The 288,358-nt window shown below is 37.8% G+C and overlaps 1 protein-coding gene across 2 annotated transcripts; it reads left to right on the top strand.

The window, feature by feature from the left end:
• The first annotated feature begins 101,569 nt into the window (after positions 1 to 101,569).
• Satb2 (SATB homeobox 2) lies at positions 101,570 to 276,839 on the top strand. 2 transcript variants are annotated; one of them, XM_058580352.1, is made up of 11 exons: positions 101,570 to 101,675; positions 106,103 to 106,330; positions 128,080 to 128,256; positions 176,113 to 176,239; positions 177,424 to 177,547; positions 184,710 to 184,812; positions 203,529 to 204,001; positions 222,184 to 222,396; positions 226,539 to 226,694; positions 243,150 to 243,347; positions 275,592 to 276,839. In XM_058580352.1, exons 2-11 carry the CDS (start codon positions 106,162 to 106,164, stop codon positions 276,051 to 276,053), a joined length of 2,202 nt encoding a protein of 733 aa, XP_058436335.1. In that variant the 5' UTR covers positions 101,570 to 101,675; positions 106,103 to 106,161; the 3' UTR covers positions 276,054 to 276,839. The 2 variants fall into 2 exon arrangements, with proteins under 2 accessions (XP_058436335.1, XP_046303525.1); XM_046447569.2 differs by lacking the exon at positions 101,570 to 101,675 and adding an exon at positions 104,595 to 104,793.
• Positions 276,840 to 288,358: the final 11,519 nt, after the last annotated feature.

Raw genomic sequence — 288,358 nt, 5'->3', positions numbered from 1 at the left:
CATCCCCATCCCTTCCCAGTCCATCCAGGATTGTTGTAAGCATGCAGATGTGAAGTGTCAGTGGTTTCTTAAAGAGCCACGAGATGGAAATACATCGGAATGCGTCTGTAATAGTTCCCTTTTGGAATGACTGAGATTATGCACTCCATCCTTTGAACCAAAATTGTAGCTGCCCATAAAACATGCTGGAACTAATTTCCTACCACAGCTAGCTTAATTGTTATAAAACAGCCTTATAAAGACGCCCCGACTAGAGCTTTCGGCATCTGTGAGTGAACAGTCAAAACAAAAGGTTACGTATTTCATCTGCTTTTCTCTGGAGCCAATGAGCTTCTAACTCTGAATGACTGTCCAAGTACAGTGACCTCAGGTGCATCAGTGAACACAGGAAAACTTCCTGAACACCTTCATCCTATGGGACACCAAAGTTAAGGAATTATTCAGACTGGAAACTCAGTCATATCTGATCCTCATGAGTTTCTACCTAGATTAAAGAAGTGACACATTTCCTTAAAGAGAATTGTGAAAAAGAAAAGGAGGAGGGCAAGATACAGTGAAATTATAAACCAACAAAAATAAAACTAAAAATAAGAAAACCAAGGACTTATAAGAACCATGTGGTAAGGGGTTAGGTCAGAATGGACTCTTGTACCTCATTCTTGATTTTGCTCTTGATTTCTACTAATACCGATTTTTCAGCCCATATTTAATAAAAAGTAGAGGATCCAAGAGCATCTTTGGGACTATTTCAGGTGAACTGGTTAAGAAGTAAAAGAGGGAGCTAAGAGCAATGAGAAAGATGGAGGAGCCCTTTTCTGCCCCAGTGTAAATAAATAGTTTAGTCTATAAAGAATTGACCTCTTATAAATGAGTCAACACTTTTCAACTAGAGTCCAAGAGCTATTTATTGTGTTTTTTTGTTTGTTTATTTGTTTGTTCATTTTGTTCTACTGTTAGAGGAGGGGAGTACTTTCTTCCTGGGACAAACAGAAGGATATGCTAGGAAGGAGCAGGAGGACTGGAATCTATACTTCCCCCATCTACATAGTACAGTCACCAATTAAAGCGGAATCTCTGAGAAGGTGTCATGTGTCTTTTGAAAACCCCATGATGATTGTGATGTGCAGCTTGGTTAAGAACCACTGAGATATAGGGATTAGGGTCAGCCAGTCTGGAGAAGAGCCAAATGGCAAGGTGGTGTACAGGAAGGCTCTTTTAAAATCTCCAAATGGATATTGAAAGGCAGGGAGAGAAATAGAAACGTACACATTCTTGATCTTGGCAACTCTTCCTACAAGAGAGTACTCTGCATGTGTACACATAGGTGAGTACCAGGATACTGGTGGTATTATTGTTTGAAATAGCAAAATATTATATAAAACCTTAAGAGGCAATTGTTTAAATAAATTGCATATCGGTGCTCAATGAAAATCAACACAGATTTTAAAATGAATGAGGTAGACCTGTAGTTGCTAATGTGGACCAACCTTAAGATAAATTATTAACTTTAAAAAGCAAAAGAGAAAACCATATATATGGTATATTACCATTTTTTTGTAAAAAGAAAAAAGGGGGATATATGTGTTTGCATAATCATAGACTATCTATGGAAAGATACAGAAAAATCTGGTAACCATAGTTGCCGTAGTTATCTCTGGGGAGAGGATTTGAGCAACTGGGATTCAGAAGAAGGAGGGAGACTTTTCACCATATGCTCTTTCGTACTGCTTGAATTTTTTTTTTCAATGTTCGGGGTAAAGATATTGCCTCCAACAACAATTGATTTTTAAACTTAAGTCTCTGAAGGGAAGATACGTTCTAGTACTTTAATTCTTCTAGAAGAGTATGTGGTTATCACAGATGCACAGTTGCATACCTAAAAATCATACTTTGAAAAATTGTAATTTTTTTTACACTAAACAAACTGATATTGCTGTGGGCTTAATACTTTCTTAGTGAAATCCATTAAAATCATTAACTTTTACTGTTAATATTTATCTAATTTGATCTATTACAATAAAACTATTGCTTAGCAAGCCTCTATTAGAAGCAGATTGTTTCAGTGGTACTGTGAGAACACAAGGTGAATATTCTCACTATGGTACTGGGACGTGATGGGGGGTTTTCTTGACTTTATTGGAAGACAGAATGATGCCAGAATGAGTGGAAAAGAAAAATAATGATACAGACTTCAGCTGTGGACACTGTATATCTAACAAAACTTTCATTTGTCTATAGGAAAAATGAAGTCAAAAATATGAAGCAAATTTTTGAAAATTAGAAGTTTATTTGGTTTAAATGTCTGTCTATGCTAGTAGGACAGTCTATATTTTATGTTATTATGTTTTTCTTTTATGAAATAATCTAATAATAAATAGTTATTGTCACTCTTTATTTTTCAAAGTCTTTATTTAGTATAACAAAACTTTGGTAAAACCTAAATTGAGCCTTCAAATTTTACTATCCATGTAAATAAGAGTTGTGTAATCCTGACAGGCCAAAGCTTGTGGAGATATCAGAATAGAATAATGAAGGAAAAAAGATTTTCTGTGAATTGGCGCTTTTTTTTATAAGTCTGTTGATTTTCTATCGATTGACCCACATAAGAAATTATTTTTAAAGTATACGAAAATAAGCATTTGTGGGCATATATTTTCAACACAGAATTTCTTTTTAAAAGAATTATCTAGAACTTATCTAACAAAAAGTCACTTAAATGGTAAGTCTTTTCTAGAACAATTTTAAGAAGATTAAAAATGAAGACTTACACCACCAGCTAAAGTGCAGTGAGAAAAAAAATTATATTTTATGTTTGATTGAAGTCATACAGTAATATTGGCTACTTTAATTCTTAGCATCCACTTATACCCTTAATGCTATGAAGGTCTGTTCATTATTACAAAAAAATTACACACACACACACACACACGGTATTACGTCAGTTTCAATTTGTAGAAAATTGATTTTTTTAGTTTTCCAAGTTCTTTGGCACATCGTAAATTTGTATGGCTACTTTGAAGGGAATATGTAATCAAAGGGATAACCCAGAACTGTAGGAATTGAATGGACTACTGAAATTCAGTTGAATTTAGGAAGTATCTATTATGTGTATATTATATGTCGATACTGATAGAGAATGAATGATACCTGGGCCTCATCTGTATGCAGATTGCTCTTAGTTTAGCCAGGATTCATGTATGTATAAAATCAACCAAAATTTATCATTGCCAAATCCATGTTCTGTGAGAAACAAGTACTTTGGAAAGAATGGAGGTGTAGGAATGGGTAATTACTTCCACCTGTGTCAGGGAAGCTATTGAAGGCTTCTGTTGATTACTTTTGAAACAAGATCTTGAAGTATTGATAGTGGAAAAAAAAGGCATTCTATAGTGTGATGTAAATTATTAAAAAGATTGAAATGATCTATTAATGATTTTGTTTTCCCCATTAATATGTGAGCAACTTAGGGTAAGGGCTCTGCCTTATTCAAAGTTCTATCTTCTGAGCTCTTAACTCTAGGGCTGTTACATAACAGGGGCTTAGTACATAAATGAAAAAAAATCAGCTAAGCAACAAGATATATTTTAAAAGTCATATTTTTAAAAATAAGATTCCCCAAACTTTAATATACAGAGTCAAGAAAGACAACTGAAGAAAATCTAATGTGTAGCACATATGCGTTGTTTCTCAGCTACTTAAAAATGTTTCAAAACATGGTTTCTGCTTTGAATTTAACACCAAAATTTTATTTATCAACTTTTATCATTGGTGATTAGATGTTGAAATTTTTTGACACATGAATTCTGGAGTCTAGCAAAGTTTGAATATTTTATCTTACCTGAGGTTGATAAAACACAGTCTAAAATGAATAGTTAATAAATGTGGTTGTTTTAGGGCAGTGTCTCTGGCTTAGAGAAGTGTTCCATTAAAAACAAAAAAAATCTTGCTTTCTTGGATCTTTCCTCTGGGGAAGAGAAAAAATATCTTTTCCTCTCCTTTCTCCTTTTCTCCCCTCTTCCATCCCTTCTTCCTCTTTTGTTTGCTTAACTTATAAAACATTATTCTTATAGCCTTAGTTCATTTTTTTTATTCTCCATCCTAATAGGTAGTTCTCAAATCTCCTCATTGTGTGCTTTCACTTTCCACTAGAATCTACGCACATATACTCTTCCACCCTCTAAGAAAATGAAGATTGAATACCTTTATTTTTTCCCTGATATTTTCCTATTTGGGTAACACCAATCAATTCCTAAGGAGTATGTGTTTCTGTTATACATATATTCCTTGGTATCCATAGGGGACTGATTCCAGGGCCTCCTCAAATACCAAAATCTGAGATGCTCAAGTCTCTGATATAAAATGGTATGGTATTTGCCTATCACCTACCAAACTTGTGCCTATACACTTTAAACCATCTCTGGTTTACTTATGATACCTAATTCAATGTAAATGTCATGCAAATAATTCACATTATATTATTTAGGGAATAGTGACAAAAAAAACTGTGTGCATTCAATGCAGACACTATTTATTTTTAAATATCTTCTATCCTCAATTGATAGAACCTGCAGATTTAGAACTGAGGCTCCAGAGGGCCAACTGCACTTACTTTAGTGACTACAACAGAAAGCATACCAAAGGCATTTCATTATTGCTAACATAATGAGGGCAGCTGTGTTGATACTAGACCAGAACACACTTCATTTTTTTCCAATGAGGTCAGGTCAGTTAACAATTATTGTAACCATGAAGAGCCATCACCTGGACTCGTTTCCATACTACCATCTCCATAAGGCCATTTACGGTAGAGTTTGGCTCAATTTTGTGGTGTCAGAGAGGTGCCAATGTCTATCTTTACAAAATAGAACAGAGAAATTACTACTCTTTTGAGCCAGATATCCATTTTAAAAATAGCCGGGGTAGGAATTTAAACAACACTCGGTAGCAATTCAAAACTCACTTTGTTCTCTAAGGGAACAACATACACTTAGGCTGCAGTCTTCTCCAAGCGTCTGTGGTGTCTGTGAAGGAGGTCTAATGGGTGACTGGATACTGAGCATGTAGGCTTTATTAACGGCCTAAACAAGTATTAGCATCATAGATGTCACTGTGGGCAGCCCTTCTTACAGGACTCCAGACATGGAGCTAATTATTAATTCTTTCACAAAATAATTTACCCAGGAAGGAACACGCTAAAAAAAAAAAGATTCTTGTGCCAAAATTTCAGTCTTTTCCGAAGATGTTTCCCATTTAACTAATGGAAATTTGGCCTGAGTTACAGGAAGGCCTGGACAGCAGCAGTATATAATCAGAAAGTTTATCACTTATTAATTTACAATTGTTACTCATTTAAAGAAGGAGCAAGGTAAAACTATATACTTACAGAAACATTTTCTCATTCTTTGCAATGACTCAGTCGGTGGGCTGGTAATGCCATCCACATCTCACATTTGGGCAGCAAACAGAAAGGAGGGAAGCAGAAGGGAACGCTGAGCCTGTGGGTGATTTAGTGTTTGCCCTTCAGGGACTTTCTTCTTAAAAAATTAGCATGTGAAAATAGTTAATGAAGACCTACTTTATGCCAACACCTTTATATTTACTTCATTTTGAGTTAAAATATTCCATCTTTTTTAAATTAAAAAATGTTTATTTTTTATTATTATAAGAAAATTATAGTTTTCAAACTAAAACAAAAGATAAGAAAGTATTCAGAAGTAAATAGGAAATATTTAATTTAAAAAAATTGTAATCCACCCTTATCAAAGATAGCCAGAGTAAACTTCTTTGTGTGTGTCTCCTTGTAGCCTCTTCTTTTCTTTTTGTTTTGTACCCATCCTCACATTTACTTGTATGAGACCATAATACATATAGTGTTTAATCTGCTTTGTTCACTTACAAAATCACGAATATATTTCTATAAAAGTAATATAGATTTTGTTTTGTTTTGAAATGACTCATGCACATCATTATTTTAATCAACTAACCAGGTGATTGCAAAGATGGCAAAAAAATGGCACCACATAGATAGCAAGTGTTGATGTTAAATGAACATAATTCTAAATATTCTCTGTCTCTATCTATATAATCTATCATTCTTTTAAATGATTGCATGCAATATCTCACTATGTAATTTAGGTAAGCAACTCTCTATTTATGGATAATTTAGTTTTATCCAAGTTTTTGTTATTACCATGTATAAATACATCTCCTTATATTTCATTATGCATTTGACTAATAATGTCCTTAGGTTAAGTTTATAAAAGTAAAAGTTTGGGGTTAAAATTTGTCCATACTTTCAGCTTGCCTTGAATAAAGGCAAAGTTTTTGTATCTTCTCCTTGCTAATGTATCTCTAATTATCCATAAATCTGAGAATCTTCTCATCTATTCACAGTTCATTTGAACTTCTTTTGTGACTTGTTCATTGGTTTTGCCTATTTATTTTTCTATCATAGTGTTCATCTTTTTGTTCTTTTAGTTGATCTGTGAAAGATCTTTACATATTTAGAAAAACATCTTTTTGTTATGTGTTGCAATTATTTTTGTTTACAAGTTTTTGTTCCCTAGCTTTGTTTATGGTAACTTTATGACAAAACAGTTTAGAACTTTCAACAAATCTTTTCATCATCCCTTTTACATCTGTTGGCATGAATGACACCATTCAAATATCATAAATATGCATCTTCCATTCACTCATCTTACATTTAAAATGTGTAATTGTCTGGCATTTATTTTATATGTGGTTTGTGAAAGGGCCATTTCCCCCACCATTTCCTGCCATTTGTTTCCAAATAATCTACTGACTTAAAATACCCTTTTTAAAAAATATATAGAATAAATTCCCACATATTCTGTGGTATATTTCTAGATCATTTGGTTTCGTTGAACTAACTGCTGATTCCTTTATTGACCTCTCCCTGTGTTAATCCCCATAGCCCTAGAGTATATTTTCCTATGTGAAAGGGGAATTCTTACTTTATTACTTTCCTTTTTCAAAAATGTTCTTCTCTATCCCCATGTATTTTTCTTCTATACGACTTTTGAAATCAATTCATTCAGTAACACCCCCCATAAAAAAAAGAAAAGAAAAGGAGAATTCCTTTGGCATTGCTAACAATTTAATCTTAAGAAGCTAATGAATTCATAAACTTGGACATCATTCTTCAGAGTCAGAATTCATGTGAAATCTGAATACTGTATTTCAATAAAAGCTCAAGAACTGTATAAGATTTGGGGGATAAAACTTATTCAACAAATATTTATGTGTCTCTAGCATCATATTCAATTATGAGTTTTCTGCCATTATTGGTATAAATAAGATCTGTAACATAAGAATGTTCAAGTTTGTTTTATGGTTTATAATGTTGCCTCTGAAATTAGAGCAAAATAATCCATAAGGTTTCTATCATTCTGTTACTTATCATCTAACCATATTGGTTCCCATGCTTTGGAGTATTGTCTGACTCAGAGAACACCCACTAAATGAATATAATGAATATCTGCAAAAGAATGCAAATAGTATTCTGTTCTGTGGCCTTCGTATTACAGTAAGCAAGAGAGGGAAATGGAAGCTCAAAAAATGTTTTCTTCAGCATAATAGCAATGATAGGGAGCCCCTGGCACTCCTCAGCCTCTGAATAAACTTCAGGATTCAGTTTATCAACTGTCAATAAGCAAATGCATGGTTTTCTTTTCCCATGAGCTGATTAAAGTTGTGGTCTCTTGTAATTCATGACATTCCATTGTATTTATTTCTGCTGGAATTTTCAGGCTGAATTACTGTAACTAATATACCACTAAGTCTGTGCTGCAAAATCCTTGACCTTTTGAATCCTCCTTTTTAGCAGAAAATTGGCATAAGAAATTTCAACACAATAAATGCTTTAATTTTTTTTCTTAATCTTGATCCAGATTCATATGGTTCAATTTAATTATGTCAGAGGCTCTTTGCCACCAGTATCAGTTTGGATTAAAGGGTTTTGAAGATTGTGGTGATAGGAGTAAAAGGGAGATGAGATAATTCCATTTGCAGCAGATTACTAGGGGGGAAGACAAAAATATGAAATGTGAAATCCTTTGGTCTTTTCTCAAATAATTTGTGCCCACAGATCAATTTGAACACATGGATTTGCTGGCCTTCTAATCCACTCAATCTGAGAATTGTTTTGTTCTTTCCACATGTGATTAAAGAATCTTTGTGCCCACACAGTTGATAGCAAAATAGCCTATTTGCATCCATAGCAAATGGATGTACAGGGAGAGATTTTGCAGCAATGAAGCAGAAATCTAAGAAGAGGGTGGTATATGCAGAAGTCAGTAGGGATGTCATGAATGTAAACTCTGGTGACATTTCTGCTATTTTCAGGGTCAGCAAACTTTTTCTGTAAAGGATCAGATAGATGGTAAATGATTTTCTGTTTTATAGCTGACATGTGGTCTCTATCCCAGGGTCATTGTTTTATAATTATTTTTTGTTTGTTTGCCTCCTTGTTTTGTTTTTAAACCCTTTAAAAATGTATTTAAAAAATAAAAGAACTTTCTTAGCTCACAGACTATTGAAACACAGACCTGAGCTGAATTGGGCCCACTGGCTTGGTTTGCCAACCCCTTTGTAGAATCATTAATAGAGAAAATCAGGTGTAAATCATCAATGGCTATGTGAAACTGCGGCTGATAGTGACCATACTAGCTTTCGTTTGGATTCTGCTTGATACTTTAACCAGCATGTCTTTGAACATTGTTTCATTTGATTCTCAAAATAACTCTATGGCAGACATCATTATTCCTATATTGGAGGAGAGAAAACAAGCTCAGAGAGGTAGCGACTTGCCCAAAACTACGCAGATGATCAGGGGGGGAAGCCAGGAATGAATGCATCTTGTGATTCAAGTTTGTTGCTCTTTCTGTGAAACTCTGTTTGAGTCAGAGAGTGTTGGTGGAAAGAAAATCAGATTGAGAAAGCTGCTAGCTCATGATTAGCATGTCTGTCCTCTGGGACTCTCAAGCTTTAACTCGAATAAAAACCCAAGAACATGCATTCCTTGCTTTTTTCACAGTATAGTGGCCCTAAGTGTTTAGATAAATTACCACATCAACTTGGAGCAAACTGAGGATTTTGGCAAATCTCTAGTTAGCTCAAAATTCCCACTTCGACTGATAAAAATGACATGATTTGTGCTTTATTAATGCTTTTAAAGACTTGGGGAGGAAGTGATCATTTAGCTCCCAAGAACATACTCCAGGATACTGTAGTTGGATTGAAGAAATAAGGAGAGCAACAACTTGTTCACTTTAGCAGTCTGCCAATGGGAGTCTGAGCAATGAAATATAACAGAATTGTTTGGAACAAAGCGTTAACTCAACTTGTGTGGCCCAGAGGCTAATCAGAGTCTCCATCATAAAGAATAGGCAAAGGTACATATGGGACTCATTCCTGCATTTTTATGGGTTAGAGACATGAACTGTGTATCTCATTACACAGCAGACTAACACTAGTATGGGAGAGATAAGGTCCAAGAAATACAGTAACTTTATGGATTATATTGTGATATCTTTTTCACAAAACATTACAGATCATAACAATTTAGTGACATGTATTTTGTATTTGGATTTTTATTCATTGTTTCCTATATTTGGAAATACATATTTTTAAGAAAGCTGTCACCCTGCTACACTTATTAAATGATTGCTACCAGAATGCTGTGACCACTGTGGCTCCTGCAACTTGAAAATGTGGAAACATTGGAGAAGGTTCAGAAAAGACTAGGGAAATAAAAGTGCTGGAAAAATAAAGGCTGGGAGAAAGATTAAAGGGACTTATGCTTGCTAAGGTTTAAAAACACTTGAGAGTGATTGATGCAGCGATGGGCCATCATATTAAAGATTTTCATATAGGGGATATAGAGCAATCGTTTCCTTCTCCTGTTTAAAACAAGAATACAAGAAGAAACTCTAGAACTTCTATTTCCAGTTTGTGAGCTTCCAACCCTGTGAGAAGAGCAGTGAGGGAGTTTGCCAATAAATTATTTTAAGGGATTCTCAAATTTATTGTACTTTTCCTAACACTAAATACAAAAAGTATAATAATTTCTCCTCCTCCTCCTCCTCCTCCTCCTCCTCCTCCTCTTCCTCCTCCTCCTTCTTCTTCAATGCACATTGTTTGCTAGAAAAAGATGACCTTTGTTTTTAATAAAGTTGAGAAACACTGATCTTGAATACAGCATTGGGATGTGAGTGTGGTATAAAACTTAGCTTCCTACCAGTAAGAATCATTAATTGGCAAGCATTGAAATGTATTTTGAAAGACTGATTAAAATAATTGAGACCATTATAATTTCAAGGTGGTATAGGAGTTTGCTTATTCATTTATTTATTCCACAGTCATTCTCTGGACACCATCTGTGTGTCAATGCACCAAGCATGATGCTAAGCCCAGGGCTACAAACCTATGGAAGCTCAGTCTCTAGATCATATCACTCATAGTCTCTCAGTGAACCATATTATATAGTAATCCATGCCTGGTACATGTGATCTCTTCCATTCTATAATTTAATTATCTTCAAGTTAATTACAAAATACCAAATTTGGGGCTGGCGTTGTGGCTCACTGGTAGAGCACTTGCTTAGTATGTCTGAGGCACTGGGTTTGATTCTTATCACCACATATAAATAAATAAAATAAAGGTCCATCAACAACTAAGTATATATATAATACCAAATTTTGAAAGGGAAATATGAATACTTACTTGTGAGACTTGTTATAGGATTTCACTTTTATCCTTAATTTTTGTGTATAACTACAATTTACTAATAAAAACACAATTTTTTAAATCCTTAATTTTATTTTCCATTTGTGGGATAGTTAAAGAATGTTCATTTTACTTGTACAAATGTTACATAGAGGTTTTCTGTAGTCAAAAGGTATGTTCCACATAGGATCTGGGTTCTTAAAGTACTTTAGAGAAGAAAGTTACCTCCTCCCTCTTCCTCCTGTTTGTTTTTTTTCCAGGGTAGAGGCAGAGATGACTGTTATCTTTTAACAATAAATTGGCTTCATTCCCTTAAAAAATGATGATTTAATCTCCAATTATTCATTGAGTTCTCAATTCACTTAGAGGTCTTCATGATGATAAATTTACTTTAGAGAACATCATAAATTTATATCCTAATGGAGTTGCCATGTGGAGTCTATACCTAAAAGATATTCATCTCTCTTGTTTAAGGGTTGGACCTCTGAGATATATCCTTTCTTAAAGCTAATCCTTTTTTTCTCTCTTTTGTGGAACGTTTAGGATTATCTTTAATGTCTCAGGAAGTACAAACAAGAGCTAAGAATTGTCACCTTTTCTCTGGAATTATTAGGAACAATGCTTTTCTCCTGAGAAGTTGAAAATTCTTACCATATATGATTAACTCTGCAAAAACAACTAGACTTTGTTTCATCCTGTACCTTATGGTGAATGATGTTTACTGAACACTCAAAAATAAGCAAGGAACTGATTCAAATACTTCACATGTTTGATCTCATTCAATCACTATGAAATAGGTGCAATTGTTATCTCATAACACAAGTGAGAAAACTGGGACTCAGGGAAGTTAAGTCTCCTGTACCAAGTCTCACCAGTGAAGCCAAGGCTGGGCTCTAAGCCACTTATCCTATATTATTTATCAAAAAATAAATGATTCGGTTTCTTTTAAGGCACTTCAAGTTGGACGAATTTTAGAGATATTAATAAAAAAATTTTTAAAACGTGCTTATTTCTAAAGTGCCTAATATGGTCTATTCAATAATGAAGAACTGAACAGCAATAAAAACTGAATGAACTCTTGCTAAATAATCAGCATAGATGAATGTCACACACTTAACACAGAGAGAAAAAAGCACATACATAATTAACTCACAGAATTCAAAAACATGCAATATATGTTTAGGAACATAAATATGTGATCTAACTTGATCTAGGAAGCAAACTGAACAACATAGAATAGGAATTAATTGAGGGGAATGCTATACACAAAATTCATCATTGGATTGTCTATAGATGAGAGAGAAGAGAATATAATTTTCAGAGGCTGCACAGGCAACTTCAAAGTATTGGTAGTATGTACACTGGTAGTCTGTTTATTATTTAAATGTTATGTATTTTATACTTACTATGATGAATAATTACATATTTTAAGGAAATAGAATGATACAAATTCAAGGATATATTTTTACTACAAAGTGGATTGCAGTAAGATTTCCATGTAACATTTTATTAACTAACACTTCCTTAATCAGAATTTCTATATACTCCAGTGAATTTTTAGTAATTATAAGAATTGTAAAAGAATATTAAATCATGTATAATATCCTATAGATGAAAGTATGTTTTCTAATATTTACATTCTTTAAAAATTGTTCATCAATATAAAAAATATCGCTCTGTAAATGGCATTTGGTAAATTTTAATACTGTACTCAAAATTACCATTTTACCCAATGTATGGATGTGGCAAATTTTTTTATTCCCTGGAAACTTCTAGAAGCAAACTGAACAACATAGGATAGGAATTAATTGGCTATAGTATGTGGGCTAACCAAGGACTCAATTATTAATCATGATGATTAATAGTGTTTAATAGGAATTTAAAAAAAACACTTTTGTTTATAAAAATTAGAAATAATTATTATGGAAAATTAAAATCACAGAAAAATGAAAAAAACTAAATCACTCATGATTCTATCAATTGTGTTAATATTTGAATTAAATACTTCCAGTCTTCTGTTTTTCCATTTTTATGAGTAGATGGATATAAAATGTATGCCTATCTACTTATAAGGACAAAAGAACAGAAGTAGCACAACCCTAAATAACCAGGAGTTCACTGTACAGTAAATACCCACCACTTTTGGGCTTCTAGATGCCTATCAGTAATCAGGAAAAGAAAAATTCTAAAAGCAATCAATTTTTGACTATTATTTCTTAATGAATCTGAATTCAGTAAACTAGCAACAGTAATCTAATCTGATAATGTCACCATAACGTTCATATGAGAGACTTGGGTTCTCTACATGCAATTGAACTATATGACAGGTGACCTGAACCTAAGTTATGAGAACACAGAGTGACACAACCAGTGAGTAATTACTGTAAGTAATTGTACACTGTAAAGGCAAGTAAATAACAGAAAAGTAAAGGCAAGAAAAATAATAGAAGCCCATATTAAAGAAATAAAACTGTCTTTATTCACAGAGAAAAGTAAAAAATATATATGTGTGTGTGTATATATATATATACACACACACATATACATATATATGTATATATAATGTGATCATATATACGTATTAAAAATATATAAAAATCTGATGGAATCTATGAGAAGCTGGAATAAGTGAGTTCATGAAGGTTTCTGGTATAATACAGATATAATGTTATGAAAATTCAACACCAGTCTTTATTTTAAAGATTTTTTTTAATTCTAAGGATTCTAAGGTATGTGCTCTGAACCATTCAAAAATTAATCAGGGTCCAAATTTTGTTTAAGATATTTACTATATTTTAACAAATTAATGTCATTTAAAGTAACATTATTTAAAGTAACACCGTATTTTAAACAAAATTTTATCAAATCAGATCCAATAATACATAAAATAGATAATGTATCCTGATGGAGATAATAAAGCTTTTTCAAAAAAAGGATATGAGAAAAATTGAATACTCATGTCAAATAATGAACTTTTGCCTATACATGATATTATATTTAAAAAATTAATTAAAAATGACTTCTTTCCTAAATGTATAACAACTTCTAAAAACAAAATCTTTAGAGAAGATCTTTGGGATCTTGAACCAGTCAAAAATTTTCTGAGGTTCAATATCCAAAATGTGATCCATAAAAGAAATTTTAAAACAAATAATACCTTATCTAAATTAAGGATTTCTCTTCAAATGACACTATCAAATAATGAAAAGACAACAAACTGGGAGAAAATATTTACAAAGCATACACCTGATAAAGGGCTTGTATCCAGAATATGTAATGAAGAACTATCTCAAAGCTTAATTATAGGGGCTGGGGTTGGGGACAGTGGTAAAACACTCACCTAGCATGTGTGAGGGACTGGGTTTGAACCTCAGCATCACACAAAGATAAACGAATAAAGGTATTGTGTCCATCTACAAATAAAAAACATTTTTAAAAATCTCAATTATAAAAAGATGAATAACCCTACTGGAAAAAATGGGCAAAGTAATAAATAATTACTTCACCAGGGAAAATGTATGGATGGCAAATAAGCATCTGAAAAAATGTTCAAAATATTTAGCTACTAGGGAAAGGTAAATTAAAACCAGAATGAGATATCACTACATACTGATAAAGAATGTCTAAAGTGAAAAAGACTAAAAATATCAAGTGTTGGTAAGGATTAGGAGCAGTTTGAACTCTCATAGACCCCTGGAAGAAATACAAGTATAAACACCTTGGGAAGAAGATTACTGAATTCTTCAAAATGTGAACACCCATCAACCATGTTAATCAGCTATTCCATTCCTAAGTATTTACCCCAAAGAAAAGAAAGTCCATGTCCATGTCTACAGCAAATTTATTTGTAATAGTCAATACCTTAAAACAATCCAAAGGCCCACTGAACTGAAATATATCTCTTAATAGAAAAACTAGACAAATTACACTTAACAGAATTTGTTTGAGCAAGAATGATTCATGAGTCAGAGAGCATCCTGAACCAGTAGAGGCTGAAAGAGTTCTACCCAGCTTTGTGGGCAGGTAGTATTTATAGACAGAAAAAAAGAAGTGACATATAGGAACAACTTGATTGGTTATAGCTCTGCATTTGCCTTATGTGGGCATGGTGTAATGAGGCATTTGCCTCTACTAGACATAGATCAGTTGGCAGCTTGTGACTGACTCAAGGATGGCTACTGTGATTGGCTGAGACTCAGCTATTTGTCATACTCTTAGGTTAGGTTGCAGTTTATTTATATAGTAAGTTAGGTCGCAGTTCTCCACATACCAAGGCAAGTTTTAGTCAAATTTAATTTAACATTCACACAATGGAACAACACTCATAAACAAAAAGGGATAAGCTATTGATACGTATAGCAACATGGATATACCTCAAAATAACTACATTGAATAAATTAATCCAGAAAAAATAAGAGTATACTATGTGATTCCATTAAATAAAACTGTAGAAAGTAGAAATGAATCTATAGCAATAGCTGATCAGCTGCTACCTGAGACAAGGTTTGGAGGGGTCTTAAAAGCATTACAAAGGGAATATTAGAAAACTTTGGGAGTTATAAATGTATTCACTATCTTGATTGTGGTGACAATTTCACTAGTTTGTGTGTGTATATTAAAACATATATATCAAAGCTTATAAAGTATACAATTTAAATATACATATTTATTGTATATCAATTATACATAAATAAAACTATTAAAAATTTTATAGGTCCTATGACTTTATGCCCTTTATCATTCAAGAGCTAACAAAAGTCTTCAATTATTTTTAAAATTCACATTGTTTCATTCCAAATAATATAAATCATACTTGGAAAATTAAAAATTCATCAACTGCCTTATGAATTATTTTTAAGTACAGAGTATAAAATGAACACTTATTTATTAAAATAATAAAATAATACCCTAAAAACAACTTTGAAATGATATCCAGGCAGATATAAAAATCTAACAGTAATAATATTCTGTGAAACTCAAATTGGAATATAAACTTTAAATTATGTACATGTCCAAGACTTTATAAAATTCTGAATGGGCTTTTCTCTTGGTGTGGTTCTAACCCTATGATGAAAAATATCTTTTCCTAAAGTGTATAATTACCCTCTGTCACTCTTAAATCTCCTCTGGTATCTCAGCTCGCTTAATAATGGTGAACAGATGAGCAGAAATTAAAAATAAAGGCCTTCTACCAATTTAGCACCCTGCACATAATGTACCTATAATGATAGTTTGATTGCCAGTGCCCATTATTTTGTTGCTGTCTTTTTTTTCTATTACTGCACCAGAGCCCTAGGTTTCAGAAAGAATACAGCATCCTGTTCTATAAAACCAGAGCAATTTACATGAACACCAGCTTTAGCCTGTATTAGAAAGATGCATAGAATAAAATAGAAAACAAGATGTAATGCCCCGTGGATCATTTAATGTCAATGGCACTCTTCACTTAAATATCATATTACATTTTGGTTAATTTATTTTCCAAAAGAGAAAAGTGAAAAACATGAATGAATTTTTTTCCCAGCAGAATAAGGAATAAATTTGAAGTGTTTATGGTTATTAAAATGAATTTTAAAAATGTACTGAAAAGAGTCTAGCAAGTCCCCTACAGTAGTTTTCTCAGAAGATATGAAGCAAGTTAAAAATGATTAAAGTAAGAACAAATGATATATTATTCAGGTTTGGTATAGAGTAGAAGAGTCTAGAAAATACCATTATTATTTCAATTATTATTTGAAGATAAAAACTCTTGTTTTAAAATTGTTACCTTTTATTACATTTACCCAGACATTTATGGCATCTTATCCATATTAAGTTTTTCCCAGGGACAGCTCACTACACAGTCATAATAACCACTAATATGTCTTTTGAGAGAAAAGTCGCCACCTACACAGATCAAAAAATGGAGTTAGATATTTTTTAATGGCTGAGATAACTTCCCACACTTGTTAAAACTAAATCCATCAGTTATTTTAATAAAAGACTGACACAGCCTTAAGCCCTAGTGCCTCAGCACCCCGTTGGGGCATTCCTCTCTGACATGCTACGCTCCATTCTGAAGTATGAGAAGAGCTTGGTGGCCATTGGGTTGGGCCATGTCTGGCAGCTGATGTGGACAAGAGAATGGGGACACTAGTGGATAAAATTCAGCTTCTCCCAAGTTCTGTGAGAAGATTTGTTAGGTAAAACCCCCTCATCACTAAACACAGAGACTTGGTGCAGGGTTGGCAGCTCAATTATCACTGCCTCTGCCTGGCAGACCTGGAGGATGTAACAGCTTGAGGTAATGTTAGGGCCCTATCTGGCACCAGTAAAAGACCTCCCTCTTCACAGACCTGTGAAATTACCCAGGAGAATTGTGGACGGTTTTCAGTTACCTTAAAAACATCCCGTATAGGCCCTGCTTGTACGTGGACAAGCAGACTGTATGGATCATTTGTCTTTCTGTGTATGCTTATTCCCACCCTGCACCACCTGTACAAGCAACCCCAGCACTCCATGTGACTATCTTCAATCATTATAACCTTTTCCTCAGTCACTTCCTTAATTTTATGGCAACTTTTGCACCATTTTCCCCTTAGATGCTCTGGAGTTTGGATAGAAATTTGAATCAATTCTTTGGGCTATTTTCTGAGACCAGTTTTGTGTGGGGTCCTAAAGGTACTTGTGTGTGTGAGGCAATTCTGAGGAGATGCAAGCCCCCTTTGCCCTTACCCTGCCTGATCTCGTGGGGAGGCGGGTATGGCAGAGAGCACTATTTTACACGTATTAAGTGCCTTTGAGCAATGAGTCCTGTGGAGAATCAGCCTTAGACTTCCGCACAAAACAAGGGCACACAGATTGGAGCTGGTGGGGGGTTGAGGAGAGCCATTTATGCAGGGGGCCTAGTACAGGAGGGCAGCTCTGTCTCTATGGCTCTGAAGAGACCACCTTTGGACTGCTAAGTGCTACCCTGATCTCTTTAGCAAGGATTCAGTGTAGAAAGCTGGAAGCCAAGCAGAAGAAAAACAGCAAAGAGAAAGATGGCTGGGGGTGGGGGTGAGGATGGGGGTGTGACTGGCTTAGGCAAGCCCAAGAAGCCAGGCTCTCACCCAAGGCTGAGTAGCACTCAGGTGGTGAGCGGGTAGGGAAGGGGCTGCAGACACCTCAGCAAGTACTTATAGAGCATCTGCTCTGAGGTGTGAGCAAGGCCTTACTCAAGGAAAGAAGATGAGTATGACATGTACCCCATCAAAAGGAGACTTCCCCAACCCTAAGTGTGGCCTCTATCTCTCCAGAGCAATCAGTAATGGAGTTCCAAGGGAGGGCTGGATCTCAATCTTCTAAAACCACATTCAACAAGACCCATTTTAATAGTTGACAGTAGGCTGAGAACCAGGAGTTGCTGTTGCTGGATTACATCTTGCTCTCCTCTTCTCTCTCCTCTCTGGCAATCACAGACCCCGAAGAGATCAAGCAGGGATGAATAACCTTCTTTTCAGGTGCTGGGAGACAGGACATGCCAGGTTGTTGACGTAGCTCTGTCTCCCAGGCCCAGCCGGGAGCCAGTCTCCATAATGGACAGGATGGTCGTGCTGACCTAATAAATATTTTCCATCTCTAACCTCAGTAATTATTTTCATGTGTCACAGCTCAGCGAGGAATGATGAGAAATAAAGTTTCCCTGATTAGACCAGACCCGCAGATCCCTGGGAGTAGAATCTGAAACTGTTCTCTGTGTTGCTAAAAAAATCACTTTCTACAGCCATCAGAGAGCCAAGGTCACTTCACCTTTACATAGATACATAAAGTAAGTGAATTCATCCTTCGTTTCCTTCCTAATTACGTATCTATCCTTTGTCATCTCCTAGTCCTTCTCCCATCCCACTCAGAAATCTGTTCCACTGGGGCATGTGTCTGTTCTTTCTCCCTCCAAGACTTGAAAACTTACCTATTTCAAACTGAGGATCTCAGATACAGTTCTGCTTGCAGTCCATTACTTCTCTGTGCAGTGAGGAATGTGGTCAGATGAGTGGTAGGAAAAAGCCTTTTGGAAAATTGTTTGATTTGCTACACTCTATTGAGTCCTAGTGGGGAGTCAGCATCCCTTTAGTATTTTGGAAAATTCTTGGAAATGATATGCAGAAAAATTTCAGCAAACATTTTCCATCCTAATAAACTGTCCCAAGGTGAGAAACCAGGGGTCAAGGGAAGGGGACTTGGTGAAATAGGGCAGGGGCAATAACATCTCTAAATAAGAACCCCAGCTTAGGGAATCTTTTGGGACAGCAAAGGACATAGCTAACATAATAAAGAAAACCTCCTTTAAATTATCTGCATTTAATTTTGATTCAGACCTCCTCATCAGAATTGAGTTGGCAAGGGGCTATTGATGACTCCAGTTTATTAGGTCAGATGCAGTAGGCAATCAAAAGTCCAAATGTTGCTTCTGGCAGCTTTCAGAACATGAAAACCCTCTCATCAGCATACTTAAAGCCATCCATGTTTTTAGGTTGATCACCTTAACTCAGATTCTTGGTTTAATCTTTTTCACCTTTATGAGGATTACAGATAAATTCCCTCTCTTAACTCTTTTTATAGAAATCTCTCCTAATGTTGTCTTCCAGCAGACTGCCCAAGAATCTTCCAAGGAAGAAATGGGCTTCAGCTTTCAATAACATTAGAAAATAGAATCTGCCCCTCTTGTCCAACCTGGGAGGCCACAAGTTTGGTGGTTAAATGTGCTGGCTCTAAGGTCAGCATGCCTGAGTGAGAGCTAAGAGAAATCCAAGGGATCCTCTAGTGACATTCCCTCTTTCAGAAGAAGAAAATGAGGCCAAGAGAGGAAAGATGACGTGCTCAAATGCAGGAGTGGAACCCAGGTCTCTTGTCCTTGCTTCTGAAGTTCTTTCTCAGTGTCTCTCCATATTGTGGACTATTTTTTCTAGCCTTTGTATAAGAAATTGTTTTGTAAATCTTATTGAAGTATAATATAATATATAGAAGCACACACATGCACAAGCTATAATTGTACACTTAGCTGCATTTTATTAAAGGAATCATAACTATATTAGTTAAGAAACAAAATGTCACCAAGCTCCCTCCACCATTGTTCCCCTTGCCTAATCACTATCTACCAAGAATAGCCATTGTTCTGACTTCCAACACCATTAATTTTGCGTGGATTTGAATTTTCGGGCGGGTGGATCATATAGTATGTGCTCTGTGATATCTGACTTTTTCTATTTAGTGTTGGGCTCATGAAATTAGTCTGTTGGGTTGTATGTAGCAATGATTTACTTTTTTTGTCATAATAGTGTTTCATTGTAGGACTGCCACAATTTATTTATCCAGTCTACCATTAATATATGTTTCAGTTGCTTTCAGCTTTTATCTATTATGCATAATGGGAACATATTTTGCTGGGCATATGTGTCATTGCTAGTGGAGCAGAATTGCTGAGTCATAGAATATGTGTAGTTTAGATTTAATAGAAACAGTTGAACAATTTTTCAAAGTGACTGTACCAACTTACACCTCCACCACCAGATCAGAGAATTCCAATTGCTCTATATTCTTGCCAAAACTTGCCACTGGTAATGTTTTTCTTTTTTTCAGTAGTTCAATAACATTTTCTCCCCTCCCCCTGCACCGGCAAGGTAGAGGGAACTGTGACCACGCACAGAGCAGGCCCAGCGGCCTGCTGAGGGGCAGAGCCGCCCCCCACCCCCCGCGCCTCCCAGGTAGGTGGAACGATGACCACCGACAGAAAAGGCCCAGTGGCCCGCGGCGGGACAGAGCTTCCAATCACTCCTGCAAGGTAGGCGGGCCTGTGACCCACCGGCAGAAGAGGAGCAGCGGCCTGCTGAGAGGCTGAGCCGCCCCCTCCCCCTGTGCCGGCAAAGTAGAGGGAACTGTGACCACGCACAGAGCAGGCCCAGCGGCCTGCTGGGGGGCAGAGCCGCCCCCCACCCCCCGCGCCTGCCAGGTAGGTGGAACTGTGACCACCGACAGAAAAGGCCCAGTGGCCCGCGGCGGGACAGAGCTTCCAATCACTCCTGCAAGGTAGGCGGGCCTGCGACCCTCTGGCAGAAGAGGAGCAGCGGCCTGCTGAGAGGCAGAGCCGCCCCCTCCCCCTGCGCCGGCAAGGTAGAGGGAACTGTGACCACCCACAGAACAGGCCCAGCGGCCTGCTGAGGGGCAGAGCCGCCCCCCACCCCCCACGCCTGTCAGGTAGGCGGAACTGTGACCACTGACAGAAAAGGCGAGTAGCCCGCGGAGTGGCAGAGCTTCCAATCACTCCTGCAAGGTAGGCGGGCCTGCGACCCACCGGCAGAAGAGGAGCAGCGGCCTGCTGAGAGGCAGAGCCGCCCCCTCCCCCCCGCGCCTGCAAGGTAGACGGAACTGTGACCACAATCAGAACAGGCCAGACCTGCAACAGAGAGACAGAACAGGCCCAGTGGCCTGAGTAAGGGTAGAGCCGCCCCCCCACCCGGGCCTGCAAGGTAGGCGGACCTGCGACCCACTGGCAGTACAGCCCCAGAGGCCTGCAGAGGGGCAGTGCCGCTGCCTGCGCCTGCAAAGTAGACAGAACTGTGACCACCGACAGAACAAGCCTAGCGGCCCGCAGAGGGACAGAGCCGCCGCCCGCGCCTGCGAGGGAGACTTTGCAACTATACAAGACCAATATAAATATATAGGGGGAAAATTCAATAGCACAACAGTTTCACCAAGTAGAAAGGAACTCGAACAGTATGAAGAGACAAGGAAAGAAAGGACCACAAGCATTGCAGGTCAACTCAACGTTAGAAGAGGTAATAGCTGCAGCAGATGGAATGTCAGATAAAGAATTCAGGATATACATGCTTCAGATGATCTGGAGTCTCAAGGAAGACATCAGACAGCAAAATCAGACATTGAAAGATCACTTCAACAATAAATTACATAAACAAATCCAAGAAGCAAAAGATCAACTATACAGGGAAATAGAGGTTATAAAAAACAAACAAATAGAAATCCTAGAAATGCAGGAAGCAATAAGCCAACTTAAAAACTCAATTGAGAATACTACCAGTAGAGTAGAACACTTAGAAGACAGAACATCAGACAATGAAGATAAAGTATTTCAACTTGAAAAGAACATAGACAGCTCAGCAAGACTGTTAAGAAACCATGAGCAGAACATCCAAGAAATATGGGATAACATCAAGAGACCAAATTTAAGAGTCACTGGGATACAGGAAGGGACAGAGTTTCAAACCAAAGGAATGAGCAATCTATTCAATGAAATAATATGAGAAAACTTCCCAGACTTGAAGAATGAGACAGAACCCCAAATCCTAGAAGCCTACAGGACGCCGAATGTGCAAAATCATAAGAGACCCACACCTAGACACATTATAATGAAGATGCCCAACATACAGAATAAGGAGAGAATTTTCAAAGCTACAAGAGAAAGGAAGCAGATCACATTTAGGGGTAAGCCAATCAGGATAACAGCTGATCTTTCAACACAGACTCTGAAAGCTAGAAGATCCTGGAATAACATATTTCAAACACTGAAAGAAAATGGGTTCCAACCAAGAATTGTGTTTCCAGCGAAATTAAGCTTCAGGATGGAAGATGAAATTAAAACCTTCCACGATAAACAAAAGTTAAAAGAATTTGCAGCTACAAAACCATCTCTTCAAAACATCCTTGGCAAAACATTACAGGAAGAGGAAATGGAAAATAACAATGAAAACCAACAGTGGGAGGTAGGACACTAAAGGGGGGAAAATAATCAAAGAGGAACACAAACCATGTTTAGTAACATAAATAAACAAATATGGCTGGAAGAACAACCCATATCTCAATAATAACCCTAAATGTTAATGGCTTAAACTCACCAATCAAGAGACACAGGCTAGTAGAATGGATCACAAAACAAGACCCAACAATATGCTGCCTACAGGAGACGCATTTGATAGGAAAAGACATACATAGGCTGAAGGTGAAAGGTTGGGAAAAATCATATCACTCATATGGACTTCGGAAACAAGCAGGAGTGTCCATACTCATATCAAATAAAATAGATTTCAAGCCAAAGTTAATCAAAAGGGATAAAGAGGGACACTACATACTGCTCAAGGGAACCATACACCAACAAGACATAACAATCATAAATATATATGCCCCAAACAATGGTGCAGCTATGTTCATCAAACAAACTCTTCTCAAGTTCAAGAGTCTAATAGACCACCATACAATAATCATGGGAGACTTCAACACACCTCTATCACCACTGGACAGATCTTCCAAACAAAAGTTGAATAAGGAAACTATAGAACTCAATAACACAATTAATAACCTAGACTTAATTGACATATATAGAATATACCACCCAACATCAAGCAGTTACACTTTTTTCTCAGCAGCACATGGATCCTTCTCAAAAATAGATCATATATTATGTCACAGGGAAACTCTTAGACAATATAAAGGAGTAGAGATAATACCATGCATCCTATCTGATCATAATGGAATGGAACTGAAAATCAACGATAAAAGAAGGAAGGGAAAAGAATACATCACTTGGAGAATGAACAATAGGTTACTGAATGATCAATGGGTTATAGAAGACATCAAGGAAGAAATTAAAAAATTCTTAGAGATTAATGAAAACACAGACACAACATATCGGAATCTATGGGACACATTGAAAGCAATTCTAAGAGGAAAATTCATTGCTTGGAGTTCATTCCTTAAAAAAAGAAAAAACCAACAAATAAATGATCTCATACTTCATCTCAAAATCCTAGAAAAAGAAGAGCAAAACAACAGCAAAAGAAGTAGAAGGCAAGAAATAATTAAAATCAGAGCTGAAATTAATGAAATCGAAACAAAAGAAACAATTGAAAAAATTGACAAAACTAAAAGTTGGTTCTTTGAAAAAATAAACAAAATCGACAGACCCTTAGCCATGCTAGCGAAGAGAAGAAGAGAGAGAACTCAAATTACTAACATACGGGATGAAAGAGGCAATATCACAACAGACACTTCAGAAATACAGAAGATAATCAAAAATTATTTTGAATCCTTATACTCCAATAAATTAGAAGATAGTGAAGGCATAGATAAATTTCTTAAGTCATATGATCTGCCCAGATTGAGTCAGGAGGATATAGACAACCTAAACACACCAATATCAATCGAGGAAATAGAAGAAACCATCAAAAGACTACCAACTAAGAAAAGCCCAGGACCGGATGGGTATACAGCAGAGTTTTACAAAACCTTTAAAGAGGAACTAATACCAATACTTTTGAAGCTACTTCGGGAAATAGAAAAAGAGGGAGAACTTCCAAATTCATTCTACGAGGCCAACATCACCCTGATACCTAAACCAGACAAAGACACTTCAAAGAAAGAAAACTATAGACCAATATCTCTAATGAACCTAGATGCAAAAATCCTCAATAAAATTCTGGCCACTCGGATACAAAAACTTATCAAAAAAATTGTGCACCATGATCAAGTAGGATTCATCCCTGGGATGCAAGGCTGGTTCAATATACGGAAATCAATAAATGTTATTCACCACATCAATAGACTTAAAAATAAGAATCATATGATCATCTCGATAGATGCAGAAAAAGCATTCGACAAAGTACAGCATCCCTTTATGTTCAAAACTCTAGAAAAACTAGGGATAACAGGAACATACCTCAATATTGTAAAAGCAATCTATGCTAAGCCTCAGGCTAGCATCATTCTGAATGGAGAAAAATTGAAGGCATTCCCTCTAAAATCTGGAACAAGACAGGGATGCCCTCTCTTTCCACTTCTGTTCAACATAGTTCTCGAAACACTGGCCAGAGCAATTAGACAGACGAAAGAAATTAAAGGCATTAAAATAGGAAAAGAAGAACTTAAATTATCACTATTTGCAGATGACATGATTCTATACCTAGCAGACCCAAAAGGGTCTACAAAGAAACTATTAGAGCTAATAAATGAATTCAGCAAAGTGGCAGGATATAAAATCAACACGCATAAATCAAAGGCATTCCTGTATATCAGCGACAAATCCTCTGAAATGGAAATGAGGACAACCACTCCATTCACAATCTCTTCAAAAAAAATAAAATACTTGGGAATCAACCTAACAAAAGAGGTGAAAGACTTATACAATGAAAACTACAGAACCCTAAAGAGAGAAATAGAAGAAGATCTTAGAAGATGGAAAAATATACCCTGTTCATGGATAGGCAGAACTAACATCATCAAAATGGCGATATTACCAAAAGTTCTCTATAGGTTTAATGCAATGCCAATCAAAATCCCAACGGCATTTCTTGTAGAAATAGAGAAAGCAATCATGAAATTCATATGGAAAAACAAAAGACCCAGAATAGCAAAAACAATGCTAAGCAGGAAGTGTGAATCAGGCGGTATAGCGATACCAGACTTCAAACTATACTACAGAGCAATAGTAACAAAAACAGCATGGTACTGGTACCAAAACAGGCGGGTGGACCAATGGTACAGAATAGAGGACACAGAAACCAATCCACAAAACTACAACTACCTTATATTTGATAAAGGGGCTAAAAGCATGCTATGGAGGAAGGATAGCATCTTCAACAAATGGTGCTGGGAAAACTGGAAATCCATATGCAACAAAATGAAACTGAATCCCTTTCTCTCGCCATGCACAAAAGTTAATTCAAAATGGATCAAGGAGCTTGATATCAAATCAGAGACACGCCGTCTGATAGAAGAAAAAGTTGGCTATGATCTACATACTGTGGGGTCGGGCTCCAAATTCCTCAATAGGACACCCATAGCACAAAAGTTAATAACTAGAATCAACAAATGGGACTTACTCAAACTAAAAAGTTTTTTCTCAGCAAAAGATACAATAAGAGAGGTAAATAGAGAGCCTACATCCTGGGAACAAATATTTACTCCTCACACTTCAGATAGAGCCCTAATATCCAGAGTATACAAAGAACTCCAAAAATTAGACAATAAGAGAACAAACAACCCAATCAACAAATGGGCCAAGGACCTGAACAGACACTTCTCAGAGGAGGACATACAATCAATCAACAAGTACATGGAAAAATGCTCACCATCTCTAGCAGTCAGAGAAATGCAAATCAAAACCACCCTAAGATACCATCTCACTCCAGTTAGATTGGCAGCCATTATGAAGTCAAACAACAACAAGTGCTGGCGAGGATGTGGGGAAAAGGGTACACTTGTACATTGCTGGTGGGACTGCAAATTGGTGCAGCCAATTTGGAAAGCAGTATGGAGATTTCTTGGAAAGCTGGGAATGGAGCCACCATTTGACCCAGCTATTCCCCTTCTCGGTCTATTCCCTAAAGACCTAAAAAGAGCATGCTACAGGGACACCGCTACATCGATGTTCATAGCAGCACAATTCACAATAGCTAGACTGTGGAACCAACCTAGATGCCCTTCAATGGATGAATGGATAAAAAAAAATGTGGCATTTATACACAATGGAGTATTACTCTGCATTAAAAAATGACAAAATCATAGAATTTACAGGGAAATGGATGGCATTAGAGCAGATTATGCTAAGTGAAGCTAGCCAATCCCTAAAAAACAAATGCCAAATGTCTTCTTTGATATAAGGAGAGTAACTAAGAACAGAGTAGGGTCGAAGAGCATGAGAAGAAGATTAACATTAAACAGGGATGAGAGGTGGGAGGGAAAGGGAGAGAGAAGGGAAAATGCATGGAAATGGAAGGAGACCCTCAGAGTTATACAAAAGTACATACAAGAGGAAGTGAGGGGAAGGGGAAAAATAATATAAGGGGGACAAACGGATGTCAGTAGAGGGAGCAGAGAGAGAAGAGGGGAGGGGAGGGGAGGGCAGGGGTGGGGAGGGGGGATAGTAGAGGATAGGAAAGGCAGCAGAATACAACAGACACTAGTATGGCAATATGTAAATCAATGGATGTGTAACTGATGTGATTCTGCAATCTGTATATGGGGTAAAAATGGGAGCTCATAACCCACTTGAATCAAATGGTGAAATATGATATATCAAGAACTATGTAATGTTTTGAACAGCCAACAATAAAAAATTAAAAAAAAATAACATTTTCTTTATTTATATATGATAGCAGAATGAATTACAATTCTTATTACACATATAGAGCACAATTTTTCATATCTCTGGTTTTATACAAAGTATATTCACACCAATTTGTATCTTTATACATGTACTTTGGATTATAATGATCATCACATTTCACCATCATTTCTAACCCCATGCCCCCTCCCTTCTCCTCCAACCCCTCTGCACTATCTAGAGTTTGTCTATTCCTCCTATGCACCCTCTCCTTATCCCACTATGAATCAGCCTCCTTATATCAAAGAAACCATTTGGCATTTGGTTTTTTGGGATTGACTAACTTCACTTAGCATTATTTTCTCTAACTCCATCCATTTACCTGCAAATGCCATAATTTTATTCTCTTTTATTGCTGAGTAATATTCCATTGTGTATATATACCACACTTTTTTTTATTCATTCATCTATTGAAGGGCATCTAGGTTGGTTCCACAGTTTAGCTATTGTGAATTGTGCCGCTATAAACATGGATGTGGCTCTGTCCCTGTAGTACGCTGTTTTTAAGTCCTTTGGGTATAAATTGAGGGGTGGGATAGCTGGGCCAAATGGTGGTCCATTCCCAGTTTTCCAAGGAATCTCCATACTGCTTTCCATTTTGGCTGAACCATTTTGCAGTCCCACCAGTAGTGTATGAGTGTGCCTTTTCCCCCACATCCTCGCCAACACTTAGTGTCATTTGTCTTCATAACAGCTGCCATTCTGACTGGAGTGCGATGAAATCTTAGAGTGGTTTTGATTTGCATTTCTCTAATTGCTAGTGATGATGAACATTTCTTTATGTATTTGTTGATTGATTGTATATCCTCTTCTGAGAAGTGTCTGTTCATGTCCTTGGCCCATTTATTGATTGGATTATTTGTTTTTTTGGTGTTTAGTTTTTTGAGTTCTTTATATACCCTAGAGATTAGTGCTCTATCTGATGTGTGAGGGGTAAAGATTTGCTCCCAAGATGTAGGCTCTCTATTCACCTCACAGATTGTTTCTTTTGCTGAGAAGAAACTTTTTAATTTGATTCCATCCCATTTATTGATTCTTGAATTTAATTCTTGCAGCAAAGGAATTTTATTATGGAAGTTGGGGTCTAATCCCACATGCTGTAGACTAGGGCCTACTTTTTCTTCTATTAGACACAGGGTTTCTGGTTTTATTCCTAAGTTCTTGGTCTATTTTGAGTTGAGTTTTGTGCATGGTGAGAGATAAGGATTTAATTTCATTTTGTTGTATATGGATTTCCAGTATTCCCCAGCATCATTTGTTGAAGAGGCTATCTTTTCTCCAATGTGTGTTTTTGGCACCTTTGTCTAATATAAGATAATTGCAATTTTGTGGGTTAGTCTCTATGTTCTCTATTCTGTACCATTGGTCTACCAGTCTGTTTTGGAGCCAATACCATGCTGTTTCTGTACTATTGCTCTGAAATCTAGTTTAAATTCTGGTATAGTGATGCCACCTGCTTCACTCTTCCTACTAAGGATTATTTTAGCTATTCTGGGTCTCTTATTTTTCCAGATGAATTTCATGATTATTTTTTCTTTTTATATGAGGAATGTCATTGGAATTTTGATTGGAATTGCATTAAATCTGTATAGTGATTTTGGAAGTATGGTCATTTTGATGATATTAATTCTGCCTATACAAGAGAAAGATTCCAATCTTCTAAGGTCTTCTTTGACTTCTTTCTTTAGGACTCTGCAATTTTCATTATATAGATCTTTCACCTCTTTCATAAGTTGATTTCCAAATATTTTATTTTATTTTTTTGAGGCTATTGTAAATGGAGTAGTTTTCTTGTTTCCCTTTCTGAGGATTTGTCACTGATATACAGAAATGCCTTTGATTTAATTTGCTGAATTCATTTAGTAGTTCTAGACGTTTTCTGTTGGAAATTTTAGGGTAGTCTAGGTATAGAATCATCATCAGCAAATAGTCCCAATTTGAGTTCTTCTTTTCCTATGTGTATCCCTTTAATTTCTTTCTTCTGTCTAATTGCTCTGGCCAGTGTTTCAAGAACTATGTTAAACAGAAATGGTGAAAGAGGGCATCCCTGTCTTGTTCTAGTTTTTAGAGGGAATGCCTTCAATTTTTCTCCATTTAGAATAATGTTGGCCAGGGGCTTAGCATACATAGGTAGCCTTTATGATGTTGAGATATGTTCCTATTATCCCTAATTTTTCTAATGTTTTGAACATAAAGGGAGACTGTATTTTGTCAAATGCTTTTTCTGCATCATAATGTATTTCTTAAGAAATGGATTTGGTTACTTTCATTTGTAGATGAGTTAGAGGAAGAGGAAAGAAGGGGGTTTTGCCCTAGATTTCTTTTATGTCTTTAATCACTTTTGAAATGACTCAGTCCCCAACCCATGAAGATCTTCTATTTGCCCCAGTCTTGCCAGACTTTGGTAAATGAGTGCAGTGGTATAATTTAGAGTTTTAAGAAGGCTACTTCTAGAAGTCTCCTGGCCACATGCTTAAGCTAAAGCATTGCAATTAAAGATGGCTCCTAAAATGTTTTGCTTTTTATGTGTACTTTATTGAGAAAGATTTTTCTATCAGCTACCATAAGTGCTGACTCTTCTGGAACTGTGTAATGATTGAGAGCCTGTCCTCAATTCCAAAGAGGGATGGCAGAAAGGGAACAAGGAAGAACATCATCACCCACCCTTGGGTTAAGGGCCAGCCTGCAGCCTCAGCATTTTATAGCTTAGTTTTTCACAGAGTGTTTCCCAGACTTACGGAGATAGAGTGAAATTACAAAGCAGGTAGAGGTTAGATTTTAATCTTGATATTGATGTTTAAAGCTCAGAATAGTTTTTTTTTTTTAAAAAACAAAATCATTAGCTTTCACTAAGTACAAAACTAAGCTCCAATCCCAATTAATTACCAATCTTTCTAGTATTTTTTGTGCGGTATTAATAGCACAATCTGGTAGTTGCAACTCTGAGGACATCAAAATCAGTAACACTTGAGCACATACTCTAAAAATAATTTAATTTGTACTTCCAATACCTAGAATAAAAACTCAATTAACTTATGTTTCATCATATGATATCATTTGTGGAAACTTTATACTGTGTCAATGTCAGATATATAGTAATCTCTTTAAATACACAGCTATGTGGTACTGACAATTACCCTCGGGGAAAGTTCTGTTATCTCCATCTTATACACTGGGAAACTGAAATGCAGAAAATTTAAAGACCTTGTCCTTCTATAAATAGTGGAGCCAAGACTCAAGATCAGATCTGCTGGTGTTTAGGTCTGTGATAGGAACTGCTACCCTTTATTGGCTCCTGTGGAAAACTTACAGCGGGGCTTCAAGCTGGAAAGACATCCAAGTTGTGATGTTAACCCTATGCTCATTCCCACCTCCCTCCCTGTCTTTGTCACTTTTTCTCTCTCCACCTCTTTCAGCCTGTCACTCACCCACTTCTTGTCGTGGAAGGTGTGCCTAGTGCGTTTGCATCTTGTGGTGGATCTCTGACAGGGAAGGCCTCAAAACACGTTTCAGTCTGAAGCAGACTTTGCTGCAGCACCATCTGCCAGCTCGATAAAGACAATCCTCCTCTAATTAGGAACGTTGAAATGTTGGAAATCAGGCCAGATTCTAGCATGATGGAGAAAACTTAGCGTATGGAATCCTCAGAGGAGGAAACAAAGAGTTGGGCCCTGTTTTTTCAGGGAAAACACATGGCTTGCCTGAGTTCAGGAGAAACGGGGCCTTGTGCACTGTCCTTGGGAGGTATCCCTGCTCCCTCCCGAGTGTCCTTTGTGGTCATGCTGCCAGGGCAGATGCACTGGGAAAGGTCCCAGTTGTGTTTCTAAGCTTGTGTCTTTCCTTACCTATGTGTGGGACTTTTTCTTATTGAGGATTTGGCCAAAATTAAAATCCATTTTTTAAATGTGCAGTTATTAAGCAGATACTGGACATTTCTCCAGTTGTTTGAATGAACTTGAATCAAAATTGGCCATACCTGAGAATTATTGCGTATAAAGTATTTATAATATTTTAATTTGTCATCCATTATGGAATTAACACAGTATCATTTTGGTTAATTAAAAGGGAATGTTTACTTGACTGTATATAGAAACTGTGGACAATGAGAGGTGTTTTTTGGGGGGTGTCACTCAGAATCTTGCTAAATTCTAGAAATTTATTACTTTTGTCATCTAATCTCATGTAATTTTTTAAGGTTCACATAATTTTTAAAATTTATTTATTTTTAATAAGGTGTATATGATATCAAAATGCATTTTGATTCATTGTACACATTTGCAGCACAACTTTTCATTTCTCTGGTTGTACATGATGTAGCATTGCACCATATGTGCAGTCATACATGTACCTAGGGTAATGATGTCCATCTCATTCCACCATCTTTCCTGCCCCCATACCCCTCCCCACCCCTTCCTCCCCTTTGCCCACTCAAAGTTCCTCCATTTTTCTCATGCCCCCGTCATGGATCAGCATCCACTTTGTATCAGAGAGAATATTCAGCCTTTAGTTTTTTGTGGATTGGCTTACTTCGCTTAGCATGATATTCTCCAACTCCAGCCAATGAGAGTTTTTTCCATTGTGTTAAATAGATTTTAATATAATCAGTCCTTCTTAAAAAACAATTTGGTACATTAAAATGATAGATTCACCTTATGTGCATGTATGATTACACAACCAGTGTGATTCTACATCATGTACAACTATAAGAGTGAGAAGTTGTACTCCATTTATGTATGAGGTGTCAAAATGGGTTCTGTTGCCATATGTAACTAATTAGAACAAATTTAAAAATTATAGATTCACTTTACTTTAACTTTAATATTCCTCAATAGTAAAGGGATTATTTTATTCCTAAATTTTAGCTATATTTTATTAATTTAGAAAGTAATATTATCATTATAACAATCCTTTGAATTTTCTTCTTCTTTTTTTTTTTTAGTTTTTATAATTTTTTCTGCTTCTGAGTACCCAACTCAGGACCTTGTGCATGCTAGGCCAGTGCTCTATCATTTAATTACATCCCAGGCCTATGACATGGTTTAATAATAAATGTTACTCAATTCTAAAAGCATGTGTATTTTGGAACTTAAAGATAAAGTTGTAAGCAGTATTATAATAATCAGAAGAATAACTACATGGCAATTTCTGCCTTTGGGAAATTGTGTAATATTTCAACCCCTAGACAAAATCCTATAAAATGAAAGCTTACAAGAAACACAATATTTCACCATTACCAGATTCCCTTTTTGCCTCATATAAGATATAGTCATTCTTGTCTCTTTAGCTAAAGTCACTAGAAATAAGTTGAACAAACGTAATTAATTTCATTTTGACTATAATATACAATACAAGCATACTGTCACATACTCCCTTCAACTTGGGCTTAAATATTGGAGGGATGAAGATGTAGTTCTCAGTAAATAAAATGTAGGCAGTGTTAAGTTTAACTTGTCAGAATGCTGAGATAAACTTTTACCAATTTTTTTATCCCCCATGTCACAACTATAAGTACAAATACCAGGTCCTAATCCTAAAGGATTCAATATCATGCTAGAAATAAACCACAGTGAAAGAAAATCCCCATGATAGCCTATCTTCTTAAATTTAAGTCAAGCTGATATTTTTGTGTTTAGAAGAGTGCAACAGTCTAAACCATGACCAACTAAGACCTTTGACCTTAATTAACTCTTGCTAATAGCTATATTCCATTGTACCTGGTGGAATCTATAGATCACTGGTTTGGCAAAGGCAAGATTTCATGGAAAAACATAAGGACAGTCAGCAACTTGCATTGTATCTCCACATGCCAGTTCAATATCCTCATTATCAAAAGCAATCTGGCTTTTTTAAAAAAATCATTTAACAAATAGCCAAGCTATAGAACCAATCTAGGTACCCTTCAACAGATGAATGGAGAAAGAATGTGGTATAGATACACAATGGAATATTATTTGGCCATAAAAAAGACTGAACTTATGGCATGTGCTGATAAATGGATGAAATTACAGACTATCATACTAAGTAAAATAAGGCAGACCCAGAAAATCAAAGGTCAAATATTTTCTCTGATATGTAGAAGCTAGCCCAAAATAAGGAAAATAAAAGACAGGTGATTCCATCAAAATAGAAGAAGATCAGTGGAGTAGACAAAGGGATGAGGGGAGAGAGGAGGAACAGGATAAGGCAAGAAAAGTGTAGTGAATCTGACCTAATATTCCTATATACGTATATGAACATACCACAACAAAACTCACCATCATGTACATCCACAAGATACTAATTAAAAAAAAATAAGTAAGTAGAAGAAAGATCAGTAGAGTAGAGGGAAAGGAATAGGAGGAGGGAGGTAGAGAGGGAAAGAGAAAGTACTGAATTAGAGCAAATTATATCCTATGATTTTATAATTATTTTGAAATGAATCCTAATATTATGTATAATTAAAAAGAACCAATAAAAATCACTTCACAGCTTCAAGTGATAACAACATAAAAATCTGACATAGAAATAAATCATAAATTATAATTCACATGTCCTTCACAATAGAGAGACTGGGGGGAAACAGTTTTGTACATCTATATCACAAACGTCAAGTTCTTCATATTTGCCTCTAGCTCAAGTTATAAATTGTTTTCAAGAAGGATATTAAATTTTGCATACCCTGTCAAAACCACTCTGATGGACATTCCTACATCTCCCCGCTTCCTCCTCCTTATCTCAGGGATCACTAAATCCTGTCAGTTCTACCACTGACATTATCTCTCTGAAATCCTCTTTTCCATCTCCATTCAGTCTGTTTTATTGAGAGCCCTGAGACAGTTTTCAGACGTGTCTTCTCAATTCCTCCCTTGTGTATCTCCCCTGAGCAGCGATTCACTGTTCCAAACCACTCATCTGATCATTCTCACCTCCTTGAAACACCCTTAATCCAGCAAGAAGTTTCACACTCTCACCTTCAATTCTCTAAAAATCAACTCTGAAGAGTTGAAAATGGAAGAGTCAAGAGTAACAGAAAATGCAATTTAAATAGGGAAATTCTGCAGTCAAAACCTTCATTCCATTTTGCAAAATGAGGGCCTGTCCCAAAGTGAGTGGGAGATGAGAGAATGTAACTTGCAGTTTCATTGGATCTTTCAAGGGGTGGACATCTCCCCACAAGCGTTTAGATATGTGCATTTCTTATACAACATGACTTCAAAATGGAAGCCAGTTTTTGGTGGTGGTGGTTGTTTTTAATCTGGTTCTCAGCTGGAGAAGCTGCCTTCTCCAAGGTGGACAGATGGCACATGGTACCAACATGGCGCCTGCATAAGAGGCAAAAGCATTTTCAAAGATGATGAAACTGAGATTTTTGCTCTCTGACATTCAGCCTCAGCCACTTGGCAAGCAGAGACTCCATCGCGATGCTTCTGAGTTCCCCCCTCCATTTTGCCACTCTTCCCTAGCGCTGCCACCACTACCATCCGTGACTACATTTAAAGCACTCCACTTGCATGCTCCTTTCACATTTCTGTTTGAGTCAGTACAAGGTCTGGCATGCAGTCGATGTTTAATCAAGATAAAGTGTAGAGAAGACCAATTTTAGCTCTATTGCTATGTCAATAATTTTTACTGAGCATTATGATCGTTATATTCATGTGCAATTGGAACTTAAAAAAAATCACTCATTTGGCACCAAAGCATGACAAATATAATTTTTGGGGAAACACCCCTCATTTCTCCAAATACCATGTGGAGTCCTCATGGTCTTAGACACAGCTGTATGCCCAAAGAAAGAAGAATCTGTTAGGCTTACAGGAGCCGCTTTACCAGGTACAGAGATTTCTCTGGCATTATACTTTGCAGTAGAGCTTTATGTTGCAACACCAAGGAGCATCTCTGTTTCAGAAATTCAAGTGCAAACAAACAATCTGTCTGTCTGCATAACATTCCTTTAAAATCAGATGAGTATATTTAAAGCGTGCTAGCCCCTGGAGGGGGATGAAGACTGGCCAACCCTACCACAGAGCCTGTGGAACACAGTGGCCTGGCTAACTTTCCATCAAGGGCTGTGTCAAGGTTTGTGGGGGATGGGGTAGTGTTTCATACCAAATAACTCAGACAGAGGATTAAACACATTTCTATGCAACTGTGGCAGATTTGGGTTTTATTTTTACTCCACAGTCCTTAAATTACAATACCTCTTTTGATGTGGCAAATGCACATTGTGTATTCTTAACTGCTTATTTGGATATATTTGGGGATCTCAGACATTTTTTTGTTCTTTACTTCAGATACCAATAAATATGCCTTTAGGGAGAAGGGAAACTACATTTTTATATTCCTGGTTTGGGGATCCTAATAAGGTTTTTAAAATTTATAACCTAATAACAAACCACATCTACCACTGCATCATACTGAAAGAATATTTATTCCTTAAAAGGAAAGATGCAAGATTTTTTTTTTTGGTCTAAAAATGACCTGCTATAGTTTCATCTGGAAATTCTAAGTACCTTTATTGTCCAGTTGTTTCCCTATTATAGTCTCCAAAAACTAAAACTGTGGACAAGTTCCACTGGATGAAAATAAAAGATTCCCAAAGTCCTTTCTTTTCTTTACTAACAGCTAATGTTATCCTGAGGCCACTCCATTCTTGCTCCTGACATCCTTTGACTTGAAGGTATAATGTGTGTGTGTGTGTGTGTGTGTGCGTATTTGCTTTTGTTTTTCCCTGTTTGAAATGTGCTATGGTCTGAATGTTTGTGTTCCTCTCACCCCAAAATCCACATGTTAAAACCTAACTCCTGTGGTGATGGTGTGAGGAAGTGAGCCCTTCGGGAGATGATTTGATCTTGAGAGTACAGTCCTTATGACTGGAATTAGTATCCCTATATAAGGAGCCCCAGCTGACCTTGACCCATTTCACCTTGTGAGAAACAGTGACAAGTCCTTCTGTATGAATCAGGAACTGGGCCCTCCCCAGAACCAAATCTGCTTGAGCTTTGATCTTGGACTTCCTAGCCTCCAAAAGAGGGAGAAATTAAGTTTTGGCTGTTTACAAGACACCCCCCCCCAGTTTGTGGTCTCTATGCTGTAGCAGCCAGAATGGACTAAAGACAACATTTTAAGCATTTGTAATATTTTGTGACGTCACAATTAATTCCTGAAAATGCTTTGTAATGAGTGAACAGGAATCAAGAAGGGCTCCAAAGGAAAAGGGAGCTGCCAAGAGGCAACATGATATATACAGTTCCTTAGGACTGGATAGGAGATTAAGAAAAGGCAGAGCTCAGGACAGCCCAGAATCCATTAAACTTAAGCAATGGGGTCTGACCTCCTGCCTTCAGATTAGGAGTCCTATGCTCTGAAAGACTAAATTTTAATCACGTTGGCACACATACGAGGACTATGAGAGAACATCAACAAAACTGTAGGTGGTAGATGCTATAGAGGAGGGGAGATGTCTTTTCCTCACCCATTAGGAGGTCCATGACTAAGTCCCCTGTAACAAAAAACAGATTAACAAGAGAAAAGCATGCAAATGTATTTAGTAAGTTTCACATGACAGAGGAGCCTTCATAATAAGAGGAAGTCTCAAAAGAACCAGTAAGCCCATGTGTGTTTTAATGCTGGCTTTGATGAAAAAGAGGAAAGTCATAAGGAAGTATCTAATCTCATGCTAACAAACTGGAAGAAAATTTAGCAAAGCCTGTTTGTTCAGATTCTTCTCTGTTTGTGTCTTCAGAGATAAGGACATTTCTTTCTTCCAGGTAGGGAGGGCATCTTTTCATTGAGGGTCTTATGACCTGCTTCAGTGAAGGATCAAAAAAATCCTCATTAGCTTTTATGACCTGCTTCAGGAAGAAGGGCAGGAGAAGGTCAGAGAGTGACTTTCCTTTTTCTGGGGTTTTCTCGAATGTCCAGGGGCCATGTTTTGGGGTAACATGTCCTGAAATGCCTCAATGCCTTATAATGACCAGTGACCAAGGGACTCTTTGGGACTCAAAATTCTGACCTTCAAATTTATTGCTTAGTGCTTCTTTCAGTTCTTCATTCGTTTTTCTGCTGCTGAGGAAGCTGTTTAAGTTAATTCGTAATACTTTGGTGACTTGGCATATTTGGCCTCTGGAGCCTTGTGTGTGAAGACAGAGGCAAGAGATGGGGGTTGTGGTTCCATTTCACTGCCAAGCATAGCACTCTGTGTCACTCTGACCCTTTTTGGGAGTTCTCAAGGCCTTGACTGAGAAATCCTATTAGTGGTATAATTTAGGAGAAAGCACTGTAGGGGAAAAAACAAATACTGTTCCATAATCATGCAGAATAAACTTCATATTATAATAATCTACTGTCAATCATCATGCAAAAGTGATATATCATATTGAGTTGGAAGACAAATCATTTGAAAGCTTTATTCTTTTCATTTTTGCCAATTGGAGTTTTCTGTTTCATAAAATTTAATCATCCTTTAGATTGTGTCAAATTTGAACTGCCTTCTTAAAAAAAATTTTTTTTCTGTAATTTTATAAGAATTATAGTAGTAATGGGTAGATGGGATCTTCTTTCAGATATCACCTGATTCAGATAATTAGTTAACTCCTAAATATGAGAGACAATTTCTGTTGATAATGGTAGGAAAACATTTTTTTCTTTCTGTCCAAAACCCTTTCACATTTTAAACAAGTTTTGTCTGAATCCTAAAATTTTTCAAAGAAATAAAATAGAAGACTGTATGGATTTATGGAGGCAGGAAAAATACAATTTCTTGATTAAAATATGAATGCATCACATTCCAGGGGGGAAGTCTTCTTTGAATAATATTGTGTAGATGGAATGATTATGCAAATTGCTTAGTAGATTTCTCTGTTTATATGCATGTATGTGTATGGAATCTGTGGGTTTTTTTGTGTGGGAGGATATGTGGTCACATTATGTGGATGGGCTTGTTTGTTGGGAAATATGGGGTGTATACAGGAAATTAGGAATTAGAAGCCCTTATGGTTTTACTTTAACAGAGGTAAGGATGGATTGGAGTGGCTTTCATTTTTCATATGAAATCATTTAAACTGGCATTATTCTCATAGTATACATCAAACATGAAACCAAAACAGCTTTAAGACGTGTATTCTGCAAAATAGTGGGCATATTTTTTAAAAAAATGGAAAATACTTGACCCAGTTTCTAATAATTTCCTATCTATAAAACTGACTCCCAGGTCATTGAGGAAACAACTCTCCTACACCTCAAGTTCTTGAAAAACAACCTGAATAACTTAACCCATTTAAGACGAATAGCTATGGAGCCATCTGCCTAGATACGCCTAACCCTAAGCCAATGAGTGTGGTGACAGTGGAGAGCTCCAAAAAGAGTACAGCCTGCACGCAGTGTAGGACTGAAAAAGGACACCAACATCCACAGATGGATGTGCCTACCACATTGAAATCAACATGGCAAAGATGGAAGGAAATGAAAAGTGTTTATTTCCTCAGGAAATCTCATAAATTCATTCTGATGGGAATACATCCATTCAACAAACATTTAGTGAGAGCCTACTATGTGCCAGACCCTGTGTTGGGTGCCAGAGAAGATCCGTGAGAGAGCCTCCAGGTCCTTTGGGACTGCCATGTACATGGTACATGTTATAGCAGAGTCTGGGCAGAATCCTGATTTCATCTCCTCAGGAAAGTGGACTTAGCTGAGGAAGGTGACATTTGGGCTGGGCCCTGAAGGATGAGTAGGAGTTTCCAAGTGGAAAATGAGGATGGCAGCAAATCTAATAGTGAAGAGGTGCACTAAGTACGTGGCATGTTTGGGAAACAGCAGGAAGTTGAGTGTGGGTGGAGCACAAGTCCAGGTAGATAGCAAACATTTTCTGGCTCCTACCAAAGGGGTCACAGTCTGGTGTCCCATTCAATTCATTTGGCAGACTTTTGATTTTTTTTTTTTTTGGCTCATACAGTGTTTTAAAAATATTTTGAATTAGTTGCCAAGATTTAAAAATTGGAAGATTTCTCATAAAATTCCAGATTTCTGGCTTCTCTTGAAAAAAAAAATCAGAAGATCTGGCAACACTGGGCCCACATTCCCACATGGCAACCAATGACTGGAGCTGAATAGTAGTTCCCAGCCCCCTCCTTCTTTGAAAGGAGCATGTGCTTGCCAGTTCACCCCAGAATCCAACCTGCTCTCTTCTCTCCTTCGTGTAACATGATGGGCACCTCCAAACCTGTTGGTCTTTGGAGTGAAATGTTGAACAACCTGCCATGTTTCTTGTTCTGAGGGAGCACAGAAAGTAGAAGACTTTGGGGGGGGGGAAGTGGGAGGAGCTCAGATTAAAGGGAAGTTGGAACCAACAAGGAAGAAGAGCCATGTATACCTTCCTAAGGAATCTGGCCTTCATCCTGTGGACCTGTAGAGAAACAATACGTGTTCTTAAGACAAGGATGTGATTAAATCTGTCTTTAGAACTCCATCAACAGAATGGAAGATGACAAGGCAGGAGAGAGTTGAGGGCAAGGAGACAAGTGAGAATCCATCATAGTAGCCAAGCGAAACCCTGACTGGATGGCGATGTCCTGCTTATGGTCCTAGGAGAGCTAAAGATCAACTTGGAGCCATCAAAGCATTTTCCAAAGAAAACTCATGAGACTTCAAACATAGTACCACATGAATTTTTGTATTTTAAATGTTGATCTGTAGTAAGAAAGAGAAAGAAAGAAAAGAAGGAAGGAAGGAAAGAAACCTTTACCAAGATGCACAGTAAAGAAATGCTGACCCTTAACATTTCATACTGAGTAGCAAACACGAAACCACAGACCTTCAGCTTGGTGTCACTAGCCCATCTCTAGGTGGGTCCCACAAGTGTGCTCCTATCAATTTGCAATTCACAATAAACCATGATCTAGACCTCTGTGAAGGAATTTATGTATTAGACCAAGTTGTGCCTACTACAAAAGAAAATGAGAGGCATATTCCTTGTCTTTGTTCCCCAATTAGGGAATAGATAATTTTTCAATTAGCTCTTTATTTAAAGGACAGAATTCTGTTCATCTCAGAAACTCTTCAGGACATATGTAATTAAATTTAAGTCCCAGCAAAAAGTCTAAAAGTCCATTCATGTTCTGTGAGTGTAGGTTTTTCTTTCTTCAGGGTTCAATGTATTTATCTTTACAGCGTTGTCATTAATTTATATCCCTTTTCTCAGACTTCTCGAGAGCTGGTTAGAAAAGGAGCAAAATTCACAAAGCTGAGAAAGATTATGATCTTCTACTTTGAAAATTTTATGCAAATGTACCGTGGTGTGATTAAAAAGAAAAAAGGGTTTACTGTGTCCTTTAATAAATAAAAATTCTTCAAATTCTTACTGTGTGTAAGGGGTTCATTCTCAAATGAAGCTGCTTATAAATGCCTAAATATTCCCTTCTGCCAAGAGTGTTTGTCTTTTCCATAGCCTGTATCTTGCTTCTTGAGTCCCCTGGCAAGGACTAACACTGCGATATACAGATAGATGTGTCAAGTTCTGTGGACAGGTATCTCAGTCCACCTTGGATGTGTGGGGTGCTACACAGCTTTCCTGCGCAGAGAAGCAAAAATACCCTCCACAGTGCCTTCTGACTGTGTCAACACTGTGTGTTCTTTAAATAAGGTGGCAAAGACTTAGAGCCTTTGATGACCAACTTGGCATAAGATCAACAATCCTTGACTAACATGATGACCATCAGAATATATTGTAAATTAGTGATCAAATTCTTTTTATGTCTTGTGTGCAGAATAGTTATTTGAGATTCTTCAAAGAAGAAGCCAAAAGCATACCATTAGCAAATGCTTACTTTGTACCATGCACTAACCTAAGTAATATATGTATGTTAATTACTCAAACCTTACAACAACCTTATCAGATGATTGCTGTAATTATCAGCATCATCCCCATTGGCAGATGAGAAAACTGAGACATAAAGATATTTAAGAAATTTCCCCCAAGGTTTCAAAGCTGGGAAAACTGGGATCTGATTCCATATAGTTGGGCAACAGAGTCTGAACCCATAAAACTCTATTTTATTTTGTGCTATATAATCATATCTGCTTAAGTCAAGGATGGCGATTAGGGACAAATGTAAAATCTCATCAGGTCTCAAAATCTCTCCATTGTGGTTAACCTGGAGGCCCATTGCATCTGCCATGAAAGGCAGACAAAATAACCAATTGACTTGCAATGAATATCTGCAATAATTAGCACTCATTAATGAAAAATAGTGTACTCCATGAAAGCATATTAAATTTAATTTTATAGTTTGATAAATGGTAATACCTTCCAATATACATCAAAATGGATATATTTTCTTCAAAGAGAAGTCTTGAATGAGGTATCATGTGTTCAGAATATCGATTCTTAATGGCAGTAAGACTATCAATGATTCAGTTGACTTTGTAGAAGCAGTAAAGCATATTCAAAAAGCAAGAGGTTAGAAGTTCAGATTTCTAATCAATTACTCATTTCTTTTCTATGACAAATGAGAATAAAAATGTCAACCTCATAAAAATGCTGTAGCACTGAAAACATTGTGATGTGCCAGGAAGTCACTAAGTAGAACTTCTTATTATCATTATTTTCCTTTTGAATTATCTGGGAAGTATTTCATTCTATTTTTAGTATGAAATCATTAGTTGTATTAAGCCTTCTTTTAAAAAATGAGTTTTCTATCTTTGGAAGCCAACTGGAATTGTCTAGGGAACTTTAAAACATATTAATGCCAGGGTCCCACCTTCAGAAATCCTGAATTATATGGTCTGGCATTTGGGACTTTTAAAATCTCCTCAAGTGATTCTAATGTGCATTCAAGAGGATTAATTCCCTAAAACAATTCAGCATTGGGTATTCTTGCTTCACCATCAAGTATTGCCAACACACCTAGTGACATTGGGACTTGGGTTTAAGGTAGCACCAATCTAAGCAGCCCCTGGTTCACTGTCTACTCATCTAAAATAGCCATGAGGGCATCTAAAATTATACAAAATCACATTATAAAGGAAAATAATGGCAAAAGTTCATCATACGCCAGATTCTTCATGAAATTTCCACAAACAAGAGTGCTATGGGACTGAATTCACAAGAAATGGCATTCCCACCCTGCCCTACCTGATTCAGATTGACACCTATGACTGATGAATAGACAGAAGAGGGCTGTTAATCTGTGTTCAGTGATGCAGAAGGTCTGCAAATCAAAAAATGAGTCAGAAACTACTTCCATATCACCAAAACCATTTCCATAAAAAGCAGAGCTAAGATTTACCTTCCTTCTTGCTTCAGTGACTATCTTTCTTTATCCATTACATTGCTTTGTAAAGAAAGGAAACACACTACACCCTAAGAAGTATGTCCCCTGTGACCCTCTACCAAGGGTGGAATGGTACATGCTCTAAGACTGAACAAACCAATATGGTAGCCTCTAATCATATGTGACTATTTAGACTCAAATCAATTAAAATTAAACAAAATGAAAGCTTCCATTCCTCAGTCATACTGGCAGTATTTATAGTATCCAATAGCAAGTAGCCACTGTGACAGACACTGCAGAGTATAGACCATTTCCATTATCAGAGGAAGTTCCACTGGATAGTACTGCTCTAAGATCAAATATTTAGTAAATCTAAAATATGGAAATAGTGCTAATTTAATTTTTTTCTTTTTTATTGATTTTTAAAAAAATAAATGACAGTGGAATGCATCACAATTCTTATTACACATATACAGCACAATTTTTCATATCTCTATTTGTATATAAAGTATGTTGACACCAATTCATGTCTTCATACATGTACTTTGGATAATGACGTCCATCACATTCCACCATCCTTGCTAACCCCTTGCCCCCTCTCTTTCCCTTCCACCCCTCTGCCCTATCTAGAGTTTGTCTATTCCTCCCATGCTCCACCTCCCTACCCAACTATAAATCAGCCTCCTTATATCAGAGAAAACATTCGTCATTTGTTTTTTGGGGATTGGCTACCTTCATTTAGCATTATCTTCTCCAACGCCATCCATTTACCTGCAAATGCCATGATTTTATTCTCTTTTATTGCTGAGTAAAATTCCATTGTGTATATATGCCACATTTTTTTTATCCATTCATCCACTGAAGGGCATCTAGGTTGGCTCCACAGTTTAGCTATTGTGAATTGTGCTGCTATAAACACTGATGTGGCTGTGTCCCTGTGGTATGCTGATTTTAAGTCTAATTTCATAATATTTTTAAAGCCTACAAGCAAAGGCCACCAGCAACACAATTGAAATCAACATTTGTGTAGCTTGGAAAAAGTGTTTCAGCACTGGGGCATTTGAAGAGTGGGAAATTAATGAAGGGGCCTGACAGCATTTGGAGGGTTGGATCAGTCAGAGGATGACATGGACTCAGCAAGTAGCTGGAACTGTACATGATCTTCACCCACATTAGTTGGTGCAGTTTCCATTATATGTGTTTGTCTTGTGACCTTATTTCAGAACAAAAGGTTTGGAATGTGTTATGTTAACAAGTTTGAATTTAGATATTCTATGATGGTTTGGTGTAGTTCATTTGATGTGTCGTGCAGTTTTGAAAGTTAAGACTTCTGTTTCAATTCTTAGTATCTCTACCTCTTCCATGGTAGCCTATCTACTAGAATGGCCATTTATTTACCCTCTTAAGAATAGATCTTTTCTTTTTGGAAGTATGATCAATTTAATTACCGTACCTCTGTTGTAAGTATAATGCCTTAATCTACTTAGAAAGTTTGAATCTTTGTAATGGGAGTTGTTTTGATAAGTTATTTTGTTGAATGAGTACTTGTTGCATCAGCTAGTATGACAGTGGCCTTGGAGCACCACTGAGACTCTGGAGCTTATGCCTTTGGCAACTTTAACACAGACAAACACTGACACAGGGATTATTGTTATGGCTGAAATGTGTCTCAAATGTCTGACAAACTATTTGGATATTCATTAAATAAGCAAGTGGATTTTCTTCAATTCAGAGATAGGTTGTTTAATGTGCTAATGTCTAAAGAAGTGGTCCAGTATCTGGAATTATCCAGGATAAGAGTCTTGGTATGAATGAAAGGCAGTTCAGAAGCAAGAATGAGCAAAGAAAATAAGATGATTCAGAGATAAAGAACAAAATGTATTAAGAAGCTTAAGACTAGTGGCTTCTGGCCTCTAGTTTGGGTGGGGAAGGATGGTCTTAAACCCCATGTGTAATATGCAGTCATCTGCTTGTTCTAAGAATATTGATGTAGTTAGCTATTCCCGTGGACCATTTGCTTCTGGAGATTCTATGGAGGAGCTCAAACTAATGTTTCCATGAAGCGTAGTTTTAAATTTTTTTAAAGTGGGAGAATAGATGAGAGTATCTTGTTTGGTAAACAGGAGTCATTGAAGTATCACTGCTCCGCTGGTTGTTCCAGCTCATGAAAAGGTCTTCTCAGATGAGGTGTATATATAGTCTTCATCTGATGATCTTTCCAAATATCTCATCATATGGTCTAATGTCATATGGAAGCTGAATTGGTGGTAGGAAAGGAAGTCTGTTTGTATGCTTTGATAAGAAGAATGAACTTCTCTTGCTAGTTCATTGTATTAAACTACAATGGTAGATTGGAGGAGAATAGAATTCTCTATTGAGGTTTCACACAGAATTAAGTTGTAATCAATGATTATCCTAGGACGAACATGGATATGTGAGGACAGCAAAAAATTTCCAAGCTTTTAATCTATCCAAAATATGTACTACCAAAGTTGCCAATTGACATTTCATATTTAAAACTGGAGACAGAAATCTTTTGTGTAGACTATTAGCACATTAACATGAGTATGTTTTCTTTAACATGAAGAATATACAATAATTGATATATATAAAATAACATTTTATTAATACATAAAATTAACATAGAAATGCTAGTTTTCTTTGAATTTGTCAGGTTTTTTTTTCTTAATCTTGTCCGCTACACAGGTACACAGCTATACCAGAGGTAGGCTGGGGCAGGAGAACTACTTGAGCCTGGGTCTTTGAGGCCAGCAAGGGCAACACAGAGAGGTCTTGGTTCAAAAGAAAAAAAAAATGTATCTTAACTTTGGGAAAGAAAAGAGCTCTCACAAAAGTCCTGAGTTAATCAAAATTTAGAGAATGGCAAGCACATCTATTTATTTTTATTATCATGTCCCTGTAGAAAGTACCAGAGCAAGATCTTTATGTTAACCTGTATTCATTTATGAAATCTAAAGGTAATTTCTGTAGTTAAAAAAATATTAAACAGTTTTGCTTTTTTAAATCTGATGTCTAAATTTGAGAAACAAAAATTAAGAAGATTTGTTATATGAGACAAGATGTGCTTAAGGCAAGAAACAGTTACAGGCAATACTTTTTAAAAGAGCAATTAGGTTACCATTAAGAACTTAAACTTTTTCAAAAGAAAAAAACATCTTTTAAATTTATTTAAATATATGTCAGTAACAGTCAAGAGAATAATAGTGTTCAGACGCAAAATAACTTAGACATTTTTAACAGAGAAAAAAATGATTCTTGTTTTTTTTTTATTGGCAGATAAGGATCTATAAACCCTTTCTGTCTTAAATAGGCCCATCATGTTTAAACAACTTGGTTACATTTTTGAAAAATGTTTTTTTCAATTTCTTTTTTGTAGATACTATATACTCAAGCAAATAAAGTTCACTTTGCAAGAGGGATTTTCTACATTTATAAAATATATGATATTTTGGCTTTTTATTCTAACATACCCACTATTTTCTTTAAGACAAAATTAATCTTGTTTTTTTCATACTAAACCAAAATATATTCATTGTTCTGTAGATACATTTCCAACCATTGTGCATCAAAATAATTTTTTAAAAATGAACACATATATTCATGTAAATCAAAGATATTTACAAATATTTTTAACCTGTTAATTGAAGGCTACTCTATAATATATCAAATAATAGCACAAATATATTAAAATGGTGTGCTCACATATTCAAAGATTATTTAACAATTAACTCAACATAATATTAAGATTTTAAACTCTGGTTCTTGAGAAATACCATGATTTTTAGCATTCAATAAATGTATCTCTTTTCATGAGGACATTACCTATTATGATACAATTTACTTGACCATATGGACTTCAATTGTATCATATTAATGCTGACTAGCAAAACTAATATGGGAAACTTATGAAATTCAAATTAGACTTTTTCATGCAAATAAAGACTAGCCTAAATTTTAAAACTTTGCTAACATTTTTTTAACATGGTAGAAAAATCAGGGGGAAAACAGAGTTTTGAAACCAAAAATATTAAATCCATCTAAATTGTTCAAGGAATCGTTTTGATATTAATATGAAATTTTTAAGAATGTAGTTAATAAATTTGTATATTCATAAACTGAAGTTTTAAATACTATAAATCATGTTTAAAAGCATTTGGTATTTCACTTTTTTCCGTCTTATAGCTAACAATGAAGGTCACGCCATTTTTTTCCCCCACAAGATTTAAATATATGAGTGTTGTTTCTTTTTTTTTTTTTTTCTTTTTGTGGTGCTGAAGACTGAACCCAGAGCCTTGTGCATGAGAGGCAAGCACTGTACTAACTGAGCTATATCCCCAGGCCACTGTGAGTGTTGTTTCTAAACACCAATTGGAACAAGAGCTTAATCTATTAAAACTAAATCTAAATTTTTGTATCTTTCCCTCTTAATCATAGCTGTCCATCTGAACTAGACATTGCTAGAGTGACACATAATAGTTGCTTTTTTATCATTAATTAATTTCTAAAGTTTGCAAAGAGATGGGGAAAAATGAAATTAGAGAATGTCAACTATAGGCAAATATGGAAGACGTCATAGACTGGATGAGTCACACCCCCACACACACCTAAGTAACTTAAAACTCTAAGGTACAAATATAGATATGTGTAAGATTCCAAGTGGTAAGGGTAGGGCCTAGATCTATTAAAATAGTTTGTTTCTGTCCTATCTTTAGAGACAATTCTGATTTGTTTAAAGGAGTCATTGGAAACTGGATGCTGTGGTCTGTCCAATGCCTCCTCTCAGTTCTTTTGGTAAAGTTCAGGGAAGCCCATAATGAGTCTAAATTAAGTTTTCCAAGTGGCCACTATAATTTCAAATGGATTTTGATTAAATTATGTTGTTTTTAAATAGGCACATGACTTAAAAATATATTTTTTAAAAACCTGAAAAATCAAGTATTTGGCCCAGAAAAGGCCAGGAACTTAGATTGAGACTGCTACCAGGGCACTTGCAAGAGTCAGTAAGAATGGGCATTCCACAAAGAAAATTTCTGGAAAATTCTATAAGTCCTAAATGTGGGACTGATAGACCTATGGGGCTGGGGCAGATAAAACTGCAGAAAACAGCCCTCAGGAGCAGAAGACCAACTGAATAAATTCATATAACCTTTTAAAGAAAGACTCGGTAATTAAAAAAAAAAAGCTAATTTGATGAGAATTTCTGAACTCCTCAGTATGGATTTGGGCCTATGTCTGTAGTGGCTGCTGGGCTTTTTTGATTATCCCAATTCTAATAAATCAAAGATCTCTTTTTCCTGGATAGCTATACACGATCCATTTAGGAAAAAGCAAAAACCTAGATCACATTTTGGCTCAGCATATTGATGTTGGAGATTTGCCACATGGACTTACACTCTAAGTGTCCAATATTTGACTTGCAATATGACATAGAGGAGAAACCCAGTTGACCAAGGATTGAATTATATCCATAAATAGAGATTAAAATCAGGGCTTGTTTCAAGTTTTACATTTCAAGTTATCTGAATAGTAGTTACTGTGTCCTCTTGTCTTCAATTGTAATTAAGCCCTGGGTGATTCATGTGCTTGACCTTAGGAGGGGAAAAAAATAAAAAGAATTGGGGTGAATCTTAGTATTTCAACTTAAATAATTGTAATCATTTTTGGAATCTGTTTGCTGTTTGAAATGGACTCTTGAAAGAGATGTTTTCATGTGTCTGTGATCTACTTGGACTCTGGGCCTCATAGGCTTGCCTTCAAAGCATAGTCTAAGGCCAGACATCACTGGCTTCCAAGAGCAGGAATGGAAGGTCAGTTTAACTCCTCTTCTAACAGCACACTTAAAGCACCACCCTAGGCCATTTGCATGCTGTAAGCCTGAGTTGGCAGTCTTGGAGAAAAGAGTCTTTGGCATGCTCAGCCAATCAGCTCCAGGTGGCACAGTGGCCAGCACTACCTGTACACTACTTCACTGTGGGTCAGGATGGGGGTTTCCGCTTGTCTCTCATTTGTTCTTGATGGCCTGTGATCTTGAAGGGAATCATCATCATCAAGCCCCACTGAGTGACTACTAGTTTTCCAGGTTCTCAGCTTGGATAAGACAAATTCTTCACTTAACATTTTTAGATGTTTATTTGGTAAGAATAAAACCAGCTTGCCAAGTGGCTAGTACATTTCTGCAAAGGAAGAGATAGAGGCAATTAATTAGGAGGATTCAACTATTAGGCTATTTTCAAAAAACAAAACAAAACAAAAACTCTTAGGGACAAAGAGAGAAATAGAGATGTCAAAAATCAAAGAACATAACTTGTTCTGTATCCAGTGGCTCCCCCATGTCCCATGTGCATAAAGTATGGAGATCTAGACTGGAAACTGACCACACTGCTTTCCCCTACACTGTGGAGGAAAGAACACAGTCTTGTCATGGTGGATGGATGATGGGCTTCAGACTTAGAAAGCTTAAACATGGACCCATCTTCATTCCCTTGGATTTTGGACTAGGTATGGAGTCTGAAAACCTCAATTTCTTCATCTATAAAATTGTGATAAAAATATTACCAGGGAAGGGGCAGGGAGTTAGAAATGATGGTGGAATGTGATGGACATCATTATCCAAAATACATGTATGAAGACGCTAATTGGTGTGAATATACTTTGTATACAACAACAACAACAAAAATTTACCAAACTCATAGATTTGGTCAAAGAACTCGATGAAGCAATTTGTCTATCCATCCTTACAAAGTATTTATCAGTTCCCAGAGTTATTATTTACCAAGTTTGGGAGTACCCAAGACCATTATCCTCACTTCTGATATCAGCTGCAAGTTTGAACATTCCCCAAACCATTTGCAGTTTCAACCATTCATTAGGTCTCACAGAATTCAGAAAAGCTCTTATATTTAGAGATCTAGTTGATTACAACAAAAGAATACAGATCCCAAAGAAGGAGGCTTATGGACAGAATCTAGGAGAGTTCTGGGTGAATCTTCCTGTTGTCCTCTCTCAGTGGACCCACACAACAGTGCCTCTTCCTTCAGCAATTATGTATTATAATAGGGAGTATTGTCAACCAGGAAGCTTTGGTGTTCCGTGTTTTTATTAGGGGTCAGTCACATATACATTGTTGACTGACTACATCACTGACCTAGCCTCTAACCCCTCTGGAGGTCAAGCTGATAATGCATGCCTGAAGAGCTCCCACCATGAATCACATTCTTAGCATAGACTATCTGGCATAGTTCAAAGCCCCAGGTAAAGAAAAACACTCTTATCAGGCTGGCCACTCCAAGTGCTTAGAGGTTGCCTCCCAGGCCCCCAGGAAAAGGCCAAACCTCTTTTAGGATAAGGTTAGCACTTTACTGCACATCATTGTTTATCAACATATTTTTTTCTGTCTCCAAAAAACATTAAAATAAGATTTTAAACCCCAAATTAATTAATATTTAATTAATTGTTTTGTTAAAAATCATGTTTTGAGCACTTACAGTGCTTCATTTACCCTGCTGGGCAATGGAGATAAAAAGTTCAATTAAACTAGCACTTCCCACAATGAATTAGTGGAAGAAGCAAAATATTTACACAAATAATTACAGTAACAACCACCAAAATATTCTGGGAGCCCAATAGAAGAAATATTTAATTTTGTTCATAATTGTGCTCACAACAGTCAATTCTTTGACATAAGGAGAATTTTTTTTGATGTTATTCTAAAACTTAGAAATTTTTATCTGGAAAAATGGCACAACTGTGAGCTACATTCTTAATCTGTAAATGAGGACTGATAATAATACCCTAGTGATGAATAAGGGTAATCCACATTTTCCAAAGCTTCTCACTCTATTGTGTCACCCATTCAAAACTACCCAACTAATTAATCTCCATGCTTCATTTCTCATTACTTCATTGATTCCTTCTAAGTATTCTATACCAGTGTCCTTGGCTTCAGATGATGGACAGTAGCTCATGAACAAAACAAAAAGAGGAAGTATTTGTTACTTGTTTAGGAGGAAGTGATACAGAATATAAATATTTATTCATTTTAATATATTGCTTATCTAGATCAAGGGTCAGCAAATTCTTTCTGTAAATGGATATATAGTACATATTTTAGGTCTTGCAGGCTATATAATTTCTGTCACAATTACCCAACTCTGTCCTTGAAGTGTAAAAGCAGCCAATTGGGGCTGGGGATGTGGCTCAGGGGTAGAGCATCTGACTAGCATATGTGAGGCCCTGGGTTTGATAGCCAGCAATGGGGAAAAGAAAGTAAGCAAGCAGTCACTGCAGCATATAAAGGAATGGGTATAGCTTTGTTCTGAGAAATTTTTAATTACAAAATGCAGCTGGCCTGATTTTACTGTGGGCTCTAGTTTGAAGACCCCTAATCTAGGTCATTCATTCTCACATCAGTATTGTGGACTTACCTGATATAGAAACTTTGGACAATGAGGGAAAGTCTCTAATTTAATGCAGAAACATATTTAGGTCTGTGCTATAATTTAGATCTAGAATATCCTCTAAAGTCTTGGTTCCCAACTTGTCACTATTGGGAGATGGTAGAACCTTAAAGAGGTAAGGCCTAATGAGAGGTGTTTAGATCATTGGGGTTATGCCCTTGATGGTGATAGTGAGACCCCAACTACTTCCCGTATCCCTCTTTTGCTTTCCAACCAGGAAGCAAGCAGTTTTGTTCTATTGCCTGCTGTTTCCATGATGTACTGCCAGAAGCTCAAAGCAACAGAGCCAACTAGTAGTCATGGACTGAAACTTTTAAAACTGGGAGCCAAAATAAACTTTCTCCCTTTATAAGTTGATTATCTCAGGTGTTTATTTTAGTAATAGGAAACTGACGAACAAAGCCAGAAATTGGGTGCACATAGTCATCAGTTTTTCAATTTTTGTGTTAAAATGAGATGGAACTCAGGTCATATAAGTGAAAATAATAACTAAAATAAACAATTTTCTTGCACTCCATCTTTTTGGAAAACCCTTGGGAAGTCTCTGAGGCTCTGGATAGGCCTTTGGGAAAGAATGACAAAGTTTGTTGCTGTGATATAAAATATATTTAGGTTTTCTCACCGTGAGAGCATAATTGAGTCTCCATCTACATAGCATATAGTAAAATTTAAGGCACAACAATTTATTTTTTCACCAAAATAAATCTGTTGTTAGCCAGATATGATAACTACTCCCACTAATCTACCCAATATCCCTTTTCCTTCTTTCTTCTTAACCAGTGGTGACTGGATTTTATTGGTGGGGAAACAAAATGTCCATGCAAAAAAGAATTCAATTTCTCAGGATACCGTTTCAACTAGAGGTAGCCCGTGTTGAGAAAATTCTGGCCAATGAGATATAAACAGAAGTCTACTAGCAAGAAAGCTGTTTTTATTTTCCTTGTTAAAAAGGAATAGATCAACTTCCATACACTTTGGTCCTATGCACGTCCTCTTTCTTCTGACTAAAAGCAGAGATATGAAGCCTAGAATTGGAGCAGCCATCTTGTAATCATGAAAATCATGGACCATGGAAGATGGAACAGAAAACTGGGAGGAACCTCAATCCCTGACAATTTTTTAAATGATTAGAATGCTTCCTTCTGGACTTCTTATTTATTTGAGAAACATAAAACTTTATTGCTTAAGCTGCTGTTGGTGGGTTTTATTAAATGAAGGCAAACACAACTCTAATTAAATTAAGTGACTTCAAAAATTTCAAAGCTGTAAAAATTGAACCATTGTCAGTGTTGAAATACTATCAAGGACAAAGTATAAAATCATGACTTTGCTTTGTGCAGTGTAGACAGGGGAGTTAAAAGCAAGGCAGTAGCAGATTGACCAATGTTGTGGTTTGGTCCTATTACTCTCCATCATCTCATTAGCTCAAGTTCCAGGATGCCTGAGTGACTACTGAGAAAGGGATTTATGATGGTGGAGTATGGGCCCATTAAGGAGTCTGGGTGGCTGTACACAAACCCCCTTCAGGCCCTACACATTTAATATAAGCAATTTCACAAAAACTCAGCAAAATAAAGTAGAAAATACCAGCTTTTGCTAATTAGTTCATAGTCCCCAAGAGTGTTCCCACATTTTTGCTGTTATCTATGAAGTTCTTCAAGTAAACCATTTTATAGAAAAGGAAAAAGTTTTTAGAAAGTTTTAATTATCCATTCCTGGTTCCCTACTCAGCTTTATAAATAAATTCTATTGAAACCATGTTTATGATGAGTAATTCTTTAAAAATTTTCTCTTAAAAGCTTTTTTGCCATTAATATTTCAGTTAATTAAAAATGCATTATGCCTTAATCCTTTGTTAAAGGCACAACAGAATAAAACACCATATAATATTAAAGTTGGAAGTTTCTTTGGAATTGGATGGTTAGGTTTACAATTGATGGTTTATTAATGTAAACCTGGTGGGGGGTAAGCCAAAGAACATTTTATGTTCTTATGTTTGCAAAAGAGATCAAATTTACAAGGGCATTATTTTTTTCCTACTGAATTCCTAAATGTTACTATTAAAAGACATAGAATATGTGTAATACAAACATGTGTATCCCAAGGGACAGTTCAAAAAGATTTCTAAACATGGAAAGTTTATGGAAGAATCCAAAGTCAAATTAATATCCCAGAGCTTGGATACAAACTTGGATTTTGGAAATGTTTTCCCAGATTAAAAAGGGGTTTTGGTGTGGGGCCTCATATGGAAAACATGCATAATTTATTTAAAAGACCAAAGTAAAAGTGAATTCACAGTTTGAAATCTGGATAATTATGCTATAATTAAAGGACTTGTTTGTTTTGTTTTAAAATTATTGTCTTTGGAGTTTCCACCCACCCCATTACTATTCAGGGATTCAAAAATTCAGTTTACTTTTTTAAGTTTAATTTTTCATAGTCCTGAAGGTTTTTATCATCCTTTTATAGGCAACCTAACTCAATGAAATGTTTTGTAACATCTATTCTCTACAATACAACAATGAGAAATTTTCAATCCCTTCCCTTATTAAGACTTTCCACTTTAAAGATTATACCTAAATAAGGTCATAAAACCAATGAAAATTATTGAGTAAACTGCTTCAACTGGCTACATAAATAAATGAGTCAGATCTATGACACTAAATAAATTCATTCATTCATTCAATATTTACTGAACCACATTGGTTTCAATGACTATGCATTAAAGATCTAATCCCAAACCCTGGAATATTTATAGCCATAGTATTATAGAGATTCCAAAATATTTCATCAACACTGCTACACATCATAAACAGCATAGTAGGTCTTCAACAGAAACTAAATCTTCAACTCATCTTCTCCTCACATTTTAATAAATGATAAGCAAACAAATTGAGGCTGTTATAAAGGAAAAATAGGAATTTTTCTCAATATCTAAAAATTATGTGTAATAGATTCCAATGAATAAATATATGTTTTAACTTCTTCCAAGACCATAAAGAAATGGAACTAATTATATATTCAAATACAAAAGCTAGTTTTGAGGATAAAATACCCAAGATGCAAGAAAGTTTAGAATATATAAAGTTGTGGTAGCAACTAAAGTTTGGTTTCCACATTCCTTCCTCTCCTCTATGTATATGTCCATTGTATAATTATATATACTCAAATCATACACTGATTATCTCTGAAACTAGCCATTCTATTAGATTCCCACTCAAGTAAATAGTACCTTGAAGGGATAGTATACACATTCATAATTTCGACATAAATCCTGGTAAATTTCTTTTCAGAGAAATAAACCAAGAATATAAAATACACTATTCTGTGGTTTAATGAAATCTATAGGGCCAAATGTACTATATAGACTAATGCCCCCCTCCAATTGTTCAGTCTGGAATATATAAGTACACTACAAAAGCAAAAACTTAGACAATTAAACATAGAATATAGTTGAGAGATGTAATCAAATACAAGTTGCAAATAATTTAGTGGAATGTACAATCATTATTGTACCACATCCTAGTTAGATTCAAATGCATAAGAAAATCATGTGAGGGATGGTAATTAGTATTGCTTTAAAAACCCAAATCTAACATTTTTTTGGGAGGGGCAGGTGGTAGGTCAGCTGATCATGGGAGGAAGGAGACCTAAGTGGTGCTAAAAACTGTTAAGAAGTTCTGCAGACCTCCAGATTCAATCATTAGGTGAAGTCAATATTCTCCTTCTCATGGCAGAAGGCATTCGGGGAGATGGTATTTCTGCCATTGCTAGTTGAAAGGCTTCATTGTGTCCAACAAGCTAATTGCACTGAATTCGGGCAAAGGCAATCCCATTCTCTTTATTAAATGGAAAAAAAAAAACAACAACTGAGAACTGCTCAAAGGGCTACACTGTCATCCTGTAGCACTCTAATGGTTTGTGTTTAGTTCATAGTGAGCACCCAATGCATGCTTGCCAAAGGCTTGAATGAATGCAATTGCAGTTGCCTCTTTTCATGGAGAAGGAGATCACAACATGCATGTTTTTGTCTCAAGATCCAGACAGGGGCATAAAGAGAAAAAGTGAAAGTCCCTTTTCAGCCACAAGAGAGAGGAATGGGTGCTACACCTTGGTTTCCTTCTTCATTTTCATTCTCAACACCCATGTGAATAATGAAAAGCCCATCTGCTAATTGCTTTGTCCCATAGTGCCTAAAAAGATTCTCTAATTGAGGGAACAAACCACTTTTCTTTAAATCCTAACAAGGGAAGTGTTAGGATGATGGAACTCAGTACAGTGAGATAGGAGTCCCCAGGGCTACCCGGGTGGGTTGCATTAGGGATCAGAGTTGCCAAGGTGAGAGGAAGCCAGGAGTTGGGTTAGGGCTCAGCAAGTGAAAATAAGAATGACTAGAGAGGAAAGAAAGGAAAGGGAAAAGAGGGAAATGAAGAAAAGAAGGAAAGCAAGAAAGTAAAGAGCAAAGTTAGAAGACAAAGCAAGCATTGAAGAAATGTGGGAAAGCATTGAGTCAAAGGTCACCCACTTTTGATGGAAGCAAGAAAAGGAAGGAGAATAGAGAGATTAGGCTGATACGATGACACACACCTGTAATCCCAGCAGCTGAGGAAGCTGATACAAGAGGATCAGAATTCAAAGCCAGCCTAAGCAAAAGTGATGCACTAAGCAACTCAGGAAGATCCTGTCTCTAAATAAAATACAAAATAGGGCTGGGGATGTGGCTCAGTGGTCAAGTGCTCCTGAGTTCAATCCCTGATATCCCCACCTCACACAAACACTCACACACACACACACACACACACAAAAAAAATAGAATAGAGAGACTAAAATATTCAAGTTCTTGATTATAAGTAGCAAGAGATATGTTCAAAATCTACACTGTATGTATCTGCTTGAAATCATTATTATATATCTATAATTATTACAGCACAACTTGATTTCTTTCATATGACTACTATTTGCTCCCAATATATAACTTTAACAATATAAATGAATAAAAAATTAAAGTATTTCTAAAGTTGATTTTTAACTTCCCTACAATGCTTTCTGAATGATGTTTCTTTTCTATCAGTTGCAGATTGGATTTTTAAAAACCATGAAAAGTAGTCTTGTAAGTACTGCCAAAATTTTTTTAAATTAAACTAAAAAATCCAATGCAAATATTTCACACTTTATGCTGATGGATATAATTACATTTCTGGGATCAGAAATAGAAGTGTTTAATAAACACGTGTTGATTGAATGGTACAACCTTTGGCATTCATCAAGCTCATTCAAACAAGAGTCAGGAGACTGCTCAGGTGACCATTGTAGTCATGCACTGGAGATGACTCTCATCTGGACTAGGAGAGTAACAATGGGAATGAAGGGAGGGGGCCCCCTTAGGGTTGGCCCTCAATATATGGAGATAGCAATCTGTACTGTTGTGTAATTCCCTCCAGCAAAATGCAGGGAGTGATGTGTGAGACAGAGAAGACAGAATGATTGATTCACATTAGGGAGGTTGACCAGCAAACATGCAGAATGACATTGAGACTTGGGACCCTTAAGAAAGTGATGAAAGTGTTAAACCGTGAAATCCAATCTAGACTTAAAAGGAAGAAATTCAGAAAATGATTTAAACAAAATAGAGTGAGAACAAGACACCCACCCAAGTGGCTAAAATTAAAAAGACTGGCAATTCTCAAGTGTTGGAGAGGATTTTGCAACTGAAGTCCTCATATACTGCCAGTGCAAGTAAAACCTGGTACAATCACTTTGGAAACTTGTCAGACTCTATTAAAGCTGATCAGCTACAAATCTTAGAACCTAACTAGGCCTCTCCTAGATACTCTTCCAAAAAGAAAAGAATACATTTGTCCCCAAAGACATGGACAATGTGTCTTCATAAGCAGCCCTATCCAAGTTAACAAAAACTGAGGTCAATTGCATTGTCCATCTAATTGTGATACATTTAGACACTGACATATTATAGTGTCTCTTGCAAGAACATGGGTTAATCTCAAAAACAAACAGAATGAAAGGAGACACAGAAGAATACATACTTCATGAGTCTTTTCATTGAAATGTCAAAGACAAAGTCAATCTACAATGTGGGAAAAGAGAATAGTGGTTACCTTTAATGAGATGCAATAATGGCTTGGTAAGGGCTCAAAGGATTCTAGGAGTTGAAAATGCACCATTTCTCATCAACGAGGTGGTTATATGAGTGTTCATTGTATGAAAAATTATCAGGCCTTACACTTATGATTATGAAATATATTATACTTCAGTTCTTAAAAGCTTCAAATTTAAAAAAAATCAATGAGAAAGGTCAGTGAAGTTTCTTTGATTGTCTTAGGGTAAATTCAAGCAGAAGCACAATTGCTTGTGCCATGGACAGGCATCTCAACTTCCCCAAACAAAGTTTCTCATACACTTGATTGCCTCACAAGTTGTCTTATATGTTCCTTTTATTCCCTTCATTTCTCATCCTTCTTTCTCCCAGGTACCCAACTTAGTGTATTTAATGTATATCCTTTCGATTCGCTATAACCCACTTGAATCAAAGTGTGGAATATGATATGTCAAGAAATTTGTAATGTTTTGAACAACCCACAATAAAAAATTAAAAATAAAAAAATAAAAAAAAGAAATAGGTATAACTTTGAAAAAATCATGGCATTGTTTTGTGTATATGTATTCAGCACATATATATAAATGACACTGTGCTAAAATTCTTATTATGTTTCTTACATAACATACTTAAACACTAATTTTGAGATCATGTTATATGAAATATAATTTATTACAATCAGTACATGGCATTCTACTATGCACACACATTTTATGCATTTTACTTATCCACTATCCTAATAACAGATACACATATTGCCTCCTACTGTTCCCTATGACGTAGTATACAGATTTCCTTATGGGTTTCTGTAAGAGGTGTTTTGGTTTGGTTTGGTTTGGTTTTTTTGTGGCTCTGTGGACTGAACCCAAGACCTTGGGCAAGGTAATCAAGTGCTCTACCATTAAGCTACATCCCTAGCCCCAGTTAAGTGCATTTTAATGTGTTTTTTTTTTTTTCATCTTTATCATCAGTTTTCTTTCCAGGAAGATCAACCACATTACTATTGGGTTTTATAAATCCTTCTCATTTTCTTTCCTGTTCCAATATGTTTTTAAAAATCTCAATATAGTCTTAATTTGAATGTTTAAATAGCTACTAAGATTAAACATTTTTCATAGTTTTTGGCCATTTGTATTTCTTTTTAGTCAACTCTTTGTTTATAGCTTTAGTTCATTTTATTCTGTAATTTTTTTCCTTATTTACTTTTTAAGAGAGTCATCTGTTAACAAACCTGGTTATAGGTTGTAAATATTTTTCTCATTTTGTCATTTTTTAACTTTGTTTATTATGCTGCTGTTGGTGGTGATGGGTAGATTGTTGGGTTTGGGTTTGTTTTTGTTTGTTGTTTGGTTTGGTTTGGGCCTTGTAGCTGGCCTCTTTTTGGTTTTGGATTTGGAAGTAATGCTTAAGAGGCACAAAGAATCTTCTAATTTAATTATATGTTAATAGGTAAGGGAAGTTTAGGAGAAGGAAAGTGGGGTTCAGAGGAACATTAATCCTATCAAGATATGCCAAGAAGGAAAGTGATGAACCAATCAAAGGTAACTATAATAGAAAAACAAATTTTTGATGTTTGAGTTTTTCCCAGAACAACTCTGAGTGCAAATGGTTTATTTAATTGACCAACCTCTAATTTATAATTTTCATACTTAGTTTAAAATGGTATGTACTATAATCTCCCTCTCCTGCTTTTTAATCTATCTATAATAATTATTATTGATATCTCATTAAATGTATTTTTTAATTACCCAAGGCATTAACATGTATAGTTTTAAATATATGTCATATTTTGCTTTTAATGGATATTTTGCTAATGTTTTATCTTAGAGTTGCTCTCTTGAAATTTAGGATTTTTGCTTGTTTGTTTGTGTTGCTTTGGCAATATTTTATTTTGCAAAATATGAAAGGTAATTTCAACCACTAATGGAAATGAGTTCTCTTGTCATTTGTGTTTTCTTTCTTTGGTGCATTAGTAGTAAAAAAAAAAAAAAGGAAAAAAAAAAGGAACAAGAAATACTCACCATACCTTATCATGGCCAACAGGGCTTTATCTCAGGATTGCAAGGCTGGCTTAGCATTCAAAAAATTCGATCAATTGATTTCACTATGATAATAGAATAAAAGAAAAGGCCAGATGATTATTTTAACAGAAAAAACTCATTTGACAAGTTCAATGCTATTTCACTTTTTAAAGTCTTCAAAACTACAATAGGAGAGAACATCCAGCCCAACCAATGTCCTGCTTAACATGTGCAAGACCCTGAGCTCAATCCCTACTGTAATAAAAATAAAATTTTAAAAACCCCACAAATCTAGAATCTTGAAAATTATTATAAAACATACATTTATCTCTTTAAAAATGGTGATAAATAGTTACTGGATATCCCAACACCATTCTAAATAAGTCATTTTTCCCTACCCTTTATATATATTGAAGGCCAATTTTAACAATCATTTAATCCTTTTGTAATCTAATACTGAACCTTCCATTTCATATAGGGTCAGATTTATACAGCATCATCAACAACCCACAAATAAATTAAAAAAAAAAGCAACAGCAAATATTCTCTTCCAAAGGCATTGACAAGCACTCTGGGTTTTAAGGAATGCCAACAAAGACATTGCCCACTTTCTGTGCAGTGAATCTTGCTTAAAATTCTTTCTTGCCATCTTTTCCTCTTCTCAAAGTTTCACCTGAGTATGAAATTCTCTGCCCCCAAACTACAGGTCTAAATGAATTCTCTCTCTCCTCCATCTCATTGTAACTGCCATTGTACAGTCACTTCCTGGTCCTCTTCCTAAAAGCAGGTGTCCCTGATCAGACACTGCCAACTATTGGCAGATTGCTTAAATGTGTAGTCTGGTTCTCTTCTGTATGATGCAGCTCTCGGATATTCAGGCTTTTGTCTGGACTTCATATTCTTCCACCCTTTGCACTATCAGTGCACCATTTGACTTATCAATAGCTTCGTGCTGCTTTAATATCTCACAAGGCATGATCTTCTCATTATTCTTCTATTTAAATATTTTCTGCTCATTTATGCTCCAGATAAAATTCTGGATCATTTTTTTCAGCCTCTGTGTTGTTTGTAATTTTTAAAAATTTTTAAATTTATTTGTTCTAATCAATTATACATGACAGCAGAATGTTCTTCGATTCATTGTACACAAATAGAGCACAATTTTTCACTTCTCTGATTGTACACAAAGTAGGGAGGGTCACATCATTTGTGCAATCATACATGTACATAGGGCAATGATGTCCTATCCCCATTTCACCAACTTTCCTATCCCTCCCACTCCCTTCCCAAGTTCCTTCACTCATTCCATGCCCCACTCCTTTATAGATTAGCATTCACTTATCAGAGAAAACATTCAGCCTTCAGTTTTTTGGGACTGGCTTACTTTGCTTAGCATGATATTCTCCAACTCCATCTATTTACCTGCTAATGTTATAGTTTTATTCTCTTTTATTGCTGAATAATATTCCATTGTGTATATATACCACAGTTTCTTTATCCATTCATCTATTGAAGGGTATCTAGGTTACTTCCACAATTGGCTATTGTGAATTGTGCTGCTATAAACATCGATGTGGTTGTGTCACTATAGTATGCTGTTTATAAGTGCTTTGGGTATAGTGGGATAACTGGGTCAAGTTTTTTTTTTTTTTTTAAGGAATCTCCATACTACTTTCCATATTGGTTGCACCAATTTGCAGTCCTACCAGCAATGTATGAGTGTGCCTTTCCCCCATATCCTCGTCAACACTTATTATTACTTGTATGCATAATAACTGCCATTTTCTGACTGGAGTGAGATGAAATCTTAGACTAGTTTTGATTTGCATTTCTTAAATTGCTAGAGATGTTGAACATTTTTTCATATATATGTTGATCAATCATATATCTTCTTCTGAGCAGGGTCTGTTCAGTTACTTAACCCATTTATTGATTGGGCTGTTTGTTGTTTTTTTGGTGCTAAGTTTTTTGAGTTCTTTATGTATCCTGGAGATTAGTGCTCTATCTGATGTGCATGTGGTAAAAAGTTGCTCCCGTACTGCTGGCTCTCTCTTCATCTCATTAATCAATGTGGTGAATCGATGCTGAATCATTGCTAAAGCTTTTGAGTTTGAATCTATCCCATTTATTGATTTTTAATTTTATTTCTTGCACTTTAGGAGTCTTGTTAAGGAAGTTGGGGCCTAATCCATCATGATAAAGATTTGGGCCTACTTTTTCTTCTATTAGGCATTATGTCTCTGGCCTAATTCCTAGGTCCTTGATCCACTTTGAGTTGAGTTTTGTGCATGGTGAGAGATAGGGGTTTAATTTCATTTTGCTACATATGGATTTCCAATTTTCCCAGCACCATTTGTCAAAGAGGCTATCTTTTCTCCAATGTGTGTTTTGGGTACCTTTGCTTAATATGAGATAACTGTATTTATGTGGTTTTGTCTTGTATCTTCTATTCTGTACTATTGGCCTACATGTCTGTTTTAGTGCCAATACCATGCCATTTTTGTTACTATGGCTCTGTAGTATAGTTTAAGGTCTGGTACTGTGATGTCTCCTGCTTCACTCTTCTTGCTAAGGATTGCTTTGGCTATTCTGGGTCTCTTATTTTTCCAAGTGATGTTCATGATTGCTTTTTCTATTTCTATGAGGTATGAGTTTGGGATTTTAATGGGTATCACATTGAATCTTTATAGAACTTTTGGTAGTACGGCCATTTTGACAACATTAATTCTGCCTATCCAAGATCATGGGAAATCTATCCATCTTCTAAGATATTTTCCAATTTTTTTCTTTAGTATTCTGTAGTCTTACTTGTAGAGGTCTTTAACCTCTTTTGTTAAATATGTAATTCATCATATCAATAGACTTAAAGAAAAGAATTACATGATTATCAATAGATGCAGAAAAAGCATTTGACAAAATGCAGTACCCTTTCATGTCTAAAACACTAGAAAAACTTGGGATAGTAGGAATACACCTCAACATTGTAAAAGTTATCTATGCTAAAACCCAGGTCAATGTCATTCTAAATGCAGAAAAATTGGAAGAAATCCTCCAAAAACTGGAACAAGACAGGAATGCCCTCTTTTACCACTTTTATTTAACTTAGTCCTTGAAACTCTAGCCAGAACAATTAGACAGGCAAAGAAATTAAAGGGATAAGAATAAGAACAGAAGAATTCAAAATATTACTATTTGCCCATGACATGATTCTATACTTAGAAGATCCAAAAAATTTCACCAAAAAACCTTCTAGATTTAATAAACGAATTCAGCAAAGTAGTGCAATATAAAATCAATACCCATAAATCAAATGCATTTCTAGACATCACTGATGAATCCTCTGAAAGAGAAATTAGAAAAACCACCCCATTCACAACAGCCTCAAAAAAATAATAAAAGACTTGTGAATTATGTATAAATTTTAATTTAGATTATAACTGGCTTTGCATTAACTTTACAGATTATTTGGGGGAAAAAACCCAACATTTTTATGAAAGTATCTTCCCATCTAGAAACACAATTCAAATTCCTATCAAAAGTCTTTGTGTTAGTTTTTGTTTGTTTGTTTTTTGTTTCTATGACCCAAATACCTGATAAGAATAACTTAAAGAAAGAAAAGTTTTTTTAGGACTTATGATTTTAAAGCCCTCAATCTTTGGTCAGCCAGCTCCATTACTCTGGGCCTGAGTGAGGCAAAACATCATGGTGGAAGGACTTCTCAGCTCATGGCAGCCAAGAAGCAGAGAGAAAGAGAAAGGAGAAAGGGCCAGCAACAAATACAGTACAAGGCTACCACCAGTTACATACTTCCACAGTCATGCCCCACCTACCTACAGTTACTATCCAATTGTCCATTCAAATTATCAGCCATCAAAAAAAATCAATCCACTGATGACAATAAAATTCTCATAATCCAATCTTTTCAACTCTAAATATTGTTGCATTGCCTAACACATGAGCTTTGGGTGTGACATTCCTAGACTCAAACCATAACAGTCTTCTTTTATGTACCTTGGCAAAATTTTACCTTTTTCTTCATGTAGGTCTTTGTATATTGTGTTAAGTTTATTCCCTGGTATTTATATATGTGTTCCAATTTTAACTGTTTACCTCTTAAACTAATTATTGCTAGCATATAAGAAAGCTACATATTTTAGTATAATAATTTTATAATCAGATAAATTGATATAAATTGTAATCATTTTTCCATTGGTTCTTTTGGATTTCTCAGGTACACAATCTTACCTGTAAAGAAAGATAATTTCATCTCATTCTTCTTTTCTTCTTAGGTTGGCTAGAACTTCTAAAATAACACTGAAAAGTTGAGGTTACTGTGCGTATTTTTATCTTGTTCTAGACTTCAAAGGACTTTTTAATGTTTCCCATTAAGTATGATGTCTGCTATTGGTTATTTTCAGTGTTTAGAAATGTTCTCTATCAATGTGTGGATGATTATTATCAGAAATGCGTATTTATTTCTATCGAATGCTTTTTTGACACCTATCAAATGTAGTATCTATGTCCTCTGATATACGTATGTGATCGATCACTATTCTAACTTGAAGAAAGCAAACTGAGAAGCTGGAGAATAGAGGATCTGTGTCCCACAGACCATGCTGAAGAGCACTTGTCATATTGGATTTTCCACTGCCATCATTAAGTCATTGATGAAATAGAGATATGGGTAAGAAGGACATTGATGTTCATATTGCATAGCTTTATTTGTAATTTAATAATTTCAATACTTATTGAACATCTTTTAGACATAAGATGGAGAGCTTCCAGGGGCAATACAAAGATCCAAGAGTCCTTTGTTCTCAAACAGTTTAAAATATAGTGAGAGAAACAGATATGTACACTGATAAACATGGTATTAGGCACAATATGATTAGTATTCTTCTGACTTGTTGAAATGTCAGAAGCATCTTAAATGACTATGAAGTTTATTTTACACATGGATTACATACAATTTTCTAATGGCTTTCTAAAAATCTTGACATTCCTAAAAGCCTGAGAAATGTGCTACTCAATGAAATTGGATATGATAGAAGCCAATGGAGCTGATTCAGTCCCAGACATTCTAGCAAAATGTCTCACCAGTGATAGGATAATTTAGATAATGAGAGCCAAGAGGACAAGCCATGTCAAAGTGCTAACAGGACAGTCAAGTTTCAAGCACAAGGGTGAGTGAATTTCATCCCCAGGTCTAGGGAGCTGGAAGAAGGAGTTAAGATAATGGGCCAATACTTCAAAATATCAAGTGGACAAGATCAAAGTGAAAGCACTTTGGGAGACTTAAGAAGCAATACTCAGAGAGCCCCACAATTCACATCCCTTGACTAATGTTTTCATGGCTAAGTTATGGAATGTACTTCCAGAAATCATCATCATGATCTATACAGAAACTTTGTTGGTACAGAAATGAACAGACTTTGAAGACTGATAGGCTCTGTGGCCTACTGTTTACTTTTCCACACTGCTTACTTTTCCATAAAAGAATAACATAGGCTCCTGAGTTATGTATGATATAAGATCAGTTCAAACATAAGGAAAGTTTATCACTTTCTCAATAAATAGCCCCCAGTGGTTCCAATCTTTGAAGAATTTAGAGGTAGAGTTAGGGGCTGGAAAGAAGCCTATTTCTACATAGTCATTCAGCAAACCAGCTCACAAAGGCTATGTCATCTCCATAGGTGTTTCTTTAGACCAGGGAACAAGAAAGAGCATGGTAGATTATACATGAGATATTTTTATGAATCAAGCCTGTAAGTGCAATGCTTCACTTACACTCACACTTCATTGGGTAGAACATAGTCACATGGCCACATCTAACTGCAAGGGAGACTGAGAAGTAAAGTCTACCCTGTGTGCAGGAGAAAGAAACCATTTTGGTGGCAAGACAGTAGTTCTTGTCACAGGTCATATTGATTTTTTATGCCCATTTAGGAAGCTTTAATATGAATTCCTTCTAAAATAGTTTTAAATGCTCCTAATTTTAACTTGCATACCCACTGAAGCAATCTTAGCTCTGTGTTTATAGGATTTGCCAGACACTATTGTATCTAACCCTATCTTCATGTTGTGTTCAACATGAAGTGTGAGGCCCATGGCACAGGGGTTGAGAGAATGGACAATGGAGTTTAACATAGCTGTATTCAAGCTGGGTGGGTGGTGCATGCCTATAATCCCAGCTTCCCAGGAGGCTGAGGCAAGAGGAGTTCAAAGCCAGCCTCAGCAAAAGTGAAGCACTAAGCAACTCAGGAGAACCTATCTCTAAATAAAATACAAAATAGGGCTATGGATGTGGCTCAGTGGTAGAGTGCCCCTGAGTTCAATCCTAGGTATCAAAATAATAGTAATAATAGTAACAACAACAACACAGCTGTGTTCAGAGCCTTAGGTCCATGAATCCATCCCACGATCACAGAAAAGTTTCTTATTTGGTCTTTGTTTCATATTCCTTCAACTGTAAAAATGGGCATCATAATAGTATCTATCAGGATTAAAAGAGGTGTACCCACTTAGCCCTGAACCTGTCTTCTCTTAAGCACCCAGGTATTAACCAAATCATCATTGATCAGGTCGCAGTGGTACAAATCAACTATCAAACTGATAATAGTAGGTATAAAAACGTTGGCCTCTTTGTATAGTTAAATAATTGTAATAAATTATCTTTATCAGAACCAGCTGGGAATGTTTAGGATAAATAAAAATAAATCCAGGATATTGTTTTCACTATATCTAACCTCTACTCATCTATAACAACACAATAAACTGTTGGGATCTGAAGCCAGTATGGGTTCCAGCCATTGTGGCTTAGGTCATGTGCCCTGTGAAATACACTTTTAAAGATAGAAGATAAAGCAGCTTGTTAGCCATGTGGTCCACCAAGCAGTGGTGAGCATTGTGAACTACTAGGCTGATCTGAAATGTGTCTCATAGTGAAGAAAGCAGCAAGTTCTTCTCTGGCCAATATAAACTGCTAGAGAGATACAGTCACTTCTTTTCCTAGATATTTAATTTAGAAATTTAAACCATGCCTTATCTCAAAAGGAGATCTGAATTTGCTTGCATTCAAAAATATAGTAAGATTTTAAAAAGTGAAGGAATTGTGGAAAATGGAAAATTCAAGTGAGACAAATAAGATAAAACCAGGAATAACATTATTACACAAAATGCATGTTAAAAAGTCAGTACAATTTGGGAAATACAGACTAGAATTTGACTAAGTTTCCTAGAATCAAAAGTGAAAAGATTGGGGTGGGGGTTTAGCTCAGTGGTAGAGCACTTGCCTAATATGTGTAAGACTGTAGGTTCAATGCCCTGCACTAAAAAAAAAAAAAAAAAAGGTGAAAAATTGAAACTTTTTGTGAAAGTTGTTCATGAAAATCATAGTCATTCCAGATTCTGAGTTCTGAGAGGATTTTCTTCACTGAATAACCAAAAGAGAGTAATAAGCCACATAATGTGGTCAACAAGGTCCCAGCAACATGTATACAGTATGTATACGCTCTCCATGTGTACAGCTCAGGGAAGTCCATGATATCATTATATTCACTGTTTCTAACACAAAAAGACTAAAAATTTATTCCTTGCTTGATGAGTAAATTCTATTAGATAAGAGAAGACTTATGTCATGAATGTCCAGAGCTTGTAGTTGAAAATCCTTGTGGTGGTTTTGGTTCTTTTGAATTCCTGTGGTCAAATGCTTGATGTTTCAGGGAAGACAATTTAGATAAGAATTTTGTAGCAAAAAAGGATTTCAAATGAACTCTATAATTCCTTGATGGCTTTTAATTCTTATCTTATTGTAAATTCTTTATACTCTTCAGGATTCTTAGTGAACAGTGTTTTACTGTAATGCTGATGTGAACTACACAGTTGATTTGCTACCCACATGACTACTTTTTCTTCTCTTTCCACTCAGACTAGTTGTGTGTGTGTGTGTGTGTGTGTGTTCAAATAAGTAGATTCAGCATTAAGGTATCTTAGAAGAAAAGAGATGATAGCAACAGAAGGACAAGGCAGCACATGTTTTTTTTTGCTCTCATTTTAGTCCTTGTGTTCTCATAGACACAGAAGTAGAGCAAATGCACACTTTGTAGAGCTCAATCAGCCCGTGCAGACTGTCCTGTATGTGGAATTCATTTTGGAAGCAGAACAGAGGTGTGTTTTTCATTATGCCACATGGATTTTCGCATTCGAGAGTATAATTACCAAACCCAGCCCTCAAACCACTGCAAAAACATCACATGTTTCTTACACACATTTTTTTTTCCTTCAAACTGGCACTCAAGCGCCCACCAAGAGCCCTGCCCACAGTAGGGTTAGTTTAAAATTCTTTTCAAACACAGTTGTAACATGGCTCTCATCCACAAAGCAAGAATTATGAGCCTTTAATCATAGGATTCTCCTTACATTACAGATAACTAGGTTCCTTTAATGTGCAGTGGTGATTACCCGAAGACCCTGAGTTGGGGTCTCCCCATGCATGCAATGCCCTCCAGGAGTCCAGTATCTCTGCCAGGTCTATAATGAACTAGGACTCCACACTTGAAGTTTAGGAGATAGATTAAGTTTGGAGTTGAGCTTCTGTTTAATACTTAGAAACAGTGCTGATCCGGGTGCTGTGGCGCTTGTCTGTAATCCCAGCGGCTCAGGAGACTGAGAGAGGAGGATCACGCTTTCAAAGGCAGCCTCAGCAATGGCAAGATGCTAAGAAACTCAGTGAAACCCTGTATCTAAATAAAATACAAAATGGGGTTGGTTGGGGATGTGGCTCAGGGGTTGAGTGCCCCTGAGTTCAATCCCTGGTACCCCTCGAAAGAAAGAAAGAAAGGGTGCAGAGAAGAAATAAAGACAGAAAATAACAGATACTTTATACTTCTTATAGATTTAAGAGCCTTGGGGCAATATCAGTGAGGAATTCGGAGTTGGCTTTTACATTCTGCCCTGTCCCGACCTGAAGACTGAGGGCTGGCAGTTCTGACTTGCGTGGATTCCCCACACCTGAGTAGAAGCAGTTGCTTCCTGAATTGCATGCCAGCAGCTTAAAAGATTTAATACAGCTTTCTGAAGGAGGAGTGTCGTGGAGGACAGGGAGTCATCTATTACCTAGGATATAGTGTGGTACATATATTACCAACATTATACAAGACAATTTTCAATGATTCATTAACAAACATTTGTTATTTTAACAGATAAGTATTTATAATATCTTCCATTTAAATAACGTTTATGACCTGCTTGACATTGTTGTAAGTGCCTTACATATATTCACTCTCTTAATCCTCCTGACAACTCTAGGAAGACAGTGGGTAATATTTTCACTCCCTAACAGGGATGAGGAAACTGAGGCACAGAGATATCAAATGATTTGTCTCTGGTTGTTTAGCAAGTCCTGTGCAGTTTACCTCCAGTGTCTCTGCTCCTAACCCCTCTCTAGCCCTTCTCAATTACAGTTCCCTGAGAGGATCTATCTTATTGGCCCAGTGCTGGACAGTGTGACCCGTGAGGTGGATATCTCAGGAAGGGTACCCATATTAACTCCTTAAGACCTTTTACTAGTGGCTGTTTGATTTGTTCTTTTGCTAGGAAAGGCTTATCTAAAGCTAGTAGCTATGTCTACACAGGATAAAGCATACCTATATCCTTTACTATTTGGCAAAGGGCCAATATAAGCAATATGTGGGTCCCACATGGGTTGAACAGCTTGGTTTATCTGTCCTCGCATGTGAGTCAAATTCCTAGGGCCAGAGGTATGAGCATATCAGACAGTAAACATAGCTGCCACTGAGTCACTATGTTTAAGTGGCAGTTCTGCTTGCTTAGCTATGTTCTAGCCTACCTTAGCACTTTATGTTCATTCTTTCTATGTACCCATTTGGCCAGTCCCACTGCCTAGCTCAGGGACAGGGCTTATAACTAAGTCATAGCTTTCCCAATATAGACAATTGTTCCACTTGCCATTATGCTGTCACAATGTAAGGCCTCCCAACACTGCCCAGCTGTCAGTAAGAAAAAACAGCAGCCATAGCTTATGTAACCACCAGACACTAACTGCTCTGATTTTCTCCTGTCTCAAACCATATAGTATTAGTGGTGAGCTGTATTATAGCAGCAGTATAGAAATGGAGATTATCTGTGGTAGACCTATTTATCTACAAAGCATTTTCAGGTTTGGGGTCTACCTCCCCTTGCATTTGTAAGATCACAGATGCTAAAAGAGACCACTTGGGGTGGCAAAGTGGTTTCGTAAGTATCTGGGCCCAACAAGTTCTTCAGTGCAGGAGTGAATAAACTATTGGAAAGGATAATTGTAAATATGCATGCTGTTTATTCAGAGTAGGGGTCTGTACTATATCAGATGGAGGCCAGGGATACTCCACATATACTCCTTTATAGGTAAACCAGCTAGCACTGTGACCTGTAAAGTCTTGGTCCATGGCAAAAGACACAAATAATTATTTTACTTGAAAGGATGTACAAGTGGAAAATAAACATATGAAGGGATATTCATCATTTTTGGCATCAGGGAAATGCAAATTAAGACCATAATGAGATAACATAGCTAAATAAAAAGAATTACAATGAAAACACCAAGATCTGGTGAAAAATATGGAGAAACTGGACCACTCATATATCATTGGTGGGAATGTAAAATAGCACAGTCACTGTAGAACATAGTGTTTACTTAAGATAAATATGCTATCACAAGAGCCAGCAATTGCATGCTAGGATTTTGTCCCAGAGAAATTAAAACAGTTTTATTTGTAAAAATCCATGTATAAATATGCCCAAACTCAAATGTTCTTCAGTACATGAATGGCCAAACAACCTGTGGTAAATCCATACCATGGAATGCCATTTCATAATACAAAAGGAGCAAATTTTTAATGCATGCAATGAAGCTATTTTTTTTTTTAAATAAAGTCTTAAAAATTCAACAGAAGAGGGGGCTGGGAATACAGCTCAGTTGGTAGAGTGCTTGCTTAGCATGCACACGGCCCTGGGTTCAATCCCCAGAACCACCACCAAAACAAACAAACAAACAACAACAACAACAACAAACCCTGCAACAGAAGGAATAGAATGAATAAATTTTAAAAGAATGTAGTACCAAAAGAAAAATTCAAAATGTAAGACAAAAGAGAAATAATTATAGATTCAATCCAGGATTGATGGGGCAGCCCAGGTAACAGTTGCTAATCATTGCATGGTTTCTTTCAGGGTGATAATAATGCTCTAAACTTTGGTGGTGATGATAGTTGCACATTTCTGCAAATATACTAAAAACCATTGAATTATATACTCTAAATGGGTGGATTTATGATATGTCAAAGAGGTTTTTAAAAAAGAGAACAAGGAAAGAATCCAGGAGCTCTAATGCCTAATAGAAATTCTGTAAAAATAGCATGAAAAATAGTGAGGAAGAAATTTACAACAAAAATAGTTCAATAAAGTTTCCTAAGATTGAAAGACATGAATTTAATAAAATCAAAAAAGAAAGACAGATATGCATTTATAGATTGAAGACCTACCTAGAGCCTAAAGCAATGTACATACCAAAGTATAATAATATGAAATTTTAGAACAGTAGGCATACCAAGAAAATTTGGGTTTCCAAAAGTGAAGAAAGTCACATGTAATGGAGAGATACAAGAAAATTGCTAGATTTGTTTGAATTTATTTTTAACTAATCTATACCAATATTTATTCTTTTGGATGTATAGTACAATGAGTTTTGACAAACATTAAGTCATGTGACCACCATCACAAACAAGATAACAGAATAGCTATACCACCTCAAAAATTCCCTTGTGCTTAGCCACTGTAGCCCAACCCTCTTTCACTTATGACCTCCAACAGTTGCTGAATGTCTTTTATCAGTACAGTTTTCACTTCCCAAACTGTTAAGTAAATGGAATCATGCAACATGTAGGCTTTTGAGTCTGGCTTCTTTTCCTTAGCCTAAGGCATTTGAAAGTCAACCACCCATGCTACATGTGTTAAATGAGTTGTGTTCCATTACATAGATAGACCACAATGTGTTTATCCATTCACCATTCCAAGGATACTTGGGGTCTTTACAGTTTTGACAATTATGAATAAAGCTGCTACACACATCCACTTCAGTTCTAAGAACAGATGTCTTCATTTCTCTCCAGTAAATGCCTAGGAATGGAGTTAATGGGTCCTATTGGAAAGTGATTGCTTATAAGAAACTGACAAACTCTTCCTAAGTGGTTCATGTGGTATTCCTATTAGAGTATAGGAAAGTTCCAGTTGTTTTACATTATCTTTCATCACTTGATGTTATCTCTTTATTTTGTTTTTGTTAATTTATTCATTCTAATAAGCACATACTGGTATCTCATAGTTTTAATTTGCACTTTCCTAATGACTAATAATGATGATCATTTTTTTTCATGTTCTTATTTTCCATCTGTACATCTTTTTTGATGAAGGTTGTTTTGTTTTGCCCATTTTTAAACTGAGTTATTCTTTTATATTTGAGTTTTAAGCATTCTTAGCATATTCAGGGCTCATGTCCTCTATCAGATATTGATTGGCAAAGATTTCTCCCAGTCTGAGGTGTTGTGTTTCTAGTGTAAAATGAGGTTCTAAGTTTTGGGGGTTTGGGGGTTTTTGTTTGTTTGTTTGTTTTTAAAGTAGCTTTCATTTTAAAAAAGTTAATATGTGCATTACAAGAAAAATAAAAACACAAGCAAAGGACAAAGTCATCCAGTCACAAGCAACTTAGTTGGACACGTCCCTCCAGATTGTGCGTATACATACACAATCCCATTTTGTGTGATTGAGACTGTAGTGTGTAAGATGCTTTTCCACACATCATGAATATTCACCCATTCAAAATCCCAAAGCTACATGAGTATTTTTGATAACCAAGAATACACTACACCAACTCAATCTGTTATCCTTTCTTGGAGACAGGTTCTAAGTTTTTGTTTGATGTTTTCACATGTAGATTTTCAATGGTCTGCACTGTGTTTTGAAAAAACTATTCTTTCCCAATTGCATTGTTTTAACAACATTTTAAAAATTCAATTTGACCATAAATATAAGGATTCATGTGTGGACTTTTTTTCTGTTCCCTTGATCTATATATTCATTTTTATGTTAACTATAGATTTTTCATAGATACCTTTTACCTTTTCTTCTATTCCTTGTTTGCCTGTAATTAAGAGAGGCATCTCATCTCTGTGTGGGAACCCTTTACTCTCTCTGGGATTCACCTTTCATCTGCCTGCTGATATTACCCATAGCAAGTCATGTGAATTGAATCTAAAGTGCAAAATCCAAAGGACCAGCCGCAATATTTTAGTTCTTATGCTGTGGACAACATGAGCTTCTAAAATGTACAATTTGCTCTTCTATAGCTAATATTTCTTTAATTAGAATTACCTTGTATATGGCTGGTAAGTGAGATATCTGTATATTGAACGATGTTGTGTTCTTTTAAACCATCTTTTTCTTCTAGCATTTTCACATTTTGTGTCAGCATGTAACAACAATTGAAAGAAAAGCACCTAATAAGCCAAGCGCGGTGGCGCATGCCTGTAATCCCAGTGGCTCGGGAAGCTGAGGCAGGAGGATCGCGAGTTCAAAGCCAGCCTCAGCAAAAGTAAGGAGCTAAGCAATTTAGTGAGACCCTGTCTCTAAATAAAATACAAAATAGGGCTGGGGGTGTGGCTCAGTGGTCAAGTGCCCCAGAGTTTAATCCCCAGTTACTCCCACCAAAAAAGCACCTAATATTGTAAATGCCATAAGCCATAAGTGAGTGTAGTCCCCTTTTGCCCCACAGAATTTTCCTTGACTCAATTTACCCAGTTGACTGCATTTCACTATTGTTCTGTTTTACTTTTTTCTACATAGAGTTCAGCAACCTCGATTCTCCCTTTCAACCCCGTTTCATTTATCTATTGCTACATAACAAACCACCCCAAAGCTTAGTGGTTTAAAGCAACATAAGCATTTAATTCACTCACATATTGACAGTTTTGGCAAGGCCCTCTGCTTTGCACCATCTCCTCTAACGATGATGACCATGAGGGATGGGACTGGAATAGCTGGAACATGACCACATTTCTCTCCTCTCACTTCTTCTCCTCCCCCACAATCTCTGTCTGTCTGTTCTCTCCCCCTTTTCCCTCCCCATCTCTCTTTCTCCCTTTCCTTCCTTCCCTGTGGGTAGCTCAGACTTCCTCACAGCACACTGATCTCAGGGTGTTTGGACTTTCAGGGCTGCTGACTTCTCTCAAACCAGCTTCCCAGTCCATGGTGGAAGCTCCAAACCTTTTAATAAACTCATCCCTAGAAATTCTAGAGCTTTTGCTGCATTCTACAGGTCAAGCAAGTTCAGACTCAAAGAGAGGGGATTGGATTCTGCCTCTCAATGGACAGAGTAACAAAGAATATGTAGGGGTGGTGGGCAGGGCATGTAGTTCAGAAGTGGCAGAAGCTTGCCTAGTGTGCACTGTAAGTATCCTGAGTTTGACCCCCAAAACCACACACACACACACACACACACACACACACAAATCTGTGGCCATCTTTTGTCTCTCAAAGCCTTGTTCATTAAACTAAGTTGACTTTTTAAAATTTTAAATTTCAGATTTATTATATTAATTTATTGAGTAGGAATCTAACATGTCTCTTAAAGTTATGCTACATTATTCATTTTAAATTGTACTGTCAGTAATTTAGGTAGGGCTGTAATGATCAAGTGCCACAGATTTGGGGTGGTTTGCCCCAACTATATTTCCTCTACAAACTTTGTGGTTTTGGGCACACAGTTTCACAGAACTCAACATTCTCAGGAATACATATGTCATGTATATGCCATTTCAGCAGAAACACCTGTCAACACATATGTTTACAGTTCCAGGGGCTTCACTGAGCATTCTAGGTCTCTAAGACCTAGCATTTCTTAAGTCCCAATTTCTTATTTTACTCCTTGATCCCAATGCAAAAGTATATTGTTACATCAAACAACACTCATTAATCATGCAAGAGTTGCCAGAAAGATGTAGTAATAAATTGATCTTCAATGATGAAACCAGGATTTCAGGTGATTTTTCAGATTGTCATTGTTTATGATTTTTTTTATATTTAGCTCGTCGTTATATATATGGCATGACAGAGATTTGTGTATATGGTTAGTTGAAGATGTGTAAAGCATTTCAGCTGGCAGAATGCCAGAGGAGTGTGTGTGTGTGTGTGTGTGTGTGTGTGTGTGTGGTCTTTCATTCAGAGGCTTTGCCGAATTCTTTCCATGCCTTCTATGTCGTCACCACCCGACACCCCTTTGTTAACTACTTTTTAAAACACAGAAACACAGTAAAGAAACCAAATACCGTGTACAGCTGAAGCTAGAGCACTGACTTTTCTTCCAGTTACATTCTGTGTAGAAATAAAAACACGTGCACACACACAGCTTGTCACTCAACACTTGGGCACCACTGCTAAAGGGTAGGTCCTAGCACCAAACTTCAGACTTAAAATTCATATCAAGATCAGAATATTCAGCTGGGTGCAGTGGCACAGGCCTGTAATCCCAGCCACTTGGGAGGCTGAGGCAGGAGGATTGCACATTGAAGGGCAGGTTTAGCAACTTAGACCTTGTCTTAAAATAAAATATCGATAAGGTCTGGGATGTAGCTCTGTGATAAGGAACCTCTGGGTTCAATCCCTAGTATCAGAAAGAAAGAAAGAAAGAAAGAAAGAAAGAAAGAAAGAAAGAAAGAGGCCAAAACTTTCACAAAAAAAAATGCTTTATAAGACTGGACAAATTAGCATCACCATTGAAATAAAGGTCAAGAGGTCAAGAAATCTTAGAGTTACAGACCATATTTCAACAAAAATTGCTTGACAAAATGCTGTATATTAAGCACATATGAGGAGAATATACAAAGAGAAATAAGGTAATTCACTTCTTATCACCCAGTTGCTTGGGCCAAAAACCTAAATGGCCTTTTGACTTCTCTTTTCTATGCCCTTAGTAGTTGCTTGACCTGCTCACTCTACTTTGAACACTCTTATTTGTGCCCAGCTCAGGTTCTTTGTACTTCTCTTTCTTCTTATCCTCTCCCAACCCCACCCAAGTCTCCAGATATCTACTTGATTTAAGTATCTGCTTAAAATTAAGAGAGGCCCTCCCTAACCTAAAATATCACAGCCAAAATAGCAGACTCCCAACTTCTCCCCCTGTCCCCTTACCCACCTTCCCAAAAATTGTTGTCTCCCTGGTCCTTTTCAATAACCAACATTATGTTAAATATTTATTTTCCCCCCAACTAAAAGAAATGCCAAGAAGTTTGTCCATCTTGTTGAATGCAATGATCCTAGTGCCTAGACCAGTATTTGTCTCATAGTAAATACTTAATAAATATTTGTTGAAGCAATGAAACTCCATGCTGGAAGAGCTCATGACCTACATTGAGAGGTAAACTTGGAAATTGCCATGGTCATGTGATATGATTGTGTCATGATAGATGCGTGTGCACAGAAGAAGGAGTCACTGACTCTGTTTAGCCAAGGAAGTGGTGGCATTTTCTCATCTGAATCTTAAAAGATGAGTAAGAATTCACCAGATGGAGAAGTCTGTAGAGGACATTTCAAACAAAAGAAATAGTGGTTGCAAAGGCCTGGATATAAAAACATTAGATTGCAGGAAAGCAAGTCATTTTGTGGTGTCTGGGTGTGCTCAGTTTAGGATCAGAAACCACTGTCCATGAAATTTAAAAGAGCCATTGGGTTTTAAGAAGATGAAATAATCTTCAATGTTTTTGAAAGGTTTTGTTCACAAAATATAGTAGAGAATTTGAGGCAGAGAGACTCTGTTGACCTCCTGCACAGAACAAAGTGGGAAGGGAGAGCAGGCAATGGATGGGAAGCACATTTGAGAACAGATTGAGGTCTGGTGATCTGGGTATATGAGACAGTGGAAAGGGCTGCAGGAGTCTAAAGATTTTTTTAAACTTGCATGGCTTGATAGCATTTATTCTCTAAGAATGCAGAAGGAGGCACAAATTTGGGGTCCTGTACGTCTGTTCAGTGCTTTCTCTGTGCCCCTGAGTATGTTTCCTATGGTCTTGTTGTCAGTTAACAAATTGCATGGGGCTAGGTCCACACCTGCTCCTCTTCCATCCAACAAGTCTTGGTTATTAGGCCACGTGTGGGTGCCTGCCTCTCTCCTCCTTTGGGACAAAACCCCTCCCAGGTGACTGTTTGTCTCAAAAACAGATTCCTGGTGATTTTGCCCCATCAGACATGCTCTAACTTGCCAAGTCCCAGGGGGAGATAAGACTTAAGCTCATACCTGGACCAACCTCAATTACATATGTAATTTTTTCAGGCTTTTGGTATTATTTGTACATAATTTTTAAATTATATAACTAATTTATAAGTACTTTCCCATTATAAAAACCCACGAACTATATAGAAGAATACAAAGTGGACTTGAAAAGGCTCCTTTCAACAATCCGCCCCCCTTAAAGAAGAAAAAAGTCCACCCCTGGGAATGAGAGGCTCTCTTTTCAATCCTTTATTCTGTGCAGTTACATATGTGTATAGTATATTTTATATGATATCTATTATATATTCATATAGAAACAATATATGGCTTTATAGGTTGTTATCTTTGGGCTCAGATTATTTTGAAATGTGTTTTCATTTAAAAGTCTGTCTTCAAATGTTTTCACATGAGTAAATATAAATCTTCTTTCTTTTTAAGCTACTGAATGATATTCCATGGAAGAAATGTATATTTGACATTTAATCATTCCCCTTCTGATAGATACTTGGGTTGCCTCCAGGTTTTCAAGATTCTAAGCAATTACTGTGAATATCCTTGTATAGTTTTTTGGGTTGTTTTTTTGGGGGGATACTAGGGATTGAACCCGAGGGCACTCAACCACTGAGCCATATCCCCAGCCCTATTTTATATTTTATTTAGACACATGGTCTTACTGAGTTGGTAAGTGCTTTGCCATTGCTAAGGCTGGCCTTGAACTAACAATCCTCCTGACTCAGCCTCCTGAGTTGCTGGGAATACAGGTGTGTGCCATCACACCTGGCCTCCTTGTATGCTTTTTGTTGTATATGCTATAAATGTTTCTCTGCAATGGATCCCTGGATGTAGATTTGATGAGCAAAACTAAAGGCATTCCCTTTTAATTTTTCTAGGCTGTTCATTTCCTATATTTTCTGATTCTACCAGATATTGGCGCTCAGAATTTCCTGAAATTCTAAAGTCAGTTGATTCTTGGCAAAATCCATGTTAAGGCTAATATCAATCCATGAACAATAAGCCTTATAGATTCTCTGATAAGTGTGCTATATCTCAGGAACTATGAATACTTGACTTGGTCATAGATACAATTCTTTGAGCAAATTTTTTTAACTATTATAATACCCACATAAAAGTTTGAGATCTGAAAAATTGTTTGCTTCAGTATATGAAAACTAGAAGGCTGAAGTTAACACATTTCTTAAATACCTTTAAATTGTAGCACTGTGTCAACTTCACAGATATTAAAAGGAGTTTTCATGAATATTTCATATTGAACAAACTTGAGTTCTTAATTCTTTCCATGGCCTGCTTTATTTTCTGTCAAGGGAACAGCCCCAACCATCTTTGTTTCTCTGTCCCACATTCAGAGAAGATATTCACCTAGGAAATAATTGAAAGCCCTCCTTCCTCCCTGCCTGAATCCTTTCAGGGCAACTGTACAAAGGAAATCCCTTCTGTTCTTCATTCAGGAAGGAGGCAGGTGTAACTAGGAACAGAAATTTGGGGATACAGCTTCCTCCCCCAGGAGGGGGCAGTACTGGGGAGAGAGAGCACATTTGGCCAGTGGCAGACCCTAGGGAGGAATTCCTTCCTCACTCTTCTCAGGGAGCCCACAAAAGGCAATGGCAGTGTGGAGGGTCGCTGACCCAAACCATGGGTGGGTCAGTGGGGCAGGAGCTCCTAGTCCCAAACTCCCTGTTGTGGAAATGAAGGGTTAGGCAGTGGACAGGATCTCCTTATGGCTTCAGCTTTTATTCTGAGGATCAAGCTCTTTCTCAATGTTCTTGTTTTCCTCTAGTGCTTAATTCCTAGCAATGACATAGCATCCTATGATTTTTCATCATGCAAGTATCATATTTCAGCAGCAGCATTTTAAATGAAGCAGTCCTTGCAGGATAGGCTGGGAACCTGATCAACAATACTGTTTCTGTGAGGAAATGCATTCAGGGTTTCCAACAATGGACTTACAGAGGAAGCTTGGGATCCATCCCTGACTGGGTACTCTTTCACATGGACCACATAAGAGATGACCACCAGACATTTCTGGTTTTCAAAGAAGTTTGTGATTCCTTGGAAAACGTCCCAGTCCACGGAGTTTTTGTTCCAGGTTTCTTTGTAATGAGTACTGTGTGGGATGCTTTATGGATTGACTTGACTAAATTATGTTGTGTTTTAAGAAGGTGATTTTTTTTAGTTTACAAAGTGGTCCATGGAGTTTGGCAGCTTGTAAGGATTAAAAGCCTGAGATGAATTTCTAATAATACAAAGGCCCCTTTGGCCACTTGGACCACAAAACTCTTAAGGCTTCTCTGCATGAGGATTGTTAGGCATCTTCCCTTTCTATAGCTTGGAGTTCAGCCTGGGCCTTTAAAAATAAAGTAGACCACACTCCATTAAAATTCTACAGATTGCCTGACTACTTTCTACCCTTCTCCCCCATGAAAATTACCTAAATGTTAAAAAAAAAAAAAGTCTTTATAGATATGTTCAGGATCTGGTGATCTGAATCTCTCCTTTGTCAGGCAAAGGAGGTGTGGTTGTCAACCTGGAGTTTCCAACCATACAAACCCAAGAGAGCCTCAAGGTAGGAGTAGAGGTTCACCAGAGGGTTTCAGTATCTGAGAAAGCCTCCCAAATGTCATATGTTTACTTTTCCGAAATAAAACTGCATGGGAAAATGAAAACATCAAATGTCTTTTGCTTTTGGCTGAAATTGTATAAACTCACCAGTTGAGACATTGACCATAAGGAGATGAGAAAGAGATGGTCCCTGTTTTCAGGGTTTTCACTGTCTAGCAGGATATGTGGTAAGTACTCAACACATGCTTGTTGAATTAAATTCAGAGCCAAGAAACACTCGAGGTGATTGCATTCACTAACTCCACCACCCTTAACTCACCCAAACCTTCCGATATTCCTTATGTCTGATAAGCCTATCCCTACTCAAAAGGAGTTAGGTAGCTGCCCATTGCCTTTTATTTGAGAATTCTGGCAAGACTTTCCTATACATTCAGCACACCTGCCGCTATCTCGCCACAGCTGGACCTGAAATTCTCACTATTATTTAATAATACTTTTCTTTTTATTAAGTTACTATTGCGTTCAAATATAGACACTCCTCAAATTACTGTGGGTTTGCATCCCAATAAATGCCATTATAGGTTGAAAATACCAAAATTAAAAAAAAAGTTCGTTTAGTACAGCTGATCTACTGGACATGGACACAGCATGCTGTAAAGTGCTAGTTATTTACCCTCATGATGGCATGGCTGGCTGTGAGCTTCGGGTTGCTGTGGCTCAGCTGCTGCTGAGCAGTGCATGAGGAGCATTCTACAGCATGTCCCTAGCCTAGGGGAAGGTCAAGATTCAGTGTTTGAAGGATGTTTTCTACTGACTGCATACCACTTTTGCATCATCATAAAATAGACAAATGGTAAATCAAACCATTGTAAGTTGGGGACTGTCCGCGCATCAGATACTAGAAGAGGGAGAAAATGACATGTTTCTAGCATGTGTGTAAGGGTGCATACATTGGTGTTCAGTGGTTAACAAAGGGTATAGAGATAAAAGACATAGAGATCCTTTAATTCTCTCTTATTACCATTCAGTCATAAGAGTTTCTATCAGGTTATCTTATTAGCACTTTGGGAACCTTGGAAACTTGGCTTTGAGGATATGGAAAGCCAAATGGCACTGGGTGAAGGCTCAGCATGGCAATAACTCACACTAGTGTCACACAGTGGAATCCAGGAGCCACTAGCCACCTATGGCCCTTGAGCCCTTAGAATCTAGCTAGTCCAAATTGAAATGTGCTAGTACTATAAACTATACAACAGTTTTCAAAGAATTACTGTGGGAAAAAATCTCAGTAACTTTTATATCCATTACTTATTGAAAATATATGTTAGACTTAATAAAATACATTATTAAAATTCATTTGACTTACTTATTTTTAAAAGATGGCTACTAGAACATTTAAAAAATGTTTTTAGTGAAGATAAAAACAAACCTTTATTTTATTTATTTACTTTTATGTGGTGCTGAGGATTGAACCCAGTGCCTCACATGTGCGAGGCAAGCACTCCACCACTGAGCCACAACCCCAGTCCTACTAGAACATTTTTAATACCATAGGTGGCATTATATTTATATCAGACAGTGCTGCTCTAGTGGCTCAGAGGACAGACCCCACCCTAGAGGGCGCTGAAGACTAGTAAATGGGCAAAAGTGCCAAAAGAAGTAGACTGCACAGGAGGAAAGGGCAGCTTCAACACAGGGTCAACAACAAAAACACCCCACGTATCTGGGTACAGCCTGGCTAAACACCCAGGGGTTTCACTTTGACTTCTGTCCTATGGACTCCTGTCCTGCAGGAATAGGAGTGAGGATGAGGTGCAGATTCCCGTGGCCCCAACTAGCTTTGATTTGAGATTCACTTCTGAAGGGATCCTGACTTTTTCTGGTCTCAGGTTCTATATGCAGAACCTACATTTTAGAGTACTGGATGTTTACTATGAACTTGACATTCCTCTCAGGCTTGTAAAGGTTAATCATTGTGTTGCTTTGGTTAATATAAAAAATTTTGAACAATACATTTTATGTGGAAGAACTTGTTTTATTTTTCTATACCGACTTTGTGGATCGACACATAGACATTGATATCATGCAGGAATAAGTGGATTTTGCATAGTAGTTTACAGTTTTCAATGTCCTTTTCAGCAAATTAACACTTTTTATTGTCACAACATCTTGTGAGGCAAGCTAGGCGTGTATAGATTTTTATCCATATGTTATAGCTTAGAAACCAAAAAAAGGTTGCCTTGACCAGTATTTGAAAACTGTTAAGTGACAGAAATCATGATGGATCTTGGAAGAACTGATTGGTTATCTTGGTTTCTGGTCTTTGGTGGCTTCTTATTGGTGCATAGAGGGTTACTGAGGTGGAGTTGGGAGTAAGTGGTCCACGGATTCTTGAATTCAAACAATTCTGCCCCCATAAAGAGTAGGAAAGTAAATTAAGGGTCTTGAATATCAAGATTTGGAAAATTGCCATTTGCAAATCTAGGGAAGGGGCCTGATTGGAGTACTGCCTTCCATTCAGCAGGAATGCCTTTGAAGTCTATGCCTCTGTTTAATTCCTTCAGTGACCTCCCTGGGAGCCAGCTGATTCCTTTACAGGCAGAAAGAGGTTCTGAGCTGCAGACAGAGCCCAGCAGAGGGTGCTGGGAACCAACTTCAGGGTGAGATGAGGGCAAGAACTATTAGCTTTACAAGAAGGACCACTGGTAGAGGAGGAAATCTAAGAATTGGGTGGTTATAAGAGTTTCCCTGTCAGTAGAGTGATGGGTGGTAATGGTGATGATGAGGATGAGGATGATGATGGTGATGGTGATAAAAGTATGGAGCCTGTATTCACACTTACATAATGGGTATGATGTGATTTAGAAATCTGGACCAAGTTTCCTTGGTTCCCATCATTTGTTTCAGTTAAGGCAGTTAGTCCTAATGAGGAACAAGCAGGAAGGCAAAGCAGAGGACTTAGGGAATCAGAGGGCTGGGGAAAGTGGTAGTAAAAGCAACAATCTCTAGTCAGTGCCACAAATTATCTTATTGATCTTGACCACACATTTGTGATGTATTTAGAGGTTAACATTATCATCAACATGCATGTGTTGAAAAAAATTGGTTGAGTTACCTGTCTGGATCCCAGCACATCACTGCACAGCCTTAGAACCAGTGCATTCAACTGAGCAATGAAGGAGTTGAAAGAGAATATTGGCTGTGAAATCATATCTGGCTTCAAATCTGGGTTTTGGTGATTATTTTTTTGTGTGACTTTGGGCAAGTTTTTTAACTTTTTAAATCTCAGTCTCCTCATCTGTAAAAATTGGGATTAAAAAGGTATCTCCCTCAAAAGGTTGTGTTAATTGTGATAATTATAGTGAAGCATTTATAAGTTACCTGCTTATAGTAATACAGTAAACATTCAGTAAATGACAACTGCTATTATTAAGACTCAGTTTTTCTGATTTCCAAGTGAAAATTCATTCTTTTGTTTGTTTGTTTGTTTTTGGTACTGCAGATTGAACCCAGGGGTCCTTAACCGCTGAGCCTCATCCCTAACACTTTTTATTTTTTACTTTGAGACAGGGTCTCATTAAGTTGCTTAAGGCTTTGCTAAGTTGTTGAGGCTGACCTTGAACTTGCAATTCCCCTGTCTCAGCCTCCCGAGTTACTGGGATTACAAGCATGCGCCACCATGCCAGAGACAATTCATTCTTTACATGAGTGCTCCCCGATCCTACTCAAGTCTGCATGCCTATGTAGTCGCCAACTTATTATGCTGTGATATTTTCATGGAAGGTTGTATGAATGAATGAATGAATATTAAGGATGTTATTTTTCATAATTTACATATATACAAAGCAGGATAAAATGTTGAGAGCCACATGAAGAGTTCTAAGTAGAATGGCTCATGCAGGGTAGAAACTTGTATCATTGTTATGTAATGGTCCAGAGGTGGGTAATGTAGAACTGGTAGCAGTCTATCAGCTTCAACATTTGAATCTTATCTCTGTGTTCCAATTTATATTTTCAATTTTTGTATTTTCTCAAGCAGACAAATGGGATGAGAAGGTGCCTGTCTGATTCTTTAAAATAAATATCAAATGGTGTCACCCATTACTTCTCTCATTTAGCCAAAACTTGGTTGCGTTCATACGCTACTGCATCACTCTTCACTCTAAGGGGAGCTGGAAAATGTCGACCTGTGATGGGCACTTGTGATGGAATGAAGAAGAACACTATTAGATGAGAACCTGAAACTCCTTTTACTGTTCCAGCAATAAGAATTCCTGTTGACGCAAGTGCTGATATCTCTGAAGATCTAACCACTTTTAACAGAGAAGAAAAATATTAATTGCTTAGAAAAGTATCTTTTAGCAACATAGCTCTGTTCTTGACTTGTGATTCAAAAGTAAGCTAAAGACAGGAAGGTTGCTGGGAGTTGTAAAAAGAGGGGTAAAGAATTACTACAGCAAAATGAGTTCAAGAACCATGAAGCAACTGAGGAAAGTGACTTGTCAATGGAGAGGAAGTGCTGGGGTGAATTGTGACATGCCATTGCTGTTTGGACAGTTGGAGTTTAAATTCCCTTTCTCAAAGGAGATGTTCTTCTGGCCCTCAGCCAGCCCAGGAGCACTTCTACACTGGGTGAAGAAGGCTTCAGAAAGTCTGTCCAAGAGACTGAATCCATGAAAGTTTTTCTGAAGAGCTGAAAAACATTCTCCAGGATCTCTCTTACAGAAAGTGATTTCTAGAACTGGGGTGTCCTCTTGATATACTTCGGGGATACCTGATTGGGATCATACCAGTTTCTGAGACGTTAGGTAATCCCAACTCTGGAAGAAAATAATTGGAGGGGGAAAATTCAGGCAAGGATCCCTGTGCCCAGGAGCTAGGACTTCAATAGGCAGGGGGGACTCTCCCTGCTATTCAGTTATGGGAAAGCCTGAAATCCCACCTGCCAGGACTTCCTCTGAGAGGCCTCTCAGGTCCAGCCTCTCCTCCCCATTCCCACTACTCCTGCCCTGGGTCTGGGCCTCAGGATTCTGACAAGCAGGCTCTTTCTAACCTTGTAGGTTGTCTCCTTGCCACTCACCTTTTGTTTTTTCCTGCCATCCTGCATATTGTCTGCTGTGGTCGTGACAATTCTCCCAAATCCTTTTCATTATGAACCTTCTTTTCCTCGAGCTTCACCAAGTGAAGTCATTAGAGTTCTTTTCTATTGCTTTTTCCTTTGTTTTGTTGGAGCTGGGTTTGTTTTATTTATTTTTTTCTTACCCGTACCTTTTAATGCCTCTACCATAAATACATATGCTTTTTGTAATATTGAGAAGATAAGGTTGTTTTTAAAGGGCTTAGAAATTAAGAGAAGGGCATTTAAGAAACTAGTAGCTCTAGTTTCTTCTCCATCATGTCTGTATCCTCTGGGGAAAAATTTGAAGCCTCCATAAACAATCCTACCCTAGCTACCAAATTTCTTGCTCAGTTCAGGCTCAGAAGCAAAGCCTCAGCAGTTTGCTCACAGCAACAAAGGTTCTGTTCTTGTCAATTCCCATCTCACAGCCTACCTCAGTTTCAGCCATCTTTCCAGATCTAGTCAAAACCTCACCTTTCTGGACCATTTTAATTCTTAGGCTTATCTGTCACTTCCATGATATACTACTTATGTCTGCGCCACCTCCCTTGGAAATCGATTATGTCTTTGTTGTTGCCAACTGTTCTACCTGAGTGAATCTTGTCTCTTAAATGAATTCCCAGTTCTTTAAGGACAAGGGTGAGATCTTGTAAATTCCTTGTTTTCCTCACACCATCTGGCATAGTTCTAAACACATAATAGGTAGTCTGTTAGTGGTTATATTTTGAGAACTTTATTCACATCTTAGCTGAATGACTTAATATGTGTCAGACCAGTGTGTCATTCTTCCTACACATATTTTTAGGAGGATTTCACGGGGATGGCAATCATAAACGCAAAGGAATACAGAGCTAATGGGAGAGTTTGGGTTGTGCTAGAAACAAGTTGACTATGTGGTCTCCAAAAACCTATTCTGACCACTGGTCTGGTGAGATGTGCTCCTGTACATAGCAGAAAGTGACCTTCAATGTCTACACCAGGTTTCTTTCCACACTGTTGCGGATAGTTCTCTTGGTTGGTTTACTTTCCATGAACATTAGAGGTGCCCCTCTCTCCATGGAAAAGACCCAAACACCATCAGTGGGGGGCGGGGGGGTAGAAACTAGCTCCTTTAAGACCAGGATTTCTAAATATGCAACTCTTTGGCATTTGACACTATAAAACATGAATTTGTGTGTCATCATGCATATGGCTATAAAATCTCTGTTTCTTATGTATTTTGCTCATCCTCTGTGTGGTCAGAGTATAGTCTTATTAATAGTTGATTTTAGATTGTAAGCTCTGAGAGGGTGCAATATTATATTTTTCAATGTGCCTGAACCAGTTCCTACCTTACAATACAGCATTTTGAAATGATTATTAAGTGTGCCTTTAAACAGGGTCATGTTCATGAGATGTCGGCTTTGACTTTTCACTGTTAAGCCAATTATAGAACCTCATAGAAGAAAGTCTGATCTTAGGTAAGCCCCATTTAGCAAGGTGTGCTAATTATGGATATCTCTGAATTCACTTTTGGAAGTAAAATGTACATGGTAATAGTAACAATAGTTTCTCAGAATATTTGTTAAACTGGATTGGATCTAAGAACTGCATTTTGAGGGTTTTTTTTTGTCAGTGGAAGCCTGAACCTGTCATCCACTTCAGTTTGAAGACTATTATCCAGGGCCATCCCCTGTTTATTCTCCTCCCTTTCCCAAGACTGAAAATAGCTTAGCAAAAGAAGCAATAAAAGCAAATGGCTTTTTTGCAGGAGGGGAGGGTAAGTGCAGAGCCTTGCTACTTCGGTCTTCATGGTTCCACCTCAGTTTATAATGGCCCAGTTGCCCCAAGAGCCTGAGGATTTTTATCTTGGGACTAGGGTTCTCAGCCTGGCGTCTCCCCCTAAGCTGCTGAAGAACATTGATTGGTAAAGAGCAATCAATTTGTGTTTGGTTTGTGGGAGTGAACATAGTTTGCATGGTCATTGAAATTTTATTGTCCCAATGTTTCAAACTGATGTAAATATCTGGGCAGAGCTCACAAAGGACAAAACATAGAATGAAAAAGAAAACCCCACTGAGCAGTGCCTTGGGTGTTTCCCTACTGGTGTCCTATTTAGTAACTGCCTCTCCAGTCCAAGGCAGTGCTGGGCCCCCTGAATAAAGAGGGACTCTGAGAAAGTCAGAGAAAAGAGATCCAAAGCCGCAGGAGGAAGAAAACTGATCTTGAACTGTCCCTTCCATCTGCTAAAGGCTGGAGAGGCAGCCCTTTTGAGGCTTCCTGCAGAGCCCCTGGTTTTGCTTTGGGTCTTCAGGTAGGTGAAGAGATGCCTTGGCATTGCTTCTGCTGAAGACTCTGCTTTTTCACTGCCCCCCTCCTGGGGCTGCTCCTATTAGCAGTGTAGCTGGAAGAATACAGCCTGAGAAAAATCTGATCACAGTGAGAACAGCATAGCAATTTATAAACTGAATGAAGAACATTGCCCACCCCAGCCAGGTGTAGCCATTTTCCTTCAGAAAACCAGATTATTTCTTTGTTTTATTTCTTTGTCAACACCATACAATATCGGCCACTGTGCATGATTAATGCAGAAGTCAAATAAATGTTGGGCCTATGGTCTTCTCACCCCATTTAGTATGACACCCTGTCCTGTGTTCCTGCAGCAAGAATCAGTCTCTTTTTCTATACTTCAAACCAATATTATGTCACAGCTCTGAAGTGTACGATGGAAAGTTCTACATGCCTGAGCACAGCCTTCTATGGATGATTTTGAAATGGCCTCTTAGAAGTGTCCTGGTAACATTGACCCCTGAGCCTAGCTGAGGAGTGCTGTTGTAAAGGAAGAAAGGATGCAAAAACAGGTGAGGACAAGTGAGAGATACTTAATAAAATTCACAGAAAGTTGCTTATGGATGAAATAATAGTGTAGTTTGAGTTATTTTGTATAAAAAAACATGGATCTAAGAGAACAATGGGAGCCAATATTTGACTCTTTATTCAAATTCAGTCATTTGTCCTATGAATCAATGCAGGGGGGATGGGGAGAGAAACTAGATAAGTAATTACCACATCTTAATAGTATACTGAACATTTTCTTAGTTTTTACTATGTTCTAGGGACTGTGCAATTTATATAGAGTATTATGTTTAATTCTCAGTTTTATGTGATAGCTATCTGAACTATGCCCATTCCACAGATAAGGAATATGAGACTCAGAGAGATAAAATGACCTCCTCAAATTCGTGCAACTAGTAAGTGGCAAAGACAGAATTAATGTGTAGATTTAAAATCTGGAAGCATAATTACTTCCCCCCCCAATATTTACAGAAACTTTAATCATCTTTAAGTAATTTTAATTGTCTTTAAGTCATTGCAAGAAGATGGATTCTATTGTTTAAATCAATTTATCTTCTAAAAAGAGATTCATTTGACACACACACACTGGCATCCCCCCTTTAAAGAGGAAGGTCCCATTTCCCTTTCCCTCTGCATCCTACTTCCCTCATCAACATCTTCACCACCAGCCTTTCCTGGTATAGAGAAATGGGTATAGACAGTGTTAGATCCTTCTTCTCGAGTATGTATTTGGAATCAGCATCAAGAGGGGGCCCACAAATGGAGTAAAATGAGTTGCATGCCCTGTAAATACACCCCTTTTCTAGCAGGGAGGGCTAGAGGAAGGAGGAGAATATTCTCCTTGTGCTTTCCTCCAACTCCAGCACCCACAAGACAGAATAATCAAGTGGCCTTGATGAGTAGGGATTTCCTAGATGGCAGTGCTAAACCTAGAGGCAAATGTATAGAAAACTTGGAAGACAAAAATATTCAGTTTCTCTTATAGTGGGGGGAGAAAGCAAGAAAACAAAGCAGTTACTATGCAGTTTTGTTTGGAATGCCTTAGAGCAAAGTTTCTCTGTTACTCAATGCAGCACAACCCTCCCTAGTTCCAAAGGAGAGGAAGTCTAGGGTTAGTTTTTATTCATGTATTTGCAGCTTGGCTATAGATACTGTTGTGTGTGGTAATTCTGAGACAGATGTTACAATGTGAATTTTTTCTGAGCAGTTTAATTGGCATTTTTACTGGGACTTGAATTAAAAGTATTTCTCCTCAAAAATTTGTTTAATGATTGAGGCTGAAAGGAACCTTGCTTTGAAATTCCCTCCTAGAAAAAACAGACAATCAGAGCAGCTTCTTTATTGCCATGAGTCTGCTGTGAACCATCACAGGTTTAGGCTATAAGAAGATCTCAGAGACCCCCCAGGTGAGAAGTTACACCAAGCCATGGAACACGGAGATCCCTTATGAAATCTGCAGCAAGTGCCAGTTTTCTTGGATACTGTTGAGCTTGCAGGATCCTAGAGCAGCATTTGTGGGCTCGTGTGTTTGAAAGAAACAGTGTATTTAAAAAATATATCCACTCTTTCCCGTGAGCCTCCTCTTTTCCTCCTGCTCCCATCACTGAAGACTATCTGAAAATTTGGCTTTTTTGACTTTTAAAAGGTTGAGATTTGAAGAGGAAATAAAATGACTGGGTGGGGGGAAATTGGGTTGATCAGCTGAATGACCTCAATGTCATCCTATTATGAATTTCAGTAAGCAATACTTCTGAATTGTCAATTTTATCAGCTGAATGTAATTGTGTGTGTGTGTGTATGTGTGTGTGTGTTAGAGTAGGTATTGGGAATCTCAGACAACCTACACTTTCCTCTTTCTCCCCAATTCCCAAAGGACTTTGAAGAAGGGAAATCAATACATCAATAGGTACCTTGCCCAATACCCATTTCAATGACATCACAGCACCATTTGCTAAATATTGGACATTAGTTACGGAAAGAGACTGAGACGTTTCCATTTGATAATGTATTCCATTGCTTTTATGAACAGGAATACAAAAAAGAATAGTAAAGTGGCTCTGTAAATAATAATTTTAGTATTGACCTTATGGAAATATAAAAGAAAGTAATTATAGATAGAGTGACAAAATGTCATTGATATTTATAGGGGTTTATAGAGGTTATTATAAAACCATGGCATTTGGGGGGTGGTATCCTACAAGATTTCATTTAGAAACTTTCTGTTGCTGAGTCAAATTTTTAGAAATTAAATTTTATTTTTCTCAATTCAAATTTTAAAAATGTATGCTTTCATTCCATTTGGTCCTTGAAAATGACACCAGAATTTAACACTTAAGAATTTATAAAAGAGAGCTAGGTGCAGTGGTGCACACCTGTAATCCCAGCAACCTAGGAGGCCGAAGCAGCAGAATCAAAAATCTGAGTCCAGCCTCAGCAACTTAGCAAAACCCTGTTTCAAAATAAAAAATAAAAAGGACTGGGGATGTTGCTCGGTGGTAAAGTACCTCTGGGTTCAATTCCCAGTACCAAAAGTAAAATAAAGAATTCGCAAAAGGGGAAAAAAAAAAGCAAGACAAGAAAAAAATCCACACAATTAAATTAAGCACTAAGTTGGTTGGGTCTGATTTTGGAGAAAAATTACTCAACTTGAAGAATACCTTTATGATACTACCAATTCCACCTTTTCTGTTTTGTTCATTCATTCACGTATGTATATATACTCAATATTCTTAAGCTGTTTAAAACAATATTTTAAATTTTCCCCCAAATATTTCAATGTTATAGATAACTCAATTTCTAAATTTCAGCCTCCCTATTTATCTTCCAGACTTTGTTATAATTACAACACTAGTAGTACCAATATCCATATTAAATAATAATAGTATTAAAGGAGTATGCCTTACTAAAAACTCTGAAATATGTGGGGATAAATAATTAACACAAGGGCAATAGTGCCTGTAGTCAAAACTGAGTCAAAAGAGGAGAGTTCCAGTCTGAGCTTAGTGTTCCCGGGGCTTTCTCCTCTGTAGTGTGATTCTTTGCTTCTAAGATCAAATTCCTCACCAATAAACTATAACTCTAGGACTAGATGATCTTTAGGTTTCCTTCCAAGTCTGAAAATCTTTGCTTTTATCCTTCCCTCCAGAGAGGATTTGATGACTTGGCATTTGGAGAGCTCTTATGAGTTGCAGGTTCCATGGATGTATTTTAGTATAAGGAGAAGATGCAGTCTTTTATTAGGAGAATATTGATCATGAACTGGTCCCTAAGTACAAGTGTACAGACACACTGAACACAGTAGAATGGTCTGTAGGTTCACAATTAAGCTAACTGCTTTTGCCTTGACCCTACATTAATGTTGCTCTTTAAACTTGCCTCTTACTCTTACTTCTAAACACTTACTTAAGTCTATGGGATCAAAACGAGAATCTGTTGCTGATATTAGGACAAAGCCAGTGGGTCTCAACTGAGCTGGGACCACCTAAAAGCTCCTGGAAATAAATGACTTGGGAAATACAATGAGAAGAAATTAAATCACCTAAAATATTTAAAACGAGGCTCAAATTTTGTGGAACTAAAACTAGTTGCAACCATATGTACATATGCATACATATGTTTGGGCATATATGTGTATAGACATGAACAAACTACAAACTGCCCTATTATAGTTCTCCTTTGCCCTCTTGGCTCTACAAAACCCAAGAATTGGGAGTGGGGTGGACCCTGTTTTTCTTTCTTTTCTTTTTCTTTTTGCTTGTGGCGTGGTGTCTAGAGGGCAGATAAGGAAGCCACCAGCGCTTTCCAGGTGGACCCTGGCTGCAATGCCGACATGAGGCCTGTATGCAAGCCGTCATGGCGTCCCCAGTGGCTCCCCCTACTGGGAGTCCCAAGCAGCACTGGTGGCCTGGTTCAGAAAGACAGCCGCCTCCCAGTCGCAGGGTTTCTGAGAGTGGAATCAACCAGCAGCAGCCGGCAGGGTCAGCCTGCGCAGGCGGAAGCGTTTGACTCCGGTAACCAGCACTTTCCAGCACAAGCAATTAGCTGCAAATAAACATCTGAAGCGCCGGCTGGGTAAACCAAGTGCCCACAGCACGCCTCTAAGAGGAAGGGCGAGGCGGGGGGGGGGGGGGGGGGTCGTGGAAGTGGTGGGAAAGACGCGAGACCTGGAAAGGATCCGGTGGTGAGGATGGGGGTACAGGAAGGTGTACCATCACGCGTTCCCCGAGTTCAGAGGCGCTGCTTAAGTTACTCACAAAGTCAGGCTGATCTCTGGAGAGGTAACCCATCGTTCCTGTTACACCGAGCCCCTTTTCCCTACTTGGGATCTACACACGCCTTGGGTAGTCGGCACAACCAACCCCAACTCCAGTTGCCCTCCAAGACTGGACTCAGGGAGAGAGCACCTCCGCGGGCCCAATGTCTTTGCACCCACCGATCCTGACACAGCAGATAGTTAATTGAGGCCTCCAAAGTCAAGGACTGAGGTGAGCTGAAGAATGCCCCAGGCTCTGCCCTTCCCTCCTACATCTGGGTTTCCAGTTGTGCCCAAAGGGAAAGCCGTTTGGGGTGAAAGGATAGGACACAAATTAGTTTCAAAGCCAGAGGATGCTTGCAGGAATTTGGAGTTGCCAGCACGTTTAGCTAGCAGTACGCAATGCCCCCAGCAAAAGTGCGATGCGATGCGCTGGTTAGTGCAATGAGCACTCGGTTGGGCTGAATGGATCATCAATTCTGCCAAAGTGGGCGCTACCCTGAGTACCCACTGAAAGGGGGGTGCGTAAGAATACTGAAGGTATCGCCTGGAAAACCAAATATACAAAGTCTAATCTAATCAGTAGGGTATTTTCTGTGGAATAAACCGTTGGAATAGAGCAGTCACACGCCCACTAATATGTGGGCAGGAAAAAATGACAGAAAATAACGGGGGGGGGGGGGGAGTTGATCCGCCACCAGACTTCTTGATTTCCTCTGTAGGTAGGCGGAGGGCAGTTCCGGACCCAGTGCAAGGTGCAATGGGTATCACCTGACCTGTGTGTCCCACTTCAGTCGTGATTCCCGTGATACAAGCAGAAGTTCTCCGGCCTCAGCTCAGCCTAGGGCTTCTGTGCTGCACCTGGTTTTCCACAGCTGAGACAGGGCCTAATCAAAGGGTGGTTCAACTAGCAGATCAAGCTCCCAGGGGATCTGGCAGGAGACAAACTCCTCCAGAGTCGCTGGTCACTTCCTGGGGATCTTTGGACAAGTGCTGCGACCCGTGAGTGGAAAAGTCGCTTCAACCGCCTATCCGGTATGGGTCTGTCGTGGGGCAAGGGCGCCACGGAAGACTATAAAGATCGTCTCGAGCCACCCACACTTTATTGCCAGACTGGGCTGAGCCTGAGCGCGGAAAGCTGGCTTCCTCCCAGCCTCATTCTCTTGGTTCTCACAGCCCAGGTGGCAGGCCAGGTCCTGAGGGCGTGGGAGAGCTAGGAGTAATGGAAGAAGAAATTTGTCTCCTCCTCCTCCTCCTCCTCCTCCTCCTCCTCCTCCTCCTCCTCCTCCTCCTCCTCCTCCCAGAATACACCAAGTATTTAGCAGTTGGATTGTTACAGAAAGAGTTTCTAACTTACCCCCTGATTTTTCTTGAAGGTAATGCACAATGCCCCCCAACACAAACACATATCTCTCTCTAACCCCCTTTCCTCTCACTTTCTCAGAAAATGAGAAATAAGCGTGAAAGGTCACAAAATCCAGTGTATGTTGCAGAGTAGCAAGTTAAATGCCTGGGGAAGGGGTTTCCTAAAAAGTGTTTCTGAAGTTGCTGATATGCCTGTTGCAAAGGAGCTCGACTGGTTGGCAAGTAAGATGCGGAGCCCGGGCGCTCAGGCTGTGTGCCCCGCACGCATGGGCACCGTCTGGCCTCTGGGTCCCTGGGCACCTAAGCTCTCCAAGCTCTCCCAGGCGTCAGGATAAGGCTGCTGAGAAAGCAGAAGAGTTAGATAAATGATTTCGCTCCTTTAGTCTACCCGCTCTCGCCACCACTATTCTTTTCTTTTCTTTTTCTTTTAGTAGACGGTTTGTAGTGGGCAGGTACTCCATAGCTGTAATGTCGGAGTGGAAAGCTGTCCCTCTCTATTGGATTTAGGATCCGCCCAAGGAAAGGGGAGGCGGAAGAAGGTCAAAGGGGCATCCGCTTCTTTGCAACAGAACGCAGTTTACTTCCCTCAGACCGATGGGTGAAGGGGGGAAGAACTCGGAGCAGAAGGTTCCCTGGGATGGCTCTTTGAGCTGGTAATTCTGCGACTGGATCGAGAGCTGGTGACTGACTCCCTGTGATGGCTACCAGGCCGGGCAGCGCCTTTTCCGGTTATCAAGACGATTAACCTCAGGGTGTTGCCTGGAGCGAGATCTCTCTTGCGTGTTCAGACTCCCTCTCTCCACAGATTAGGGGACGTTCCTTTTTAAAGGTGGACCCGAGGCTGGTGGCCCGGACCCTTCTTTGCCTTCATGAGGCCTTTCCTTAGGGAGATGCAAGGGAACAAGGGCGCACGCAGATCTGTCCCTTTTCTCCGCCCACCTTGCAGAATTTAGTCCTCTGTGGTCCCCTGGGTCGCCTCCCCCCGCCCCAACCACTTGTCTGAAACTTACCAGATTCCAACCTTAAGGCAGGAAAAAAAGTGTTTCATATACAAACCGATCAGGGTATTTGCAGATAATTGCGAATGTCAAATGCTTGGGCGTGATGACAAAGTGCAGAGATTGCCAGGGCCAGAGCTTGGCCTGAGGGGCGGGGGCTGCTGGCGGGGCTCCCTGGCCATCTCATGCCTGCCCAAAGGCGGGCCTGGGGAGGGGGGCAGTGGTTGGCAGCTGCCACAGTCCATTTATATAGGACGGCTGGTTCTTTGACCCTTCCACTGTGGAGCTGACTCATTCAAGTCCACCGGGAAGCACCTCTCAGGTAGGCGGTGCCAGGGTGGACACAGTACCAGAACAGCTCCCGCAACCCACTTCCAGCCGCAAGCAAGAAGTACTCACCAGCGAGTTTCCTGGGCCTCGGCTGGATGACTAGTCCCAAAGCAAAGGCTAAAGCCGGACTGTTGTTCCCCACCCCTTGTGGCCTGACACAAGGGTGGGGGAGGGGGAATCACAGCCCACTTTGGGACAAACAGCTGCACCCTTCCAAAACTAGTGTTGTTCTTCCACAGAAATAAAAACGCATGTTAAAAAGCAAAGACAGACTCAACCCTCCCGCCCCAATCATCCTAACCCCGGTTGCGAGATCATTCGGGCGGCCCCGGAGCTGAAATAAACTCAGCTCGCCAGAGCTTACCCTACCAAGGTCTCAACAACTGCAAAGGCGACTGTTCCCTGCATATTTCGGGACAACTCCTCTGAGACACCCCCACACCCACCCCTCTGCTCAGGGCACGCTCAGAATGTTTCAAGCGCTTTGAAATATGGAGGTTACTCTTGTTGGATACCAAATCTGCTGACAATCAATCATAGATGATACCATGAAGCGGGTCTGTGACTTTCAGGGAGTGGCAAGGGCAAGATCGCTGGCCAGGGATAGGGGTGGAGGTTGGAGTTAGAGGGGCCCTCAGAGAAGTCTAGGCGAGTACACCTCATACTGATTATAACCAGAACCGCAGTCACTATGGGCTTTGGTCCCCAGGTCCTGGGTCCTAGGTCTACGTTTTGGGGAAGGAGAGCACTGAGAGAACTTGAACTGACCCTTTTCTTTCTGAAGGCCAAAGAATGTGACAGCGGTATTTCCCAAAACTCAGTGGCGGGTCGGGGTGGGGGCGGGTGGGGGGAGGGTTGGAGGAAGGATGGACCAGTGCGCGCTCCGGAGCAATAGGGCTGCAGAGAGAGGAAATGTCCAGGAGAACACACAGGGACATTCGTCTCGTGTCCCTCTTCCCCGCCCTTGGTCCCCTTGGCCTTCCATTGAGTGATTTAAGTTAGGGAGTTCCTAAAAAGCCCTTTAAGTTTTACACACCAGTCGTCTGAGGTTTTCAATGATGACAAATTAGAAAAACTCCCGGGCTGCAGCCGAGCACCTAAGAAAGTTGGGGGGGAGGGGAGGCTGCTGGATGCTCAACTTGGGTAAAGACTCTCCTCCCCCTCCGCCTCCACCCAAACTGTGGGGTTGAGACGAGGGGAGGGCGCGGGGCAAAGGCCTCAGGCTGGAGACAGCTCTAGCTATGCGAAAGCCGGATCCGCAGAAGTCCAGCGCCCAGATCCTGAGCGCTACCAAGAGCGCTCAGGGCTTCCAGCCGGTTGCGCGCTTACCAGGAAGGCCTCTGTGGCCGGAAGACCCGGCTTGACGATCCCTGGAACCCGCAGGACTCCCAGTCCTGCAGGAAATTCGTCCAGGTCCAGTGAGACCAGTGTAGGACAACTGCGCTTGCCCTCAGTCTGGGCGACTAAGCAGCGCCGCCGCATTTATAAGATGTGATTCTATTTGACTTTCCAAATCAAAGTGCATTGATTGGGGCCCAAAGAGTTCACGGCACATAACTGTCTTAATTAAACCTGCTATAAACAGACAAATCACTTCTTGCTCTTGCTCAAAGCTTGGGGAGATGGTAGAAGAGCTAGCAGAAACCAGGCTTGGGGAATGCTCTTAAGAAAAGGAAGGGGGTGGGTGGAGCGCAAATGAGGCAAAGACAGAAAAAGAATAAAATAGGGGTTTCCACATCCTCCGAAACACTGAACTGAAACCAAAATCTGGGATGGCAGGAAGGTAGTGAGGGACAACCTGGGTTCCCAGAGCGGCCATGTGTAATCGAAGCCCAGGGGTCAGGGACCTGGAATGGAAAGGTAGGGGGCCAGTGAGACCTCAGGTTGGCTGGGAGGCTGAGATGCTTATCCCTGACACTCTGTTACTCCGCTGGGCCCTGCACTTGCGTCCTTAATACTTTCATCTTTCCCTACCACTTCCTCAAACTCTTGCGGACATTGGGAGGACACCCCTTCCTTTCGCATGGCCAGCTTGGGGACAAAAGACCCCGGTTGAGAGTTCGCTGACCACATGTACTGTGGTGGATGCTGGGAATTAGAATATGGCAACAAGTGAGGATGATGTGTGATCATAGGAGCCAGGTAAGGAGCGGATGAAAAGGAAAGCTGTCTTTCAGTAACCCTCTGACAAAGCAGGAAACGGGGTATAAACCCCATTATAGCTCAAGATCTGCTCCCATAGCTAAGTATCAAGGTGAGATGAGTGGCGAACTTAAGAAGAGAGAGGAAGATCAGGCATTTTGGTGTTCCCTCCGCTGGATGACGGAAGAGGAGAGATTAGAGAGGAGACAACACTGGGAAGGGTCAGAAAGATACCTCTTTCTTCCTGAATTGTGAAAAGGGCTAGGTTTATCTCTAAATAATTCTACTCTAAAAGTTATCTGGCAGACTTTGGGTCTCACACCTAAAATGAGGTCAACAAAGGAAAAATTCATCAATTTCCTAGCTTTGAATGAAAGCTAGGAGATTTTCTCCAAAACATGGAAACATGGGAGATATAAGTAAACAGGTTGGGGTGTGTTCCTAGTAACTTCAGAATCCAGCATTTTCCTCCCCTCTTGACTTGCAAACTTGAACTACCAGTTCTTTTCATTGAACAGCATTTGACCCTAATAATAATGCAATTCAGAAATTCTCTTCTTTCGTTAGGCTGACAATAATAAGCACTATTTCCGTTGTATTTGGTAAAGAATTTAAGTTCAGGTAAATTTTAGCATAACACATTCCAACAAGTCCTCTTAATGGGCATCTTTAACTTCTGTACAACAAAATGAAATATATATATGTAAAACTATGATCCCTGTGGTTGGAGAAAAACATGCTTAGATTGTTTTTAGATTTCAGAGATGTTTTGTAGAGGTGCCAACAACTCCGGGGATAGTAACAAATGAGCTATTTGCAGTATTGATCATAAAAAGTATTTTATATTTTTAAGTTGGGGCTAGGTTCCCAGGTGGAAAAATTCTTTACTATTAACAACATGCTTAAAAAAGATTAGAAAATAAAAATAAATGGAGAATGTATTATAGTATAGAAGTTTTCACTGAAAACAACAGAGATCACTACAATGCATGAGTCAGAATGTAGTAAAAGTTAATTAAAATGCAAACTATTAAGGAAACACTTTCTATCACATCAAATGAGAAAATCTTTAGAACCGTATCATAGTATATTTGTCTTGTGATACTTGAATTGTCAAATTTTTTCTTGTCTGAAATAATAACAGTTCACCTTTTAAAACTCTTTGCTCACATAGTGACAATGATGATTGTTCTCCAGGCAAAAGACTTTTGAAACAACTTTCATATTCACACTCACACTCGCACACCTCACACAAACGTGCTTACAGTTGCAAGTTTTTGAAACTGGGTGGGGGAGAGAGGGAGAGAGAGAGAGAGAGAGAGAGAGAGAGAGAGAGAGAGAGAGAGAGAGAGAGAGAGAGAGACTGACTCACTCGAGCTTAGGTAACCAACAAACCCAATTACTAGGCTTTATTGATACTAAAAGGAAAAGTTCCCCTCATAAAATTTCTCTGAGCTTATTAGTTATTTAAATCAGCTTTGAGGCTGGACGAGCAACGCCGTAGGCACCTTCTGTTAGCTACTGGAGGTGAGCAGCCAGTGTGGGCTCCCGGACCCACCACCCCTCGCTAGGTATTGGGCACTCGGGCGAAGGCAAACACAGCGAGCCGAGGTGAGCCACTTGGCAGGGGTGTCGGGCCTGGCAAACTTGGAGAAAGCGCCGCATCATCTAGGGTAGGACATCGGGTATTAGACTTTAGAAATGAACAGATCACAACCAATAATAAGGGTATGGGCGAGCAGGCCAAAAGGCTGCTTAGTGTCAGAACTCAGCCCTCCCGCAGCGCTGCTTCACTGTGGGCGCTGTTGGGTACCCGCCCCTGCGACCCGGGAGCCGCTCAAGGTTCCTGGGCTTGCTCCTATTTTATGTAGGGCTGGGAGCTTTGTAATTGAGTAGGCACTAGGTGAATTTACACCTTTCTGGGTCGTTGTCCCTTTCAGTAGCTGACAGTCCCACTGTGTGTGTGTGCGTGTGTGTGTGTGTGTGTGTACACGCGCGCGCGCGCGAAGGGGGTGGAGTGGGGTAAATAGGAAAACGAATTTATTTAAAATAAAAAGCCCCAACCTACCCAGTGAAGTCCTCTAAGCTCGACATGGGGGCTCCCAAGTCCTGACTTGGCTCCAGGACAGCGCGAGGTGATGCCCAGCTCCGTCGGGCTTGGCCGCAGGGCGGGGAGGGAAAGCACAGCTGGTTGGGAAGGAACTGTGTCCAGGGACATCGCGGTCACGGCCACCTGGACCTTAGCCCGGATGTCAAGCCTTGGTGGACTGAGAGGGTGTCTGAGGGGCTTCATGCGACCGAAAGAACCAAGAGCGCTCCAGCCAGGGAAGCCCTCTAAGTTCCCCGTCACTCCCGATGACTTTGGATCGCTTGATAGACCGATTACCCTCCTCTTCCTCCGTCCCAGTAAGTGCCCGGGGACGCTGGGTCCAGCAGCAGGCTTTCTTGACCTCTCAGGAGCAGTTCAAGACCCGCGCGGGCCCAGATCTGCAATGCACTCAGAAAACTGCTCTGGTTTGGTTCTCCTCGGACCAGCTGCCGGAGCTGGCCGGCTGCTGCTAGGGGTGGGCGCGGAATTCGCGATGCAGGCCTGGTTGCGAGTTTGGGGTGCGGCTGGAGTGCCGTGGCTTGGACTTTCCAGGTGTACTTTTATTAAAAGGGGTTGGGACAAGCTGAAGGTTATGATGTTTTGCAAGCGCCCTGGCGTTTTTTTGTGTAGAATGGTGGGAAGTTGCCCAGGTCCGGGGACCGCCCATCCCCCCCGTCGCATCCTTAACTCCCGGACTGTAGGCGAAGAGGAAGGGCTAGCTCCAGGACGCAGCCTGCAGAGCCAGCGCCGCAGGTTTCGGCCATAGCCCACGCGGTGGCGCTGTCGGAAGAGGACGCTTAGATTCCCGGCCGAGACCCCGGCAGTGACCCGGTCTCGAAGGTGGAGGGACCTTAACAACTAGCCGAGGCCTCGGGGTTCTTCGCCGCCACCTAGGGCCCAAGTCCCTCTGGTATTTCCCAGAGGAAAACGCACCGGGTAGCTAGCACTGCCCCAGCCGCTGCAGCCCCGAGGTGGGGGCGGGGAGGTAGCGGCGGCTCTTTTGGCTTTTCTTCCCCCTTTGCCTTGTTATCTCTCGGTCGTTTACTGTCGATTTCTACACATAAACTAGATTAGCAGGACAGTCATTTTCTCGCTGCGCTGCTGCAGAAGGAGCGCCTATTAAGATCCACCTATTAAGTTCTTGATCCTGGAAAACAATGAAGGGAACCCGAGCGCCCCCCCCCCCATCCAGGGTGGGCGTTACCATGTATCACCAGGGTAGTGACCGGAGCCTGAAGGCCCTCTGCCTTCCCAGGCCTCCCAGCCAGGGCGGCTGACGGGACATCCAAATCTTCCACCCAACGACTTCCCCGTATCTAAAACTTGTCTTCTGGTTATCCTCTCTTGGGGCAGGCAGAGCCCACATCCAACGATCCTCTCCTATGCTTGAGACCTCAGAGCAGAAAACTTGTCCTCATCTCAGATAGTTCCTGGGTGGACCAACGCGCCTTCCTTGCCCTGTCCGTGGACTCTGCTCTGTCGGTTCCCCCATACCTCCAACTCTCCTCCCCTGGACCACTGGGGTGCTAGGCTCCCCACCTAATTCGGTCTAGTTGCCCACTACCCAATTAGTCCTCTTCCCGGGTGCATCTCTGTCCAGGCCGCAGGGGCATGTTCTTTTGTGGACAGGAGGAGGACCTCCGCCGCCCCAGCTTAGGCTGCCCGACGGCTTCCTCACTGCTCCGCCCCCGCCCGGGCCGCTAGAGCCGCTGGAGCAGCCAGGAGTCATTTATCTTTGCCTGGTGCGGGTTGACTTGTCTGGTCGATGCCAACGAAGAAGGCAAGCGGATAGCGAAGTAAGTGTCCCCCGCCCCTGGGCTCCGGTCAGTCCCCAGAGCAGTCTGGGAAAGGGCTGGAGCCCATCCTGGTCAACTTGCCCTTCAAGGCGCGTTCCCCTCGGTGTTCTGGCCCCCAGCCCTTGTCCTCTTGGTGCATTGGATTTCCAGTCTAAACTCTGCGCGGGTATGCTGTCCGGAAAGTGTTGGTCGCCTAACTCTCTCCACAGACAGTACGCGGCGGCAATTGGCTTTAGAGCTGGCGTGGGCTTCGTTTGAAAGAAATGATTCTCTCCCGCCCTCCTCCCGCCCCCAGAAGGACAAGCTCAGGGGAAGAGGCAGGCCCTTTTTGGTTCCTAGAAGCCGTCGTCGAAGGCTTTCGACGCTGGCAGAATCTCTTGGAGTTGTTTCTCTCGGTGGAAGGAGAACACAGCATAACTTTCGGGTGCTTGGAGGGCCTCTTTGCCTGAGTGACCAAGTTCGAAAGCTGGGGATGAATGTTGGGCCTTCAGAGGCTGGGATAGCTCAGCGGAGAGCTGAAGACCCGCACAGGGCCCTCTGCATCCTATGCTCAGCCTGTCGGGCCTAGGCGGCCAAGAGCCGGCATCTAAGAAGGAAGGTTGACCTGGGTGGAAAGCCCGCACTGTAACAACCTCAGTGTAGATAAAGAGCAATCAAATAATGTCATTAAAAGTGCAGTCCAAGAGAGAAAGGAAAGGAAAGGCTGGATGAGAGAGAGAGAGAGCAAAAGGGAGAGAAGATGGAAAGAAGAAAAACCATGCACATTTAATCCCAGCATATAAAGATTCGTTGATTTCTAAAATAACATATCTCAGTGTGATTATGAAAGACTGGCGACCTTTGACTAACCAACTGACCTAAGGGGGAATTAAAAGGGGGCGGGGGATGACGGAAAAGTCGGAGCAGATTCCCTACAAAAATGTCAGTGAAAAGCAAACAGGGATAAAAATATCTCCCAAAGATGAACTTCATGTTTTGAATACTAAGCAACATGCAAAAGTGAGTTTTGGGTAGAGATATTAAAAAAAAAAAAAAAGACAAACATAATAATTCTCTCTCTCTCTCTTTTTTTTTTGGAGTGTGATTTTGTTTAAGGTTTGGAAATAAACCATGTAGAGGAATAAAACCGAAACCAAGCAAAATTTTGAATAATCATTGAATTTATTTATTGTTCTAAAAAGCAGAAAACCCTAGTGAAAAATAAAAAGTGTTATTTAAAATATGTCTTCTTAGAGAAATTAAACATGCTGGAAATAACTGCTTACTTTAGTTGAAATAAGGTCAATACAAAAATTGTGCAGAAGAAAGCATATGTAATTTGAAACAGAAAAGGCCTTTATTAGGGACAAAACTGAAGGGGAAAAAAAACCTCAGACCCGGCATACATCGCAAAACTCCCTAGATTTCCTTTTTTAAAATCGAAAGAAATTTGTAAAACATGTTACTAAATATAACTCTACAAACATTCAAAATACATTTCTGGTAATAATTCATCGAATTTCACAGTTTCCTCTATGTTAAATGCATTTTCATTTATTTTTTAAATGTAATTTTAAGCAATTTTTTTTTGCCCAAAATGATAGATTTCTTTTTCACTATAAAAAATGGACAAGAACAATCAATTAGTTTACTAGGGTTCAGAATGTAGCCATGATGTATATTTAATTGTACTTAATTGTGTAGTTTATTTAAATAACCCTTCTTGGGGGTTTAATAATTTAGAATCAATAGTTCCCTTCATAACATAATAAAATATTTACACTTTATAAAATATTAACTGATTAACAATACGGCCGTGTTGTTTATAAGAGTGTAACTAAAGTCCCCGTAATCTTGCTGTTGACACAAGCTTGTGAGGTTAGTGAAGTGATCCTTAGCGAAATGTAAATGAAGATCTTCAGACAGTGGTGTTTATAAAATAGCTCATTAATGACTTAGGATCGAATCTTTCCAACCATTCGCATCATCAGATATAATAATAGTGACGAATCAGACAGAAAAGATCCTGGCTAAACGATTTGCATTTTTTCCCCCCAGAAGTACTCAAGTCCTAATATCATCAATTCTTCAGAGTTCCTGGACATTGATCCGGAGGTGGATTCCGCAGTTCCAACAGCAGGTAAGGAAGGAAACGGCGTCACTATCATTGTTAAGATATTAGTAAGAAATAACGCCTTTCCCCATTTTGGAAACCAGATAAGTTTGACAGTGGTAGTTAGTTTTTGCAACACCCCCTTCTCATTTCGACACGATATAAGATTTTTTAAAAAGTTTGCTGATCAAACTTACAGTTTGTTTCTTTGCTGCCAAAAATCTTTTAGCTACCATCACGGGTTGATTAACTTGAACCACTTTGCTCTCACCGACTTCGAATTCTGCATTTTCTCTGACTCTTTTGACTGGGGGTGGGGGTGGGGAGGATGGAGTTTGGGGAGGGGGGACAGGGAAAAGAAAAGAGATGCCTAAAACTCCCTGGGCTCAGGCTCCCCTAATGTTTGCTTTCATTCTCATCTGGGGTCGGATCGCCACTCGGGTCGCCTCTTGCTTCTTTGGAACTTGGTGGGAGGCTCCTGGGTGCAGAATTCACTGGGATTTAGCACCCAGACTCAGGCTGGGGACAGGTTTCGTTTCTGGGACCCTTTTTCTTCTAGAGCCCCTCAAACATCGCCTCCTAGACTTTGAACGCACCACCCATCGTCAGTAGGGAGAGTTTGTGCCGCGACTGGACAGCGGCCTGGTCCGAGGCATAATCGGCGGACGCAGCGTTCAGCTGTCCCTTCCCAAGTCCCGAATTTCCATAATTGCCCCCGAGCGCGTTTCCCGAAACAGAATTTAGTTTGGCCCTCTGGCGCCGCCGTACAGTCAGCGCTTCTTAAGGGGGACTTGCGGCTCGAGCAACTAGCTGTGGGAGAGTCCTTGGGGTCCTGGGGATTAGGAGGGGACAGTCAAAGTGTGAAGGAGAGACAAGAGGCGCAGCCAGCTAAAGGGGCTTTTCTGGCTTCAAGACCTCCTGAGACGTGTTCACATTTTCTCCCCCAAGGTCCCAGCGTCTAGTGTCCACCGACGCCCCAGGCGTCTCGCGGGGGCTAGGGCCCCTGCCCACGTGCTTTTTCTTAAGGAAGTCCCGCGTCCAAGCGGGACGTCAGGGACAAAAGCGCGGCCCAGAGTCCAGCCTGTTCGGCTAGTGCCCGCTCCACCTTAAATGTGCAGCACGACTGGAGCCCGGCAGCCGGCGGCCGCGGCCGCGGGAGTCGGCAAAAGTTTGTGCCTCTGTTACGCCTTCGCGGACCTGCTAGGGAAGCTCCTGCGCGGCCTCTCTCTAGGCAGGGAGGCTGGGTTCTCACCGCACACCCCTCCTGAGCTCGAAGCTCAGGGCCCGAACAGCTTGGGGTCTCCAAGAGCCCCAGTCCCGCAGCCCGAGGACAGGCAGCCCCACTGCAGTTGCAGTCGTCGCTTCACGGCCTCCAGGCGGCCTGAGCTGCGCAGCTCGCGGTGTCGCCGACGCTGCGAGCGCTCCAGGGATGCCATCCAGGGATGCACCCCGCCCTGCGCCCACGATGCAACCCCCTCTTCTGTGCCACCCACAGCCTGGCAGGCGGTGGCCTTGCTCCTGCCATTCGGGACACCCGGGCTATTGTTCTGGACCCACGGCCGTGCCACCTCTGAGGGAGAAGCGGCCTTCCCTGAGCGCGCGGAGGCACGGAGCGCAGCGGGCCCGGACCGTCGGCTCTGCGCGGAGGGGGAGCTCACAGGCACCGGGAAAAGTTGCTCGGAGGGGCGGAGGCGGTGGGTGGTGGGCGGAGGCGGTGGGTGGGGGAGGCGATCGCCCTCCTATCTCCAAAGTCGAAAGTACTCCGCGCAGTTAACAGAGCCGGGAGCCGAGGCAGCTGCTGCCGCCTCTTACGCATCGGTCTGCGCCTCTGTGCCGGGAGACTGGGCATCCAGCGTCCGCCTGGTCGCCTCCGCCTCCGCGCGGGGACCAGTGCGCCTAGGGGCTGGGCGAGGCGGCCGCGCCCTGGACCCGCCACAAGGAGGAGGACTAGACCCCGGGCCCTGGCGCCCGCCAGCACTCAGACGCACCCACCCGCCGGCTAAGCCCTCGCCTCGCGCCGCAATCGGTCCTCTGCCTTCGCTTCTCCGCCGCCCCGCGCACGAGGTCCTTGCCACCCTGCTCCCACCGCCGACTCTCTCCTTCCTCCTCCTTTCCTCCCTGCCTTTCACCCACCCCCTCTCCTGTCCCTCTGCCTCCTACGCAGCCCTGCCGCCGTTGGGTCGCCTTGCTCACAGCGATTGATTGATTGATGTTTAATTTCCTGCCAGGCGGGGCCCCCCTCCCCTCGCAACCTCCCCAGCCCTCCTCCCCGCCCCCCACTCCCCTCCTCCATTGCGGTGGACCAGTCTGGCTTGGGTTTAGATCCGTCCCCCCCATTCTCATCCCGAAATAACCCAGAGACTTCCCCTACCCCCACCCCAAATTATTATTTTGAAGGCGCTAGATCTGGGGACGGAAAGGGGGAGGGGGAGAAATCGGAAACCGAGGACAACCCAAAAGGACTCACTTTGCCTGATGACTCAACGCAACTAATAATCATCTCCCTCTCAGTGTGTCTCTCTCTGCGGCTTGTCAGTGAGTCCGGCTCTGGCTGCTGGCAGAGGCGGCCGAGAGGGGAGAGGCTGGAGGTGACAGCTTGGGCGGCAGCCGCATTTTCTTCTGCGTGCCGTCCCGGGTCCCTGCGCCTTCTCGGCTTTTGGTGGTGGCACCGGCCCCACGGCTCTGGCCGCGCCTCCTCGCGAGCTAGGGGCACTGCGAACCCGCCGCCTTTGCCGCTGCCGCCTCCGGCGGCTTCCAGTTCTCAGCCCTTTCTCTCCAGAATCGGTCTACTTCCCGAAGGTGTGAAAGGCTCTTTCAGCCTCCTCTCTTCCCCCCTCCTCCGCCGTCCCCTCCCCCGCTCGCTCGGGTGCCCCTTTGGAGGAGTCCTCCTTTCCCTCTCCCCCTCCCCCTCCCCCCCCCCCCCCCAATCATCATCATAACAACCATCTCCGCACCAGAAGAAGACACCCTGACCCAGGACCTTAAACGTTAGGACCCGGGGAAGAGGAAAAGGAAAGGAGTAAAGAGAAAGGAAGACTAGGAGAACACTGCAAAGAAAAGCACCAGAAACTTTCCACCCTGGATTCTCTACTTTTGCTCCATGGACAGAGCCCCAGCCAGCCAAGTTTCAGACAGACCGTGAGCAGTAAGTACGCAGTGCGAGGGCTCCCGCGCGGTGCTCGGGAGTTCGGGGAAGCCCGGGGCTGGCTAAGTTCTTTCCTTGCCGTTCTCACTCCTCTGGACAGAGATGCCAGGAAGTGCCGTGGAACCCTCAGCCGCAACCCTTTCTCTCCCTCTTTGCATCTCTTACATCCTTCTTTTCCTCCTTCTCTTTGCCACCCCCACCTTGTCTCCTTGACCCGCGGCGACGCGGCCTCTCCCGCGGCCAACGCGCCCGCGAGGATTCCCATCGCTCTGTGTTGTGCCGGGTTTCTGCTTCTCCCGGGTGTCAGCGACAGTGCGAGCGTTGTTTCATCAGGTGTTTCTCCTCCTTTCTTGCCCCCACCCCACCCCAATTCAGGGGTGCCGAGACCTGCGACTTCTGTAAGGAGTGCGCTGACCGCCAAAGGACCCAGAGAAAACTTTCTGAAGTGATTTTAAAATTGGAGTTGATAAAGGCTGCTCCTGCACCTAAGGATGTACATGATTTTTGCTCTGGTGTTTTATGCTGAAGAGCTTTATAAAAGCATTTAGGATCAGATGAAGATAAGAACGCTCCAAAATATTAACGATTGTAGTCTCCGCTTTTGTGATGGAGGTTATTCTTATAAATACCTCCGAGTGTTTTGGGATGCGTATTAATATGGAGTTAGGGTTAATATTATGCAGAGTGTTTGTGTCTCTGTGTGTCTCTCTTTCTGTGTGTGTGTGTGTGTGTGAGAGAGAGAGAGAGAGAGGAGAGAAAAAGAAAATATGCTCCGTAAAGGTACAAAGTGAGTATTCAAGTGTCCTTTTTACCTGGCCTTTGACCATTTTTAACATATTTACCAAGGATTCATTTGGTTATGGACTTGGGTACACCCCCGCTCTGTCCAGGAGTGGGTGAACCCCCTTTTTTTAAAGTTGTCTTCTTCTGCAACCCTGACCCCCAGACGGCGAGGCTGTGGTACCTCGGAACGGTTTATACCAACCCTGCCCTAATGAATGGTCCATTCCTAGGCGTCCATGGGCTCCTAGGCGTCTAGGGGCGCCTAATCTAGCCGCTCCATCGAGGGCTAACTCTTAGTGAAGCCCCGACTGGGCAGGGTCGCAGCACCCCAAGCTCTGGGCTTCTTTTGGGCCGCCCAGGGTAAGGTTGGACTTGCTTCCAGCCTTGGGCCCCTCGGGCGGCGTGGGAGGAAGTTTGTGTGGCTGTGGTGCAGCGCTCTGCCACTGGCCTGAACGTCTATCACGTGTGTGAGCGGTTTTCCCTCTTTTTTTCCCTCCCCCTTCCCTCCCCTCCGCCCCCTCCCTAGGTCCCTGCGCGTTTTATTGCGACCTGCCGGTGGGAACTTTGTCTCCGAATCGGAGCAGCATGGAGCGGCGGAGCGAGAGCCCGTGTCTGCGGGACAGCCCCGACCGGCGGAGCGGCAGCCCCGACGTCAAGGGGCCTCCCCCGGTGAAGGTGGCCCGACTGGAGCAGAACGGCAGCCCCATGGGAGCCCGCGGGAGGCCCAACGGCGCAGTGGCCAAGGCCGTGGGAGGTAACAGCCTGGAGCAGGGAGGCGCGCGCAGCCCGCGGCCCAGTGATAATGGCCCGGGTGTCAGGGTTCAGGTTGATTAGGCGCTGTTTCGGTGTAGGATTACAGGAAGTCAATTCCAGGTTGCCAAATAATGCCCTAGTCGCCTCTCTGCAACTGGTAGCTTCATCTCGAGTTAAAACAAGAAAGTGGTTTACCCAGAGGGTGGCATTTTTTGGGCACTTTGCCACTGTGTGCTGAGGTGTTGGCAGGTTTATGTCACAGCCAGCTAACTGTTTCTAGAATTTCCTAGAGAGCTTTTTAGTGATTTAATTCTTTTGCCTTGCCTCAGACTATCTGTTGGAGGGACGAAGTTTAGGTGCGATGGCTTTGATGGGATAGTTGTTAATGCTCAGGCTAGTAAAGAAACAAGCTTTGGTGTTACTTTGTAGTTATGACAGTGCTTTAAGATGAATGAGTGGGCAACTGGGGCTATATCCTACCTAATTTCAAGTGAGAAATAAAGAATCACCATGGATCTATCAGGCCCTTAGAAGCTTTAATGCTACTGTAGTCTGTAAAGTTTAGACGCAGGCATTTGTAATTTTATTATGAATTAAAGAACAGAGGAAAATAGCAAGGTAACATTGTTAGCCACCTGCTATTTCCTCTCCCAATAATTTAATATTATTTAAAGAAAGTCTTTTGTTGTTTTTACTACTTAAACAGCTACTTTCTTTAAAAGTGATTGGTAAAAGTAATCTGATAAAATAAAACTAAATTTAAACATTAAAATATTTTGGAGGGTTTATATGCCAGTTGCTTAGTTGTCTTTTATATATAAAATGCACTGTTCTACATGGTACATTTTTGTGCATTTGGGTTTGGGATAATATGACTTTAAATATTTTACATCTAGGTTTTTCCACCTAATATTTCAACAGTATCTTATTTAATATAATTCTTGGTTATTGGGCGGCCTAAAACAATACAAAACCCTGGCAAAACTGAGTGATAAGCTGCCACCACCATGTTCTTCGTGTCCCTGATGTGTGTCTTGAAGTAAGATACTTAGGTTGAAATGTCCATTCCCTTTTAGAGAGTTAAAAGCATACATTTTATAAAGTGACATTTTAAAAACTTATTTTGATATTTATTTGTGGTAGATGTTCAGCATGGTTTGTCTTAATTCTTTATACTAATCACGTCCCTTGAGAAGCATTCATTCTCCCAATTTTCAAAGTTTTAAAAAAATATATTAGGTTCTAGAGAGTGCCTTATAGATCTTCCCTTTTGGAGCTGTGAAAATATACTTTTAATGAAGCAGAAAAAAACTTGGTAGTTTTGTGATCCACTTTTCAAGAGTGGAGTTTTATTATTGTGTTGTCCTGAGGCTGGAGCCACAATCTTAGTCTTTTCATATAAATCATTCATATGCATATAATGAACAAAAATATATAATGAATATGGTAGAACTAAATGCAAGATGGTAAGTGCTGATTTTGTTTGAAAAATTTTCGGAAATTCTTGAAGGCAGTATATTCTGAAAGTGCCCCGTCTGTGTAAAAATCTTTGGACTTAAAATTTCAGTGTTTGTGAAACCTAGCAGAATTCACTAAATACAAAGAAGTCTGTCAACATTTTAAAATGTAATTATTACCAATTGTGCGTCCATAAATTAAGGTTGCTTTTCCCCCTTTTATATCATATTTGACTGTGAAAGAAACTGCCTCTTTTTACTGACCAGAGGTAACTTTGGTGTTAAATAGTGACTGCTTTTCAAATTTTTTGAAACTATCATTTATATTAGACCAGATATTGTGAATCTGATACAAACTAAAATTTTTGTCTTCATGAAAAATAATAACATTTGTTTCAATAAGCTGCTTTAGTCACCTTTTCTGAGGTTTTAACATAATTTAGTAATATTGAAGGTTCCCAAACTGAAAATAAACATTTACTTATTTAGTCTTAGTTCGTACAATTTGTAATACTTATTAGTAAACTGATTAGAATAGTTTACATGTGGAAGATTTTTAAAGGATTTTTTAAAACAAGATTTTAAAAGAAAGCTTTTATTCTATGTAGTATTGAAAGAGATTAATTTAGACAACTTTAAAATATGATAACTTAGAATATAAAATTTTGATAGTACAAAGCTTTCTCATTGAATGTTAATAATTATTTTGTGGGTTTAAGTTTATATAGTTTCCAAATGTACATTAAGATGTTAATAATTTAATTTCTTTGTAACTTTTAATCATCTATATAGACTGGAGTAAAGCCAATCCTTTTTAAAAATGCACATTCTAAATTTTAAAAACTGTTTAAATAAATTCCTAGTTAGAGGTACTTTCTAATTGAAAGTCTTTCTTTAATGTGGGGTAAATATGAAATAGATTTAATTTCTACCACTCTACATCCTTTTGTTTAAAATTTTTAATAAGCAATATAATAAGCATGGATAACTATAAAATATTTATAACTCTTCATCATTTATTATCATTTTCAGATATATTTCAGTCTTATCTATGTCATAAAATGGGTATAAAATGTTTTAAGAACAGAGCTCAAAATTTGATAGCTCATATGTGTTAATCTTTAGTGTTCTTCTTTTTAAAAAACTCTCCCCATACAAATAGGAGAAATCATTAAGTTAATTGGCTGCTAGATAAAATAGCAATTTATCTTACCATTTTTAATAAGCAGTGAGATAGATAAATGTTTTTAAATACATTGGTTGCAATGGTAAATTATGTTGCTATTATTCAAATTTTTTAGGAAAAGAAAAGGGAGTTTTTAAAATTTTTAATGAGAACCAAATATTTATTATAAAAAGGGGGAACATGATTTTAGTGCTTGGATTTTACTGGTAAAGGTGGTAGACACTCTACCACAGTCACCAAGGTTGTGTTTTAAAAGGAAACTTAAAGTTAGTGCATTGTTTACAATGTGGTTAGCTTCAGAAGGCTCTATCAGAAACTAGATCAGTTTTGCTTTGTCTTTCTAACACTTACTAGGATGTTTTGCTCTTATTTTAAGCTGTGTTTTAAAGCATGTATGTAGTAAAATGTAAGTGCTCAGATGTGAATGACATTCAGCTTTTATAGAAGGTCCTCAGGAAAAAAAAAAAAAGGCTTATATCTCTTTAAAAAACATATGAAGGCTGGGAGAATGTTTAGAGCAGGCAAGAGCACCGTGGTGTTGACAGCTTTATATCCCTGCTGGGTAACATTCACTTACTAGAATTGGCGTCCCCTCTCAGCTAGTAATTCACTCCATAAGGAATTTGAAAAAGGATGATTAATGGTGGGGAAATTTATATTTGTGAAATTGTTGATTAAAACTTGTAGATCTGTTTGAAGGTTGAGAAAAAGATGAGATTATTAAGGATAATGAAAGTAAGAATCAGATGATCCTTTTTTACTGCATTAGCATAAGTTATCTCCAGTGCTTTGCTGCATGGAATGCTTCAGCCATACAACCTGCAGCCCAGGATGAAAGTGAAGCCAATCAAGTTTCCAGAGGAAACCAGGCATTCTGCCTCCCTCTTGGATTGCTGGAAGGTGCTGGCCAGTTGTGCTTTAATATCGATAAATTATTTGCTTCATTCATTGTTAACACAAGCATTTTCGCTTTTTAATGTTTGGCTTAAAGAAGAACTTTCAGACAGCTTTATTTAAACTGAATGAACAGTGCTTGAATAGACCAGATGGTGTATTTGCTGATAGGAGGCATTAAACATCAGAAATCTTTTTGTTATTTTTCATTTTCCTATGAATTTTTATGATTTTTGGAGGTGTAAATGTTCTAGATTTTAGGGAAAATATTTAAACATTGGGAATATCTTGTAGAGATATCTGCTTTTTTGAAAAACAATTGCTTATTTTTGAAAAATAATTTGTTTTTAAAAAATAACAATTTAACGTTATCAAAGAACTGCAGGTTGAAGTTATCTGATCACTAGACCTGATCTGCTTGCTACCAGGCAGCCCTTTCAAGAACTTAACTGTCTTGTTACAAGGGGAAAAAAATCATTATGCATTATACATTGAGGTGTTCAAATAGGGGAGCAAATGTGATCAAGATTGTCAGGCAGGGCCTCATTTAGAGCTGAACATTGTCTACAACATCAGTTAGTTTAATTGTCTACATGTGGAACATTTTCTTTTAGATTAAGAGTGAAGAAGCATAGTTCAAGTCAGGTGTAGACACCATGTTAACAATAATAGACATTTTGCTCTTTGAAAGAACTGCAGATACAAGAGTGCAAACATTTCTATATTGAAATGTATGAAATACTTAAGGATTTATAAATATAATTGTCAACATGGGAAAGATGGAGAAAACTCCATTTCCAAAGATGAACACCATAATGTTTGTAGGAAGGACTCATAATTGCTTCAGAAGAGAAAAGACTGTAGTTACCTCTCCTGACCCTTTTTTTTATTATTATTTTTTTTAAGGTTTAAGTTCTTTTAAATAGAGTGAACTTAGACTTTGGGGTCATCCAACAATCTAGCATTTCTTCTGTAGTTTTGCTGAGGTAGAAAAATAGCCCTTCTCTAAAGTGTTTTTAGTCCTTGGCCTGTTATTAAAATAAAGATATACTTGGTTAAAAAAATATATGCAATGGAACATACACATTAAACAGAACATAGGGTATCCGCCCCTCCAAGTCCTGAGCATAATTTGGTGTTTCAAGTAATTTTGGAAGCCTTATGTTCCATCAGCAGAAACCCACTGACCATTATATATTCAAGATCATCTGCAGTGAAATGTGTGTGTGTGTATGTGTGGTATGTGTTGGAACTACATAGATGTCCCTTAAGGCATCTGTTTTTTAACCCCTTCAGAAAATAAGCAGAATCATCTTTTTTTCGGGGAGTTGTAACTAGCAGAATCAGTCTGTATAGATATCCTGTATTCATTCTTTTTTCCTTAAAAATTTTTTTTTCCCATCTGTCTCTGTAGGGAAGGAAAGCAGACTAATTATCATTTATTAGATATCTAAGAATATGAATTTGAGTCATTTTAAGAATAAGTAAATCAGTTTTATTCCAGGTAAGACTGGTAATTATTTGGTATAGCTGGCATGATGGCAAGCAGTGAAACTTGGCGGTTCTACTTTGATAATTTAAAACCCCTATGTTTCTTTTCTTTTGAAAAAAAGCATTAAGTATTGGAACAAATTATATGCATATATTTAAAAAGACATGTTACATTAAAGGGGTTAGACGAGTACCAAATTGTATTATACTCTTGGATTATTTTTGTTGTTGTTGTTTCTGTTGAGGTAAAATGACATAATATCTCACCATTAAAAAAGTTTCTTTCAACTAATAACCCCACATTTTATGCATAAACTATTTACATAGTTTGTTTCATTTCAGGAAGTCAAATTTCATCCTACATAACATGGGAATCAACAAAAAAATCTTTATATTTTTCACCTAATAAGTAGGCTGTTTCAAAACCCATACAACTAATGTATAGTTACGTAGTAATTTTTACTATCTTCCTTACATGAATGCTGAGATACAATGGCATTTTGGAACATATTTAAAGATAGAGCATTTGACAAAAGTTGTATGTGTAACAGTTTGTCAGTGAAAAGTGACAAGTGGGAAATGACAAATGAAATGTTGGCATCATCACTCTTTATTTTGATAAAAATGTCTCAATTTGCAGTGATATAATACTGTTTCATATTATTTCATGAGTTGTGTGTGAGATGCATAAGGAGAATTTAGATTTTGTGAACGGAAAATTAGCAGCCCAAACTCTCTTTTCAGAAGCTTTGGCAGCAAGTTCCCCTTTCCCCCTACTCCCCAAGAATAAGAACAGCAGTGAAATGTTGGATCTAACCCATCAATTTTAACTCATTATTTTATGGGAAAAAAAAAGGAAATAACTGAAAATGGTTTCAAGTAGGAGACCTTTATGCTTAGCTCAAAAAATGAAGAAGAGAGTTTGCCTTTTAGTTTTCTTCTTTTCTTCATAGCAATTTGAAAATGAGTGATTTCCCTCTGCTGACTTTGATTGTATAGGTCTTTTCTCACTTGGAATCACTACTGCTCTCTAGCATTAATTTCGGGTGCCAGTAAGGAGAGCTGTGAATTCCTTTTATTTTAAAGTGTAGTAGAGATTTTGAAAATGTCTCTGTGTTAAAAATGGATCTTTATATACAAAGGATTCATCATCCTACTTCTTAAAGATAATGTGATAGATATTTCAAAGTCAAAGTAGACACCCTGAGTGGAATTGAGGTATGAGTTAAAACAACAGTCATTTGAGGACTCTCTCTCTCTCTCACACACACACACACACACACACACACACACACACACACACACCACACAAAAACAACCCACAGATGTAGCTCCTTTAGTATACCATTTTTCTATTTTCTGAAGTCACATTGCTTCCTTTATTGTTACTGATCAACCAAACATTTATTTTCTTTCTTAACATGGAAACAAGCCCATAGGCATGGCAGGCTATAGTGTTTCTGTAAAAATGTTTCATGATGGAGTTTTCAAAATAATAGAACTCTATATAATTTTTTCAATTAGCAGAATTGTTTTGCTGTTTAATAGCAAATGATTTAAAAATTGTGGTAAAATCAGTATAATTAAATGGCAGTGAAAGACATAGAAGTTTGCCTTCTACAACTTGTGTCTTTTGCTTTTTATTTGCAAAGTTTTACTTAATTCCAGATTTAAAGAAAACTGGATAGAAAGACATAATATGCATAAATGTGCTTTTAGGTATGTAATTATGGCAATTAGATTTATGGTATGATTTTCCCCCCTTTTTAATTGATGCTTTAACTTTAAAACTTAAAGAAAAAGTGTAGTGGATGTTATAGTTACTAGTTTGACAAATGCCTAAAGTGCAGAAAAATGCATTAATAGAAATTTTAAGAATTTGAAGCTTGCAGTAAAGTTATCAGCAAGCCATATTAGTCTATAGCAAACATATTTGTTATCTGTGGTTATGACTCATTAGGATAGTAAGATCCTCTGGGGAAATATATTTCAGTTTAGTAGTTTCTGATATTATTTGCTAGTATAGGAGACAAATTTAGTTCTGTCCCTAACTAGTTCCCTTATTATTGAAATGGAGTTATATCCTAGCACAGTTGGTTATTAAACTGTAGCAAGACATAACAGCAAAGGTAACAAAATTAAGGAAAGCACTGTAAGCAACTATTTATAAAAATGAATGCATTTCACATCAGAGTAACGGTTTGGTGCCCACTGATGGTTGCATAGTTATTGAAATGTGCACAGCAGCTCAGTGTCTTTGTTTCCTTGAAGATTTGCACAGATATGAGGAAAAAAAATTGAGACTCTAGTTAGAGCAAATGTTTTCTAAAGCACCAAGATCGGACACAGGTGATTTTCAGGCATTTATCGTAGAAACAACTTGAATTTCAACATATTTCCCACAGTTATCTTTTTCTTTCTTTAAAAAATATAATTTACTTGGGTTTTGTATTTGGCTGGAAAGCAAGTGTATCAGTTCTTTTATAACTGATTATGATTGCCTTTTTTAACATAAGAAAATATTTTCTTTGCAAAGAGAGCAAATTTGGTTAAATATCATACCCAAGATTCCTGGAAAATGACCAAAGGCATAGAGTAAAAATAACCATAGTTTTAGAACCCCCGATTATGCCCTATATTAAAATAGAACATTTTTATTACATTTGTTTTAATTATTTATTCATATAAATAGGCAAAATTGACATATTTTAATAGCTTATTAGAAAAATGCATTCATATTAAAAACTTCAAATTGCAGTGTTGTTGAAATATTATTTTGGGGTTAGCAGAACAAGAACTTTCTTTTGTCATAATCCAAAGATGGTAACTGAGCAGCATGATAAATGTCTCTTTAAGTGTCGTAGTAAAAGAAAATGACTTGTCTTCTGAGGCAGTGGAGAGTTTATGTTGTTTTGGACCCATTTCCCAAGCAGTGATCGAAAACAGATTACAATAACAATTATACAGTCAGAAGATGCAATATCCATTTCTGCTTTAATTGAGTGAAAGAATAATAAAAACATCATTAAGAAAAATGAGGTGGACCTGTCACACAATGTACAAATTTTTAGTCTTGGAGAAGATGCAGAATAACTGAAGTGCTTTTTTTGCTTATTTTGTAGTGCTTATTAGCTAAAATCTGTTTTGGGGAGCAACAATTTGGCTCTCGTTCTTCTCTGGGAGGTTCAGAGAGGAGCCCACAGGAGGTGGTTGACCAGGAGACATTAAAAGTGCTCATTGACTTTATTTTCATATACAGTTTGACAAGGGACACTACATTTTCTTACATTCTACCTGAGGTATGTAACTAAGCCCTAACCCCTTTTTAACCTGTAGAGATGGAAGTCAGAGGTAATGTCTGTTCCTTTTGTGATAGAGCCCTGCCAAAGCAAGGGCTAGGTGCTGTCCCTGGCCTGCTGCTCTTCTTCCCAAAGTCCTAACCAGGAGAGAGAGAGAGAGAGAAGGCTACATAATGAGCCCCCTGTTTTCCTTCTTAGCAGGCATGGATTTGTGGGGGAACCTGAGTTTCCATGTATGTACATCACTGGATATGTACTCAGGTGACATCGACTGTCACTCGAGATGCAGAGGATCTGGCTTCAATCTGCAATCCTTTGAACCATTACATTGATAATCCTTAACATTGTTGGGTTTCCAGCTCTCCTTCCCCAGAGTCCCGCTCTCAGCAACTCCAAGCCGGCAGGCAGCAGCCAAGATTGGTGCTAGTTTTCTTTGCCCTGAGCTATGTTTGCTACTACTCTTTTTATGGAAACTGTGAGCTCCTGAAAACCTGGTGATGACAGTGGAATTAGCCCAGGCATCCTGCGCCTGGAGGGGCTGCTAAAACTGCAGATACTGCTGGCCACCGGAACAGCTGGAGCCCAAGGATGGACTAAGTTGACAGACTGAGAGGGGAAATTTCTTTGATCTGTTGCTCAGAGTTTTCTTGGGTCTAATGCTTAAAAAACCTTTCTGAGGGTGGCAAAGCGAAAGGAATAAGATAGGCGGTGTACAGTCCTGGTTGGGAGTCTCGTGTAATCTCAGAACTGCCCTAAGCACAAAATCATCCCCTTCAGAGTGGAATTTATATCCAACAGTCCAAAAAAGCTTTTTAAAATTTTTATTCAGTCTAGAGAGTCTAGTTAATAGCGCCTTCATTAAAATACTTTTGTCAGCAAAGGGTTTTTCAGTTTTAACATTTACATAACCTAACAGTGCTGATGAATGCCACAAGCTTTAAGGGTCTATTAGTGGTTCCGTTTTTTCTGGACTTTACAATTTAAACCTAAACATTAATTCTGGGTGGAACTTGGCATAATGTCTTTTTGCCTCGGAGGGAATTTTTGTTGTACAATAATAAGTGTTTTTTTTTTTCATACAATCACCTTCTCTATGATCCCCCACTCAAGTAAATCACAATTAAATAGTCAAGGTTTTGAAAGGGCATCTTTACTTTTAAAAAAAGAGTGATTATTTTCGGTGAATTTTACAATTTTCCATTAATTCACACTGCATACTAATGCTTTTGATAGTAGCAAGATCTGTGAAGCTGATAATGTAATGAAAATACTTTTCTTCTTTTTCTCTCCTGTATATGAGAAAGTCATATGGTGACATTTTTTATAAAATAATTTTTGATGATCCATGAAACTTATAAATCAGTGACTTAGCTTCTTAATTAGAAGCCGAGAGATATAAAAAAGTATTTTATGTCACCTGCAATTTTAACATTGACTAGAAGGAAGAAAATTGGAATCTTACTATAAAGTGACTGAATTTTCCAGTATTAGCTATTTTGGAAAATATACTAAAATTCTTCCAAGTGATTTTTTTCCTATATATTGATACTGTGGTTATAATTGGATTATTATGGAAGTATGATTACATGGTAATTGGAAAATTAAAAACAAGTGAAGAATTCTAGTAAAGATAAATTATCTATCGTCATTGTCTGTGACCCAGAGGTGTTCAGATTGTTCATTAAAGTCCCTCCAGGAGTGAGGCATTTGCCGGGCAGGGCAGCGCTAAGCCAGAGGACTCTGAAGTGTCGCCTAGCTTTCAGGTTACGAGACACCTTCAGATACCTTCAGACAAGATTTTGTCCTTTAGAGCTGGCGAATATGGTATTAGGAGACTGAAATGTGTTTATTATTGAAGAGCAGATAAAGCCACTTTATGAGAGTAAATAAGGTGATCCTGATTTTTTTTCCCCTTTTCGAATGAATCTCTAGGTAATGTACAGCAAAAGTAACTCTATTTACAGGCTCATTCATATGGCAGCTTTGGGCCTTAAGCATATTTTTACAGCTAACTTTAAGCCCCCTATCCCCCTCCCCCCCCAAAAAAAAAAAACAAACACACAAAAAAACAAATCTTAAGTTTGCCAGTGCTGTTGCAAATGATCATTAGTCCCCAAGAGACTTTGAGGAGAAAAAGAATTGTAGGAAATGCCGTGACTTAGTAAGAACCATTCTGTTTCATATGTATTTTTTGCCACTATGGCAAAACTGGGGGCTGACCAGTGGCAATATGCAGAATGTACAGAATTCCAGTTAACACAGGGTCAGGGGATAAATGTACCATTTTTCACACTGTTCCAAGTGGTTAGTGGAAAACAAGCTACAAAGTAATTCCTTCGGCCCCCCAATAAAAAGGTTTATAGCAAAATAATTCTCAGCCCCATAATGGGACTGTTGTAGGTTTGTGTTTCATATTTGTAAGACTGAAATCCAGTCCATGTACCCAAACTAAGCATTTATTGTAAACAAGTTAACTGCCAAGAGCTTATATTCTGTCAAACATAATTACATTGAAGATTGATGTATAGCTTGGAAGTGAGGTGGAGGGAGACAGTTCTTTTTTCACCCAGGAAGGCTCTGAGATTCGGCTCTCTTCTTCCTTTGATAGAGTGACTCAGTGAAGCCGTCTTCCCCACAGCCGGCCTCTGGTATGTATAATAAACACAGGCTTGCTCTTGAAAACAGATCTATTTGTCTATCCCTCATCTGTTAACAAAATAGAGAAATGAACTTAAATTCATGGGAGCTGTTAGGTACAGTTTCTCATATCATCCTCGTCCAGATCTGGCCGGTCCAGATCTGGCCAGCGATGGCGTGAAAATAAAATAGCTGCTCTTACCTTGTGGGCCACTCTGAAGTGTTCTCACAAACCTACACCCATACCTTTAAATTAAGCTCGAATGAAACCCTTCTCCCCTCAGTATGGGGTTTGGAAGAGAGTGCTTGGCTTGTCTTTTTGCCATTTTATGTTCAGCTCACAAGATTAACACTGTTTTGAAAATGTGGCCTGGGGTGAGGGTAGGGTTGACACTAAAACGCTTCTTTTTGAGACTTAGAAATTGTTTTCGAATTAAAGAATTTATAAATTCAAGGAATTTAGGGGAAGTGATATCTTTTTGAGCTTGAGATGTTCATACCTGGAATTACTCCCGATTTAAACAACTGTAGGCAAGGTGCAGTGGCGCAAGACTTATATAGTCCCAGCAGTTTGGGAGGCTGATGCAGGAGGATGGAGAGTTCCAGGCTAGACTGGTGAGTTTAGCAAGATTCTGTCTCAAAAAAAAAAAAAAAAAAAAAAAAAGCCTGGGGATGAAACTAATGGTAGAGTGCTCCCCCCCCCCCCCCGTTTAGTACCTAGTACTGCAAATAACAAACAAACAAACAAAACCTACCCCCCCAAAACAAAACAAAAAAACCAAACCCAAACCCTAAAACACAACTGTGCTAATCTTCCATGTTTTTTTCATTTGCGGAAATGAAAATTTTTTATTTGACGTGACAGTTTCTTACTGTTTTGTTCAGGAAACAATCACTTTAGGCTGCTTTGATAACACTTCTCAAAGGCAGTAAAAAAGTAGAATAACATTCCTTTTTTGGGCAATAGCCTTTGGCTAATCATTTTAAAGGTGAAAATAAGAGTTTCAGTGGATTTCTATGCAGCAACTTACTTGGTTTCTTTAGTTTTTTAAAAATTAAATTTAGTATTTTATTTTTGAAATTATATAAATTATACAGATTATAAAGAAAATGTCTTAGAACCATAAAATGAAAAAAAAATTAATAGTATACTAGTCTTCTCTGTTCTGTTTTCTTATTTAAGTAATTGCTATAAATTACACAGGTACATGTATACTTAAAATATTTTGTCTGGGAAGTATTCCATCAGACCACAGTTTCCCTGCTCTGTAGGCTGGGTTTTATTAACTTGATCTGAGCCACAGTAATAATATCCTACGTATTGCAAACCAGAGATCTCAGTATCCCCTAAGGGATCTGGAAAATGCACTCTATGATTTTGACTTTCTGGCTCTCTCAATCCTCCTGTTCTTTTCTCTTCTTCCTTCCAATGTTAGTTCTTTCAAGAGCCTGGATGCTATTGCCTCTGAACAGGCATTTGTTAGGTACACAAATGAGGGGCTTTTAATGGATGGGATAGGGTGAGGTGTTTGCCAGTCCAGTAAAGCTCAGCCGTGTGAAGTCTGCATTCATTTCTTGGTGATAATTTCTATGCTCCTATTAAACATCCATAGATGTTTTACTCTTTGAATCCTAAACATAGACAGTAGGATTTTCTTTTTGCGAGGGAGAAAGCCTTTCATTTTTTGCTATAAAAACTTTACTTTTCAGTTTTTCATTTGATAAAAATCTTTCCACTCTAGTTTGATTTCCTTTGAGGATTTACACCAGTGTTTGATCTCAATTTTTAATAATTTTTGTGAGTTAAACTCCCCGAAGAAAACATGCTTGTGCTATGAAATATTCCCACTAGAAATCTGGGTAGTCTTGTCTTATTGAGAGCTGAGTGCTTGATTCCTTTATTAATTCCTTTGTAGAGAACCTTAGTACAGTTAACCTTTCCTTAACACTACACTGGAGAAATTAATCAAGGATTTTAAAAAATTGTTTGAATTAGATAAAATAACATTTAGGCAGAACTTAAAACCTGAGGTGATGAAGCAAATGTTAGTACAAGGACCATTTTTATTGACTCCTTTTTTTGACTCATGGGATTCCAGATTGCAAATAGCTTTTCCAGAGAGGATAATGAGAATGAGGGGAGAGGCAAATAGGTCTCCATGTAAATACCATTTTAAAATTATCCCTTAGAAGCCTCCAGAATAAAATTTGATTTAACAGAGGATGGAAATCCTGGTATTTGTGAATTATGATATAGTTCCTTTTAACTCAACAGTGAGTCCCAAGATTTTGTTAGGTATGCATTTCTAACCTCCTGTGAAAAGAACCTTCATAATTTACTTTCACATTAAGGGTCCTTCAGCAGAATGCCTTACCTTTGCACTTTGTGTGATATCCAAACTTGTGTCTCTACTTTTTCTTCCGTGAAAAAACAAAAGCATTTATTCCAGGATCAGCAAACATTTTGTTTCCCTGTAGCTACTAAATTTAAAAAAGATGCCGCAGTCTCTCAGTGTGGGACATGGGAAGAACTACTGACAAGACCCCCACGGACCCTGGGTATGTGCAGCCCCTGAGCACGAGGTAGCTTACTCTTTTGAGTCACATACTATACATTACGATAGTTCATGTTGATGCACCAATCATTTGTGTCCACTGTGAACATGACAGCCCTGTGGTCTGGCGAGCTTCCCGTGGACAGGACATGAGCCCCTGAATCTGCTTGTGCAGATCATTTCCTAGAAAGCTGATGCTGAATGCAGTGCAGGAGGCCCATAGTGATGCGGACAAATCTGACAGCTGGGGAGTTTTGTGAAAAAACCAGAATCAGTGCTGCCTATTAATGGTGGTGATTGATGTCTAACTGGAAATAGCATTTTGTTAAACCGAACCAGTTTATTTTGGGAGCACTATAGGTCAGGCTCAGGGTGGGCGGGGGATGGAAGAGTACAGACTTGACTAAAGGTGGAACTCTCCCTCATGCCAGTGGGAAGCCCGGTACACCTGACATCAGGGAATTCAGTTCTGTGGGTGAGGTTTGCCATGGCAGGTTCCCAGGTATAGCTCTGATTTTGTTTCTGAAGTTGTCACAACACACTCCCTGAGTGTCTGTTAGCCGTGGTTTGCAAACTACCAGGCCAGCTAGATCTAGCCACTGAATTTCCGTGTTTGAGTTGGACCTAGGGATCTGGATTTTATCCTTCAGCCTTCAGACCTGACTTCAGGTTGAACTGTGATCTCTCAGCTTGACGACAGTCCTAGAATCAGAGGTGTGGAAGGCCAGAGCTAGTCTCCCTTTCCTATCCCTTGAAGTCCACTTTGAGCCTTTGGGGTGATCAGTGAGGGTCTCCCATCCCTGTCCTGACCTATGTTTGTTCGTTTTTCCAAAGTTAAGATAAGCCTGAGGGACTGCAAAGAAGTGTATGGTTTTATCAGAGAGAATTCTGAGAATAAAATATTCTCTGATAATCATTCCCTACTCCGATGTACCCTGCAAATATTGGGAGAGGTTTCAAAGATTTTTATTGTTGAAACTTTAGTTGGGGGTCTAACCCTGAGTTGCATGTGACAGCTGCATTATGGATAAACACAAAATCGAATTTTTGCATATATAGCTCAGTTTGTCCTTCCTCCTAATTTTAGAATTGACCATGACTGTCCCCCTGTACATCCCTGAGAACTTGCTGCTGTTCCACTTCTGTCTCAGCTTCTTTACAGTAAGAGTTAAGGACAAGCAAAACTAACAACACAAATAAGTGAATAAACTCTTTATAATGAATCTGGAGCTGACAAGTATACGGCGGGGGGGATCTGCAGCAGTTTAGGGAAATCCTGAGAGCCTCTGGCTGACCCGAGGATCAGTACATAGCTCTCTCACAGTCAATCAGTGCACTTCCATTTTCCCCAAAATTAGTGACAAAAAATTTTTTCTACTTATTTTTATTACACTATCTGAAATTTCTTTCATTATGTTTATTTGGGATAAAATGTGTTTCTTTTACAGTGAAGGCAGCATGCACTGTATAATGATGCTCTGGCCCAGGATGGACTACATGTATGATAGTAGGCCCACAAGATTCTACAACTAGTGATGTGTTGTGGCCATGTTAGGTTAAATACACGATGTGAGGTTTGCTCAAGGGTGTTTACTCATGCATGTCTCAGAACATATCCATGTTAGGCGAAGCATGTCTATTTATTTGAGAGATAAGGAGACCACAAAGCCATTCCCCAGCAAAGTGTAGTATCTTTTTATCTATAAATCTCTAAAAATTCTGAGATCAGACCCTGGTGGGAGTAGGAGGCTGAAATGGAATGTGGAACCCATGGCTGGCCTAGCTCTGAAGGTCAGTGCCCTGGAGAGCAGGTGCAGGACAAGGGAGAGTAGGAAAGACACACTTGATTCTTTTTGAAGTTTTCCCTGGGACCCCAACACGGAAGTGAGAGAAACCTAGTCCTTTCTGTTTCTGGTTGCAGTTCTTGGCATTCAACTTTATTATTTTAAGGTGGGAAGAAAAGGCTAGAGGTTACTACTGGCAGCTTATTTCCTTTCTTGTCTCTGACTCAGGATGTGTGTATATGTATGTGTGTATGTGTGTGTGTGTGTGTGTGTGTGTGTGAATGTATGTGTGAGTGCATGCTGTGTGTGAGTGCATGCTGTGTGTGTGTGTGAGAGAGCGTGACAGAGACAAAAAGCAAATATAAGGCTGTAGAACAAGTAAGTTATTTTATTTTTCTAGTAAATTTATATTAGGAAAAGATACTCACTCATTCCTTTCCCTCTTTGTCCTCTTTGGGTGGTAGAATTTCTTTTGGTCTTTCAAGGGCCTTTGTCTATGATCTACTTACTGTGGAGGCTGCAAAGTGTGGTGCTTTCCTCCAGTTCAGTGTATACAAAGAACAAATATCCAAGGCTCTGTCCGGAGGCCTTTGTAATCTTCAGTTAGCCCTAGAACCTTTTCAGGTCAGAACCTGCTCTGCTGGCCCCAGGGAAGGGAGTAGGTCCTGTGGCTGCCTTACTTCCAGAAACAGGTGGGCTTTAGAAACCCTTATACAAGGGGGAGGAGAAAGGCTAGCCTGCTATCATCTCAGACTGGCTTTTGTCATTCAGAGGGCAGTTCCAGGAATGAGGGTGGACCAAGAAGATACAGGGTCTGGGGCGGAGGCTGGAGAGCAAACTCATCCACACCACCCCATTCACCAGAGCCTTTGTCTGCTGAGTGTCTGAAAAGTAGACATGTTTGGTTTCTCCTCCATACCTAGTGCAATGCTTAACACCTCAGAGGTACTTGGAAGGTACATTGACTTACAGGCAGCACAGACCACTCATTAGCCATACCAAGTGATAAAGGGTCCTTTACTAAAAGAATATATTTTGGAGTATATTGTTTTGGCATATATTGTTTTCAAAGGAGTAGAGTTGGGATAACCTGCCTCACGGTGCTTCTTAGAGACATTTCACTTCTCCCATGATTTCAGCTTCTTAATTTATCAAATGAGAATAATAACAACTGTCTCACAAGGTAACTATGAGGAGAAAATAAGGGTACATATGTTTGACTAGGTAGTGCAATGGAAGAGAGAGGTTTGCTTGCTGGTCCAACTTTGGCGGGGGTGGGGGGGGTGGGGGGTGGGGGTGGGGGTGGGGGGGTGACTGAGTCCTGTCAAGGAGACTCGGTGCTGCTGGCTTGACTTTTATCTTTCACTGTTGAGGTAGAACAATAGGAGCATTCGGGAGTAACTGTTCCTCAGGTCACTTTCATAGCCAGTGTGGTGGCATTTCCTGAGGACTGTAAATGTTCTTTAAAGTGAAGGGAAGGAGGGGAAAAAGCCTTACCTTTATTAAAGAATTTGGATCAGTATAGTTAATTAAAAAATTGCAGCCTACAGTTTGGTTGGTGATTCTGAGAAGGAAATGCATTGGATTTTGGAGTTTAAGCAAGAGGGTTTCTGTTCCTGAGTCTCCTAATATCTAGAACATAGAGAAAAGATAACCAAAGGGCTAAGAAGTGCCCACGACAATCACATAATTGTTGCAGTATCAGTTTGTGATGAATTTATAATGTGTGAGAAAAACCATTCTATGTGTTTTTTTGGCGGACTGTTTAAGTTAGTACCATCTGATAGAAATATAATGTAAGCTACACATGTAATTTTAAGTTTCCTAGTAGCTTCATTTAAAATACATTAAAGAAACAGGTGAAATAAATTTCAATAATATATTAGTTTTAACTCTAAATCCAAAATGCTATTTCCATGTGCAATTAATTTTTTAAAATTATTCATAATATATATTTGGTTTTATTTTATTTTTTGGTAGTAAGCCCTTCTAATGAAGTCTATTTTACACCTATGGCATATCTCACTTCAAGATAAGATATATTTAAGGGCTCACTTGCCACATGTGTTTAGTGACTACTGTTTTGGATGTGCAGTTTGAGAGCATGAAGTTAGGTGCTTCTTGACATGTCACCTTTGGCTATGGGCAGGTTGAACTCTTCAAGCCATTATTATTTGCATAATAGGACATACCATGATTATTTGTATCAGTTGGCTATACCATGATGAGACATTCAGTGACCATCATCATTACTTTTATTTTTTAAATGTTTTTTAGTTTGTATCATAACGTTGCATATAGATTCTGAAAAAAATTGGTTTCTTTTTTTCCCCTTGGTAAATTATTCTGATAACTAAAAAAGAAAAAAGAAAAAAATAGAAAAATAGATTCCATTGTTTGAGAACTGTGTGTCAAAGAAACACATTATATAGTTGAATTCTCTGGACAACTCTGACATAGAGATTATTGTTTGCATTTTAGCTGGAGGAATTTGAGCCTTAGAGAGGACAGATAAAGCACCCATAGTCACTTACACAGATAAGGAGAGACACTGTCAGGATCCCACCCAAGGATCACCTACTTCCAACTTGCTGCTGTTCACCACCACATCTAACCACCTTCCCACATGTACCAGTTCACATGGTTGCTGTGGTGCAAAGTAGCAACAACGACCACAGCTACACATTTTTTTCAGAAATAGTATCATTATGAAATGGCAGTTTCAGCATCATTGCTAATGACAGCTGGAAAAGTGCATTTTTCCTAATAGAGAGAGGGGTCCAGGTTTATTTTGCCTCTATGACAACAAAATTCACCATATATCCCAATCACCAGAGTAAGTCTTAGCTTGGAGCAAATGGCTCGGGCCTGGGTGCCTGTCCTCCAGATTGAACTACCTGCCTGCCTCCTGCAATTGTAAAAGGCTTAGCAAGGCTTAGAATCAAAAGGTCCAAAGTTCTCTACTTGATCAACTGGAAATGGGTCTGTGTTTCAATAAAAAGAAAACTAATGCTGTAAGCTCAAGATACAGGGTTAGAATAAGAGTTTTTCTGTTTTCTGCTTCTTGACCATTTCTGAATTTTGTTGTAAATGCATCTTATTTTACATTGGTTTCTTTCATCAGAACTTATCTTTTAATTCTTCCCATTTTGAATCTATTTTTTGAAGTCTTTCTAAACACCTTCACTATCTTCCCATCTACTGTCCCTTTCTCCTCTTTCTTTTTCTTTTTTTGCTTAGTGAGAATCTTGTGATCAAATAGATAAATATCTCTTTTTAGAGGCATATATTTCTACTCATCCTTTTCCCCCTTCTCTATACTCATTTTCTACTCATCCTTTTATGGCTTGTCTCCTGTAGGGATTTCCTGTTTTTGAAGGCTTTAAACCTATGCCTGAAGCTTCTTGCCATCCTTGATTTTCGTTGTACAATTTTACTATTTTTCATTTTTCTTGTCATTCCCACGGGAAACTGCATTTATTTTTCCTGACTTCATTTTTTTTTCCTAAAAACTGCTTTTCATTATACAACCATAATTGTTTGGGTTGATCAAGTTCTAATAAGAAGGTACATTTTTCTGTGGGTTAAATATAACCTGTTTGTGATATTCCTGGGCGTCTCATATATATGTGCTTCAGAACGAATCCTATTATCATGCATTCCTTGTTAATGTTGTTTTATTTTATAAATGACTTCAAAGTCCTTTGCTTTTACCCAAGTAGGTGATGCCTGTTGGGGATGGGCTTGCTTTTTGACTGTAAGGAGTTATTGCTATTGTGTCAGGTGACAATTACTTCCTTCAGTCACTGAACTAAAATGCTTAGAAAATATCTCACTTACTGACAATAGTAAAACACAAGTTTCTACATGTTATAGAGCTCTGTGTTTTTATGTTTTATTTCACATGTGACTGATTGAACTGTTAATATTATCTTCAAAAATTGATAGGATCTTAAGTTTTTTCAGTTGACTATAGACTTGAGAAAGATTTATGGTGTCTAAGTAATGGATACATGTTAGCTTATGGAGCAACTAGATTCATTTAAAGGTCTTATCTGTGATTCCCAGATGTGTGACACTCAGATGTTGACACTAGGAACTGCACATGGATTTTCATGATTGAAACTTATGTACACATAGGTATTAGTGGTTAAGTAGCTTATGGCACCACTGGCTACATGGCCCTATGTGTGCATATGCTTGAATCATTAGAAGTAGAAATCAACCTGCTTCCTTGGACAAAGATCATATACCAGTATGTAAGAGTTAAAAGGGCTAAATGGGGGCTATTCCCTGTTGGTAAGGCCTCTCTTGAATGGGTCCTATAAAATGCCATTATGCTTACTCAGGAAGATTTTACAATGCTCTCAACTATATGGAGAGCAGGAGTCATATAGACTTGTTCTCACTTATATCCCTGGAACCACAGGGGATAACTGGCACATAGTAGGTGTTCAGTGAATAAATGCTAGGCAAATGAATGGTGGCAGGGATAATTTGGAGGAAATCTAACTCATAATATTCATTACAAGTCTTAAATATGTTTGGTGATAAACTCACTATTAATAAATAAACATTTCATACACCAGAGTGGGTCACAATTAAAAACTATATTTTATAAAGCATCACATGGCCAGACTAAATCCTTTTATGTTTTTGAAAAATTGGTCTTCTCTATCCTTGTCTCATGTTTTTCATGAATCTGTGTAGATAGTGTAGCTGCAGACAGTAATCCTGCTTTGTTGTTCTCAGAGTGGACATTGAGTCAATAGCTGTCCCAGGTATGGTATGGTGAGACTTGTTAAGAGTGTTGTGCAGTCTTAATAATAATTACCATGATCTTTAGTGATAACGATTCTTAATGAGTATTATTATTGTTAATAATGATTATATTTAATAATTACACCCAATACTTATTATCTTTAATAATAATAATTAGCACATGGGAACCAGTTGTACCATTGTATTATCTTTAGAACAAAAACCTAAATCTGTGATCCCGTAGTTTGCAGAGTATCTGCTCCTACTCTCAGTTTTTCAAGATGGAAGTGAGTCAGGAGACTTGTAGGGTCAGGCAACAGGGAAGGGCTTCTGGAAACCTCCTAAGCATTCTGTTTGTCAGGGCCCTACTCTCCTACAGTAATTTCAAAGAGATCTTGTTTTCATTATGAAGTGCCTTCACTGAGATCATCCAACCCTCCACCTCCCCATCTCTGCCTGCCTACTCATCCTTCATAACTTTTGATTTTTTTCTTGCCCGAAGACCCAGAGCAGAACCCCATTTCATAACATACTAATTTGTGTGAATTATGTGGGGCAGAGTCCATGTTTATTACTTGTATGTTAGTAAAACTTTGATCTTCTTCTGCCTTGGCTATGTTTAGATTTAAATGCCTGTATGGCTTTTTTTTTTTTTTGAAAAATAAAAAACAGTTCAAAAAATGTTTGGTGAATTAAACATTTTTTAGCTTTTCACACTTTGATACAAAGCAGAGAAATATTTCAGTGACAACAGATTTCAACAGATTTTCAACTAGACTAATTTGCTTTATTCTTTAGGGTAGTTTACTTCTTTCTTCTGCAAACATAAGAAAAGATACTCTTTTTCCAGTAGTATCTGGTGTTAGTATATAATAATTTCAAAGAGGTGGAATTCTCTATTTGGATGTATATTTTTGACGTAAGTTAAATGTTAAGACTTTTCATGATCAGAGTATTTTCAGGCTAATTGATAACCAGGATTAAAGAAAAACAAAAATAAAACAATAACAACAGCCCAAAATATAGCCTACAGGAGGGACTTTTAAAATTTCTAAGCAATGTTGTGAGGCCCTAAGCAACTTAGTGAGACCCTGTCTCAAAATAAAAAATAAAAAGAGCTGGGGATGCATCTCAGAAGTTAAGCACCCTTGGGTTCAATTCCTAGAACCAACCAACCAACCTAACAAACATTCCTGATGACTTTCTTATACATATTCACATAACATCTTAGGCCCTGAAATCAAACATGCCTTCCCACTAGGTATCTTGAGAGTAGAAGTTTTAAAATGCATTGCTAGACAAAAGCTGATCAGATCTGAAAATACTAACTCTGATTAGTAATTATGATAAAACTACGGACATTGAGGATTCCAGCATCTGCAAGGTCACCTTGATCTAGCCTAAGTGCTGGGACACCTCTGAATGGCACACTTCACTTTTTAATGACTGGAATCTGAGGGCTTCTGCCACTGCCCCCTGGCAATTCTGCTACAGTTTGATAGTAATAATAATGGTGGGTGGGGGGCACAGCTTTCCATGGGGCCACAAAACAAAGAGGCTTGTTTACTCTAAACCAGTGTTGACCACAGTTGGGTGACTTTTATAACTGTCTCTTCCCTTCTCATGGTGGTAACTGAGAGCTACTTTGCAATATTTGTGTTTTACTCTTGAATTTTGTCCCTCCAGGTTTGATGATTCCTGTCTTCTGTGTGGTGGAGCAGTTGGACAGCTCTCTCGAATATGACAACAGAGAAGAGCACGCTGAGTTTGTGTTGGTGCGAAAAGATGTGCTTTTTAGCCAGCTGGTGGAGACTGCGCTCCTGGCCCTGGGATATTCCCACAGCTCTGCAGCTCAGGCCCAAGGTATCACTCCATTTCCATCTCCCTCTCTTCCCCAGCCTTCTGTGTGTCATGATCTGAGAAAGAATCTGTTCCCTGAAATAGCTCTCCCAGGTAATTGTATCCCAGGGTTGAAGGAGAACTGTGAGGTGGTGTAGTGTCTTTCCCAAACAGTGAGCAGCAGGATGTTTCTTGTAGAAAGTCTCATTTTCTTGTTGCTTGGGGAAGCTTATGAGCAGCACCTCTAGAGCTGCTCAAACTGACTGTATTTCAAGATGACCTTTATAGGATTTTTTGTGTTCATAACCCTAGTATTTTTAAGTCAGCAAACCGATACTTTTAGGGCCAGTGCTGAGATGTTTGACACCTGATTTATCCAGGTTTTAATACATGTTTTACAAATATTCAGTTTTCTAAATTTATTTATTTATTTATAGCTTTTGGTCCCATCACTTTGCAGTTTATGATCAGCCTTTAATTAAACAGGAAGAAATGGATGTCTCTTACCCTTTTGTGTCTTGGAAAATTGTTTTGTAGTTTTGATGTGGTCCATTCATTTAAAAAAAATCACAGTGCCTTTGTAATCACTTCCTTTTTTTCTATTTAATTAACTATTAAAATTGCATCATTATTTCAATGTTTATTATATAATTCTAGGGAGCCCATTGTGAGCTTCTGTTGTTTCATTCTGAAACACACAGCTCATTGTTCTTTTATGCCAAAGAATTGACAAATAACAACAAAAATGCTGCCCAAACCTTGAATAATTGAAATGACTTTTTGACCTGATAGAATTACTATTGTTTTTTAGCTGAAATGATTGAATGGTATAGTTTATGATGATGGTTTTTAACTAATAGAAATATAGTAACTTCCAGGCCTCATCTTATATGTTAATTTCCTACATTACTATCTTTACTTAATATTTATGTGCCAGGGAATTTTGCTCTTTTTTTTTAGTTCTTCATATCATTACTAAGAAATGTCATTCAGAGTCTCATATTTTCTGAAAGGGAACCCATGGGAGATTAAGCATTTATAGTTATAAATATGGTGACCAAGGACATAGGATTTAAATTCTCAAGCTCTTGACTTTGGTTTTGTAAATAGATCATTGATTTCATTGATTTTATTAAAAATATTTTAGTTCAACCACAAAAGCAACCCATATGAAACCAGGGGTCAAGAATGCCTTCTTCCCAGGGCAGTCAGCACCCTACGAGTTCCATTGAGTCCAGGCACAATTCAAGTCCAAGTGCTTGGCCAATCTGTGCAGTTGACACAGCTGAATCGTAGAGTCCAGTGCTTTCAAAGCAGCATGATAAAAGATGATTCATTTCCTTTCCCCGACAACTTTCATTCTTGTGTGAGGGATTCAGGATTTGATCCTTAGCAAATTGCATACTGGGCACCTTTGCTTTTATTTCATGCTATGTGCCTGAATGAAATAAAAGAATCCTCCCTCCCTTCTCCCCATAAACTTTTCATGCCATTTTAGGGATATTTTTCTCTGAATGTAAAGGTCATTGTATCCCACTGCTTACATCCTGGTGTGCCAGCTTCCTGTTGACAGGGCTATCCATCTCAGTTAGCACGGCTGCTCAGCGCATCGTGAGCTCACATGTGGAACACAGCGCTAAGTGGCCAAGATTTGATTCTTGGCACATGCCGAGGAAAGAGGCTCTCAGGAAATTTGCACTAGGGAGCCACACTGTTCTTTCAGTGATGTGGACTGAGAGTTCTACCCACGGAGGTGAGATATACTAGCAATAAATATGGTTAACAATGAAGGATTAAGTAGGGGATGAGTCAAAAGCTATTTCCCCCTCAAAGTTTTTTAAAGCTGAGGTTAAAAAATATGAAATGTCACACTTTCTGTAAGTTGAAAGAAGGTGCTCTGGATCAGATATTCTTCAGGTTGTAGGTGAGCAGAGGTGTATCTCTGAGTCCTGTAGTATAATTTCACAGGGGAAAAACAAATCACAATTTGTTTATTTTGTTTCAGGCTGCTGATCTCTGTTTTGGATAAATGGAAAAACTTAGAACTGTTTATTTTGAAGTGAATGTATTAGATTCTTCTTGTTACTTGGATCATTAGAAGCATATATTTTGCTGTGTGTTTATTATAAACCAGATGGCATGCATGATAAGACAGGTCATTCATGAGCTGGACAAACAGCAGTGTGAGAATAAAATACAAGAGGAGGTAGAATAAAACATGACTCTTTGATGATTCAAAGCATGAGGTTTTAAGTGTGTAGTTTTTTTTTTTTTTCTTTGCTTTGGTTTTGTTGTTTCTTTGTTTAGTGTTTATGTGATTCACCCAAGATAGGGGAGTTGTCCAGGGTCCCCCTAGCAGCAGAGAAGCTGCAGTGCTTCTCAATCTCTTCTTCCTGTGCTGAAAAAGTTAGGCAGAAATTAAGCTGCAAGGATAGTGGTTTGCTTGATCCTGTTTTAAAAATTGAGGCTCTTAAAACATGATTTTTATTTTGATGCAATAGAAGAGATTTCAGTTATTGAATTGGAAGAATATTTCAGTTTCTGTGAAGAGAAAGTATTTTAGCAGTGCCATCATTTTGGAAAGGTGCTGGAGTCCCAGTGAGCAGGCAGTGCACCAAGCTCTCCTGAGCAGGAGATAGTCTCTTCTTCTGAGAGAATCTCTCTCCAGGTGAACTGTAAGAATTTTTAAAGAAATAATGTTTGCTTCTAAAGGATAGTAGAAATGCTACTAAAACAGTTCAAAGATCCCCTGCCCCCCACCCTGCCCACCTGCATGTTTGTGGTAACTTTCATTTGAAGGCCCGATATTGGGACCCAAGAGAAAAGAGGGTATAAAATACTATGGTTCTAGCTGGCCCATCCCCTTCATTTCCTAACATGCATTTGGTGACTCTGATTCTCAAGGATCCAAGATGCAGGATCGTCAAGCCTGTTGTTTCACACATGCAAAAAGCTGAAAGGTGGCAGGCTTTTTGCCAGTGCTACTTGGGGGAGCATCATAGTCCCTGTTGCTCTCATTTTAAACTTACTATTTTTTTTTTATTCTTTCCTTTTCATACTTTCCTTTTGGCCCATGAAGCTTTTAGTAATAGCCATGAAGTTCTTCACACAGTTCTGTGATTCTCAAAGAAGGAGCTGCAGTCTTTTTTTTTTTTTTTTTTTTTCTTTCTTTCTTTTTTTGGGTGGTATTAAGGATTGAACTCAGGGCCGCACATTTGCTAGGCAATGCTCTACCACTGAGCTACATCCCCAGGCCCCAGGAGCTGTAGTCTTTAGGAAGCCAACTAAGTAGCTATCCTACTGGTCAACGTGGATGGTGGGCTTTGGAGGTGGCTGTGATTATAAGGTGATATTTTCTGTGCTTACCTGACTTAATTTTTAAGTGGACACTTTCTCCTCTGCTTTCTGTAAATTTTGAAGTAAATTTTAAAACATTATTATTATTGTCATTTTTTGGGTACCTGGGATTGAACTCAGGAGCACTTGACAACTGAGCCACATCCCCAGCCCTATTTTGTATTTTATTTAGAGACAGGGTCTCACTAAGTTGCTTAGCATCTTGCCATTGCTAAAACTTATTTTTGGCCAGAGAATTTTATTTAAAAATCAGCATGCAAAAAAAAAAAAAAAAAAAAAAAAAAAAAAAAAACATGCAGAGCAATAAATAAGCAAAAATCTTTTCTGCCTGAATATTTCTGGTGTCAAAACTGTAGGCTTAAGAAGAGGTATATTAATCATTTCTTATTTATGTTGGAACAATTACATTTATATAGTCATTTTAAATAATATTTTTAAAAAGTGGCACAGGAAAATGTAGTAAATTTTAAGTAAATTAAGCAGGGTGCCGAATAGTCTCTGTTGTATAAAAATCCCACATACATACATAGAAGAAAGACAAAGGAAAAAACATATCAAAATGTCAGCAGGATGGGTGGTAGTGTTATATGAGATTTTATTCTAATCAGAAAAACAAATATGTAGGTACAGTATGAAATTCTACTTCCTCTGTGAATTATTCTCTGAAGAAGTGGGAAGTTATAATTATTCTCTGAAGAAGTGGGAAGTTATACTTTTTATTTAATACATAATGATAGTCCCAAATATAAGCAATTCACCTTGTTCTTAATTTATTCATAAATATGAAAACTTACACGTGGTACAGATGTATTTATGTTGTTTATTCAGTGCAAGATTAAAAATGAATGAATAAATCACTAATGAACCCCTATAATAGATAAGTCAAGGGGTTTCTTAGTTTTAATAAATAGTGCCAGGTGACAACTGAGTAGTTACTATATGTCAGGTACTATTCTCAGAAATTTACATGTACTAAGTCATTAAATTCTCAAAATAGCTTCTTGAAGTAAGTTATAATATATTTTCAATTTTATAGAGAGGACACTGAAGCAAAGGAGGGGAAGGGGAGTACCTTTCTCAGGAATGCATCCTGGTTTGTAGAAGAGTCCATATCTGAAGCCTTTGATCCACCTGCAGAGCAGGGTCCTGAATCACAGAGCAGCCTTATGATTTTTATGATTCTCAGCAGTTTAGATTTGGAATAGGAGTCCCCTCTCCACCTTTTTTTTTTTTTTTTTTTTTTGTACCAGGGATTGAACCCAGGGGCATTTAGCCACTGAGCCACATCCTTAGCCCTTTTAATTAAATTTTTTTTTCTTTTTAATTTTGAGACAGAGTCTTGCTAAGTTGCTTAGGAACTCACTAAATTGCTGAGGCTGGCTTTGAACTTGAGATCCTCCTGCCTTAGCCTCCCAAACTGCTAGGATTACAGGTGTGTGCCATTGCACCCAGCCATGAGCTGCTTCTATTTAATATTTTTTCTCTTTACTTTTTGACATAAGCCCTAAATGGCAGGACCTTTTGGGTAGGGTGTTTATTTAATACATAATGATTATATACATTTGGTAATGATATTACATATGTTTCCTTTCCATGATGATACTTTTTTTAAGGTAACTAAGACAGACTTAATTAAAAACAAACAAAACCCCCACCCCCACTGAATTATTATCTATTGAGACCAACTTCTAAAACTTAATAGGTTGAGGATTTCAAATATGCAATTCTTGCTCATGAGGCCAAACTTAGTCCAGATATGAAAATCAAACATATTTCTTAGCAGTTCTGACCTTCAAATTAATTAATTCAGCAGGCTTAAATGCCTATCTTGTATTAGTCACTAGTCTAGCCTTTAGAGATAAAAAACTGGAAAAAAATCTATTTTTATAGAGTTTACATTTTATAGTGTAATTAGTCATGAAAGACTTAGTATGTGAAATTTTAAGTTGATTTTTGATCCTCTGAGTTTAGAAATGTCCTATGCTGAGGTTCAGAGAATATAAATACATATAAAATTTCTGTATAGATTTGGCACAAATTTGTAATAGTCACTTAATTCCTTAAAATGCCTAAGAATTCTCCCTCCTCTTGTCAGCTTTTGGAAACAGATAAGGCAAGAAGCATGGGTTGAGTTTTCTAGGAAATCCTCCTTTTGCTTTATTAAATAAAACTATTTACCAGTTCAGGACATTGTTCTCCCTGGGTTCAGAACAGCCTGTCTTTGGCTTTGGTTTTGGTTGGTGAAGCTCTTCTTATCTCAGCCTTTTCTTCAGGACACAGGCCTGTTACTTGTGCTTGATATTTAAGCAACATTGGAAGAATGGACAAATGAACCCTAATGCTATTACTTATCACCCTGGGGAAAATATACATATTCCTAAAAAGTGTTAGTTTACTTCCTTCAATAATTAGATTTGAGTTCACTGGAGACTCTTTTGTTCCCTTATAAAAGAGTAATATGTAGCATAATGTAAGGTACATAAGAATTAAATATTTGTCAAATGAATGAAGACAGTTAAGTTTCATTTTTACCAAAATTTATCCATAAATTTTCCCTTGTGTGTTACTGTGAAGTTGGTTTCTATTCATGAATTAGCTGTCTTTAAAAAAAAAATGAAGAGTGAAATGTAATTTGTCTTTTTATTGATCAGCTACTATCATTTTCATATTATTCCAGGTCATTATTCTATAGTTGATGTTTTGGCTATATTTATAGTGGCAAAATACTTCAATATTAACTTTTAGAATGATAAAGGTTGTTATTCAAAAGGCACTTACAGGATTGCTGGGATGTAAATTGTTCAGATAAAAATTAGAGATATTTTGTCTGAATTGATCTGGACCTCCAGATTTAAAAGGCATTATTTATAGGCAGAATAACTTTGGTCTATAAACTATAAATGGTGGTAAGATTTAAAGCCAAGATAGTAAAGATAGTTTTATAAAAGAGGAATGGCTTCATTTATTCTTTATTATCATTTTACATAATATGCATTTATTTATTGTTGTGTACTTTCTAATGGACTAGTTTTTTTTAATGATATATGTCAGGAAGAAATGGAAACAACATTTAAGGTAAATTCATCAATATAACTGAATAATCTTTCACTTTAATTGGTTCATTTTTGTGAAATGCTCTATTCTTAAATGAATTTCTAATTTTTTATGGAAACATGCAACATATCAATATTTGTGAAGCCATGTATTAAATACTTATGATCTCCTCATCTAGGATCAACATTTAATAACTCATGGCCAGTCTGTCTCTTCTTTGTCTCTAGCCACTTTTCATCCCTTCCCTACTGAGTTATTTTAAAGTGCATTCTAAACCTCATATTGTATGCAGATATTTTATTAAATATCACAAAATGATCAAGACTTTTAAAAAACAACCTCAATACCATCATGAATACTAAAGAAAAGATAAAATTTTAATAAGAAATATTATGGTTCAAATTTTCCTATTATTTTATGCTTTTTTTAAAGTGTTGGTTTATTCAAATCTGTAGTTGTACATGTCTATAATTTATACTTGGTTTATGTATCCATTAAGTTTTCTGAATCGCTGAGTTTTTTCCATCCTTTTAAATTTTAAAAAAATTCGTCTAACTTATTTGCTGCTTTAATTCAGAATTATTTTTGTTTGCTAAACTTAATGAAAATCCTAACCCTATAAATTCCTTCAAATACTATGACTTCAAAGGAACACTTAGTAAGCTCAATCATAACCTTGGAAAGGAATTCAGAAATTTACACTTTTTTTTTTAAAGGGAGGATGGTTAAAAGACATATGTGGTTTAGAAGCCAAAAGGTTTTTATGCTCTGAACATTTGACATTTTCCTTATTGAAAATGTTTAAAATGATCTCTCGCCTTATCTTGCTTTCTCTGCTTCTTTCTTTGGCTCTCTCTCTCTTTTTTTTTTTTTCCCACTTTTCCTTTTTTAATTAAACTCTCATGTTTGGGAGACTTTCAGCAGTTTTTTTTTCCTTCTTCTTTATAAGGCAATGTTGAAGAAAGGTGCATATTTAGAAATTTTAGGCCTTGGAGCAAACTTTTAACAAACAAGCTGCTTTTTAAAAAATTCTGTGGCTCCCAAAAAAAGAGCTGAAAAAGCTACCCAAAATTGCTGTTAACCACGTCTCAGCCCTCATTAAAGCTGGATGGTCCAAAATGTAAAAACACTGGTGGCATGCACGTCACAATTCCTTAACAGACCCTTGTGTTTTCCTCTCCCGTGCTACATAAATTAAATTTCCATGCATCCGTGTTTGCATATGTGTGTGTCCATGTGCACACAGCAAACCCAAAACACTGCTTTGTAACTAAGTGCCAAGGGAAAAATCATGCTCATCTTATTTCCCTGCCTGATATATAGTTAAGATTGAGAATCTAACATAAATGTTTGTAGTTCTGTATTCCTTGTATCTGTTTATTTTGTCATAAATATGTGTTATTTAAAATATGTATATATGTAATTATGGGTCATATGAAAGTCAGCTGAGAGAATATTGTCTATAGGTAAATTTGTAGAAGGTGAAGGCTGTCCAACTTCATTTTGGGGGTGTCTAGCCATGAGTAGGTGGAACTTGATAAAAGTCATTGAGGGTTGTGAATTAGGGGTAATCTCACTCAACCACTGACCCCGAAATTTCTATTTGAATGTCTATTTTAAAAATATTCCATCAGTAAAAATAATGCATTAAGAGTTTATGATTTCTTACATGGTGAAAGAAGTGTGTTTAGCAATGTTTTCAGTTATCTGTTTTATTTGGGAGGCAATTAGCTATAGTTGCAATTAGCTTTGCTATACTTTTTAAACTGCTTAAAGTTCTTCTTGGAGGTAGAGACATTAACGTCCATGACATGGAGAGGGCTGATCATCTGAGCTTTGTGTTTTGGCATGTATGTAAAATGATTCAGGTTAAACAGACTGACCTACAGAGATATATAGCCTTTATTTAATACCTAAGCTGTGACTCACTAATATATATGGCTTTGAGGAGTTACAAGTATGAAACCTATAACCTAATATTAGTGATCCTCTGATGTGACTTGTTTAATTTTTTATTTTATTCTTTTCTAAAGCACTCTTCACCTCCCACAATCACCACTGACCTTTACCTCTGTCACACTGCAGACAGAAAAGGAGATCCCAAACAGCACAGGGTCCCACTTGTTGCCAAACTATCAAAAGTAGGTAATACGTAATTTGCCCACTTACTGCTACTATACAGATTAATGAATTGATATGAAATTGGGATCCTATAAGAACATAAAAATACAATAACATTTGATCTAAGAAAAATTGGACAAAGTCTGCCTGTAAAATGTACACTAAAATATAAAGTGAAAAATCTATGAGAGAAATTTCAAAATTCCATAAAGAATCATGTGACATTATAAGATTTTGATGACAAAATTTCTTTTCCAAATTAGAAAGAAAAAAATTTAGGAAGGAGGGAGTGTTTTTTTTTTTTTTAATTTAATATTACAAAATGCTCTCTATGGCCAAGACATTTTACAGTCTAACACGAATGACAAAACAGACTTAAGAGTTAGAATATGATGGTATAATACCAAGATTGAGAGTTGTATCAATGGACAGCTTTAAGTATAAAGGCTCTCCCCAAAAGGCAATAGGACTATTGAAGCATTTATAAGTGTTTCAGTAAATATGCTTTTTTTTTTTTTAACCAAATGAGTTTCTTGATGGAATCTGTATGGCATCTTCTTCTTCTTCTTTTTTTTTTAATCATTTTTTTTTTAAAGAGAGAGGAGAGAGAGAGAGAGAGAGAGAGAGAGAGAGAGAGAGAGAGAGAATTTTTTAATATTTATTTTTCAGTTTTCGGTGGACACATCTTTATTTTATTTTTATGTGATTCTGAGGATCAAACCCAGTGCCCCGCGCATGCTAGGAGAGCGTGTTACTGCTTGAGCCACATTTCCAGCCCGTGTATGGCATCTTCTTAAAGCACAAAAAATCCAAAGGGCAAAGTCTTCAGCAAATGACTCCACCTTGCATTTAAAATCTATGCATTGGATTTTCTGTCTGCAATGTGATAGAGGGAAAGCCTGGTGGTGATTGTGGGAGGTGGAGAGTAAGCTCAGCTGACTGGTCACGCGTGGACACCATGTTTGGTTTCCTAGATGCCAGTAAGATTGCACATGCCTGTGGTGAGTGTTTAAAATCCAATGCTTGAAATGCGATGGTTTTTTGACAGCAGCTGAGGAGGGTCTTCACTCAAGACTCTAGAGCATGTGCCATTTGCTTGCTCAAAAGCAGTAACTGGCAAAATTATTTTGTGTTAAGTGAGAAAACACAAAGGTTTTCCTCTGCCTCTCTTTGGTTTGAGGAAATATCACTCAGGACAGAAGAGCAAATCTCTGCTGCTATTTTACAAGCTCATTACTCAGGTTAGAAAAGATCCCTGCAGGCTGTATGCAAATCAGCCAGCACCAGGGTCCCCTCAGCCTCAGCTCACACTAGGTGGAGAAATGCTGCGGACATATTCCTTCTGTCAATTTTATAAATGGAAGAAAGGGATGCTGGAACACTCATAGCACATTTCCAACCTCTGCCCTCAATGATTTGGCCCCACAGCCAAACAACCCCCCAGATAAAAGCCTGCCATCATGGGAGCCCTGTTAAAAGAGCAATCTGTTCCTGATTCAACACTCCGACCAGTTTTGTCAACTTCTGTGGTTCTTGAGAATATATGCTTCACAGCCACAGTAATAAATAAAATTCAAGATGTCTTATTTTATTATTATGGATACAGGGATCCTTAAGGGAGTATGGAGACTTCAATTAAAGAAGGCCTGTTTTAGATCATGTGCAATGGAGGATATATCAGAATTATTTGGAAAGAAAGCACTTTATTAAGGTCTTTAATCTTTTGAACACTATTGGAAGATAGTTAAGAGGAAAACTACAAAGAAACTTAGAGATCACATCTTGGTTCTCTGGTTTTCTAATATACTGTCATTTCAACTCATTCATTTAATAAATATTTATTAAATTATTCTTTTGTACCAGGTATCATTCTATGTGTTGGGGACCCAGGAATGAACCAGATACAAAATGTCCCTGCCCTCAAGGTATATATTCTTGTATGTTAGAAAGATAGAGAATAGAGAATAACTCAATGTATGTTGGATAGGAGATAACATGTTAGGTAAGAGACCCTGTTCGTTCCATCTTGTCTAGAACTAGGGCTTCTGCAGATTTAGGGTTCAAGAGAGTAGTTGCTTAACCAGAAAAGAAATCAAAAGTTTTGAATGGATTTTGACAGTTAAAATCAAGGCAATATCAGTGCTTAAAAGGTTAAGTTTCAGTTTTCTGAAAAATTTACCTATGTGGACTAACTCATGTTCAGAATAAGGTAAATGTAACTTTGTTAGAATTAGTTTATATTAAACCAGAGCCTAGTTTTTTCTGGGGGGTGGGGAGGATAGAGGGAAACAGACCTATATAATTAACTTGAATGTATTTTGTTATTTAGTACTTATTGAGTACTTTCTATATACTAGGTAGTAATAAACTACATTCAAGTCAATTATGTAGGTTTGTTTCTCTTCAATCATGAGAGATGTTTGTCTTCCTTCTACTTTTTTATTTTTCTATAATAAACAAGCATTATTTTATTACAAGAAAAAAGATTTTTAAAATTTTCTATATTTTTAAAGAGCTTATATATACAAAAATGGTATGTGTGCTTAACATATATGCTCTTATGTGTGTTTAACATGCATTAACTCATTTTTTCTTTAAAATGTCCTCACATAGTGCATTATATCATCCACAAATTTTACCAGTGAGGAAACAGGCTTAGAGTTGTTAATAACTTGACTGACCCAAAACTCTGCCTCTGGAGAATGTATACTCAACCTATGTCCCATGCTATGGTATTACATTCCTAATCTGTCAATTGATTTTAGAATCCAAACTAGCAGTAACTATACTTTATAGGCATAAACCAAAGACTGGCATTTTGGGATTGATAACTGAATGAACATATATATTTTTATATTGAGGGAGAAACCTGTTTTGAACTGAACTTGCTACCTTGGGATAGCATTTTATAAGAACCTATTTTATTAGATCCCATTTTTTTTTTTTTTATATATCTAAGCTCCTTAAAAATATAGTACGTTTTAAAAGTCTTTTTTTTTTCTGGTAGTAAAGTAATGCTTGTTTTTTATAGAAAAATAAAAATTAAAAAAAGTAGAAAGAAGATAAACATCCCCCATGAATGAAACAACTAAGTACCTGATAGGTTATTTCCTGTGGCTATAGTTTTGTACTACTTTTACATAGTCAGGATCATATATATGTAATATGTTTAGCTGTGATTTTCAATTAACATTGTATTGTATAATTTCATGCTCTTTATCATTATTTCTAATATTGTATAACAATGAAGCTTTTGGTTTTCAAACAAATGTGAAACATTAGTAATTTTCATTGTTTTTATCTAGAAGGATTTAGGAGTGGTCATTAGGAAGTGATAAGTATGGAGACTGTTCCCAGCATGTGCTGGAAGATCAGTGACTCATTCCAACATGTATGTGCACATATGGCTATCTTTTGAAAATAAATTTCTTTTCCTTTGGTTCATTGATAAGTGAATGAGCATATATATTTTTATATTGAGGGGGAAACCTCAATATAAAAATATATATGTTAAAAGGTCAATTATTAATTCCCCCATCCCCCATTGACCTGTTTTCTTTCTTAGCGCTGGTAAAGAGTTAAATTTTTCTGTATTTTTTTTTTTTTTCAAATGTGAAAGAAGGGTAAAAAGACATTGTGTCATTCAGGAAACTTAAGTTAATTGATTTCATATTTTGTTTTTGTAATAGCCTTGTTCTTACCCACATTTTGGTCTTTTTCCTCTTTAAAAAGCACATACACAGCATTGTGTGGGTTAGTTACTGAGTGCTTACTAGTTTCACAATGACAGTCCTGTGTTAAGATGTCCCTTGGCCCAGGAATTAATAACTGATGACAATTTGTCTATTTGTTAGCCTCTGGTTTTTGCTGTATGTAGTAGGATGGAGATTTTAGAAAAGAGTCATTGGGGGAAACTCTGGATGGGGTTTTCCTTGTGTTTGAGTTGATTGAGGACAGCCCACTATTGAAGGTAGGGAATTTGTCAAGCAAATCATGAATGCCCCCATGGTTGCTGGGGCAATGGGTTGTAATCCATTTTTGTGGTTTGTTTCTTCCAGACCTCAGGCCCTACTGGGCATGGAGAAGAGATGGATATCTATCTTGTGTGTATTTCTAAGACTGACCCAGTTTCTTCCCACTGTTCTCCTTGTGTGTTAGCAGGTGTGAGATGGGCCTAGTTAGAATTCCAGGGTACTTGGCCAGCTACCCAGACCTTTTCCCAGCAGCATCATTGGCTCTGATCACATTGTCTCCCTTCTGTATATTTTTCTGGACTCATTAAACCTACACTGAGGCCTGTTCTTGGAGCTAGGGAACATTCTCTTCCTGAATGTGAGTACGCTGCTGATCCCCGATGGAGAGAAGTGTTTGTTTTCAAGGTAGAGTTTCTTAATAGATGTAGCAAGAATTGAACAGCACTTATGACTCAAATTATCTATTTAAATGTTTTCATATAACCAAAGATACCGATTCATGGGAAAGAAGACTTTTAATTATGAAACCAGCATTTTATCATATGTATGCTACCAGAGATATTCATGTAATTTACTGTTATAATTTGCTACTGTGTCCCTTTTCAAAAAATGTAACCCCTACACATCTTTAAATGCACCTATTTAGATACTAATATACTAATGAAGTTAAGATCAGTACTCACTTTTCTAGCTAACTGATGAAGGGAGAATTTCCTATTATGACTAATGATATGATCACGAAGTTGTTTGAATTTCTTGGCAGATACAATTTAACCAGGTAAATTTAAAATAATGGAACTGTGTTGTAACCAGGAGGATTAAAACAGTTGGTGGGGGTGGCATATTTTTCCAGGGCACTGAGGGGCCCTTTAATTCTAAATAATGAGTCCTGGCTGCATTGTCTTGAGGTTCACTAAAATAACCAATTTATCATACAAACAAGTACCCACCTAGAGGGTATTTTTCTCTTCTCTCCCATTGGAAAGCCTCAGAAGTAGCCAGTAAGACATGGGCTCACTAGGTTTTCATGACTGTTTAGTCCTTAAAAAAAGAAAAATAATGATGTGGGTATTTTTGCTAATTATAATGCTAGCAGATACAGAGCTTACTGTGTAAGCACTGTTCTAAGTGTGTCACATATCTTAATTTATTAAATGATCATAAATCTTGTGTGGCGTGAGTATAATTATCTCCATCTTATAGCTGAGTAAACTGAGACAGAAAGGTTAAATAACTTACCCTTGAGCACACAGCAAATAAATGAGGGGGATGGTATCCAAATTTTCAAACCCAGGTATTCTTTGCTGGATAGGATTTGCTATCCACACTCCTGCCTTTCTATGGCATGATCGACCACTGCTGTGATAGTGGGTTTCCATGAAGAATATAAAACAAAAACCCCACTATGGCTTGAGCTGTCATTCATTAAGATGTTAAATATTTCTTCCTCTTATCCCTTCATTTATTTATTTATTTTCTCTAGTGGGTAGATTGGGAGGAAGGGAGGAAGAGAAATTCAAAGACATTACAAATGCATTCTACTTAATCTGAAATATTTCTATGCTTCTGGAAAAGTGAGATGATTTAATTTCATATATAATTGCATGAGGAATTATAAATTATGTTTTCTAAAATACCTATGACACTAAACCACAAAATGAACAGATAAAACTGATTTGTTCTCTGACAAATCAAGATATATGGCCGTGTTTTCATTACAAGTGCCGTTTGTGGGGATGAAGCAGCTGAGTCTGTTACAATATGACACAAACCGTTTCCAGGCGGCGCTGCTTTTGCATGGACATCCTGGGGTGATTTATAACCCAGGCTAAAATTTTTTTAAAAAACACACTGTCAAGCAAAACCAGGTTGAACTTCTAGAGTCCAGGCATGCAGATACATCTTTCTAATTGACCTTTGTTAGCATCAACCTACTTCTCAGACATTAGTTGTTTTATTCTATGGGGTGAATGGGCCATTTTTAGGGCTTTGAGGGTGTTGTTTGGAAAAGCATCTCTTAGTGATTTTGATCAATTTCTGGAACGTATGTGTTAGTTTTCTCTGGAGGGTCATATCTTCCTAGTAAGACCTTCTTCTTTCTGCTGGACTGAAAACAGCATGTGTTCCAGGTCTCTGTGGTGGTAGAAGGTGAAAACTCAAATTTTACATCTTGCAAGTTGAAGCACTTCTCAAAGGACTTGTGTCCCCAAGCTGCCACAGTCATTTGTTTATCCTGAATTTTAAAAGGGCTTTGAGGTGTGTGGAACCAAAATAGTTCTGTGTGTACTACTAATGATTCCGGGGAAACGGGAGCCCGTCTCCTGCGGGAGAGGATTGATGCACGGGTTTCTGTCTGTGGTGCTTGATCAGGCATTGGTTTTGCTGTGCAGCAACGGCATGTTCTCTGAACCCCCAACTTGTTCATCTGGTCCCCTAGATGATCCATGACATTTGATTTGTGATGAGTGGGTGGGAGTAGGAGCGGAGACCAGATCTTTGGGTCAAAGAGTTAAAAAAGGAACTCCCCACGGCAGATCTTGGTCTATTTTGCACCAATTTCCAGCGAAATGAATTCAGAGACAGAGGTCATCATTCAGCATGACCGGGACTTGGATTAGATGCTTCATGTCGTGTCTTCTTTTTAGATACATTTTTTCTATTATGTGTTACAAAAAGTTGGCTGAAAGTGGCTGTCCAATTTAAATGTTAACGTTTATTAAACAACTCAGACAACCAAGTAGTGTTGTAGAAAACTGTAGAAGTAAACCAGGTTAAGATTTGAAAGTAAAGGTTGCTGATGACATTTTACTATTGTGTGTTGGTTTAAAAAGAAAAAAAAACCACCAACAACTAAATTTATTTTTTTTCAACAACTAAATTTCTAATACAGTGAATATAAGTGTTTAAAAAAAAAAAGCAAACTGGTTTGCTAGTTGCTTTCCCCTAAGGAATAGCTAAGCGCTGTTCCTGATGAACAATGATCATGGTAGCTTAGACTGTTCAATAGTAAGATTGTCTGAAAGCGAATGCAGCATGACAGGGCTCAGGGCTCCAGTTCTGTGTATCCTACCCTGGTGCTCCAATTGAGGACAGTGGACATCGTGAGGTGGTTAGGTGTGTGGATCCTGCAGACTGATTGGTAGGCTTTAAATCTTGGTGCCATCTTTTCTGGGTTCTGTGACTCTCTTCTCTGGTTTCCATCTCTAGAAAACAGGGGTAAGGATGGTAATTCCCTCCTCATAGAGTGGTCAAAGAGGGTAAATGCAGCAGTCCATGTGAAGTACTGTACATCACCCTGGACTCAGGGAAGGACTGGATGATGTCAGCCGCTGTGGGTTACTATTATCATTACTACTTTACAGTGCAGAGGGCAGATGTCATCTGCTAATTTGTTTTCAGTAGCTTCCATTCATGTAGCTCCTCATTCTGAGATATGGAGCATGAACTTTCAGTATTATTTTCTTCATCTTTTTGGTTTCCTGAAGGGATAGGAAGCATAGACCCTCTTATGTCTTTCAGTTTGACAGTATCCTATTCCGTGGCTCTGTATCAACTTCGGAGAGATATGTTTACTTTTTGTGGACCGAGTATTCTATATACTACATTTTCTCTTCTCTCTGCTTGATGTATTTTATATGGGATGACAGTGCAATGAAGCTTCCTCCCCAAATCATCTGGAAGCTGACCAGAGCAGAGCTGCCTGCAATGCTTGCTCGTATTGCTTCTTCTCAAGCAGTTCCACTGGTGGGACCGCCTCAAACAAATCCGGGGCTGTGTGGAGCAGAAGGCATGCCGTGAAAAAAAGTGATGTAAATGAGTTCCTCTGGGGGCTTGGTGTCAGTAGGTATTTGCATTCTGGAAAATTTGAATGTAATGAGAACTGAACTTGTCACCTTTGAGTCCTGGCTCCTCCTTTTCATTCTCTCTCCTGGAGGATTTTATAGCGCTAGTCTCATGGTAAATCTTGTTGTTGGGGGGCACTTTTTCCAGAATTAAATGATCATGGCTTAAATTTTTTAAAAGTTGATATTTTTGGACTAAAGAACCCAACTAAATAAAGATGACTGTAGGCCATGTTAGGCTATATTCAGTAACATTATTACATAAGCAATTAGCTTGTAAGCAGAACTGTAAGAAATTAAGTGACAATGAACTCCATAGTAATAGTTTTAATTTAATTATGATTTATTAACTAACTTCCCTCATCTCTCCAGTCTTCTATTATCATTATTTCCCCCCTTAGTATTTAAACTCTGTCTCCTTCCATTTTTGAGCAATATTCTATTCTAAAAAAAAATAATAATTTACCTTTGGGGGAAAACAGCATTTGAAGAACTCTCTCCTGCCAACTAGTAGATGTGTGGTCCCACTGTGTTTTGCTGTGTGTTTATTTTAATATTAGAATTACCAACTGAAAGCTAATAATACTCTAAGAAAAAGTATAATTATGAAGGTAAATCTGTATCAAAAATTGCATGGTGTACCTCAAAGTCAAATATAATTATTAGTGGATAGTCTTCTATTTGATATTTATCCATTCATAGATTTGTACATAAAGCAGTGTTTTTAGAATTGTGTATTTTTAAAATGCATTCAGTTTCCCATAAAGTTTAATCCACTAGATCTTAGACAAAATAACCCACTTTGGTATAATAGAGGCACACCTATATAGAAATAACTAAAACACACTAAAATAGAATATAATGTTCCTTCTGCCAAGTATTATAATGTGACTTCTGCCAAGTTGTGGTACACACCCCCTCCTGGGTCCGGTGGGTCTATTTTTACTCTCCTGAGTGCTTGCTCCTGCCCAGGCCTGTGCATTCGACAGCCTCCTCTCTGCCCTGGGGCCTTTTGCAGTGAGGGCTGTTGATGCTGCAGGTCGGTAGGGGGTGTGGGGCAGGGACAGACCTGCAGAGGAGGACAGCTTGCTGGGCCTGGAGGCTGCCCTCAGAGGGCTTGGGAAGCAGAATGAGCTTCAGGCCAGGAGGGGGAAGGACACAGTGCAGGTGCCCCAGGTCCAGCTTCTAATCCTGAAGGTTGGCTGACCACAGAGGACCTGAGTGGGAGATGCTAGAGAGGTGATGGGCTGTGGATCACCCAGCAAGCACCTGGGAGAGTGATCAAACTTCTGATGAGTGCGGCGTTTACCTTCCCATCAAATTAAATCATTTACCTACAGCATTCCATCGCAGTTTAGATGTCCATACTGTTATTTTCATGTGTGCTCAGTTATTTTTAACCAGCATAAAGTATTGATATTAGATGCCTGTTGCAGCCATACTGTTTTAGATTATATCATACCTGGTGGCTAGTGAATTAAAACAATACCATATAGTACTTTAAATTATTTCTGTGGCTAATGACTGGCAACTTTTCTGAGAGATTTATAGTAATATATATGACTTAGTATTTTAGTTGATTGTATATATCTTTACTTTGTTTCATTTACATTTTTTTCCCCCTCTGGTCCTATGGGTAGAACCCAGGGCTTGTACATGCTAACGTGCATGTGCTCTACCACTGAACTGCACTCCAGCCCCTATGTTTCAGTTATTTGAAACAGTTATTTGAGACCATGGCCGCTGGGCAAATGGCAGACTCAGAACCATTCTCTTACTGAAGAGAAGGCTTTCCTGCGGGGCTCACAGTCATATATAGGAGGCATGTGTTGTCCCCTGTGTTTCTTGCTTCAGCTCCTTTTTGATATGTGTGCGTCTCCGGCTTTCTTTCTGAGTGATTTTTTTTTCTATGTTGTTGAAATCCCTCGTCACTGTTGCTCTCCTCTGTAAATCTGTCCCCCTTTTGCCATACCCACTTTTAGAGATCTGAACCCACGGCTTCCTGAGCATGGCTGGTGATCCTGCCTTTACTTGATCGGAAGGCAGTGCTGCTTCTCCAGGCCCCTGTCTCTACACATGCCAGGGTTGATCCTGCAGGGATAGCGAGCATGCCCATGCCGAGGGTCTCTGTAGTGAGACCTGCTCCTGCTGCAGCCATGTGGCTTTGTTTGTGATCCGGGGAGAGGAAGGACCAGCTACAGGGCTTTCTTAAGCAGAAGACACATGGTGTTTCAAGAGGAAAGTATTTCGCAGACTGGGGCTTGTGACAAGCAGCAGAGGCTGGCGCGGAGCTTGAGTGAGCGCTTTGACACACCGAGTCACAGCCCATTATCACTTGTGCTGGTGTCAAAACAATAAGGCAGGCTGAAGTGGCTCTGCTGCCACACATGCTCCTCCTAAGTCATTAGAGCGCTGGCGTGGACGCTTTCTGGATCAGTCAGAGATGCGTTGGGAGGGGGATATGTCTAGTAATTCAGTTTAAGAAGTGATTATTAATCATCTGTGATTAATTGGAGTTGGGGGAGTGTTCCCATGCAGTATGACAAGGTCCCTGACCTCATTGTGCCTCTGGTCCAGGAGAGCAAGTACAGTGCCTGTCATGAAGGGGGCACAGGAGAGGGATGGCGGAAGTGCTTTGGGAGTTGGGGAGAGGGAAAGATGTGGTGGGGGGAACCCTTACGACCACTGGGGAGGGAGGTGATGTGTGAGTGGGCCTTGACAAGACTGCAGGGTTTTGATGGGCAGAGGTGAGCCAGTCGGCAGGAGGTTCTGTTTTGCTGCTGTGCAGGGTGTTTGGGAGGTATGCGACTCAAGAATCCATTGTAAAGAATATTGGATGCCAAGCTGAAGAGTTCATGTTTTTTTAGTGGTCTCCTGCTTGAGACCACTACTGAAAAGTTTTGAGTCAGTGAATTGACATGTTAGGAATATGTCAGTCCTTATTAAGATGTTAACTTAGGCATTTATTTAAGGTTTTAAGTAGCAGAAACCACAACCATGGCATAACCAAATAGTAATTTTATTTATCTCAGGCAGGTGTCCAGTCCAGACTAATAGTATCTCCACAGTACCACTGGAGACCACACCCCCACCCTCCACCCTGCTTTCTTCCTCACTTCTCTTCTTATGGTTGCAAAATAGCTGCTGTATCTCCAGACATCCAGTTCAGATTCCAGGCAGAAAGAAACTGGGGAAAGAGGGACAAAAGGCCAAACACTTCTCCTCAGAAGACTCTGCCTTTATGATTCTGGAGGGGGTATCCTTCTCTAGGACTCTGTCATTTATCTTACTGTCAGGCCTCTGGAGCCTTGGGAAATCAAGTTTTCCATTTGACATAACGCTTCTCATAAAAACAAACAAACTGAGATTCTCTAGTAGAAAGGAAGGGAAAGTGGATATTGGTTGGTAAGTAGCAGTGTTGACCACAGGGTTTTTTTTTTTTTTTTTTTTTTGGTGAATCTATCGGGAAATCAGGGCAGACAGCAGAGGGGCAGAAAGCTGAAGAGTGCCAGCAGAGAGTCCTGATTACATTCAGACAGAACAACCTCACAGGTCAGTTTCAATTTTAGGTTTGTTTCATGAAAGAATATTAGACAGCGAGGTAGGAAAACTGGGCTTTACATGCCATCATTAGTAAACATGCATGTGTTGAGAGAAACACTTCTCTAAACCTCAGTTTTCTTATCTGTAAAGTTGAACGCTTCAAAGCTTATAAGCCGAAATCCATAATGCTAGAAAATGCTGAATGTACATGTGCTTCTGAATACTATTTTCAGATTAGATACTGAGTCGATTATAAAAATAAGCATGCAGGTTATGAAAATATATCATTTTTATTAAAATGTTTTCTTCTAATTTGAAGAACCAAAGAACTTCTAAAAATATTTCATGGATTAATTTAAAATGTGTTATTTAAACGACCCTCTAATATTCCTTGGTACCGGCGTTTTATCAACCTTACTTGCATTTATTTACTGTGAGAGAACAAGGAGATAATCTTTTTTTTTAAAAAAGATTTTAGTTGTAGATGGACACAATAACTTTATTTTTATTTATGACATGGTGCTGGGGATCGAACGCAGGGCCTCACGTGTGCTAGGCAAACGCTTTACCACTGAGTCACAACTCCAGCACTGCAGATTCCTTCTTGAGCCTCTTTTCATAGGATTCTTTATAATGTGGCAGTCTACCTCACAGTAGATGGCTTCATGCATTCTTCATGTATTTTTCAGTTGCATCGGGGGCAGCTTCTCCCATAAGAGGTGAAGACACTTGAATTCTGTTTCTCATCTGTGACGTGCCCCCAACTGGACTGGGAAGGTGTTTCGTTCTCCTTCTCCCTGATTCCTCCTCAATCCACTGGGGTAAAGGACTAGCTCACGTGTGTCCATGCTGGGTTACTATGAAGAGAGACACAAAGAAATGTAAAAATTTGGCCTCCACCTTTGGAGGAGCAATGACAGAGACAAGAAACAGAGAACAGCATGGAAGACTCAAGGGTGCCCTGTTAAAGCAGTTGCTTTAGTCTTTGTATGCCGCGTGGGTGTACCGCCATGTGAGGGGCTCCTTCCCTGCTCAGGGTGTCCTCTCCCCTTATTCACTCAGGGGTTGACTCTCTCACTCTTAGAGATCTTGCTTCATTGCTAGAGTTGTCTTGTCTTTTATTTCTCTTTCTCCACTGACTCTTTTTGTTTGCACGACAGAAATGCACGCTCAAGGCTGCTCCAAACTAGAATAGAAATTCTCAATATTTATTTCCTGACTCAGGTCACCACTACATTTTCTATCTTCTTGTTGAACGTTTTCAAAGTGCGCATCACTCTGTCCATCTGTCTCATTCATCTCAAGTAACTTCCTCACTCCCAGGTCAACAGTGCTTTTCTATTTACCAATTTAGAGGTCCCACTGTCCGTTCTCCAAATAGTTTTGGTTGCTTTCTCCTGCAGCCTTCATTTCTGTACTGGTAGGTCACACAGTGGCTTATAGTGAAACTGTTCAGTTATCTCTTTACTGTGACGACTATAGTCTAGAGACAGTGTCCTGTCCACCCTACAGCTTGCTGTGCAATCTGTATGACCCTATAACCACTGCACAGTTCTGGTTTGGGGTCACACTGCAGGACTTCTATACGGACTCCACCACTAGCTTGTCAGGTGACATTGGATAAGTTGGTTAACCTCTGTGAACTTCATTTTATCTGTAAATAAAAATAGTATCAACTTTTATAACATTGTAGGGGTACAATGCCTTCCCAGGAGTGTTCTTAGATAGTGCCATACACCTGGCAGGTATTCATATTAAAAAACTATTTGTTGAAAAATATATTAATAAGCACAACAGTACTCATTTGTGGAAATACACCTCCCTCTTTTTCCTCTTGTTTAGTGTAAATGTAAGCAAGGAAACTTAAGGGGAATTGTCACATGAACTTCTGGGTGACACACTGCACTTTCCTCAGCAAGGTTAAGTTTTGAGTGAGGAAAGTGAAAATTTTTTAAAAAATTATTATTTTTTAGATATAAAGAATGACATGGAAAGAAATCTTGTTAGGGTGGCCAAGGACACCTTCTTAGAGAATCAAAAAGCCATGCATGTAGCAGCAGAGAGCAGATGATTCAATATGATTTGAATTTAGTACATGGTAATATTACCCAAATGAGATCTTTATCACAAGAAGAAAGAATCTACTCAGGATTAATATATGTCACTTATTAGCAATTACTATTTGGGCTGATTTAATTAGGAAAAAAAAAAAAAAACTAGTCTCCAGGCATCTAAGATCACTAATGGAGCTTTAGAAGTAAGAGGCAAAAAGGACTTTTATGGCTTTAAAAAAACCTCTTTATTTTTGTATTTACAAAAGTGAATGTAAATGTTTTACCAGACCATAAGTGTATGTTTTGATCTGCTTTTGCACTTATTAACTGCATAGTTATAGTAGGAAAATTCATCATAGGTTTTAACACTTTATTTTATGATGGCCTTATGATGTCATTCCTGTGTAGTACATTGCACTAAAAAATAGTGGCCACCCTGAGCAGATGGTTAAAATAATGGAGCATTCATTCTTGAACTGCAGCCTAAAATATCCCATAGTTAAAGTTACAGTAACATGCTCTGGGCAGGCAATTTTTCAGGGTTATAATCTCACCTGGGGATTGGAGATTGGTAAAGATGATAATTTCCAGCATTCTTGGTCCAGTTCTTTGGGAAGAAGCAGAGCTGACAGCGGATACTGAAAAATACCGAGTCCTGATAAACGAGGCTTTAATACAGTCCTGTTCTAATTGTGTGAAGTTACCTGCACTGAGGGATAGGCAGTCAGAATATCTATCCGTTGAACTCAAAGACCACAAAAGGACTCCACCCCAGGAACCATGACTTGTTTTACAATGTGGTCACACATTTCAGCACAGTGGATCCTCGATGCCTGAAGTATCATTAAAGTAATCTCTGAGCCTGGGATTAGATTTGTCTGACCAAATATCTTTTCAGGCCAGAGTTCAGGGAGGCTTGGTTAACTTTCTGGGCACAGGGGCCAGCAGGACAACTGATCATGATACTTTTTTAAACAAAGCTTTCATTCTATAGTGCCTTTTAAATCCTTCAAATAGCCTTAACTGCTGAGCTAACACACATAGAGAAAGGTGGTTTGTAATCTATGCAATAGTCTGTTTGCACCAGTTATTAATGCCTCTGGCCTATAGAGTGTGTGCAAACCCAAAGGAAAAAAACAGCCAGTAAAAGTGGAGGCAGGGTAGAGAGAGAGGGGACCCATGTCGACAAACCTCCACCCTCCCTCATTCCTGCAGACTTATAATTAAACCCAGACTTAGCAGCAGTATCATTACATTGTGAAGATGAGCTAGAAACTCTTTTGAAGCTACATTTCTTAACATTACCCCCTGCCGTAGAAAGGACATTCGCACCATGACCAATCTTTAAAAACAGAACAAGGCTAAGCAGTGTGTGCACATTTCCAGCAAAGATTCCTCCTTCAGAAAAACTTGACGTTCATTGCAGGTGGTGTTGTGACACCGTGGTATAGAAAAATCTTGTCTCGATTGAAAATATAAAGCAGGCAAAGTTTAGAGCACAGATTAATTTAGCCATGATAAATGTGTTAATTCACCACTTTGTCCGTGGAAAAAAGCTGTTCCTCAAGGACATGGTATTCACTATGCAATGTCTTTTTTTTTTTTTTCTAGAGAGAGTGAGGAGAGAAAGAGAGAGAGAATTTTAATATTTTATTTCTTAGTTTTCGGCAGACACAACATCTTTGTTTGTATATGGTGCTGAGGATTGAACCCGGGCCGCACGCATGCCAGACGGGCGCGCTACCGCTTGAGCCACATCCCCAGCCCTATGCAATGTCTTATAGCCAGATATTGCTCTGGAAAATGTTGGACGTTTACACATGATCTAAATTCAGCTTCCTAACTATTGTTTTTTTAAATTCCTGTTTTATACAAATTAATGGACTACAAATGCCCTTCCTTCCAGTGAAATATGGTTCACCATTAAAATAACATAGCTGGGAGTATATAAAACTGTGAAAAAAGCGGAATGGGCTATTGGGATTATGGCTGAATCATAAAACACAATTAAAGATCATCTTCTTTCCCCTGTCATATTCAGGGATCTCCTTCATTCAGGAATCTCCTCCTTAACTCTCCTGGTGGAGCTGATATCCAGCCTTAGATTTGGCTACATTCAGGGATGTAGCTCACTTCCTTGTGAATCTGAAGTTGTCATCATTTGCTCTAGTTTTACCATTTCCGGGGATGGTAAAAGGAATGGTCATTGAAGTCTGTTATTACTGATTCATTTTCTTCAACTTAGATATTTGGAAAGTCAGATCATATCCTCCCTTCTGTACGCTGAACAGCTTCAGGGTTCTCCACATACGTGTATTCTCGTTTCTGCTCTTTCATGCTCTGTATCACCCTTGTATTGTTTGCTCCCTGGTTGTCTGTGGCTGGTCCCTTTATTACCTTAGGTGTGATCTGGGCTTCCAAAAATGCACCGGTTCATTTTTTAGCACATGTTCACAATAGCAGCTCACATGATGTCACCTGAAATGAGTCAACTTTCATTTGTTTTTGTTTATTTGCTTTTTTTTGCATGAATTTATTCGAAGTCAAAAATTACATATGCAATGTTACAACATTCCAAACGTCTTAAACTCTTCCACCTCCTTAACTTTGCTTATACTCACTGGAATGGTCTTTTACTTTCTCCACTGAACAAATCAGATTCATTCTTCCAGGGACACCTTAATTGTCACTTTCTTTTTGGGTTTCTTGATCTCCCTAACAGAAAAACAAAACAAAACAAACAAATAAAAAACAATGCTTATCTTTCTGTGTCCAGTGCTCTGAGTGTTTGGTCATTCTTTTGTATTTCATTTACATGATAGTATCACAGTTATTTGCTTATGCATCTACCTTATCGACTAAAGATGTTAGGGATATTGTAACGTTACATTGTGCCATAGCTACTGAGAATTTAATATAGACAGTTCTCTCTCTTGTACTTTATAATTAAAGTATCTTTTCATTGGTAACTGAAACAAACAAAAAAATAAAACTAAAAAATAACTTTAAATCAGGTATTTTAAAATTCATTTTGCCAATACAGAAACAGGTTGAGAGCACAGTTGCCACTTTACACAAGCAGTAAGCAGTGAAGTAGGGATGTAAACTCAAGTCTTTCTCACTGTAGATATTGCTCCCAGACAGAATACTTTGTTTCTTTCCCATGCATATCAATTCCCTTAGGTCTACGTTAATCCTGAGCAGGACCTAAGCAGATCCACTTTTGCTGCCACAACCCTAACTAGGATGTTATAGGTATGTGACAGCTTTTTGTGACCTTAATGATTTCCTAGACACTTAGGTCATTGTCATTTAATCTATTACATACAGAAGTTTTGGAGATTTCATCCCAATGCACTTTATTTTTTCTGGCTTTTGATTTTGTTTATGATAGAGGTTTTTAAAACAGTTATTATCTTTTTATTGTTGCATTTTAATTATACCTAATAGTGGGATGTTATGTTCTTGTATATTCACCCAGTGCAATGATATATTTTGGTCAGTTTCATTTCCTAAAAAAAAAATAAAAAAAAAAAAAAATTGCATATGCATATAGATGTTTGCATGCATCAAGTGTTTTAGTCCATTGAGATAATTCTGAATCTAAATTATGTTATAACTATGCTGGCTTTGGGAAAAACTACAAATTTTATAAACATCTTTGTTGGAATTGTTTGCAAAACATTGAAGACAAGCCTGAGGACAAAATGCTGGGTCATACCCTGATGACCACCCTTCAAACTGACAGTGAAGTTTGATGATAGGATTTCAGTGAGTCACAAAGTACCTAACTACACTGTCGAGACCACTAAGTTTTCATGAAAGGCACTCTCAAATATTTCTGTCTTTCCTGTAACCCTCGTAATATGACATGATTGTGGTTTGGCCTTAGACTTGTAGACTGAACTTTTTTTGTTTTTTTAAATTCTGACAAACTTAAAATTTGACCTGCTTGGGGATTTTTCTGTTTCTTAATTATTATTATTATCTTTTAAAAGAATTTCCATCAGCCATCACTTCTATAAATTGTTCAGTACCCTGGGATGTGGATTGGTGGGCAGGGAGGCTTATACTTGCTTATATATTTCTTCTTCTTGAATTAGCTTTCAGGGCTTCCTTAGCCATTGTTCTAGTATTTCCAATTTGAACCTCCTTTTCCTCCAGCAGATAAAATGGAAATAGGTAGGCAGTTGGGTTTGCCTCCAGTTTCTTCATCTTTTCTATCATGACCTCATCTCCCACAAGCAGTTGTCCTGTCTTTTTCTAGAGCATCATTAACCCCTGACTTCACTTGAGAACTTTGTTAGCTAGTTTCATATGTCTCAGGCCTTCCTGACCCATGAGCTCTTTGGTAAGATTCTTAGAGATGCCTGTGTATTCCTCTGCTCTACTTCCCCCCAGTTCTTCTTAGTCTGAACAGCGTGAGCCCTTGAAAAGCTTCATAAGCAGCCACAGAAGGCTGTTAAGTGCAGTGTTCATATCTTGGCCTCACTGCCTGCTAGGTGGGCACCTGATCTTAGGGAGGTTGCCTTCCTTTTCTGTACTTATGTGAAATGGGGTGAGAACCATACCTGTTTTAGGGCTATGTAAGGATTACCTTTGTTTTAGTGACATTATGTTCAGTAAGTGTAACCCTACCATGTCCACTCAGCTTCATGCACATAATTGTGATCTTACAATTATTCTCCCAGCCTCATGAATTTTTAAAACCATCTTTCCTGAAAGAAGTGCATCTGAGGAATCACACCTTGCCGCTTTCAGCTTTTTGATGTCAGTTTTCCTAGACTATAGGGTACGTCTCTCCTCTAAGAATATCACTGTCATAACCAGGAAAAGTTGGCTTTTTGTACTTCTATGACCCATGGCTTCATATCTCTAAAAAGTCTATTTTTCTGACTTCAGCCCAACATAGTTCACCTAAATGAAGGTATTCATTATGCCTTCCACAATGATACTGTAAGCCAGAAAACAGTGTGGGGCAGCTTCAGCTCCTGGGGTACTAAACTGGTGGAATGCTCTAGAAACCTCTTCTCAGTCTTTCCAGGAGGTAGATTCTCAGCCGAAGATTTTGCTTGTTTCCCTGGGTTTTCTCACGAAGGACTATACATTTCCCACATATAGGGCTTCTTCTTATTATTCTTATTTATATATAGGGCTTGGAATTTAATGGATGTAGGAAAAATTAAATGAGAATTGTGGGAACATAATCATGAGACCGTAGAATTTCATTGTGTTTACATTATAACTTTCTACCTTGTTAGGTGTGGTAATTGTAAAGACTCGTGGTTTTTTTAATCTGCAGTGTGCAGAAAATAATAATAGTACTTACTTTGGACCACACCATATTCATAAAATTAGGCATTCCTAAATTTTTGGAATTTCTAAATAAGAATAGATGTGAGAGAATTTGGCCCTGAGAGCTTTTTTTTTTTTTTTCTTCCTTTTTCCTTTTTAAGAATATATATCCAGAAATAAGCATGTGGAGTTTGATTTCTTTACCATGAATAATTGTACTAAAATATTTCTAGGACATGTTCTAAATTTGCAGTTACATGTGTGAAGGTTCAGAGAACACTTTTGAGGAAACTGTTTTCCTTTTTCTCGAAAAACGAAAAAAAAACGTAATAGTGTGGAGTACTTTCCCCATCCCCCCAATACGTGGCTCCCTTCAACACACCAGTCATCTGCGTTTTCCTTCAGGTCTTTCTGCACTTCCCTCAGGGGGCCACTCCTATTCTTCTATTTTCCTAGGTCACCAGCTAGGCTGTAGGATGCTTCTTTAAGTCTATTCTTGATCCACAGGGATTTGGTGAATTGGGTGTTACATGCAGACCCTACAGTCTCCACTTTCGCAGGTTTCTTGTATGAGGGGAAGGAGGTCACCTCCCCAAGGCTGAGAACCACTGCTGCAGTCCACTGCCCTTGGCTTCTGTTATGTCTGATAAAACTGATATTATGCAGTCCTCCTGCTGAAGTGTTTTGTTGTTGAAGAACCGGCTGCCTGCCTGCCGGTGGGCCAGAACAGATTGTCACCATGTAAATGCGGAGTCAAGGGACATAATTTTACGGGCTCACACCTATCTCTCAGCCAAAGACATTTCAGGTTAGTTGTTTGCCTGCATTGGTAAAGGAATATAGTCTCATTTGAACTGGGACAACCCTAGTTCTGGGTACATTCTGTGGTATTATATTTGCCAACTCACATTCAGCCCATGCATTTGTAATTACTCAACTGTTTCCATGCATTGAGTCATGGCAGAAAAGCCTCTTCTTTGTAGAACCTCATTAAGATTTCAGCTGCTAACAGATTTTATTTTACAGTTCCAGCTTTCATGATATTAAGATATGGAGATTTGGGCTTCTGGGAGGGGTTATTTACAAGTTTAGAACTCTTCGCTGTGGGAACATCACAGTTTTTCTAAGGGCATAACCAGAAAGGAGAGAGGGAAAAAAGGGTAGTTCAATAATGTAATCGATGTGATATCATATTTTAAAGGGAAAATAAAGCATGCCAAATTACTTTAAAAAATTATTACTTGTTTGGGATTTGTGTGATTTTATTTAAAACAGCAGTTAAAGTAATGTTTTTATAAATGTTATTTTGGGTGGTTAAAAAGACACACAGCATTAAAGCAATATGCACAGTGCTCATACTTTTTAAATGAATATACTTTCTTTATGCTAAGTATATATTGTAAATGAATAATCTCTGATTTAAATGATATATTTTCCTTTAGTGGTTGCACCCCAAATGATACTGTGTCGTTTTATATCTTGTATTGCTCTCTTCCCTGTGGTATTTTAAAAAATTTTTTCTAAATAATGTATATTATTTTAATTAAGGTAAGTAACCATTAACTGAGAGTTATTGGTTCTGTCAATTCGAGGTGCCACTTACATTTTGTCTTCTTACTGTTAACATAATAATCGTTTCTTGGGTAGTCTACCAAGGGAACCTGATTGTGCCACACTGAGGTTACCAGGTCTGTGTCAGGAGCCTGCGTGCAAGGTGGTCCTTTCTTGTTTCCTCCTTTGCCTTGGTTTTGCCCTGGTTCCTTCACCTGGGTCCCTGGCTGCCTTTCCCCTTTGTAGTCATCTCCTGTGCTTGGGCCGGCAATGCCTTCCTCCCCTGGCACAGCTTGAGTGTGCAGTGTTCAGAGGCATCTCATTCCCACACCTTCCTCCACATCCTGGAGGGTCCTTGGACCTTTACTTGTTCTTTTGTTCCTCCTGCCTTTGCCTTTCCTGCTTTTTGTCCAGCTATGTGGTAATAAGCCCCTTGTTGACAGAGTGTCTTCTGATTCTGTGTCCCTCTGACATTTGGGATCCTGCCCTGAGCACAGGAGCCACCATGTAGATAGATGTTTGCTGAATACATGGTGATTAATAAGAAGACTTAATTTCTGCTAACGTGGGATCCAGTAAATTTAATTTGTTGGTATTCCTATTCAGTCACTTTGAATATCAAGTCTTTCTTGTTATCCTGTTAGGCAGCATTATAACTATTCCTATTTCTAGTTAAAGGTTTCTAAATTGGAGGGGTTCTCATCTGAAAATAGTCGAGAATTTATAAAAGAACTGAGATTTCTGAATGTAAAGAGTTTTCTTTTTGTGTGTAGGTTGCTTTGCTTTATTTGCAAGGGAAGTATAGCAGTTTGACAGTAATACACACGCACCCATTGTAAAAAATTTCTACATTGCTAAACAGTGTGAAGGATAGCATAAAGTTTCCCCTTGGTCCAAGAAATTTTTCATCTTAAAATTTTTGATAAAATTAAAATCTCCTCTGTAATGCTCACAGTCTCTTTTTCCTTCCCTCTTCATAGGTAATAGACTATCTGTATATCTCATTTTTTCACTTAATATGATAAGCAATTTTCACAGCATATATTTATTTTTGGAGGGGTTACTGGGAATTGAACCCAGGGGCATTTGACCACTGAGCCATATCCTCAGCCCTATTTTGTACTTTATTTGGAGACAGGGTCTCACTGAGTTCCTTAGCGTCTCACTTTTGCCAAGGCTGGCTTTGAACTCCTCCTGCCTCAGCCTCCTGAGCCACTGGTGTTACAGGTGTGTGCCACTGTGCCTGACATTTTTAATAACTTCTTAATGGTTGATGGTGTGAGTCTGCCATGATTGACTTAACTATCACATTTGTTTTAGACATTTAGATTATTTAGACTTTTAAATTTTTACTAATAAGTCTTTAATAAACATTTTTTTGTATTTGGGTGCCATTCTGTTTTTGATTAATTAACTAGGTAATGGACAACAATTTAAAACGTCTGGATTCTTTTCCAAGCTGACACTCATGATTGATTTTCATTGACATTTAAGGGATGTCACATTGTCAAGTTTCAGATTTTAAGTATAATTTATAGTTTTCTTGTAATTACAGTTAACCCGGAGTTAGAAAATACCTGTTTCATTAGAATTTGAGCTGGCGAAGACCTTTATTGTCCTGTTTGAAAGGTCAAACTATAAAGTATCCTTGAAATCCCAAGACTGTTATATCTTATATCTGAGATATAATTGTCGTTTAAAATTCATACCATTAATTGATGTCCTTAAATATTCTAGTTTGTCAGGCTTGCAAAAGAATGTAAGTAATACATATGTTTAATGTTACAGAACAGATAATAAATTAAGCATTCTCATACATACTGTTCTGCTTAGGAAATGGGCATTCCCAGTACTTTTGAAACTCCTTCATGTTAATTGATGCAATTGATTTTTATCAATATAATTGATTTTCTAAGCCAAAGAGTCAGTGATCAGGGGTCAGATTTGGATGTGTCTGATTTTTTTCTATCTCCACTGCATCTTCCCGTTCCAGTCTCCGGTCCCTTCTCACCCTACTGCAATGGCCTTCTAACTGGCATCTCCGCCTTCAGCCCCATCCACTTCAGTCCCGACTCCACCAGCAGCCAGAGCCATGGCTTGATCAGTCTGAATAATGCCGTTTGAGCCGCCCGAAACCCTCTTGGGGTGTTCTGTTTAATTCAGAGTAAAATCCACATACTTGCCCTGACCTGCAGAGCTCTTTCTGCTCTGTTCTGGTCTCTGTCTCACCACTTCCTCCCCCGTTCCTGCTCCCAGCCTCTGGCTGCCCTCCTCCCAGGCCTGACCTGTCTCTCAGCCTTCCCACCAGAGATTCTTTTCTGTACCTTGCCCAGCATCCTCTTTTCACCACTCTTTGCAAGGCAGGCTCCTTTTTTATCCCTTGGGCTATTTTCCCTGATTACCTGATTATTCTTTCTCATAGCATCCTATTATTTTTGTTCTTGGCACTTGCTAAATTTTTAATTATGTATTTGCTTGTTAGTTAGCCCTAGTAGACTCTGAGTTTTACAAGTCTAGGTACCTTGTCTATCTCGTTCACCATCCTATCCTTCTAGTACTTGAGTAAACACTCCATAAATGTTAAAATACCTGAATGAGAAAGTTTAGTGGTGCATTTGGAAGAAAATATTTACTAATATTGCTCAGATTTTTACATTCAAGAGAATATTTTGTATTTTGGTCCAATAACATACAGTGAATCAGGACCATATCCCTGGACCTCCTTTTGCCTCCCATTACATATAGCTTTTAAGTCTTACTGACCCATTTATTAAATCTAACTGATTTGGTTAAAATACTCATTTAGAGACTTATATTCATCTCAGGTACTTTTCTCAGATATTTATGGTAGAAAGAATTAGGCAAAATAATATAGTGAAAGGGATCTTGATGTAGTGGAAAGAATGTGGACTTAGAGTCATAAAAACCTGAGTTTAAATAGTAGTTGTGGTGCTTGTTAGCTGTGTGATCTTGGGAAATTGCTTTATGTTTTTTGTCCCCTGAAGTTCTCATCTGCAAAATATGATAAAACCTACCTCATTGACTTGTTGTAAAGGTTAAGGAAGAAAGTATATGCCAAATTCTAGCAGGGTACTTGCCATAAATAATCACTTTCATATTATTATTCTTACTACGAGCTACATTCCTATAGAAAGTTGCTCCACCTTTTTCTCCTGTTTCTTCCTCTGTACAGTGGAGGTAGCTTGCTCTTTATAGGAATAATTTGAGGATTAAATGGCATAATATGAAAGTGTATCAATGCCTAGCACTCAGAGCAACTGTACCTGCCTCATAGTTGACCCCTAATAAGTGAATGAGGGTGGTTAAAAAAAATCATGAGAGAATTGGGACCCATTTACTTGGGGGCAGTTTCAAGTCTTTAAATTACATTTATTCATTCACTGGATATTTATTGGATGTCTGTTTTACGGAGGTATTTAGCTCACTATGAAACTATAAGATGGACAGTTTAATGGGAGAAGAAGATTTCACATGAATTGTGTAGTAATTTGCCTCATGAATAAATCTAAAGTGTGGTGAGATTAACCCTATGGGGGGCAATAGAAAAAGTGTTATTCCCTAGGCAGGCATTGTGAAAGTTGTCTCTTAAAATCTGGGCAGGTATGTATGCCCTGTAAGGTGCCTTCTTGGGGAAGGCATAGGGCTCTGGGATAAGGCAAACCTGGGTTTCACGGTCTTCTCTTTAATAACTTCATAAACTAAGGCAAGATATGTATCCTAACCTAAAATGCTATTACTCATATCTATGTCATAGGATTTTTGTGAACATTAATACAATGAGAAAGTAGCACATAACAAGAACATATGAATGCAGGGCTTTCATAGTCACTTGGAATTTTTTCCTTTTTTTTTTTTTCTATATACCAGGAAATTATAAAATGGGCTCCACTCCCAAGAATCCAAATGTATGTGTCTTTACCTGGTCACATATGAATATTTTTTAAAAAAATTATTTTAATTTCTTAAATCTTTTTTAATTAAAAAAATTTTATTTGTTCTAATTAGTTATACATGCCAGCAGAATGCATTTTGACATACTGTACACAAATGAAACATAATTTCTCATTCCTTTGGCTATATATGATGCAGAATCACACCAGTCGTGTAATCATGCATGTACACAGGGTAATAATGTCCGACTCATTCCACCTTCCTTCCCACCCCTACACCCCTCTCTTAAAAGTTCAGAGATGGGCAATTCATCCCCACCTCAATTCAGTTTAATGGGACTTTTACTTGGTTCTTTAAGAGTTCTTCTTACTCTCTGTCAGATAAAATAACGTGCTCCTTCCTGTAGGATTCTCCCCAGGAATTTAATCATTTTAACTCTTTATTATTGTGCTTCCTCATTATAATGTCCACAGTCTAGAAGCTCACGTTTGGCTAGCTGCTCAGAATTGACAAAGAACCTGAATTCATGTGAACTCAGTTAAGGCCTTCAGCAACCCTTAGGGATGGGCCCATGGGGTCTTGCTTATGGATGAGTCGACTGAGCACCTGTGAGTTGGGTGAGTGGGTCTTCTGATCTCTCACAATATAGTCTCTCATTATATTGTAGGAAGGAGAGACTTAACTGATTGCTCTGAGCTCCCATGTTCCAAGGCAGGCTGGGCCCTTGCCAGGTAGACTAATAAAAGATGGATTAAGAAGGAAAAAACAAGCAGTGCATCTGTATCTGCCTCTTGTCTGTTGCCTTTAGCCCTAAATAATAGCAAAGTGGCAGGTTTTGGTTTAACATATTTTTCTGCCTTTTTTGTTTTGACTGTCTTCAGATTCCATTGTTCCTAACCAAGGTTCCTGGTTTTCGTATTATTTCTCTCTCCCTCCCTCTGCCTCTCTCTCACCATTTAATCTCTACTACTACAAGCTTGTTCCAGGCTTAGGTTGTATAGCAGTGTCCTATGGTCCAGGCTCCAAAGCTCTAGAAACCTATCCTTTTGTTGATATCTCTAAAATGGTGTTTCTCAGTCACTTCTCAGTACTCTGTACTGGATTCTCATGCCCTCTGCAGCCACATCAAGATCCTTTTGTGCTCTTCAAAGCCACCAGACATTCTGTTTCATTTCACCATCCTGTCCAGGTAGGGAAAGTACTGTGCAGCTTCTCACCATTTTACTTGTGACATCCTTGTGCTCTGTAGCACAGTGCTGTGCACGCTCTTTCTAAAGCAACAGAACCAAAATCCTTCCATGATGGTACTATCTGGGGACTTCATGTCTATGGGAATGCCATTTAAAAAATCTGATACACTTACCTTCATATGTTGATTCTTTTCCAGATCTTGCATGGCTTGTAGTAGTCATGTTTGTTTTTGTCGAGCTGTTTTCCAGATTCACCCATGCTTGAACTGAATGATTTTGATGATAAATTCCTAGGATATAAAGAAAACTGCCACTTTAAATTGTTCTATGAGCAACAAAAGCCAGAGCTGAGATGATAATAGTGACACTTACTGTTTTTCTCTGTTAGACAGATCATAGGTTTACAATTAATTACTAATCTTGGAATCTCTGCTAGATGCAGCTGTTTCCCAAATTTAGGGTATATTTCCATTTAGCATGTCTTCACAAAATATGAAAACACTAAATTAAAATTAAAATATACGACAGAGGATTGTGAAGATCTGTTACAAGATACAAGGCTTTTTTTTTTTTTTTAACATTGGTGATCACTTCCTACTCTTTTTTCTAGCACCTTTTATTTTGTTATCTTTGTTTTGGTAAATAGCCATTCAGGGAAATGGTTTGTGCAAAGAGATTGAAAATAAAGGCATGAAGGAAAATATATGCACTACCATCTCCTGTCTCTTCCTCTGAGATTTTATGTATGCTCTGCTTCAAAAACCAGTTTAAAAATAAAAAAGATGAGGGCGGTAGCAATCTGCTCCATTTATGCAGATTAGGTATGGCCCTTAGGCACCTGCCAAATTGCTAATATGGCCTTCGGTTGGGCCTGATTAGTGGGAACCCAAATCTTTTTCTTTAAAACAAAAATGTATTTGCTGGTGATAAGTTAGCAACAGAGGTGATATTTTTACTGAAGACTATAGATCAGGTCACTGTAAAGCAGTCTCTCAGTGTGTGGATCAGTCACATTAGCCTTAGCACTTACGATTTCCTCCAGTCTTATGTGACTTCTCCCAAGGACATTGGGGTTTCCAGAGACCAATGGGACTGTGACCCCCCACTTTGTGATGTGGCTACTTTGAGAAGTCATTTGCAGTACATTTCAAATGAAAATGTCAATTTTGTAAAACACATCTGTAGGCCTTATGTTTGCAAGAGCAAATATCTTAAATAATCCAGAATTAATGTTTGTAGAAGTATACTCATTCTGAACAGTTGAATTTTTGGATTATTGTAGCAGCCATTTTAAATATCCTTGAGTGAAACATTAATTATCTTCCAGAAAGATAATAGAGACAGCAAATATGGAAATCACAAGCATTTTTTATGACTCTATTAGAGCAGGATTTATGGAAATATTTTGATACTAATGATGGCACTTTGTGGGAAAAGAGTGAAAGGCTTTTATGAATGAAGCCTGGATTGGAAATTCAAACAGATAAAATTAGGGCCCTATCTCTAGGTTTGGGTGCATAAAGAGTTAAATAAAGTAGTTCTTTGTCAGTTGTTGAAATCCACCCCATGTTGAAAATTGTTAGATATTTAACATGAGTTGTATCTCCTGTGAAGTTGTGCCCCAGATTACTTTTGTCCAGGGATGAACAAGAAGCATTTAAATGCAGTTGACATTTTACATCATCATAGATTGATCAGAGACAGAAGTAGCTGTGCCCCAAATCCAGTATAAAATCCTTCACATAGTTTTGCTTTACATGGAATGGTTTATGGATGGATACAAGATCTGTTTTTTTGGGGGGTGGGGTGGGGGAGGCTGAGGCAGAAGGTTTGCAGGCTCCAGGCCAACCTCAGCAACTTAACAAGGCTCTGAACAACCTAGTGAGACCCTGTGTCTGAATATAAAAAAGCGGGGGGGGGGGGGGGGGGGAGGGGCCTGAGGATGTGACTCAGTGGTTAAGTGCCCCTGCATTCAATCCCTGTTACCAAAAAATAAATGAATAAATAACATAAAATTCTGTTTTTCTGAGGGCCTCATTCTGTTTGTTAAAAACATTATCACACATCCGTCCCAATCCAACATTTTGTGTCATCCAGTAATTTGGTAGCAGGGGCAAAAATTGCAAAGCTTTTTCTATTTCTTTATTTTATTTGGCAAACTACAAATTAAATGCTAAAATTATATGTCACATAGATGAGATTGGGAAGGAAATCTGCAATCATTTTTGAACTCATATGGTTCCTAAAACATATTTATGTTTCAATATTATTATACAAGCTTTTTTTTTTTTTTTTTTTTTTGAGCTTCTACTGTGTGACAGGCACAAGGCTAGGGCTTTCAGATGAATGAAGTAGTCTGGTTGATTTTGACCAGTTTTGAGATGTATCCAAGAGTGTAAGAACCACAAATTGATAAACTTCCATAGGCAATTTAACTTACATAAGTTTAGCTTACTTTGAGTCTTGGTGAAAAGTGTTATATCAGAACTTAAAAACAAATGCCTGGCTTTTTGTTTCTGGTGCCAATTATTTTAAAAATTGTGATAGTGGATAACTTGGCTAACTACTTTCCTCTTGTGTAGCAACATAGCAGTGCCATGATGAGCTTAAAATAAATGCCCCATTTCTTGGTGTATCATTATGAAGTGATTATGATAAAATACATTTGAACAACTAGAAATGATTGGAGGCTGCCTTGGGCCCACTGAAGTATCATCATCATACAAAAGGTTAGATGTGAAAAAAATTCAGGATTCTTTTTCCTTTCCATGAATTAGAGAAGTATATGTTAAAACAGGAGCAAAAGCAAATGTATATATATATATATATAATGTATATATATAGTATATAACATATATATATGTGTATTATATATATATATATATATATATATAAAACAGTTGCACAAAGTGAGATTACATGGATCCTTTTATTTTTCTTTTTGGACTTAGGGATCTGCGTGACTAAATACATTTTTGGGATTTGTGACTTTCGTTTCTTTTAGCAGTAGGATGTCAATGGTGGTCTGCTTTAGAATCAATGTGAAACACTATGCAAGTTATTTTGAGGATGGTTGAATTTTAAAATATGACTCCATGTGATACATTAGTTCTTAGTCCTCTTTGCAGACCTTTTCCCATACAGAACAGAGTAGAAATCCACAGCATCAGGTCTCATCTAATTCATTCTCATTTTCCTTGCCAATTTTTATTTTTCAAAGTCTGAATAAAAGTGAGAATTTTTGGGGGGGAGGGCCCTGAAACTGAGGAAAATATGCCATGTCCCCCTCAGTGGTGGAGAGGGTGAGATCCCTGTGGTCTGCACCTTCAGCAGTGCTTGTTGAGCTCCTGGCCACCCTGGGGTGGGCACAGTGGGCCCTACTCTGGGGATATGCTGGGTACAGGGCAGTACCAAGCATCTGAGTATTGAAAAAAAAAAACGCATAAAACAAAAGGTAAGTCTTGCTTAACTATGTTTTGAGAGCTTTTGTGTATCAATGGTTTCTGGGGAATTTATTAATATTTATAATTAGATAATATTCAGATTTTGGTTCCTTGTTCCTAATTTTCGGCATTACACTGCTCCCAGAATGAATGAGATTTATTTATGTATGTGGGTTATGTGGGGGGCTTTGTCTACATACCAACTTCTCTAAGGAGAGCAAATTACTTATGTGTGGAGGCCTATACACAATTTATTCCATTTAGTGCTATGCAAATACAAAATAATCTGAGAATATCTTACTTGTCCTAACAATTGTGTTATTGCCACAGCATAATGGATCCCCTGGGAAAGTCACTCTAGGCTAATAATTTTAAGCTAAAGATCCAGGGCACACAATCATATTTATTTAAGTACTAGTCCATTAGCAGTCTGTAGGCAGCAACTTTTGTTATTTTAGTAAGAAGTACAGTTGGTAGAATGATATTCAGTTAAAAAAAAAAAAAAAAAACCCTGATTGAGCCACGTTCCCTTTTTTGGTTGATATGAAAGCCATTGTTTTGCTCACCAACTGGCAGACCTTCAGTTATCCTGAATTTAGAAGTTGTTTACTATACTTTCATAGTTAAAAAAGAAAAGAAAAAAAAAAAAAAGCCCTCCCTGAGAAACAAAAAGCTGGGTGTTTGCCATTTTGTTTTGGTTTTTTTTAGAAAAGTGGAATTTTAATGAAAGAAAAATCAAATCAATCCACCACTTTAATGTTGAGTTCATTTAAAACAGTTTTGAAGGCTTAATATGTCGTTTTAGATGACAGTGATTGAAGTTGCCATTATTGGACCACATTTTGATCTAGGATGTCAGGGCTGCAAGAGGCCCTGGAGATAGATCCTTGATAAGTCTTTGGGAATGGAGTAGATTTCATAAGAAGATCTGGTTTGAAGGCTTCACGCTCCAAGGCCTATCCCTACGCCTTCCTCACCTGTGGAACATTTCTTGTGCTGAAATTCCTGGATGTCCAGGGGACCTAAAAATGTGGGAGCTCAATTTTCTTCTTATTGGGGTTGGCTGGGGTAGAGTCTGGGTAGGGAGCTCAAGGTAAACCTGCATGGCAGGGAATTTCTCCTTTCTTCCTTCCTTCCCTCCTTTTCTTCTCTCTGAGCCTCTGCTATCTGCAGGTACTATTCTATGTGTGGAACCTAGAATCCATTAAGTCATATGCACACCAAGTGTTTTGGGTGCAGAAGCTCCCTGGGATCATTGTAGCAGAGAGCAGGGCATGAAATTCATTTCCTGATGCCTCCTCTCAGACTTGTGGCCACTCCTAAAGATGACTGAATGAAGCTCAGAGATGATAAATGAAAAGCCATTGTTACTCAGATATGACACATTTCCACGCTCAGGGTCTTTGTACTACATCAGATGACTTGTTGTGATAGTCAGTGACATTTTAGGAGATTCAAGTTTTTGCTTAAGTAAAGGTAACTTTCCCTTAAAAACATTTCAAAAAATGCAATGCTTACCTCATTTTCATGTTAATTTAACATTTACATATTTATACAGAACTTTATTATTTTCAATGCACTTTAACTTGTTTTATTTTATTGTACTGTCTTTTAAGTTGGGCAGATATTTGTTTGTTTTATTTCATTTTTGCTTTCAGAGTCTCATTTTATAGAAGAGAAGATCAGATCCCAGAAAGGTTGAGTTGCCTACCCAACAGAGCTGTAGCCAAGATCAAAACCTAGATCTCTGATTTTCCACCTGCTCTTTGTCAAACAAAATGGTTTACTTGTTATGTGACCCAGTGAATTTTAGGCATCCTCATGCTTATGGGGCTTATCTATAGGTAGGATTATTAAAATGAGTTAAATTAACATGAGTCCTGCTTTCTGGTGGTTTATACTGAGAGAGCACCTCTTATGTATTGGGCCCTTGGCTTCTTTCATAACTATTATAATTGTAGTGGGAATATTTCAGAGTTTGGTTTGCAACCTTTAAATATGATATTTCCAGAAATGCAATTCAAAAAACTGTCAGAACTGTAAAATATATAAAATATACAAATTATGTGCATTATTAGGTTTAATAGTACAGTATATGTGAAAATGTGCCTGGTTTATATGTATATGAACATTGACAATAAAAATTTTTTTAAAAAATATTCTAAAGGAACCAAAACAAAAGCAAATCTCTAAATCAAAAGCAGTTGCCACTTGTAAAGATTACATCCCTATTTGCTTCTATGCCTTGTAGTTTCTTAACAAATTACTGTAAAATCAGGTTAGTTGGTACAGGAGTAAAAATGTACACCATAAATGAGTATACTTCTTTGCCTTCATATTATATGGCAACATTTTCTTTGATAATCTACAAGCCATCATGATATTGCCCTTGAGATCAGGTATTATATAGCCCTAAATTACAGGAAACAGAACATGCCTGAAGGATGATTCTGGAATATATAATTGGGAATAGGCAATTGATAGAGTTTCCAAGTATTAAGCCCAGTGATGGAGCACCTGGAATACCACCAGGTCCTCAGGAAAATCTGTGGCAACATTTTAGCTCCCATTGAAAAGAATACATGTAATTAATTAGGAGTGAAGTGTGTGAGTTAACTGTGTTTTAGTTCTTTGGTGGAGACTTCCTACTCCAGAGCATACAGCAACGGGGCATGAACAGCTTCTGCTAGAACAGAGAGAAGAAAGTTTGAACCTGTACTTTTTCTTTGATTATTGAAGATACTGTAGGGGTACCAATGCTGGAGGGAAATCTCTTTATACAAATATATCTCTGAATAAAAAGGAGGCAGGGAGAGGGGGAGGGGGAGGGGGAGGGGGAGAGAGAAAGAGAGAGAAGCTTGAAGCTTGTTTGTGTTACCTGCCACAATTAGTCCTTTAATTTGAACCTCTTTAGATAATGATTAAACTTGGAGCAATAATAAGAAAATACATACCAGATGAAATAGTTTTTAACCAGTGGCAGAATTTTAGAACTGATCTCAAGATTAATTTCTCGCAACACTTTTCTTTCTCATTTGTCCTATTCCTCCATGTAATAGTTTTAAATGGCACTCTTATGAAATAAATAGCTAAATACCAGCCATATTTTTTTCATATCCTGACCAATATTTTGGCTGCTTTTCAGAAGAATTGGAATTTTGAAAATTAAATAAAGGTTTCTAAAATACCAACTTCAGAAAGTTTTATTTAATTTGTGCAATAATTTTGTTCTCTCTCTCTTTCTCTCTTTTTCTCTCTTGCTCTCTCTCTTTTTTGCAATAGGGTCTTTATTAATTTAGTCTAGTTACTTAGTGCTTATATTAAATAATCTAATAAAAGTCAGAGTTCTAACATAACGTTTCCCAAATGTGAAGCAGCATCTATTACACGAGACAAAATCTTCATGCTGCAAAATGTAAAAGCCATGTATACAATTACAAGGCACCAAATGGTACTGTATATATTTTTTAAGTAGAATGTTTCTGTAGTGTAAGGGGGTGGTCAGCTCAAAAAAAGTTGGCAGATTGCTGTATATCATTATAGTTTATTCAGAGATGACTCTAAAGTTGATTTTAGTTTTTAAATATTAACATCCATCCTGATGATTATTTCCCCTGAAAAAATGCAGATATGATTTAAAAATAAAAGGCAGAGTTCTTAGTTAAAAATTCTATTGTGTTTGTCAATAATACCTGAATTTTTGAAGTAGAGAAGCTATCTGCAGAGTTGGAAATACTGTGTTCAGTGTATGTGCATGTGTATGTGTTGATTTTTAGATAAATTTATCTAACACTATAGCCTCAACATTTATTCTGAATTGTTGAATTATTTATCCTTGTCTGGTGTTTTCGTTTGTGTTATTGTAAATACAGGATTAAGTGCATTGTAGGCTCCCAGACAAGTGTTTTGTGAGGTTTCATTAATTTATGTAAATTATAAAAGCACTTGAATAATGTAAAATGCCCAAAGAATGCTATTTCATTTTCCATTTACTTTACTCCAATGCAAGCCATCTGATGTGTGTGTGTGTGTGTGTGTGTGTGTGTATATGTGTATATATATATATATATATATATAATATATATATATATATATATATAGAGAGAGAGAGAGAGAGAGAGTGTATATATATATATGGGGGGGGGAGTCTTTAAAATCAAAATGGATGGTAGTGAGGAGTTTGGTTTATTCCAATAAGTTGTATTGGGGTACTGCTAATCTGTGCATTATAGAAGAAAATATGTGTACTTCAAAAATCATTTTTTACTTTGCCTTTTTTCTCTCTCCTCATTGAAATATCATTCCCACCACAGGTTTAGCAATAATAACTACAATTTATGCCATTTCGCTGCTACAGTTTGATGATATACCACAGTCAGGCCACAGGTTAGAAACATAGGCTGAGTTATTATATACTGCTGGGTAGTGATTTCCTGTGAACTGATTTATGGATAAATAATTCTATGTTCTTATTATATAGGACAGACAGTTTTTAATTTCTTTAACAAAGCATGGCCTAACAACAGAAAATTATATGCTATAGAATAGGGACACAGCCATTCTGAGGAGGATAAACAGATGCAATCAATGTCATGAGTTCTCCTGTTTTTACAAGGGCCCTCATCAGCAGTTGGAGCATTGTGGAAATAATACAGAGAACCAGAAGCCCCAAGGCTTAGTTATTCTGAGACTGGGGTTTTTATTGACGCTTTTGCTGAGATCTTTTCCAGGGAGTTATGAGATATATAAACCCCAGCCTTTGGATATTAAAGCTAATGTCTCATTTTTCCCAGGCTGGGTTTTCACTTTGCTTTTAAAATTAATGTCAAAATGCACCTGGAATAAAAGAAAATTATCCAGCCAGCTGCATTATAAGGATACTGCTAATATCTTGTGTGGTTGCATGTATCTGTCTTACAGATGGATTTGTGGGCTTTAATCTGCAATATTCCCACTATATGTCTGTTTTATCAGTGTCTGTCTCCATGCCACTGAAAACTCTAAGAATTGTTCTCATGTACTTTACAGGTGATCTGTTGCAAGCCTTCATGTAGTCAATATTTCTGATATTTGTACAGGGTAAAAGCTATTGTCTTGCTTTATTTTAGGAGTAGTTTCAACTGGCTATGCGTTTAGCAGTAGTAAACCTCTCTGTTCAACTGTGACCTCCATAATTGCAGGGACAGTGTACATTGGGTTATCTTTGCATATTACTGATTCATGCTAGAGACAGAAAAAATTTCTCAAATGACTCAGTAACTACTGTTTAATACAAACCCTTCTCATATTCCATTGATTATACTGTATTATCACAATTTATTTTATTTTCACAAGTGATTGACTTTCTAAATCCTTCAATCAAATATCAATCATTTATACTATGTAGTATCATAGCCCTTGTGTTTTTACATTTAAGAAGAAAATAATAATGAAGATATGAATTCTACATTTACTTAGAAGTGTCTTTGGTTTCTTTGAGGAAGATTAAAACTGATTAAAAAAATACCCAAACACATGAATGCAAGCAATTATTGATATTTCTATTTTTGCAAAATGTCAACTCTTGACTCTGGCAGAATACTGCACTGAGGGTAAAAAAACTGGTTTCCATTATTGTATCTTTTTAATTTTGGACAAAAATTGCTTCCATTCCCAACTTAATTTTATGTCACTAATGGGAAATTTACCTACAATTGCATTTTGTTATTTGGTCTGAATACATTACACAAAGAGTGGATTGGCACTCTGTGTTTTAGAATGAACAGATTTGTCTGGATATAAACAGTTTTATTTATATTGTGCTCAATTCAATCATGTTAACATTTGTATGAATTTCAACTCCAAAATAAAGGCCCATAATTTGTGACTCAAAGACCTTGAAACTACATCTGTAATAGTCTTCAACACCAGGCATTTTCTAAATGTTTGCAGATGATAAATTCCTCAGAAATAATAAAGATGATTTGGGAAACAATGTTTATGTCTGAAATGGCACTCTGTGGGGGGACTATTTTTTCTCGAGAAGTCCCAAGGATAGCTGGTTGTTCAGTCTTTTGGGCTTATCACCTGTTTGCTCATTGGTCTCATTTGTTCCTTGGTTTAATGCTGAATGCTAAGACCCTGCCTGATGTGTGACTGTAGATGAGTTGTGGTCCTGCTCTCCAGGGTCTCATCCTGTGCACACAGGTACACTGGAAGGCAGCAGTGGCAAAATGAGAAGAAAGGATCTTGGTCTAGCAGGCCCAAAACTTGTAGAATGAAGCTCAAATCCTCATCTGGCTGTCACCCACTGATACTCTTATAAAGCTACTCTTCTTGGAGCTTTAGATTACTTGCAAGCAGAATGTTGACTCCCTGTGATCTGCATGGGATAAACTTATGGTCCTAGAAAGCACTTGGTAAACTGTAAAGTAACCATAAAGGGACCTTGTGACAAAGTAAGTTCCTTATAAGATACATAAACCAAATAAGAAAATTTATGGTTCAGCTTCAGGTGGGTTGATCAGAATTGGAATTATTCCCAGGGCAGAATTTGAAGAATGTATAAAATTTCTGAGTACTGAGTACTGATCTGAGTACTGATCCTCAATATTCACTTCTGGAAAGCTTATACATAGTTTTGGAAGACCTTGAATGCCTGGCTCAGGAGCATTCTGTATGAGTTAGGGATAAGGAGCAAGTCAGAGGTGAGTTTTTGTTTAGTCTCCTCTGCATATCAGCTGTGAGATTTGGGGCAAGTTAGTCTGTCCATGTGTCAGTTCTCACATCGGCAGTGTTATCCCCATAATAATGCCTACCCTTTAGGGCTAACATAAGGCTTTAAGTGAAATTAAGAGTTTAGGACAGGATTGCCCCATATAAGTGCTTGGTAAAAATCAAGGGGAAGCAGAACCCAGTGTGAACATAACACCATCAAAGCTGATCTTTAGGAGATTAAATTGTACTGGAACGCAGCCAGTGAAAAGAGGGAAGCTTTCTGAGGGCAGGAAAAAAGAACTGAAGCAATGCAGGTGGTTGTGTCTACATACAACCCCAATAGGACTTTAAGGTGGGATGCAGATCTCACCAAATCTATAGTGTGGTGAAGGAGGACAAAAAAGAAAGAATTGTTATATGCCCATTGGGGATAATGTCTAACTCACAGCATTAGAGAAATCTCAGATAGCAGAGTGACAATGAGTATACAGATTTATTTTCAGTGCTTTCACCCTGTAAGTAATTTTTGTAACCCTAATCTGAGGGTTACAAAATAAGAAAAATGTAAAGATTAAATTAGGTAGTATTTTACACACACACACACACACAGACACACACACAGTCTAGCCAGTCAGGTAGTAGATTCTCATAAAAAACTCTGAATCAATTATTATTTTTTGAAAAGAATTAGCTGTGTCTGCCTTTAAAAAGTCATTGAAAAGTTCTGAATAATGACCAAACAATTGTTGAGGGTATATTATATCCAGGTTCTGCACTAAGGGCTTTATGTTTAATATGCACAATATTCCTGTAAGATCAGTATGTTTATCATTCCATTTTACAGCTGAGAGGATTGAGGTAGGGAGAAATATAAGTTGTTTTCTTGAGTCATGTAATTAGGAGATGGGGAGCCAGGATGTGATCAGAGACAATTTGATTTGGAAACCTGCATTCTTATTCACAGTCACTTGTGGCATACTGCTTCCCAGTTTGATTTCCTTAGTTAACATTTGACTACTATTCTAAGTAATATTTTGTCTATTTTTTATCAGGGAAGTAGCACTGTTCTAAGAAATGTATTTTAAAGAGGATGAATATATTAGACATAGACCCTGCTTGTAGAAAAGTCTTATTGACAAGAGCTCCTGCAGCCCCCTGCCTGGCTAAAGGAGAGCAGACTCCTGAGCAGAGCCCTCCTATAGCAAACTGTACACCTGCAGACCCTGGTAGATAGTCAAGCATAGAACATGACTTCTAGGACTGTGCAGGTTAATTAATCACAGTAATGCAATGAAGAAAAAGCACACACTACCTCCCTTGCCTGAGAAAATAGCATGCATCAACAGCTCTCTTCCAAGATGTAGAAACCAACCTGGAGCAGCTGCTCTATGTGGAGGTATTAAGTGTTGTGAAAACACCTGTGTGTGTCTAATTCCAGCCCAAACAAGTCTCCTTCTGGCTCATCAAGGTGGAGAGAGAATTTACCTAAATGGAGATGACTATCTCCAGTAGACCAATTTGTCTGTTATTTCCTGTACAGATTTCTCCCCCTCCATTTGAAAAAAAAATTGTGGTATAATTTACATACAATAAATTTGCACATATTAAGTGCTTGGTTTGATGAATTTTGACAATTTTTATACCCATGCAACCACCAGCCCAAACAAGAAAATCCCTGTTATGTCCCTTTCTAGTAAATTCCCTCTCCTGTTCCTCTGACTTCTGTCCCCATAGATTAGTCTTGCCTGTTGTTGGATTTGATATAAATAAAATCATACAGATATATTCTCTTGTGTGTGGCTGCATTGTGGAATGTTCTCCATAAATAAAGAGGCGAAGACTGACACACGCATCAGGGACGAATGTCTGTAGAGTTGTGCATGGAAGTTTGCAAGGTTCATTTTCTTCATATTACTTCCATATTCTTAGTAATCAAAATTACCCACAGAGTCTGCTTTTTCTCCATGCCTATCATAGTGTATGATTTCTGACTTCATTTTCCCTCTCTATTCTTTTATGATTAAAAAAAAAATCCGATCTTTAGAACATGGTCAGTTTAGATTCCTCTCAGAGGGTGATCACAATCATGGTTCTGGAAAGGAAGTTAACATTGTGGAAGGATCTTTTGAAAACAGAAGTTTGTCAGATATGTTACCCGCTATCTTTTTAGTATTTGCAAGTGCCAGAAGGAGAAGCCAGGAAGCACACCAGCCCTGGTGGGTGGTGTCCGGCAGGCCCTGGCTGTTCATTTCATGGCGACCACACGCTGCGTGCTGTGCACTTCTCATTGTCATGAGGGAGAATGTTAGGAAAACTATCCCCACAAGAAAACAGCTTTTCTTGGCAAGTGAAATATGACTTCAGGAGCCAGAACTGGAGACATACGGTACTATGAATGAGAGCTGTGTTACTTTATTGGATCTGAGTCCAGGCACTATTTATACTGCAGCATATTCAGCACCAGATTGTTAAATCTTAATACTGAAACAGTGCATCATTTTAATATTTTTGTTCTGTTTATTCCCTGTTTTCAAGCATTATGTCAAGCATTGCGCATTCATTTATTTCATCTTGGACAGGACGTGCCCTGACCAGAAAGTTCATTTCCGATTGTGGGGATTTTGCCCCATAGCTATAAAGCATCATTTTGTGAATCTTTTAAAAATACACTTGGGTATACAGGTGTTCTCTCTCTCTTTGGCGATAATATATATATATATATATATATATATATATATATATATATATATATATATATATATTTAAAAGAATCATGGAGTTAGACTCACCTATATTTTCAAAAATCACAATAAAAAATCCAGTTTTTCTTTTATCTCAAACATAACTTTTTTATGTGTGACGATTTTTGATATCCTGGGGACCATCAGATTTTTTTTTCCATAGTCTAGAAATAAAATTTTTGTTGCCCTCTGCCATTTGTGAAATGAGTTTCTCTATTTTTCTTCATCAGTGTTCTGTGTGCCCTACGCACCAGATAAGCTGGGCCCATCTGATGAATAAGTTAGCATTTTCACCATATGTTGCTGAAGCCATCCCATGAATCTGCCTGGAACAAGGGTGTTCCTAAAATTGCTGCTTGCTGTAGACCAAGGGTGACCAGGATTTTTACTCTTTTCTCCTTCTGTGGTGTGTTTGCCTTGTGCAGCAGGAAACCCACAGGGAAAGGGTATTATTGTCATTCTAAAAAGAGCCAAGGTATTAAAAAAAGCAAAGGAGCTGAAGGCATCTCTGCTATTTCTGATCTGGGGTCAATGTGTGTGCCATTGCATTTGGCGCAGGAAGGCAGCCCCTCTCTCTGGTGGAATGCGGGATGTGGACCTGGAGGTTCACTCTGCTTCATCTATTGCACATTCGCTTTGGGAATAACACCGCAGTCAGAATGTGACTGCGTGCTGAGCCCACACACAGGAATTTTCTTGTTCAATTCAAAACCAAATCTTGTATTTACTTAAAGCTTGCTTTTTTTTTTTTTTTTGTCTGTGAAATCAGCAGTCCTGTATATTTAGCATCAGTCTTAAGTTAGACTGTGAATTAAGACTTTGGGGGAAGGAAGTATCCGTATGGTTTTCTAAGTAATTTAAGAAACAGGAAAACATAAAAGAACTGATTGTCCATGATTAAATCTCATCCTTTTCATTCCCATCTTCCTGTATAGTTAACTAACTCAATTGTCAGCCAGAAAGAAATAGCTTATTGCACTGGGTTGTAAAATATCTGAGTGGGCCTTGAGTGTTGACTGTTGAATGACCTTCTTAACATTGAGCAAACAATGGGAAGGTTTAATAAATAGCAGATATGTGTTTATTATGTTTTTCTTCCCTGTGCAGGAATAATCAAGCTGGGGAGGTGGAACCCTCTCCCCCTCAGTTATGTGACAGATGCACCCGACGCGACGGTGGCCGACATGCTGCAAGATGTCTATCATGTTGTGACTCTGAAAATCCAATTACAAAGGTGGGTGTTTCTGAACATCTGCCTTTCCTTCCTTTTGGAGTTGGTCTGTCGATCATAGATGTACTGCAGAGAGCAGCATGTCCTGTCTTCATTAATATCTAGACATTGGATGAAATGAAAAGGAGGAGAGAGAAAGAGGAGGGAAGGAGGGGGCGCTGTACCAGGCATCTTTATAGTCCACATTCCAACTGTTTTATGTTTTGTTTTCAGAAGCAGTGAAGTGGTAACCCAGGGGCAGCTTGATAAATCATTACAAAGCTGCAGGGAACTTAACGGGGAACTTTCCACAGCCCCTCATTCAGTGGGTCCTCTAGGCATGGTTCAAAGCTTAGCATGTGGCATTTGAAGAGTAAACCCCTCTGCTGTCTTTTTGTGTTATGAAGGGCGAGTTTGGGTCCTGTGGCAGGTTTACCAAGCATGCACTGGCACTGGAAATCTTTTTTCTCTCCTTCTGATGACTGCCCCAATAAAATGCACTCTGTGGCCTTCAGAGACACTTGGAATGTTCCCTCAATTTCTCCCACCCTTCCTTCTTCCAGATAGGCTATCCAAAGCAAGGTATGCCTCTAAAGGTTCTTTGCAGTTTTAGTTGTAAAGTGCCTGGTAGTTGTGACTTCAGGAATGCTGTGTTTCAGTTTTCTCCTTTTGGAGGATTTATTCTTTAATAGGGACCCAACATCCCTCTCCTTATCTGGGAATGCTTGAGTGTCTTATCTTAGAAGTTATCTTTTGACAGAAGAGTAACATCTCTGTTTCTGGGAGGCTGGGCCTTCAGACTTCAAATCTGCTGTAACATTTGCCGACATTTGACCTTAGGAATGCCTAGTAGTTGAATATGTGTTGGGAAAGTTTATCGCCACACTGCCTTGCCATTTTCATTAGCACTTTGGGGAAAAAAATCACTATTTTTAAAAAATAGGTGTTTTTTCATATTCAAAGGGACTGCTTTTGTTAGGAAGTGGGATCACTAACTTAGAGACTGTCTCCTAGTCTATTGAGGTTCAAGTTCCTGGAGAGGAAGTTTTGCTTCCTTTCCCTCCCTTCGGGCCCACCTTAGACACCATTGCTTGGCAGCTCTCCTAATGCTGGTACAAGGTGGTGGAACCACCACTGCACTCCTGTCTTCTGCTGTCACAGCCCTCCCTTGAGGTTCTTGGGTTGTTCATTGTCCCTCTGTTTTGCAGTTGTTCAAAGTTGGAAGACTTGCCTGCGGAGCAGTGGAACCATGCCACAGTCCGCAATGCCTTAAAGGAACTGCTCAAAGAGATGAACCAGAGCACATTAGCCAAAGAATGCCCTCTCTCCCAGGTCAGTATCTGCAGGGGAGGTCTGGGAAATGGAAAGCCGTCGGTGGACTGTCTAGCAGGAGGCTACTTCTGCTTAGGCAGCTGTCGTCTCTGTCTTTTATTTATGCAGTCGCACTGCATTTGTGGTGGAAAAAACAGAGATTATGGTGCTTTTGGTTATACAGTAGAAGTTATCACTTACTGAGAACTTTGATGCAGTAGGAACATGTGAAAACATTCTTATCTACATAACCATCAGCTTTTCATGTATATATTTAGTGTCAGTCTTAAGTTAGAAGAATGGGGCATTACTGCTTAGAAGTTACAGACCTATTGGGGGTGATGAAGTAGGGATCATTAGAAGTAGGGTTCAATGTCTCTATTTTACAGATCAGGAAACTGGGGCTTGGATTAAAACTTAAATTCCCACTTAAGGGCCAGGCACTGTGGTACTTGACTGTAGGAGGCTGAGGCAGGAGGATAACAAGCTTGAGGCCAGCCTCAGCAACTTATCAAGGCCCTAAACAAATTATTGAGAACCTATCTCAAAATAAAAAATAAAAAGGGCTGGGGAAGTAAGGCAGTTGTAAAGTGTCCTTGTATTCAGTGCCCAATATGGAAAAAAAAAATCCTGCCTAAAGTACTCATACTGGTTAAGTGGCCACTTGAAATCTGGCTCCAGACTTTCCCTTCCAAAGCCTGTGCTCCAGAACATTGCTTTGCTTGGTCAATGGAATGAGTCAGTCATTCATTAACCCATCTCTGCAAGACAAATCAAGCCTCTCTCCTTTTGGTGGAGAGAGATGATCTTTACATCCATTACACTTGTAGAGGTTTTTGAGCAAGTTCAACATGTAAAACTGCACCATGAGAAAAAGTAATAGTCCATTTTAGTGAACCAGCATAAGCTAAAACCATGAAAATAAAAGATTGAAAGGATCAAAGGAATGAACCAAAGCCAACCCATATTAGGTATTTTCCTCATTCATCTTGGCAGTTCCATAAAGGAACAATTCAGTGGATAGTACATATTTTCTTGAACATCCCAGTGGTCTATAATTCAAAAGAGCAGCCTTGAAGGCAGAATAAAAGAGTGGAGAAGCCCTTAAAAGGGCAGCAATTGTAGTCTGAAGCATGTATATTTAAAGGGGGGAAGTCATGATTTAGCCATTCTGTCTGGCCAGATGCTGGAAAGTATAGGTTGTCTTGTGTCTCTATGTATTTATTTTTGATTTCACCTCTCAAAATGTGTTTAAGTGGTGACAGCCTCTTCCATGTCCCCTGATGTCTCTGAGTCATCACTTCCAGCGCCTTTTTCAACCTTATAGGCTGTTCCAAGCAGCTTTATTTACCACACTTTACACCCCTTATTAGGTGGTCTTCTCTCTGCTGCAGTTTGAAAGCATTATGAACACTGATTCCTGTGGCTTATTTATTCTTACATGAAGAAGAGTTAAAAACTGAGGACTGTTTTTGACTGCGAAACCTCAGGTCCTCAGGATTTTGATCCATTTAAATAAGCAGAGCTACCAGTACCTACCTTGTCCACCTTGGAGGTTCTCCAGATGCCAAATGGCATGACTACAGAGAAGACAGTCTTGTAATTGAAAATCGCAATGAAGAACAAATAATTTGCAAATGCACGCCCCTTGCAATATGCTCCCATTCCACACATTATCTCTGACTTTAGATAATTTATTTTTGTGGTTAACTATACATAACATGAAGTTTATGATTTTAACCATTTTTAAGTCTGTGAGTAGCATTAATTACCTTTATAGTGTCGTGCAACTGTCATCCCTCTTTCCAAAAATTTTATCACCTTAAACAGGTCTGTAACCTCTAAGCAGTGATGTCCCATTCTCCTGTCCCTCTAGCCTCTGGTAGTTTCTACTTTCAGTTCTATAAATTTGCTTACTTTAGATACCTCACTTAATTGGGATCATAAGATATTTGTCCATTCATGCAGGCTTATTTCACTTAGCATATCCATATGTCTTTGAAACAGCTCTGTCCTGTGCCTTCAGCTGAGGTTTTGTTGTCAAATATTTGAGGAAAGAAAGGACTGACTAAAGTTATTGAACTGTGAAGATGTTACTGGATTTCCAGTGTGACAGTGCTACAGTCTTCCTATACAAATAGACTGTGGGGGGAATTATTTCTGACATCCTTAGCAAGCCTTGTCCAATTGGGGATCATTAAAGCACCTAACTTATGTGTAAAATATGCCAAAATAACTGGGCAGTGAAATCAAGCAGCCAGTTGGGTTATTAGAAAAAAACAAATTGAGCATGTGTTCGCCTGTAGACAAGTGGCGATGGACTGTGTGGACTAGTCATGTGTTAACCAATTGCCAACTTTCCGTTTCATTTAGTCTTAAGTGCATGTACATAGGGATGTATCCTATCTTGTGTTAAGCAGTTGACAACTGTCCCTTTCAGTTATTTTCAAGAGTGGTTGTTTTAGTTTGTGGCCCAATCTCACATACTCATATTGAAGGAGACTCACAGATGACAGCTTGACAGTCATATCTAGCTGAGGCATTGCAGTGACCATAAGAAATGATGGCATGATGAAGGGCCACCAGCTTTCAGGAGTAGTCTTTTCATGCTCCAAAGTCTGGAGGTAGTGTGTCTTTCAATTAGAATGGCAAAAGTTTTTATTTCTCATTTTACCTCTTTACTAAATTGAAGGGTAGATTATAATCTCATGTTTAAGACGTTGTTGAGCATATCACAAAGCAGCTTGAAAATGAGCAAAGGATGCACATATTACTCATTGCCTGTCTCATGCAAAAGGAGGCAGGAGATGTCCCCCACCCCGGGGCGTTCTCACTCACAGAACCTGTAATCATTCACTCTGGTTTTGAAATGTTCTCTTTCACAGCAGATGTATTATGTATCTGCAGTTTAGCTACTCTTAGTGTCACATTGCTATTCAAACAAATGAATCTCAGCTCACCAATAGGAATGTGGTGAAGGTTATTCAATTATTTCTTATATCCAGTGATTCAGTTAATTGAATAATTATGCAATTTTTTCATTGTATGTTTTTTTCTTTTTGCAGGAAAAGGGGATGCTCAGATCTCTGTCTTTCCAAGTGTAGTGTGCAAATCATCTTAACCTGTGTTTAACAAAGTTGTGCTTTTTCCTAATAAGTTCTAAATTGCCTTTAGGTTCCTTAGAGTTCTCCGATTCTAAACTTGTTAATTAACACATAGAGTGGACCTGAAGTCATCGCTTTGGTTTTACTTATTTATTTGTCACCTTATTTCTTGTTTGGTCTGAAGAAGTGGTTGCAGCATGAGCTTGTGCCAGCTGATGGACGTGGTGGTGACTATTTCCTTCCTCCCATTAATTTGTTTCTCTTCTTAAGAGACCATGAAATACTGCAGTCCAGTAGTGGGGCCTCTTTGTGTTGCTTCCTACTTGCTGTTTGACTTTGGACCAAAAAAAAAAAAAAAAAAAAAAATTCATTCTGAGCTTCTGAGCCCTCAGTTTGAAAATAGAACCATACTTACAATCACATGAGGTATCTATTCTCTGGGCTAGTTAAAAAACAAGTGAGTTTAAAATTTTATCTCAGCAACCTAAAAGAAAATTTATTTTTAGATAAGGCAATCGAGCTAAAATAAGTATAGTCGTGTGACACTTAACAACAGAGATTCATTCTGAGAAATGTGTTCTTACATGATTTCCTCATCGTGTGAACATCATAGAGTGTTCTCACACAGACCTTACTGGCATAGGTCAGTCGTTCAGTCTGGCCTCTTGGTGCACTCAAGAGATTCAGTCCCAACTTGAGATGTAGGAGCCTGCTGTCATCGTAAAGTGGTGTACTGTTTCACAGAAACTTTTTCTTTTCTTTTTAAGTGAGAGGAGTCCACTCTAAAATAAGGATAAGAAATGCAGTATAGTAAGTACATAAACCAATAATAATCATTTGTTATCAAATGCTAGGTACTATACATTATTGTACAAGCTATACTTTTATATGACTGACAGCAATAGGTTTGTGTATACCAGCATTATCCCAAACACACCAGAAATGTGTTGTGTGTTACATTGCCATGTCACTAGGCATGTAAATAGAAAATTTCCAGCTTCTTTATTATCTTATTGTTGTATTTGCAGTTCATTGTTGATCAAAGCATCATTAATGCAGCATGTGACTGTATTAATAACTATTATAATATTCTCTTACAGTTTAGCTTAAAGAAAGGTCAAATCAGCTGGTTACCTTGGAGTAATTGAACTATGTGTCAGATTGACTATAAATAAGGACAGTTAGATTTTGTTCCCCATCCCAAGTCCGTGTGTGTGTGTGTGTGTGTGTTTGTGTGTGTTTTACTGGAGATTAAAACCAGGGGCACTCTACCACTGAGCTATATCCCCAGCCCTCTTTTAATGTTTGAGACAGTTTCTTGCTAAGTTTCCCAGTCTGGCCTCGAATTTGTGGTACTTCTGCCTCAGCCTCCTGAGTAGCTGGTATTGTAGGTATGGCCTACACAACTGGCTCCCATCTAAAATCTTTATATTTAAAATTTTAAAGTCAGTTACAAAGACATCTGAAATTTTCCAAAAGTTTCTGTAGTTGGAAAAATGCCTTAAGCCTTTTTAAAAATTTATTTTAATTCATGTTATTCACAAAATATCCTTGTCTCCAGTGACTATTTATGCAGAATTTATGGCTGTGTCTAGGCCTGAATGGGGGCTCCTTTGATTGTCCATTATAAGTGCTCCTTCATCCTTTCTTTGTCATAGTCCTTGCCAAACAAAGTGATGTTTGTTTAGTTTATGCAAAGTTATTTTGATTTTAGCTTAAGTCAGTAAAATAGTTCCTTATTTAATTGTTAAAAATAGTGATACACCTATCTTCTGGATTATTTGTATCAATAATGCTTTCTATGACGTGGATATAGATTTCATTGCATTCTTGATCAAAAAAGTAGTTGCAGATTTTGTTCATTTATCAAAAATATGTGGGGACCCTAAAAGCCCAGCTGTGTGGTTGTTCACCAACGCCTCCTTTTTAAATGAGTTGTGTGAAATATAGGCCCAGCTGGACAGAGATAGTAGAGCCCAGATTTTCATTTCTTTGCCACATAGGTTAACAATGACCTTGTGAAATGTCATTGAAGATGCCACTGGAGCAAGGTCAACATAAGGAAGCCAGAGAGTGAGGCGAATATGAATTATCAGAGGCCAGAATGATGTAAGCTTGCAGCTTTACCTTATAGGCCAGGAAGAGTTGAGGAATAGCTCCAGGTAGTAGTTAAACACTTTCATTTTAGTCTGTTTTCCAGACTACTTTACAATAGAAACTTTAGCCCCGACTCCTGCCATGCTATATATACAATCTTTCCCAAGGATAACATTCATATAAACAGGATAGAGAGATGACAAGCACATTCACAACTATTCCCATACACCAGTGTGGCTGGTGCATCTATTATTAGGGTGCTCTCATGCTAAAATTTTTATTATTATGACATTTCACTTTGGTATTTTAAAATTTCATCTCTGTCCCTTTTCATGTGTTAAATTTCAGTGACTCAGATATCCCACATCAGAACTATGTGAGACACGAGGGAGAAAAAAAGTGAAACAGACACAGCTACTGTCCTCAAGGGTCCCACAGTCTAGGGACAGAGAGAAAATCCCAGTCCAGACAGGGAGCTAACTGAGGCAATCAGGAAACAGCTTTACTCTGCTAATAACACACAAAGTAGAACCCTGTCTCAGGTTGATTAGGATCTGATTTCCTAAGAGAGTAGGCAGTGCTCTGTAAGTTTTATGAGAAACTCAGGTGATGTTGGCTCTTCGAGTTCTCAGTGCTGTGTTTAGACCCTGGGATTAAAAGAGTCCTTCTCACTGTCTCCCTTTAGAGAAAAGAGTTGTCATTTAGAGATCAGCAACTGGGGGAGGCCGGCCATCTGCTATGTAGAAAGGGCCAAAGAGGTTTCTGTGAAATGAATTAGGAGCCCCCACCTCCACTGGTGCTGCATAGTGATTATGAAAGAAAGTAAGTCTGATGTTTTAAATGGGAGTCTATGTCGGTCTGTTGTTTGAACCTCCTGGTAAATAACTTGCCATGGACTTGATTTATTGTTATCCTTCTTATCTCTACTACTTTGTAGAAATGTCATTAGAAGTTCTAAGATTCCTCTGAACTGCTGCATGTCTGGGGATAACATTTTCGAGACAAATGAGATTTCAAGGCAAAATATTAAATCTCGTGCAGGTCATTTGGGTCTCTTGAGTTGTTCACACTCTTTTGTTTTCAGACGAAAATTTACAGAAATAAAATCTATATCTAAAGCATACACATATGATATCACAGTTGGTTCAGGTATAAGTTGACATCCACCACCAGTGTTGGCCCAGACGTGTCATATCATTGGCAAGTATGTCTCTGTAGGACATTGAGTTCAAGGTATACAATTATAATTTTAGTTTTTCTATGCTAAATCAGGTTATTCTCCCGTTTGCTTTCCTTCTAATGCCAACTAAACACAAATCAACTGAGGAGTTGATCTGAGGAGGGAGACAAGGATGAAGAGCAAGGAGGAATCATATACGTAAGCAACTCAGGAAGTTTAGCTTTGATTCCTTTTTGGTTGAAACACAGAACAAGTGTTAGGTTTAGTTTCCCCTGCTCTAAAATAGGACTGTTAATTTTTTCATCTGGTGAATTTTCACACGAGTGCTAATCACACGTTTCTATAAATTATATTAATTTAACTTATTTCCCTAAATGTTGTTCTGCAGTGTGTAGCACGGATGTTCTCAGATTCTTGGCTGTGTAAGCTTGTTGCAGTTGGAAGCGGAACAGAAACATCTGAAAGGCATTATTTGGATTACGGATGCAGGAGCATCTGATCTCACCTTTTGCTCTGGTTCCTCAATCACAACTGTTCTTCCCCTTTGCATTTAATCTGCGTGTCCTGCCCTCTTCATCTTTGATACTGGCCCAGGGTTGGCTTTTGGAAAAAGCACTGTCATTGTATAAATATAAGCTTAAGGAATAGTGAATCCAGGTCATCATATTTGATGGTTTAGTTTGCAGAATAAATGCTTCAAGGTAAAAAGACAAAGAAGATCTGTGTGGGCTCCAATCTCTTTCTTAAAAAGGAGTATTTGTATATTTGAAAAAAAAATTACTATTATTTTCCTTCTTTTCAGAGTATGATTTCATCCATTGTAAATAGCACATATTATGCCAATGTGTCAGCAACCAAGTGCCAGGAGTTTGGGAGATGGTATAAAAAATATAAGAAGATTAAAGGTAAGCTGAAATTTTTGTTTTTAAAGCCTATTTTTAGATTCTTAGGTCAATGAGTTGTTGTTGGAATATATGCTAATTTCAGATTTTGTGTACATGTACACACACACACACACACACTATAGTTTTTGTAAAGGTAAGATTCCTAATATTTCTGTCATGAGATCTATATTGGCTCCCTGAAAACTAAGATGGTATTAAAACTAAAAATAAAATTCTTAGCATAATGTACTAAGTTGGTAGCTTTGATCAGTGAAAATTGCAAAGGCCAAAATCCTTTAGAATGGAAATTTAAAAGCAGTTATTTTAGGTTAAATCAGCACTTATGGTTTGATTATTGATTATCAAACTGGAACAACTGTCACAGCATCAGGAGATCTTTGGTCAGAAATGTAGTTTTGACAATGTGTTTTTTCAGAGACCATTCTGAGCAGTGACTAAAACAAGGGCTATATACTTTAACAGATTTGTGTTCAGATCTCTTACACTTACCAGCTATCTGAACTTGAGCAAATTATTTAACTTCATCAAGACTCTCTTCATCTTCAAATTCAAAATAATGAAAATTTTCAAGTTACTGGTAGTTGTGAGGACAAAATAAGATAATATTGGCACAATCACTTAATAATTAGTAGCTATAATACTATAATAATAATTAACAGTACTAGTAGTAGGACAAGAAGTAATGTATTGTATATGGAATTATGTTTGGTCCTGAAAAATGCAGCAATAGCATGCTATTTGGATCACCCATTGTTCTTTAAACATATCAGGGATATTTTACCTTTGCAAATATATTAATGTTAGAAAGATTCTATTACTGTCATTCCACTTAAGATGAGTGTGACCAGTTTCTGAGGGAATTGGGGGTATTTTTGTAGCATTGATGTTTGAGGGTCCATCCAATCCATAGTTTGCATGACAATGACTGTGTCTATCATGTTGTATTGTTGGTATTCATAGCTGACTGAGAGCTCACTGCCCCATCTAAGTGCCACAGGACAATTTGTGGTGAGCAGGTAAAAGTAAATGATGAATTTATTTGTCTGACCACCTGCAGGCATCCTCAGAGGGGTCAGCCTACTAACGTAATGCTGTTGGCTATTGAGTGTTTGGAAGCTTGTTCACACAGTTATCTTTTGAGGAACTGAGCTTCACATACATTGGCACATTGCTGATGATAAAGGAAAGCATTTTATGCTAAATGTATAATTTAAAAGAAAAGTCAAAATGTTGAGCTACCCAGGAGAAATTAAGTGCCCTGAAAATTGAATTAAGATCCATTCCTTTTCAGTGTATTCTAAAATTCTTAAAGCCCTTTAGAGTCTGGTTTGGGAACATGCTTTAGAATATTAATACTTGACCCTTGTGTAGGAGAAGATGAATAACTCCTTGTTATAAGACATAATTGAGTGGTTCAGAAGGGTTTCTTTTTCTGTAAGTGTTGCCTCCCAATTTTTCTTTTAAAATTGGATTGTTAAAGTGCTTGAACATATCCTCTTTGACTAAAACTCAAAAGAATCACACAGCTTCAAGGTCATTTGTTAGATCCCATTAACTTTTGTGATAAGCGAAAAGAAGAGTCCTCTTTTAATATGCTAGAGTATAATTCCATATTCGGAAAGACTGAAAACTCTTCACTGTTTTCAGAATTACCACCACGGTGTGTGTGTGTATGTGTGTGTGTGTGTGTGTGTGTGTGTGTATACATTAACACTCATGTCTCTTCTTTTTTAGAGATTGAATTCTTCAAGCTTTATATTTTTTCAAGATAGTAAATGCACAGTTAAATCTTTAAGTGCCATAAAAGCAGACTGAGACCTTGATTTCATTCAGTAGGTCAAGGATCCACGCCTGAAGAGGCTGTCAGACACTGTGTACACATGCTATTCAAAGAGATGGAGCTAGTCATTACTGTTGAGAAGTGTGTGTGTCTGTGTGTGTGTCAGTAGGAGGAGAAAAGGGAAGGTTAAGGTATGTGTGAAGTAAACACAAGCTGCCATAAAACAGTTCAAGTGGTGTTGATTCATCAACCAAGGGAGTGGGAGGAAAAACAAAGAATTCATGACAGGTATAATGGTGTACAGAGAATAAACACCCATAGAAGTGTGTTTTATTAACTTTCGACCCTCAGAAAAAAGGAAGTATTGGACCAAGATGGGAATATTTCATTTGCTAGATGTTTCTTGCAGGGAATAGATGTCACAGTGGGAGTTCCTACCTCGTGGGACCCATTTCTCATGGGGAAGTAATGGTTTGATTTGAACAGCTAGTTTGCTCCCATCCATTTTTGAAATAAAAGAAGTAATGAATTCCAAATCTGGAAATGAGTAGTGAAAAAACTAGAATTCTACTTTGGGGCTCCTCCTTAGAACCCAGAAGTCAGAGTTCCAAGTACCTCTTTGGCTCCCCCTTCACATTTTTACCCCAGAGTTATCCGCTTGCATCTACCATGGCTGTATCTTCAGTGTAGGAGAAAATCTCAAGCCAGCTTACTGATGTCCCAAAGTAAATGCAGACTACATTGTTAAATATGTTTCCTATTATCTGCTAATGTCTGTTTTAATAAAACAGTGGGAACTAAATGGTTTGCTTCTTAATCAAAACCATGATTTCCTAAACACAAGCTATGTGATTCTGTTACAAATTGCCACATATAGATCTCCTAGGTCAATTTTTTTCTTTTTTCATAGAAATAAATAAACAGTAAAATAATTATATACTCTGAAAGATCAAAGTAAATATGACTAAAACCTGGCAAAAATAAAAGTCTACTGGAAGGATTAAAAAAAAAAAGATCAGATTGCAAATTCTATAGTTAATGCTTAAATAAATATGAGAAAAATGAACAATCAATAATTTGATATCATTAAAAACAGATGTAAAAACTATATACAAATGGAATTGTCTAAATTTTGAAGTAAACATTTTAATGTGCATTTTTTGAATTTGTTGTTATTACAGCTAAACTATTTACACTTATTCTTTAAAAAGTCCTAAATTGGTTTGGCTTAGAATGTTAACTTTATTTTCCCCAGTGATCACAGAAAAGCACATTCTGTTTACCCTTTTTCTTTAATTTCAAAGACAATCAAAGTTGACACAGACATTTGAGTTAACATTAATGATACTTTAGGAGAGATGGGGAGACAGAATTTGTATACTCTGAGTTCAGGATCTGAGACCGTGAACCTGCTTTCCGGTAGTTTTCCATGTTGAAGGAAATGGAGGGATGGATGGGATGATTGGCTGGTATAGACAACATTTTCTAAAAATTACTGCCCATCATTGGGTGTGGTATCATACCCCTGAAATCCCAGCAACTCCGGAGGCTGACACTGGAGGATAGCAAGTTTGAGGCCAGCCTTATCAATTTAGCAATTCCCTAAGCAACTTAGGTCTCAAAACAAAAAGTAAAAGGATTGGAGATTTAGTTCAGTGGTAAAGTGCCCTTGGGTTCAGTCTCCAGTACCTAACTAACTAACTAACTAACTAACTAAATTTGCCACTCATCTTATCCTAGCATTGCTTCTGGTCTAGATTTTATCATGTAGAATTTATAAACTCCCAAGTATAAGGAAAATATATATTTTGTCTAGAAGCAAAAAACAAAAGTTGCTTAATATTGAGGAGATTTAGTGTTGGACACGCAGATAATCCTAGACATCTAGAAACATTCGTGGTATTACAAAATTATTTTGAGGTCTTGGTATTGTGAGGGATTTACCCCACTGATTTTTATCCACTGTTGTTTTGTATGAGCTCTAGATGTGAATTTGTCCCATCATTTTTATGAAACTAAGAGGTATTTATATATGCCATACCACCAAAATCATACTCTTATGGCAATCTACTTTTGCAGGGGAAATAAGAAAAGTACTTTAACAATGATGATATATGTTTTAAATGTATCCTAATAATAAATTAAAAGAAATAATTTTATATTTAAAATATTTTTCATCAAAAATGTTTTATTTCTGAAAGCAAAATGAATTATCATCTTTGCTGGGGTGGGGTCAACCTGAAATATTTAATATGTATCAAGAATCAAAGGGTCATTCTCAGTTCACATAAATACTGGTGGCTATCATAAAATTATTTGTGTCATAAAATAATATCATCAGAATGAATAGACCTAACCAAATCCTGTATTTTGTCCAAGGTGCAAAATTATTCCCATCACGTTTTTTTCTCTGTCATTTCTCAAGAACCCTTGATTGTGTTTTCTTAAATCTTATTTATTTGAGCTTATTTTGCGCAAAAAAAAAAAAAAAAAAAAAAAATTAAAAATATAGGACAAAAGCGGGTTTTAAAAGCCAGTGTTACTTTCCTGAGCCTGGTTTATTGTAGTAATCAGTATTTTATCTGACCCTGTCTGATCTAGTCTTGCAAGATCAAACGTCCAGGCCAGCAAGCAGACGGTAAACAAAGCCCATGAAGGGTTTCAGTAAACACAAAGATTAGATGTTGAATGAAAATTAAACTCCTTGAACTAGTCTTCTGTACTAAAGTGGTTAAGTGGGTTGTGATTAAAAGAAATAAGTAATTATGATCATTATAGCTGAAATGATATAATGTTACCACATTTAAAGCACCTCTTGTACCCAAAAATGATTGTGTCATTTACAAAGTGGTGCCTCAGAGTTGAATAGAGAAATCAATGTCCCCTGACCTGGTTCCATAAGGCAGCCCTTGCTTAGCCACGGTGGGATGGGCGGTCAGGACAATGCCTTTAATCAGCTCTCGGTACTTCTGCCTCTGCTGTTGTTTAGCTCTGATGAGGTAAAAGTAACTTACTTTTGTCTACCTAATTCTTGAGTCATGAAAGAAATTTGCTTTCACCTTCAGATCTAAATGAAGGTATCCTGCTAGGAACTTTGTCTGCTCACGGCCTGTATTGTTTCTTGCAGAAACTAATACCAACATCCAGTCCTTTGAGTTTTGTATAAATATTGGATTCACAACAATAGAAACATTACTTCCACAACCAGCCATTTTCCATCTTGCTGGCTTTTCACCATTTGGAAGAGCCTTGTTCATTTGCCCTGTGACAATCCCTGGTATATATTCATTATCCACGTAAACTGTGTGGCCCTCCAGTGAGAAGCTTATCGGTGGTGTCAGCAAGTAGGAAAATGGTGTGCAAGGAATGCCTTGCACATTCAGTTCACACATGGACCCCTTCCTGGTTTGGATCTTAAAAAGTTCATTTTAGCTTGGTAGCTGCTTCTTCGGCCTTAATGTATTTATTTATAAATGTTCAAAGAAGTGTGAGTTTGTTAATGATGTGTTGGTTGATTAAAAGAAACAAACATTTTATATATATATCTTTATATTACCATTTTAAATGCATGTTGAGATAGGATGGGAAAATTATCTGTTTTCATCCCTTTTTTTTTTACCTCCCATCCATCCATTACACATACGTATTATTTGAAAGAAGTAGAAGTTCTTGGTTTCTAAAAGCCTATATCCTCTATGAAATCATTTATCATACGACACACATTTTTATCATTTAAAAGTAAGTTTGGGCATTCTTTTATATGCCTGGCAGGATTCTAAGGGTGGGGTTATAGTAGGGAACATTACTTAGGACTTCCTTAAAAAATTATAGTCATGATGAACAACTTTAATTAAACAGACCTTCAGCGAGTTCTTCTGCAGGCAACCTAAAAGCAGTGAGAGACAGCCAGAAACATGTAAGACATGGTTCCTTCTTGTAACTGTGTTGCTTATTCTAGCCAGAAAAGCAGCCCCATAAATATATAGCAGTGGTATAAACTAGTGCAGTGGAAGTTGGATGTTAGGTTTGCAGGGGGCCCAGATGGTTGGGGCGAGGTAGCACATGAGTTATACCTGAAAAATGAGTAGTAGAGTTTTACAAGGAAGAAAAAGAGCACAGCATGTTTAGAGGTTGCCCATTTATCATGATTCTGTAATCTTTTCCATCACTATAACAAATGCCTGAGATAATCAACTTAAAAGAGAAAATGTTTATTTTAGCTCACAGCTTTGGATGTTTCTATCTATGGTTAGTTGGCCATGTAGCTTTTGTGCCTGTGATGAGAAAGCCCATTATGGCAGAACTACTGGTGAAGCAAAACTGCTCACCTTATGGCCAGCGACCAAAAGAGAGAGAAAGAGGAAAGTTCTGGGGTTCCATTATCCCTTTCAAGGGCACCCCCCACCCCACCCACACACCTGAAGACCTTCCACTAGGCCCCACTTCTTAAAAGCTCCACCACTTTTCAGTAGCAGTACTCTGGAGAACCCAAGCCTCCAACACGTGGGCCTTTGGGAGACATTTATATCCAAACTACAGCAGTTGGTAAAAATCAACAGTAGAGCATAGCTGGGTGTGAGGGTGGTGAAGGCTATGAGATGAAAAGGCCCATGAGCTGAGTCGAGAGAGAGTGAGATGCTGTGGAAGCCAAGGGTCCATGGTTCACCAGTGAGAAAGTGTTGGTGAACCTGCCAACAGGAGGGAGCTGGAGAGAAGATGTGGGCATGCTGGTGGGAATGGCCTTGGGGGAAGCTGCTTCCCTGCTGAGAATAGGGAAGTGGTGCTTCTAAGAAGGGCAGAAGTGGAAGAAAGTGAAGTCACTAGATGCTGACTCCGCGAGGGAGGAATCTAAAGGAAGTATTAAGTTAGGTGTAGCTGATTCTTAGCAAAAAGGGATTGGAGTCAATCATTTTGAAGAGGAGGCAAGAGTACATGGGATCTGGGATCGGAGGCACAGATGTACTTTGCTTTGGGGGTTGGGAGGGTCATGATGATTTTGCAGTGAAGGAGAGGTAGTTGGGTTGGGGCTTGGTGAGGAAGACACCTGAAATAGACACTGGACAGAGCCTGTGTGGGAAGCAATGGGGAAGCACCAGAGAGGTGAACTCAGGGGACTTGGGAAAGGATTTATAGTGGGCCAGGTCTCTTTAATTCAATTTCTCTCTTGTAGTATTCATTGGATTTCTCCTACTTTTATTTTTCCATTTGTCCTACTCAGAAACAAAACCAGAAACTCAAAAACAAAGATATGGTGTTGCCTGACCAAGAATTAACAAAGATGTGGAATGAGAGGTTTTATACATAGAACAGGAAATGCCCAGTTTAATTTAAAATCTGGCATGGTTGTAGAGATATCCTCTTTTGGGGGAGAACCAGGAAGATAAATCAGAGACATCTCTTGGTTTCTTGGTCTATTGCATAAAAATTGTTATCTTTTATTCTTCAGTTGATTTGCAGAGTTAAAAGCTGGGAGGTGGTTTAAGCTCCTTAAGGTACTTGAAGCTCTTACCCAAAGGGTAAGCACTGAGATCACATTGCCTCATTGAGACAGTTGTTTAGCTATTTCCCCAACTGATACAGGCCTTCATTTTGCCCTTTGCAAGAATTTATCTGACCTTGGAGTCCTAACCCCCAGGGAAATGGCCTTGACTCTTGAATCATTTGTAGAACAAAATCAGACTGAGTTCTAATTGGGCCTTTCAAGCTGTAACCTTTCTAAGCTCCATTTACTGTAGTAATTTTTATTCTTGGCTTATCCTCCTTCTGGGCCAGAAGCTCCTTGAAAGAACATGGGATTGAGGGTGCATTCATTTTATTCCCTCCAAGTTCCTTGTGAACCTGGGGCCTTGAATATTGTAGATATTTATTAAATATGAATAGAATGGAATTTAAGTAGATGGAATTATTTGAGTGTGTTTTTGTATACCTTATATTGTATTTAATCTTATTTGTTATCTGATTTCTCGATTGAGAGAAAAAAGAAAAAAGTAAATCTTTGCTTGTTTGATTTTGGCAGCTGTCCTTAGCAAATTGTAAATCAGAATCATTTTTCCTTTTCTATTAATTAGTTATTGGGCTAAGATTTAATATTAGTCAATTCCACCTAAAGGGACAGTAATGCCTTATTAAGTACAAATTAGGTACATCCCTTTGAGGGTTTTTCCAGCTAATATACTATTTGTTTGTTTGTTTTCTAAAAATAATGACCTAAAATCTTTAAGTCCTATAAAATTAGAGAGATTGATCTATGGAAAAGAATGAATCATAGGTTGATTGTCCTGATTAACTTTGCTCAATAGGTTGAATTAAAGAATTAATATGCATAGAGTGCCAAGTAGTAACAGCAGAACACTTTTTAACGATAATGTTAAGTTTCTGCAACATGACTTTTTAAAAAGTCATGTACTAAATACACCTTAGGAATCATAGCTTCAGATTAAAATTAAGAGAAAAAAATAAAGATTTCATTAGATGTAATACAGTTAAAGGAATACTTGAAATGATCAAGGCTATCAGACTGTGATCAAATATTATTTGCAACCAGAAGGGACGATACTGTTGCATGCAGAAGGTGGAGATTGCAGCAGGATAAAGGTGAACAATGCTCACTTTTTCCATGGAACATAATGGACCCTATGAGTTTTCATTGCCAAAGAAACAGAGGTGTCCCGGTTCCAGTTGCTTTACAGTGGCTATATATGTTTGTGTAGAGTTTAATATGATGGAAAAAGGAAGTTGATAATAAGGGGAAAATACACCTAAGAAAACCAGTCATATGGTATATCACAGTGCTGGCTGATATACCTCACTTTGGGGCTGTTTTATTAGGAGTTAACAAGTTGGCTCTGAATATCTCGCTCTAGGCAGAGACTTTGCAGGCAAGTTCTCAACCCAGAGACAGATTCTCTTTAACAAATTTAGGGAAAAGAAGATCTTTAGATTTGGTAGTCCTGAGAGACTTATGTCCCTTACGCCTTTTACCCTTCAGCTCTTTTAGACTCCTAAATATTTTCTTTAATTATATTTAGTGAACTCTTCTGGTAATAGGATTTTTCAGTCATTTGTTTTAATGGTGTAGATTTATATTTGAAAAATACAGCATGTTAGATCTGGCTTCTGCAATCATGTCTGTCCATATTTGTATTAACAGAAAATGGTTTTCATATGATTAATTGATTTCTTACCTAATAGTTATTGACTAGAAGAGAATAAATCACAAGTATTTATAGTAACTGGGTATAATTAATATACAAAGATGATATGTTGTTATATTTTACCAGGGAAATTAGTGTTATATTTACATTTAAAAAAATTAATAATAAGAATAATTTGAAAGACTTTGGAGGGTGGAACAATAAGTTTGTTTAGTGTTAATAGGTAGCCCAGCTCAGAGATAGGAGTCAAAATAAACACTAGGTTGAATCATACAGAATTGCCATTTTTATGGGTCAGACTTGTAGGTTGTCACTTTAATATAGTTCAATCATATGTGAGTTTGTTGGGATTGCCTGAGATTCTCAAGCTATTGCCATCTTCTACGAGTGTGTTTACCATAGTTTATTTATTGTTGGCTACTTGTTTCAAAGAAACACTCTTTACTTATAGAAACAGTCTTTACTTTGTAAAGCACTTGCTAAAGCTCTTGGTTGTGTGATTTGTGTATTTCATCAGTTGGTTGGGATTTTGTGCTGCTGACACTCATTGTGGGACAAAGCTTTCTTGACTGATGGAAAAAAAATGTGTGTGGGGGGAATATGTGAAAATAAAAACAATTAGTGTATATTTGTATTGTAGATGAGTAGAATGGATTGCTAGAAAACTGACAAGATAGGTATTTTATTATCAAATAGAAATTTACTTTAAATCATAGGCAGATAGTATAGGCTCAGAAGCATGTACCAAATAGTTAACTTATCTGAAACAAAAATATAGATGGAGGGTTTTTTTTAAAGCTGATATTACCCAGTACTGTATCTTTTGGGGCCGCCATCACTCTTGGCATATATTAGTTGATTAATAAATATTTTTCACATGAATTAAACAAAAATGTGAATAATCTTATTTGTGATTAGATGATTCAGTTATTGAGAAAACAGTGGTTTCACCATGTTTTAGAATTGACCAGCCTTCTCACTCTATGTCACATCTGAATGATTCACAAGTGAGTTACTTAGATAAGTAACTTAAATTTTGTGTGTGTGTGTGTATGTGTGTGTGTACCTCAGTTTGAGCTCTTACCATTCAGATAACTCATCCATTTATCATGTCACACATGCATGTACATATCACATACTTGTGTGCGTGCACACATGCGAACAGAAAGCAGAATTGGTCTGAAAGGAAGTCATTTGGTCCTGACCTAAAACCATTAATGGCCTTGTGCCCCAACTTGGTAAGTTTAGCTTAAGCAGTGGGAGAAAGGCTTTAGTGCCTTAAAGACACAAGTTTAAATTTTTTCTTTTAATTCTGTCTTTACCTTTAAGGTTTGTGACACCAGTTTTTCTGAACTTCTACTTCTTCAATTAGGTGGGGATGTTAACAGCTGGATTATATAGTTGTTGTAGGAATTAAATAACAACAATATATAGAAAGGTTAAGTTCCCTACCTCAACTCTTATGTAAATGGTAGGGCTTGGTGATACCCAAAATGCCAGTGCAGTTTGAAAGAGGTGTACTAGGTTTATAGATACGAAAATTCCTGCATTTAAAGAAAGCTTTTTTTCCCTAAAGGAGATCCATTAATAAATAGTTGTGAAACATTCAGTCCCTGAGAACTTGACTTTGAATTATGTAGAAAAAGACAAAACAAACAAACAAACAATCCCCCCAAACTAGTTTTCACTGGCCATGTGATTTGTTTATTCTATTTATAAGGCTAGAGCTAGCAGCCCTATTCATTTTATTTTATTTTTCTTTCTTTTTTTATTATTAGTTGTTTAAAACATTACAAAGCTCTTGACATATCATATTTCATACATTTGATTCAAGCAGGTTATGAACTCCCATTTTTACCCCGTATACGTATTGCAGATTCACATCGGTTCCACATCTTTTTTTATTTTAAATACCCATAAATATTTATCTACATTTGACCGATTTTTTAACTTCTCTGGTATTGGACAGTATAATTTTCTTTAAAATTGGTCTCCAAGGTGTTGGGGCATGTAGGGGAAGAGCAGGGAACAAGGGGTAAAGATTTGGAAATACAGGCAATCATATGCTCAAGATTGTCTGTTTTTATGCTCAAAGGTTTGGGTACCAATTCAAAATTGCTGATTTGATTGGCAGGTTTCCTACCAAGAGTGCCACATGCAAACCTGTTGCCTGTCTTACCTCAGTAACCACTTGCAGATGACTTTGTTTTTTTTTTTTTTTTTGGCGGGGGGGGGGGGGGGGGGGGGTTGGCTATATTCTTTTAGCCAGGGTTTCTAAGAGAGGTTCTGGGGAATACTAGAGTGTTATCTTATTAAGGAATCCATTAGCACTCATTCATGCTAATCTGTTTACATTTGCATAAGCGTCTTAATGGCTTAAAGAAAAATCCATAGGCCAGAGATTCTGTAAATTTCTCATGCCTTTTACCCAATTCATTACTTTCCACACATTATAACTATGAATAAATTCCAGGCGCTATTTCACAAAAGCAACTGTGTTAAGGTTTGCATCAAAACACTAGGATCATAGTTTTGGAAACATTAGCTATCTTTTTAGCATTATTTGATAAACTTGCAAGACCATTAACACTACTACAGCTACTACTTTTATTACCAGCACACTAGCTAGTGTTGTATTTGTTGTAATGAGTTGTTTCTCAGAGAGATGTCTTAGGAAAAGTCTTAAACTCTTGCTTAAGAATCAAGAAGCATATGTTCTGAGGAAGAATTGTTTTGAAAACATTAGCAGTAATTCTCTTTAATATGATATTAGATAAGTAACCTAGAAGGTGACTATAAAACCAATTTACAGGTAATCCCCAGAATCACCCAATTAGAATCCAGATGGCAGAAAGCTCTGTTTGCTCTTCTTTCCACCTATCCTGTGCTGTCTTGCTGCGATTGACATGCATTTGTGCCAATTAGATTCTGTTCCTTTTGCTCATAAATTCTCCTCAGAAACCATACTTTGAGGCACTTAAGTCACTCGAGTATATTTCGAACATTGAAATTTTATTATGTCTACTTTGCATAGCGTTGATAGTAAATAGATGTTATAAAAATAATGAAATTTAGCTGAGGGAAGCATTAAATTGAAGAGGAAAAATTGTGTGTGTGTACATATACAGTTAGGACATTTTTAATGCCTCCACATTCTCTGGAAAATCAAAAGCAAGCCATTACACATTTGCCTTTACAAGTACAACAAATGCTTTCTGTCTCTCTTTGGATTGATATAAATGTAGTATACATTCATTTAAAACATCCTCATTTTTTAAAATTTTTAATTCATATTAAATTTTGAAACTGAAAACTATGTATTTCTATAAATTTAATTTCAAAAAAGTTGTGAGATATGTCATTTCAGCTCTCATCTATTCTACCTCCTATTTCAAAGGTCCGAGTATGAACTTCTAAGCTTTATTTGGAGAAAATGAATAGCAACATATTCTTTTTTTTTTTTTGAGAGAGAGAGAGAGAGAGAGAGAGAGAGAGAGAGAGAGAGAGAGAATTTTTAAATATTTATCCTTTAGTTTTCGGCAGACACAACATCTTTGTTTGTATGTGGTGCTGAGGATCGAACCCGGGCAGCACGCATGCCAGGCAAGTGCGCCACCGCCCGAGCCACATCCCCAGCCCCGCGACATATTCTTGCCTATATCATGGGGACTAGGATTCCATTTTGATAATGAGAGAAAGTGTAGGGATTTATTTTCAAAAGTGATATAACATGGCCTAGTTACTTGAACCAAGAGAAAAGTTTGCAGTTCTTTAGATGATATTTTGAAAGAAAGTAGACATTGGCCAGAATGTCCTAATAAAAATTTTTGGAATGTGATGCTTTATCTGTTAATCATAATTACACAAATATTTCTGAAATTTATAATATCATTTTAACAAAGATTTTTCGCAAAATACTATAGATCATCTAAACTTTTCCCTTAGAATTCTGAGTTAAGATTTTTCCTAAGGCAAGGAGTTTGAAAGGCACGTTTCCTACCAAGAGTGCAATTTTAAAGAGGTGTATTAGGTACTGAGGTAAGAAAGACAACAGGTTTGCATTTGGCACTCTTGGTAGGAAACCTGCCTTAGGAAGGTTTACTACCCAGGGAAGCTCATACTGTCTCAGATCCCACACCTCTGAAAGTAGGATTTGGTGTTGAATAGCCATTTAACACCAGGTCCAATCAGTACTTCTTCTGAAGTTATAGAGAAATTTTAAAATATGCTTAGCTACATTTTTAACATAGTTAAAATTCAGTAAGATTAAATCTTTAGTATATTTAGAAAAATGGAATGTATCAATGGTGTCTGGTATAATCTCAAAAGACAGCAACATTAAAGCAAAGATAATACAGTGTAATGAGTCTCAAACTTTAGCACACATAAAAGTCATTTCACAGTTAAAAGCATCTGGAATAATCTGAAAGGACAATATAAAAGCAAAGGCAATATACCTCATTGATTCTCAAACTCTAGTGTACCTACGAATAACTTGGAATCTTAGCACACATAAGAACCCTAAGAGATTTGGATTTGTACCCCATGAATTAGTATTTCTACTTGCCTTCCAGATGTTACTCATACCGAAGGATCACACTTTGAGCCTCTGTGACGTAGCAAAGACCTGAACTGTGTGTGTTGTGTGTTCTAAGTATTGACATACATTAACTCATTTAATCTGTGTAACTTTCCTTTATGGTGTAACAATTATTGACCCACACTTTGTATATGAAGAGACTAAGGCACAGGAAAGTTAAGTAACCTGCCAAGGCTTCACATCTCCCAAATTATAGTGCTGGGATTCAAACCCTGGCAGTTTAGCCATGAAGTCTCTGTTTGTAGCCATATATCTTTCCCGACAGCTGAAAAGATATTTACCCAGAACTGCAATAAAGAATTTGCAATAAAATGAGTTAAGTGCCAGAATATTTAGAATATTGGCATATAATACTGTGTGTGTGTGTGTGTGTGTGTGTGTTGAAAATGTTTTTGCAATAACTTAAAATATGTAACTATGTATCGGGATTTGCGATATTTAAAATAAATAGTTGGTTTAATTTCCTGGATAGTAACATTGCTTGAAATTAAAAAAAAAAGATTTTTGGATCAAATGTCTTTTTTTTTAATTGTAATGCAGATAAATCCCTGAGGAGGTGTGTAACTTTCTGTGAATGGCCATGAATCATGTGTATCTGAATAGCCAATGGTGCTTGGGTACTCTTGGTTGGAACATCAAGTTCTAACTTAGAACTAGGTGGGGGTTTAGGAGCCCCCCTACCCCTCAATCTAATAACCAGCTACAAAGGCCCCACCTACTTTGAAGTTAAATGGCACAGTCCTTGGTGTGTGGTGCGCGCGGGGGGGGGGGGGGTTACAGAATGGTGGCCCATTCTCTTTAGTTTTCACGAAGTCACAGACAGCTTAAAGCAATCTGGAAGTGTCTTTTGGAACTCTGAGTTTTGCAGAAGGCTGAACAGTCTCCAGATCTAACCATTTGCCTACAAGGCTGCTGGGCTGGGAGCCTTTCTCAGAGGTTGGAAGTCACTACAAAAAGCCTTGCAGCTACTAGGCCTAGAAGCATTTGGGGGGGCCCCCTTTCCTGGACAGTTCCCCAAGCTGTGTCCTGTCTGGGGACTTTCCAGCACTTTGTGCTCCAACAGTCTCCTGCAGGAGTTGGCCACAGCTGAATCAAGCTCACTGTGAATGAAAACGCAGCTCAGATTTAAAAGCCCTGGAAGCGGTTGTGTTTTTCACGTTTCTTTCAGCCTGTTGACTTTATTTGGGGTGCTTCCCCTTGTGAAAGGGAACAGAGATTTTTATCCTTCACTGTTTTTTACCGCTTCTGATCTATGGCTGGACATTGCAGGGACTCAGTGGGCCTCAGAGCCAGGTTGCTCTTGGTTTGGTTTCAGACAGACTTAACATGGGGTTTTCCATGACAGTGAAAAAGGAGAAAGAAAACCAGGTGCTGCAGTCAGTTCTGTGCTCCAGCCCTGGTGATGACTTTCTAATTATTTAGAGAGAAGGAAGGGAAAGCGGAAAGGAGACAGAAAAAGAGAGTGGGGAAAGAGAGGAAGAAGAAAGAAAAGCAGGAATGGAGGAAGGGAAGAAAGAAAAGAGGAAAAGAAGTAGTGATGTTCTCACTTCATTTTCAGTGGGGGATGGGGAATCTGGCACATTCTGATGCTTTCTTTCTTCCTTTTTATTTTTATTTTTTAAGAGCACTTGTATTTCACCTGCTGTAACTTAAGAGGCTAAAAATATTGTTCTGATGTTATTTTTATAAGAGTGCCAGCTAGAAGTAAATGAGAAGGTTTCTCAGATTAGGCAAAATCTGTGCAACCCATTACTGAAATCATATGCTGGCTTGGTCAGCGGAGGTGCAGAGCAGCCTGTTGATGAGCATTTGATTCTTAGGCATTCTTAACGTCGGGATGATGATTTTTGTTTTTTTCTTCCTCCTATATATTTTAGAAGTAAAAAGACCTGACTTTGATTGGTAGAGTTGTCAGGGACTGAAAATCATAAGGTGTGTTGTTAGTCTGTTAGGTGGAATTTTAAAAACTGATAGCTCATGAACTGGATTTAACAATCAGAAATGTTTGGTTTGGGCTGTATTTTGAAAGTGAACTTAGTTGCCCAAACATAAAAATTAAGAGAGATCATGTTTAAATTCAAAATTTTTATAAAAAATTGGAAGTAATGACAGTACAAGAAAAGCAAAGCTGGTCAAGCTTAAGGAAGCAGTTGGTGCCTTGCACTGGTCAGGTTTTCTTTCACTCCCCCAGTTCCTCTGTAGGCAGTTCTCTGGCTGTAACCTACCTGGATGGGTAGCGGGTAGCACCTGCATGCTTACTTCTTCATTTAGGTTTATGAAGTAGTTAATACTTAATGGTGTTACTACCTGTCTCTAAGGATACTTCCACATTCACAGTTCTTAACTATATTAAGTTAAAAGAATCCAGGAACTTATAAGGATAGGAGTAATTCTTACTCATAAGCTTAATATATTATTATTCTGAATCTTATTGTACCCATTCATATAGGTTTTATGGAACTCTAACATTTACATTTAATTGCATGCACAATTATGACTAGATGTATGAATGGAGGTTTTTGTTGTGATGTTATTTTAGATATATCTCAAGAAATTAAACTCCTTAAAATGTAATAAAATTTTTGAAAATAATGCATTCTATAAAAGAGGGCAGTTTATGCTTTTTAAGTAGCTATTAAACTATGTTATGAAGACATAACAATTTAATATTAAATTTATCTTTGAATTAAAAAACAAGCAAACAAACACAAATGAATCAAGTGTTTACCTGAAGCCAGGTGTTTCTGTCTATAAAGTATGACTTTACTCTGGAAGTAGTTGATGGTTTCTTTACATCTTCTTTCAATAAGGAAATTATAATAGTAATTCCTTTCAATGAGACTGTATTAGATTACCTTATCTGAAGGCTCCTAACCATTTGCTGGGTTTGGTTTTAAGACTATGTACTTTAAAGTTTAATTAATACAATGATTGGGAAATGTATGCTTTTGGAGGAGAAAATTAAAACAATTTGTTTACCTTGAACTTTATGAAGGAAAGGTGATATGTAAACTAAATGAATTAAATTGAAAAGATTAAGTTAGAAATTGAACCCTTAAAAGAATGTGAGGTAAACTTTTGACTTATTTGGGAGTTCATTGAAAAGTTACCCCCCAAATCATTTTTTTAAAGGAGTAAAAAAATACTGTATAAATATAATATATTATAATTCCAAGATATGGGTATTTACCTCTTTCTTCAATGAGAAATTTTAAACATATAAGTTTTTTCTACCTAAATTTTTAACATATTAATTTACTTCCCTATACATATTTTAAAATCATGTTATATAAGATACTAATTTAAAAATACTAATTTTTTCCATTTATTGATTTTATTGATTGATTGATTTTATTCAAATTCTTCACTTGTGATTTGGCACCAGTGATTTGTCATTGCTAAATCTCTTGTTTTGAGCCATCTCATCCATTTTTGCAGTGCACATAATTTCTACCCTAATTTTTTGAACCTCAGTATATATATATATATATATTTTTTTTTTTTTTTGGTAAAAATACTACTATTCTTTCACTAGAAATTCTGTGCCAAACTGCAAATGTCATTTGTGTAATAGAGAGACAGTTATTATATTTTTTTTACTTTTTAAAATTTGTTTTAATTAGTTACACATGACAGTACAATGATCTTGACATATCATACATTTGAATCAGATGGGATATAAACTTTTTAAAAAGCTTGTCCTGCAGGTGAATCCTTTTGATCCCTAGCATGTAACCACCCCAAACATTGCCTCTTAATGTTATCTTTAATAGACTTTTGTATAATCATATCGAACATTTGGAATTGTAAGAAATAATTACTATTGAAATTTACTCTCAAAAACAGATATGGATAGATTATACCTATAAGCTCTTAAAACCAATGATAATGGAGTTGTTATAACTCAACATATTTTCTCCAAACAAAACTTTATATTAGATAATAAAATAGTAATATAGTGCTTAGATAAGGATTTGATTAGGAGGTGACCCCTGTTTTCCTAAACTTTGGGGAATAAGTAAAATTGCCTTATATTTGTACATCTATGATACATAATTTTTCTTCTCTCTTTCAAGATTAATCTTTAAATCTTTAATAAAGTATGATAACATTTAATAGATAACCAGGAAAATGAGGAGATACTTATTTATTTATTTTTTACTGTAAGGCCCTTTATTTATTTATTTTTGTTAGAGCTTTATAGTTACACATGATAGTTGGGTTCATCCTTACAAACTCATATAATCATGGAAATTGATTTAAGTTCATGACTCCCCCATTTTCCTTCCCTGTTTATCCTCCCATCCTCCTTCCCCTCTCCCAATCTTATTCCTCTATTCTACTAGATTTCCTTTTCCTTGTCTATTAATTTATATTTGATTGGTTCTTTATGTTATCCTAGCTTCCCTCTCCCTTTTTGTTATTTTACTTTAGCTTCTGCATATGAGAGAAAACATTCAACCCTTGAATTTCTGAATTTGGCTTATTTCTCTTGGCATGGTATTGGGTTAACCTTATTCAATGACAATTCAAGGTGCTATTATGAATTTTATGAAATTTCTTTTTTATCTCAATGAGTATCACAATCACTGAAAAATTCATTTCTTAAACATTCCTATAAAAGCAATAGCAAATGAGGTAAATGGGTATATTATACAGTAGACATTTTCTATGAAAATATCCGTAGTGGTATAATAGTATTTATATGAGATTTTTATTACAAGGTAGCAGTTAATTGAGAAGGGAGTTATTGTTCTGGTTGTTTCCTGGGGACCATGTGCTATACATGAATTACACTGATGATGAATTACAAAAGATAAGAATAACTAGTTCTTTTATATTACTCATGATTGTGAGTGAGGGGAGATGATAGAGCGTGGGAATATGAGCGAATTTAGAATTTGAAATGGTGTGGCTTCTGTCTTTGATACTCAATGAAATGCTTACTTTTAAAGCTTCAAGAAAGTTGAAAGTTTTTACTTTCATATCTTCTATGAAAAAAAATCAGCTATTGTAACTTTTTCCCAGAAAAAATAGCACTTTTATTCTGGGGGCTTCCAGCTTTGTTTGAAAAAAGTTTGTATCATGAATTTACCAAAAATGTAATAGTTCAGAACTCTTTATATTGACAATAAATTTAACAATGAAAGTAATACAAATTATCACTTTTATCTCTTAACAGTGGAAAGAGTGGAACGAGAAAACCTTTCAGACTATTGTGTTCTGGGCCAGCGTCCAATGCATTTACCAAATATGAACCAGCTGGCATCCCTGGGGAAAACCAACGAACAGTCTCCTCATAGCCAAATCCACCACAGTACTCCAATCCGAAATCAAGTGCCCGCGTTACAGCCCATCATGAGCCCTGGTCTTCTTTCCCCACAGCTCAGTCCACAACTTGTCAGGCAACAAATTGCCATGGCCCATCTGATAAACCAACAGATTGCCGTTAGTCGGCTCCTGGCTCACCAGCATCCTCAAGCCATCAACCAGCAGTTCCTGAACCATCCACCAATTCCTAGAGCAGTTAAGCCAGAGCCAACCAACTCTTCTGTGGAAGTCTCTCCAGATATCTACCAGCAAGTTAGAGATGAGCTGAAGAGGGCCAGTGTATCCCAAGCTGTCTTTGCAAGAGTGGCATTCAACCGTACACAGGTACAGTTAACATTCATCATAATCAGTGGTTAAGAAAAATATTAGGGATACAATTGTGACATGTCTTAATTCTTATTTATCTCTTTAAAAATTTTAAGCATATTAGAGTGCATATAATTATGTTAATATTTCTTTGATATTGAAATATTTCACCATTTGATCAATGCATGACCTGAATTAATTAATGAACTAATTAATTTCAGTAGTGTAATGACCATCTGTGAACCTACTATGAATCTACTACCTAGTTCAGGACCCAGAATAGTACTAATGGCTTGGGTCTATGTTTATGTTCCTCCTTACCTCTTCATCTACTTGTCCCTGGACTTAACCTTATCTTGAATTCTGTGATTACTATTCCCTTGTTTTTTGTTGTTAGATAAATTGAAAAACTATTTATGCGTGCCTAATCTATTGTTTATCTTGTTTTGAACTTTTATATTATGTCACAATTTCTCTAATCCCTTCAAAATGTGCAAGTTAGATTTGAGATATTGATAACAGATCATTTGCTCGTATTTTTAATGTTTTAGAAGAATATATGACAATATAACATTAAATGATAAAAGGTAAACAGTTTACTCATATGTTTATTTGAAAGGTTCTTTGCCATCTGTGGTTCTTAATTATTCTTTACCTCTTCAAAACTTGTATGCATTTCAGAACACATAAATTAGATAAATTATCCTTCGGTCATGAAATATTATCACATCACCTGGAGGGCTGTTAAAACACAGATTTACAGGCCCACCCCAGAGTTTCTGATTCAGTTAGTTCTGAGTTAGGACCCCCCACCATCCCAAATTTTATTTCCAATAAGGTCCAAGGTGATACTGATGCTACTGGCTTGGGAGCCTCACTTTGAAAACTATCAATCAAACCTCTGTGTATGAGTAATGAAAAAGTAAAGGTGCTTAGCTTCTGAGATCTAATCTGATTTAATATGACAAAATATAACCAAATAGTTATATAAAATATAATGTATGTTAAACAACACAAGATAGTGTAAGCAAATACCACAATGGGGGTTTATGGTGAGTTTGGGTTGGGGAATACTTCTAGGATTCCAGAATGAATGTGATAAGTCTTCAAGAACACAGTAGGCTGGAGTTAGCCACCCTACTAAATGTGAGGCAGCAAGCTTCTCTCTGTGAAGATGAAAAGATGAAAAAGATCATGGCTGAACATATGTAAACAACTAACTAGAGTATTAGGTTGGGGTGTTAGATCTTGAAAATTAAATGAAATTCAATAGGCAAAGATGGAGAAGAAGAGCATTTTAGCTAAGGAGATTCACGAGAAAATGTTGCATCAAAAATGTGTGAATAGTTGGTAGTTTATGATCATAAAACTTAAAGATGGTGATGGGAACAGGGTCATGCTAAGAACTTTGATCTTTAGGCACTTGAGACTCTTGAAGGTCTTATGTAGGAATATTCTGTGATTCAATAACCAAAATTAGATCTTGGGAAGGTTTTTCCCCTTTTTCTTACGAGAGTAAGAGGATAGAAGATCATTTCGAAGGCTGCCATAAGTATCCAGCTGAAAAGTGGGGAAGTTTTAAGCTAGGTTGGTGGCAATGGAGTAGAGTTGTGAGTCAAGAAACATTGTGGGAATAAAATTCACAGAAAGTGTATGAGTGGGTAAAGAAGGAAGTCGAGATAATGCCAAGGTTTGTGACTGAGAATAAGGGTGTAGTATTAAGAGAATTAAGAAGGACATTGAAAGATTGGTTGGAATAAGGTTACAGTGATTGTTTTGGAATGATTTATTTTGACTTTAAAATGTTAGCAGACTTCTTCTGAAGATTTATAACAGTCCTTGAAAATAGGAGTTTAGTACTGAGAAGAGTTGTCAGGGGTAGAGTAAGAAATTAGAAGAATTTTCACAGAGCCCAGAATTTAAAGAATTAGGAGATGGAAGGGGGAGAACTATCACCAACCAACAACACCAAGAAGAGAGACAAAAGAAATGCCAGAAGAGCTGGGGCAGGTGGAGGTGGAATGGAGGAATAGTGGTGAGAGTAGAGAAGACATAAGTAGAGTTTCCAGAAGGACACTTCATGTGTGGAACATCCATAAAGGAGAAGCTTGAAACTGCTCCATAAGATCTGATGATTGGTTGGGAGAAGTCTTTGGCAAATTTTACAGTATAGTTTCATTTCAGTAGTAGAGAGAGGAACCAGGCCTTAGGAGTCAAGGAATAACCACTTGTTGAGGATACAGAAGCAAACCACGTTTTCTAAAATTTGGTGTTGCTTGAGCAACTAATTAAAAAAAATAATAAATAAATAAAATTTGAGGTTGCAAAGAAGACTAAAAGCAGGTGGACAACTTAAAAGCAGTCAATATGAGATTAAAGTATTTGTGAGGTAGTTTGGGTCCTTGCTGAAGTTAACACGAACTAGGGATGGACCCCAAAATGTGATTATAGGTAATAATTTTCAGCAATGATGGAACTGCTGGACTTGGAACAGGGAAGAAAACAGAGTGGGCTAGTTTGAGGTTTGGTACTGACATATTAGGTATGAGGGGGGGTCAAAGAGTGGTGAAATCTCTTGCTTCTTTGGCTCTTAGCTAATTTATGCATTCTGTCAGTGACAGTTCACATCACTTGAAAATGAGTTCAGAGGTTTGGGAGAGCCATGAATGCTCCAAACATTGCCCTATCACTTTACTCTTGTGAGTTGAAGTGCTTAGGCTATAGCATTTGTGTGTCTACAGTTATCTCTGGACTGGGTTTATGAAAGGCTGTGGTCCTTTTGAGCAAGTCTGTTGCAAACTACTGCAAAATGCAAATTGGAAGGATGCATCTTTTGACTGTTTTTGCGGTTCTGTGTGTGTATGTGTGTTCTTTCATCTATCATCCATGTGCATGAATAGGCATTTCATGCCTAGCCAACATTTTATTGTCTGGTTATGTATACAGCTCCTTTGGCTAAAGATAAAATTGAAAGCATGGTTGTATTACTTTAGATTTTAGAAGCAAATACAGTATATATTTTTATCCAAATAGCATGAAGTATGAGAGAAGACTCATAATGAGGCAAGACCAAAGATACTTGGTGAGAGGGTGTCTTGGCCAAAGCACTGGACTCCTGCAGGTCTGTCTTCTGCAAAGTCCATTTTGTCTCTTTTTATGGATTAATGATTTTTCTTTGGCATTGCCACCTTTGAAGTGCCAAGTTATAAAATGTCTAATTGAAGCATGGAACACATTTTAATATTTTCCTCCTTCCATTAAATTTGCAAGATGGCTACACCCAGAAAGAAACATTCACTTTCAATCAACATGAGCTTGAGTTCCTGGGCCAGCCTTGAGGATATCAAATGGAAACTGCATAGGAATGTATGAGTATTTCCTTTTAAAATTCTGCTTTTAATTTGGGAAAGCTTTTCATCCCTCTGGGATCATAACCTGTTGTGTATAAAGCCCAACCTAATCAAGGTAGATGGTATTGACAGAATGACATAGTTTGAACTTGAGCAGGAGGTCAGCAGGCAGATTGTTTTTGCTATGTGTACTATAGTCACTAACAGCAAGACTGGGCAGCTGGTTTTACCAGCAGCATTGTTAAATGGAAAAAATGGTCTACTATGCCCCCACGAAACCCACCATGGATTTTCCAAATGGTGAGGCGGTTTTGAGTGGACTCAGACATTTATGAGTGACATAATAATTTCTCAGCTATAATAAAAACTAATGTTACAGATAATATAAATGAATTGTTAGTCTTTGGATAGAAAAGAATTGTAACTTTTTTTTTTATTTTTTTTTACTCAGAGCAACACATTCAGATCATTCATTTGATGGGCACCTAAAGCTGATATCAGGCTTAATTACTTCACTAATATGTAGATATCCTCATATGCTTGAATATTTTCTAGAAAGAAAATATTTTCATGATCTTTAGTACTCATTTATCATCAAATTCAATAAGAAAGCAAATAAATACATTTTTATCACCCTAAAATTAGTGTTCCTGAATATGTACTTGGTGATTTTACCAAGAAGGAATCTAGCTTGTGTATGTGTATATAAAACTGAAATCGTATGTAAATATTTAAAATACAGCTAGAATTGGAAATAAAATACCTTATCTGCTTCATTTCTCATGCTTAAGACTTCTTGATGAAAAATTAAAATTCATAATAAATAGCATTTGAAAATGCCAGCTCCTTACAGAGAAACTAGTTGCTATGTATGGCAGAATCATTGCCATAGTACCATTTGATGAAGTAAAATAACACTAAGGACTATATTTCCAAAAGCTTGTTTTTAATGCATTTTTATTTTAATAAATATGCCTTTAAGAAGCATAAAGTGAATTTGTTTGATGAAATGGTGCCCCACCCATGCTTCATGACAAGGTCATGGCCATTGCTGGAGTCAGAGAGAGACAACCTTTGGCTAATCTGATTCTTTTATTATTGTGGGTTCTTTTTCTTACTTTTCTCTGTGTGTTAACAAAAACATTTACTGTCTCTTCTAAGAACATAAAAATTGTGTCACTTGTTCTGAGCAAGAGATACAGCTTCATGACTTTATTCGATGTCATGAAATGCCATTGTGGACTCTAATGGGACCATGAGACTAACATAGTTCTGATTTCTGGTGCAGAGTCGTGCCAAGCACCATGTCTTTACCAGTCTTTTAAAAGAAAAGGCTTTTCATGCCATGGCAAATGGGATTCCAGGAGAACAGTAAGGTGAAAGTGATAAGGTATTTTCTGACCTGGTCCTTAATATTCAGGCAATCCTATGATTCATTTCTAAGCACTTTCACTGTAGTCATTAAGCAAGATGCTATGGTCAGTACATCAGAGGAAGTTGAGGTGCACAACATCCCTGCATTTGATGCCCCACCCCAGGCTTTCATTTCTAAAAGCTTCTATCTGTTGTTGGGCATTTCATTTAAGGGCTCTCCTTGGGTGACTGGATTTTGCTTTGCTCACACTGGCAGAGAGCTGGAAATGCTTAGTTAGACAATGGCCTGATGGTACAGGAAGATGACAGCCCAGCTCCCTTGTCTACTGTGGTAGGGACTGCTCTTTCTCTCCAGAACTTTCTGCAGAATCAGGCCATGCCTGGGACTTTGCTTGCACTTCTTCCCCTCCTTATGTCTCACCAGTTTCCTGTGAAGCCCTGACTTAACAAATCACTTGCATGGGAGTATTTAATCTCAGGATCTTTTTTTTTTTTAAATTCCAGATTATAGGTCCATGTCACTGCTAGCCTACTTGACATTTGGTCGTATCATGCCAGTAGTAGTTTGAATAAAGTATATCTTCATTAAATTGGGTGCATTGGCATACACCTGTTATTTCAGCAATACAGGAGAGGAGAATTGCAAGTTTAAGGTCAGACTCAATTTAGCAAGCTCCGTCTCAAAATAATCAAGGACTAAAGGACTGGGGATGTAGCTCAGTAATAGAATGAGTGCCCCTGAGTTCAATCCCCAGCAGAAACAAACAAACAAACAAACAAACAAACAAACAAAAAACCCTAAAACTTCAGTTTTGTCAGTTTTATGCTCATTCTTTTCACAAAACAAAAGCCATATACTATTATGGGACTAGTAGGAAGAGTTTCACTTTGAATCTATTATCACTACTATTATATTAAACCTGTAACTCTAAAAGTCATTGGATTGCTATTGATATTATCCAGATGACTACTGACTTAGGGATATTGAGAGAGAGAGAGAGAGAGAGAGAGAGAGAGAGAGAGAGAGAGAGAGAGAGAGAGAGAGAGAATATGAATTGAATATGAATGAGATTGGGAAGAAACAGATATGAGGTATGAGGCCTTAAAAGTTCTATCAAAGTAGACTTGAATGAAAACCATCCTTACTAAGTTTGAAAGGTGACTGATGTTATCATGTGAATTTCAGAGTAGTTTTGCTCCTTGGCCCTACTTAATCTTCAGTGCTTTGTCAGGGATGTAGAGGTGTAGATGGTGTCTCTGAAGTAATAATTTCATATAACCCATACTCTTTCTTTTTTGTCTATATCCTGAATTTGTCTTAGTGTTGACATACTTTCACTTAATAGGTCTATGGACATGAAATAAATTTCTTATTTGTGTTTCTTAAGTTGTGTTTCTGTCTTTGCATTTTGACAGTTATGAATCCTAATCTTAGGCATTATTTTGCTTTGTTACAATATGGACTTAAAAAATCAATTGTAGGATTATACAAGTATGAAAAATCTTTTGACGATCTTTTAAAAGACTTAATATTACTGATGTCCACTGACCTATAATGAGCAAGTTTCATAAAATATGTACAGTGAATCTTCCTTAATAGATAAACTATTCTCTAATTTATTTAAAAATCCAATGACCTACATATTCATATGTTCAGAAATCCCCACTTACTAACATTGTTTTTCCTCTGAGACCTTCCATCTGAACAAATCTGTTAAATGAAGTAGAGGAAGCTTTGATCCAAACTAGGCTAAATCCAGTGGAACGGATGTGCTGCCACGTGTGAATGGGAGCATTAGAATGCCAGAAAAGGGAAATTAGGTGTGATCCTCATGCCCTGTCTGCACTGCTTGCCCTTTTCCTTGGTGACAGAGCTTAGGAAATGTCCTTACCCAAGGAGCCAGCAAGGAGAAGTTTGCATCATTTGAAAACAAGACTTCTGCCATGATTGTTATTAATAGAGTATATCATTCCCCCTGCCCCCCAGCAGGGCATGCCATAACTCAGAAAATTTTAGGTTCATCTTGTGTCTCAGGTAGTTCTGCTGAGCCAACCAGAAACATGTTTTCTGTGGAAGCACAGATGTGTTTTGCAAAATGTGCTACTCTTTTATAACATTTGGTCTCTAATTTGGTATCTTGCTCCTTCTTCAGTTTAATAATAAAAAAAAAGTCACAGAGTTACCCCATTTCCAGATTTTTATGAAAGTCCATGCTTGAGAAAGCTGTGCACCCTGGTCTTATCTGATAGAGAACAGGATACTGAAAATCCCTCAGGAACTCATTTGGTTGACCTGTCCTCGTTTGACTACTTTTTATTTTTTATGAGACTTTGCAGAAAATTTGCAGTTTACTCATCAAAGCCACATCATTTGAAGAAACTTAAGACCAGGGTCATAAATACAATTTATGAAGTCACTCAGCAACTGGAGAGTGTTTTCAGCGGATTGGAAAATTAGATTGAATGATGTATCAGAAACATTGGCAGTAAGGTCAACTGCTAGAAGTGTAAACGTCTTTGCGTGAGATGACATGAATTTTGCTTTTATGCTTTATTGACACAATGTTTATAGTACATGTACATCCCAAATTATTAAAGTTGAAATGTCTAAGGAGTGGCTAAACATGTTTTGAAGTAACACAGAGATGTGTAGCAACAAAATAAAAAGTCTGGCAATCCAAATATTTGTACATCTGAGTGTTAGTGTGTTACGATTCAGTTTTGAGGGCGGCAAGATTTGTCTTTCAATTTCTTTGTTTGATTTATACATATTGTTAACCAAAGATATGCATAATTTAATTACACATACAGTTTGTGTTTGTAGATAACTTGACCTCCAAGATATTCAGAATTCTTTGTCAGCTAGCATCTGGTCCCAGCCATCATTATTTCTCGGTGTCCAACAGAGATACAGGCACTTCACAAGTCATAGAGTAATGGGACACAATGTAAATCTAGGGGTCTTGACTCCATGGTTCAGTGAGCTGGTTATAAAATGGCAAGGAAATCTGTGAGAAAAAGGAAGTCCACCCACTGAAAGATGGGCTATAAATATGAAATGGTGCAGATCAGGCATGAACATGTTATTGAGTTTCAAAGCAAATAATATACCCTCTTTTGACTTCAGAACATTAAATTAATAAAGTAGGAAGAGATGTCCCTGCTTGCTTCATAAAATAAACAATCTTTCATTTCAGAATCACTGGCTTGAATTCATAGATGTAAAGATTGTAATAATATTAATATCTCCCATGATAGCAGTGTCTCAAAAGTTATTTGGTAGCTTGAGGGTAGCCCTCTAGATAGCAGATTCACTTTGGTTCCTCCTGTACATATATAAAGACTAATATATATGGCCAATCTCAGCCAAAAAACAACATAGATTGGCTAGGTCAAAGAGCTAATGTATTCAGACTTGGGGAAGCCAACTTTGTGCTTTGTGGGTAAAGGAAAGGTTGATTTGCTACCTATCAAACTGTACAACTCAACTCCTACTCGTAAATCTACCTGAGATAGAAACTTGTGTGTAACAGGAAATGGAACTATTCTTTTTTTTCCTCCCTCCTTCACAAAACTCATGCCAAAGAATCAGAGGAAGCAAATATGGTGACCTCCTATTCTATGTATTCCTTCTGCCCCTGACCAATGTGCAGAGTCCTTAAAAGTTAATGAGTCACTGGACTCATTATAGAAAATTCAGGTGTCTCCATTTTTACAGGAAAGAAAAAAAAAAAAAACACTCCCTTTTGGTGATCGTTTTCTAAGTTTTTTTTTTCCCCCATGATTTTCCAACAGGGAATGATTGACTCATTTCATGCAGGTGGGGGGCTCTGTCGTCAGTAAAGTCTTTCTTTCACCTCTAGTGAGTATGTCTTAATAGAAACCTGGGCTTTCAGCATGCAGCTCTATCCCAGATCCTGGATGATGTTTTCTAATTAAAGTAGAATTTTCATAAAGGAATATAAGGAAACATCAGCTTTAGGTCTCATTACTTATATATTTTTCTCCATTGCTTATTGAAAGCAATAGAATAATATATATAGTTTCCTTTCATGGAAATTGATTAAAATATTGACTGTTTGGCTTGGGGTAAAGTGCCTGTTTATTCAAATAAAGAAAATTAAGTTTAAAGGCCAGAAATACTGTTAAAATATATATATATATATATATATATATATATATATATATATATATGTATATAACCACGTTGAATTGAAATCAATTGGAAATTACTAGATTGTTTCAATTTTACCTACAAGTTTTGTGACTAAAATTACCAATCCAGACTTTTATCATTTACTTTCAGATTTCTCTTACTATGATGCCTGCCCCCCACCACCAAAAAAAATGCTTTACACATAATGGCTGGCACATACACAGATGTGTGCACATGTGCAACTGGGTTTACCTCCAGCTCTATCTGTATATCTATTTCTAAAGCAAAGACTCCATGAAAGAAAAAAAACAAAAAATATACCTTCATGAACCAATATTCACACCATGTTTGAAGCACTCTGATACTTTCTAGTTTTCTTAATTCTAATTCATTATAAAAAGTTTGTTTTGACCTGCTAAATTAATTTCATGATTCACTAATAATTATGACCCACATTTAAATTATCCAGATTAAGGCTTATTTTAAATTATTTCAGTTACTTAGAGAAGGAAAGTTGTTTTACTTTTCTGAAATATAAAATTAATATTTTAGTGCTATCTGAAATATACATATGGTCATTTCATATTATATATTTTATTAGCTTTTCCTTTGGAGGAGACTTGAGCCAAATAATTTTAATTATTCCAAAAAGTTATTTAATTATTCCTAAAAGTTATTATTTATAATTTGCCTTCTGTGTAAGTAGACATTTAGCAAAATATAACTGAATTGACTTGAATATTTAAAATTGAATGTTTAAAATAAGAATATATTATATATTTACTTGCTCATTTAACAAATATTAAGTATTTAGAGACTATGTTAGTCATCATAATGATGGCTAGCACTTTTTGAACTTTTAATATATATCATGTACTCACATAACCTCTATAGGGAGCCCATGAGGAAAGTAGAATTATCTCAGATTTATGGGCAAGGAAACTGTCCTTCGGGTGAATAATTGTTGTCTAATTAGAGTCCAACTTTTAACCGAGTAAGCCTGAATTCCAAGCTCAGACTCAACCTCTTTTTTCTCAATCATTGCTGCTATCATAGAGTGGCAGAAGAAAGACACAGTTCCTTTTTCAAGGCAGTACGACCAATAAACAGACTTTTGAACCAGAGATCCTTTTGTGGTACAGTAAGGACTGTGATGTGTTCCATGTGCTATGTCAGACCAGGTGCTTTTGACCCTGGAAGTGATTGAAGTTAATGCAGAAATATTTCAGCAGGAAAGAATAATGTTTTATAACTATTTCAGAATAATCAGCTCGTGTTAATACAATGCTTTACTTATATCTAAAGGCATCTGATACATTTGAGATATAAATATATTCAATAAATGTATTTTTTGATTTGTTTTGTTTTTGAGAATTGCTATTTTTGCCAATGTTTTGACAAAGTAGCCAAAGCTAGTAAATTTTTTGGGCAGAGTGCCAACAGTTGTTTCACAGAATACTCATGGAAACTAGGAATAACCAGGGCCCAGAACTTTGTGAATGAAACAGCCCTGGTGCCAGGTACTTGAGGTGTGAGTAGAAACCATGTACGTGCTCAGAGCTGAGAGCACCACTGGTAAAACGTTTTCCAAAGGGAACCTGTTCATTTCTCTGTTTGCTTACACTTTTTGGTGCTAACATGTTTAGAAAATTTTGACTTGGATTGTGCATAGCCCCCATTCTACTACCTAACATTTTTTAAAAAGACAACAAGGAGGAAGTGATAAGGAGGAAAATGAGATGAGACTGTTTACCTAATAATGTCTACTGTTGCATAGGTTAGGTTAAAAATAGTAAACTTGCCAGAAATTGGGTTTTGGCCAAGGTCCTCCATTGTATGAGCTCAAGTCTGATTTGTACAAGGTATTGCCTTGAATAGAGCACAGAATGCTTTGGCTTTAAGAATATTCTGCTGTAGCCATTCACTTTGTGTTGCATGCTTACTGTGTTCTGATGTGTCAGGTGCCATATGTGAAGTTTTATTTCATGCTCAGGGAAGAAAACTGTCTATGAGATAAGTGTTTTGTTTGATAAATTGCAGGTTTGGGGTATATGGAATATTTGTTTTAAAGAGGAGTTTGCATGACTCAAAATTCCAGTTTCAATTATGGTTCAATAGACTGAATGAATAGCTCTTGGGTATAATGTGATTCAGGCTTTCAATATGTAGCCTGCCAGGCAGGGCGTGTCGCTGGCTGTTTAGCCAAGATAGGACACTCTGTCCCAGAAATGTAAAAATAAGCATTCAGTGCTTTCTTAGATCCCTATATTCCCATATATCAACAACTAATCACTAAGTGCAAAGTGTGTAGATCTCCTGCCAGAGTTGTAGAATATGACTATAGGAGGAAGGCTTTTATGGTGGCATAATATAAAAGATGGTAAGTCTCATAATTGAGAAAGAATCAGCGCTTTTGTGCATTCTCTGTCCAAAGAAGGGAGAAATCATACCCAACTGCAGTGGATATACATGTACACATATGTGCCTAGTCTTTTAGTGGTTTGAAAAATTTATATCTACAGTAACATTTGTCTGCAAGTGTTACTTTTGTATATGCATTTATATTTGCAAAGTACATTAATTCCCTGTAGATACTCAATTCTATCCACCCTATCCTACAAAAATGCCACATGCATAGGCTGTCTTTCCTAATAAAGAAATATTGTAATAAAAGAGAGGTTTTATTAAACTAATGCAATAACGACATTTTCTTTGAGGATTTAACACATCATTTTTAATAATAAAAATCAAATTGTCATTGTTGTGCCCTGTATACCTTTTATTCAAATCAGACAAAGTACTCAGGCTTCATGGCTAAGCAGTGCTCTGGGGGGTGGGGGTGGGGTGGGAATTTTTAGCATTACACAAATGAATTTCCGCAGCCAGATTCATAGTGGGGTTGTAGATTATGAATATGGGACCCAGGGAAACCTGTTTATATTCACAAGCAGAGGGGAAAATGCCTCAGGAGCATCTAGAAGGAAATGAGACTAGAAATTAGGAGGGAAGCGATTTCGTTAGGTCAGCCTTCAGATGGTGGATGCCAGTAGACTCTACAGCTATGCCACTGATCTCACTGCTTCCACTAACTCTGAATTAACCACCAAAATGTGAGAGTTCACTTTGTGCGATTAGCCTGGGAATTTGGCATTACCTGGCTTCTTAAGAGGATACTAGTTTTTTTTTGCTGTTGTATCATCTGGACAAATTCCAGAAGTTCATGAAATCAAGGCTAACAAGTAATCATGAAAAGGGAGAGTGAAATATGAGGAATGTGGAGGGATGTTGTCTTTCTTTTTCCTTTCCTTCCTTTCTCCCTTCCTCCCTCCCTTCTTTTATTCTTTTTTTTTTCTTTTTTTTTTTTGCACTCCAAGGGAAGTATGTGTTAGACAGGTTATACTTAGGGGCAGGATGGAGAGTTGGCCCAAGTTAGTGCCCAAATCTGCAAAATGGGATTATATGTGGTTGTCCCAGAGTTAATAATTAAAATATGGATGGATAGGACTTATTTTCTCTACCATTATCAGTTGAAGTGTTTCTAAAGAAGTGCTAAGTGTATGATTTTATTTTTAGCATAGCCATAGGCAGTATATATAAATTCTCTTGGGGGTTTATGTGCTCTTTTAATGTCTACCTTTATTCAGATTAGAATCTCAACAATTTTAGACTATTTGCTTTATATGATAAGTGAGTATTTTTTTGATTGAGTTACCTCAAAGGTACATGTTATAATAAGTGAACATTGCAAGTTACCCTTTTTATCTCCCACTTCAACAGCCACAAACAGAAACATAATTTATAGAAATGAAAACAGTCTCCAGCTAGTTTGATTCTTTTTCCAAAGAGAAGCACTGGGGCTTGGCTGGGCCACTTTCCTCTGTACACACCTGGTGTATATCACTTTAAAAAATAAATTATGCCTCATTAAATTACAATTAAGTGGAATCATGATCATTTGTTTTTCTGGAAGGAAGATGTTTTGCATATTGAAAGCCTAATTTGTTGCAGGTGACAAAAAGGCTGAGCAGATTATCTAATATCACTTCATTTTGGGGGGTAATGTTTGCTGGTTAGCTTGTATATACTCCAGTAGTTCAGAATTACATTAATGGGGACTGTATTATTTTCACTTCAGAATGTTTTCTATCACTTTATCAGTTTTTGTACTTTCTTTTTCTTTCTTTCTTTCTTTCTTTTTTTTTAAACCTTAAGGAAACAGAAACTTCTCTTGATATTCTGGAGAAGACTTGCTCTTTTTTGTTTTTTTTCCTCAAATATTTGGTTGTTTCCTGTCTCTTCCCTTCCCCTTTGTGTGGTTCCACCGTTATCTCTCTACCCAGGCACTACTTGCATTTTAAAGTCCCAACTAAAATGTTATGTCTCACTCTCTTCCAAAAAGTTTTCCCTGAGCCCTGCAGTTTGCCATGCTTTTTTCCTTCTTTGAACCGAGTTGGCTCTGGCTCTATCTCATGATTATAACACCTGTCATCATTTCCATGGTACTACCATAAAACCTTCTTCTCCCCACCATATACTTAACTCTTTGGGAGCAGAACCCATCTCTTTTTAATCTTCTCATTCCTCTCAGAGTTTTGTACCAAGTCATAAGTAAGAAATGAATTAATGGAGGGATCTGTCATTCTTTGAGATTAAGTGTATTGAATTTAGGGGTTCCCTAGATAATCAATGGTAGATATTAGGTTTAGGGTCCTCCTAGATTTTCTGTGAGAAATATATCTCAGTCCTAGAGAAGCAGTAAAAATTTGAGAGCCATGAAAAAAATGTTAAAATTTAGTCAGTAATGACTTTAACTTTTGCTGCCAGCCTTGGGGAGGACTGGGGGCCTCTGAGTGGTACAGGCTCAGAATTCCTAGAACCTGCTCTGGGTTTGTATGTGTTATCTTACAGGATTAGAGGCTCATCAAAGATATTTTATCAGCCATCCCAGAGAAGGTAACAAGGGCTTGTACAGAAACTTGGAAGTAAATTTTATAGAAACAGTCATGGTGATGTTTCCCAAACTTTTCTGAGTCTTAGCATGTATCAGGCACACTGACAATTTGAGACCAGCTATGTAAATTACTGAAGATGTAAGGAAATGAAAAGCTCATCAGCAGAAAGATAGATTTAGAAAATGTAAGGTCATTCATTTAATCTGTTACAAAGATATTTTAGAATACCGGAAAAATTAAGGACGTGAATTTTTCATTTCAAAAATTAATTCAAATTCTTTGTGTGTTAGCAAGCAAGTTGGATTGCCTTTTATTGTTCTGTTGCATTTTGTGCTTCGAATTTTTTACTTATAATGATTTTTTTCTGCCCAACTTGTATGTTCTTTGCTGGTGCTAGAAATGATATGAAGGTTGCAAAATACTCCATTAATAGACCAAGGAAATGGCCAATTTGAGGTTCTCTTTGCCTGATTCCTTTCTTTTTCCATTGACTTGTATCCCAAGAACTCTTTTGGAGGGGAATCTCCCCTTATGCCAATCTTGTTTCCATTCCTTGCATTTCACTATGTTTCATGGTCTTACATAACCCCAGCTAACACTGAAGAGGAAATTGTTATGACTCCCTGGAGAAGGCTCTGTTGCCTATGAGGAGGAAAATACTTAATGGCCACTTTACTCAATACTTGCAATATGTTTTAATATGATTACTGATATGAAAGTTTAATAAGCAATATCCTGGTTAATTTATTAATTTCCCTCCATTTGCACATTCTCAATATTCATGACCTTTCTATTCATAAAAGTACATCTTTTTTTTTCGGTGCCCAGGTGCCATACCACATTTTCTGTGTCTCAGGCTGCATAATGGCCATGTCCAAGTGACACCTCCTGCCTGGCTGGCTGATAATTAAAATGCCAGATGACATAGTGGCAAGGGCTTTAGAAATATTTATGTGAGATAAATTATTAATTTATGTTCTATTTGAGACAGTTTCAATATGATAAACATTTACTTTTTGTTTTTTTGAAAATTAGGTGGGGTGATTTGTGGTATAAGTTAGGCTTCAGACTTTCTTGTGATCCTCCCACCCCCACCCCAAGGATGATTTTCAACTAGCTAAATTCATTTCAATAAGTTCTGAGCCTGCAGAGTTTAGATTACATTTTTTAAAATCACAGTTTAAGATAGTTAAAAGCACATAAATAACCAAAGTGAAAAAGACTGAACAAAACCACAAGAGCACTTCTTGTGCTCACTAGTAAGCCACTTATTATTTGAAGATGTCTGAGGTAAAAAGAATCCACTCGGGGACCATGACTACTCAAATGAAAGTTTAAGTGAATAATTTGGTACAGTTTTCTAATTCTCTGGAGATGATATAAGGAGGTGGCACTTGCCACCTTGTTGGTTTGAGTCTTTATCTGTAATTAGGCAAATGAACCAGAGGCAGCAGAATATTCCACCAGCCCCTTAAAAAACAAATATTGTGTCTCTTTCACTTTGGAAAGGAGAGCTGACGAGAAATCATTCTCAGGGTGCTTTGTCTGCATTTTCCTTAGAGATGGGTTAATTTTCCCATAAGGTTGCCCATACTGTAAAAAAGGTAAAGGAAGGATCTAAACAGTTTAAAAGTGAAAGGAAAAATTCATACAAACAAAAAACACTCTGTGCTTTTGAATAATCTTTTTATTGATGAGGAATCATTAAACATAACCTTGAGGGTTCGTTAGAATGATAATTTTTGTTTTGTCATTATTTTATATGCAACTTTTTTTTACTGTAGTATACTTCATAACTTGTGAAATAATTTCATGGTGGAAGAATAAGTTAAAATTTGCCTTTGAGATATTTTATTTTTTTTTTTAAATTCTTTTTTTTTTAAAGAGAGAGGGGGAGAGAGAGGGAGAGAAAGAGAGAGAGAGAGAGAGAGAGAGAGAGAGAGAGAGAATTTTTAATATTTATTTATTTTTTTTAGTTATCGGCAGACACAACATCTTTGTTTGTATGTGGTGCTGAGGATCGAACCCCGGGCCGCACGCATGCCAGGCGAGCGCGCTACCGCTTGAGCCACATCCCCAGCCCAGAGATATTTTAAATTATAATCATAATAGCTATCATAAAGAATATATCCATGTTGATACTCAAACTCCTTCAAATTTTAGTATTTTAAAATTTATTAAAATACTAAAGTTAGTACCAGAGGTAGCAGGGTGAGGAGAAGGGAGAAGAAGACCAACTCATTCTTTTTACGCATGGTTCATCATTAAAGAAAGCTCAGAAAATATCAATCTCAGTGTCTTACTGATATTGAAAATTGGTATTGGTTTCAAATCCACTTCCTTTTGCTTCTCTGCATATATTAATTTAGAGGGATTTTTTTTTGTGTCTTGAAGCAAATCCATTATGAATATTTCAGGTTGCTCAGTGCAAGTAGAAAGTAGGATAATGTAAGGCAGACTGACTTAATTTCAGAAAGAATCAATTCATAGATTGCATAACATTTTCTGGAAGACAAATGTCTTACTTGTTGCTTCTAAAAGCATGAAAAGAAATCTGTTTTTTTCTTAGAATCATTTTACCAGTAGGTTTTTTTTAATGTACATATCCTATTTTGTTCTTTCCTTGAGCATATGTGAGCATGCACACACACATCCACACATATGTACACACAGACAATAGCATTTCTTCTAGCTTCATTGTGTGACATATTTTATTCTTATTCCTATTCTGACCTCACTGTGTGTAATACATGCGTTTATGCACACACTCCCTCTCCTACTATACAGAGTGCTCTCTAACCATCTCAAATGTGTACTCATTTCTCTCGAGTATTAACAAGAAATTGTCCTCTAATCAAAGTACCACGACATCCAAGTTGTAGAACTATCAGATGGCATGCCGTACTATAGTAGGTTCCTTATAGTATAAATTGTCTTATGTGATGTTTTGAGGAGTGATTACTTCCTTGAAGTGCTGATAGCTGCTTGCTGGACAGTCCTATAAATGGCATTTGCTTCACTCTATTATAATGTATTACTTTATTTTAAAATGTGTATCTTACCCTGTAGATTTCTGGCCAACCAGAGATTGTGTATTCCCCTTGCATCTGATGCCCTTTATGTTTAAGCCATGTGCTAGAAATCTGATAGTGTTGCCTTGACATTAATTCACCTCAGGAGACATGTCTTTGGCATCAGTACCATTTTACCACAGTTCATAGAAGTGATTTTCCATGATTTGGGGTTGTCCCATCTGTTCTAATATATAGGATTAACATCTCAGCTCTTCCTGAGATGGTCCCAAACCCTGATCTCATACTACCTTAAGGAGGGATATTAGCTGGGAATATAAAATGATGCCTCTGTATGGTAATCCAATAAGTGTGCAGAATGGAAGTAGATCTGCATCTTCCCAGAATGCTACAATGTTCTGACGAAGGTCCCCTCTCCAGTCCATGTTACTTTAGTCTTGGCAACATTTTACTTTTCTTTGTGACTTCTCTATCATTAGAGCACACAAAAACACTAATTTCCTATTTAAAGCTTGCTATTTGGATGAGTCACATACTCAAAGTATCTGAGCCCACCATGGTATTCTGTATATACTGCAATTAAAGTGTGCTCTGTCTCCTCACTGGATGTGACCACATTTTCATTGCTTTAATGGCAGGATTAGGGCTTCCCCCATGAGGGTATCCCATAAAAAGGTTTAGATGCCCTTTGATACATATGCAAGGGTAACTATTGTGTGTGTGTGAACTGGGAAGTTATCAGAGGGTTAACACAAGTTATAGCCTCTTACTTTGTTTCTCTCCACCCTCCCCCCTTCTTTTGCTATAAGAAACATCTATATTGAAAACAGTGGCCGGTCACACATAAATTCAGCCAAACTTTTTTTTTTTTTAATCGATGTAAATCTCCCATGCTGTTTAAATGTCGGAACTAAATTTACCAAACTTGGCAGATTTGTAAAGCTGAGCAGGACTGCCAAGTGTTCCCAGTTTCAAGCAGAGAGAGTTCTAACAGTTCCTGAAATACTTGTAGGAGGCACCTGGTGGTAATTGCAGCTTCACAATTCATCCCAAGCGCCTACCTTGCTAGGTGGCATCTCTGTGCATCGATGATTATTACAGTGAGGATGAAGTGTCGGAATAGAATGGTCCTAAAATAAGGTACAGCCCCCGGAAGCCAAGTGCATTCCCACAAAATCTTTGTGCTAGAGAACCCTAAGGAATTAGACTGAGGTTCCTGACATCACAGCCAGCTGGCCACACCAAACAAAGGGGAGCAGGGCGGAGGATGGAAACCACACACACACACACACCTGCAGATATAACTCAACCTTTTCTTTCCCCCCCACTCATTCAGGGATTGTTGTCCGAGATTCTACGTAAGGAAGAAGACCCTAGGACAGCCTCTCAGTCTCTCTTAGTAAATCTGAGGGCCATGCAGAATTTCCTCAATCTTCCGGAAGTGGAGCGAGATCGCATTTACCAGGACGAGCGGGAGCGGAGCATGAACCCCAACGTGAGCATGGTCTCATCGGCCTCTAGCAGCCCCAGCTCCTCCCGAACCCCTCAGGTGAGATATTTGCTGCACTCACTTTTTACTTGGAAACATCTTGCTGGGTTGATACTGTGTTTTTCTTTCAGAACTAAGAGACACAATTCAAGGATTTCTTAATCTGTTAAATATGTTGGTCAAAGGATATGACCTCAGGCCATGTACTAGTGGTAATCTTGCACTATATGGTGTGCCATTTCCATCCCTTTAGGAATGTCTAATTCTTCCAAACATGGTGGGTGGGTGGTATAGGCAGGTACAGGTAGGGGGTCAGACTCTACATTGTCCACAGCTGCTTAGTTTTAGATGAAAGGGGCAGGGGCTTTGTTTGTATGGAAAGACCATTGTTTTCCTTAAATTACATGATTATTTAGATGGGATGGGGGGTGGTTAAGGACAGAGAATTCAAGTTCTTCCTTAGGCAATGCAAAAAGTATGCAATTAAAAAACAGAATGGTGCAAGTATCACTCAAGGGTCCCATATGAACTGATAGGGGGAAGGTAGGCCTTACTTATTTTCCTTCTTGGGATGATCTCAGGATTTGGTGACTTCCTGTTCTTTCTCTTTCATAATTTCAAAGTACTCTGTGCTTAGGCCTTCCAGGAGATGTAGACATCTCCTAATATAGTGCATTTTAGAGCTCCTACCTCAAGGCAGCCAGGGATCATTGCCAACTCAGATCTGAGCCCACTCATCTTTAGTCTGATCCCTGTTTCCCTTAACCTTTTGCCAAGTTGATTTATGATAGACCCATCCCATTCACTATTGCTAAGATGGGTTGCAAATCCATGGTCGGTGGTTTTGGGGACCAATATTTAACAAGTGCACATTTGTACAAAACTGAAAATTGGGTTCTTCAAAACTGAAGATTGATTTGCTTAGATATTATAGTTTTTTTAATGTCTTTTTTTTTTTGATAAATTCCCAGGAGCTGGTTAACAGAATCAGAATTTTATTCTAGTAGAAATATTTGAACTTTTTCAAGGACATCAATTTTTTCAAACAATTTGACTATTTATATTTTTCACTGTGCAATAGATTTTTAATTGAAGCCCATGTTATATCATGTACTGCCCAATTGTGTTATTTACACTTAGGTCCTTAGTGAATATTTCAAAATAAGTCCCTTGACTGCTTAATTTGGATGTATGTAACTAAATCTTCTTATTCATTTTATTTTAAAAGTTTTGGACTTAAATATTGAGCTATAAAGTTGGGCAAGTTGTTAATTTGCACTAATGTTTACTTCTGTGAAATTCACCAGTATTTTTGCCACTTTGGAAGCCCATTAAATCATTACTGGAGACCCTTGCCAGACTTCACATCCACATAATCAGGAGTCTGCTCTTGGAAATCACTTCTACTCATTAGAAAATAGAACAGATTTGGGTTTTGTTTTCAGGTTTTTTACAATATTTTTTAAAACTAAATTGTCTCTTAGGCACCTTTCTAAAGACTTGATAGCTTACGGAACCTGACCAAACTTATAAGGCCACACAATTATTGACAGTATTTTGCTATTTTTCAACAGGATCCCACCTTGAAAATTCCTAGATAAAGGTGCTCTTTAGGGATCAGTGTAGGAAACTGATCATTCCGTTTCACAGTTTTTAGATTTCAGAAAATAAATACAAACTATCCCAACATATTTTTGAAAGTGTAGTCATGGCACTGCATTTGTATTTCTTTGAAATCTCCTTTCTGTTGGTTAAAGATCAAGAAAGGATAAGTTATTAAAGTCTTTAAAAATATTTTATGAATACCTTCTTGCTTAAAATTCTTCACTGACATATCTGAATAATAAAGATCCATGGTATGGTAATTGTTTTAGTTTGAGAACAGCCTAGGAGAGTAGCCACTGACAGCCTTTGGTTGGAGTCAGCAGCTCATACTCTTAGGTAGTCTTATGCAGATTATTTTCCATTATTTTATTTTGGTAAATTAGTAGTTTGCCAAAAAAATTGAAGAAACTTCAAATTTTAAATAAAGTCTCCTAAGTTTCTCCTTATAATTCTTCAAACTATTGCTCAGTATACTTAATAACAAAACATCCATACAAGAATAAGAATGATCATTTTGTTAAGTACCCATGTATCAGGTATTGTAAACATGCTACACAAATTCTGTCATCACTCTTTTGTGCTATTGATCCCATTTTACAGATGAGGAAACAGGCTTATGTGGTGAAATAACTTGCATAAGGTCACATGACTGAGTGGTAAAGCTAGCATTTGAACTCTAGTTAGTCTGATTCCAGAACCTGGACTCTTAATTGTATATTGTAGCAACTTAAGGGATTTTGTTTTTGTCCTGGGAATTCTAGAGAAAATTCTGTCAGTCTAGTAGGAGATAATTGGTGAAGCTAATGAAAAGAGTTGAGAAACACAGAAATTATTTGCTAACACATTCACTTAAAAGGGATTCTACATCATGTACAACCAGAAAAATTAGAAATTATACTCCATTTATGTATGATGTATCAGTGCATTCTACTGTCATGCATCACTAATTAAAACTATTTTTTTTTTTAAAAAGGGAAAGCACTGTAGGTTAACTAGAAAATTTGAAAAGAAAAAGGAATTCTTGAAAAACTTAACAGAGAATTGGATTTTTATGAGGTGGTCCCATACCTGTAGGGAAAAGGACCCCTGTAAACCCAGCACCCCATGTGAACTGGGGATTTGGAAAGCAGTGTTGCATAGTGGTCCCAGCCTATGCTTTGAAAGGCTGTTTCAGGATATGGTTCCTTCATTGGCTGCTGCATGTCCTTTGGCAAGTTAAACATCCTCGTTTATTTCAATTTCTTCATCTGCAAAATGAAAATGATGATTCCTAACTCATTGGATTCTTACAAGAATTAAATGAGATAACAAAAGCTAAAAACACTTTATAGAATGCCTGGCACATAAAGAGAATCCCATAAATTATACTTACTATTACTTGGCAGTAACTAGAAAATAGTATGAGACAGGGAGACCAAAGGAGAATGACAGAAGTCCCTGAGCACTCTTGGGAAGCAAAACCTTCAGGGAAACTTAGGGCATTGAATGTGGCCTCAAGACTTTCTTGGCAAATGATTGCATGGTGTCCGGACTGCATGTTCCATCTTCCTCCCAACCAGCATGCTGCTCAGCCTAGTCGGGGGCAGCATGGGCATTCACAGAGGGAAAGTTGTGATTTGGAGGCACTTCCATTGGTTTGGAGTGAAGGGGTTCCAAAAGAAAGAAAAGAGTTTAGATCCATTTAGATCCATTCATGTGTCTGATGGGGTCCAACTTGTCCTGGAGTCCTGCTGCCATGGGTTCTAAGAAGATGACTCAAGTATCTCTTAGCCACCTGCAAAGCATTTTAGGGCCCAGACTAAGCAAATCCTCTCACAGTCTTTTGGAAGGAGGAGATTCCAATGTTTTAGGATTTTCCTTACCCCAAGAAGTACGGATACCTTCTTTATTGTCCTTCATTTGTCTCTGAAGCTGATGGGAAATCATTCAATTAAAACGAACACGGCAGAATACATAAAACTGCAATATGAGTTTAAGAAAATGAAAACGGCACATCAAAGGCATTCTGAAGCCTAGTTTTATGAAATGAAATTTTGTTTCATTTCCACTGATTTCCTAGGTGAAATTAGGTGACTGTCTGGGTAGCATAATGATGATAATGATGGGAAACCATACATACTCAAATGACATACGTAAAGCTTTAATAAAGAATGAGAGAGACTCAAGGGAGTGCATTAAATTGAGTAATAATTTATTATTTAGAGACCTCTACCCATTTACTCATTTTTTCTGGAAGAATTGGCTCTTCCTGCAAGGTGTGCCATTTTTAGAAAGAAAAAGGTGTGTGTGTTCTGCATATTTGTTTTGCAGTAGATGACTGCATATAGTTTGATGCCCAGGGTAGCCATCCTACCTGGGAACCATCTAGGATACTGTAAGGGAGAGAACAGGGTTGACAGGATTCTGCATGTCCTATAGGAATGCACTGCAATTATTTCCAATCACAATTAACCTGATTAGAATAATGGACAGGAAGTGTCCCTCTGTAGCTAATGCAGTTTGGCATCAGCTGACTGAAATCCTTTGATAATTTCTGCACAGATGGCTGGGCTGAATGCAGCACTTTTTAAATTATTATTTTCATGGTCTCTTGGTAGGCCAAAACCTCGACACCGACAACAGACCTCCCTATTAAGGTGGACGGCGCCAACGTCAACATCACAGCTGCCATTTATGACGAGATCCAACAGGAGATGAAAAGGGCCAAGGTGTCCCAAGCCCTGTTCGCCAAAGTGGCTGCAAATAAAAGTCAGGTGAGTGGTTTTTAAAAGAGCAAAACTGAGGGCTGGAATTAGACCTTTCTCCTCCTCCCACCAATAAAAATACATCTGTTCCTATAATAATAATAACAATAATAATCCCCAGGGAACCTGTCATGTTCTGCCTCTTACTCTTCGTTTTGCTTCTACTCCCGCTGGAATTCAAAATAGAGATTAAGCCAAAACCCAGCCTTTTTATTTTAAAGGATTTTTTTTAAAGACTCAGTTTTGAATGATTTGTCCCCTTATTATAAGCCCTGCTATGTACCTTTTGTTTTGTTTGTTTGTTTGTTTTCTTTCTTTATTCTATCTTCCTGTTTGGGGGTTTTTCGCAATTTTCTTTTCTTTCTTTCTTTCTTTCTTTCTTTCTTTCTTTCTTTCTTTCTTTCTTTCTTTCTTTCTTTCTTTCTTTTTTTTTTAAACAAAACCTGAAATGAACATAACAGTACCTTCCTGGAGACCAAGTTTAGCCAGGTCTCATCACCTTTCTTATTCCCATGGGGAAGGGGCTGACTTGGCTATAATAACCACTTTCCCCAGCCCCAGAGACACCTTGTGATTGTCAGGTGTTTCTTTTATATACAGAATACAGTTGTTTTTCCAGGAGAAAACACACGTGGAAGGATCCAGAGTAAGTGCTAAAATCTTTTAACAGAAAAGCATAGAAGCTTATCCAGTAAAATTTTTCAGAGTGTCGGGATTGTGGGGAATGTAATGCTCAGGGGAAATGAGCAGACAGATGCTTAGGTTTTTCATTTCTGAAAGCAGCAACAGTTGACGGGATCTACTATCTGCTTCAATTTGCTTAAAGGGGCAACTACTGCCTGTTCCTAGAATCCTAGGTTAGTTTGAGGTGCTCACTTTTTAATCCCTAAGATAAACCATTAATACATGGTGGAGGAAACAAAAGAGAGATAAGGCATACTTTTGAGAGTCCTTTGATGTTGAACTTGATTTCCTCGGTGGCTTTGCATGACAAATGTTTTCATCCCTACATATGTAAATGGTAAAATTGTTCATCATCTCCCTAACAGATCTTTTGGTGTGTGCTATAGTGAAAGTCACTGAATATTGTACTTCTATTAAACAAGAAGGTTTTCAATAAATACTAAGTTCTATGAGTGACAAATATTATATTTAGACTAATTATATTGTTTTGGGGTTAGGCTTTTTTGCTTGCAGTTTTTGCAGAAACCTGATTTATTTTCAGATGTTAATGAATGGAGAGAAGACTATCAAGGAAATTTGAAGAGGACTGCAGTATTTGTGTCCCTTTTCAGCTTCAATATAGTCATTTTTCCAGATTTCTCTCTCTCCATCAATGAAATTGGTGAAATACAGTTGGCTAAGATGTGATGTCCAACCATAGTATGAAATAACATGAAAAGAAAACACCATAGAGCCTTCTTAAACTGTTAAATGCATAAAATCCCATGTACCACATGGCAAAATATAATGAGAGTTGGAGCTGTTAAATGAATAAAGCTGTTAAATGCATAATGCCACTTGGCAAAACTACTGTGCATTTAATGGTTTTCCACTGTGTAATAAAGGACATATGTGGTAAATGTGCACTGAGTATAAAAGCTGCACAATTGATTTTGCAAACCTGCCTCTTGGTTGTGACTTGATGTAAATATCAAAGTTTCATTCAGTCCTTCTTTCAGAAGCATCTCTCAAAAAAAAAAAAAAAAAAAAACTGAAGACTGCATTCTGCAAACTTGATTCAGAATTCCTGTAATCTTCCTGTTGACTTGGCACCATGGTTTTTTGGAATTAATGATGCCTCCAGACTTCCAAAAATAATTCAGGTGGCTGATTGAAAGCTGTGTTTGCCAATTGGCAGAAGCACATTTTTGATGCCTCCTGAAGAAATTGGTAGCCCTGGTTTTGTAGAACCTGGAGGAAATCATAGTTCTGGTGATTCATATGCTGAAAGGTGAGGTAGAGCCTTAGTGAGGATAAGACACTCAGAAGTTTTTCTTTTTGCATGAGAGCAGTGGTCTTATTTATGAATGGGGAGCCTTACTGTAAATAGCTAACTAGGTCAGCAAATGGGATGTTATTTTTTTAAAAAAATGGTACCATCAAACAAAGAGAACTTAACTGATGGTTGCAAAGGCAGTTTAGCACAAGATAGTCACTCCATTTTATAAGCAGCAGTAGCAGCATTCACTTGATAGTGTATTTAGTGAAATCAATTGCATTATTTGGTGCCTTGCATGTACACTTGGTGCATATCATATATGTGTATATGTACATACATATGTACACACACACACATACACACACACATATATGTATGACTCACATTGGGACTTGACCTCTTCCAGCTGCACTGATCAAGGGGTAACACTTGTTTTATTGGATTGTGAGAACTGAGAGAGCAAAGATTTTCTCTCCTCTTCATTCCTTTTCCTCCATTGCTTTCCTTTGGAGGGATCCAGAAGTTCTTGGAGTGACTGAGGAGGCAAATACATCTCAAGGGCTTTCATTCTCCTGGAGGTCAAATTAGTGAAACCTTTAATTAGGAACTCTTGTGAACTGGAGGAGGCTTGGAGCCCTGAAGGCCCAGTTCAAATATGCATAGCAACTCTCCCCTTCCATTAGAAATTGTTTTAAAAATAGAAATAAACCCTGCAATAAACCTTATTCATTCCTTGGTGTGAATTGCTGTAATCAGCTATTAAAAATAATACTGAACACTGCCCTGAGCATTAGGGAAGCTTTGAATGAGGAATAGGAAAAAGGGAGGAAAATTTTAGAAAGATTGAGGGTGGTCTGCCAAGATGGTCCTTGGGGCTGTAAGTGTGTAGAGTATAGGCACAATGGAGGGGAGGTTTTCAGAAAAGGAGTTGAAAGGGTGACAAATGAGTTGGTTGTGAAAACCCATTACTGGGAAGTGTGTGTGTGTTTCCTGAGTCCATGAGTTAGTCAGGATGCATTTGTAGGGTTGCAGACCACCGCCTGCAGGTCAGAGCCTGCTTCTTTGTCAAGACAGGCCAGTCTATCATCTCATTTTGTTAGGTATATCCTCTCTGACCTTTGCCTCTTTATTCATGAGAAAGAGATCAAAGAAGAGTAAAATTAGAGGCAAAACTTGCTTCAGCACATTTCACTTTGTACTTTTCCTTCATTTTCAATTTAGGATCAGTTTAGTTGCTTAGAATATTTGCATGTGTGTGTGTGTGTGTGTGTGTGTGTGTGTGTGTGTGTGTAAATTCTGAGGATTATCCATCTTTTCTTTCTGTAGAATATTCAGATCATTGGTCTTTATGGGATAGAATTGCACTGTGCCAGTGACTATTCTCTGTGAAATAGGAGTGAGGGGTTCTTAGGAGGAGTCATAATGTACATGGGTCCAGGACATTTTCTGAATCATTTCAGTCTGACCCTTATGTACAAAGGGCCACCAGGGAATGAATGCCCAAGATGCAGTGTGAAGGCACAGGAATTCCTTGTCCTCAGTAGATTCCAGCAATTTCCCTGTCCCCCATACTCAAATTTAGAAGGGCTTCTTTCTCCCTGCCTTCCCAGTTTTATCTTATCACCTGTGATCTAGGAAGTAGAAATACAAAAGGGAGAAAACAGTAAACTGAGGGCTCTCCCACTGCAGTCCTCCAGGGATACTCAGATATTTTGTGATTGCATCTTCAGTCACATTTGTATTGAATCAGTTTCCCTCTTCCCAGACATTCATTCATTTTTCTTCTCATGATCTGCCTTTTGTCATCTTTGGTAGTCTACAGTTGTTTAGCTCATAGAATGTTGAGAATCAATTGAAGTTGATTTTCAAAAGGAGCCTGAATCTGCATTATTTGTACACCCAAAGACCCAGCTTTACCGCTAAATTTGGGTAAAAATAGAGTAGGGAGAGAAATGGAAAGGGGCTTATTTTAGTTCCCATTTCCTGTCCCCCCCCCATTGGAAAAAAAAAGCCAATGAACAAAATGTTCAGGAGGGCACTATGCTTACTTTCTGTGTCAGGAAGATAGAGGGAAACAGACACTGTTCTGTTCTGTGTGGACAAGGGGACAGAAATAGCCCAGTGGTAAGCCCCAGGAGCTAGTAATGAAAGGTACAGTCCCAAAGCTGCTAAAATAAAAGGAAGGGGGTGATCTGGGAACAACAGGGATGCAGTGGGGTGTCTGCTGAGATGATACTGGTAGGGGATCCTCATCTCCACCCAGGTTTAAAGACTTCCGCCAATCTGAAGGTTCCCTCTCTGCCACTCACACCTTTCCAGATTCACAAACTGCAGAAGCAACAACAAAGTCAGAGATGGAAGACTCCATCTTCCTGCTACAAAAACCAGAATAGGAGGCACAATTGTGATTCACACTGTAGCTAGAGAGGTGGATTTCTGGCCTCCAGTACAGTTTCAATATGATTTTCCCTGTTGAAATTGTGTTCTGCATGGCAATTGGATTTCAGTATGTTCTATGCTTCATGTATATTAGGATTAAGTAGACTTGTGTATTGGCCATTATGTCTTATCACTACGTTTCTTAAAAAAGAAAATTGTATTCTGTATTCTCAACTCCTGACATAATGAATTGTATTCCAAAATGGGGGGCTACAGATGTTTTAGATGTAATTTATAAGCTCAGATTTTGTGAACATTCTTTTTTTCCCCCCTAAAATCTTCTTATTGATGGCCTAATTTACTTGGCAGGCTAAATGGTTTAAAATGTTTCTCTGGTAGGTTCTTTTTAAATAAAGCAAAAATAAAGGAAAGAAAGAGAATTTTACATAAGGAAAATGATGGATATATTACTTGGTTTGTTTCTTTTTTCTATTATTCTTTGCTATTGGAGTTTATGTCACATTCAGTTTATGTGCTAACATTTTCTTCAGTCATGGGTACTGTACTAATTTTTATTTTTGTGTCTCTTCTTAAAAATTTCCCAGGTTCAACCTAGTTGTGTCTATTTCTATTTAAATGAATATTCTATTTTATAATTACATGAGTAATAATATCCTCATTTTAGAGAATTCAGATGGTGAAGAAAAATACAAAGGCGAAAACATGGATCAACGATAATTTCACATTTGAGAGATAGTTACTATTGGCATTTTAGAGTCTTTCAGTGTGTATGGGTGCATGAGTCTACATGTGTGTTTATATTATAATTAAGATGAGACCTTATAGTACATAATTATAAGACATTTTAAAATTTCAAGTCTTCTTTTAGAAGGAACTCCTTTAATTTTATTTCTATTTTTTAAATATTTTTTTATTATATTTGAGGTTTACAACATAATGTTATGCGAAACCTAGGCAATAAAATGGTTCTGATAGGGAAAGAGATGAACATTTCTATTATCTTACACTGTTCCTTTTTTGTGACAGGAATAGCTAAAATATACTTACTAACCAGAAATCCCTGATACATTGCTGTGTTATTAACTGTAGTCCTCATGTTATACATTAGCTCTCCATATTGTTCTTCTACTGAGATTTTGTATTCTTTGACCTACATCCCAGAAGAGGAATTGCTGGGTCACATAGTAAGTAGTTCTGTTTTTAATTTCTTAGGAACCTCCTTACTGTTTTCCATGATGGTTAGATCGAGACTCACTCTCATCAACAGTGTCTTAGTGTTCCTTTTGCTTTACACCATTGCCAACAACTGTTAGCTCTTGTTGGTAATAGCTATCTTAACAAGTACGTGGTGATACTTCATGGTGGTTTTAATTTGCATTTCTCTGGGGATTGGTGATGTTGAGCACTTTCCCATGCATCTGTTGACCATTTTTATGTCTTTTTTGGAGAAATGCCTGTTAAGATCCTCTGTCCATTTTTTAATGAAGTTATTTATCATTCTGCTACTGAGTTGTAAAAGTTACTTACACATTTTGCATATTAACTTCTTAACACATATGTGGTTGGAAAACATTTTTTTTCCCTACCCTGTAGGTTGCCTTTTTCACTCTCTTGATTATTTGCTGTGCAGAAGCTTTTTAGTTTGATTAATCCCAGTCACTTTTGCTTTTGGAGCTTGAGCTTTTGTTATGATATCTAAAAAAAATCATTGCTAAGGCCAATGGCAAGGAGCTTTTCCCCTACGTTCTCTTCTTGTAGTGTGATAGTTTCTGGTTTTAGCATAGGTCTTTATCTGTTACGAGTTTTTATTTGTGTATGGTAAAATAAGGGTCCAATTTCATTAATTTGTGTGTGGAAACCCAGTTTTCCCAGCACCATTATTTGAAGAGTCTATTCTTTTTTTGTAATTGGTACATTTTAATCATACATAGTAGTGAGATTTGTCGTTACATACTCATGCATGCACATAACATAATTTAGTCAGAATACTTTCCCCATTGTGTCCTATTAGTGCTGTGGTCAAAAATTATTTGATCATTTATGTTTGGATTTATTTCTGGACTCTTGATTCTCTTCCATCAGTCTGTTTTTATGCTAGTACCATGTTGTTTTGATTTCTACAGATCTGAAATATAATTTTAAATCAGGGAGAATGATGCCTCCAACTTTTTTTTTTCTTTCTCAGTATTGTTTTGGATATTTGGGGTTCCATAAGAATTTTAGGATTTTTTTTTCTATTCCTCTGAAGAATGCCATTAGAATTGTTTTCTTTTGTCCTTTATTATTTATTTTTTGGTGCTGAGGATTGAACTCAGAATCTTACATATGCTAAGCATGCACTAACCCAAGCCCCAACCTCTGGAATTTTCATAGGGATTATTACATTAAATATATAATGATTTGAGACTCTGAACAGATTTTAGGATTGTTTTTCCTATCTCAATGTAGAATATCATTGGAATTTTGTTAAAAAATTGCATTAAATCTATTATTTGCTTTGGGTTGTGAGACATTTTAAAAATATTATAATTTTATAAAATTTTTTTTAGTGGCAAGCTTTTTACATAGAAGAATAAATTTATAAAGTGTGGCTACCCTAATCTCTATAATATAGAGACAGGAAGTATAGCCCATAGGATGCCTTGTGTAAAAATGAGTTGGTGGTGTCATTCTCACTCCAGATGAGGTCATTTTGCCATTTGTCTTCAGTAAGGCAGACAGCCTTGCCTAAGTAGCTGCCCCTTCCTGTTGGGCAAGGTTTTTTGGAACACAACCCTCTGACAGCCTATCAGGGAGTCTCTACTCTTTGGGGCATGTATATAACAATTTAAGGCTGTTTGCCAAATTTAAATTTAAAAAAATGAGTATATTTACATGAAAATTGCTATTCATAGTAATAGCAATTTCTTAAAATTCCAAATGTTACACCAAGGGAGTGGCTAATGCAATGATGCCTAAGCATCAAGTTGGGACCTTCAGTTTCCTCTCCCATAAAACTCTGTGCTTAATTTTAAGGGACTTGGATCTATTGAGGTATGATCAGAAATTCACATAGAATTTCAGCTTCGATATCAGCCTTATTATGAAGAATAGGGTTTTTTTTAACCACCCTAACTTTAATTGTGTTACTGTTTCATTCCCTAAAACTAGTTTTTATGGGATTGCTTGGCTAGGTATCAATGAAGATTATAATCACAGAATTCATATGAAAATTTTTTTAAGCCTGGTAAAGGAAACCAGGGTGCTCTACCACTGAGATACATTTCCAACCCTTTCTATTTTTTCATTTTGAGACCAATTGTCACTAAGTCATCCAGGCTGGCTTCTTAGTGACAACTGGTCTCAAAATGAAATGTATTTTGATACATTAATGTATCCCCTTTCCTTAGCCCCCTGAGTCACTGGGATTACACACCTATACTCCTATCTCAGGTTCATATGCAGTTCTTAAAATGTAAAATATCTTTAACCCATTGTTACTGTCTTTTTCCTGGTTTTAAGCTCATTTTTACTGCAGAAATCTCTAGTTGGCATTTTTGCCTCTTCCCGGCACCTTTGAAGCAAATTCAGCAAATATTAAAGGCACCTCTCCGAACTCTTACCAGCCCTCTTGGGAAGAAGACATTGACTTAAACTGTAGTTCTTATGATGGAGAAACTGGTGCTTATGAATAGTTCCTACCATTTTGCTGAAGAGACTGCTTAATCATGTTATAATTTATAGAACTAGATTAGGATGCTCAATGACAGGGCCAAACCCTCACAGAGCCAATCCTCGGGTATCGTGTCCTAGTTGCTTGCTTGTCTCTCTCTGTTCCTCACTCTGATTTTTCAGAAGAGTTCATACTCATGGTCTTCTACTCTATGCCTCACCCGGTTCTTCCCCCACCTAGGGTTCTGATAAGTTCTTAAGTAAGTTCACCCAGCATATTCAACTGTGTGACAGGCGTGCTGACATGATATTTTAGCCTAACATATCTTTCTGTTAATGTATGCATAGTAATTAAATGGTGGAGTATAAGATTGCCCATTCGTTCTTTTTTTAATTGTAAATGGACACAATACATTTATTTATTTATTTTTATGTGGTGTTGAGATCAAACCCAGTGCCTCACCCACATCAGGCAAGCGCTGTACCACAGAGCCACGACCCAGCCCCTCATTCTTCTTTTTGACAGATATGAATGGCTTTTTTCAGGTGTGTGCACCCATATATGCATGTATGCATATGTGTGCATATTTATATATGTAAAGCATGCTGAGTCTCTATAATATTGTATAGTTGTGTACATACCATATGTCTATGACAAGGAAGGCAACAGAATTCTAGGTCATGCCCTTTTAATTTGAGTACCTACAATGGAGTTAAAGAGTTGTTCTGAAATAAAATTTTCATTAGTCTCAATTTCAGACTCAGTCTTTGCAAACACATTCATAGAAATGTGAGAGACATGCTTAAGGTAGCTTAGAGACAGCTGAAAATTTGTCCCCATGAAAATACAGTTCAGCTCCTAGTACACCATTTTGGAAAATAAAAAAGAAAGAAGCAGATCATTTTTACTTACCATATTCAAGGAATAACATAATTAACCTTGAACTATAACCAAATGCTCAGCACATATCTTTTTTCAGATTTCAGTGACCTCCTTGTTGGAGATTCACTGAAGCCCTTGACAAGTCTCCCTTGTATTTAGCCTCTTATCTGTTTCAGTCTTCTTGATTAGGTTATCTTGAATCATTAGAGGGTTTATTTGTTTTAATAGACACTTATTGGATTCATGAAAAGAGAATTCAGTGACTAAGAAACAAGAGCTGAATATTATCTGGCTCATTTCACACTTCAGAAGAGTCTCAACCAGCTGAAGAGAAATCCTTTCACAGTTACAAAAGTTTGTTTGGGGACTTTATGTGCTTCCATTTAGAAAGCGAACTGTCTGTGGTTAATAATATGAATTTTCTTTTAAGACATTCAGAAAACATTTCATTTTGGTTACATATGCTGACATTTTCTGTATTGAAGATGTGGGTGAGGAAATGGCCTTTTCCATTTCTGCTGAGAGAAGCCTGAGTCAATTCCTGAGGAATTGTTCATTTGCTGACTTTTTCATTCACTGGAGTTCCTCGAGGGGCAGAGGGTGGGTTGCTTACTATTAACTAGAATCCACTCTTCAGCTCTGCATTAGGCACATCCAGGGGAACAGTTGTCACTGTGACAAGGTCCACATTCGAGGAACATACAGCCTTCCTTATTCAACAGAGATAGTTACTTGTTGGAAATCAAAGAAAGCTGTGAACTTGTGTTTAATGCTGCTTTGTATTTATTTGAAATATTAAAACTAGAAAATTAGTTACAAACATATTTTTTTTTTTTTTAAGGTGTCACAATTTAGAATGATCAACTGTGTCCTGGCAAAATAAGGAGTTTTGTTCACAGTGACATTTCAGCACCATGGACAGGAACCTCACTCTTCTCATTTGCTGTCCCCCACCCCCACACTCCATATCTGGTAAACATAAGGCTTAGAACTAGGATTCAAACTCATATCTGATAGTTCCAAACTCAAATTAGGCTGTTATTGTTTGTAAATTACCTCCTTGGTCATTTGAACATTCTCAGCCTTTGGTATATTGTTTGGAACACTTAAAACCTTTAAAATTTTTATAAGTAAAATAGATACTGCCATTCCCGCATTTATTTTCAATGCAGGAGAGCTTTAAAAATTCCTACATGCAACAACAACAGCAAGACATACACACTCACACACACACACACACACACACACACACACACAAGAAAATGACTAAGGTGAAAACAGATTTCTTTAAAAAATGGTCAACATAGTTTCATGCTTATGATTTCTGCCATTTCTTTTTAGAAGGAAAACTTCTAGAGGATGAGATTTATGAAGTATGTACTTTATTACTACCAGGCCATTATGGGTCCTGGTTAATATCGAGCAACACTATTTGATTATGAAAATAAAAAGGAGGTATCTAGATTAGGATTAGTGGTATTCTTGACTTTAGCATGGTCTTTTTCCCAAGGACTTTTTGTTATAAGGAAAGAAAGCAGGGGAGGGAAAGAAAGAAGATTTAATTCTTGGTCATGTCAGTTAGAATGCCTTTAGGGACTCCCCGGGCCTGTTGGATTAAGGTGAAATTTCTTTGCATGGTATTCTTTACAGTTGGCCTCTACTTTCATTTCTAGTCTGTGCTTTGGCCCCTCAGACTTGCTGCTGATTCCTCAGGTATGATAATTTTGTGTGTTTTTGCATTACCTGATGGCTTTATCTCTGTTATGTGTTCTCAGTCACTCCCTTTCCCCACATGATGAAATTTGTCTTTATCTCCCAAGGTTCACTTTTGATGCCATATTCTCATGGGCACTAATTGAGAATTTCCTCAGTCAAGAGTTATTCACTGTCTTGTCAGTGATCTCCATTAACCTTTTAGGTAAAACATAGTGATAACAGTTAAATCATATATATATATATATATATATATATTTTTTTTTTTTTTTATTTATTTTTATATATATATCTACCAGACATGTTGCATGGCACATAGACAGTGAGTGCTCAGCAGATTATAAACTGTTTGTAATTTCTACAAGGGGTTAAAGTTGGATTGCCCCATTTTTTTTTATCATGTTCATGCATTAGAGATGGAGAAATAGACCTTAGAACATCAACAGAGTTGCTTCTGAAAATTAGTGAGCTTTTTAACAATAACTCTGAATTTGAGGCCACAAAACATTCTTCTAGGCTAGTTTCTTTGTGTTCTGATAATTTCAGTTCAGTCTAATGATCATGTGTAGGGCATCTACTATGTACAAGGAACCATGCTACGAAAATGGTTAGAAACCAGCCTTTGTACCCCATTCTTGTCCAGAAGCTGACACCTCTGATGGGGATACAGACAGGCCTACTCCTACCAGTAATAATCATCAAATTGTGAGAGTATACACAAATGCATTAGGGTCATATAGGATTGAGCAACCAATTCTCAAAAGAGATCAGGTGAATTCATGTTAGCTGGGTCTTGAAGTACCTCTCATGGGATCAGAGTTTTGGGTATGAGACATTCCAGCCAAGGCAGTAACATGGCAAAAGCGTGGCAATGGGAATATTCCAAGCATCTCTAGGGAGTATAATTTGCAGTCGCTGGGTCATCAGGGGAATTGACGGGAATGAGGTCATGAAAAAAAAAAAAGAAAAACAGGAGCAAACTGTGATTCTTATTGTGGTTCTTATGTGTTCTAATTCTCCTGGACTGTGAACTACAGGTTGTCTCTTTTATGTAACTTGTTAATGATGACCAGTTTACTAGAAGATAAACTATGGAGTTATTATGATTCATCTTCCAAAAGGAATTAATGGCACATTTCTTCAAGTAGTAAGGAGACCTAATACATTTACAACATGATTTGCTTTGTAAATTTAGATTGGCATTCAACTTTTCAGGAACACGTGGGTTGTAAACAAACCATATCTTGATTGGTAGAGTGTTGCCTCACCTGCACAGTTGGAAAAGGAGGTCAGGGTTGTTTTTTCTACTGAGGGAAATATATTTGTTTAAGAGGCTGATGAGATGGCTAAAATGAGATGTTAATAAATATTATTTGCTTATGCACGGAATGTTCAGGAACTCTTTAACCATCAATGGCAAAGAAGCAGTCTTTTATGTTCCTTCTCTTGGTTCAGATATTGAAGGTAAAAGAAAATTTTAATCTTGAATTTCGTGGCAAAATTTTACTTAGGCTTCATGTATGTTTTTGTGTATACTTTCTAGGTAGTCGCTGTATTTTTTGTTTGTTTGTTTTGAACTAATTTCAGACTCTCAGAAATGTTGCAAAAGTAGCACAGAAAGGATAATTGCCCTGTACTCTACATCCCTCGCCTAGCTTCTATCAGCGTCGACACCTTCCATCACAATAGTACAATCATAGATAATAATGCAGTTATCAAAACTAGGGGATGTTAACATGGTTAACACAGTTTAAATACTGTTAACTAACTAGTTTTTCTGCTAACAAATATCCAGGAACCTATCCAGGAACCACATTGCATTTAATTGTTGATTCTCCTTATTTTTCTTCAATCTGCAGCCATTCCTAAGTCTTTCCTTTTATGACTACATCACTTTTGAAGAGGACTGATTATTTTGTCAGACATCTCTCATTTGAGTTTTTCTGATGTTTTCTCACAATGACTGAGGTCATGCATTTGAGGCCAGACTGCCTTGAATACCATATTGTGTCCTTTGCAGTAGATTGTATCCTGAATGCACTGTATCATGGTATCAATGTATCATCATCAGTGACACTTATCATGACCAATTGGCCAAAGTGGTTTCTTCTTTGTACTTTTATCCCTGATTACTAATCACTGTCAGCTACTTATTTCATATAGCAAGGCAACAGATTATGGAAAGCAGAACAGGAGAACAACTTAGACCATCATTTGTGAGTCCCTGCTTTTACAGTTGAGCACTAGACGCTCCAATAGGGTAACCACTAACTTGAAGGTTATCCAGTTGTTTAATGACAGAGAAGGAACTTATTTCTCATGGCTGCAAGTTTAATGCTGTCTGCATTTCCAAGCTGTGCTCAAAAACTTGTATCTCACTTTATTCCTAGTTTCATCAAACTGTAAAAACTAAACTGACCATATGAATACTCAACTAACCTCAGGTCAAAACTTATAAGCAAACTAAGGGAGAAACCGCAGAGACACATAGTTCACAATGCCACTCATAGAGCTGGCCACGGCTGGAAATCAGATGAACTTCTGCATCAGCATTTCTGAAATGAAAATAATTCTCCTGGAATGCTCCACACAACACACAGGGAACAACAACAAAAAACCTACTTGAGAGTTTTAACAGAAAAAGGAGATTTGTTTATTAATAATTCATGAGTTCCCATTGAACATGCACGACAGAAACAGTGCTATTCAATAGAGAATACTGTCATCTGTCACTGTTTTATTTGACATTTACACTTTTTTTTTTTGCCTGATACTGCAAAACTTTCTTGGATGGCATGCAAAATTATATAAATGAAAAAAAAAAATCCCAAAGTGGGGACCCTTTATCTCTTCTGTGATGGGTTCACTCACAATTTACACATGGGTGTTCATGCAACAGCATGACGTTTCCTCACATGTTCATTAGCCACCAAACAAGCTAATAAGACACCCTATTGAGAAAACAGAGATAGGCATCCCAAATGGGCTGGTGGGAAGGATCATGTGAATAGGAAGATGGTGGGTGAGAGGGGAAGTGAGGTAGAATAGATTTCCTGAAGATACATACTCAGATACATGGAGTGGGCAAGGGAGCCAGTGAAATCAAATCATGGCTGCTGTGAAGAAAACTGACAAAAAAATATAACGCCATCTCAGATACGAAATAAATATTCATAAATGGCGTCACAGGGGCCCTGCTGGTGGGGAATACAGCATTTAGTGGAAGAGCAAGTTAGGAGTACCTTGTGATTTTGTGCTACTGTAAGGCTCTCGACAGTCTTTCTGCTCCGTAGGTTAGTTATTATTTATAAAAATCACAGAACCAGCTGATACATTCATAAGCTAATTATTGAAGCAGCTGGGTACACATGGTGCAATATGTCCAAGGCTGTGAAGTAGCACAGATTTCTTAGGGCCTGCTGTGGTGGGGGTGTGCCGTTGAAGGCTCCATCCCTTAATCTGATCAGCCAAGCAAACACTTTGTGGGGAAACTAGATTAATAACCCTCTAAATACCATGAATGTGCTTCATCTTCAAAACCGGGTTCCCTTAAACATGCTATTAGCTCAGCTCCATCAGGGATTTGAGGAAGTTCTCTGGTGCCCTAAGAACAGGGTCTTGTTGGCTACTTCCCTATGCCAGAAATTAATTTGGTTTGCTTATGTCTGCACACATGATCACACTTGTGTCTAATCCGCTCCCTAATAGCTTCAAGGTCAAGACCTTGCATGTCAGTGGGCAAATTGAGCACTACACTTCTTAAAGACTGATGGCAGACAGCACACAGTCCATAACGAGGCCCGGAGTGTTGTTCTAAGTGATTGTAATGAGTGCAGATTATAACAGTGCATATAAATCAAACGTGGCAATGAATGTTGTGTAAGACATTCCAAGTGTCATAAGTGGAGATACCACTCAGCTGTCACCTGTCTCCTTTTCAAGCTGTGGCTTCCCACAATGCAATTCATCCCTCCAGGGGAACAGCAGGTGCTGTCTTCCTTAAGGTCTGGCTATCTCAGAACTTCATCTTTTAACAGATGTAGGTTTTTGTTTTTATTTTCCGTTCAATGATTGGTCTCTATGCTATTGCTTCCCCTGGGAGATGTTAAACATACCTGTTTGAAACATTTGAAAGAGTTCAGTTGGAGACTTATTCAGATCGGTGAAAAGACAGAGAAATAGGAGCTTATTTTTTTTCCTACAGATGGTTTATTTTTCATTTCAAGAATTCTTTCCTTTGTATGAAGAAACCCTTGAGGAAATACTTTGGGACCAGGAGATTTTTTATTTAAATATAATTTATTTTCTGGTAGGAACAAAAATTTGTCTTCATTTTTTTCATACACATGGCACCTTGAAAATTTAACCATTACCTATCTCTTAACTGAATTGGAAAAAAAGGAAGTATGAAAATGCTTGGAAAAACATTTCCAAGCAAATGGTAAGATATCTTGTTTTCATTCTTCCTAACCCTCTAACTCTCCCAAGCTCCCAGTTTATTGCAAGAAAAGATCAGGTCTGCGCAAATGTGGCCTCTCACTTGTAAAAACAAGGCAGTGTTGTGTTACAGATTAGTTTATAAATCCCCAGTGGCTTCACAGTTCAGTGCCTACAGCTGCTGCAGATGGGCCTGGGTTTTTGTCTCTTCGCGGTGCTGCAGCCGGCAGTTGAAGGAGAAAATGGAATGATCAGGTTATTAACATGGAGGCCGCGAGGAAGAGGCTGCACAATGAGAACAGCTGGTGTTGCTGTCTTGGCTGATGCAGCGGAGATAATCAAATCTTGCCTTTTTTTGGGTAAAGGCAGAAGACACAGTGGAGAGTTAGACAAACAACGGCTTATGATATTATATGGGGTTTTTATGATGCGTGTCAGGAACTTTCATTGGCTTACAAGTTATGATATAGAATTTGTTGAGGTTTGGGATTTATTTTTCACAAAATCAGTAGTGTTTATTTATGTACCTTTTTAGAAAAATTTTTACTCTTGCAAGAGGCGTGATATGGGATAGTTCTTATTTTTAAAATTAGCAATGTAGCTTAGAAATGATGGGTTAGAAAGCTACTGGGTAAAATATTTTGACATGAGTCAGTGAGCGATGTTGACAGCATCCTCTGTATTATTTTCATATAATCCATCAGTATTTGCATTACATTTTCTTTCTCATGCAGTTGCAAGAGAGAGAACATCCGGATGCCAGAGTAGGGAGACAGACATTTGCAGGTGTGACCTGACCAACTGCCTACCTTCCTGCAGGTGTGGCTGTGGTAGGAAGATGATAGTTGAGAGGTCCTAGAGCCCAAGGCATCCAGAGAATGAGCAAATGGCAAATGTACATTTGTTTTTTTCATTCTAGCTAGGGCTATTGTTTCTTATGCAGAGTTGCTAATGATTGTAAGAATATTTGTTCCCTAAAAATTCAGTGCTATTTACATGTAGACATTTTTTTCTTCTTTAGAATTTGTCCTCTTATGATACATATTCATCTTCACTCTTTTCTTAGATGGGAATGCTAGTAAATTTGGTAACTTGCAAAAGTTATAGCTGACCAATACAAGTTACCTTTTTTGAGAATTGGATAACTGTAATCTTACTCGAGGATCTAGAAAGTTCTTTCTATTTGAAACTGTAATCAAGGATATATTCTAGAGGAAACCTGATAAGCTCCAGGAGTGAAGACTCTTAGGCATTGGCATAAGTACCTATGTGGGCACTGGTTGGTTTTTGGAATCACACTTTTTCAGTATCTCCCCAGGTTGGTGGGAACAATTTTCATGGAAAAACATGATGAGGTGGGATGGTGCTTATCTCAAGTCCAGGCCCACTCAGCTGCTCTCCACTCTGCAGGCTAACTCAGGTGGCCTCCTCTCTCTAGGGCTGGCTCTGTGAACTGCTCCGCTGGAAGGAGAACCCAAGCCCAGAAAACCGCACCCTCTGGGAGAACCTGTGTACTATCCGTCGTTTCCTGAATCTTCCCCAGCATGAGAGGGATGTGATCTATGAAGAGGAGTCACGGCATCATCACAGTGAGCGCATGCAGCACGTGGTCCAGCTCCCACCTGAGCCGGTGCAGGTCAGCATTCCGCCCCCTCCCTCCAACACACAGGACTTCCTGTGCCTGCCCCAGCTGCCAGTGGTCAGAGAGGCACACCACACCATTTCCTGTGGGTTGGTCACATATGCCACATGCCCATTGACAGAGGACCCTATTTTCACAATGAGCACTGCATGAGTGTACATGTGTGTGTGAGTGTGTGTGCGCGCGCACAGAGAAAAATGACTAAGAAGTCTCATGAAAAGATGGCTGCTTCCCCCAGAGCATGTTACTTGTGAGGTTATGAAGCCTTAGCACTTGTGGAAAATTAAATCTCCCAATCAGAAAACATATTCTCCATTAGTTTTTTTTTTTTCCTTTAAAAAGAAAGAAAGAAAGAGTTTAATCCAAAATTTCCCATGGAACACTTGGTAAAGGTGAGATCATAGCCATGTGACCTGAGGAATACCTTTGAACTCATCTGAACCTTTTTTGAGAAAAATTGTGACAGATTCTTAGAATTTTAAGTTGAGTTTTTGCTGTCTTTGGTTTCCTCTTTTAGAAATCTGCCTCCTTTTGGGTAGCATGTTCTATTGGCTTAGTTTTTGCTCTCATTGAAACAAATACTATTTTTTTTTCCTGAAATTAACTGAGTTTACTGACTCTGTATTCTAAAATAAGTTACTTTCAAGAAGTATTAGCTAGGGTGTCTGTGATGAGACTCCCTAGAATTTTGCTCATGAATAGGTTCGGTTCTGCTGCCCAGTAGCATCAGTCACTGCTGCTACTGCAGAGGACCATTTATGGCCTCTCTCTGAATTTCCTATGTACAAAGGAGAAGTTGAGGCAAGAGTGCAAGCATGTGGGCCCAGTGAACTGGCATACATCTTTAATCCCATCAACTCAGGAGGCCTAGGCAAGAGGATGGCAAGTTCAAAGTCAGCCTCAGCAACTCTGTCAGGCCCTAAGCAACTTAACATGACCCTATCTCAAAATGATAAATAAATAAAGAAAGAAAGGAAGGAAGGTTGGGGAAAATGTGGTATGTATACATAAGGGAACATTACTCAGCCATAATGAATGAAATTATGGCATTTGCTGGTAAATGGATGGAACTGGAGTATATCATGCTAAGTTAAATAAGCCAAACCCACAAAACCAAAGGCTGAATATTCTCTTTGATATGTGGGTGCTAACACACAATAAGGGGGAGAGGGAAGAATGGAAGTTCATTGGATTAGTTAAAGAGGAATGAAGGGAAGGAGAGAGGTTGGGAATAGGACAAACAATAGGATGAATTGGACATAACTTTGCTATTCATTTATGAATATATGACCAGTGTAACTCCACATCATGTACAACCACAGAATGGGATCCTAATTAGAATAAGTTATACTCCACATACGTATAATATGTCAAAATACACTTTCCTGTCCCATATATCTAAAAAGAACAACAACAACAACAAGAGGATTGGGGATGTGGCTCAGTGGTTAAATGCCCCTGGCACCAAAAATAAATAAATAAAAGGGAATAAAAGTGAAGAATGGAAGAGAAGATGCGAAAGGGTGTGCTATGTTTTCTTGATAAAGATGTAATAGGAGAGAGGCATTGAAGAATGTGGTGAAATACACCCCAAGGTGTCTGTGTCCCTTCCCTTTGCTCCATCCTCACATGCCTGGGGGAGAAGCCAGAAGTTAACGGTCCATCAGGTCACTTTTCATCCAAATATTGACATCTCAGTCAATGCTTTCATGCCATCATTGGTCAGTTTCCAAGGCTGAGTTTGTAGAGTGAGTTGTCCATAGAATGAATTGTTAGGCTGACGGATTCATCTAGGAAGTCTCTTGCAGTGTCTGCAGTGAACCCAGGATGGGTGGAGGATCAGGGTGCACAGTTAGTGGGTGGCAGAGTCACTTGTTCCCAGGAGGCTGAACCACAGGCTTACTCTTCAGGACCCAGCCTCCCCCTTTCCAGTGTTAGTCCTTTCCTGGCTGGGGCCTCATCCAAACACTAGGGCACCTCCCTGCAGATAATTAGACCAGCATACTGAGTCACACAGTGCAGTGGTTTTCTGACTTTGAAATTTTAACTTCTTAGAATTAAAAAGGGACCTCTGTAAGTTGTCTTTTATTTTAGGAAATAAATTTATTTGAAAAAGTCAAGGGAAGTTTCCATTTATTATCAGTATCATTTCATAAAATTTAATAATTTTAAATATCACAGAAATTAAATGTATAGCTTTAGACTAAAGACCATACAAACAGTATGAATTCAGCCAGAGAAACTTGCTATTGCCCCCTCCTTTTTTTTTTTCCTCATTGCGATGTAAACTGGTCCAGACTTCTGTCCTAAACTAGCACGAGGCCATAGGCTGCCTTTGGAACCACTGACATTGACTTTGCATGGTCCAGCCTATGTCCAAGTGAGAAAAACTGACTTCTTCTAGAGCTTAGTGAAAGGCCCATTTCAGTAGTACAATAATGATCTAAGTTGAAAGCTTAGAAACTTTTGAGATAAGAACATGAAAACCCAGTCTCTATTATGATTGAAGATTACCTAATTTGAATGATAGCTTCCATACCATTGGTCTTAAATCCTTGTCCAGAAATTGTCTGTGTGAGCCTCGTGTGTATATAGCTAAAAGGATGTCCAGCTTACGGTTAATTGCTTTACAATTGACTAGTTTGAATGAAGTATCTTAGAAGCAGACAGCCAATTGATTTATGAGTTTTATTATCTTTTATGTTAGTATGTCAGAATTAGATACTGTGCTGACAACATTTAATGGGTAAGCAAGAATCAGTCTATAATTTTCCATTTCAGTTTTCAGTACTTTGCGGCTATTAACATTAAATTCTGATATTACTTAGATAAATTCATTTATTTTGGGAAAGTTTATACTTATCCCTCAGATATTAGCTAAAGAGTTTACAAACAAGGTAATTTCCTGTACATTGAAAATATCCTACCCATTGACCTTGATCCCATCAATTTTTGGTACATCACTTTTTTTAGTTTTATACATAGTGTGCCTGTCTCTGACAACTGCTTTGCTGAATTTATGTTTGTCAGCAAAATGCAAAGCTGTGGATTAATTATTTATTGCAGTTATAATGTGAAAAAATGAAGAAAATAACTGAAACCAGTCATCAGAATTCCTAAGACTGAAGAATTTAGCTGGCATAACCTCTGTGACTTGGGGAGGACTGTATTGAAAAAGATACCAAGTCCTTAAAAAATGTCTGTAATTGTCCAAAAGCCATCACTGGACTCATTGGAATTCACTTGTGCTCTTGTATCAGCTAGAATTTTAGGGAGATATATTTACTTATGTTTTTAGAGATTTTAAAATTCATACGTAGGATGATATTAGTTTGGCAATGCTGTATTTCATAATTAGATGGAAAATGTGTCATTACTAAATTGTGAAGAATGAGTTGAACTGGTGATGATCAAGAGCTTCTCACATATGCAGCCTAATAAAATGCAGAGATGTCCTCCCCACTGGTCATGGAAAAGTGCCACTTACATTTCTCTAGGTAATTTGAGTACACTAGTCCTTTATTTTTCCTAAGGGGAGAAGATGTGAGGCAGTGATGTTTGTGCATAAGGACTTGATGGTTTAATCTGTTGTGTTAGGGCCCCACACATGTACTAGATCAAATAAGGAGCTTCCTGCCACCCTCCTCATTGGTGTGTTCTGTGATGCTGACAAGTCCTTTGGAGTCACAGCCTCTCTCCTTACAAATAAGAGGAAGGTTTTCTTGCCAATGATTGACAGAGTTTACAAATGGGCAGTCTGCTAATTGCCTGCACATATTTCTCTTTTAAGCCCTTTAAAGTTTTAAAATTGTAAACCCATGTTTAAAAGTCAGGAGATGTAACATAAAATCTGGAAAATTTAAAGATCTGACCCTCACACTGACTCAGAGTGCCCCATGGTTGGAGCTCCACTCTTCCTATAGGGAACCCACTCACATCCTGCTGCCCAGATCCCCATCACCTGCTCTCTATGCTTGTGCTCATACAGCCTGTCCACTCCATTCATTTAGGCTTCACATCTGTAGTGTCATTTTGCCCCCATGAGGTAATCTGGCCTCTGTGATTCCATCCCCATATCTGAAGTTACTATACCAAAGCTCAAATGCCTTTGCCTGGGCCTCTGACTTTTTTAATGGTGGACAGTATATATCATTTATTTTTATAATCTTAACACTTGACACAATCCTTCACATACTTACCAATAAATGCATGTTTGATGGAATTTCACTTCAGAAATAAGGCAGGATTGCAGCTGAGACCATGATGAATTTGGTACCAACAAGGAGTATTGTGAGCCCCAGAAACTTGACTATTGTTGAAGAGTAAGATGGTTCCTCCTTGGGAATCCAGTCTCTTTAGGGACGCTTTCATGTCATATTGAATTATCTGGCTTCTCTTAAGTTTCTTTTTGGAATTCCAAATCTCCAGAGGCCCTATTTAAATATTTCTGAGAAGAAGCTGGCCTTCTGGCCTCTAAACACATTTTGTTAACTGAATCCATTCATGCTTTTGGATCCACAGTGAGGGCAACCTTGCCCCTAGCGGGTAAAAAGTGGTTCTTAGGAAGCATAAAAATCTTAGATTTACATGGTTTGTGGTCCTCTAAAGGGATTCAATACATAAAGAGATATTTAGCATTATCTCTGGCATTAAAGTTTCATGAAATGGGGAAATGATTAGGAAAAAAAATACTTTAAAAAGCCTCCATGGGGTGTTGATAATGGGGAAGAAAGTTGAAAAATACTAACCTACATTATGTCTGTAGTTCAAGTGTAGCCAGCACAAAGATCAACAGAGGTGAGACATGGTGAAGCAAACCAAGCCAAACCAAAACATTCCATGAAAAAAGATGAAATAAATTTTATTTTCTGCTATAAAAGGTTGGGGACAAAATTATTTCTTGTGGTTGTAATGATTTCCCACCTCGCGGTTATTATGACCTGAGGCCCTATAGTGAATGGATATCCTCTCCTAGAATCAAAAAGTAGTTAGGTCTGGGTATTCATTATTACCAACTCCATTTTACAATTGGAAAAACCAGAGCAGTCGTTGAACCTTGCCTGAAGCCAGGATCCCCTGCTGAATGAAACACAGCGTTTCTGGCACCCAGTTTTTCCTCTGACCACACTTCTCTCCGAATGCATTAGAGAAGAAAGGACATCTCTCATACTGTGACTAGGTCTCTGAGTGGGGTTGATTAGGGAGCTTTTGCGAAATTGTTCAGGTCTGTGTAGTTTGTGCTTTTATTGCTTTATTGTATTTCCACCACAGGGTTTCCATCAGTTATTTTGTAAGTTCAGGAATTCTGAGCTTGCTGCTATGTGGTTTCCTGACAAGTACTTGTTTTAAAATTCCATGCTCTACATTGAGTAAGAATGTGAGACCTGGCCGGTGACAGCCAGACACCAGCATTTTGCTTTTACTCATTTGGATTGCAGATCGCTCAGGGAATTTTCTGCATTTTCTGAGACACAGACTTCCTGTCATTGGTGTCCACTAATGGTTTTCACCTAGAAGTGATTTTGTGTACCTTGGGATATTTGTCAGTTTCTGGAAACATTTTTGGTTATTATAATTTGAAAGGGCTACTGGGATCTACTGGATGAAGGCCAGAGATGTTGCCAAATATTCCACAATGTGCAGGACAATCACCCAAACAGGCTTCCCCAGCTTACGGTGCCCATGGTCTTTAGTCGTGAAGCCCCAGGAACAGTGTAAGATGAAGAATCATGATATCTCTGAGGCTGATTCTGGAGGTTCTCCTGTACAAAACCTAGTAGTAATAATAACAGTGACACCTCTCCTTTTTCTCCTCCCCCTCCTCCTCTTCTTCCCTGGCAGCAATTAGCCTTTTGGAAATCAAACTCTCCAAAATATGAGATTTTTTTTTACATTTTCTCTTCTTCAGTTATTATGACAAACTAAGAGAGTGGTTGTTTTTTCATCTACTTTCACAGATGAGAAACCGAAGGTTGAAGAAATTTAGTTACTTGCCCAAAGTGAGAACTTAAATTCACATCTGTTCACCTTTGGAGGGGTGTGTGTGTGTGTGTGTGTGTGTGTGTGTGTGTCTGTGCGCGTGCACGTGCTGGAAAGAAGTTCTAAATGGCCACAGCCAGCATTCCCCAAGCACTTACTATTAGCTGCCTGATATTATACAAAACTGTTAACATATATCATTTTATTTTTAATCATTCAACTGAATAGTAATAGCTTTGTGAGCTTTCTTTTTTGAAGGACAAAAATTATATAACTCATCAGTATGATGCCAAAACGAAAAGGAGTAAAATTTCCACATTTCATCAAACTGCTTTTGCAGCTTTAAGATAACTTTAGAATGTGACTGTCCTTCCTAACACTTGAGGGTACTGCCTTTCAGCAACAAGCATTCAGTCCTGCTCTCCTACTCTTACTTGTACAGACTAGATCTTGATTTATGAATTTGCTTCCAAAAGAACAGTTTCCAGGAAAATAAATAAGCTAATTAATTGATTAAGGATGTTTGCAAATTCTATAATCAGGTTATTAGAATTTTTTTTTCACCTTGGATTTATTCCAAACTCCTGCTCAAAGCCTGCTGTTTGAATGTGGCTCCAGAGTTTTGAAACCCAACTCAAGTCCTGAGGAGAGATGTAAAAGAACCCTTGCCATTTCTAGTGAAATATTGCATCAGTTGCGTACAAAGAAGTTGGTTCTCACTTGGGAAAACTTTAGAGGCCACACTAACTTTTTTGCATACTAATACTATGTTATCCATCATGCATTTATTCAACTTAAAAGTATTCTTGGTTTGTTTTTCACCGGTTCTTCAACATGTCTAATTTTTAAAATGTGTTATTCAGAAATATAGAGAGTTGAAAGTCATTTGTAATCAGTTCTTTTTATTCTAGGAGATGGACATTTCCATCTTGGGTTCACCTTCTTCCACAGTGTTATGGAATAAGTTTCCCTGACTGAAAATATCAGAAAGTTGAAGCAGATTATCAGTTTGCTAGTCAGTAGATTGGGCTTAGCTGTGTCTTTTCTGGATATTTAGGGAAAGTTGGCCTGCCTATTTTTTTTTTTTTTACATTTAAAGTTTCATTAAGGTGTTTTTCTTTTTAATTTTCCTTTTATAAGACACAGAAATCTCAAATAAACTGAAGATGATAGAATTTCATTAAAATCCATAACTCTGAGGATGGTCAGATTTCTCAAGCCTGGAACTAGGGATTCAGCAGCTGCTGTTCATGGGTTGCCTTCTCCTTGGCCATCTTTAGCATTCCAGCCTCTTCCCCATGTCAGCTTCTTCCCACTATGAAGATTTTCTTCCAACCATCACCTCACTTGCCATTTATTGTATATTTGTCTATCATGTAACTTCTGAGTAATATTCATAGTTTCTCTAAATTGTGATTCGGCCTCCTCAAAGCCTTGGCCTGCCCTGGATTCCTGCTCAATCTCATGATCTTTCTCCTGACCTTTATCAAAGCCCAGCTTCTGTTGCCTACTCCCTGTTTACCACTTTAAACTCATTTGAGAAGGAAATTGGTCCATCTTATCGCCATGAAGGCAGGCTTTCTTAATATTGATTTTCCAACAAGTAGTCTGAATGCTTAATTTGGAAGGCACTGCATTTTAAAGGGAGAGCTTTCTTAGGCAAAATCCCAGAACAATCTTAAGAAGAATAGGAAGTAGAAATCCAACTGGCTCTAGACCACTTACAGATAACCTACAAATGGGCAACCTAGGGCCAGAAAGTTAGGGCCCCTTCAGGAAAGTATGGCCACTGGGAACCTGCCTTTTGGTCATGGTAGTTTGTTGCAAGTATGATTAACAAGTCTAGTATAAATTCATATCAAGGGAGAGTCATATGACCTTTTTCAAAAATGTGAAGTTCCATGGATACATAAATAGCAGGAAATCAGTGCCCAAGGGTATTTTTAAGTTCTGTATGTTTGTAGAGCATTATAACGTTTTATTTCATTGCAATTTTTCTAACGTCCATTGTGTATTTCCACATATTTAGTCACTGTGCTATAGATACTGACAAAAACTTTAAATTTTGATGGTAGTAATTTTTGAGTCTACTTAAAATTTTTTTTCCTTTGGAGTGGGTTCAACATTTTATTAGCTTCTCATTTTTTTTAGCTTCTCATTTTAATAATTGGAGTTAGCTTTTTACTTTTCATTCTTCATGGGATCATTCTAGTGTCTTTGCCAAGCAGAGCTCCCCTCCAGTGGCTGAAACTTCATAATACATCACCTTCCCAAATTAAACATCCAGGATTAGCCCCTGGTTGGAAGTAAAATGTCAAACAGCTGGGTTCCACTTTTCCCAGTCTTCCTCCCCTTAAGGGAACAGAGGAACCTTGGTTTCTTCAGTTATCTGTGCTCCCATATTTGCTGTGTCTCTTTAAATAGTAGTCTAATTTTGATATTTTACATTTTGAGAAGCAGTATATTTGCTGCTACTCACTCTTTGGGTTTATACACTCCCTGTTCTTTAGATTCCCACATTTAAACAGAAGGCTTTTGGCCTAACACTGCCTCATAGGTAAGAGGAAGAATCAGAATTAGCTTATTATTTACATCAGTACCAATAGATCAAGTTGCACACTGTCTAATGCTCAGAAACCACAAAATCACTAATATACATTATTTTTTTGTTTTAAATTTATTTGTTTGTTTTTTTAGTTGTACATGACAGTAGAATGTATTTTGGCATAGTATACATACATGGGGTATAACTTATTCTAATTAGGAATATTGTCTTTCTATATTAATAAAATATTGCCTATTTTTTAAAGTTTGGGACAGCAGGGTACTTCTTAGACACGTTTTCATATTCTTTTCCTCTTGATGATATTAAATAAAACTACATTTAATACAAAAACTACATATAATACAAAACCTTTGGCATTTCAATCTCTTTTTGATTATCTGATAGGAAAATAAGACTAAAGAGCATACCAGAAGCACAAAGCACAGTTGTCTTTAAAAAAAAAAAATGCCATGGGATTTGCTAGGGGACATTCTTACTATTATTCTTTTGGTCAACTCCACGTTTCTGTGCCTGCCTGCCTGCCTTTTTCTCCTTCCCTTCCCTCTTTTGAATATTCTAAAACATTCTTTTTTTTTAACCTGAAAAACCAAAGGACAATGGCTAATACATTTTGTGAAGGGACAAACATTAAATGTGAACTTCATGAGGCAATGAGAAAGAGAAAATAAAGAGACCAAGGTAGGAAGTATGTTTGAATATAGACTGCCATTTCTCTCCACCTAGGAAAAGCAGCAGTGGGGAGCCTAAGCCAAAATGAGGACCCTTGCAGATAGACATGTGTCATCCTTGTCAAGGACCTCCTCACGTTTTATCTGAGAGAAGGAAAATGCATTCCTTGATGCTTCCCTAGATTCCTACCAAGTGTGGCTTTAGGAAAAGAGGATTAAAATTGATCAATAAACCTATTCTCAGGCTTCATGGTACAGACATGATTGAGATGACTGATCGTTTTTATTTTCACATTTTTACTTGTTCATTCAACAAGTATTTGTCGAGCTCCTTCTTTGTGCCAGGTATTATTCTAGGCACCACTTGTATAACAGTGAATGAAACAGAATTTCACATGTATATTAAGTAATTTTCTTCTTTATTCAGAGTGCATTTTTAAACAGATTTCTGGGTTTTTTCCCTTGCTCCCTTGAATTAATGCAAAATTCAGACTATAACTTAGTGGGATCCATAGGTTCTATTTCTTCTCCTTGTCCTGACCTTGGGTTGCATCTCTTGGCTGCAGTTTTTTTCTAGCTGTTTAGAATGAACTGGATAATATCTCTAAAATGTGTTGAACTTCTCAGAAAAAAGCAATATTACCTTTAAAAAATGGCTATTTGAAATTACCAAAGCAAACTGACCTTCTGAACCTATCATATAGAGTCTACAGTGATTTTTATAACACTGCAAGGAATTATATGTATTGATTAGTGATCAAGTGGCATTTAAAAACGTAGTTCTGATGGAAAACAACTGGATAAGTAAGAGTGTCCACTCCATCTATAATTTTGCCTGACCACATGGACATTTCTTTTTCTTTTTTCTTTCTTTTTTTGTCTTGTTCATATTTATCCTCTCTACCTAGAGTGATTTCTGCAAGTAGCAACCTTATTACTTAGGACTGGGTAAAGACCAATTCATTTTTGGTCCACCAACCAAACCATTTAGCTCATTGGGATGCACTGACTGGAGCTTTGGCCCTTAGCAGATGAGTTGTATAAACTAGCCTCTCCTAATAGTGAGATGTTTGACAGAAAACCGCATACTGTTTTAGGATAATAGGGGTCTGCTTCACATTTCTACCTTAAATTTTCTATCAGAGTGTCTCTCCTGCATAGGTCATTATTGATGTGAAAGGTATTCATGGTCTTTGCAAAAGGAACAGAAATGCACATCTACAGAGAAGGGAAGTGGGCGAGGATGGATGAAGTTCCCATGGTTGGGCTGTTTGGTCAGTGCTGGACCTTTATTTCACATACTCTGACTCGGGTGTGATTACTCAGATCCATAAAACTGGGAGATGATTGCACTGGAAATAGAGGTGGAATGTAGCTTGGGAACTCAGCCCCAGCTACCTTTCTGGGACTTATGAAGCTACCTATGGGGAACCTGATAAAACTGAAATAACTTGATCCACAAATACCTGCTAATTTAGCCTGGATAAAACATTTTGAACTGCTCGATTTTAAAATGTCTCAATAAAAATTGAAGGTCCAAATGAAAATTACATTTCTTTTAACCTTTATTCCTTTCTTATAAAATTTAAGTGATATAAATTGTCAAAGATCTCATCCAAGTAGACTGAAACTATAGCTTTGCCAGAACCAAGATGAAAAAGAGGGAAGTCCACTCTAGCTTCAGAAGACTTGGGTTTAAATTCTAGGACTACCACTGGAATTGGAGCTCTGATATTGCAGAGGCCACATAAAATTTCTGGAAATAGTCATAACAACCCTCAAATTTATGGGAATTAAATGAGATTTAAATGAGATGGTGTTTGTATGTAAGCGCCTGAGAAATGTCAATAGAATCTGAGCATTAGTAAGATTAATCTTGAGGATAAAGGGAATAATATTTATTCAAAAGAACCCAGAGTTAACAAGGGTGGTCTCAGCACATTTTACAACAGCAAGATCTGAGAGCATGCCTGACCTCTGTTGTTTGCATGTTATACAATTGTTTGAGACAGATTGAGAGACTCAGAGCTGTTTTGCTTCATTATGTCCTTTCTACATTTAAAAATCTTTTAAAAGCCATTATAAGTTATTTAAAAGTGAGAACTTTTCTTCTTAGTTCTGAATAAAATTCCTCTGTATGGCATAATAAAGTGCCACTGAGTATAAAAAAAAGTTGGTTACTATTCTTTTTTCCTTAATGTATTTAAACTTTTAAAAAGCAAAAAAGACCACTGAGCTTCTGTGCAATCTCTGGGACTTCTGCTGAAGTTGAAGCAGATTGGAATCCATGAATTTCTGAAGCTGCCTTGTGGCAACTATGTTTGAGTCCCTTTGCTCTAGCATTAAATAAGCATCTATAACTACAGCTCTGTGTTCACCTATAATGGACTCAAAGGAACAGAAATATTATCTGGTCTTGAGTTGCTTATGGGCTAGCAAAGAAATGAGAGTACAGACTTTTAAGGATTTTACTTATGGTGACAGGGAGAGCAAAGATGCAGAATTTGTTAAGATCTTGGGACACTCTTGGCTGGGTCTTCTATGCTGAGAATAACATGGGTTAACTTCTTGTGAGTGACTTCATTCCTGGTGTCATCACCTGGAATTCTACCTCTTTCCCTTCTACATATGTAAAGAAACCAGAGTGGACGGACATTATGAATAGTAGAAAGTGTAGCATCATTGTAGAAAGAATATAGAGTCAGTTCTAATTAAAAGAAAAAAAAGAAAGTAAGACAAATATAAACTTTATGATTTTAATGATTGATGGAAACATATCACTTGAAGGACTATTCACAGCAAATTTTAAAACAAGTTATAGTTCACAATTGAAAGCCACAGGGTTAGAGCCTGATGGTAAATATAACAGTTGATTTTAATTTTGAAAAATTTTGATGTCTTATGTAATGGTGGAAACAAATATAATTGCTTCTTTTCAGATCAAGGTTTTATGGTCTAAACTTTTAAAAGTACATTTAAAATAGATGGCCGGGATTTGCTTAAGCCTAAGTGTGGTATGACTTTTAAGTAAAGAGTTCCTATATTAGTTAGCTTTGTGTCACTCTGATGAAATTGACTTATAAAGAAATTGACTTTAAAGAAAAAAGATTTATTTTGGCTCATGGTTCTGGAGGTTTCAGTCCAAGATCAAGTGGCCCCATTGGTTCAAAGCAATTGGTTAGGGCAGCACATCATGGTTGGAGCACATGGTATAGCAAAATGCTTACCTCTTGGGCCAGGACACAGAAGAGAGAAAAGAATAGAGGAGTCCCACAATACCTTTGGAGGACATGCCCTCAGTGACCTGAGGACTTCTTATAAGGCACCATCTCCTAAATGTTCTACCACCTTCCAGTAGCATCACCCAGGGGACCAGCTCTTTAACACATGGACCCTTGTGGGGTACTCATCTAAACCATAGCATTTTCCAAATATTTAAACTTTTTCCATGTGTTTGTTGCTCTCTAAAGCTCTTATGCATTGTTTCAGAAACCAGAGCATCTTATAAAGAATAAAAATTATTCTCTATCTCTCTGTCAATGAACCTATGACCCAATGAGAAGGGAAAAAATGATACATTAAAGAAAAGGGTCCAGTAAGTGACATGGCTCCAGTCCAGGGCTGAGTGCGTGAATTTGGAGAAGGCATTTCTCTGTGTTTCGTTTCCATCTAGTGTTCTGTAAATGGTTATAGCATGAATTAAATGATCTCAGAGACACTTTTTATCTGAAGCATTCATTCTGTGGGTTGGTTTATCCGTTTTTGATTCCCATTTCAGTATTTTAATGAGTGTATAAATAACAACAACAACAACAACAAAAACCACATTGCTCCTAGGAGTTTCAAATGCATTTGGAATAGCAAACTAGCAATAACATCACAGATTATGAACACTTTATATTACTGGACTCAGAGATCCAGTTGATTTTCTTATGACTGATAGTTATGACAGTTGCAAGAGAAAGTCAGCCACCGAGTTTTAAACTATTGCAGCCAAACCTACCTACTGTGGCCTTTCAGCTGTTTCTGTTTAGTGTGGAAATCTAATGTAGCTGAAAACTACTGCTGATTTTTATTAAGTTGAAGTCTGGAACTTCCCCTTGTAATGATAGAAAAGCACATTTTCAATTAAAGGAAAACTGCCAAAGTTCTGAAATTCATTTATTTTATTATTACTCGGTTTGACCCTAAAAATGGGAGATCAAGCAAACTGGATAGGTTTGACAGCTCTAAGGTCACAAGTTCAATTTCTTCACAAGTTGTTTCTAGATCTAATTCACTGTAAATCATATAACCCTTCACCTTCTCATGTAGAATCTCTTGTGGAATTTAATATCCCGTGGGGGTCATCCTGATTACTTTGGGGCTGGGAAAATGACAGGTAAGTCAGGTCAGGCAAAGGGATTCCAGTGAGCAGGTCTGAGAAGCAGCAGATGGCTTGTTGGAGGAGGGACGTGTTATCTCTTTCTACAGTAGACTCAGGGTGCACTGGAGTGGACTTATACCAGCCCACAGGAACTGGTGGTTAAATTTTTAGGAATTTTGAAAACTGATTGTTACACCATTGATAGTATGAAACTGATGGTGGTGGGATTATTCACAGAAATTGGCAAAAGATCCAACTGGGGCCTTTCATTCCAGAAAGCCAGTTGTTAAACATTTACCAGCACAGCACTGAATAGACCAGTTTTTTTCCGTTTTAAGCTCTGTGGCCATTCATGTCTTCAATTTTTATAAACAAAATATGCTGAAAACTATTGTGTGAAACAATGGTCAGATGTTTTAAGAACTGAATGACTGGTATTACTACAGTTCACTATACCACTATACACACACAAACACACATACGTATATGTATGTATAGAAAACAATTGTTCTACTCTTTCCCTTTTGTACTATCCTTTCAATTTATTTCTTCATTTCAAGATTTGTCTTTATATTGTTCTGTATAAATATACAAGGTTCACCTGAGCATCTGGTTGGATACATTTTTCAGAATTGTATAGCATAATGAGTCCATACTCTGTGATTTTTTTAGCATCAGTCATTCAGATTTGAGGACTCTAAGTTGAAAACTAAGGGACAAATTATTGTGAGAGTTACTTATTTTGATATGACAAACTGAACTCAAAATGAGGATTCAGTTTTTTTAAAAACACTTTCAACTTTTGGAGATAAAAATCTATGATGCAGATACTTAAGATAAATATATGTGGATATGGAAAGGTCTCCCTATTTCTGTTATGAATTAAGTGAATGGCATGCTAAGGTGAGCACATGCTATGTAAGTACAAAGTCCACACACAAGGGATTTTTTAAAATGTAGTTTTTCTCAACTCATTTTTTGGGAATTCATGTCAGCAGTATACTCAAAAGTACAGCCACAGAAAAGTGGGAGGAACTGTGGTGGACCAATGTTCAATATTTCCAGATAGGTGTAATTTGGGAGTATACTTATGGGAGGAATTCTTATTTGAGTAAAAATTGATTTTTACTCAAATCCTTATTTGAGTAAAAAATACTTATTTGAGTAAAGATGTAAAATGAAAACCTCCCAGAGACAGAGAGAGAGAGGCTAGAACCAACAGTACACATGGTAAGTTAACAATTACTTTCTTAGTAATCAAAAGAGAAGCAAAGTGACTGATTCTTTGGCTTGTAAAACATAATCTGGATCAAATGTATCAGTGTGTTCTATCAGTTGACAATTCCTTGATATATCTTCACATTGGAACCATGGGTGTACCAGGAGAGTTTTCTTGTCACTTTATATGCAAGAAGTCAACCCATATATTTTGAGTTGCTAGAACAGAGAGACTGGAGCTGTTATGCTGTGTACTTCAGTGATCTCCATGTATTTGCATGTGTGAAGCAGAGTAGTAGATTATGCTACATGAACATGTAATGTCATCTGTGTTCTGTGTTGCCATTCCTCATATATAGAATGTCTATGTAATCAGTTCCTATTTTATGTCATTATTCATCTGCATTTGCAGCATTTCAAAGACTAGTCTGAAACATCTTGGCACAGATGGGAAAAGCAAAGTTACTTATAAGTTCCAGAACTACAAAGACACAGATCAGACATGTGATATTAATAAATATCATGGACGGGGGGAGGATTAAAAATTAGATTATTTGCTTAGAAAGTTGAGAGTCTCCACTTGTGACCATTATTCTGTTCTTGAAAGGAAATAGGTGCTGGGTTTTATGTTTTCTTTTTTTCTCTCCTATCCTCACGTTTCCCTTCTGCCCCTTTCTCATGTTTTGAATTAAAATCTAAAGACAGACTGGAAGGGTGTATATATAACTGCACGAAGGATGTGGTAAATCACTACCAGGGTTTATGGTCTCTCAGACACGGTGGTGTCAGAGACCAAAGACCAAAGGCGAATCCTCAGTTTCCAGTGGAGTTCCTTGAGAGCCCTCATCCTTGTAGCCTATCATGGATAATAGCGTATCATGGATAATTACATTTTTACAAAAAGTAGAGAAAATCATTCTGACACACACAGTATTTTTCCAGCCAGACCAGCTTTTCAATCTTTTACAGCTTTCATGCATTAAAGCTCATGTTTTCTTTGTTTATTTTTAAAATTCTATCATTAATAATAGGTTTGTTCTGTGGTCAGCCTCCAGATAGAAGATACTGAGGAAGACCCCTTTTTTTCCTGTTGCCCCAAGTCAAACATTTGATACCTTTTACTTTGTAGAATTTATGCTATTCATGTTTCTGATTAAGAAAGTTATGGCAACCAAATTTTCATGGAGATTTTTAAGAGCTTTTGTCATTTTTCAGCTTATTACTATATATAATAGAATGAATTATGTTTAGTGGCAAGTCACTGAAAATGAAGTGTGTGTGTTGGGAGGGGGTAGTCAGGAGAAATACTGTCATTGATTTCTTTGTCACTACCATTCAATGAAACGAATCTGGACTGGCTGAACCTAAAAATGGCTGTCTCTACTAACCACTCACCTGCATCAAAGTTCTAGGCAACAGAAGAAAACCAAGGGACAGTACTTGCCTTTCTTAACCCTTTCTGATCAAATGCAGTGTTTCATTTTGAAAATGAAACTGACTCCCCTGAGGCCTTTGAAACTTTAATAATACACAATAAATAAAATCATATCTAATAACTCAATGGTTTCATGTGGCACCATCATCTTCTAGATGTACTGCAACTGCGGAAACATAAATATTTGCAGCCTTCGAAAGCCCAGTTTCTATTTGCTAAATAAACTTGGCTGGCTTTAAATTCCTCTGTGTATGGTCATTAATACAATCCACTTTGACAGCATTTAATTAAAGTGCTTTTCTCTATTAAATTCATTAAAAGTTCTCCCCCCACTCCACATTGTATGACTGCAGCCCAGATGCTGAGCAGCAGGGACCTATAAGCCTTTCTCTAAAGGACTTCTCATTTCTCTTTGTAAAGTGTTTATTATACTCCATTTAGAAACTGTTAAATGTGACTTAGAAAGAAAGTCCGGTTCCAGGACACGTTCTCTATCCCTTCTTCAATCCCTGAAAAAGCAAATGTTAGTTTAACTTGTCTGAATAAGCATTTCTTATGTGCATATTTTTCTCCTACTCTGTCAACACTATCCGGCATTTAAACTGAAGGGTAATGAAGATATGATTTCCATGTCAGGATTGGGGAATTTGCATTAGTTCTAAACAGGTACTTGGCTTGAATACATTTGCCTGCAGATTGAGGGAGAGTGAGCGCAAGGGTCGAGTATTAATAGATTATTGACAGTTTAATGTCTTGGCACCTACTTAGCCCATGAAGTATAATAACCAGGAAGCTGTCTGATATGAAAGCAGTCAATAGCATTTTCAATCAAAACCTTTCAGTTAATTGCTGGTTGACCTTAGAGATTTCCTTTAGGCAATACCATTCTTAGTTTAGACCAATAGGACCGTATTGATTTGTAAAGAGTTTATTCAGAGATGATTATTTAATGCCCATTGCTCCAGTACATGTGGTAAATTTTGCCTTTTCTGTGTCTGTCATATGAATTGCCTTTTTGGCGGTGCTTGTTGCAAATATTCTCTTTACCAGCTCTACTTTAAAAATATTTCATTAAATCTGTTCTCTTCTCAGAAATAGAAAGTTGGGATTCTTGAAGGCACACATGATCAAGTGTTTTAATATGATAATAGAGTTTTGATAGAATTCTCTGCTCAGTCTGGAATTATAATTCCAACAGAGGACCTGACAAAGCTAGAAACTATGCTCTCCAGAATGGTAATTATATAATACCTTAGAAGCACTGTACCTTAAAACAAAAATGTTCTTTAATGCCAAAATGCTTTTTGATCTAAGTATAAGCAAGATGGCTTATATTTGGTTTCTAGAGTTTCTGTGCTTAACATCCATGATTTATTTAGTTTTAGTTGAATATTTTTAAAAAACAGATTTTGATAAAATATAAATAAGCTACAAAGGCAGGCAAGATGCAGTAGAAATAGTTTATGGCTCGAAATCTAAACCATTTGCTTCGCTTACTTTGAAATGTGTCATGTTAGAGCAATAGAGGTTGAATCAAAGTAAGAGCAACAAATATATACTTTGAATTAATTTTGTTACTTTCTTTGTTGGTTCTTCACACAGGTTAACTTTATTCATTCTACTCCAAAGAAAATAATTTTGGCATTTAATATTTGTTTTGGACAAGACACTCAGGGTTTTGTACATAGACAACATCCTCTCATATTTTACTCAGTCAAGAGCCAGTACCATCTTGAGATTTTATTGTGATCCGTATGATCCAGTTTTAAAAAGTACTTCTAGCTTCTATAAATTATGTTTCAGTTTAATTCTTTGTCTTATATGGATTCTCCAATTTTTATTTGTTGTTTTGCTTCCAGCAAATTTTCTTGTCATAGAAAGTGCTGCAGACCTTTGGAGTTCTAGTGATAGTAGAAATAGTTGGGGAGAGGGAAAATGAAGCAAAAGGATAGATATGTCAATTTTCATCTTTCAGAGCAATGATGCCATATATGTTTATCTTTTCAGTATAAGTAATTTTCAATTAGGTATTTTTTTTTGAAATTAGAGAACTTCATGAATCACTGTATGAGATTATTAGCCTATGCAAACTGTACAAGTGCCTATAATAAATAACTATAAACTAAGTGTAATTCCATTTTTCCCAGGAATAAGTATAATTTTTAATGAGTGCCCATGTGGACTTGCTACCTTCCCCCCTTAGAGCTATTTAGATGAGTTCTAAATTGTCAGAAAACTTTCAGTTTGCCTAATATGACTATTGCCAGTACAAAAGAATTATGGACATTTAAGAAGTTTTGAGTTTCAGTTGTTTATTTGAAGCATGGTGCCTTGACACTGTGGAGAGAGGAACGAGAATGGACGACCATGATACAACATATAAGGACAGAAAACCTCAAAGGGTTATGCAGATCCCAAACCTGGCCAGTTGGAGGACCCAGGAGACTGCCAAGAAATAGTGCTGTTAAGGATCACTTACCAAATTTGCCATTAGAGGAACTTTCCAGAAAGGGGGACAACAGAACAGTGGCGCAAAGGTGGGGATGTGAACCACGTGAATGTGGTTGGTGCACAACCTGCAAGGTCAGGAACAAGGAACAAGATGGGACAGAAGCACAAGCTGCTGCCAGGTTCAGAGTTTCCTAGGACACCCAAGAAACCCTGTCCAGTCTGAAGGTCACGTTACGCTTTAGCAAGATACTCCGTTGGCTATGGCAGGGAGGACTTCTGGGAGAAGTTATGGTAATTCAGGCGAGAGATTATGAGGGTCTGAATTATAGCAGTACAGAGAGGGGAATATTTATTCAAAAACTGTCTAAAAAGAATCATCATCAGTACATGGGATTGACTAGATGTGGAGTTTAAGAAGCAGCCGTCGGTGAGATCTCTATGATCTTGGCTGGGGCAACCTGAAGGGGTTAGTCTGGAACACCAGTTGAGAGCATTAATGATTAATTCCCTGCTAATGTCATTTCTAAGTATGTTTGTTTTGTACTGAGTTCTCAGCTATTAAATTAAATCTACCCCTAAGCAAATTCACATTTGAAAGTATAATGACTTGACAGTTCCAGCTTTTGAGGACGACCTACCCAGAGTGAGCAAATATGCTCCGAAAAGCCAAGGCAATGTGGCGTGGAGACAAAATTGGACTTGCTCTGTGGATCTGAGGAGATAAGGATGCTGAGTAACTGGCCTTCTGGGAATATCTTGGTCATCTGCAGCTTCAATACTGGAATCTTTCTTGTGGGAAAAGGAATTGCCAGTCTAGTTACTTTGCTCTGGGGAATCAAGAACTGAGGTTTCTCCTCCCAGGGATCAGCCATCGATCGCACCCTGAGAGAAAAAAAAAACTCATTTTCTTGAGGGATTCATGTGTTTGGCTATTTCAACTTTCCATGTCTCCCCAGGTGTGCCTGACACAAAATGTAGAATCAAAAAATCTCCCCTTACCCTGTTTTAGGAAGATCATTAATGTGGAAAATGTAAAATCAGCATCTCTGTAACTAATGACAAGTGGTTTAGAATTGAAAATACTCTAGAATTGACAGCCTGTAAGTTTTTGGTAACTAATATCTCATATCATTTCATTTTTCCATTTCTGTTTTTGGGGGAGGGGTGTACCCGGGATTGAACTAAGGGGCACTCGATCACTAAGCCACATCCCAGCCCTATTCTGTATTTTATTTAGAGACAGAGTTTCACTGAGTTGCTTAGGGCCTCACTTTTGCTGAGGCTAGCTTTGAACTTGTGACCATCCTGTCTCAGCTTCTGGAGTTGCTGTGTGATTCCAGGCATGGGCCACTGTGCCCAGCTCCATTTCTTTTTCTCTTGAACGAAAACAATACCAAGGAGGCCAGTATCTGATAAAATTAAATGATGTGGAAAATTAAAGAGTATGTTTGATAAAGCCTCATTTGACACCTTTTAAGCATTAAGCCACAAGGAATCTCTGCTGTCATTCCCTGGAGCCCAATGACCACTGCCTTATGGGCTAAGGAAAAACTCTTCTTTGATCATTTGACTTTGTTTACCCAGTTCAGACTTCAGGGTATAATAAACTGTAATCTGTCAGTGGTGTGGTAATGCCAGATATTTTGTCTTTTACCAGAGTAGCTGATTATAAAATACTGCTTAAGATTTGCTTTCTATAAAGGGAATATTTGTACTTTTATGTGTTTGATTCACACAGTGCAGTTTTCTGAAGTCCTGTTATTAAGTGGTTACATCCAGAAAGCAAAAACTATGCTGAGGTAGTATTTTATTGGTGAGCATCTAATATTTTCACTAACTATAATTGTCAGATTGTTCTGACTTCTGAATTCCCCGAACTGTTAAAAATATACAGGAAATGTGGCCGATCATGGGATTCTAAAGAGACTGACGTGAGGCCTCAGACACATGGGTTACCTTTCCCCCCACACACACACTTTTTCATTCAAATAAAGAATCCAATCCAAACACCCTTTCTCCTTAAATAATCCAAAGTCTATCCTTTAAGAAGCTGGAAAACAACATCATTGTGATGTCACTGGTGCCATCACCATTTTCTTGATTTAAAAAAATCAAAATTTCAGAGCTCACAAATCATGTATCACTAGCATTGATTGGGTTCACATTTTTATTTCAAGTGAGAATTATTCAGCCAACAAAATTAACTGTTCAAGAATTTTAATGAGTCATTCTTATCATGAACCTTTTGCACATCTTTCATGCTTGGTCTTTTGCCATTGATGAGCTATTATGAATCTCCAGGTTAGTTCTTTTAATACCATTTTGAATTCCTAGGACCCAAGTCATTTTAAACTTTTGTGCTCCTCATTTAGTTACCCTGTTTATCTTTAACTATTTAAGAGCCTCTTCTCTCATTCAGGCTAGTGCCAAAGCCACTCTTTTCCTGCATTAGTCCAATACACCAAGTCCTATATTCATTTAAAAGTCAGACTCACAGAGGTAACCATCAGCCCTGTCATTTCCATTCTACTCTTTGCTCATTTTAACACAAATATAAAATCTTTAGAAGACACTTCAGTATTATCTGTGTTTCGAATATGACCTTCAAACAACAGGCCTTGTCTGTGAATATTTAGGTTAAGTTTTGTGTTCTGGGAAGACAATGGTATAGTCTGGAGGAGGTATGTGGGAACAGGGAGAATGTGAAAGCTCATGGATGGAAGGCAAGGGAGATTGGAGAGGGTGGAACAGGGAGCAGTTTCTCCCAGGCATAAGGATGCATGTGTGCTTATGAGACACTCTTCCTGAACCTCTCGTGGATTCTGTTTTTCATGTGTGTGAAATGGTTTTGTTGCATTTGCCCTAAATGAGCAGTAACCCTGCTTTTTTAATAGCAAGGGTAAAATTGTTATTAGGTTCAGTATGCACCCATGCTCCATGGAAAGAGGACTGTTGTCTGTGCCCTCTTGGTGTCTGTTTGATTAAGGTTTGGATACTCATCCCAGCCCTGCTAATTATCAGTTCACCTCATTACAGCTGAGAAGTAGCTAACTCTCCCCCCTCGTTAGTGTTGAAGGATTTTGACCCTCACAATAATCAGGTTAATGACTGCAGCACTTTTTGTTTTTTATCCCAGAGTATACCAAAGTGGTTGGTATAGTTGTTCCCAATTTATTACTGAAGAGGAAATGATATATACCAAAGGCTATTTCAAGATCCATGCTTCCTCCAACACCCAAGTTCATTTTAACAGATCATTGTGTCACAGTGTTGTTATGCTTTTATCTTTGACCAGAGTGTTTATTTTGAGAAGCAATTATTAAACTGCATTAAAAACATACACAGTCTTGCAGTAGTATCTTGGTTACAGTATTAAAGGAAACACAGACTAAGGCTGGATGAAATTGAACACATATTTCCATGTTAGACTTCCTACCATTTTGCTTGTTTGTATTGATTTATTTTGACATGGTCTTCTTTTATTGAGCACCACTTTTTTTCCCCTTTATCCTTTCTTTCTCTTTTAAAATCCCCTTCCTATAGTGATATGTGCTAAAAGCAATTGTAAAAGGAAACCAACTTATATTAAACCTGCCTGGAGTCAAAATGTAATCTAACACCTGTAGTCTGCAATTTGTCATCACTTCATGGATACCTTTTTTTTTTTTTCTTTAATAACAGATTTCCTGAGTTTTGACCTTAGGATACTGTACAATCCCAAAAAAGCAACAAGACTAAACCATAGTTTTTAATAAGTCTTATAATGTTAGGATGTGAAATTACAACCATAAAAACCAACTCAAGTAACATCATTTGAAGTTAGAAATAGTGCTGAGTTGTATGCCTGGGAGAATATGTTTTGCCTGTGAAAATGAATGATAAAGTTAAGAGGCAAATCATGCATGTGTAATTTCCCCTACTCCTGTTCTCTAAGGGCTTTCTAGGTAATTTGGTTCAAGGCAGGGTGTTTCTGAATTTTAGAGTAAAGTGCCTGGTTATCTTTAGGAGGAGGTAGGGCTATGTGTGATTCACATAGTAATGAGAGTTTTCAACTGTTCTGATCTCAAGACCACTTTATACTGTTACTATTGACCATCCCAAGACTTTGTTTTATATGTATATATGTATCACTATTACCGTGTTAGAAATTCTTAGAAATTTAAAAACTGTTTACTAATTTAAAAATAATTATAGATAATATGCATACATTGAATGATATATTTTTCTGAAAATATAGCTATAATTCTAAAACAAATGGAAAAGTAACAGTGTTTTATATGTTTTTTGCAAATATTGTACTGTATTTTAATGAGAGGCAACTGAATCCTCATAATTGCTTCTGCATTTAATTTAATATGTGGTTTTGGTTGAAGTCAATGAAGAAAATCAAGCCTCAGACAAACATGTAATTAGAAAAGGAAGAAATATTTTAATAGCCTTTCTAGATAATTACAAAATTCTTCTTTGATAACTATAGAAAAACTTTATAAGTGGCAATTCCTTGAAGGTTAGTTGCAAAGTGGAATTGAATCTGCAACCGTATTGAACACTTCATACTTTTTAGTGTATTCATTGGTCTATCTTGTACTTTGAATGGATCTTTTACTGATTCATGACTTTGCAACATCATGCATTGATCACTTGGAAAATGTTAGTTTGCTCTTTTATGCAGATCTTACAAATTTTGATACATTTCATTGTATAACATCTTTAAAAAGAAAATTAAAAACATTTTGTTAAATCACCAGTATCATTAGAGAAATCTTGATGTATTGGGAAGCTATTAGGCTTATGGTGGCAGTTATAAGTTTTCCAAGTTTCTAATTTTTTCTTGAAAGGTCAAATTTTATCACTGGCAAACAATACTATAAGATTTTTTTTTCTTGAAATGGCAGGCTTACTTTGCTTTTAAGAAAAAGTCTGCTAAATACCCAAATCTGAATACAATTTTTGTTAGTTGTTCTTTTAGATAAAAATGGTATTCCATGATAAAGGTGACTGCTTCTCCTGCCACTCAAACAACTGCAACCCAAACATTCTTCTTAGAGAATGAGTGCTTTGTCAAGACAATCATATTGCTTGGGTATGGTTCAAAGTGCTTTATGTGAATGTCTCATTTCCTCACACCAAGTATTAAACAGGTATATACTCCAATGTTGAGCTTTAATATACATAATACAATTTTACTGCTGTATTAGGGATATTCTTACATGAAAGTAGCATCATTGTTGCCATGAACTTGCAGGAATGAACACCACAGCTACTGGTACCATTTGATACCACTGCCTTGATTGCTGCTGGCCAGTTTTCCACCATTATTTTGTACTATGCGTGCAAATTTCAGCACCATCAAAAAGGTGAATAATATCTTAGTTTTACTATGAAAATATGAGGTATAGGGATTCTCCCAGGGGTCTGCAGACCATGTTTTGAGAACTGCTAATAATGAATGTCTTCCCACAGGGATGTCATACTGTATGTATAGAAGGTGTCACCTTGAGTGGGATTATGACCTTGAAGTTCAATTCCATGTGATACATGTTTCAGTGGTAACTTCCATGTGCTAGGTGCCATGTTAAGAACAAAGATATATATAGTATATGAGTGAGAGAAATAAGAGAAATCTAGTCTATGAGTATATGAGTAAGAGAAATAAGAAAAATCATTACTAGACATGCCTATTTGTAGACCTGTAGATCTTTTAGGTTAAATTACAGATTTTTTAAATTTGTTGCTAATTTTTTTTATTATAAGTATATTAATAGAAAAATGCATTAATTTTGTCCCCAAATTACTGCTGGTTCTTAAACCCTCCTCACATTTTTAAAATGACAATTACTACTTATTGAAACTTTACTTATGACAGAAATTCTACTAAGTACTTAGCATATATTATCTCACCTAATCCTCTTAATGCTACAGGGAAGATTTTATAGATGAAGAAACACTGGCTCAGAGTAACTTGCTGAGAGACACAAGTCTACTAAGCAGTTGTGGTTGGGGAATTCAAAACCATAAGTTTGTAACCCTAAAACTTGTGCTTACCACTTCTATATACTGTTATATATGGTTTATGTAATGCCATAACATTTTTATTTTAACATACAAATGAAGAAAAAAAGCATATCCCCACCCTTAATATACACTAGAGTTATCACTATAGCTAGTGATAACTATTTTTACCTATTAGATGTAGTTTTACTAAAAAGGGATAATATCAAACAAAATAATAAATAATTGTGTTGAACAGGCATAGTAGCTGGTCTGAAAGTAAAGGAAAAAAAACGTGGAATGAGTTTAGTGCTGCAGAACAAGACACACAGAGCCCTCACTGAGTACCAGCACATAACTCACAGCCCAATTGGTGAGACACATATATCATCATTACATTAATATTTATATTAGTTATTAATCATTAATATTAGGTTTTCCCTGCTGAAGTCAGGGCCAAAATTAATGGTCTCTAATGCTGATTTTGGAAAAAATAATATTTAGAAGGTAGAGCTAAACTGTTGAAACTTTAATTATACTTTATATCTAGTAAACTGTTTAAATAACAGCATATACTTATCTATTTAGCAAGTTCTAATTGAGTTATGCACAAGAACTTTCAACCAATTGTTCTCATAACTGTCAAATGTATTTTTTCTTGGAACTTTTAGTAGAAGAATGCTTTTCTTCTTTGAACCCATTATTTTATATTTTGTTGTCATAGATGAGGTGAAATGAAACAAATCAAAGTCATTCTGATATTAATGCAAAATAAATGTAGACAAAAATCATCTTGTCTGTGTTCTCCTCTGCCATTGCTGTGCTTATCCTTCAGGCCCAGACAATGTGGGTGAAATTTTCTCCTATGGGTGAATCTTGTCATGGAGAGGCATGTGTGGTTACCTGGGAAACAGTTTTAACCTGTTCCAGCATTGGATCCACCACCCTATACAGTCACCTCCTTAATAATTTCTCATTTTCTCTGTATAAAAAAGACCACAAAGTCTTGGCTTATTATAAGTAATCCCGTTCACCCCATAATGATACAGTGAATTATATACTTTCCTAAACTTAATCATTCAAGATCTTACTTCCTTCCCTGCAGGCAAGAACCATTATATTTTACACATGGCTCCCAGCTGGTTTTCATTGAGGCCTTCAAAATCTATTTGAACGCTGAGAGCTTTAAGAAGAGCTGCTTTATCTTTCTTAGTCAGCTTTTGTCATGGTACCATGAGGTCCTTTTGTTTTCAAAATTTTCAGTTTTGAAGGCAGAGAAACAACATGTGTCTATATTATAATTGTGCTTTGTGACTGGTCAGAGGGAGCTTTCTGGGTTTTATTTTGAAGTTGATGTCCCCTGAATATATTTACAGCTTCTTTTCCTGCATTGCTAATTTCATGTCCATTTATGTACATATGTGTCATATTTCAGCCCAAAGAGATTGCAGTAAATAAATAAAAAGGAACTTACTAGGCTTTAAACTTTCTATTTGTTTGTGTCCCGTAACTTATTTGTCAACCCTTCATTGTTGGGTACATTAATAGGTTCCATTATTGTAGATATTCCATGAAGACTTGATAAGTAGATGCATTGCTTTTTTTTTACTCTGTTAAGTCTGATTGTTTTCAACGTAACTCGCTTTCAATATGATAAGCAGCATGGATGAAGAAGGCATCCATCAGTTAAATGTAAATTAGCCATTCCTTTGAGAATAGTAGAATCAGTGCACACTTCTGGTTGTGATAATGTTGCTATTTGTGATACATTGGTGAAAATCTGGTAATGTATTACCAGCTGGGTTTTTCTTACTTTGAATGTGGATGTATGAATATTCCCCTTCTCTCTAATAGTAGCAGTTTCCAACTCCCAATCTTTTTGGCTAGGTTACAGTTCGTTATGAGTCTTTGCATCACCCTGATGGTAGCTTGCCAATGCCCCACATACTACGCCCTGGCTACCTATCAGTTGTCATTTCTCTCTAGCACAGGTTGTCCAACAGTGCTTGTGATAATGGAAATACCCTGTCTCTGTGCCATTCTGCATGGTAGTGCAGAAGTGACACCACAGAACTCTAGAAATGTGGCTGATGTGACGGAGGAGCTGAGGTTTTTCTTTTTTAGCTTTAATTAATTTAAATAAAAATAGTTGTGTGTGGCCAGTGGCCACTGTCTTGGGCAGTACAGATCCTATAAGCTGACTTTTTATTGCTTTTCAAATGTATCACATATATTCTTGTCTCTCAGCCTTTAATCTAGAGCGTTCTTCTTGGCTTGTCCCTCACTTCCTCCAGGCCTCTGCTCCAATGCTGCCTCCTTGGGGAGCCTTCTTGGAGTCACCTGATCAAAATACCTTTCCCTCCCCACGGTGGTCCTCTGTGTATTGCTGTATTATTGCTCAGGTAGTATTTATTACTAGAGTATCAGGTAGTAATAAATACTTTGTGGTCTGTCTACTCTGGAGACTTTTTTCAACTTTTCTATTTCTAATCTTGTTCATAGAAGGCAGGAAAACATACTGTTTAAAGCATGGACTTTAAAATCAGCTGCTTTAAAAACTCAATTCTGCTGCTTATAAGCTATGTATCTCAAACAAATTTGGAACTCCAGTTTTCCCATTATAAATTGAGGATAAAAATATCTACCTCCAGGATTACTGTGAAATAGAATAACATAAAATTGAAATAGCAATTTAGGCCAGTGTTAGACTCATAGTAAGATTTCACTACTATTATTTTGTTTTGGAAGCTTCACTGCTGTGAACCCTAATTGTCATATTGAAAATCAAACAGAAGCTATGAAAAGGGAAAAGATTTTTAAATAAAGCTTCCAGGACTCATTTTACAGGCATTATCAGAAATGAGTTTGTGGACTAGATTAATTTGAGTTCAACTATTATAGAGAAAAATTCAAACCAAAATAAACCTGGGATGAATTGATGGTCTTTGATATGTACAAAGATCAAGAGTAAAAAGGAATGGATAGCTATCTTTACAAAATGATACCTTTCATTATTTGGGAAAATCACAGGAGGAGAGGTGTTGTACCTTAGAAATAGGTAAGGGTCAACTATTAGGTCTATTAAGCATTTTTTATTGATATGGTGTAATTTACATACAGGAAAATGCATAGATCTTAAGCTCAATAATCTTTTAGACACATGTACATCCTTTCAGTCAACATCCAAGTCAATATAGAGAATGTTTTCTGCATCCCTGCAGTCTATCTCCCACCCCTTCACTCAGTAGAATTCATAGGTAAACATTATACTAACATTTATCATTGTAGGTTTTTCCTATTTTTTTCCTGTCCTTGAGTATTTTCTAGGTTTTTTACTCATTCTTGACTTTCACATAAGTGGAATAATATAGTCTTCCTCCTCTTATCTGACTTCTTTCACTCAACAATAAATCTGTGATAGTTACCCACATTGGTGCATATAGCAGTATGTTTCACACTGCTCTATTTGTGAGTTTGCCACAATTTATCCAATCTATTGGTAGATATTTCTGTTGCTTCCAGTTTGGGGATTTTGTGATTAAAACTGTTATAAACATATTTTTAGGAGGACAAAGCACTCATTTCTGTTTTTACGCAGTGTATGTGCAATTAGCTTTAGTGGGTGCTACCAATAGGCCATTTTCCCCTCTCCACTGGGCCTGTTTTGAAAAAGGGGAACAGGATGAAACTGGAAAGTCTATAGATTTGGACAGTTTTATATAAGGAGTTGGGATGATGTTCAGCTAAATCCCAGAATTACTACAACTTGAGTGTGTGCAGAAATAGTTGTAGAAGAGGATGTCTCTTCTCAAGTCAGCAGGGCATTCTCTATCTTGGTTGAAGTAATTGTGAATTCAGTGACTTAAACAATTAACTCTCCAGAAATATATCTCTGCACTGTCAAATGAGCTTAGGAACAGGACAGTTAATATGTCCATTCACGAGGAATCAATGACACAACCCTCCAAGCACTTGCTAGGAACACAGACCAGACTTGATTCATTCAAATTAACTAAGTGGGAATTGGGAACATGCTCTGGGAAATTCAGACAGAAAAACATAGGATTCAGTTAAGCAGGAGTTCAGAAACCTGTCTTGTGAAGAAGAGCTAAAAGAATTGATATTATTTAGTCAAAGATGTGTGAAAAAGAAGAAAAGTTGGCTGGATTTTGCCCTTTTCCTGGGAGTTTTAGGAGAGTGGCTGGAGCCATTTCCTCCCCAGGGAAGACGTCTTATAGGCATTAAGCTTGACTCCTGGACTCCATTTTGGCACAAAGTACTTACTCCACTCAAAGAAAGCACTACATGATGTTAAGAAGATTCTTAGCAATTGACTAGAGAGGACATTACACAGTGCTTTTGTTAGGAATTATTGTCTAAAGACAATCATTCTCTGCCTGGAGTAATTAGAACATTTTGGAGGAATGAAGATAGTTGGGACAGATAACTTTGGGAATCATTTCATCTTGGATATTATGTATATTGTGGTTAAAAGGGAGTTATAGCCAAAGAAAAGTGGCAGCATAAGAGAAAAAGCTCCGCTCCAGCTTTTTGGTGACTCACAAGGCAGTTTCACTTCAGAGATGCCCATTTTGTCATTTTATATTTTGACTGCTTTTCCCTTTCCTGTTAGAAGGTGCTAGAATTATCACGTAATCACCTTCACGTAGATATTGTCATGTCGCCCAAATCACTATTCTATGCTGCCTGACCAGAAACTACATTTTTACTTCTTAGAGAATCTCTCTTGATGTTATTTCTCTTAAGAAACATCTTCCTAGTCCTCCAGTGTCCCCTGGAAACCCACTTTCTCAGGCTGACATCTCCCTATGCTTATGATTTCCAAATCAGAGGATTCTCCGGAGATGATGTATGTTTCCAGCTAATCCAAATAACACCTTCATGAAGAACTGTAGGATTAAATTCTGATTAATCCATGTAAAGTTTTTAGAATTGCATGGCCCAGAATAGGAATTCAGCAAGTGGTAGCTATTATACTTGTTCTTTCTCTATTTCATATTTCACTTTTTCTGTGCATATGTATTTCTATGCTCAGTTCTAAGAAGTCAGGAGGAGGAGGAGGAGGAGTGCAATGGATTGGGCCTAAGGAGAAGAACAAATGCTATCATTCAGAAAGATTATAGTAACTTCAAAGTATAGTTTTGGAAAATCTCTTTAAATCTAACCAATGCACAATGGAAAACCCCTAAAGAACCAATCTAATTATTCAATTAAATGGAACCGTTATGCTGACTTTTACTACAGAAGGCAAGCATAATTTAGAAAATGGGGCATTTTAATTCTCTTTTGTTTTCCAATTAACGCAATTGCTCTAATAGGGAGTACTCGTGCTAGAATATATGTCTTTCGAGCATGTATTCTGTACCTAATGCCAGTTTCTCTTTGTTTCTCACCAAAAATGACAATCCTCACCTGCAGCCACAGAGGTTATTTAGTGCATTGCTCATGTCGCCCACATCACGGCTTCAGAGCAAATACCTTCCTGCTGTCAAAGCCAACATGAGCAGGGCAAGCCCACACGCAGCTCCACTTTCCCTGGCGGGGATAATTAGGATGTTGAAGTAACGGGTCTCACTTTTTTGCTGATGCCAGCTTACCACAACAGACCACATGAGTTTACTCTTAGTTGAAAGTGGTAAAGAAAATGCTAAGAACACTGATTTTAATTGGTCAACATTATTTGGACGTTAGTGCCACCATTTTACAGCCCTGTGTTTCAGACTTCTTTCTGCCACCAGCCGTCAGCTTTCATTAGGACAGATATTCTCATTCTGCTTTTGATTATTATTTGAAGAAGATTATTTGAACCAATTGAAACCTTTTCTCTTGTCACTTTATTTTATCTAATATTTATTAAATCTTCTGTAAAAGGCTAACATTTTCACTTGATGGGGAAGTAATTTTTCATCATAGACCTCTGAGACTGGGATAAATGTCAGAGGTTCCCCCCCCCCCCCCCTCATTGCTTGCTTTGATGTTGGTGCTTCTTAGGAAAAGAAAAAAAAGTTGGGTCACATGAGTAGTGCCTGATGGTGGGTAGGGATGTTGGTGGATGATGCTATAATTGAATTTTTAACTAGACATGTTTTCTTCACTGATTGGACTGATTTGCCCTGAACTCTGGAAAATGTTTAATTGTGGGTGTAGTATGAAAAAAATATTGCATAAAATATGAGAGTCTGGTGAAAGAAGAAATGTGTTTTTCAAAGGTTAGACTCACTATTCTAAAAGGTCTGAGCATAGAGAGTGTGGCAGTTGCCTCTGGAGGTGACCTCACACAGTTTACTAGGTACAGTCATGGTAGCCTTCTACTTATATGATGTGCTGGAGTTGTTAAGGTGTGTGCAATGCTGAGGTTCCTCACTTGATGTCATGTTCCCTCTCCACGAAGTCCCTGTCACAGACCTGTGGTGAGAGGTCTGATGGTCTCCCCATATCCCTCTCTTTCTTTAGTCAGACTGAAGGAGTTAATAAATTAATATTAGAATGGGAAATTTTTTCACATAGAGAAACCTTTCACATAGAGAAACAGTGGTGAAGCAGTAATGGTGAAGATCAAGAGTAAAATTACCTGGGTAGAATCTTTTTACATGAATGATGAATAGGTAGAAATAAAAGATAAATTATTTAAATTGTGAAAACTGGAAAAGTGATTTTGAAATTGTATGTATATTGTTTAAGGATCAAAGTCAAGACTAAAAGAAAATAGTTATTCCTGATTGTACAAAGGATTCATTTCTCTAGTTCAAGTCCCAACTATTTCTAACACTTGAAGAATAATTATGAGTCTGTTGGTGCTTGTGATTATGATCTACTGGTAAACTATGATCATAGGCCAAATTCAGCCTTATTGAAACACACCCATGCTTGCTTACTTAGATTGGAAAGAGTTGATGAACTGTGTAAGATATTGTGTAGTCCTGCAAAGTCAACAATATTTACTCTCTAGCCCTTTACTGAAAAAATTTGCCTATCCCTAATTTAAGAACACTGTTGCTTATATCCATTGTGCCATTCAATACAAAAAATCAATACTTACAACATTCCTGGGAGTCAGTTTCTTATCCTTCCTTTGTAAATGATGGAATTGAAGTCCACAGATGTGACTTACTCAAGGACACCCAGCTAAGTAGAAAAGTCTATACTTGAGCCTCTGGGATCTTATTGTAGAGCACAGTTTTCCTCCATGTCCAGTCTTTGTCATTAGCTTCCAGAGAGGTGGCATCTCTTGGTGTGGTTAAAGGTAGGGAAGACTCTGAAGCCAGGTTGCTTGAATTTAGATGACCTTGGGCAGCAAATGACTTAGCTTCTTTGTGCCTCAGAATTTAAATGCTGGCAGACATGACTAGAGTTGAGCCCTTGTCCTATAGATAAGATCCTGCCCATCTCCAGACGTTGTTTAGGTGTTTCAAAATTTGACTTTACAAATGACTGCAGCCTAAGTAGATTTCTAGATTGCACATTTTTTGCAGTGGGCTGGTGACTTTTGAAAGGTAAAATCATGAGTCAAATGTTCGTTTTTTTCCCCCTTTTTATTTATCAGGTCCTTCACAGACAGCAGTCACAGCCAACCAAGGAGAGTTCCCCTCCCCGAGAAGAAGCGCCTCCCCCACCTCCTCCCACCGAAGACAGCTGTGCCAAAAAGCCCAGATCTCGCACAAAGATCTCCTTAGAAGCCCTGGGGATCCTCCAAAGCTTTATTCATGATGTCGGCCTGTACCCTGACCAGGAAGCCATCCACACCCTCTCGGCCCAGCTCGATCTCCCCAAACACACCATCATCAAGTTCTTCCAGAACCAGAGGTACCATGTGAAACACCATGGGAAGCTGAAGGAGCACCTGGGCTCTGCGGTGGACGTGGCCGAGTATAAGGACGAGGAGCTGCTGACCGAGTCGGAGGAGAATGACAGCGAGGAGGGCTCCGAGGAGATGTACAAAGTGGAGGGCGAGGAGGAAGGCGCTGAGAAAAGCAAGGCTGCGCCTGCTGAGATCGACCAGAGATAATGTGAACTCCTACCAGGCAAAGCAATACCCCGGTCCAAGGATTTTCTGTTTTAGTTTCTTTAAAAAAAAAAAAAAAATTTTTTTTGGCTTTATTTTATTTTTGTCTTTTTATGTCTGTTTTATTTTTCTTACTCTTTATGACATTTCTTTGTTGCACAGGATACACCGATAGACTGAATAAGTTCAGTATTTCTGAATCAGACATCGCCTTGGCAAAGACACTAAAGTGTTACACTTTTACAGTTGACTGGACCATAGTAATTGTAATCACAGGAGACTCTGCCTTCGTTATCCTTGCACTTACGGAAGAGACATCAGGCAAGTTCTAGGATGAGAAGACCTACGAAACAAATGAAGGAAGCTACAAGTGTGTGTGTATATGTATATGTATATATCTCTATATTTACATATATATATTGAAATTGCATGGGACAGAGAACTTTACAATCTGAAAGAATAGACTGTGAAATGAGTTCTTAAAGAAAAGACTTGTTTATGTATTAAAAAAACCACTTCACAGTGAGTCGCTTTGGCTTTTTGATAAACTGCGGCCTGCTCTCAGGGTGGGGTGACTATTTTTGAATTCCTATTTATTTTTTTGTGTTTGTCCCTGATTTTTTTTTTTTTTTATTCTATGGCTTCCTATCTGGCAGCTTAATGGGTAAAATTTTTGAGGTATGTATTTAACAAAATAAATCAACACTGCCAAAAAAGAAAAAAAAAAAGAAAAGAAGAAAGTAAAGTGAAAAAAATCAGGGCACATTCAAACAATATAAGTCAAATTACTCAGAAAGACACAATGAACATATACAATAACTCAATAAAATGACTCGCTACGTTCCGTTATTCAGTTTGTCATCACTGTAGTAAACAGATGCATTTCTGAAGAATTCCAGATAAGTAAAGCTGAAATTGAGTGCAGAGGAAACTTGTCCATTTAGTGCAGTCTTGATAGATGACAGTTTTGACATTGGACAGATGGAATTCATTCTATGAGCCACATTTTGTTGTGAAATTTATTTACCTGCTTGTGGCTTCAGATCTTAAAATTATTAAGCCTGCTCATTTAAAAGTTGTTCGTTGTTGCTGTTTTTTTTTTTTTTTTAATAGAAAAATAGTTCAATGTAATGTTAAGTTAGGAAAGAAATTGCTGCCCGGTTAAAGGGGCTCCCTCTCAAATCGATCTTTGTCCTCCCTTTCCCCAAATCATTTCTTATTTCTATTTCACTTTGAACTTCCTCTTTGTACACATTCCATCCACTTAAGCCAAACATTTTTCAGTCCTTGATCTTCCAAGCCTCTGTCCCTTTCCCTGGTATTGCATCCCTAACAAGAACCTGTTTTTGAATCATTGTGCAGCTCCAGGCCATAGAGTAAGTGAAGCGATTTCAGTAGAATCACCTACTCATCATGAACAGAAACACTGTCCCAGTTACCCACATAGCAATTACCTGACGTAAAGCAGAACTAATGCCAACTGGCTGTTTAGTGGAATGAGCATTAAAGCTGCAATCTGCTATAGTTCTCCAGCTCTCTTTCAGCTTCCATTGGAAGCACCAGTAGCATTACTTCCCACATACAGTAATTGCAAGAGGAGATTTCCCTTCAGGACTGGCCTAGTGAACCTGCTCCGTGCTTTCCAATGGCCACTCAACAGTCCCACGTGATTTAATTTTTTTTTTTTTTGAGTTGTGCTCTCATGCAACCTTGTCAAAGACCTCATGCAATATCACTTTGAAAGTTATTTTCTGTTTACTACACAAACATTGTAATATAACTGTTAATACTATTTATATATTTGAAAGGTATAAAAGGTAGGAGTTAAAAAAAAAACCTCTATGTGTAGATATTAACTCAGAACTTACAATATACAGGGAGAAGACATGTTGCAATACAAGCTAATTCTAGCTGCTCAGTAACCTCTGGAGTTTTTAAAGGGACATTTTCCTGTACTTTTTCAAATAATGATGTTTAAAAAAATTATCTTGACATGAGTGTCATGTATCTTTGCAAAAGGATGGCTGTTTGCAGTTAAGCCCTGGGCCCATCCTTTCTTTTTCTGTAGTATGCTGCAGCTTTAATCAGAAAGTCCATGGTTGCTGCTTCCTGATCTCCGAGTTACTCTTTCCAAATTGTCTTCTTACACTGTTGCTGAAGGTCACTCTGTACACATCATTGAAACCGATTTTGCCAAGCTCTTACGAGGTGGTTCATCTATTGATGGCATCCGCATTTGGTATCTTTTACACTTCAACCAAAAATTTATTAGGTATTTTTCAATGCTAAGTCTTGCCTTTTATTTTTTAATTTCACTGCCAAGTTTGCAGTGGTTCTAAGTGAATCTGTGGGCATTTTAGCCTGTGGTCTTGCCAGATCTTTGCGAATTACAATGCATATATGTCTATTTATTCAATATCTGTCATATAATATCTATTTGGAAGAAGAAACTTTCTCTTGTAGTGCCTCTTGACAAAGCACAATTTCCCGCCTTTTTTTTTTTTGTGAAATGAAAAAAAAAAAAAAACAAATTGTGTTTTATTGCAGTATCAACAATGTGAATAAGGATTAACATATTGTAAATGTTCTTTTTTCCATGTAAATCAACTATCTTTGTTATCACTAAGTGATAATTAATTTTTAACTTATGTGCATTGTTAGGCTGTTAGAATTTTTTTGGTTGTTAAAATAAAACACATTCAATAAATCTGACTTTGTTTGTCAAGTATTTTACTGGGCGTTGCCTTCTTTCCCATTTAGTTTTTCATCTAAAGCAAGACCTGGTGAGCCTAAGGAAAATCTGAACCCTTATTTTAGAAATGAGACAGCAGCACCCGCAATTACAGATGTTCAAGTTCTGTACGATGCATGGATTCAATTGCTCGTGAATGTGTGTGTGTCTCTGTGTGTATATAAACACATACAGGCTCACATCCTGGAGCTGGCAACTGAGAGTCATTTACCCAATCATTTTGTCATATACAAACAAAACTCAAATGTATAAAGATATATTTATGGGCTTGCTTCTTTATTTTTCTAGTGAATATTTTCTGTTTATAATTAAAAAACCACAAATGACTGCGTGTCAGGAAACTTTTGGAGCACATATGTCCATGGTTAATGGACATAATAAAAGTCTTTTATATTTAGAGCTGGGGTACCATAATGTGTGCATAGAAGAATGCCGGAAGGATTGATGTATCTAAGAAATGTGCGAAAATGATTTTTTAGAAAGTGCTTACAATGGAAAAAATTGCTCCAAAGACTAAAGTTAATAAGGAAAGAGCAAGTGCTTAGTTTCAGAACTGGCAGAGAGAAAGTAAATTAAAAAGTGATTTTTGTTTTCTTTGACATTGTAAATATTTTTCCTTATTTCATTTTTCTGCATTTGGTTGATGTACAAATGTAACTTTCCTTTCTTCCTTAACCTCACTTTCCTTTTTTCCCATAATGGTCAATCACTGACAGTTCATGTAGATCTGGTAAGAATACCTGCAGTTGGTAAGCAGAGTGTTCGCAGAGAGGCCATTAGCTGGGGGTCAGAGAAATTAGCTCAGTGGTGATGAGTTTACCCGCCAAGCCCCCGGATGATCCCCAGTGCCACAAAAAATAAACAAAAGAGCAAGCAACCAAGGGCCCAACACAGGCGGTCATTTGTGCGAATGTAAATGAATTCTGCATTTGGAATAGAGAACAGGAAGGAAAGCATTTGGAAGCTAGCTTGACTTTCAATACAACAGTTTCCACCATGAGATGGTGTTTTTAGGGGTCAGACGTCATCAGAGAAAACAGAAAATGAGGGCTTGTCCTTGTGCTGGAGACTTCTGTTTTCAAGAAAGCAGTAGAAGAAATTTCTCATCTATACTGAAAGTCATATTAGTGGCATCTTGGAGTAATCACTTTGTGGGGCAATTTGAATTTTATCTTTTTTTCTCCCCTGAGAGGACAGTTATTTGCTTTTCTGGATAGTTCTAAATAAAGATTAAAAATTCCTACTTTATTTCTAAAGGGCAATCATGCTGTAATCAGGCAGTGAACATTTACTAAACATTTATTCTGTGCCAGAAAATTTATTCAGTTGTAGTGACAAAGAAAAATGTATTACTTGGTGTTCTCCCCTCAGGGAGCTTATAACCAGATAAAGCAAATCCAGGAAAAGTGAATGCTCAGACTGATGTTTTCTTTAGACAGAGATTTATTTGTGTAGTAGGGTAGTTCCAATACATGCTATGAATTGTGAGAATAAAATAATTGTGATCTGGAATGCTCTTGAAAGGTAGATCAGTTATTACTAGGTTTAGTTTTATATAATCAAGGGAGAAAGCACAAGGTAATCATGACTCAAACAAAGACTTTATCTGTTTCTTAAAAAAAAAAAAAAGAGCTGAGACATGCCATCTTCAAGTGTCAGAGATACACTCTCACTCTTTCAGCTCATAGCATTTCTTTCTCCTGTGCTTATTCCTATGTTTCCTATTCATGGGCCAAGATGATTGCTAGAGCTCTTGCCCTCACATCCACATTCCACATGCCAGGATGGAAAAAGAAGTAACCTCTTTTTCTTTTATGGACACTTTAACACAAGCCCAAGGAAAGGGGATTTGGGGAGGCAGCTAACAGCCTGCCACAGAGGGTATGAATAAGGATGTTGAAAGTAAAAGGAAAGTGAAGAGGCACATCGGCCCTTCTGCTCTTCCCTGTCTGGACACTCCTCCTTCCCACCCTGAGTTCATTCCTTGCTAACTTTAGGGATCAGTCTAAACATGACTTCTTCCAGGAAACCTTTCCTGATCTGCTCTGCCAAACCTTCTATGCGCAAATGGCTTCCAGGGTGTTCCACTGCACAAAATGCTATTGCACTTGTTTCCTGTGTTAGGTGTCTCCTCCTCGTGAGCCTTGAGGCCAGCAGCACATCCCAGTCACTGGTCACTGAACACCAGGACAAGCTGCATTTGTGGTCAGCATTCACAGTATACTTTTAGGTTGACTGATTATTAAACACGTGCAAAAGCAAAATATTCAAATACATAACGCTGGAGAATTAGGAGGCATACTGCAGGCAGTGAACAGGGTGGAGGTGACTCTGGAGGAGCAGGAGAAAGGAACCTCACTGGAGGGGGGCCCTCCCAGCTTTCTCTTCCTGTAGGTCCTCACAACCCCTGCAAGCATTATCATCCTCAGCTAACAGGGAGAAAAGCAAACTGCCTGACTTTAGATCCCAAAGTGGTTCTGTGTTCTTTTTCACCAGTTTAGTCCATTATCCAAGACACACATTTTAGGGTCCATTTAATCTTTTAGGTTTTTTAGATATTTCCAAGTAGTAAAAATTGGGAAACTAATGAAAACCCATGGATGTTGCCTTCATTCCTCAGAGTGATGAACTTAAGTTGAAGTTAAGGATGTTCATCAATTTTTTTTTCCAAATTTTCATCTTGTTCTTAATATACTTGGAAAATAAAGTGCAAAAAAGCCAAACCTGCTCCTAAAATGATCCACCTTCCAAGATCATTCCAGCTCATGGATAACTGTTATTTTCCTCCTTCTAATTCATAGTGCCTGTCCGAACCACCCATTGGACACATAGGGCAGTGATTGGACATAGTCTGGTGTGGCTATGTCATATCTCCTGGTTTAGGTTGTGGGCTTTGGTGACGTAACATGTTCATAAAGAAAAACCTTGGACTTTGAAGGGAGTTTGGAGCCACTACTTGAGTTCTGGTGGTGCCACTATTTCTTGGTTGTGTAATTTGGGGCGAGTTACATATTTGAGCCTAATGTTTCTCATCTAAAAATTGGGAAAATAAATACCTGCCTGGGACTCTTTCAGGGTATGAAGGAGAATCCAGTGGTTTGAAGATGATTTTAAAACTCTAAAGCTAACAGAAATGTTGTATGGTTGTCATCAGAAAATTGCCAAGTACTGACCTAGCATTCATTTTAATTAATTTTATTTATTAACTTTCAGGAATGCTGATGAAATTAAGTCACATTTAAGCTTTTATAGAGTTGTTGCAGACTTATTTAATTAAGGCATGCAGTAGGAATGCTGTGATTGACTCAATTGATCAACTGATATATTTATTGAGCATAAACAATGGCCTCAATTTTTAACGCAGAATCAAAATTGTTCTGAATACATTTAAATTAATTATTACATAAAATTTCTGTTTTCTATAACTTTAGAGGATTTCGGTTCAAGGAATCCTGATAGTGAAGCTAAATTCATTAAGTTGTGTCTGTAAAGTTTGTCATTGTGAAGTGAATATATGTGAAGTGGACACATTTTGTTTCATTTCTAGGTTCTACTCATTGTTCTGCAGTGAGAGGAAGAAGATAAATGCTAGCACACACATCAGAAGTAATCGAGAAAGATTTGGGCCACAGCTCTGCAAGTATGGGGAGGTGGAGACTCTTTAAGAAGCCAGGGGCGATTGGGGGTCTTTGCATTTGGCCATGCAGAGGATGGGCCTTTGAGGCAATACAGGGATGTTTCCACTGAATGATGCCCAGGACTGGTAAACTGAGTCAGTGACTGAAACAAAGACTAAAGATGCAATGAGGGAAGGTGATTTGAATTCCTGAAGTTCAACCTTGCTATAGAGTGAGGGTCTAAAGTCAGATCTGTGTGACTTCAAAGTGTGCATTTCCTTCCTTGCATCATACCACCTCTCTTTTTGTGTCCTAGAATGTCCTAGAAAGGCTGTATGAAGAAACCATCAATGTATTGGCCAACATTTTTCATATGGGTTGAATATCTAACTTTATACACTTTTTTCATAATCTTGTCCAAATAGGACATTTCTGATGGAGTTTGATTTTTCCTTCAAAAACACCATGGTACTTTTTTTTTAAACGCTATACTTTGCTAGTATAAATGCCCCCAGAAGAATATAGAAGTAGTTCTTTGGTGACATTTTAAAAGCAGAAGTGGAGAAATAATTCCATATGGAGAAATATTTACAAAAATATTCCATTAGCACTATAATAAGTAGTGCAGAGCAATGATTAATTAAAGAGAACTATAACTTATTCACTATCCATTAACGAGTACAGTCCTGGGGCTAGGGATATATCTCAGTGGTATACTCCTTGCTTAGTGTACATGAGGCACTGGGTTCAATCCCCAACACTGCAAAACCAAAACAAAAAACACAAATACGATCCCATTTCAACATAAAACATCACAAACTAAGACAGTTTTGAGACTTTGTAGCAACTTTGGACTGAAAAGTCCTAGACTCTTCCCTAAAAGTAAAGGAAAGGGAAAAATCCTTCAAAATTTTAATCTGTCTCAAATTGAATGTGGGAAAATGCAGTGAGCTTGCCCTAGTATCTATTTCTTACTAATTTTGTGGCAAGTTATTTTTTGGATTTCTAGTTTCCTCATCCATAAAATAGAGCTATAATTTATATGTCTTAAAGCTGTCAAGATCAAGTAAAATAACATAGAAGCATCTAGAATAATTCCTCTCTTCTGTTCTTTCCTCCTTTCTCAGGGAGAAAGAAAGCAGGATATAATCAAGTGTTATAGATGACTTAAAAATAATTCTGATGAGTTTTGGAGTAGGATTAAAATTTGATGTTTTAAAAAAATTTTTTAACATGATTTAAAACATTTGTCCCCAACTTCAGCCAAGATTAAGGATTTAAATTGCCTTACGGAGATGAACCTCATCTATATTTTCTGCTTTTGTCTCTCCTCTCTCTTTCTTCCATTCTTTCCTTTATTATAGTTCCTTTCTCTTCCTCTCTTCGTCTTTCTATTTTCCTGTCAGGAGCTATAGTCTGATTTTATTTCTGAATTAGAAACAAAACAACTGAGGTGATAGAGTGGCCTTCTGACACCCTTAACATTAAACATTTCAACAGGGAAACACCACATTCTCCTGTTGATACATGCTTGTTTTCAATGTATTTTGTTGATTATTGTATCTTCTGTCCAACCCTATAATATTCCGGATGACCCAGGGGTCCTTCCTTGGTTCCACTTTTCCAAAATCTCCACTCCCTTCTCACCCAGTGTCATGACACTAGATGCACCCATATCCTGAGGATACTCGGGGTTCTATCTCCACAGAGACCTTTTCTAGCTTCCAAGCCAGAAGGCCCTACTACCTCCTCAGCACCTCCATTTGGCAAACTGAACAGGTCCCCAGATGACCGCCTTATCTTCTCCCCAAATATGCTCTACCCAGCTGTTGACAACTCCAACTTTCCAGTTGCTAAGTTTTAAAGCATTGGGTTTACCTTTTACTGATTCTTTACACACTGCATTCAATTGGACAGAAAAGTCACATTGACTTTACCTTTAAAATATATTCACTCTTTATATCTTCTCACCACTAGCATTGCTAGCAGCATTCAGACCCACTATCATGTCTGACCTGGAATATGACAATAGCCCTGTAATGTGTCTCCTGCTTTACCCTGACACTGGACCAGCACTGGACCAAATTCTTTACAATGAATTTCCTGGCCTTTGAGCATCTGACCCTTCTCTGACTTCCTTTCCTGCTCTCTTTCCCTGGTTGTAGGCTCCAGCTACACTGGTCTCTTTCCTGACCCCTGTACACACTGGACTCACTCTTGCCTTCAGGCCCCTGTTCCTCCAAATCTTCTCTCTGCCATAAAAGCTACCTAGGCAGCCACATAGCTAGCTCCCTAGTCTGCCCAGCAGTCACCTTTTCAATGAGAAGCTCTCTGATCACCATAGGTGAGCTCCACTTCTTCCTTTTGGGACCCTTTTATCTTCTACTTTTTAATTTTTTTTCAGAATCAGCTTCTAATATTCTCTATGAGTGAGTTATTTGTCATGTTTTCATTTTTTACCAGCCCTCGTAAAAACATTAGGAGAATATCCTTGTGCCTCCCCCATTTTAACCAGTAAATATTTGTTGCATGGGGTACATTTCATAGCAATTTCCATTTAGTTGGATTTTGAAACTTCTCACAACTTCAGCCAAGATTAAAGATTTAAATTGCTTTACAGAAATGAACCTCATCTGAACACTTCTCCAATGCATAACCAAAGTAGTGGAGGTGTAAATCCCTTGGCCTCAAGACCCTTCATGGCTGACGTGTAAGCCCCACATTTGGCTAATTCTTAGTCTGAGAGTTTATTCTATTTTAGAAGATAGAATCGCTGAGCCATGGATTTTGTCCTCTAGCACATACCCTTATTCAAAGCAGAAACTTTTTCAGGGATTCTTGGCTGGAGGTTCTGCAGTCCTTATTCCTCCATGACTAGGAGCTTATGAGTTTAAAACAGTCCCATCCATTTTTGGTCAGTTCTGCTTTCCTGAACCATTACTGATGCCATTTAATGAACCTCACATATTTACACTCAAATTTATCTTCTACCACTGAATCCCATAGCTTCTTGGGTTTGTTTTATTCATCATATCACTTAAGCCGGGACAAGTAGAGATACACAGCTTAAATCAAGGAAGGTAGTCATCCTATACTTTTCAATATTATTCACACCATATTGAAATGATGTTTTTAGCTCTGGATGACAAGTTCTGGAAGAATTTTGTTAAATTGAAGTACACTTAAAAGGGAGGGGTCTTAGTCCATTCTCTGTTGCTCTAACAGCAGAAATTTATTTGGCTTATTATTCTGGAGGCTGGAAAATACAAGATTGAGGGACTGCATCTGGTGAGGGCCTTCTTGCTGCATTGTAACATGGTGGAAGGTATTACATGACAAGAGAGGGTGAAAGAGAGAGGAAAAAAAAGAAAAAAGAAGGAGGAGGAGGACAAGGAAGAAGAAGAGGAGAAGAACAGGGGAGCTGTATTCCTACCTTTTATAGCTAACTTACTACTTTTATACTGGTTTTAAACCATTGATGAGGATGATGCCTTGTAACCTAATCATCTTATGAAGGTTCATTTATTAATACTATCACAATGGCAAATTTAAATGTGCATTTTAGAGGGGATATTCTTTTTTTTTCTTTTTTAATTTTAGTTTTTGGTTTAGTTTTTAATTTTGGTTCTTCTTAGTTATACATGACAGTAGAATCCATTTTGATAAAATTATACAAGCATAGGATATATCTTCTAATTAGGACCCCATTCTGGTGGGTGGGCACAATGGTGGGTTCACTTAGGTAATTTCATATGTGTACATAGAAAATTATGTTAGAATTATGTCTTTCTCATTCCTATCCCTGCTTCCTTTCATTCCCTTTTTCTAATCTACTGAACTTCTCTTCTTCCCATGACCCCCTTATAGTGGCTTAGCTTCCACATATCAGCCAAAATATTTAACCTTTAGTTTGGGGGGATTGGTTTATTTTACCTAGCATGATGTTCTCCAGATCCAGCCATTTAATGGTAAATGGCTTTATAATAAAGTCATTCTTCTTTATGGCAGAGTAATATTTCATTGTGTATTATGGTATATATACCACAATATCTGTATTCATTCATCTATTGATGATGCCCATCAAGGTTGGTTCCATAGCTTAGCTATTGTGAATTGTGCTGCTATAAACATGGATGTGGTTGTGTCACTGTAGTGTGTTGATTTAAAATCTTTTGAACACATACATGTATGATTTATTGAAGGAGGCTAAGGGAGAGGGTATCTTAGTCCATTCTCTGTTGCTCTAACAACAGAAATTTATTTGGCTTATTATTCTGGAGGCTGGAAAATACAAGATTGAGGGACTGCATCTGGTGAAGGCCTTCTTGCTGCATTATAACAGGGTGGAAGGTATTACATGATGAGAGAGGGAGGTTGGGAAAGTAAATGTAATTTCTGCATTTTGCCTTAGGGAAACATGGACTCAAAGGTGGAAAGTTCTCCAAATACAGGAAAAATAGTCAGAGGTGCTCAGGTCCCAAAGCATGCCCAACACACTAGGCTGTGAACTCTTAGAGGAAAGATGCTATGTCTTATTTAATCAACATAGTGTTTGATTTGAAATCGGGATGGTCTGATATCTGTGCAGTAGTAAATCAACCTAACTTCCTAGCTACTTGTGATTTTGCCTGGGTCTAGGTTTCTACATCTTTAAAGAGTGGAATAATATCTATCTTGAGTGTGTGTGTATTTGTCTCTGTGTACACATGGACGTTTGAATTAGGGTTAGAACACATAAAGCACAGAGCCTGCCCATAAAAGACAGTTTTCATGCAGGATGTAAGGATGGGGCCTGGTAAAAGTGTTCATTTTTTTTAAAAAAATGTGGAAATGTTTATTGAAACTATTTAATTTCCTTCAAAAAGCATATGTGAGTGATTTGGTAATATATATAAACTAAAAGATCCAGCATAGATGGACAGGTAAGAGTCCTTTAAGGTACTGATGCCTGTTTTTATTAACAGAAATGACAAATAGCTTCAAATAATGCTGGGTGCTGACAACTTACTTCTATAAGAGTTACTCAGTGTGAACTTGATTGAAGGTAAATATCCTCCATCAATCATTCTTCTGTATTCAGTTGTACACTACTAAATATTTCCAGATGACAGACCAACTCAGTAGCTTATCTAGGAGAGTATATTTGGTACCTAATTCCAGTGAACAAGTATTAAGCCAGGCCACTGAACATCAGAAGTTATCATCAAAACACAAGGGGACTTAGTCTATATTAGTAAGGGCTTACGGGAGCACTGCTTTGAAAATGGACACACTCATATAATAGAACAATAAGATTTTAATCAATTACATATATTAGGTTTCACATATCCATAGTTGCTCTGTGGGTAGCCTTGAGGCTCAGTTCTGGTGGCTGTGAGGAGACCTACTGTAGTGGGTATTGGGGATTCTTTAAGATCTTCAGCACTATCAGAGAACAAGGACACTCTGGTCAAGCCCCAACATCAAATATGATGCTCCATTCTCTGCTTCTTTGGGAAATATATTTTTTAAAAATTGACTGTGGTAGTTATGGCCAGATCTTGGGACTTCAGAAACCAGTAGTAACCATCCTTCAGGTTTGTGAGCTGACAAAGAGTTGACAGGTTCAAACTGACAAATATAGATACTCAAAAAACAGTACAAAATGTAAACTTATCATGGGCTCCATTATTATTATATCAAAAGAAGAACTTTGAATTCTTGTCATTTGGAAGGAAACAATGAAGTATCATCGCCCTGTGAAAAGTCAACCAGTTGGCTACAAAATACTTATGTCTTGCTCTTATTTTTTTTTTTCCTTTTTCTATGGAGCAGTGAAAACTTTGTCACTGCCCATAAGTTGACTGTAGATGACACCTAGGGACAGCTATTCTAAGATCTTGGCTATGTTTTTCTTTCTAAGAACTTCTGTTCTTTGAGTCAAGAACTTTTAGAAGATC

This window comes from Marmota monax, unplaced genomic scaffold (assembly GCF_021218885.2).
Source record: "Marmota monax isolate L192 unplaced genomic scaffold, Marmota_monax_Labrador192_F-V1.1 WCK01_AAM20220418_F8-fsc00007, whole genome shotgun sequence".
NCBI lineage: Eukaryota > Metazoa > Chordata > Mammalia > Rodentia > Sciuridae > Marmota > Marmota monax.
This window is presented reverse-complemented; position numbering and strand designations above follow the sequence as displayed.

Excerpts from the sequence above, each read along its gene's own strand:
- Satb2 (XM_058580352.1), top strand. The coding sequence starts at position 106,162 with ATGGAGCGGCGGAGCGAGAGCCCGTGTCTGCGGGACAGCCCCGACCGG. Across the intron at positions 106,331-128,079 it reads AGTGGCCAAGGCCGTGGGAG|GTTTGATGATTCCTGTCTTC; the intron begins GTAACAGCCTGG and ends TTGTCCCTCCAG. Across the intron at positions 184,813-203,528 it reads AAAATATAAGAAGATTAAAG|TGGAAAGAGTGGAACGAGAA; the intron begins GTAAGCTGAAAT and ends ATCTCTTAACAG.